This window comes from Phoca vitulina, unplaced genomic scaffold, assembly GCF_004348235.1.
Source record: "Phoca vitulina isolate PV1807 unplaced genomic scaffold, GSC_HSeal_1.0 scaffold7, whole genome shotgun sequence".
In the NCBI taxonomy this organism is placed as follows: Eukaryota; Metazoa; Chordata; class Mammalia; order Carnivora; family Phocidae; genus Phoca; species Phoca vitulina.
This window is the reverse complement of record NW_022589710.1, coordinates 14,614,662-14,903,019: the sequence shown is the minus strand read 5'-3', so window position 1 is coordinate 14,903,019 and position 288,358 is coordinate 14,614,662. Positions and strand designations below refer to the sequence as shown.

At 37.5% G+C, this 288,358-nt stretch overlaps 5 protein-coding genes and 2 pseudogenes across 14 annotated transcripts in view; 3 read left to right on the top strand and 4 right to left on the bottom strand.

Moving 5' to 3' along the window:
- Nucleotides 1-92,211, bottom strand: part of MIA2 (MIA SH3 domain ER export factor 2) — a 97,196-nt gene extending 4,985 nt beyond the window's left edge. Inside the window, exons 1-26 of one of the 6 annotated variants that reach the window (XM_032404993.1) lie at nt 92,097-92,211; nt 89,356-89,489; nt 86,215-86,301; nt 82,073-83,288; nt 74,336-74,539; nt 74,129-74,229; nt 61,632-61,760; nt 57,516-57,537; nt 57,329-57,417; nt 48,036-48,107; nt 44,806-44,916; nt 43,943-44,014; nt 43,288-43,392; nt 38,717-38,839; nt 36,885-36,990; nt 34,394-34,440; nt 33,538-33,628; nt 31,474-31,612; nt 27,402-27,503; nt 26,387-26,447; nt 25,831-25,866; nt 21,839-21,906; nt 20,484-20,566; nt 18,849-18,977; nt 14,779-14,937; nt 1,934-2,056 (exon numbers count right to left, since the gene is read on the bottom strand). In XM_032404993.1, the coding sequence (XP_032260884.1) occupies nt 1,934-2,056; nt 14,779-14,937; nt 18,849-18,977; nt 20,484-20,566; nt 21,839-21,906; nt 25,831-25,866; nt 26,387-26,447; nt 27,402-27,503; nt 31,474-31,612; nt 33,538-33,628; nt 34,394-34,440; nt 36,885-36,990; nt 38,717-38,839; nt 43,288-43,392; nt 43,943-44,014; nt 44,806-44,916; nt 48,036-48,107; nt 57,329-57,417; nt 57,516-57,537; nt 61,632-61,760; nt 74,129-74,229; nt 74,336-74,539; nt 82,073-83,288; nt 86,215-86,301; nt 89,356-89,489; nt 92,097-92,211 (3,724 nt within the window). Of the gene's footprint in view, nt 1-1,933; nt 2,057-14,778; nt 14,938-18,848; nt 18,978-20,483; nt 20,567-21,838; nt 21,907-25,830; nt 25,867-26,386; nt 26,448-27,401; nt 27,504-31,473; nt 31,613-33,537; nt 33,629-34,393; nt 34,441-36,884; nt 36,991-38,716; nt 38,840-43,287; nt 43,393-43,942; nt 44,015-44,805; nt 44,917-48,035; nt 48,108-57,328; nt 57,418-57,515; nt 57,538-61,631; nt 61,761-67,909; nt 68,301-68,331; nt 69,563-70,007; nt 70,220-74,128; nt 74,230-74,335; nt 74,540-82,072; nt 83,289-86,214; nt 86,302-89,355; nt 89,490-92,096 lie in introns of those variants that run through there. The other 5 variants (XM_032404995.1, XM_032404996.1, XM_032404994.1 and 2 more) reach the window with 5 other exon arrangements.
- An 18,699-nt stretch (nt 92,212-110,910) lies between these two features.
- LOC116632638 lies at nt 110,911-111,446 on the top strand (annotated as a pseudogene).
- Nucleotides 111,447-117,733: 6,287 nt separating this feature from the next.
- On the bottom strand, nt 117,734-127,715 carry PNN (pinin, desmosome associated protein). Its single transcript, XM_032404990.1, has 9 exons — nt 127,441-127,715; nt 126,695-126,766; nt 126,230-126,298; nt 125,672-125,744; nt 125,460-125,554; nt 125,221-125,296; nt 124,120-124,275; nt 123,900-124,038; nt 117,734-123,236 (listed from the first exon to the last, which is right to left on the bottom strand). The coding sequence occupies exons 1-9, from the start codon at nt 127,551-127,553 to the stop codon at nt 121,774-121,776; spliced, it is 2,256 nt and encodes a 751-aa protein (XP_032260881.1). The 5' UTR covers nt 127,554-127,715; the 3' UTR covers nt 117,734-121,773.
- Nucleotides 127,716-127,861: 146 nt separating this feature from the next.
- Nucleotides 127,862-147,321, top strand: TRAPPC6B (trafficking protein particle complex 6B). 2 transcript variants are annotated; one of them, XM_032404992.1, is made up of 6 exons: nt 127,862-127,959; nt 139,303-139,370; nt 140,107-140,224; nt 141,484-141,567; nt 142,908-143,001; nt 144,605-147,321. In XM_032404992.1, the coding sequence occupies exons 1-6, from the start codon at nt 127,954-127,956 to the stop codon at nt 144,634-144,636; spliced, it is 402 nt and encodes a 133-aa protein (XP_032260883.1). In that variant the 5' UTR covers nt 127,862-127,953; the 3' UTR covers nt 144,637-147,321. The 2 variants fall into 2 exon arrangements, with proteins under 2 accessions (XP_032260883.1, XP_032260882.1); XM_032404991.1 differs by lacking the exon at nt 127,862-127,959 and adding an exon at nt 131,551-131,987 and having other exon boundaries at nt 144,605-147,319.
- Nucleotides 147,322-149,894: 2,573 nt separating this feature from the next.
- Nucleotides 149,895-171,032, bottom strand: GEMIN2 (gem nuclear organelle associated protein 2). The gene is made up of 10 exons (XM_032404989.1): nt 170,830-171,032; nt 170,359-170,443; nt 168,882-168,971; nt 167,992-168,051; nt 164,947-165,060; nt 163,247-163,291; nt 162,037-162,105; nt 157,249-157,359; nt 155,263-155,321; nt 149,895-150,332 (listed from the first exon to the last, which is right to left on the bottom strand). The coding sequence occupies exons 1-10, from the start codon at nt 170,997-170,999 to the stop codon at nt 150,293-150,295; spliced, it is 843 nt and encodes a 280-aa protein (XP_032260880.1). The 5' UTR covers nt 171,000-171,032; the 3' UTR covers nt 149,895-150,292.
- Nucleotides 171,033-172,299: 1,267 nt separating this feature from the next.
- On the top strand, nt 172,300-239,934 carry SEC23A (Sec23 homolog A, COPII coat complex component). Of its 4 annotated transcripts, XM_032404986.1 has the most exons (21): nt 183,065-183,317; nt 186,777-186,945; nt 188,948-189,189; nt 190,850-190,907; nt 191,108-191,194; nt 192,300-192,536; nt 195,624-195,703; nt 196,898-197,042; nt 198,800-198,958; nt 200,062-200,177; nt 201,174-201,297; nt 204,264-204,344; nt 205,897-205,986; nt 207,175-207,281; nt 212,606-212,759; nt 221,155-221,232; nt 223,448-223,609; nt 225,570-225,656; nt 227,471-227,626; nt 229,477-229,542; nt 238,505-239,934. In XM_032404986.1, the coding sequence occupies exons 3-21, from the start codon at nt 188,969-188,971 to the stop codon at nt 238,592-238,594; spliced, it is 2,298 nt and encodes a 765-aa protein (XP_032260877.1). In that variant the 5' UTR covers nt 183,065-183,317; nt 186,777-186,945; nt 188,948-188,968; the 3' UTR covers nt 238,595-239,934. The 4 variants fall into 4 exon arrangements, with proteins under 4 accessions (XP_032260876.1, XP_032260877.1, XP_032260875.1 ...); XM_032404985.1 differs by lacking the exons at nt 183,065-183,317; nt 186,777-186,945 and adding an exon at nt 172,300-172,639; XM_032404984.1 differs by lacking the exon at nt 186,777-186,945 and having other exon boundaries at nt 238,505-239,900.
- A 20,390-nt stretch (nt 239,935-260,324) lies between these two features.
- LOC116632628 lies at nt 260,325-260,538 on the bottom strand (annotated as a pseudogene).
- Nucleotides 260,539-288,358: the final 27,820 nt, after the last annotated feature.

Below are 288,358 nucleotides of genomic sequence, written 5' to 3'. Positions count from 1 at the left end.
TTCTGGACCTTTAAATCTCAGCTTATACATGCTCTAGGAAAATTTTAACTACCCCACACTCAAAACCCCAATACCTCATCTTGGTAAGTGCCCCATATGGTTCCATTACATTTTGTACTCATTACTTTTGTCACTATGCAGTACAACTGCATATAGGTCTTTATTAGACCTCAAGTTACAAGGAATGCTGAGCTCCTATTCACCACTGAAATATAGCAACTACCGTAATGCCTGTCATATGGTAAGCTTTCTATAGACATTTAGTGCGTCAACTGATGATACACTACCCTCTCAATTTCAATAATGAATAGGGATCAAGACCACAGCTCTGGAGTCAGACAAGCATGGGTTCAAGTCCTGCCTCTGACACTTCCTACCTGAGATACTGAGCACCTTTTTGAGCCTTGATTTCTTCATCTATAAAATGAGGATAATAGTGTCTATTTCATAAGTTCATTGTGAAGATTAAATAATTCACTTTCATTCAATAAATGTTTATAAGCGCTAGTGCTAGTCAATGTGTTTTAATCAGATCTCTGACCATTCTCCTCCATGTAACATATACTGACAAACCAATAATAATGTATTACATTTATACAGAACTTTTCTATTTACAAAATACTTCAGCACACATTAATTCATTTAACCCTCATAAGACTTTGTCAAGTGATTAATATCTCAGCTTTACAGCCATTATTCATCAATGACTTGTGTTGTCTCTTTTGCTTTTACTTATGCTGTTCATCATCACTGGCACAGACCCTCATCTCTCAAACAATTTCTCAAAGTCCCTCAAAAGTAGCTCAAATGCCACTTCCTTCATGGAGTTTTCCCTGACCCTTCAACTAGATGACAGTTCTTTCTGTGAACACAGTATATTTTCTAATGGAACTTAACTATTCTGATCAGTATTAGTTAAAGATATATATTTCTTTCTCCACATTTAATTATTAGCTTCTTACAGGTAGAAACTATACCTTATGATAATTATATTCTCTGCCATGTCACGTAGGGCAGCAGACACTTAAAAATTATCTGATTAATTGGATATTGTTCAATAACAACAAAAAAGGACATGTAAAAAATTTTAAATAGCATTAGTTTAAAAGTAGATATTCAATCACATATATACTTTCACTACATTAAGCTTGAATTAATGGGGGGAAACAATTTCAAAATCCAAAGGTTAGAATTTAATTATAACTAATTATAATTAATCCAGACCATAGATCTCCTTCTTTGATTATTCAAAAAAGACTGATTTTCTAAAATAATAAATATTTCAACTGGATAATGCCCAGCCCCCTGCAAATATATATCCTGTCCTGAAGAAACCGTTTACCAATAAATTTAAGTTTCTACTTACTTTTAATCTTTTTAATGTTATACACTTCTGATTGATACACTGGATATATATATTTTCCAACTTCAGTGGGTTGCTGTGAGGTGGTTTGAGGAGAAGAGTGCCTGATAGATAGTAGGTTGCTCAATAAATGTTAGTTAAATCTATCTGAGTATGTAATATTTAAATAAGGTACTTGATTAAAGCAGCAACAAAGCATGCACCCAGATTATTTTTCTGGTGGATTTTCACATGTGCATTCACACTAGCTTAACTTCCTGATTACTAAATAGGATATATGTAAGTGGGCTGGAAAATTTTTAAAAAATTAATCATGCAATAGAGTAAAATCTGCCATCACAGCTAAATATAGTAAACCCATTACAATAATGCCCACATCAACCATTAACACGTATGAACATGCCACGGATACCTACAATATAACAAGAAACATAAAATAGAAAGTTTTCAGGAAAGATTTTGGCATTAAGAGCTACCAGAGATATCAGTTATTAGTCCTTTTTTCAGCTTCCAGTTCTTCAGTGTGCCACCATTATTAAAAAACATACACATACACAAAGTATTTCTTACCCACTTTATCCAAAGACGGCATATTAAAACTTCTGAGTTCTGCTGGCCCAGATAGTCTGCCAGAATTAGAATAAAATCTGTCTTGCCTTTGTGGAGGAAGAGCTGCATCAGGGTATGCTTGGCCTAGAAAACAAGTTTGTAAAATATTTTCATTAGTATAAAAATAAATCATGTTTGGGGCGCCTGGGTGGCTCAGTCGTTAGGCGTCTGCCTTCGGCTCGGGTCATGATCTCAGGGTCCTGGGATCGAGCCCCGCACTGGGCTCCCTGCTCAGCAGGAAGCCTGCTTCTCCCTCTCCCACTCACCCTGCTTGTGTTCCCTCTCTCGCTGTGTCTCTGTCAAATAAATAAATAGAAGCTTTAAAAAATAAATAAGTCATGTTTATTTAAGTTTAATATATTGAACATAGACATTTCTCTTGCTTCCTAAAAAACTGACCCATATTCTTGGTAGACAATAGTAAATAATTTGAGGAAAACTATTTATTTACTAAAGGCAACAACTTTTGTAGTAAACACAAGTATAACATGCTACTCTGGATTTGGAATTTTCAATTCAGTGAAGGAAGTAAATATATCAACCTATCAAAACCAATATTGAGAAGATAGCTACTAGCAAAGAAAGAAAAAAAGGAGTATGTTGTAAGCATATCAGGAAATTTAGCAGAACAAAACAAGGATAAAAGAAATAGTAGATACCATTCAGAGGTCATCAATGATCAAATTTTCAGTAACTTCAATATTTTGGAATTTAGCACCCCTCCAAAACTTAAGGGGAAGAATTCTCACTCAACAGATGAACAGAAGGTTCACAATGCTCAGATTAAGGACACCTGGACAGACATAAATCCGGGCACAGACTCTGACTCGGGTGCTTCCACAGCCACCCTTCGTTGTCCCCAGAGGTCACTTATGATGACAAAATTGTCATTCCTGGGTCCTTGTAGAACTCATCATTCTTGAAAAAATATAGGTGGTCTATCTCATCTTTGACAGGTGATGGCAGATTTTGACAGATTAGGTATGCACATGCCCAACTCCAAAAACAAGAGGAAAGTCAAAGGGGGTGAACTATGTGACTCTTTCTTATCCATACAGATATGGAAAAACAGCTGCAAACCACCTTCCATGACCGTCCTAAGCAGTGGTTCATAATGTGAACTCCACACAATGTTGGATAGGTCATTCCTCATCTGACTCAGCCACATGGGACCGTACTGACACACCTCTCCCACACAAAGCCAAGGAAACCACTCAGCATCAACCAGAGTTAATGGAGAGAATTATATTTAATGAGCTCCCAAGGGCCAAGGGATGTGAATCAGGAGAGAAAGATCTGGATGGATAGTCTCAGGCTCACTTCCTCCCTCTTTCAGAATCTTAGCAAAAAGCTGTCTCAATGGGTCTGAATTATTAGCCCAATGAAAGAAAAGGCCAATACCAACCACTGAGATCTAAACTAAGTTTTCCCTTTCTACTTCAAACATGGGATTAATTAAATGGCAGAATTGGGCAAGGTGATAATATGGGGAAGCCTGAAAACTTCCAACTCTTTCTTAATCAAGTCTCAAAATACCATACTATATCATTATTTTGCTTCTAAAATACATCCACACAGTATCAGCAACCTCAGAAATACAAAATTAAAAAAAAAATACAAAATTTTGCTGCAGGCTTGCTGTTTTATAAATCATATACCCATGGTGCTCTCCACTGGCCAAAATAATTTATTCTTCAAGTCTTCCAGGGCCTATTGTATATATGGCACTACTGATACAAAGTTGGTTCTGATACAGTCCACACTTTTATAGTCTATGGGGACAGAAATAAATACAATGTGACCAATGCCTTAATCAAGAGGTATACAGGGCACCTGGGTGGCTCAGTTGGTTAAGCAACTGCCTTCGGCTCAGGTCATGATCCTGGAGTCCCGGGATCGAGTCCCGCATCGGGCTCCCTGCTCGGCAGGGAGTCTGCTTCTCCCTCTGACCCTCCTCCCTCTCATGCTCTCTGTCTCTCATTCTCTCTCTCTCAAATAAATAAATAAAAAAAATCTTTAAAAAAAAAAAAAAAAAAGAGGTATACACATTATGAGTGGCGGCCTACTGAATTCTGATTGGAGGAATCAGAAATGGTGGTGTTATGGAGGACGTAAAGCTTGCCCTGAGAGAAAAGGAAGGATGAACAAGTAAACAAGGGTATTCTGGTCAAACTCAGATACATGTACACACGCAATGTAATAAGATAAAGCGATGTGGAAGGCATATGACCAATGAGACTGAAATATAGAAAATAAAGAAAAATGGTTCCTTGCTTGCTTTAATACCTTTGTTTTCTACCACCCTTATAAGAGAAGAAATGATTAAAAAGAAAGAATGGGAGAAGGAAAAGGATCAGGAAAAAAATGAATAAAGGCTGCAAGTAAGTATACACAGCATTCTGAGGCAGTTTCATAAACTAAGAATTAGAATAAAATCCAAGATTCCTGGGTTAAACAAAAATGTTGTTTATCTATTTTCATTCCATAATAAAACTTGGACTGTAATAGCTCCCCAAGAACTTCTTTTAATATTGGATTCTATCACATAACAGAAACAAAAGAGAATTATAAAGATGGATAAAGAATTAGAATTTTTTTAGGTTTAATACTGGCTAGTAATCAAGTACAATAAACATCTTCATTCACAACATGATGAAATAGTTTATTCTAATAATTAAGGAATTTAAATGGAATGAAAAAGCAAAACTTCCAGAAAGTAGATGAAAGCAGCATTGATACGGATAGGTTAGGAGTCTGGAATAAAGAGACCAATGGTATAGAGAGAATGTCTAAGAAACAGATGTATGCAAATATGGACATTTAATTTAAGATAAAGTGGTATTTCAAACTGATGAACCAATATATAGTATCAAAATAACTGTCTATTCAATGGAAAAAAAAAAAAAGAACTCCTCACACTAAACACTAAAACAGAAATAAAATACAGATCTAAAACTTAAAACAAAATTTTAAGTTTTTAGAAGAAAACAGAATATCATTTTGATCTAGGAACAGGTCTTAAACAAAACGAAAATTCCATTAAAAAAAAAAAACATGGATTAACTTACCTATAACAAAATTTGAAACTTATATATAACAATAACATACATAATAACAAACCAAGAAAATATCTGCAAAAGACAAGATTAACATCCAAAATATACTAAGAATTCCTATTGGGGCTCCTGGGTGGCATATTCAGTTGAGCATCTGACTCTTGGTTTTGGCTCAGGTCGTGATCTCAGGGTTGTGAGATCAAGCCCCACATCGGGCTCCACATTCAGCAAGGAGTCTGCTTATCCCTCTCCCTCCCCCTCTGCCCCTCACGCCACATTCTCGCTCTCTCTCTTCCTCTAATAAATAAATAAATAAAATCTTAAGATAAAAAAGAATTCCTATTAAGCAAGAAATAAAAGGGGTCAGGCAATTTACAGTAAATAAATACAGATAATACAAATTACCAATAAACATGAAAAGATACTCAAGCTCACTAATCAAAGAACTATATATAAAAATAAGATTAAAATTTTAACTCACTGGAGATATTCAAAAAAGTTTTACACCAAGTACTGGAGAAATAACTACTCACAAATATTTCATGCACAGCCACTCTCTTGAGGACAATGTGGCAGTATCTATTAAACTAAAAAATATGCTTATCCTATTACTCAGCAATTTCATTTCTTGGACTCATCTCTAAAGAACATGTACGCAAGGTGTTAACTACAGCACTGTTAGTAATAGTGAAACACTGGAAATACCCTAAATGCTCATCAAAGGACAGTGGATAAATATATTGTGGTATATTTATATACAGAATTACTATAAAGCAATTAAGGTAATAAACTTTATATTAAAATGGAAAGAACTCAAGAACATAATGCTGATTTAAAAACTTGATAAAAAAGAAAAATACTATATATATATATATATTTTTTTTTATTCATATATGGATCTAAGTTTACACACTGAACTCTTTCCTTTGGGAAAGAAAGCTCCTAACGGCCCCAGGAAAGGAAATAGAATAGACTTCAACTAATATATACATAGTGTGCTATTTTTTCTTTTTTTTTTCTTTTTTTAAGATTTTTATTTATTTATTTGCCAGTGAGAGAGAGAGAGGGCGCTCACAGGCAGGGGGAGCAGCAAGCAGAGGGAGAAGCAGACTCCCTGCTGAGCGAGGAGTCCAATTCGAGTCTAAATCCCAGGACCCTGAGATCAGAACCTGAGCCAAAGACAAACACTTAACCAACTGAGCCACCCAGGCATCCCTTTTTTTTTTCTTTTTATGTTTTATTTACACATTCTCTCACACACATACACAAACACACACACACAAGCACACCCAAAGCAAGTATTAACATGTAAATTCTGGGATGTAATAGACAAGATTTCACTACATTATCTTTGTTTTTGTTTCTTCTTCTGTAAAATGGGAATAATATTCCTAAGAGTGTTAGAATGATTAATAAAAAGCACTTAACATAATAACTGGCACAATGTAAACACCCCAAAGTAACTGTAGAATAAATTAAACTTTTTGTTTATAAATCATATTAAAATATAATACTGACTGATTTCATTCAAATTTATCTAGATCCTTGCTGAACTGTCTAGTTGTTCTACCAATTGTTCAAAGAGGTGCTGAAGTCTTCAACTATAGCTGCATTTATGTTTCTCCTTTTAGTTCTATCACTTTCTGCTTCACATACTTTGGCTTGCTGTACACACATTTAGGTTAGCTATGTCTTCTTGATCTCTTTTATCATTATTTTCTTTGCTCTTAAGTTTACCTTATCCAATAGTAATAATAGCCACTCTTGCTTTCTTTTGATTAATGTTTGCATAGTGTGTCTTTTTCTATCCTTTTACTTTCAACCTATCTACCTATACTATTATATTTGAATGACTTCTGTAAAAATAGTTGAGTCATGGTTTGTTTTGTAATCCCTTCTGCCAATCTGTTTTTTAACTATTGATATTAGACAATTTACATTTAATGTAATTAATAATGGAATTATTAATAAAAATATTAGGGTTTAAGTCTGCCATTTTTTTGTTTTCTACTTGTTCCCTGTGTTTATTTTTCTTTTTTCTTTTTCCTTCTTTCCTATGGGTTACTTGGACAGTTTTCAGAATTCCATTTTGATTTATCTGATCTATAGTGTTTTTTTTTTTTTAATTTAAATATTTTTATTGGGGAGCTTGGGTGCTCAGTAGGTTAAGCATCTGCCCTCGGCTCGGGTCATGATCCCAGGGTCCTGGGATGGAGCCCAGCATTGGGCTCCCTGCTCAGCAGGAAGCCTGCTTCTCCCTCTTCCACTCCCCCTGTTTGTGTTCCCTCTCTCACTATGTCTCTCTCTGTCAAATAAATAAATAAAATCTTTTAAAAATAAATAAAAATTTTTATTTATTTATTTGAGAGAGACAGAAATAGCGAGAGAGAGCACAAGTGGGAAGAAGGGGGAGAAGCAGACTCCTCACCGAGCAGGGAGACCGATGCGGGACTCAATCCCAGCACCCTGGGATCATGACCTGAGCCAAAGGCAGACGCTTAACCCACTGAGCCACCTAAGTGCCCTGATCTATAGTGTTTTTGAGTATATCTTTTTAAATAGATTTTTTGGTGGCTGTTCTAAGCATTACATAATTTATCGCAGCTTACTGGTGCCAATATTCACCAGTTCAAGTAAATTGTAGTTGACCTGGTCCAGGAAATCTCCCAGTTAAGTTCTTAAAAACTGAAAAAGGTGTGTTCATCAACTGAGTTTAGAAAAGACCGCTGTAAATAGTCTTTGGTTTTACTAACATTACATATTATAATATGTTATTTGATCTACCAACTAGATTGAAAATTATCTAGCAAATCTGAAACATTACTACCTGGCTACATTTTATATTACTCGGCTAAACAGATTACATAAATCACTTAGTCTGTCTCTCTCACTGTATAAAAGGACTGAGGTCCAAAGATGAAATAAGTTTCAAAAATCACACAAAAAGATAAAAAAGTGAAGACTGGAAACCAGATTTTTTTTTTTTTTAAAGTAATCTCTACATCCAACATGGGTCTTGAACTCACGACCCCAACATCAAGAGTCACACACACTACCAACTGAGCCAGCCAGGTGCTCCATTTTTTTTTTTTTTTTAAGGAAAAAAAAACAGATTTTTTCATTGCCAGTCTAAATGCTTTTTTACCTAAACCATTCCTGATCTACAATATGTAATCTAAGTTTTAAGTACATAGAAGAATGTTAGATGAACAGATGCATGGCACTGCACACTACTCAAATCAATTTTGTGTACAAACTGCACTGAAGCAGAATCAGTCTTATCCTAATGTGGTAGCCAAATCCGTATATTAACCTTTAATAATCATTAATACTTCACACAGAATTTTGAAAGAAAAGATAATTAAAACATGTATTGGTCTATAAGAAGACTGAAACTGCAGCTAAAAATAATGACAATAAAACATTAATTATAGTAATTGAAGAAAGCAGGTCTATACTTGTTAACAAACCCTCAAAGCAATAAAAATGTCTGGAATAAAATACAAAGGAAAAAGACAAGGTATAGGTTATTTTTTCTGACTATGTAAGGCAAGAAAGTTTTTCCCCCTTCAAAGTATTTAACAGTGAAAAAACAAATGATTCCTTAGAATTACAGAATCATTTAAGATTATTTTTCCTTACTCATCTTAAGTCAATAAAAAATTTTAAAATTTATGCCAAATATCTGATATTTATAAAATATCCTTAACAGGACTAAATTACAGAAAATCTCAGATAACTACAGAATCCAAACTCCTCAGAAATTTAGTTATTTTAGTTGTCATCTTTTAACATGAGTGCTTTTTAATGAAAATATTTTAAAACTTAAGAAAAATCTTAAAGAACAATTATTACTAGAAAGGACACTTCATGAATCCTGATAATTCAACATAATAGAAAATGGGGGGTGTATCAATTTGGAGTATTGTAATCTGTTTTATGGAAATCCATATTTTAGAGCTGAGAAATAGTGATGGGCAAAATGAAATGCTCAAGATTATACAAAAAGTTAATAGCAATAAGATAAAAACCTAGGTCTCCTCGTTCCTTATACCAATTAGCTAATTTTAATACAAAATAAAAGAACCAACCTGGAAACCTGTTCAGTGACTACTTAGAAGGGATAGCGATATACCAAGGGCAAATGTAGAATATGTTTGTAATTTTACTCTGGTGGGAACAGGGCCAATAACTAAGTGTATTTCTCAGCATTACTCCAATTCGAGCTAGAGTCTCCGGGGTCATTTAGCCCCACTCATCCAATAAAGTTTAGTAGTCCCTGAAATCCCTTGCTGTGCCTGTACAATTATCCTATTTCACTGAGATTAGAATTCACACAGGCAACCCCTGTGTTACCCTAAATAGATCAGGTACATTATTTGGAGACACTTTCTATAAAATGGATACATATCTCCCCTATGAAGACATTAATTTAGAAGCTCACAATTTTGAATTTTAAGTTAGACTTAGAAAATAACACAGATACCAGGTTCCATTTCCAGTATGGCAGAGTGAGCTTGTAACAGACTGATTCTCCCACATATAATACCTCCTAACAATTTACAAAAAAAAAAAAAAAAAAGAAGTACCTGAAGCATAGCTACTATAGAATAAAGTACAGAGATTCCTCAAAAAATTAAAAGTAGAACTGTCATATAACCTAGCAATTCCACTTCTGGATATTTATCCAGCGGAAACAAAAACATGATCTCATAGAGATATCTGTACCTCCATGTTCACTACAGTGTTATTTACAATAGTCAAGATATGGAAACAATCTAAGAGCCATCAACAGATGAATGAATAAAGAAAATGTGCTATAGGGACACCTGGGTGGCTCAGTCAGTTAAGCATCCACCTTTGGCTCAGGTCATGATCCCAGGGTCCTGGGATCGAGTCCCGCATCAGGCTCCTTGCTTGGCAGGGAGCCTGCTTCTCCCTCTACTGCTCTGCCTGCCGCTCCCCCTGCTTGTGCTCTCTCTCTCTCTCGCTCTCTCTGACAAATAAATAAATGAAATCTTTAAAAAAAAAAAGAAAGAAAGAAAGAAAATGTGCTATATCCACACATTGCAATATTATTCGGCCATTAAAAAAGGAGGAAATCCTGCCATTTGTGACAACATGGATGGACCTTAAGGACATTATACTAAGTTAGGCAGAGAAAGACAAATACTGTACGATCTCACTTATATATGGAATCTACAAAAACAAAAAACAAACTCTAGAAAAAAGAGATCAGATTTGTAGTAACCAGAGGTAGGGAGAGGGAGAACTAAATGAAGATGGTCAAAAGATACAAATTTCCAGTTATAAGATAAATAAGTACTAAGGATATAATGTATGACATGATGACTGTAGCTAACACTGCTGTATGACACAAAGGAAAGTTAAGAGAAATCTTAAGAATTCTCATGACAAGGAAAATACATATATATATATATATATTCTTTGGTACTTAGATGATGGATGTTAACTAAACTTACTGTGATAATCATTTCACAATATATATATAAGGCAAATCATTATGCTGTACACCTTAAACTTATACAGTGATGTTTATAGATTATAGCTCAATAAAACTGGAAAAACATTAAAAATTTAAAAATAATAAAATAAAATAACTACCTGAAGGCTCTGAAGCATGAACAAAAATAGACAGATTTGGTAAAAGGCTGAGAACTTGGAAGAAGGTACCACTATGTGGTGAGTTTTCCATTTTTTATAGTTTAGCCTGAAGGCAGACCATAGTCAAGCTACAGCACAGAGCAGTCAAAGCTCATAGAAATTGTGGCTTGAAAAACCAAAGGACAGAGCCCAGGAGAGCCAAAGAAGTGAGCCTAAGATTCTGAGATTTTTGCCCAACTCAATAGCTGACCCCTGAACCACAAATGTGTGAAGTAAGCTTAAGGCATTTTCAGCTAAGGCGAAAAACTGAACAATATTTGGACTGCTGTCTAGTGAGAAAAAAAATCTAACTTTGAGTTCCTCAGAGAAATACAGTAAAATCTAGAATCCCCATAATGTCTAGGATACATTCCAAATTACTCTGTATAACAAGAAAAGGTGACCCAATTTGAAGGGAAAAGACAATCAAAAGAGGCCATCCTCAAAATGACCCTAATATTAGAATGATCATACAAGGTCTTGGAGCACCTGCGTGGCTCTGTCAGTTAAGCATCCGACTCTTGATTCCGGCTCAGATCATGACCTCAAGGTTGTGAGGCCAAGCCCCGTCAGACCCTGCACTCAGCCAGGAGTGTGCTTGGGATTCTCTCTCTCTCATTCTCCCTCTGCTCCCCCCAACCCCATTCTCATGGACTTTCTAATAAATAAATAAATCTTTAAAAATTTAAAAAATAAATTTGGGTTTAAAGATTTTATTTATTTATTTGACAGAGAGAGACACAGCGAGAGAAGGAACACAAGCAGGGGGAGTGGGAGAGGGAGAAGCAGGCTTCCCGCGGAGCAGAGAGCCCGATGCGGGGCTCGATCCCAGGACCCTGGGATGATGACCTGAGCCGAAGGCAGACGCTTAACGACTGAGCCACCCAGGCGCCCCTAAATAAATAAATCTAAAAAAAAAAAAAAAAAAGAGGGGCGCCTGGGTGGCTCAGTTGGTTAAGGGACTGCCTTCAGCTCAGGTCATGATCCTGGAGTCCCGGGATCAAGTCCCGCATCAGGCTCCCTGCTCAGCGGGGAGTCTGCTTCTCCCTCTGACCCTCCCCCCATCATGTGCGCCCTCTCTCTCTCATTCTCTCTCTCAAATAAATAAATCTTTAAAAAAAATAAAATTAAAAATTTAAAATTTAAAAATTTAAAAAAAAAAAGAATGATCAATCAAGGTCCTTAAAGCAGCTATTAAAAAACTATACTCAGGGGGCGCCTGGGTGGCTCAGTCGTTGGGCATCTGCTTTCAGCTCGGGTCATGATCTCAGGGTCCTGGGATCGAGCCCTGCATCGGGCTCCCTGCTCGGCGGGAGGCCTGCTTCTCCCTCTCCCACTCCCCCTGCTTGTAGTCCCTCTCTCACTATGTCTCTCTCTGTCAAATAAATAAAATTTAAAAGAAAAAAAAAAAAAAAAACTATACTCAGGGGCACCTGGGTGGCTCACTCCGTTAAACGTCCAACTCTTGGTTTCCACTCAGGTTATGATCTTGGGGTCCTGGGATCGAGCCCTGAGTTAGGCTCCCTGCTCGGTGTGGAGATGGCTTGGGATTCTCTCTCTCCTTCTCCTCTGCCCCTCCCCCACTCATGCATGGTCTCTCTCACTCTAAAAATAAATAAATATTTTTTTAAAAAAAACTATGCTCAATGAGATTTAGAAAATGCTTATAATGAATAAAAAGAAATCTCAGGAGAGATGGCAAAAGTATAAAAAAAAATGAAAATTCTAGAACTGAAAAATATAGTATCTAAAATAAAACTTTTACTGAATGGGCTTAATATTAATAGCAGAATGGAGATGACAGAGGGAAGAGTCAGTAAACTTAAAGAAAGATCAACAGAAATTATTCAACCAAAAGAATAAAAAAATTGGAAACAAAATGAAAAGATTCAGCGATCTATGAAACAAGAGCGAAAGGTCTAAAATTATAGGTTTCAGGCAATTTTTAAAGAACATGTAAAATATTTTCTAATTTTATGAATGGACAATAACAAAGTCATTACTGTCTGAGTTCTAGTCTCTGCTATTTGCCTAGCTGTTTTAACCTAAGACTGTCAGCTAATCTCTTTGAGGACTCAGTGTTCTTTCCGAATAATACGGGAAATGAATAGATTAGTGGGGTTTGGCGGGGAGGTTTAGATTAATGGTTTTTAAATGTAGCTGCTCCTCAGAACCTCCAAGGGAGTTTTTTTAGAAATACAGGCTTTACTCCAAAATTCACATTCAGAAGGCCTGATCTGAGGTGGGACCCAGATGTATCTGCATTTTCCTTGAAGTTTCCTAAGTTATTTCTGAAGATGAGCCAACTTTGAGCCACTACACTAGGTTTTCCTGAAGAGCTATGCAGTGCATGTGACAGGGACTCTTGGTACTAATAGCTTGTAAATTCTCAAAGGAAAGTTCTGTATGTAGAGATATGATATCCACCAAAATCTTGTAACCAAGTCCTTTGAGAAAGGAGCTGTGGTTTATTATCTTTATTTTTATCACAGCAAAACTTTTTAATGAATATTAAAGGTATGAAAGAAGATGTTCTATGCTACTCCCTAAAATATTCTTAAGTATGTACGTCACAGCAAATAAATTTCCAAATATAAAAAAAATTCTCAGCTTTGTCAGAATCATTTGGGTAGTCATTCATTCAACAAATACTTGCTGAGTGGCGCCTGGGTGGCTCAGTTGATTAAGCGACTGCCTTCGGCTCAGGTCATGATCCTAGAGTCCCGGGATGGAGTCCCGCATCAGGCTCCCTGCTCAGCAGGGAGTCTGCTTCTCCCTCTGACCCTCCCGCCTCTCATGCTCTCTCTCTCTATCTCATTCTCTCTCTCAAATAAATAAACAAAAAATCTTTAAAAAACAACAACAACAACAACAAATATTTGCTGAGCAAATACTACATGCCTAGCATTGTGTTAGGTGCTGAGGCTATAGCAGTGAACAAAGTGACACAACTCTCTGTCTTCATGAAGCTGATATTTAGTGATAGCAAACAAAGCAAAACCACAGTATAGGCAGCCACCATATCTTAGAACATACACACACTACTACAGCAAGGGCTGATTCTTGGAATTAAAGTTCTTTTACTATAATATTCTTACCCTCTCCAACTCCTCAGGAAGGAATCGGAAATAATATTTTTTTTTAAATGTAACTAATGTATACAAAGCAGGTGTAGCTCACTTCACATAACAGTGTCCCTGAAACACTATGCCTAAATAAAGTTTAGCAAACCAAATAATTTTAAATACATTTCTTGGGAAAGTAAGAGCTATTAGGAAAATAGCAGTTATTGCCTTCCTTTGGGATATTCTGCTATGACTCTTCTGGTAAATATATTTATTTTAGCAGTTAATCTAAGACATTTTGTTCAATGAGAAAAGACAATCTCAAGAAGGTGAACAGTATAATTGCAGAGAAGTGAAGGAATTTTTATATTTATGTTTATGAACATATGCTCAAAAACAAAACAGAACAAAACAAAAAAACCCAAAAAGTACAACATGCACCTTTTAAAAGATATAAAACTAAATTCTTAGAAAGGTATGCTAAGATGATGATGGAGACTCTTTCACTTTCCTAATTACACATTTCTCCATTGTTTAGGTTTGTTTTTTTTTAAGATTTATTTATTTATTTGAGAGAGAGAGTGGGGAGAAGGAGCAGACAGAAAGGGGGGGAGAATCTTAAGCAGACTTTGTGCTGAGCGCAGAGCCTGATGCAGGGCTCAATCCCACAACCCTGAGATCACGACCTAAGCCCAAACCAAGAATCTGATGCTTAACTGACTGCACCACCCAGGCGCCCACAATTGTTTGGATTTTCCAAAATAAACATGTATTACTTCTATGAGCAACAAAAATAATAAAGATATTCCATGGGAGGGTTTGAGGGGAGCAAAGCAGATTTCTGTAACATGAACAATTACCCCTAATTTTTATGTTTGGAGATTTATGTTACTGTTGTTTTCTAATATATATCATGGTTTTTCTTAAGACAGGACATACATGTATTCCTCTTTTCTTCCATTCCTCTATGTTGCACAGACTGGTTGCCTTTCAAATATAAATAATTATATTCTTTCCATACCTGATGGAGGGATCATCATCCTACGATCCTGTTCCCATGGAGGTGAAAGGGACCCAGTGTCAGAAAGTGCTCTATGAGCATCAGCTAACCTATCACAGCTTGATTCTCCTCTTTCATTGGTATTCTGATGGTCCAGAGGATTCCCTGGGCCTCTTGAGCCTAATTAAAGAAAAAAATACAATTCTGTTTTACCTAAAAAAGTATTATAAGACCTATCGTCAAATGAAATCCAGGTAGCTTTTAAAAAGTGAGAACAATCAGATTCCAACAAAGTTTCCCTAAGACACATTAGACTACAATTCTATCCTACCAAAGCCTAGGACAAAGTCTAGGACAATGAGGAAATAATAGTTTTGCCATGTATACAAACAAACAACTGCCCATTAAAGTCATTTATAAATGTTATCACCATCATCATTTATACATAAAATCAGTGGCTAAACTGTGAATTATACATACTAAGTCTGAAAAACAGGAGTATAAAGTAAATTGCAAAGTAAAGATTTCTATATCAGATGGAATAATTATAAAATGAGGTTTTTGTCGCTTACACTAATATGCCAATAGTCAAAGAGAGCATGATTCTTTTAAAACAGTCATCTTAGGCGCTATACACCTATTTCAATAATTCTACAACTACTCACAGTATTTTTTAGAACAACTCTTAGAAATATACTCAGATTAACTTAAGAGCCACTCAAGAAACTACATCTCAGTGTTGAAACAGGACTCTACTTCTGTCCAAAAATAATTTTAACCAGTCTGATTACAAACTTTATACCCACCAGATAAATGTGGCTTTAAAGGGCTTTTAGCAATTTCTGAATATCAAATTCACCTTCAAAAAGAGCTCACAACTCTGAAGGCAAGTCTAAAACAAGAGTTTCAAAAACAACAGCACTGTTGGGATAAACACTTTGAACAAGATAACACTCACATGGATAAGGAAATCAGCATGCTTACATTTATAAAAGAAGATAATCATTATAAAGTTCCCTTCTTATGATCACAAAAAGGACAGTACCTCAATAATAACATATTCAATTAAAATGGAAAAAGTAAATACAAAATTTTTTAAAAATTAAATAACAAAATATGTTAATACTTCATTTATCTGTCACTGAGGGGAGAATAAGGTCTTCTCAAAATTATATTGCCCAGAAAACAAAAGCTTTTTCCTTTCAAGGAATAACTTTTATTTTAAAAAAAAAAAAACCTTTTTAATAGAAATCTTCCCAAAATGTTTCCCACATTTCAGTATACCTCTAATAGACTAAAACCAATTTGATGTTTTCTTGGTAACTTGTTCAAATCAGTATAAGAATCCTTTTATATATATATATATATATAAATATATATATATTATATATATAAATATACAGTAATCTTTTAAAAATTTTTCTATCTACTCCCTTTGTACAGTCAGGAGGTAAACTGACTTTTATATTCAGAAGGTCAACTATCTCTTTTCCTTATAGTTGTATATTCTATTAATTTCCCCCAATCTTTCCTTCTAGCTTGTTCATCCTTCTAATAAGTTCATTAGAAGAAAAAGGCTGGGAAAGCAGAAAATTAAATTGGTAAAAAATGTGCCGAGAGTCAATTAGGCTGAGTTCATCTAGAGTGAAGCACAGATCTTTAAAGGAGACGAAGGCCTTCTCTTGATTGCTTCCTTTCAGAGAACCAAAGCACAGGCCAACTGACTACCAGGTGAAAAATTACAAACTTGAAAATGCTAAATGTTAAAATTTTCATTCAGACCAAAAGTTACATGAAATTTACTCTAAAAAGAAATTATTTTCCTTATACTCCATCTTATTTGAACATATATCTCACCCAAACTTTCAAATTTAAAAAGATAATAAAAGGAAAGAAAAGGGCATTCATCATGCTTCTTTGGTAGGTCACAGGAACTTTTACTTCAAAGCAACTCTTTTAAGACCTACTGATAACTTACCTAAAACTTCTGTAGCTTTTCTAACAAATAGCAAAACACCCTTGCAAATAATCTAAACACATCATTTCTTGAAAGTAATTAAAAAGGAGAGGAAAGTAATTTAAATAGGAGAGGAGAAATCAAAGGTAATTTTTACTCTTATTCCAAATATTCAATTGACTACAAGCAATCCTTGACTTATGTTACTCAACTTCCAGTGATTCACATTTGCAGTTTAGCCAATTATACCCTTATTTCTAGGGCACTATTTTTCAGACTGCTGGCTGCAACCCATCATGGTGCATGAAATTAATTTACTCTTAATCAGCAATTTTTTTTAATGAAATGGAATAGAAATGAATAGAAAATAGCAGAAAGCATCAAAAATAGTAAGGGTAGTACTATTTCATATAAATAGTTTCTATTACATTTATGTTGGTGTATAATAGGAAATGATATAAAATATATTTCTTACTGGGATCAAGGTGAAATATCAGGGGGAAAATGAATTTCAGGGCACTTATAGCACACATGTGAATTTCAAAATTAGTCCCCTTCCTAAAGTGCTCAGGGCAAAGCTCTCCCAGGGCTCCAAGTGTCAGTCTGCAACTCACTCTTTCCCTAGGAGTTTTCAGTTCAAAGCCAACACAAGCAAAGATATCTGAAATGTCTCCAGGCTGTGGGCCCAATCAGCAGTGGGACTGGGAGGTAGGAGAGATCAGCGCTAAGTATACCAAACTGAGAATAAGGAAAGAATATGTAAATAGGAAATGGGCAAAGGGAGAATATCCCATAACCATAAAGCAGAAAATTCATTTTCTTATTCTTTGAAGGTAATCCCAAAGAAAGAGCTCCAAAAATATTTAAAATAATGGCACTTCAACAAGGAAGTACAGCCTCTGTGAGAGACTATTTTGATAAGTAGTATCCATTTCAATATATGAGCTTTGATAAGTTGGGTTTAGTTTGGTGTTTTGATTTAGTCTCATTATTTTCTCTTCCTACCTTAGATTCAATATGCTAAAATCACTAATAAAATGGGGGGAATGGGATCACAACACTGATGAAGAATACTATCAGCTCTTATACAATACACACTTAGGGCTAAAAACCTAAGACTTTTCATTTGGGAATAAACAGTGCTCTCTATATCTTTGCATTTTGCCACAATTCAAGGGAAAATTTTAAAGCAACTTGACGAAGTGAACAAAGTATGGTAAAAGATCAAAAGAGGAAAACTCCAGGTACACAGGTAACACCAGGGTTAGTGCTGATGAAGTAAATGCAAAAAGACCAAGAGCTAATGCACAGGCTTGAAATAGCTGCTGAAATTCTCAAAAACCCATACAGGGTAACAAAGCAGACAATCCTGAGTCAGTTTCTCAAAGTACTAATAAATCATTTAGGTCTCCTTTAAGGCTCTCATCAAAACTGCCTACAAGATAATACTTCTGAATTACTCTAAAAAAAAAGGTTCTTTCTTTCACTTTCTGATTTTCTACAATAAAAAGATCATGATGAAGTAAAAAAAGATTTTGGAAATTCTCCATTTTAATAATGTTTCATTAAAATACAATTTTTTAAATTTTTTTTAAAGATTTTATTTATTTATTTGAGAGAGAGAAAGGGACAGACAGAGAGAGAGCACACGAGAGGGCGGAGGGTCAGAGGGAGAAGCAGACTCCCCGCTGAGCAGGGAACCTGATGCGGACTCAATCCCGGGACTCCAGGATCATGACCTGAGCCGAAGGCAGTTGCTTAACCAACTGAGCCACCCAGGCGCCCTAAAATACAATTTTATGCTAGGTTAGATTGTTATTATATTTTATGCATTCTTTATATAGTGCTGTATTATGTAGTATAATATAGAGTTTTTAAGAAGTCAAAATGATTTAAAGAGATATACATCAAGTGCTTGATCAAAATGTAACCTATTATAATCCTATTTCTAAGAGAAAAGTATATTAAAATTAGATATCACAGAGCTCCTTTTCCAAACAAAAGCAACCCATAATAAGTGCAAGGAATGCCTGTATCCAAAGGTTTATTTTAAAGATCATTTTAAAGATAAGTTGAGATGAAAATATAAAATAAGGAAGAAATCTAGAGTAATAAAGATGTTTAAACAATATACCTCTTCCTCCTCCCCCTGGAAGCAAAGGTGAGAGTCTGAGTGGACCCTCCAACAAAGTTGGAGGGGAGAGAAAAGCTCTCGTTTCGGATGAAGGTCGACCCAATGGTGAGGGACCATATGGGGAATGCTCTGGAATAATTAAAACAGCATGTTTAAATTCATAGTTTCAATTAGCTACACTATATAGATTAGAATTCCATTTCAACAATTTCCATCAGGTCACCCTATTGCCAATTTAAGTTTAATCCACATCCTGAATACTAACTATGCCTTGGGTTTTGCTAATATGGGATAGAATTAAATATGGAACCCTGTGTTTTTAAAGTCTGTCTACCAAATGGATACTGTAGTCAATAAAAACATTATCCTCTTGGTAACTAACACACTTAAATAACCATACAATATTAATAAGCAAAGGATAATGGTGATATTTTAGAGGTATAAAAGGATTTGGGGGCTATGAAGTTTGTTTGGTTTTGCTTTTAATGGCAGTATGCTTCCAGATAGTTCAGCTGGTGAGGGTTGTAATATAAAAGGGCTCGGTTTAAATTAGAGCCAGATAGTCTGTGTTGGGCCATGAATTATTTGAGTAAAGCTCAGATTTTGAAAAGTAGAAGTGCAAAATCCTCTGAAGCATCAGAAATTACTTTTGATTCATTTCCACTGAAAATTCAGATTACATTTATTCAGCAAATAAATCACTTTATAAACCATATAACCAAGAGCCCTATCATTTTACAAACCTCACCACTCCCAAGTAATGATTATGCTTCCAAAGATCAAAAATCAACAACATTAAAAAACAAGCTTAAGTACCACCAAAATAATACTTTTTAAACATGTTAAATTTTATTATGTAGCTTATATAATAGTCAAATGCAGTTACAACAAAAGATCAAAGCATTATTTAATCTTTCTGAAACTTCTGCATTAGGTTCAGAAGAGAATTCCTTCTGTATAATTCCCACCACTCCAAACTTTATTACTATTTGAAATTAATAATAATCTATTTTGTTAAATGTAAAAATACCTTCATTTTAATGAAATTAGACTCTCAAAAGTGATTTTTATTCCTTCAAAACAGTTATTAAAATGGGATTCCACCTTTATAAAGATAGCTTTTTTTTCACTGCCTTAGATGCTTAATTCCAATTCAACCAAAAATTATTTTGAAAAATTTAAACTATTTGGAACAGTATGAGATCATTAAAAATGCTAACTCATTAATGAGTGGACAAGAATATTAAATACATCTTCCAAAGAACTGGTCCTCTCTTGGAGGTAATTAAAGCAATGAAAGCTCAGATTATTAATGTTTTCCCACCTTAATTGATACTTTTAAATAATTAAAAACAACTGTTATAATTCTTGTTTTTATAATTCAAGCAAATTCCAAAGAATAGTGGATATGTAAACAGTCACTGAGAAATGGAGGCAGCAATTATTTACATTTTTGCTAGGGAAACAAAACTCAGAAACTTGGGAGATTATGATAGAATTCAGATTAGAATCCTGGCTCCAAAATCTAAAATATTTATAAAATAATAGTATTAATTTACACTAATATAAAAGGTATGTGCAATATATACATATATATATATGTATTTTAAAGGAGGGTTTAAAAAAAAAGACTACCTCTGCCAAATGCTGTATTTGGAACATCAAGTGCATAAGGATCTTTTTCTAAAAGTTCAAATTTAAACTCTGTTTCAGTTAATCTGCAAATAAAGAACAAACATCTCTAAGTTACTCATCCAAGAAAAGCACCCACATTTCAAGAAAAATGCCACTACCAAGTATAAGGTACTCTTCACTACCTCAATATCTACACAGAAGAAACAGATCTTTAAAATTATTCTTATGAGTAATATATATAATCGTCAAATAACTATACTATACTCCTGAAACTAATAGAACACTGTGTGTTAACTAGACTGGAATTAAAATTAAAAAAAGAAACCAAAATAAACAAACATTCTGACCAAAATACCTTGCTATTGTTCTGTTTTCAAAACTAAACTACAGTGAATACTATTGTCACAGAACCCAAATTTTAGAAATAGCAGGGCCTTCCAAGGGCAACCAGTTCAAATCTATCACTTTACAACCAAGGAAACAGGCTAAAAGTTTACATGATTTATTCAGAATGAAAGTGCAAGGATTAAACACAGGGCTCCTAGCTCTGAGTCATGTCTGCTTTCCATTTTAATGTTACCCACGATTCCAATCATAACATAAAATAAGAAACCAGTGAACTCATCCTACTATTTTACTCCTAAACCTTTTATCTGAAAAATGTGACATTTTAAAAGAAATCTTATTTCTAGTTTTTGATCATCGGATCTGAAATAAAACATAATAAAACATTTAATCATGGAGTTTTCATTTCAGAGTAGAAAAGACCAGCAAAAAGACTAAACTAATATTGGATAATGTTAATAGTACATTCTGGCAAGAAATTTTAACACCTGGGAAGACTATTATAATCCTCCTAGAAAAGTATTTACTCTTCCTTTTGATTATACATTGTAAACTTTTATTCTCCCTTTCATTTTATTATTGTAAGGCACTGTCATCCAATACAAGAAAACCAGAGAATGAGAGAAACAATAAACATTTATTCTACCCATTCATCTACTAAAAGATGCCAGTACTCTGAGAATTACTACATCAGAGATTTGTCCTTTCTCTTTCCATCCTTTGTAATCGCCTTCTTCCTACTCTGGTTTAAAAAAAAATTTTTTTTTAAGTTATGCTTTTTACAGAAGAACATGTGAACAGTTTACCTCTGTTAAAATAACTTCTCTAAGACAAATGTTTCAAACAAAAAAAAATCTAGTAACTCATAGTAAAACTAATAAATATTTCACCACCAGATATGCTGGATCCATGCAAGTTTTATTTATCCCTATAAAAGTACTACATAATAAATAACAATTAAAAATAAAGTAATAACTAAAGCTTTAAAGTGTTCCCACAAAGAAACTTACTTTTGTCTATTGTGAGCATTTTCTTTCCTCAAATCATTAAGATTTCTTTCAGCAGTCCGAGCTGCCAACTTAAAGAAAATAATACATTTTTTATCTTTTTTTGAAAATACATTTTAAAAATAACACATACAAACGTAAAATGAGAGATAAGTATTCATAAATATCACAATCACTTAAGTATCCATTTCAGAAACTCATCGTAAAATTTTTTTAATTTAGGGAATTGTTTAAAAGGGTATGAGTTTCCTATAATCAGAAGACATGAGTCTCAAGGCTGGAGTCTGATCACGTACTTGCCAATGAATGCTGTTATCTAGATGTGAAGTCAAGGATTAGCACTATTTCCTGCTGTCAATATCCAAGTAACATGACAAAAGCAATGTAAGAGGATCCAAGCTTAGGGTGATGGGAATGGAGACTCAGAATCATTAGGCATGGGTACACTGGCTATAATATCATAGATAGCCGTCTCTGGAGAGAAATCACTATTTGCAATGAAACCATAAAGGTCTATAACAGTTTCACAGCATGCCCATATAGGCTATTTTTTAAAATGGCTGAATATAATCAAAGCATGCAGCATGTCTGTTAAGTGAACAGCACTGTAAAAATCAATTCCTATAGTCTTTTACATTTGTTTAGTGAAATTTTTATTTAATAAAATGTTAGAAAATCACAAAATAAACTTACACTTATCAAAAATACCAAGAACATATAATATTCCTAAGTAGTTTGTGGACAAAGGTTAAACGTGTATGGAATACTGCATGTTTCCCAGTCATTCTGTGAACTTTCCAGTTAAGAAGTAGCAGTGTCTGGAACATCAGACCTGGCCAAACTAATGCAATCCACTTGGGCAAATGTATTTATCATACAAAGGTAGGCAACTTCACTCAGTCTATAATCACAACTTTTTACAAGTAGAAAGAACTATCTATCAAACGTATTCACTTAAAATTATGAACTACACATTAAAACTGACATTAACTGGCCAAAGAATAAAGTATGTTAAATATTCACACACACATACACAAAAAAAACATAGCTTAACCATATTTTAGCATTCATTATCAAAAAGATTCCATGTATAAATCATTTTCTAATGTAACCATATAATCAATTTTATACTAATAAAAAAGAATATTACACCATAACAATTTTAGTTAATAAAATACCAATTCATTTAATAATGCAGAACCAAAACTACTTCTAAATGTTTTCTATACATTTAGTATAACCTATTTACTCTTAATTATAAGGCACAAAACAATGCAAAGTTAGTAAGTCCAAAGTAAATTCTACTATGATTATAGTGCTATCAATATGAAAGACCTATCTACAAAAAATGTAAATATAAATGCACTGATGCTAAATGATTACAAGCTTTTGAAAAGCTTACACTTCAAAGGTTAGGTAAAACTGTACTTTCAATGAATGACCACACTGTATTCAGATATTAAATACTTACAATATGCAAAAAAGCATTCTATTAAGTACAGGTATTAACGGAAAAGAAACAGTCCCTATCTTAAGAAGCTTAAATCTGTGGTAAGGACAACTATAAATGACCACAGTACTTGCCATAGAACACATAGAAACAAAGTATTATGTGAATTCAAAAGAAAAAAGATTAAATCTAATGGGATGGAGCAAAAAAATGCTCAAAGGAAAAAGTAACATCTGAAATTGTGAAATTATTTATAACAGTAAAAAAGTAGAAACAAAGGAAACATTTATCAAATGGGAAAGGTTTATATAAATTATAAAATATTCAGGGGTGCTTGCGTGGCTCAGTCAGTTAATCGCCTGCCTTCGGCTCAGGTCATGATCCCGGAGTCCCGGGATGGAGTCCCACATCGGGCTCCCTGTTCAGCAGGGAGTCTGCTTCTCCCTCTGCCCTTTACCCTGCTTGTGCTCTCTCTCACTCACTCTCTCCCTCTCAAATAAATAAAAATCTTAAAAAAAAAGTTATAAAATATTCATAGAAAAATATCTACAATATATTAAATAAAGCAGGATATAAAACAGTTATATATAGCATGTTTTCAGTTTTTAAAACATACATGTGATTTATGTCTAAATATATTTTTTTAGGTATAGAATAAATGAAAGTGATATTGTTGATTACTTCTTTGTACATCTTTTCTATATAGTCTGAACTTTTTATTCACTAAGTATACATTATTTTTATAAAATCTAAAAAAAAAAATCATTTTGAGGGGTGTCTGGGTGGCTCTGTTGGTTAAACATCTGCCTTTGGCTCAGGGCATGATCCCAGAGTCCTGGGATGGAGCCCTAGATCTGGCTCCCTGCTCAGTGGGGAGTCTGCTTCCTCCTCTCCCTTTGTCCCTCCCCTTGCTCATATGTGCATTCTCTCTCTTTTTCTCTCTCTCAAATAAATAAATATTTTTTAAAAAATCTTCATTTTGAGACATAAGGATATTTTTTGCATTTTCGCATTCCCCCGCAGAGGGAGTGGCAGGCAGAGGGAGAGGGAGCAGACTCCCTGCTGAGCAGAGAGCCTGACGTGGGGCTCAATTCCAGGACCCTGGGATCATGACCTGAGCCAAAGGCAGACGCTTAACTGACTGAGCCACCCAGGTGCCCCCTTTTTGCATGTTTTAACATAAAGTCAATGTCATTATTTACTAAACAAGAAATGCAATATGTACAGTAACAGAAAAAGCTCAGACTTGGAATCAAAAAGGTCAGAATTTCAATCTCTACTCTTCACTCTTTGATCATGTGACCTTGGGCTGTTTCCTCATCTGTAAAATTTGAATTATAATACCTATTCTATAGTTATTTGTGGATTGAATGAGTTATATATGCAAAATGCCTTTAAGTATAGTGTCTAGAATACAAGAGACTAACAAACATCAGTTCTTCTCACCTTTAAAAAATAATCTGTTCTTAGTATTCAGAAAGTAGTGGGGAGTGGTGAAAAAGATTAAATTCATCTCCAAGCCCAGCTTAATTCAGTAACAAATCTTCACTTGAGCCCTCAACACAAAATCTGAGAAATGGGAAGAGCCCTGAAATTCAACATGTCTAATTCTCAACCTATGCTGGAATCTCCACTCCAAGAAATATCCACATCTAAGAAATATCTCCCAAGCTTCAGTGCAACAGTGTAGTAATAGTTAACATGTACTGAGTGCTTACTATGTGTCAGGCACCTGGCTAACAGCCTTACATGAGTTATCTTACTTACTCATCATAGTAACTCTATGAAATAGGTACTATTGATATATCTATCTTTCCTTACAGGTAAGGAAACAACAGATGTTGTTGTTACAGGTGATGGAACCAGGATACCAACCATGACAGGCTGACTCCAGACTACATGTGTTCATCCACTGTGCAAACTGTCTCCCCTTGAAGACTCCTAGGGACAAGTCCTATAAACACCAGCTATTACAACAGTTCTACATATTAGACAGACCATTCCTACAATTAGTAAAACCTATATCCTTATCATTTCCTTACACAGTCCTCCTCTGGAGCACTGACATGCCATTTCTCACTATGATCTTTTTCTTGATGTGTATCAAGTAATTCAACACTGAGAATCAGATACCCAAACTGTATAACTTTTACAACTAGAAGAGGCTTTCAATATCACTTAGTTCAATCTGTTTTTTTTTTACAGATGAGTAAATAGGCCCAGTAATTTTAAGTAACTTGTCCACAAGTATCAGTGGTAATCCAGGGTCCTCAAACAATTAATCCATGAACATTACATCACCTCCCCCAGAGAGAATATAAGCTCCTTGCAAAGTAAAAGCAAAGAGGGAAAAACTAGATTTTGTGAATAACTGTGTTATAACAAAGTATTTAGTTCACAAAGAACTTAATTTCTCTACCAGTAAAATGAAAAGAAACTGATTTTATTTAATACTAACCTAATTTGCAGTGTGAAAGTGTACCTTTTAAACTGCTCATTTAAATTAGGAAAAAGAACAACGTGACAAAGAGAATTTAAAACTCACCCAATTATCATGTGCTTTTTTCTCATGGGAAGTAATCTGAAAAAGAAATTCATTAAAATACTATTGATTTTCTTAAGTAAAAATTTTCACATCTACCACTATGATTTAGTACACAACTGATAAACTCAAAAATAACTCAAGCATCTCTGACAAGTAACATTTTTAAAGCAAATTTTCATATACACATGATTTATTTTATTACATTCTTAAAACAAAAACTGAATGAAATTTGTCTAGTAAATTTGTTTTATGCAATAATCAACTACAATGAGTTACCAACTAAGAGATAATTAGCCCAAGTGAATATGAGACCCCCAATGCAGATATGTTTATTTATTTATTCAATCCACATTCCCAAAGAAGCAGGAGACATGGCAATTTTAAACAAGGTCTCTTATTCCAGAACTTTGGCTCCCTATAAATGTCCCACAAACATGTGCAAAGCCTCAAGAAAAGTGTACAACTATCAAGTAACTATACTCCTATATCAAAATAGAGATAAACAATTCAAACAAATCATCATTGTTTTAATTTACACACACACACACACACATACCTGCCCTTGATAAGAATGAATGGTTCTCTCCAATTCTTCTTCAAGATCTTTGGCTCGCTTTCTATAAGGAACAATCATTCTACTATTAACATATACTAAGAAATGAGAGAATACACTGTATCTACTGAAAATATCAATTAAAACACCTAGAGTGCTTTGTTTAATATAAAAAATAACTCCAGAACTCTACACATTAATCAGCTTTAGAGGTTCTAAAGCAGTATATTTTTCTTGATATAATTTTAACATTAATTGTGCTTTAAGAGTACTATATTACTTGGGTTTACCTAAACCAAGGGTCATGCAAGGATTTATATGGTATATTGGTTTGTCTTTATTTTTAAGAAGCATGAACTTGGAAGACTTATTCAGATGCCTGTAATCCTAACAGAATTCTAGGAAATTAACCAACTGTGTGAAATAAAATGTTACTTACTACCTTTACACTACTAGTAAGATAATTTCTTCTTTTGGATAAAACCCAAGCTTACTCTTCCTAATACAAAATGAAATATCAGAACTGTTTGGGACACTGCTAAATCTTGCCCCTTATCTTCTCTATGTTTTCTTTTATTTCCATGGAACTAATGACAAGTGAACCAAGGAAAAAACTAGACATGTAAACACTTCTTCAGACCTTTAGCTGTGGCTCACTCTTTTTGAGGCATACTTCTCAAATTCCTTAATATTGTATGCATTCTTCCCCATTTGAACCAAAGAGGAAAGACCTTGAAATTAACAGCTATTCATAAATTTCTTCACATTAACATAAAATAGGATTTCCCATGTTCAAATACAACTAATGTGAGAGATTCAAAATCATACACACTGAAAGGAAAACATTTTTTCCTTCTTATATTTTCTGTGTAATTGCATAATAGCAAGATATCCAAATGAAAAATAATCAGAAAAATGTTGGGTTTATTTTTTTTGGTTGCTTTATTATTTTTTCTGATACTAGGTTTTTGGATACCCTCCCCACTTCAAAAAGAAAGGAGTAAAATATGTTCAGTACCTGTAGGTCTCCAGCTCTTCAGCTGCATGACTGATCTTTTCATCTGCTTTGGAAAGTTTCTCCTCTTTCTCTAATCGGTAATTTTCCTCTACTGTTAATTTCCTTAAAACAAAAAGTGTTTTTTTTTACAGTATGTCATAAGATAATCAAATATATCTTTTTAATTATACGGCAACTGGTGCTTCCCATAAAACAATTTGCATAACACCACTAAAAACATCACATGCAAGAAAAAAAGTACCTGCGTAAATATTCCTGGTGTGGAACTTAATATTATAAACTGAAATTATAAACCGTCTTGTCTAATATAGTACTAATATAAAAGTTTTAAGAGTTTTCTATAAGACTTTATCATAAAAATAAGACCAAAGGTAAATATTAGTAAAAACTATCATGACTATATATTATTTATCAAGACTTCTCATATAAAGCAACATTACATTTACTAGACAAGAAGTCATCAAGTAATGAACTGTATTTCAATCATTTTTAAATTGGTTGTTAAGTCATTAACATAGTAATTAAGTTTCGAGGACAGTTCACATACACCAAACAAAACAAACAAAACAAAACAAAACCTAACTTATAAAGAACCCAAAGTAAATAAAAGCAGTAGTAACACTCCTTCTTACTACTTCTAGTTCTCTTAGTAATAATAGCTAACTTAGTGAGCCATTAGTATGTGTAAGAAATTGTTTTTAGACTTTTACATGTATTATTATCCTATTTAACTATCATAATAGCTCTACAAGAAGAGAAAGGAAGCAAAGAGAAACTAAAGAAGTGAACCTAGGCATAGAGCTAGCAAGTAGTGACTCCATTAGACTATATTACTCATTGTTTCACATGGTATCATCAGTAACACTGGTCCTTCAAGAAATACTTATTGAACACCACAGGAAAAGACATTTGGAGTCCTAAATGTGAACGTCTCCCCTTCTTCATGAACTTTGGGGAGGCACATGACAAACTACTGAAGAAATTCTACAGGGCAGGACTAAATGTTTTATATTCCACAAACTACATTACCAATTGCTAAGAAAGCACTTGCTAGGTCAATCGTTTCATAGGTGTTAGAAGAAAATAAAAATCATCTCTTCAGAAGAAGTATGAAAGTATAATGGGCTTGGAGATAGAAGGAGGTGTATTTTTACAGAATCTAGATTAAAAATGGCCAGAAATTCTTTGACACCTGTGCTGCTAAGAAGTAGTCTATGAACCTTCCCCTTGAATTTGGGTAGGCTCATTAATGATGGAAACTGCACTATAAAAGAAGCCTGATGATTTGACCAAAAAACAATTACATCTTACTTCACATATTTAAAGCAACTTACCAGGGCATCTGGGTGGCTCAGTCGGTTAAGCATCAATTATGGCTCAGGACATGATCTCAGGGTTGTGAGATCGAGCCCCGCATCAGGCTCCACGCTAGGCATGGAACCTGCTTAAGATTCCCTCCCTCTCCCTCTGCACCCTCCTGCATGCTCATGTGCTCTCTCTCTCTAAAAAATAAGTAAAATAAAAATCTGAAAAAAAAAGATTCTCTCTCCCTCCCTGCCCCTCACCCTCTAAAAAAATAAAAATTAAAAATAAAATAATAACAATAATAAAGCAACATATCAAGCTTCTATGTTACACTATTTCACTTCTCTCCAATATTAAATCTGGAAAAGTGCTAGTAATGTAATATACCTCATGGAAAACATCAATCTAGCATCTAGAAAATGACTGAATTTAAATCATACTGGTATGCAGGCAAAAATATTAATTTAACATTTTACTAACACTATCAACTCTCTATATTCTACTCTAAAGAACAACCAGTGGCACAATTCACTGAATTTGAGTAATGAATATTTTAATTTAAATGTAAGAATGGAATATACAGTATTTTGGGAATTGAAAATATTTCAGATTAATGAATGAAATCACAATGTCAACAACATACACAGAGCCAAGATTCTACTCAGCTTCCCACCCGTGCTCTGCATATCTACAGAGAACACCTTTTCTTTTTGAAATTTTAAACATTCCACATCGAAATTCTATAATTAACCAATCAATCAAGTTCAAAACATACACTCAAAAGTATTCCTTTTACCTCAACTAATCCCCTTTATGCCTATATTTACTCACAATATCTTTCATCCCAACCTAAAATGAAGGGTCGTCCATTCCTATGTTTACTGATGAAAACCATGAGCTGTCCACTCTGTAGCTCTTCCATTTAGTCAAGTGTATTTCTCTTTCATATCCTGAGCAGTCCCAAGTGGCCCAAAAGTCCATGATGAACAGCAAGTTTTGAATTTTTGAATGGACCCCAAAGAATGATTGAAGTATACAGCTTGGCAATGACAGAGCTAAACAAATCCCCCAGCATCCTGATGGCAATGTAACGTTGGTATTTTCTACCAGTTTCCAAATACATAAAAAGAATCTCATTCCCATTAGTTATGTTTTCTAAAGTCACCACAAATCCTAAATTAGCAAATACTGCACCAGTGCTCTTAAGGGAAGCAGAATTAGGTTTCTGTATGCTCTGGTGACAGCATTTTCATCTACCAGTCAATACATAACCCTGTTTTATGTGTGTTGGTTTAAACACACCTTATTTAACATCTATTGTTGGTTTATTAATAATGAACTCATGGCCAATAGCATTATACCTCATGTCCGAACAAAGGTTATCTTTTGACAAAAAGCACAAAAACATGGCAACTACATATAATGCAAAAAGGACACCTGTTTACAAAATAAGAGCTGAAATACAAAAGCAGACTGGGAACGTGCACACTGGGCAATTCACATTTTTTGCCGTTCTGTGCATGTCTAAGAATGACCACTACAGCTCCGTGAGTACTGGTTTGGGGTTAAAAGTAAGTTTTCTCAAGTAGGTAAATTTGCAAATACAGAAACTACAAATGATGAAGATCGACTGTAATAACTTTCATTAAAGGGGCTTGAAATTACATTAATTAAATCAAGTTATATTTTATTTCCTTTTATGATGAAAAATATGTCCTATAGTGGTATTTGAAAATCTGGAGTCTCCAGATAGGTATCTTAACAGTCTTCTGTGTTTCTATGCATTCAGGCATCAGTACACACATGCACAGAAACTTTCACTCTAATATATAAAGGTACTAACATATTTATTCATATATTCAACAAATGTTTATTGAATAACTACCATGTGCCAGACAGAATATTAGGAACCAGAAATACAGAAGAAAAGAGAATAAAGTAATTCTCTCATGGAGTTTACATTTAATGTTGGGAAGATTAAAAAAAAAAAAAGATTCATCAGAGGACTATAAGGGCTATAAAGAAAAATAAAGCAAGACAAGGGGATAGGGAATTGCAGGTATTATCTTTGTTAGGGTAACCAGGGAAAGATTCTTTGAAGCAACATTTGAACCTAGACCCAAATGAAATGAAGGATTTAACCTTATACAGGGGAATACCAGTTCAAGGCAGAAAGAGCAAGTGCAAAAGGCCCTGAGGTACAGATGTGCTTAGCATGCTAAAGATCATCGAGAAAGGCCAGTGTGCTGGAGGGTAATGAAGGAAAAAGAAAATGAATAAGCTAAAATTAGAGGCATAACCAGGAAAAAGGAAAAAAAAAAAAAAAAAGAGGTAGCCAAAGGTCAGATCTTACAGAGTCTTGTAGGCCATATAAAAGCTTTGGATTAAATTCCAAGTGTTACATGAAGGCACTTGGAGTTTGCAAACAAGACAGTGACAATACCCATAATTTATGTTTTAGAAGGGTCATGCCACTGGAGACAACTGTGCAGGAAGTTAAGTGGAAAAAAACTACTCATAAGGCTACTGCAATAAACCAGGCACTAACTGATGATGGTTTAGATGAGACTCATAGTAGGGGAGGCATGAAAAATGGTCAGATTCAGAAGAAAAAGTGTTTCAAGATCAAATAACTTCCTTAAAAATGAACTGATGAATATTACCCAATCATAAATTGAGTACTTGGAATATCACATAAGTTGAATATGCACTATTTTTAACTATTTTACTTGCCATACAGTGAAGTTATCAATGTAATTTTTATTACCTGTGAAGTGTCATTTCATTTTCTTGATACAATTCGGTCATTACTTTAAGTTTCTGCTGAAGCTTTTGATTCTCACTTTCAAATTGTATATTTTCTGACTGCAAAGATGCTTGTTCAGTCTGGAGATTTTTAATACACTCTATAGAAAATTTTTAAAAATCACAAAGGAGTAAACATTTTGAGATGCACATTAATATTTCATAAAGATTAAGATTATCAAAAATAATAAATTATTAATAAATGAAATTCTTTCCAACAGAAAATGTGTATTTTGTTCACCTAAATGCTTTTTAATATTTTAATTAAAGAACTAGATAAACTGTTACAACTTTTTTATTACTCCAAGATTTCCCAAAACCTTCAATATTCTAATTCCAGCATCTAATTTTCAGTTAGGGTGCCAAAAACCAGTAAAATTCTCATGAAGGTTATGGAGATGAGAGTTCTGAAGGGAAAGAAATATTTTAGTTCAACATTTCCTGTGGGCGCCTAAGTGGCTCAGTTGGTTAAGTGTCTGCCTTTGGCTGGGATCAAGTCCCCCATCAGGCTCCTTGCTCAGCAGGGAGCCCGCTTCTCCCTCTGCCCTCCTGCCCTGCTCAGGCTAGTGCCACTAGCAGCGCACTGTCACCAAAAAAAAAAAAAAATCTTTACAAAAAAAAACCATTCCCTGTGAAACTACTTCCACATGATGAACAATTCCTATTTTTCTCTAGTAACAAGTTTACAGGTTAATACTTAACTTCTAGCCATCCCTCCTTTTAAGCAAAATTGAGATATATGTTATAAGTCAGGCCAGAAATTTCGATCTTCTGATAAGAAATGGTACAAAATCATCCTAGCTTAATCCAGATCAAGATTGGAGAGAAAAATATCAGTTTTAACTTGTTTCAAATGCTAACCCACCTAAAAGAATTATCTATAAAACAAAAATTAACAATTCTAAGTAATTACGAGTGCTAGATAATTAGTGCATTGTTATTAAAAACCATTTATCTTCCAACATCATAACTCCACCTTTGACTTCCTCTAAGGCTGAGGTGCCATCTCCCAAAACATGTATATAAATCATAACCACAAATCTTTTTTATTAAGTAGGCTCCACACACAATGTGGGGCTTGCATTCATGACCCTGAGATTAAGAATCGCATGGTTACCGCTACCGACTAAGCCAGCCAGGCGCCCCCACCACAAATCTTAATGAAAGGCAAAACTTATTGGGCGCCTGGGTGGCTCAGTCGTTAAGCGTATGCCTTCGGCTCAGGTCATGATCCCAGGGTCCTGGGATCGAGTCCCACATCAGGCTCCCTCCTCGAGGGGAAGCCTGCTTCTCCCTCTCCCACTCCCGCTGCTTGTGTTCCTGCTCTTGCTATCTCTGTCTCTGTCAAATAAATAAATAAAATCTTTAGGGAAAAAAAAAAAAAAAGAAAGGCAAAACTTATTCTGTGTAGAGGGCAGTTTCAAAAATCACAAAATCATACTAACAAGCATTAAAATTTTACTAATCATATGTAATGGCATTCTAATTACTCTAAAGGCACATAATTATTCATCTATCAATTAATCATATATATCAAAAGGAAAGTTTAAAGTAAATATGCTAACATTAAATGATTTTAATGTGCATACCTGTCTTTCCACAGAAATTTTTAAATCTACATCAGAAGAAATCTGTTGACCTAGGCTTTAAGCCAATGCCAAGAACAGTCATTTAACAGACATTAATGCTGGATATCATCTCTGGTAAAACTGGATCATAGGGATGATCTTTTAAAAGTTAACAGTTTTAATTTGCTACTTTTTAACATCTAAAACCGTATCACACATATAACACTGAAATTCAAAGATATGTATGGTTTTACATGTTTTTTTAAAATAATTTCATTATTTTTATTTTATATGAATATGGAGGAAACTGATAATCAGGCTTTACCACCAACAAAAAACTCAGTACTAATTTTTCACAAATCAGAAACAAAAGTAAAAGTTATAAAAACAATCGAACTGGGCTTTTGCATAATTGATTCAGTTAACAGTACCATTCTGGATAAGGAGATATAACCTACCTGTAAGCTCTTCTTTTGTCTTATCTACTTCAGATAATTGAATGTAAATTTGGTTTCTTTCTCCTTCCAGGGTTTTTAAAGAAGCATTTAACTTCAGAGAATGGAAGAAGGAAAAAAGCAACATTAATCAGTTATACCAAAAAAGGAAAAACAAAAAATCTCACTATACTATCCCAACCTTTTGAAGTTTTTTTATCACTCTGATGAAATTATCACCTAGAATGCATTAATCAACAATGCAGCTTCCATCTTGAAAAGTTAAGTCATCAGTAGTTGTAAATATCAGAACAGAGAGAGATCAATGACTGATCCTTAAAAAGTGGGTATTTTCATTCTATTTACTTTCAACACAGAAGTTTTAATCAAAGCAAGCTTCAAAGTACGTTACCAAGACTTCACATAGTTCAGTAAAGATCAAGATAACCACTACTACAATGGAAAAGAGAAGGGATAAAGTAGAAGAAACTGAACCCAGCATTTACTTCTCAATTTAGGATATGGGGCAACAGGAATAGGAAAATATTGAGACCAGAGGAAGAAGAATGTTCAAAGTCAGAAATATGAGAGAAAATACACTAAATATTTTTAATATATTCCTTATCCAAAAACATTAGTCCAGACCTTAAAAATTTGTATTCTGATAAATTCTAAAAATTAACAATATGAATTTCTAAAGTTATTATAAAAAAGAAAAAAGCAATTGATAAAGAAAATGCTGATCACTTCTGAAAATCTGCATCGCTTCTATGGTGGCAACTATAAAACGGACTTTTAAAATAATTACTAAGGACCTACAGGTTTAATCCAAGTTCTATTTCCTTCTCTATATTCTTTATATTTATGTAGTAATGCAAACCTTAGCAGCATGAATCAGCTTCTTCAAAGCTCCTTTTGGTTGATTATCTATGTAAAAAAAAAAAGAAGAAAAAAAACCAATAAATTGGGAAAATAGTGCCACGCCACAACAGACATCCAAATGATTTTTTTAGTTCAGGCAACTAGAGCCTTATAATCCCTCTTTTTGCTTTAATAAAGAATTTGATATAAGGCAGGATGGCCTTGGACATGCTCCCAAGAAGCTAAACAATAAAGTACTGGAAGTACCATAATTTCATTTAACGAGGTTCTTCACTACTCACTCCAAGAACAAATTTATAATAAGAATCTGGTATTCACCTAAATACAGTCCACAGTCTCGACTATTCTTGGAATCTTTCAGCATACAAAATGTAAGTGGAATCATACTCCAAACTTAAATAACATTAAACAAGCACGCATTTTCTCATTACAAAAGGAATTGCTTCTTGTAAGATAAAGCAGAAGTGAAAAAGTACAAACAGAACACATGTGTTCACTTTAGGAATGCAGTTTTCTTCAGTGCACTAATGTTATCACCAAAGAAATTTACAAAAAAAATCGTATCTTCTGCTCCTTAATAAATTTGCTAATTATGCAGGGGGTAGAAGGAGAAAAAAGAGACAAGACACAAAGTCAGAAGAGCTGGGGAAAACTAATAAAAGATACACAAAACACTTCTGTACTCTTTTTGCAACTTCCAATGAATCTATAATTATGTCAACAAAAAATTCTTTTTTCAAGTCAAAGGAACTGGTTTGAAAATACAGTGAGCGGCTATATTGAACCTAACTCCTGCCTGAGTTTCCAGACTGCAACCAGCAGTGGTAATAACAATTTGAGATGGACAGGATTAAAGTACTGAGCCATCTAATTTAAACAACAAACAAAAACAGTATCCTAAGGTATTCATCTATATAACACTCATTTTTTAAACTACCCACCCATCCATCTGATTAGCTGACATGACAGGGAAAAACAGGCATTGAAATTATTATGATGCAATGTGAAAATTGCTGTAACAAAGATGGACAATATATAAAAAGAACAGGGAGGAAAGAAGCTGTAAATCTGTCCGAGGAGTTGGGAGAAAGATTTACTGAAAAGGCAGTATTCCAACTGAAGCTTAACAGTAAGGGATGGTGAGAGAGGGACAGAGTATTAGAGACAGATGAAGAAGATGTGCCAAAGAAGAACTGCATAAAGAATATGGTGCACACAGGGGTGCCTCAGTGGCTCAGATGGTTAAGCATCTGCCTTCGGCTCAGGTCATGATCCCAGGGTCCTGGGATTGAGCCCCGCATCGGGCTCCCTGCTCAGCAGGGAGCCTGCTTCTCCCTCTCCCTCTGCTGTTCCCCCTGCTTGTGCTCTCTCGCTCTCCCTGTCAAATAAATAAATAAAATCTTAAAAAAAAAAAAAAAGAAAAAAGAACATGGTGCACACAAAAAACAAATAATCCAATCAAGAAATGGGCAGAAGATATAAACAGGTATTTCTCCAAAGAAAACACACAAATGGCCAACAGACACATGAAAACATGCTCAACATCACTCAGCATCAGGGAAATACAAACCAAAACCACAATGATATACCACCTCACACCAGTCAGAATGGCTAAATTAAACAAGTCATGAAACCAAGGATGCGGAGAAAGGGGAACCCTCCTACACTGTTGGTGGAAATGCAAGCTAGTACAGCCACTCTGGAAAACAGTATGGAGGTTCCTCAAAAAGTTGAAAACAAAGCTACCCTACGACCCAGCAATTGCACTACTGGGTATTTACCCCAAAGATACAAATGTGATCTGAAGGGGTACCTACACCCCAATGTTTATAGCAGCAATGTCCACAATAGCCAAACTATGGAAAGAGCCCAGATGTCCATCAAAGATGAATGAATAAAAAGATGTGGTGTGTGTATATATTGTATATATACACAATGGAATACTACGCAGACATAAAAAAAATGAAATCCTGCCATTTGCAACAACATGGATGAAACTAGAGGGTATTATGCTAAGCAAAATAAGTCAATCAGAGAAAAACAATTATCATATGATCTCACTGATATGTGGAATTTAAGAAACAAAACAGAGGATCATAGGGGAAGAGAGTATAAAATAAAATAAGACAAAACCAGAGAGGGAAACAAAGAGACTCTTAATCACAGGAAATAAACTGAGAGTTGCTGGAGGAGAGGGAGGTGGGGAATGGTATAACTGGGTGATGGACATTAAGGAGGGCACGTGATGTGATGAGCACTAGGTATTATATAAGACTGATGGATCACTGACCTCTACCTCTGAAACTAATAATACATTATATGTTAATTAACTGAATTTAAATTAAAAAAAAAAAAAAAAAAACTTGAAAGCAAAAAAAAAAAAAAAAAAAGGACCATGGTGCACATAGGGAACTAAAAGAAAATACAACAGGCTCATCATTTTTAGCAAAAGAGGATGAATCATGACTTAATAATACCCAACTGCGTACCATTTTCTGATTCACTCATTTCCAACTCCAAGTTATCATCGTTTGTTATGTCTTCTCCCAGCACAGCAGCCCAATCTTTCATCTTTATCAAGCGTTCAGTAAGAGACTTGACATTTAGCAAAAAAGGGAAAAAAGAGAAAGAGGGTAATGCCTTTTGCTAATTGATTTACAACTTCTGAATGTGCAGTCACAGTTTAAAAATCAATCTACCGAGATAACAGTATATGAGCTCTTATTCACCAGCTGATACTAAGATATGTAAATACTCTGAAAAGCTGTAACATTTATTGACTATTAAACTCTACAAGTTAAAAACCAAACCTGTTTATTCCTAAATCAAATACAATACTTGATAATGGCCCATTTTTGCTAAATACATCACATGACTATAAAGTAACAAAACATTTTCTTATAGGACATTCTTCACATGCCACAAATAAGAGTGGCCATTAACATGAGAGTAAATTTTGTGTGAGGTCAAACAAATCCGCAAGTGAGACACATGATATATAAAAAGATCACAGACTTTACAGATCTGATTTTTTTCAAATAAATGATTAGGTGAGGAGTTCAACTGAGATAAAGAAAAAAAATTATAGAACAGAATCTGAATTGGTACATTACAGGTTTTCCAACAGTACTTTTTGAATTTTCTCGAATAAAGAAAGATTTTCTAGCACTATAGGTAATAAAATGACTGTGCCATGCATTTCTGTGGAAGGACCCACCTAAAAACCCATTCTGCTCTATAATTTCTACCCTTCAATCTCTTCCCTCTTGAGAATTCCAGGCATAAATAACATGGCTTACAGCTTTGACTGAGCTTGAGATTAGCATCTCATTCTTGTTCTGTTTAGGAAGAATCCCAAGTTCTTTAGTAGGGTAAGATTAGGGAAAAAAATAAAGCAATATCCCAAATTATGAATACAACTCCTAAAGCTGGAATCTTAAAAACATTCTTAGTGGGGGGTGGGGGGATACATAATAACATAATAAAATAAAATTTAAAAAAAAACATTCTTAGTAACAACGTAAAGAGCATAAATATATAGGTTTCAAGATGGCAACCTCCACTTCACTGCGTAGATTACAGAATATTAGTTTTACATCTTATTACTTGATACTCACACCTGAGTATCTGTTTGCAGCTTGAAAACATAAGATTTAAAAGAACAGGAAAGAAAAAGGGTAGAATGAGGCAAATAAGGAGTAGGAAAAAATGAACAAATCCTACAATAATATCAATTATTATATTCCTATTAGAGTCAAGTTTCAATTAGACTTATTTTTTGAAAAGTATTCATCTTCATGAAAGTACATACACCAGCTAATCTAGGTATTACAGACATCTAGCCAATACATATAACTTCATCTGTCCAATTTCTAAAATTCTTTCCAACATCTTATCAATAGAAACAGATGGCAGTCTAAAGACAAAGGTAAAATCCACTATTCTTTTTCTTTCTTCATTAAATACCTAGGGTAAAATACAGAGCAAAGGAGAAAAAGGACACATAGAATAATGATTTATATAGATCATATATATTAATAATATATAATATCAATAATATACATTAATATATTATATATTATATAATTAGTATACACTATTACATAATATATATGTTACAAATCTGTGAGTCTTCAAGCAGCATTTGGGAGCAAGAATGACAATACTGGTACAAATTAAAATGAATGCCAAAGAAGTACACATGCTCAAATTTGACCAAATAATTATAAAAATAAAAGTTACTAAGACAAAAATTTTCAAATTTCAGAATTAGTACAAAATTCCAGCTGACTCAGTCACTAAAACCAGGGGGGCCACTTACCTTGATCTGATTTTCTTTATCACACAGAACTTGTTCTGCATATACTTTGGAGTCTTCAAAAGTTATTTTCTGTTTATTAAGTTGACTCACTTGTTCTTTCCATTCTTCAGCATCTTGTAAAAGCTAAAATTCAAACCCCACCAAAACAAAAAAGCAACTCATTATTTTTCATACTTATGTGTAAAGGAATTTATTTATATATTTAGATGTATCATTAATAGATATTATACAACACAATGTGTTGCTAAGAAGTAAAGGGGGGAGGGATGAAGGAAGGAAAGAAGGGAATGAAGGGCAGGCTCCCGTTTTCAAAGAATTTTCAAGAAGGATAATGTAAAATAAGAGACACTTAAACTTAAACACTGTTCAACTGATTTACATAATAAACTTAGACCAAATAAAAGGCTTTTTGAGACATATATATATGTTAGATTTGGTCATTTCTTACCATCCCTTAAGTCCTATATTTTTTTTAAATCATGTGCTGTTTTGTAGTTAACTAAACTTCCAGAGATACCACTAAACTGGAATAGATCAAATTCTGCATAAACAGTCTTTTACTGTATATACTTTTATAGGAAATACTTTTTGAACATGATACAAAAGGTAAGGATTGTTATAAAACAGACTTGATTATATAACACTTAAAAGCTTCACAAATCAAAAAATAACACAAAATCTAAAAACAAACAAGTAACTAGAAAGGAATTCTTATACATATGCAACAAAAGATTGATAACCTTAACATGCAAAAATCTCTTAGAAGTCAATAAGAAAAACAGGAAAAAAATGAATGAGCAACCAATTCACAAAAGAAATGGGCCATATAAATATGAAAGAAAAGTCCAAATTTATTAAATCTTTAAAACTCAATTCTATTGAACAGTAATTATTGGATTTCTCTGCAAAACTAAGGCTTCATAAGCATATTTCCTAGCACAAGAAAACTAAACTTTTTCTACATGGTATAACAGAATTAAGAGGACACCAACAGATTAAAAACAAATGAGGATTGAAGACAAAAACCTGAATTTTGTGATTAGATGGACTCTAGAGAGTTACTAAAGAAACTGGATACCCAGGGGCACCTGGGTGGCTCAGTAGGTTAGGCATCTGCCTTCAGCTAGGATCATAATCCCAGAGTCCTGGGATAGAACCCCACATAAGGCTGCCTGCTCAGCAGGGAGTCTGCTTCTCCCTCTCCATCTGCCCCCCCCACCCCCACTCGTGCTCGCTTTCTCTCACTCTCTCTCTCAAATAAATAAATAAAAATCTAAAAAAAAAAAGGAAGAAGAAGAAATTACATACCCAGCAGTCTTAAGAAGTCAGGGAAGGAGTGAATTAGAACATGGCATCAGTGAATATAGAATAGTTGATTTCAAGAACTTTAGTTATTAAAAAGGAGTTAGATGAAAGCAGGTGTAAAGAGTAAGACAATCGGAGGGGTGCCTGGGCGGCAGAGCTGGTTGAGCGTATGACTCTTGATTTTGGCTCAGGTCATGAACTCAGGGTTGCAGACCAAGGCCCGTGTCAGGTTCCACGCTCAGCATGGAGTCTGTTTAAGTTTCTCTCTCCCTCTCTCTCTGCCACTCCCCACCCCTCTCTCTCAAATAAATAATCTTAAAAAAAAAAAAAAAGAGGAAGACAATCTAGGTGAAATTTTTTCAAGATAGAAAAGGCCAGTTTTTATTTCAACAGAGCAATTTAACACAAGGTTTACCACCACTTTCTCCTGCAATCTATTAAGATGAGAGTAAATCTACTAAGAGACTTAGGAAAAGGAAAAAAAGCAGCAGCATAAACCCACAAGAAAAAAGAAAACAGGCAATAAGGAAAAAGGTAATTCTAGATGTGGAAAGTAGAGGGGCACCTGGGTGGCTCAGTCAGTTGAGCATCTGACTCTTGATTTCGCCTCAGGTCCTGATCTCAGGGTCTTGAGACTGAGTCCCATGTCAGGCTCCGCACTGGGCGTCCTGCTTAAGATTCTCTCCCTCTCCCTTCTCACTCTCCCTCCCGCCAACTCACTCTCTCTGGGGGGGGGGGGGGGGGGGAGTAGAAAGAGAAAGAAGTATAGTAGAAGATTTAGCAGACCATCAAAGCTGAAATTTACTCAGAAGATGGGAAAGTCCAAATGCAGGTTGATTTCATACAACCCAAAATGCTCATAATTTGGAGGCACTAACACTAGGGGTGTAAGTGGGATTGAAAAGAGGAGGACTGCCTGAAAGTATGTATAAAAAAAGTTAGAAAGTCCCTCATGTTCTCCCTGCACATACATATACATACATTCTTACTCTCCATCCATCCCTCCCACCCACCCTCATCTTTCACATGCATGCACACATGCACACACACATATTTACACACATATACACATCTGGCAAAAGCCCAGAAAGTTATTCTCTGGAGAAGTGGAAAATGAAACTCTGGGATACCTGGCCCAGGTGAAAGTGTGAGTAAAATATTGAAAACATAAAGGTATTAAGTGAAAGATGACTTACTGAATAGTGACAAACCAACAAGCCTTACCTCTCTGTTTATCTCACTGTTGGCAAATGGGCTTCTACCTCTCAAATAGAAACTGAGGAGGTATCATCCCTGTAGAAAATGATCTTCAGATACCAATAATTGGGGATCATCCAATGAAACATCCTAGGCAGATTACCCTACAGAAGAACCTCCCAATAACACACACAGAGCTTCCAATTAGACATGGAGAGTTCCACTATTAAATGAACAGACTGTGGGCACCTGGGTTGCTCAGTTGGTTGAGCGTCTGCTCGGGTCATGATCCCAGGGTCCTGGGACTGAGTCAGCGTCAGGCTCCCTGCTCAGCGGGGACCTGCTTTTCCCTCTCCTCCCTGCTCGTGCTCTCTCTCGCTATCTCTCTCTCTCAAATAAATAAATAAAATCTTTTAAAAAAATAAATAAATAAGCAGATTGCAGTGAATCACCTAATATCTGCTTTAAAAAGAAGCTCTTAAATAAAAGACATAGACAAAAACAGAAAATAGAGGAAACAAGACAACTCAGGGAACTGAAACAAACACTTCAAAAAGAAAAAAGAAAAAATATCCTCAGCAAGATAAGAACATGGCATCCATATATAAAGAAGAGGCATAAGCAAAACAAAACAAAACAAAATACTTAAAATTGAAAAATATAGAAGAATAAGTCAACGAAACTTCCATATAAACAAGAAAATCAAAGAGGACATCCTCAAATAATTACCGTATAATCATATAAAAATCCCCAAAAAAGCGTGTAGCAATATCCCAGAACTGAATCAAGAGCAAGAGTTTCCAGACTAAGAGTTCCAGACATTCCAACAAATGTATGAAAAAAGACCCTGCATCATCATGACATTTTGGAGAACTAGAAACAATGAAAGATATTAAAAGGTTCCAGGGAGGAAAAGAGCAGATCACAAAAACAGATCCAGTAATCCAAGTAGCATTTGACTTCTCAAAAGCAATACTGGAAAACGAACACCATGGATCAATAATGTCAAAATTTCAAGAAAAAAAAAAATTTAAGCCCAGAAGATATCCAATCAAAATGTCAGTAACTTTGAGAGAAGACATTCTCAAGAAGATGCACATTTTTTTAGAAGTTAGCTTGTATACCTTTTTCTCAAGAAGCTAATCAAGAGAATTAACCACAAAAGAGCAAGTCTTGGATACCGGAAATAGAAGATCCAACACAGGAGAAAGACAAAGGGAAAGATGGGAGTGAAGTGAAATCTCAGGACAACAGAAGCATTAACAGACCCAGAGAATAACTTCCTATCAAATCAGGAGGATGGAAGACCCCAGGAAGGATTGCTTCAAAAAAAAAAAAAAAAACAGTCAATTATCAAAGCATTTGAATGCATAAATAAGATATTTAAATCTCCAGAAAACAGCATTTGAATGCATAAATAAGATATTCAGCATCTCCAGAAGACAGACACATAGACAGCTATGTAGGAAACAAAACAATTACTAACCCTAGAGCAAAGAAAATGTTGGGTAAAACAGAGCATGTAGTCAGAGCACATCGTGTGGCTCAGCTGTAACATTTAAAGAACTGTAAATAATGTAATCAATGAAAAATTTTCCCATGGAAAAATTTTAACTATACTGGGAGAATAGTGGGACAGAAAACATATTTGCGTGTCTGAGAGTGTCTAATATATATGAAGAAGGAAGAGGGTAAAAGCTAAATCCTCATTTGATCTACCATCAGAACTGTTTCTATCTTTAGGCCCCAGACCCATAGCTTCAAGATAATTCTCATGTGTATTCTCTGCCCTCCTTCAGTCTGGCTTTGACGAGTTGGTACTAAATGCTATTTGCTGTGATTACTAAAATTTGCCCTGGATTACTCTAACTACTGAAGAAACAAGGTGCCAGGAGTATACACTTTGCACCCTATACAAAAGAGACACCAAAGGATATACGGGAGATTGTCCTGCTCTCCTGTTTTCCAGGAAAAGCCTAACCTTGCCCCTAGCATGGGTCAGTCTTGAGTATGCCCAGAACATTTATAATTACATATTCACAGTTTAAAAGTCCCTATAGAGTACAAACCTGTTTCTGGCTTTCCTGAAGTTGGGAATTTTCACTCAAAGCATCTTTTATAGCTATCTTAAGTCGTTCTTCATTCATTTGAAATATTTTAAAGGTTGTTTTGGCCTAAGTAAAACACAACATATCAAGCTTATAAGAATTAATTTAATACAATAGCTCTTTTTTATACATACTCCCTAAAACATGGAATTAAAGTCAAAAACATGCCAATATTAATAGGAAAGGCAGCGTAGGGATAGCAGAAAAAAGGCTAGTCTAGAATCAGGGTCCAGTCATGGCTCTGCCAGGAACTTGCCATGTGGCCTTGGATAAAGGATTTAACCACTTGTAATCTTTTATGTACTATGTAGCAAATTTTGTTAACTTTTTATTACCTGCCTCTCTTACTAGAATTTAAACTAGATGAGAGCTTTCCTATTTTGTCTACTAATGTTAAGTGCCAAGCACTTTCAACAATGACCAGTACATAGGAAGAACTCAATAAATACCTGTCCAACAAAAAAAATGAACCTTCCTGAAGTACCTTCTACAAAGGAACTATATCTAAGACCCCAGTATCTCAAATTCTAGTATTCTATCTTCTTCTTTAAACATAAAACAGTAAAATTAAAATGATTTTCAAAAGCAACAGACCTTCTAGGCTAATTCAACTTACTTCAGCCACTTGTGATTTAAGAGATTTTGATTCATCTTCTAGGGACTGTATCCTTTTTGAAATATCCACCATCTGGAAAGACAGCATCCATCAATAAACGAGTATTTATTTACTAAATTTCTCCAGCTTCCAAGACACCACATAGCTTAGATATATTGTTAACCTAATACATCTACTCAAAAAAATGAGGATTCTAAGAAAACTTGTCAGCCATAAAAGAGATTTTATATGAATGTTAGGCAATAATATTTCATCTCATCTTTAATATTTCATAACATTTAAGTTATATAGGCTCAAGATAAGTCCACTGACATCATATCTTACTAAATAATCACACACATCTAGATCTTCCTTACAACAGATTTTAAAATAAATGCCAAAGCAAAGTTAAAATGTTCTCAAAATACCTTTTGAGTAATTAAAAAAAATCCACCATGTATGTGATTATTCAACTTTATTTATGTGAGCCACTTCATAGTACATATAGAAAATATAAGAATGTGCAAGAAACTTAACATGGTAATGGTAACCTCTAACATGTAAAAAAAAGCTAGTGGATCTCAAAAATTTTACTCTGTACTTAACAGCCTTCTGTATTTTGGGGATTTTTTTTAGAATGCATATAATACTTTAACTGATACCAATATATATATATATATATATTTTTAAGTGGGCTCCATGCCCAGCACAAAGCCCAACACAGGGCTTGAACACATGACGGAGATCAAGATCTGAGCTGAGATCTGAGATCAAGAGTCGGACACTTAACCAAATGAGCCACCAGGCACCCCGATACCTACTAATATTTTAAAATTCAGTAACTTTCTTTTCCTACAGTCTCCTCATTTATGTAAAAACCTTACCAATTCATCTTGTTCAGAATGTTTAGATTTCTCTTCTTTTAATTGGTTTTCCAGAAAAAGTATTTCATCCTCAAGTTCAGATTTAGACTTGTTCAGATTTTCACAGACTGCCTAAAAGAGGAAGCCAACTTTATAAGACAGGCATAGAACTTTTTGGTTATGATAAATCAGACAAGTATAATCAAACACATATACTGTAAATCAAATAAATTTAGTTTACATATTTGTTCATTTTTATACCATTTAAATAATAGCAATGCTAGCAGGGGTCAGCAAACTTTTTCTATAAAAAGCCACAGAGTAAATATTTTAGGCTTGCAGGCCATGTAGTCGCTGTCCCAACTACGCCTATGTAGTAAGAATGCAAAGACATGTAAATGAATGAGCATGGCTGTGTTCCAATAAAATTTTATTTACAAAAACAGGTGGAGAAGCCAAACAATCTGATTAAAAATGGGCAGAGGACCTAAATAGACGTTTCTCCAAAGAAGACATACAGATGGCCAACAGACACATGTAAAGATCCTCACCATCACTCATCATCAGGGAAATGCAAATCAAAACCACAATGAAGTGTCATCTCATACCTATCAAAATGGCTAAAATAAAAAAGACAAGAAATAACAAGTGTTGGCAAGGATGTGGAGAAAAAGGAACCCTCGTGCACTGTTGCTGGGAATGTAAATTGGTACAGCCACTGTGGAAAACAGAAATACTGTATGATCCAATGATTCCACTACTTTTTATTAAAAAAAAAAAAATAATAAGTCAAAAAGATATATATACCCCTATGTTTACTGCAGCATTATTTACAATAACTAAAATAGGGCAGCAATATAACTGTCCATCGATGGATGAATGGATAAAGAAGATGTGGTATATACACACAATGGAATATTACGTAGCCATAAAAAAATGATGAGATCTTGCCATTTGTGACAATGTGGATGGACCTAAAAGGTATTATGCTAAGTGAAATAAGTCAGACTGAGAAAGACAAATACCAAATGATTTCACTCATATGTGGAATCTAAAAAAACAAAACAAATAAACAAACAAAAAGCAAAATCAGACCTATAAATTCAGGAAATAAACTGATGGATGCCACAGGAAAGATGGTGGGGGATTGGGCAAAATGAGTAAAGGTGAGTGGGAGATCAGGCTTCCAATTATGGAATAAGTCATGGAAATAAGAGGTCCAGCATAGGAAATACAGTCAACGAGACTGTAATAGCATTGTATGATGAGACAGATTGTAGCTATACTTGTGGTGAGCACAGCATAAAGTATAGACATGTTGAATCACTATGTTGTACACCTGAAACTAATCTAACATTTGTATCAACCATACTCAAATAAAAAAAAATTAAAAAAAAAAAAAAACAGGTGGAGAGCCCAGAATATAGTTTGCCAACCTCTGCTTTAGAGCATTATAAAGGAAAAAATGAGAAATAAGTCTGATTAATAAAATTAAAGACATAATAAAAACTAAACTCAAAAAATAATGAAGATTGCTTCAGAATAATGTTCTGCATTGAATTATTTTCTGGGACCTTTTTAATTTTAAATGATTAGTTACTGAATTATTCCAATTGGATTTTAAATACTGTAATAAACATACCTCTGATATTTGTGATCCTTCAACAAACTTGTTAAAAAAAAAAACCAAAAGATTCAAAGAATTTAATGGAGACCAAAATAAAAAAAGAACAAGTACATACTATATTATAGTGGCTAAAAACTTGTTTATATGTATTTCCCCAACTTTGGTTATTTGATTATATGAATTCCCTGACTTGAATCAAAATTACTGTACTGTTTTGATTTTATCTACTGATTCAACCATCAAATTTGTTTAATTCCATCATATATAGTTTATATTATGTTTACCAAGCTTAAAAATAAACACTACATGTTTTTTAAAATTACAAAAATCAGAGGAAAAACTTCCAAAACATTCATTTAAATTTTACTGTTAGATCATGTAAATTCAATTCCTTAAGAATAAATTGGTGTGTTTTATTTTATCCACAATATTGCCAAACTTGAATAAATGCCTTTTCTGTCCAGTTTAGGCTCTTCTATTAGCAAGCTAAATGCCTTCTACAATTCTTTCTTTTTTAATCAAACTAATAAGTTACTACTGGAACAGGAGATAAAACAGAAGGTCAGTAAATAAAACAATTTCAACAAATTCTTGAGGATATTAATAGGTAACAAATGAAGAAAGAAAAGATTATGAAATTTGCTCCATTTGGAATTCAATTTATAACTTCCTTTGGACTCTACTAGGAAATTCTGAAACATAAAATATAGATTTTTTAAATTTCTATTTTAATTCCAGTTAGTTACCATCCAGTGTTATACACATAGACTTTCTGATGGTTACAGACATCAGTGATTGATAACAGCCGAGCTGGACTGTCTGAACACATACACCAAAAAAAAGTACAAAGTCCATTGTTTTCTACTTTAGTACTAGCATGCTTCTAACACTTCCATCTCTAAATAGTAACAAACAGCATTTACCCTAATCTGTTGTAGATTAGCTAAATGACAAATTTTTATTATTTCCCTTCTTACTACTAGCCAAATCATACCTGGCTCAGGAGAGCTGACTAGACATATCTCTTCCAAACCCTGCATTCAGTGACATCATGTTGGTACCTTGAAATTGAGAGTATTTACCCAACAGAACCAAGCAAATGCTACAAATAAGGACTCCTGCTTTTCAGAAAGCCAGCTGTTAAACCTTTACCAGCACACTGCTGCTTACAATATAAATCTTTGGTCTAATTCTAGTTAGCTCCCAATAACAATGGGGATGAAGTGAAGGCACGTACTGCCACAATTTACATAATTTATTCCTGCCAACTATTCCTAAATTTATGAAAATGAATCCTATTCTTCCTTTCTAGAGCAAACGGAATTAAAAAAAGGAATGGTTACTTAATACATTTCATTCCTAAGAATGAAAAATAAAGAGCTCCTATATGGCCCTCGGTTCCAGTAAACTGAATGTTAGCAAGGAGAGCTCAAATTTTTAAGATACTTTATGCTACCTAATGTTCCATTTCCTATAATTAACTTTTTCTTTAAGTTTTAACATCTAGCAATGTTCTTTCACATTTCCTTTAAAATAGTTTTCAGGAGATACATTTTTCTTAAAGTTTATGTTATTTAGTAAGAATCTTACCCCCAGCTTTTATAATTATATTATTTGTTTTTACCTCCAAACTTTGTGCTTCTGTTGACTCCTTCTCAAAACTGGCATCCTTTAAAGATGATTCTAAGCCTTCACACTGAAAGAAAGCAACACTGTAAGGAAAAACTCTACAAATTTTATTCTAAATTTATCTGGAGAGGTGTCTAAGACACAAAATCCACTTCCACATGTATGCTTAATTTACCTCAATTTACTTAGCTTTAAGTTCTTCAAATATGAGTACTATAATAGAGCCAGGGCAGCTAACATACCACAACCCCCCATCTTGAGTAACAAATGGCAGAACTTCACCCTTAAGACTAAGAGAACTGTCCTAAGTCGGCCTATTCATTAAAGAGAAATTAATACAAACTGGCCATCAGAAATTTTCACTTGTAATTCAAATCATATTACAAATAAAGCAAGCAGGCAATATAACATCTTTAAATGTGCAAAACAAAGAATATGAAACATAAAATGCTGTAAGATTTGGCAAAATAAACTTATTTCAATGCTTTAAAAAATAGTGATTAAATGGAAGACTAGGCTATTTGGACAAACCTTCTCACCAGAACAAGAAGAGATGGACAAAAACACACAGAAAAATAGGGTATGTTTGAAGGCTTCAGAGCTATCCATAGGGTGAGAATTTGTGATAGAAGAGGGAATCCTCAGAGAAGCAAGACCAACATTTGACATTTCCTTCTCCCTGTCCAAAAGCAGAGGATAGGCCAAAAACTGAGCAGAAACTAATACCAACCCACACTAGCTACCTTATAAGAAAGTCTAAACCAGAAACAGACCAATCCCTTGAAATAAGGGCAAACTTCCAAACATTTTAATCTGTAATTAAAGTAATCTACGATTTCTGATGTCTCGGCCTAGCTGCCTATGAGAAGCAACAGTAAATCCTCACTGGAGAAAGATAAAATCACTCACAGCTTCAAATTTTCTCTTATATAACCCGGCATTGATGAACACAAGATTTGACTAAGAACCAAGAAAAAAAAATGAGCAAGAGAAACAGACTCTTGAAGGACACAAATAATAGATTTTCAGTCAGGGGGAGCCTGGGTGGCACAGTTGGTTAAGCCCCCCACTCTTAGATTTGGCTCAGGTCATGATCTCAGAGTCGTGAGACTGAGTTCCACATCAGGTTCTGCACTCAGCATGAAATCGGCATAAGATTCTCTCTCCCTTTCCCTCTGCCCCTCCCCACTGTGCTCACTCTCTCTCCCCCTCAAATAAATAAATAAATCTTAAAAAAAAAAAAAAAAAAGAACTGGCAATAAGATATTAAAATAAGGTTAATATGGGATGCCTGGGTGGCTCAGCCGGTTAAGCAGCTGCCTTCAGCTCAGGTCATGATCCCACAGTCCTGGGATCAAGTTCCGCATCGGGCTCCTTGCTCAGCAGGGAGCCTGTTCCCTGCTTGTGCCCTCTCTCTCTCTCTCTCTGACAAGTAAATTAAATCTTAAAAAGAAAAGAAAGAAAATAATTGCCAACTTAGAATTCTGTAAACAGCATTACACAAAATGTACATTATACATTATCAGACAAACAAAAACTGAGAGAATTTATCAACAATATACTCTACAAAAGGAAAGACTAGTGTGAGGCACCTGGGTGGCTCAGTTGGTTAAGCGTCTGCCTTCGGCTCAGGTCATGATCCCAGGGTCCTGGCATCCAGCCCCACATAGGGCTCCCTGCTCTGCAGGGGAATCTGCTTCTCCCACTCCCTCTCCCTCTGCCCTGCTCCTGTTCTCTCTCTCACTCTCACTCTTCCTCTCTCTCAAAAAAATAAAATATTAAAAAATATATTTCTTTAAAACAAAGGAAAGACTAGGGTATTCTTCTGAAGTAAGGAAAATCATCCCAGATGGAAGCTGAAAATGAAGGAAAGAATAAATAGCAATGGAAATAATAAACATGTGGATAAATCCAAATAAATGGTCACTATTTCAAATAGTAATAAAATGATTTGGAGGTTTAAATAAATATAAAATCAAAATATAGTGCAATAACACTTGGACAAAAAGGGACAAGTGGAATTAAAGTATTCTAAGATCTTTACATCATCCAGTAAGTAGTAACAGCACTTACTTATATTAGATTTTAATAAATTAAGGATACATGTTGTAACCTCTAAGGTAACCATTAAAAGAATATAAAATAATCCATTAGTAACAAACCCACTGATAAACAGAAAATATTGAAGTAATAAAAAATAAACTATTTTAATAAGAAAGAAAACAAGAGGAGAGAAAAAAGAACATGGAATAGGTGTCAAAAAGAAATAGTTAAGACGACACATTTAAACCCTAATAAATTAGAAATTACAATGAATGCAAATGAAGTAATACTCCATTAAATACAAAGATTTTTTTAGACTGATTTAAAAAAGCAAAACCCAACTGTATACTATTTCTAAAAGAGACAACATAAATACAAGTACATAAAAAGGTTAAAAGTAGGGGCGCCTGGGTGGCTCAGTCGTTAAGCATCTGCCTTCGGCTCAGGTTATGATCCCAGGGACCTGGGATCGAGCCCCGCGTTGGGCTCCCTCTCCTACTCCCCCTGCTTGTGTTCCCTCTCTCACTGTGTCTCTGTCAAATAAATAAAATCTTTAAAAAATCTTTAAAAAAAAAAAGGTTAAAAGTAAAATAATGGGAAAAGATCTACCGTGAAAATACTTACCAAATGAAAGGTTGTAATAGCTACACTAATAACAGACAAAATCAAAAATTCCTAAAGATAAACAGGGGTATTTCATAATGATAAAAGGCTCAATCTAACTAAGAAGATAAAACAATTCTAAATCTGTATGCACCTAACATAGCCTCAATATACATAAAATTAAGAGAAAAACAAATGCGGGACGCCTGGGCAGCTCAGTCGTTAAGCGTCTGCCTTCGGCTCAGGTCATGATCCCAGGGTCCTGGGATCGAGCCCCGCATCGGGCTCCCCGCTCTGTGGGGAGTCTGCTTCTCCCTCTCCCACTCCCCCTGCTTGTGTTCCCTTTCTCGCTGTGTCTCTCTCTGTCAAATAAATAAATAAAATCTTTAAAAAAAAAAGAAAAACAAATGCATAGTCATAATGGGAAACATACTTCTCTCAAGAACCAATAGATAATATGAATTTTAAAAGTAACAATTAATTTTTATATTTATATACCAATAAACTAGAGTAAATAAAAGTCTGTATTAACACAAGGGTAATGAATGTATGTATTTCTGTCATACACGAAACGTTTACCAAAATCAATCTTATGCCAAGCCATAAATTAAGTCTCAACAAACAACAAAGGACTGAAATCATAGAGTGTATACTCTGAATTACATAGAATTAGGTAGAATTAAGCTAAAAATTAATAAAAAATAAATTTTTAGGAAATCTCTATTTATTAGGAAATTAATAAGTACCCTACCAAATAACTAGTGTTTCAAAGAAGACAGCACAATAAAAATTTTAAAATATTTTATACTGAATGATCAAGAAAACATGACATACCCAAACTGGTGAGATGCTTTAATGAAAGCCAAAGTAAATTATAGCTTTAATGCAGAAATTATAAAGAAAGAGTAAAAATTCAATGATTTAAGTACACATCCCAAAAAGTGAACAAAAAAGAAGAGTAAAATAAACCAAAAAAACATGGAAAAAAAGAAGTAATAAAGTAATAAAATATAAAACAAAGTAAAAAGAATCAACCAAGCCAAAAGATTGTTCTTTAAAGGCACTAAAAAGGGGCGCCTGCGTGGCTCAGTCGGTTAAGGGTCTGCCTTCGGCTCAGGTCATGATCCCAGGGTCCCAGGATTGAGCCCCACATCAGTCTCCCTGCTCAGCGGGGAGTCTGCTTCTCCCTCTCCCTCTCCCCCTCCCCAACTTGTATGCGTGTGTGTGCGCACACAGTCTCTCTCTCTCAGATAAATAAAATCTATAAATAAATAAATAAATAAATAAAAGGCACTAAAAAATTTGATAAAACAGTGACAAGGCTGATAAAGGATAAAAAAGAAAGAGAGAAGTGCAAACAACCAATTATCAGGAATAAAAATGTAGATACTTCACTAAAGGTCCCACAAATGTTTAGAAAATAAGAGGAGAATAAACACTATTCCAGCAATGAGCAAATAAAAAATGAAATTTAAAAAATTCATTTGCAATAGCATCAAAAAGAATAAAATATGTAGGAGTAAATTTAACCAAAAAAAGTGTAAGCATTATACTCTATTTTTTGTTTCTTTGTTTAAGATTTTATTTTTAAGTAATCTCTACACCCAGCATGGGGCTCGAACTTACAATACTGACATCAAAGATAGCATGCTCTACCAACTGACCAAGTCAAATGCCCCGTAACTCTAAAAACTATAAAACGTTATTGAAATAGAGAAGACCCAAGTAAATGGAAAGACATCTCATATTCATAGATCAGAGACTTAATATCATTGAGATAGCAATACTCCCCGAATTGATCTAGATTCAACATAAGCCCTATCAAAACTGCAGCTAATCTGGGGAGCCTGGCTGGCTTAGTCAGTGGAGCATGCAACTCTTGATCTCAGTGTTGTGGATTCAAGCCCCATGTTGGATTCAGAGATTACTTAAAAATTAAAAAAAAAAAAAAAATTTAAGATTTATTTATTTTAGTGGGGGTGGGGGAGAGCAGAGTGAGAGGGTCCCAAGCCTACTCCAAGCTCAGCGTAGAGCCCGATACAGGGCTCGGTCCTACAACCCTCAGATCATGACCTGAGCCGAAACCAAGAGTCATATGCTCAACCAACTGTGCCACCCAGGCGTCCCAAAAATAAAATGTTAAAAAAAAAAAAAAAATTCTGGTTAATCTACTTGCAGAAATTGCAAGCTGATCCCAAAATTCGCAGAAAATGCAAAGGACTCAGAACAGTCAAAATGATCTTGAAATAAAGGAACAAAGTTAGAGGACTTACATTTCCCAATTTCAAACCTTACTACAAAGCTACACTGATCAAGACAGTTTGGAACTGACATAAAGATAGACATAACAGATCAATGAAATAAGTTGAGAATCCAGAAATGAACCTTCACAATTACAGTCAACTGATTATCGACAAGAGTGCCACGACAATTCAATGGGGGAAAGAATAGTTCTTTCAGCAAATGGTGCTAGGAAAAACTGGATATCCACATGCCAAAGAATGAAGTTGGACCCACCGCTACCTCTCACAATTTCTAAAAAGCTAATTCAAAACAGATCAAAGACCTAAACATAAGATCGAATCCCATAAAACTATTAGGAAGAAATACAAGTGTAAATCTTTGTGAGCTTGTTTTAAGCAACCGTTTCTTAGATATGACACCAAAAGTATAATCAACAAAAGAAAAAGTAGATAAACTAAGCATTATCAAAATTAAAAACTTTTAGGTGCACCTGGGTGGCTCAGTTGACTAATCTGTCATTAATCATGATCTTAGGGTCCTGGGATGGAGCTCCACATCGACCTCCCTGCTCAGTGGGGAGTCTCCTTCTCCTTCTCCCTCTGCCCCTCCCCACCACTAGTGCTCTCTCTCAAATAAATAAATAAAATCTTTAAAAAAAAAATTAAAAACTTTTATGCCTCAAAGACACCACCAAGAAAGTGAGGAGACAACCCACAAAAATGAGGGAAAATACTTGCAAATCACATATCTGATAAGAAGCTCATATCTATAATATATAAATTACAACTCAATAATAAAAAGATGAATAACCGGGGCGCCTGGGTGGCTCAGTTGGTTAAGCGACTGCCTTCGGCTCAGGTCATGATCTCAGGGTCCTGGGATCAGGCCCCGCATCGGGCTCCCTGCTCGGCAGCAAGCCTGCTTCTCCCTTTCCCACTCCCCCTGCTTGTGTTCCCTCTCTCGCTGTGTCTCTCTCTGTCAAATAAATGAATAAAATCTTAAAAAAAATAAAAAAAAAAGGGAAAACATTTAAAAAAAAAAAAGATGAATAACCCAATTTAAAAATAGGCAAAGGAACTGAGGAGACATTTCTCAAGAGAAGATAAATAAATGGCCAATGAGCACATGAAAAGATAAATGTTCAACACAATTAGCCATCAGAGAAATGCAAATTAAAACTACACACTTCACACTAGGACAGCAAGGATGTGGAGAAACTAGACTCACAAACTTCCAGAAGGAATGTCAACTGGCACAGCCACTATAGAAAACAATTTGGCATTTCCTCAAAAAGTTAAATATAGATCCAACAATTTCATGCATAAGTATATGCCCAAAAGAGTTAAAAACATATATCCACACAAAACTTGTACATGAATGTCCATAGCAGCATCATTTACAGCACCCAAAAAACAGAATAACCAAACTGACAAAGAGATATATAAATAGTGGCACAGAATATTACTTGGCAAAAAAAGAAAGTAAGTACCAGTACATGCTACAACATGGATTAACCCTGAAAACATAATGTAAGTGAAAAAAGCCAGTCACAAAGGACCACATATTGTATGATTCCATTAATGCAAAACGTTCAGATTAGGCAAATCTATACACAACATGGATGAACCTTGAAAACATTTTGCTAAGTGAAAAAAGCCAGACACAAAGAACCACATGTTACATGATTCCATTTATGTGAATGGAACCCAGAATAGGCAAATTTATAGAAACAAAAAGTAGATAAGTTGTCTAGGGTTTGGCAGTAGGGGAAACTGGGTGAAGGGTGATAACTAAGGCATACAGGGTTTCTTTTTGGGGTAATAAAAATATACAAAAATTATGGCAATGGATGTACAGCTGTAAATATACCAAAAGCCAGTCATTTGTATACTTTAAATGGGTGAACTGCATAGTGTGTGAATTATATCCCAACAAAGCTATTACGAAAAAACTATACTATTTAGAATAGTTTCAAAAGTCATCAGATACTAGGGAATAAATCTAAGAAAAGATGTTAAACACCGCAACACAAAAATGTATACAACAACAGTGAGAGAATTTTAAAAAGGCATAAATAGGGGCGCCTGGGTGGCTCAGTCGTTAAGCGTCTGCCTTCGGCTCAGGTCATGGTCCCAGGGTCCTGGGATCGAGCCCCGCATCGGGCTCCTTGCTCAGCGGGAAGCCTGCTTCTCCCTCTCCCACTCCCCCTGCTTGTGTTCCCTCTCTGGCTGTGTCTCTCTCTGTCAAATAAATAAATAAAATCTTAAAAAAAAAAAAAAGGCATAAATAGAGGGATATACTATAGTCCATGGATAAGAATTCAACATTATAAAGACGTCAGTTCTCTCCAAATTGATCTATATATTCAATGTAATCCCAATCAAATCCCTAGCAGGCTATGTGTGTAAATTGATGAACTGATTTAAAAAAAAAAAAAAAAAAATTTGGCGGGGGAGACACCTGGGTGGCTCAGTCAGTTAAGCATCTGCCTTCAGCTCAGGTCATGATCCCAGGGTCCTGGGATTGAGCCCCACATCAGGCTCCCTGCTCAGCAGGGAGTCTGCTTCTCTCTCTCCCTCTGCTGCTTCCCCTGCTTGTGCTCCACCCACCCTCGGCAAATAAATGAATAAAATCTTTAAAGAAAAAAATTTTTTAAAGATTTTTATTTATTTATTTGTCAGAGAGAGAGAGAGAGACTGAGCAAACAAGGGGAGCGGCAGGCAGAGGGAGGAGCAGGCCCCCCACTGAGCAGGGAGCCCGATGTGGGGCTCGATCCCGGGCCCCTGGGATCATGACCTGAGCTGAAGGCAGATGCTTAACCAACTGAACCACCCAGGCGTCCCTGATTTAAAATTTACATGGAATAGCAAAGTGCCAAGATCACCAAGACAATCTTTAAGAACGAACATGGAGGTTTACACTGTCAGCTATCAAGAATTGTTATAAAAATACAGTAGATTAAAATAGCATGAAATTGGCACAAGAATTTTAAGAAACAGACCAACAGAACAGAAGATATCATAGAAAGACTCAGATATATATGGCCACTTGATTTAAGATGACACTACAGAACAAAGGAAAAGATGGGTCTTTTCAATAAATGGTACTGGCTAATTCAATATTCATATGAAAAACACTGAATCTTAACTTCCAAATCATACCATCACAGATTCAATTCCAGATGAATTAAAGACTAATTACATTTGGGTTAAACTCTTTTCCCCAAAATTTATATGTTAAAGGCCCAGTACCTCACAATGTGACTGTATTTGGAGAGAGGCCCTTTAAAGAGATGATTAAGATGAGGCCTTTAGGGTGAGTCCTAATCTATCTAATCAGACTGGTGTCCCTATAAGAACAGGACACATTGGACACCTGCGTGGCTCAGTCAGTTAAGCCTCTGCCTTTGGCTCAGGTCATGATCCCAGGGTCCTGGGATCCAGCCCTGCATCAGGCTCCCTGCTCAGCGGGGAGCTTGCTTCTCCCTCTCCCTCTGCTGCTCCCCCTTCTTGTGTTCTGTCTCTCTCTCTCTCAAATAAATAAAATTTAAAAAAAAAAGGGGGAGGAAATATAGACACACAAAGACACCAGAAATGAACACCTGCACAGAGGTAAGACCATGTGAGGTCCGTAGGCGATTACGTACAGGCTAAGGAGAGGAGCCTCATAAGAAATCAAACCTGCCAACACTTTGATCCAGAACTGTGAAAATATTAATTTCTGTTGGATAAGCCAGCTGGCCTTCAGTATTTTGTTATGGCAGTCCTAGCAAACTTATACAAAGACTAAATGAGAAAAGTAAAACAAAGTTTCTAAAAAATAGCACAAAAGAGTATTTCCATATCCTTGAGTAGTCAAAAATTTTTAAATAAGAAACAAAAAGCAATCATCAAAAGACAAGATTGACAAATTAGACTATGTTAAAATTAAGAACTTCTGCTTACCGTTTGAAATAAAAAGGCAAACCACACAGTGGAGGAAAATATTTACAGGACATATATCTGACAAAGGGCTCGTATTCAAATATAGAAAATATTCTACATACCAAAAAGGAAAAAGAGAGATAGCCACACCTTTTCAAATATGAAAAAATATGAAAATATGAAAAAATATGAAAAAAAAAACTTCACAAAAAGGATATCCAACATGACCAATAAATACTTGAAAAAGTGCTTAACCTCATTATCAGGGAAATACAGATTGAAACCACAATGAGACACCACTATATACATGTACCACAATGGTTAAAATTAATAAGATTGGTAATATAAAAGGCAACTGAACGCTCACACTTTACAAAGCATTAATAATCTCAAACTTACATTGAAGTATCTGCCTTGAAAAGTATTAAGTCCTCTGACTCTAACATGAATGTTAACATTTTCAAAAATATCTTACCTCTTTTTGAACAAGGCTAAATTTTTCAAGTAGTTTACATTTTTCATCAATTAGTGTAGAAAGTTCTATAGCAAGCTTGTTCTCTCTCCCTGAAAAGAAAGTTCATATCATCATCATATGTAAATTGTTTTAAGTTTCAAAATTATGAACAATAATGATGAGATCTAGAATAGAAAAAAGAGCTTACCCACATAAAGTCGGCTTCTAACCTGAAACAAATTTTTAACAAAAATTACATTAAAACAAATATATATTCAAGTAAATCTAATTTATTTAACTTCTACCAACTGAAAAATAACTGGTTTCTTATTGCCTTAGTATGAATATACATTAACTGAAAGTGTTCTTTTTTCAAAAGGAAAGAAATGCTACATATTAAAGTCTCTCTACTGAAGAGTCACATTATGTATTAGCATATTAAAGGCTCTGAAATAACTCTACCTTAAAGACACCTGTTTCATTTCATTTATCCCACTGTTCTTCAAATATACTTGACCCTAAAACAAACTATTTCAGGAAGCCCTTAGTATCCTCTCCCCCAGTGATAACATCCAAAATAACAGAGTTTGAGAAAATGTTACCATAGGGCCATGGATTGAACTGACTACAAAATCTTTTTCTTCTTTAATCTCTTTCTCTCTCAAAAAATGAAGGAAAAATCCCATTTGTAAAGGTGAACAGGCTTAGAAGACTAAAATCATCTACGGAAGATATATAGGGATAAAATTTTAAAGTTTTTTTTTTTAAAGTTTTAAAGTCAAAGTACAGTAGAATCAGTACTGATGAGGACTAAATTAGTGAAGTGAATCATCACATTGAGGACCTATCTCAAAAGGTAATAAGAACCTATAAAAAAATTGAAAAACAAAAGTTAAGAAATATGGAAGACAGAAGTAGAAGGGGCAGGATCTAAAAACACAGTCCCAAAAAGAGAAAAACAAAATGTAAAATGCAGAAGGAATCTCCTAGGATTAAAAAAAGATGAAAGATCTCATATTAAAAGATTCCAAGGAATTCTAAAAAGAATTCTAAAAAGACAAGGAAGTAAGGGTTTAAAGTATTAAAAGGAAGTAAGGGTTTAAAGTATTAAAAGGACAGAACTTGAACTTGGGACCTAGAACGTTTATATCAAACAAATTACGATTCCAATGTGGGAGCTTAATTCAAATATCCTCAAGCACTCAAAATAAAGTCTCAAAAAGTTTGCCATACAAAGATCTACACTAAAAACAATTTCGAAAGAAGTATTCAAATACGGGAAGAAGTAAATCCAGGAGACCCTGCAAGAGATATGTCAATTAAGAGTAACCAAATATCAGGGCACCTGGGTGGCTCAGTCGTTAAGGGCCTGCCTTCAGCTCAGGTCATGATCCCAGGGTCCTGGGATCCAGCCACGCATCAGGATCCCTGCTCAGCGGGAAGCCTGCTTCTCCCTCTCCCACTCCCCCTGCTTGTGTTCCTGCTCTATCTCTCTCTGTCAAATAAATAAAATCTTAAAAAAAAAAAAAGAGTAACCAAATATCTTGGTAATATTTTTTTGTGGTCGTACGGGATAGGGACAGGGTAGAGGAGAAAGTTAAAAACAAAGAAAAGAAAAGGAGAAAGGGGAGCCTGGGTGGCTCAGTTGATTAAACATCTGACTCTTGATTTTAACTCAGGTCATGATCTCAGGGTCATGGGATGGAGCCCCACGGTCAGGCTCCTTGCTCAGTGTGAAGTCTGCTTGTCCCTCTCCCTCTGCCCCTCCCCCTGCTCATGCATGCTCTCTCTCTCTCTCTCAAATAAATAAACATCATCTTTTTTTTTTTAAGATTTTATTAATTTATCTGAGAGAGCAGAAGCAGAGGGAATGCAGGCAGAAGGAGAAGCAGCAGGCTCCCCACTAAGCAGAGAGCCTGCTGTGGGGGTCGATCCCAGGACCCTGGGATCATGACCTGAGCCAAAGGCAGATGCTTAACCAACTGAGCCACCAGGTGCCCCAATAAATAAAATCTTAAAAAAATTAAAAAAAAAGAAAAGAAGAAATATGTCTGGGTTGGAAAGTGAAAGAAACCAAGGGATGTGAGAGTATGCTAAGGTTCTTGTCTTCATTGCAGGAAGATTTACTTACCAATGCAAAAAGAATTTAAAAGAAACATAAAAAGTGGAATAAATAAACTAAGCTGAAAGAAACCGGTCCAAATACATCAATAAACATAATATATATAGTTAGACTAAACTCAATAGGGGAAAAAAACAGAGATTTTCAGATTAGATATAAAAGAAATTTATATAGGATGCACATTAAGTAGAAGACCATAGAAAGGTTGAAAAGCAGAAGATGGAAAAAGACCCATCAAACATCACCCAAAAGAAAGTTGATATGGCTATAACAAGAGATAAAAGAAACCATAAGAGAGAAGTAACACAAACATTAAAGAGGATCACCAGATATTGATAAAAAGTTCAATCCACCAAGAAGAGATATAGCACTTCTAAACATATATACACCTAATAAAATATGCTCAAAATATGTAAAGCAAGAATTGATGGAACTGCAAAAAGAAACTGATAAATCTATCATGAGAGTGAAATTCAGGCAAATTCTCTTCCTTTTTGATAGAGGAGAGAAACAAACAAAAAAGCAAGAACATAACACATGAACACAAATTAGTCAGATCAAGCAAGCTTGATCTAACTGATGGATACAGAATGATATACATATATCTGCTTTCAACAATAAACAATGGAATAGAATAAAGAAAAGATCTACATGCATGTGGAACTCTAATACGTGGCATGGCAGATGGGTAGGAAAATGATTATATTCAAGATGGATCAAGAACTGAAGTGTTGAAAACAATATTTTCAAATAATTTCTGTTCATAAGAAAACATCTTAAAGAAGATGAAAAGATGTTTCATACTGGTACATTGATTTGGGACATTTGGGTTATTTCCAGGTTTTTTTTCTATTACAAATAGTGCTGCTGTGTATATTCTTATCCATCTTGAATACAACTTTTTTGTCTGGCATGAGGTAGGGATTCGGTGTATTTTTAACCCCAAGATATAAACTGTAGTATATTCTTACAATGTAACATTCTAAAGCAATCAAAATGGAAAAAAACATACCCTCATCTAAAAACATGGATGAATCTTAGTAATAGAGGATAAACTAAAAAAATTCCAAAATATGACTTATGGCATGATACCAAACAAAATTACATACTATACTTCTTAGGAATATATGTAGATATGACAAAAAAAATTTTTAAGGCATATGAATAATCAACACAGAATCCAGAACAGGGTTACCTCTAGTACAAGGAAGAAAGCAGAAAAGGGGATGCAATTAGGGAATATCACCTAAATATAAGTGACAGTCAATGGCTTTGCTTGCAGAGTGAGTGGTACACTCACAGATGTTTAGTATACCGTTTACACAGATCACGGGGCGCCTGGGTGGCTTAGTCGGTTAAGCGCCTGCCTTCAGCTCAGGTCACGATAACAGAGTCCTGGAATCCAGCCCCGCATCAGGCCCCCTCTCCCTCTGCCCCTCCCCCCTCATAATCTCTCTTTCTCTCTCTCTCTCTCTCTTGCTCTAGCTCTCAAATAAATAAAATCTTTTTAAAAATAAACAGATCAAAATAAATAAGATATAAATGTAGGGTTTTAATATTAGTGTAGAATACTTCTACAAAGAAAGTCTTTAAAATTTTTACACTTAAAAAAATTCCTCTGGGGGTGCCTGGGTGGCTCAGTTGGTTAAGCGACTGCCTTCGGCTCAGGTCATGATCCTGGAGTCTCCGGATCGAGTCCCGCATCGGGCTCCCTGCTCAGCAGGGAGTCTGCTTCTCCCTCTGACCCTCCCCCCTCTCATGTGCTCTCTCTCGCTCTCTCATTCTCTCTCTCAAATAAATAAATAAAATCTTAAAAAAAAAAAAAAAAAAAAATTCCTCTGAATCCATAGTCAGCTTCTAGTAGCCACACATTAACGTGAGAAATGCACTTAACAATAAGCTAACTTGGGGCACCTGGGTGGCTCAGTCATTAATTAAGCGTCTCCCTCAGCTCAGGTCATGATCTCAGGGTCCTGGGATCGAGCCCCACATGGGGCTCCCTGCAGGGCAGGAAGCCTGCTTCTCCCTCTCCCGCTCCCCCTGCTTGTGTTCCCCCTCTCACTGTGTCTCTCTCTGTCAAATAAATAAAATCTTAAAACAAACAAACAAGCTAACTTGTTTCCTTAAAATAAAAGATCTGTTTCTCATATTAACTGTTCAACCTTAAGACACATGAATATTCTCTTAGCATTTGTTACTTACCGATTGAAAACTTCTCCACAGAAACAAGAGAACAACAAAAACTCCAACAACACCTGCACATATCACCAATTCCCATGGGAAACCATAGGGCTTAGGACCTCTCATATCTTCAGGCAATGCTGCCACAACCTTCAAGACAAAGAAAAGTAACTTTTCAAAAATGCACGTTTGATAAAAAGTGTTGATTACAAACTGATATACATGGAATGTTTGTATCCCCCCAAAATTCATATGTAGCAACCTAATCCCCAGGGTGATGATATTTGGAAGTAGGGCTTTGGGGAGGTGATCATGAACGCAGAGCCTTTGTGCATGGAATCAGTGCCCTCAGAATAGGCCATAGAGACTTCCCTGGACCTTTCCACCATGTGAGGTAATAATGAGAAGAATGAACCAGGAAGTGTGCCTTCACAGACACAGGATCTTCAGCTCCTTGATCTTGGCCTTCTCAGCCTCCAGAACTAACAACATTACTTGTTTAACCCACCCAGTCTGTGGTGTTTTTATTAATAATAGCAGCCCTTAGAAACTAAGACACAAACATAAGTACAAGTTTATGTGTAAACACTATTAACACCCTTTCCATGAAATGGGCTACCAGACTACCAAACAGAAGGTATCACAGTATATTTTTCTGGCAGGTGATGAAAAATAACACTATGGTATAATGCAGTGACTTGCAAACTGGAGTCCTACAGAGACACCTCAGAGCTTCTCAGAGTAAGCGGAGAGAAGGCTAAAGAAAGAATCTGAGTTCAGGTCCTCTAACACTGAGATCAACCAGTTTAGGTTTTATGTGTAGAGTATACTGGATTCCATTTATGATTTCCCCACAGTGGGGGAAAAAATAGATCTGCAGCTTAAAAAAAAAAAAAAAGTTTGAAAACCACCGATGAAGCTTTGGATTTGGAATCTGAATGCCTCTACCCTACTTCTGTGGCTCCCTTCTCTTATCTGTCTTGGGAATAATGCTGTTTCAACATGCAGGGCAGGTACTCGGTAAAGGTAACTATTTCTATTAATCCTTCAAAGACCATGATCCTGTAACCATGGCCTTTCCACACTACTTCTCTCCCTAACAGGTCTTTGGCATAAAACAGCTTAAGGCTTTTACAGTTCCTCCTGTATTTCATCTTTCCCTGGGTCAGTTCATTATTCATCCTCATCCAATGGGGTTATTCTTTTGTTACCAGGCCCCAGATATTACTCAATCACAGAAAGAAGAATGGTAGGGGAAAAAAGAAAAATGCGCTTTTAAGAAAAATCTTAAGTCTAATCAGGTTTGATTCTTTTCAGGGTTCAACCCAAAACCTGTGTGACCAATCTTCCCTTTTTAGGCCCTTTCTACCTAGAAAAACACCCTTTAATGTCTATTCTCCTCTCCAAAGTCTGTTTCATAACTCTGATCCATATAAGTATTCCTTCCAAATTGCTTTCTGTACTTCATTAACCTGTATTAAATAAACCTGATTATACCTTTTCTAAAAAAAAAAAATACCCCTTTACTCTGATCTCTGCCTCTCCCTACATTACCCCAGTTACCAATTCACAAGAAATGTGTATTAAAAAAAAAAAAAACTTCCAACCTGGAAAAGCTCAGGACCAGACGGATTCACTAGAGAATTCTACCGAAAGTTTATAGAAGAATTAATGCCAATCATTCTCAAACTCTGCCAAAAAATAAAAAAGGAGGGAACTCTTCCTAATTCATTCTATGAGGCCAGTATTACCTTGATATGACAGCCAAACAAATATATCACACAAGAAAAGAAAACCACATGTCAATATATGATATAAATGCAAAAGTCCTCAATCAAATACTGGCAAACCAAATATAGCAGCATATAAAAAGAACTATATACCATGACCAAGTGGAATTTATCCCAGGAATACAAGTTTAGTTCAACATACAAAAATAAGTCAATGTTATATACCATATTAGTAGGAAAAGAAAAATCACACGATCATCTCAATAAACACAGAAAAGACATTTAACAAGATCAAACACCCTTTATGATCAAAACATTCAATAAACTAGGACTGAAGGGAACTTTCTCAACCTGATAAGGGGCATCTATGAAAAACCAAGAGCTAACATCATACTTAGTGGTGAAAGACTGAAACCTTTCACCTTAAAATCAGGAACAAGATAAGGATATCCACTTTCTACATATTCATTCAACATTGTACTGGAGGTTCTGGCCAGGACAGTTAGGCAAGAAAAAAGTAAAAGGCACCTATATTGGAAAGGAAAAAATAAAACTATCTCCATTTGAAGATGACATAATTTTACATACAGAAAAGCCTAAATAGGCCTAAAATTCTAAAATAAGAATTCTAAATAAGAAACTATTAGAGCTAATAAACAAGCTCAGCAAAGCTGCAGAATACAAAATCAATACAGAAAAAATCAGTTCTATTTCTATACAATAACAATGAGCAATGTGAAATGAAATTAAGAAAACATTTCCATTGGGGTGCCTGGGTGGCTCAGTCAGTTAAGCATCCAACTCTTGATTTCGGCTCAGATCATGATCTCATCAGGGTCCTGAGATCAAGCCCCACATGGGGCTCTCCACACTGGGCGTGAGACCTGCTTAAGATTCTCTCTCTCCCTCTCCCTCTGCCACCCCTCCTTCCTCTCTCTCTGAAAAAAAAAAAAAGAATGAAAGAAAGAAAACATTTCCATTTACAAGGCATCAAAAAGAATAAAAGACTTAGGAATAAGTTTAACAAAATAAGTGCAAACCTCACACACTCTGAAAACTACAAAACACTGTTGAAATAAATTTAAGTTCTAAACAAATGGAAAGATGTCCCATGTTTATAGATTGGAAGACTTAATATTGTCAAGATGGCAATACTCCCCCAAAGTGATCTACAGAATCAATGCACTCCCTATCAATATTCCAACTGCCTCTTTTGCAAAAATGAACAGGCTGATCCTAAAATTCATGGAAAAATGCAAGATATAGCATTTCCTTCTCTATAGCTATATAGCCATAGAAAGAGAGACAGACAGACAAGGAAGGAAGGAAGCAAGCAAGCAAGCTTGGACTACTCATACTTTCCTATCTCAAAGCTTACAGCAAAGCTATCATAATCAAGACAGTTTAGTAATGGCCTAAGGATAGGCAAATGAACAATGGAATAGAAATGAGTATCCAGAAAGGAACTTAAATTTATGGTCAATTGATTTTGAACAGCAGTACCAAAACAAATCAATGGAGAAAGAATAATCTTTTCAACAAATGTTACTGGGACAAGTGGATCCCCACATGAAAAGGAATGAATCTGAACCCATACTCATACCATATATGAAAATTAATTAAAAAATGGATCACAGACCCTAAGGTAAGAGCTAAAACTCTTAAAAGAAATCATAGTTGTAAAACTTTATGACCTTATTTTGAGCAATGGTTTCTTAGATATGACACCAAAAGTACAAACGACCAAAGAAAAAAATAGTTTTCATCAAAACTGAAAATCTTCATACTTCAAAGGTCACCATCAAGACAGTGAAAAGACAACCCACAGAATGAGAGAAAATATTTGCAAACCATATATCTGATAAGGGTCTAATATCCTGAATATATAAAAGAACCTTATGACTTCAACAATAAAAAGACAAATTACCCAATTTTTTAAATGAGCAAAACAAATGAATAGATATTTCTCCAAGGAAGATACACAAATGGTGAATAAGCAAATGTACAGATGCTCAACATCATTAAAATTACAGGAATGGAAATCAAAACCACAATGAGATACCACTTTGCATTCACTAAGGTGGCTATTAAAAAAAAAAAAGTGTTGGAGAAGATGTGGAAAATTTAACCCTCTTGAATTGCTGGTGGGGATGTAAAATGCTGCAGCCTCTGTGGAAAACAATTTCGCAACTCCTAAAAAGTTAAACATATGGTAAATATGACCCAGTAATTCCACTCCTAGGAATATATCCAAGAGAACTGAAAACATGCACAAAAAACTTATACACGAATGTCCACAGCAGTATTACTCATAATAGCCAAAAGAGTGAAAACAATGCAAATGTCCATTAACTATGAATGGATATTCAAAATGTGGTATATCCATACAACGGAATATTTTTCAGCCATAAAAAGGAATGAAGTACTATTACTTGGGGTGAATCATGAAAGCATACTAAGTAAAAGAAGCCTTAGACAAACGGCCACATATCACATGATTCCATTTACATGAAATACCTGGAATTGACAAATTCATAGAGACAGAAAGTAGATTAGTAGTTGTCAAGAGATAGAGAGAGGGGAAAATTGGGAATAACTGCTAATAAGTACAGAGTTTCTTTTTGGGGTGATGGAAATGTTCTGGACTTGCAATGGCTGCACAACATAGTGAATATCCAAAGAAAAATAACTGAATTGGAGAGTAAAAAGGGATGAATCTTACGTGAATTATGGTTTAATAAAAAATAAATTAATCTTTTAAACTAAAAAAAAAAAAAATTTAAAGCAGAACAGTGTTGTGCCATCCTAGCCCCCAGGCCCATTTGGTGAGCACAGTGGTTTTTAGCAAAGAAATCATCCAGGTAAAGATACATTTATAGGACTAGAAACAGTTCTGCAAAATCTGGCTACCCCTCTCCATGTGTCTCTTTATTCACAGCCCTATAAAAACTAAGTTTTGATTATTACAGTTTTTAGCGAAGAAAAGGAAATATGTACAATCTAAAATCATCTCTTGTTCCACAATATGCTTCTCTTCCTATAAACCCTATCTCTGTGAATGAATAGGTTGCCATAGCCAGAAACCTAGCAGTCATTCTGGATTCCTTCACATCCAATCAGCGAAATCCTACCCATTTTAGCTCTTAGCTACTAAATATTTTCCCCATTCAGCACCCTCTTCTTTATCCCTAACTTGACTACTCTGTCATCCCTCCCCTACACCATTTCTAGTTTTGTTTTCCTTACATCTAACCTACATGCTACCATCAGGAAGCTATTTAAACCAAAAGACTAACCACTGAAATTCTTCAAACGCTCTCCAGCACCTACATCGACTGGAATCTACTTACGTCTCCAACAAGTATCATTGTGCGCGTCATTCCGAGTCTACTTTGTATTCTAGTAAAACGGTTGCGAGTTCCCTTCACACACAATGCTGTTTCATGTCCCCTCTGCTTAAACTATTCCATTAGCTTGAAAAGGCTTTCCTAAACGTTTACTCAAGAAAATATAATCTCTCCCACCCTTCAATTTCCCTAGCACTTTTTGTGTATGCTTTGGTAAGCAGTTCATCAGTTTCTACTTGGTACTATTTTTTTGTCTTCTCTCCCTTAACAGACAGCATGATACTAGTGGCCCAAACTCAGTCCATTTAAATTCTCACAGAATTGTCACACACACACACACACACACACACACAATCACTAGATGCACTTGGTTGAATGCTTGAATACCATGACAACAGTACTTTTTAATTTAGGTAACAAGAAAACAATCCTCATAACTGACCCAATATTTTAAAAGACTTTTTTGATTTTTAATGCACACATTTTAAAGCACGGGGATATAAATACCCCTAAACGTGTCAACAAAGACACATAAACACTTAAGAGAGAAAAATCTATGCAACCTGTTATAAACTGACCTTAAAAAAAAACTAAAGACATTTTGAGCGCTGGGAGTTCAGTATCTCCAGATTTTAAACCAGCACGATCTTTTTACATTAACACACAGAAAGAAGCGAAGAAAAATCTCACTTATGGTAAAGTATCTCAAAAGAGCATTCTTTATTACAAGAAAATGCAGAATTACAATCCCAACTCCCCGTCCAGGCTTAGGTATCCTTTCAAGACAACGAGAAGTTTCATCACTAAAAGGAATTCATTTCCGAGGATCAGTCCTCAAGTTTCTCACAGTCGGGAGAACCACGTGTCATTGACCCCTGTTCAAAACGAGTAACATGACGGAAAAGCTAATTCGTTTCAGGAATCCGAAAACATTTAACACACCTTTGCAAAATCCCGCTAGGCAAATGCTCTCTTCACCTTCCGGATCTCCAGATCCCCTTCCACCACACACACACATACACACACACACAAAATCCACCCAAGCAGCCTACGAACCTGGCTACTGCCTCGAACACAGGCCGGAGCCCGACAGCAGGTGAGGACTGGCTTCAGGACCTCTAACCACGGCCGCTCAGACCGCAAAGCCAAAGTCTGCTGCTTCCTTCCCCAGGAGGCTCCTGCGACCCCTGGGCCAAGTAACCCTGATCGCGCCTGTACTCACCATGCGTAGCTTTTCCAGAACCAGCCCCAAGTACGACTGAGGGGCCGTCCTGGGCCCCTCCATGGCGCCAAGGCTGCCTCAACTGAAGTGGCCGAAGCCAGGGCCTGGCGTAGCCACAACAATCAGTAGAGAACACACCGCGTTCGGTCCGGAACCCAAACCTGCACCGGCAACCGGAGCAGACCACTGCGGAGCCGGCTGCGGGGGGTTGCTGGAGGGAACGGCACCGACAGGCCTCAAGTGTCCAATGCTGCCCACCCGGAGAGCCTCGCCCCTAGTTATGCTCTACGTCCTGAAGATCCGAAGGTCCAAGCCCGTCCCGCACGAGCCTGCGACCTGCCCTCTCCTCACCGCCTACCCCCCGATTTGGTTTCGGCCAGGCCGCGGTGGGGAGGCGGGGACGCGGGGACGCGGTAACTTACCCCTCCTTCTTCGCGCGACGTGTCCTTGCCTCGCGTTCTTAAAGGGGCCGGCGCTCTACTTGGCGAAGCCAACCAGCCTTGGAAGTCGAGGGGCTCGAGGCAGAGACAGTGGAATTGGGCCTCAGGCTCTGCGCTGTGGTGTGGGCCGCACAGCCCAGAAGACTAGGGCAGTGGCTCAGGGCCCCCTCACTTCGGGTGGCCGCGATAGCGGCGAGGTTCGTCTTGGAGGCCCCTGGGCGTGGAGCCCCGCGGGGTGAGCGCGGCACGGCCCCTCGACCCAAGGGTGGACGCCAGGTCACGCACCAGCCCCCAGCGCTTTTCTCTCGCAGTCAGTCAAGAGCCTATCTGCACCCCATTGAAGCCCAGCGTACCCCGGGGGACGCTGCCGGCCCAAGGAAACCGGCCGCCGCCTTCATTCCAGTCAGAGAATGGCCTGCAGGGCCTGTGCCGGTGCGTCCTGCCAACCGCGTCCGAACTTTGGACAGGAAGGGGTCGCGGGTCAGCTGTGGTTTGGGCGAAGTTTAACCTCTCCCACGCAAGAGAACATCGATCGGGTCTCCTCTGCCCAGAGGAGGACTGCAGGGATTTACTCGCTTCTACCTAAGTTACCTGGACACTTGCTAGGCAGAACTGCCTTAAATTCCACGAGTTCCTAGTTAGCCAAACGCTAAAGCAAACCCCTGTGGACCTTGGCTGAGCGACTGGTGTTCTCCCCTGAGAAGGGGAGCTAAAAGTAGCACCTTGGGGTCTAAATTTAGGACCCTATTTTTAGGTCTGTTGAATAAAGTATGGAGTGCTGGGTTTGTTCCTGCGAGCCTTTTAGCTGACATAGGTGTAAAGGATAACCCGGAAGCCTTCCTTGCCAGCAATAATAATCGGCAACAAACTCGGCCTGCTACAAGTCCTCAGTGAAGCAACACAGAAAGGAGCAGATACTTCTTCCTAAACAAATCACCCAAAAGAACTCAGTAGTTGAACAAAATCTTAAATCCTTAGGAAATTTCCCTAATGTATGCTGGCAGCAACAGAACAACTGTGCCAAAAAGAATAAAAAAAAAGGCCCAAGTTCACAACAGTTGATTTTTAGGACCAAAATGGGGCCTAGTTGTTTAAAACTCAAAGTGCTCTCTTTTGCCACATCAGCCTGCGGAGTTTCCAGGAACTATCAGTATCAAAACGTAGCAGAAATTGCTTAATATTTCTCCATTTTTAAGGTATTACACAACATTCCTATATGTTGGACAGTGTGTATTGAAATTATATTATGTGAATACCTTATTAAAGTCAAAACAGAAGCATAACCAAAATTTTATATTTAAAATTTCAGAGAATCATAGAACTATATATATCAATTAGAGCATTGTATTGGTAAAAAATTCTTCAATGTCTGCACATTTTCAGAAAACTCTAGAATCATTTTCAGCTTTCAGGACATATTTATAACCTAAAACATTTTTTTTAATCCTTTTGCCCACCCTAAGGCAGTCTGTGCCCTTTTCCAATTTTTCAATAATTACCATTCCAAATATAAAAACATAGATTAAAGACAAAATAATAAATGAAAATTTTTAAAAATCTAAAAGATTCCCCAATAAAAACACAGTAAAACTTCAACTCAGTGCAAAATTCAAACCTAATTGCTCTTCTGTACACTTACTAGTCATATAGAAACTTACCTCTTCCTCTAGATCGTTCAGTTCCATTTTTTAAAAAGTTCATGTTAAAATATCTTAACGTGTAAATAAAGTTCTACTAAGCACCTCATATCCTTGAGAAAGATTTCAGATTCTCATACATCTGATACACTCCTGTTTCCACACAGATTGTGATCCTGTTTTGACACTTGTGTGGTAAAGGGGTGCTGTAGGTGGAGTTGTGACTACCAACACAGAATCCAATTTCATGGCCATCACTCCTGATTAAATATGTTTTTTTCCTAAAATATCATATACATTACTACCCTCATAAAAATCTACAATTGAAAAGAGACATCCTGAATTTGATAACTGATAAAAATTAAATTGAATGTTTTATTCTATAGTCAATTCATACAGAATACATGATTTTTACCATGTAAAAGATATTCAAAGATTGTTCTCAAGTAGATAGGGGATTTTGCTGTCTTATATAGACCTGCTTTAAGGGAAATGGAGAACAAATGCTGTTAGTTACAGTTACTAGGAGGCATCAAAGAACACTGGAAACATGCTAACCAGTAAACCTTGTCCACAGCCTAGAAACTGATTTCCCTTATGAAGGGCCCTGTTGCAAAGCTGTAGGTACTAGTTACGCCCATTTAATTAAACAGCCAATGTCATGGGCTACAGGATCCAGTCCTTTGGAAGAAAACCAAACATGCTGAGCCACACTTTCATTCTCTGTACTAGTGATGTAAGAGTTGTTCTCAGAACATATTGAATCAGGAGTTACCTGTTGAACAAGAGCTGGGTAATTTCCTTTGTTAATTCCACATATAAATGAAGCATTCTAATTAAGAATAGATAAATGTTAGAACTCAAAGAGCTTCCTCAATTATAAAGTAGATAAAAAGTAGTATTAATTCCTATTACTTAAACAATTCAAAGAAAGTATGTTGTATAAAAATCTAACTGAAATTACAAGCAAATAGAAACAATTACCTGAAACATTTAGGCAGAAGAAAAGGAAACCTTTTCACCTAAATTTAACTGGAAAATTCCTCAGATTTTCCATTTACTGCAACTATTCAAAGCTATATTATGGGAGCTTAGTAGATGCACTAATATTGTTAAAATTCTAGGTCTGGCAGGAATTCTTCAGAACATTTAGTCCAAACATTATGAACTTAAAGCCCTATAGAGGCCATACAGATGAAATAAATGCAGGGAAATGAAGAATTCATGTCTATTCAATACAAGTACTATTCCTTGAGCTTCTTGTTGCCATATGAAAATGGGAGACTATATATTACAGTCTTCTACTTTTTCAAGAGAACCCAGAAATTCAGATTTTTGTTATGAACTCACCTTTTAAATGTTAGTAACCGGTTCTTAATTTTTTAAACAATGCACAAGTCAGTTTTGACCAACAGCCTGTCATCTAGTCTCAGCTTCTGATGTTAGAGTTTTAAACCTGAGACTGCCCTCCAGAATAAGTAACTTTCCAAGGTCACAAGATAATTACCATAAATTTAAATTCAATATTCCCATGTCTAAAAAATTTCAACCAAAATGGTTAAAGTAAAATGTGTTTGACCATATTTACTGAGTCCACAAAAATAAACATACTTCATAGCCTTTATTAAATAAGCACTTTATATGAGAGGTGAATGTGACATACTGATTAATAAATTATTATTATTTTTTAATTTAGTAACTTCACTAGTATAATTTGTGGGGGAAGGGTTGACAGGGGAGGGATGTGTCAGTAGGACATACCAGTATACAACTAATTCCATGGGGAGTTGAAAGTTTTATTATGACTTTTTATAATCATCATTCTTACTGGTTTTTATTTTCCCCTATGATGGAGCAGATTTCTAAGTAAAGTTTTTAACCAGTGTCTTTAAGAACAAATCGTACAGGGCACCTGGGTGGCTCAGTCATTACGCCTCTGCCTTCGGCTCAGGTCATGATCCCAGGGTCCTGGGATCGAGTCCCACATCGGGCTCCCTGCTCGGCAGGAAGCCTGCTTCTCCCTCTCCCAATCCCCCTGCTTGTGTTCCTGCTCTCTCTCTCTCTCTCTCTCTCTGTCAAATAAATAAAATCTTTAAAAAAAAAAAAAAAAAAAAGAATAAATCGTACAGGGTAAGTTAATCACTTCTCTGGGCTTATTTGCCAGGTAATATCAACTCTCTAGAACCTTAGCAAAGAAATAAAGTGAAGAGGAAGTCTCTGAAAGCAAAATAATATATGTTATTAAGCCCAGTTTTCACAGACTCTTATCACAGTCACCACCATCTACCTGGTCACCCAAGCTAGAAACCTGGTAAGTTATCCTCACTTTTCTATTTTCCTCTCCATGCTACATTCAATCAATCATTAAATCCAATGAATTCTATCTACAAAAGATCTGTCTAGTTTGTCCTTCCAATCATTTTAATAACCACCATCAGCTATTAGACCAAAGGTTTAAAAAGGTGGCTAGGGGGCCAAACTTCATCCACAGAACATTTTGTCTGACCTGTATGGTATTTCTTTTTAATCTGAATATTTGCCAGCATTCAAAATCAAGAGATTTCACATAAAATATCCAGATTTCCAACTTTTCTTGAAATATCAAAAGATCTGGCAAAACCAAGCTAAAGGTAAATAGTAGCTACATCCTTTGGAGAAAGCATACACACTCTGTTGGTTACAGTTCTCTTTACCTATGCTTCATTCATTTCATTTGAGTTTATATACCCTGATTTAGACCTTCACCATTTATTTCCTAAGCTAATGCAATAACTTCTTGATCAGACCTGCCTTTGGTCTTTACCTGTTAAATCCTTATTTGATAATATTGACAGACAGACTTTATAAATGAAACTTTTTCATTTTACTCCCTGCTTAAAATTCTTCAGTAGTGCCCCATTATCTACAAGATAGAGTTCAACTTCCTATTATAACATTAGAAGCTATTCTTGATTCAATCCCTGTATAATCTTCATTATCATCCTATATTCAGTCAAACTGAATTGCTTATAGTTCGCCAAAAAAATGGTCTCTCCTCCACCTAGAATGCCGATCCTTTCTTTGTCTGGCCAACTCCTCCTCTTCCTTCAAGGTAAGTATGATCTCCTCTGAGACACTTTCCCAGGCCCCTCTGCCCCATCATCTCTACCTACCACTTCCAGTCAGTCTTCTAGGGCATCAGCAGGCTGATCAGTCTATTAGTAGCATCCTATGGCTATTACAGCACTGTATTATAACTACTGCTTTTTTTTTGCCTGTGTCCTCCAACTACAGTAAGCTCCTTAAAGCAGCCACTGGTAAATTTCATCTTAAAAAGTAAAAAAGAAGATAAAAGTACTTCTTCAATTATTTATATGTTAGCAGTAGATGAGAAAAGGAAATAACATTTGTAAAAGGCCTTCTATGTAAAGCACTATAGCTAAGTCCTTGGCAATATCTCATTTACAATAAATGAGATAGGATTTAATAGGATTTACAATAAAAAGTGGACAGATTTTGGAATTTTAGCTATGGCTTGGTTAAATTTTGAGATATTAGTTGCTTTTGTAGGATTCTCACAATACACCATTTTGAGATCACAGCTGTCATTCAGATACTAATAAGATGTGCTTAAGATTCATTTTAGCTCATATTATTTCCAAGTTAATTCATTTAGCATAATTTTCCCTGATATGAAAAAAAGGGAAGAAAATAGAAAACAAAAATGCTGAAGATCAACAAAACTTAAGGAAAGGTTAAAAAAAAAAATCCTTCAGCGGCACCTGGGTGGCTCAGATGGTTAAGCGTCTGCCTTCAGCTTAGGTCATGATCCCAGGGTCCTGGGATCAAGCCCCACATCAGGCTCCTGACTCAGCGGAGAGTCTGCTTCTCCCTCTCCCTCTGCCTCTCCCCCTGCTCATGCTCTCACTCCCTCTAAATCTGTGTCTCAAATGAATAAATAAAATCTTTAAAAAAAAAATCCTTAACAATATCCATGCAACAAAACATTCATGTAAGAGAAATCGTACAGGCAAGATTTTATGGAAAGAGAAATATTATGTAACATTTGCATAGGGAGGATTCACTCAAACATCATTTTCAACTACTCCTATATTTAGAAAAATAGATAAAATTATTGCAAAAGATTTAAAAGGTCAACTTACCCTTTTTGTAAGAATTATAATTGATGAAAATGCAGAATTCATGAAATCACAAATGTCAATTTGAAATAAATATTTCAGAATCTGATACTCAGAAGCATCTTCTGTCAATTTATAAATAAAAATAAGTTAACAATGTGATGTAACTTTTGAATCTAATTTCTTCCTTAATTGCTGCATTAGAAAACAAGTAACTTTTTTTTCTTTTACCTTCTTGAGAAGACAAAAAGTAATCAGTTGAAACTGTTTCACTATTTGGGAGGGTATTTTCCACAGATCTGTCTATTTCTGCCTGAGTAGATCCTTCAGTACCTAGTGATGTTTTTGATTTTTCATCATTATTTTTAGAAGATGGAGTTTTGAAATGTACTTCTTTATGAATTCTCCCGGGTGACTCTATTTTAGAAGCCATATCTGCAAATAAAATTAGAAATGTTCATTTTTTTTTTAAGATTTATTTATTTATTTTAAAGAGAGAGAAAGAGCATGCGTGTGCACTGGGGGAAAGGCAGAGGGAGGGAATCTTCAAGCAGACTCCCTGCTGAGCGGGGAGTCCCGCACAGGGCTCCACATGGGGCACCATGCAGGGCTCAATCACAATCCATGAGATCATGACCTGAGCAGAAACCAAGAGTTGGACACTCAACCAAATGAACCACCCAGGCGCCCCTGGAGTTCGTTTAATACTTGCTTTGTTGTGGGCTTCCCTTTTGTTTTCTAGGCAGGCCATTCTTTGAATTTTTGTGGTCACTGTGACACGTTTTTATGGAAAGAATCCACTAAAACATAAATTGCAGCCTGCATTAGTTCCTACTGCTAATGTAATAAATTACCACACACTTAGTGACTTAAACAATACAAATATATTCTCTTAGAGTTCTGGAGATCAAAAGTCCCAAAACCAAGGTGTTGGCAAGGCTGTGTTCCTTCTGTAGGCTCTAGCAGAGAATCTATTTCCTTGCCTTTTCTGCCTTCTGGAGGCCACCTACATCCCTTAGCTCATGGCCCCTTCTTTCATTTTCAAAGATAGCACTGCAGCATCTTTTAACCTCTCCCTTACTCTGACCCTCTTTCCTTCCACCTTTAACAAACCTTGTGATTATAGTGGGCCCACTAGGATACTCTCTCCATCTGAGGCTGCTTAATTTAATCATATCTGCAGGTCCTTTTTGCCATGTCAAGTAACATAGTCACAGGGTCTCGGAATTAAGACATGAACATCTTTGAATGGTCATTATTCAGCCTACACAATGCCTTTCCTTTATTCTTTTACCAAGGAAGAATTTTTAAAGCTGTATACAATTCTATTCTCTACATTGCCTTTTTGTCCTAAAAACTATTTTAAAAAAACATAACTGTCAAAAACTCTGTTGTGCTATATAAGCTTATGACTAAGAGCAAGACATTAAATAGCTCTCTATAGGATTTCATTCCTCTTAGAAACATTTATTACCCAAGAAAGTGTAATATTTAAATGCCATTGCAAAAATATATATCCCTGCCATTCAAGAAAATTGGTAAGATAGATTATTCATACTTTATCTGTTAGATAACCAGAAAGAGTCAAAATGACCAATATTATTTACAGTATCTACAGCCTACCTTTTTTTTATAAAAAAGGATTTATTAAAAAACCAGTAAGACACTACAACATCATGACACTATAACACAGGGCTTTTAACACAAGACTTGCTTTACAATACTGAAGGGACATAAAACACAAATTGATTCAGAAGCATAGCAATTAAATAAAACAATGAAAGCAAATTTCTTTTAATGAGAACTCAGAATCAAACTTTAGAGGGACTCAACGTGATACTTCCATTCAGGGACTTGATACAAAAAATTGTTTGAACTGCTATGAGCAGGTGGCAAGAGCCACCTTCAAATGAATCTTCAGATTGGAAAACACTGTTTGACCACCTGTTGGGGATAAGTTGCAAACGGAATAATTTAGTATGATCAGTAGCTATTTCGATGATCACCTCACCTGGATACTTTCCCATAACAACTCTGCTGGTTGCTGTAATCACCATATCCACAGTAGTTGTTGTAAGCAGTGTAATCATATCCTACATAACCACCTATTCTATTTAATAGGTAGAACAAACTGCGCCAGTTACACAAAGAAAGGCAATATTAAAACTTACAGCAATCAATTTCCAAGTTCTGCAATCTAGTCCACTGGATTGTGCATATCTACAACACATATTTGCCAGTATGTACTATTAAATATAAAAGCCATTATCACTCAAACTTTTTTTTTTAAATTTTATCTGTTTATTTTAGAGAGAGAGCATGCAAGCATGAGAGGGGTAGGGGCAGAGAAAGAGGGAGAAGCAGACTCCCTGTTGAGTGCGAAGCCTGACATGGGGCTCAATCCTAGGACCCTGAGATCATGATCAAGCTGAAGTCAGACGCTGAGCCCACTGAGCCACCCAGGCACTGTCTCTCTCAAACTTTAAGTGAGATTGCTCCAAAGATGGAAGAACCACCCACTTCCAAAGAAACTGTATTAGCCGTTTGCACAGAAAGATACCCATAGGCTTAGGGTGTTTGAAACAAATTTGAAAATGACAAGGTACCAATCAAATGTCAGGTATTGTACTTTTCCCACTCTCTTCCAGTTTTGTTAATTTCAAAGTCAATCTTTGTTTCCCCCTTCATCCCATCTCCAGTATATTATTATATAACATATTATCCAGTAGGTATATTAGAAGAAACAATGAATAAATAGAAGCTTTTTAAATCCTAAAATCAGATACATCTTTTATATCAAGCGAAAATTTTGAATGATTGAGAGCAATCTTTATTGGCTAGTAATTATAAGATGTTTTATATTTTAAAGTACATTATTTACTAATTTATTAAAGTGTGTTGTGTAAAACAAATATAGATAATGTAAGTTCAAACTATATTCTTTTTTTTTTTTAAGATTTTATTTATTTATTTGACAGAGAGATAGAGAGCACAAGTAGGCAGAGTGGCAGGCAGAGGGAGAGGGAGAAGCAGGCTCCCCGCTGAGCAGGGAGCCAGACGTGGGCCTCGATCCCAGGACCCCAGGATCATGACCTGAGCTGAAGGCAGCCGCTTAACCGACTGAGCCACCCAGGCGTTCCTCAAACTATATTCTTAACATCATTATTTAAGTTATTTTAGCAATTAAGCAAAGATTGACAGCATTAAAATAACATTTTGTATGTTTATGTTGGCTCAGTACGTATTTTAAGTAGAATATAAAGGTAAAAAGCTTCAAGATATTCTCATTCAACTGTTAGTAAAATACATGCTTCCATGACTATACACAGGTATATGCTTATTTTCTCTTTCAGACCCAATAACAGCATAAAGTTGTGCTGAGAAATCAAATTAAAATCAATAGTAAACTATATTTTGGATTTCATTCCTATGCTATGAATGTGTCTGGCAAAGGCAAAATTATACATGTTTCCTTAATTTGATGATCTCATGAAATTCACATAATTCTTCAGTGAGTGCCATAAATTTCTGAGAAGGAACTCCAGATTTTATAAATCTTATCACTGCTTTTTTTACAGAAGTCATAAATCTATAGTGGCAGAGAAAAACTTTATATTATCCAACTGATAATATGATCATTAGGGAAAATATAAGGTTTATTTTGCATTTCAGTGTAACAAGGCTGATAGAGATTTAAATAAAATATTCCTGATTTTTCTGATTTTTTGCTACATATTAAATATTTAAATGATTTATACCTTTAAATGATAATATACCTGAGTTCAAATTTAGAATGAAAATATATATGCACATCTTTTGAGAACCTTCATTTAAAAAGGATTATCCATGGGGCATCTGGGTGGCTCAGTAGTTAAGCATCTGCCTTCGGCTCAGGTCATGATCCCAGGGTCCTGGGTTCAAGTCCCGCATAGGGCTCCCTGCTCAGCGGGAAGTCTGCTTCTCCCTTTCCCACTCCCCCCTGCTTGTGCTCCCTCTCTCACTGTGTCTCTCTCTGTCAAATAAATAAATAAAATCTTTAAAAAAATAAATAAATAAAATAAAAAGGATTATCCGGGGCATCTGATTTGGGCTCAGATCGTGATCTGGGGATCCTGGGATCCAGCCCCAAGATGGACTCTCTGCTCAGTGGGTTGTTTGCTCCTCCCTCTCTCTCTGCCCCTCTCCCCTGCTTGTGCTCTCTCTCTCTCTCAGATAAATAAATAAAATCCTAAAAAATAATAAAATAAAAAACAAAAATAAAAAGGATTATCCTTCCCCAAAATTAATTGAAAAAATTTTAATTTGAACCATGTCAAAATTTCCCACATTTGTATTATTGCATCATATATTCATGTGCATACCATATCAAATAGCCATTTATTTTAAGACAATTCAATTTTCAAACATAGTTTAAACTGATCATTTGATTGAATTAACTAATCAGAGTTAAAGGGAAAAAAAAAAAGTTTTAACCAGTCCTAGCCTGAAGTATAGTATTCAGGTAAACTGGGATTTACTTCTCAGTTACTTTTTAAGATAAGGATAGGAAAGTATCAGTGCAGTTCTGAAGAGCAGTATTAACGATTAGTAAGAGAATTATTCAGTGTCTAATTTTGCACTTTCAATTACAAATTTAACATAGCACTTTGATGCTGTCATTTATTTGGCATTGTTCAAAAGATGAAAGTCCCAAGTAAGCAAACACGTATCAGTAATTTAATAATGCCCCCTATGGACATCAAAGCTAAAAATGAGCAATCAGGGGGCCTGGGTGGCTCAGTTGGTTAAGCGTCTGCCTTCAGCTCAGGTCATGATCTCAGGGTCCTGGGATCAAGCCCCATGTTGGGCTCCCTGCTCAGCGGGGAGCTTGCTTCTTCCTCCCCCTCTGTCCCTTATTCCCAACTCGTGCTCTCTCTCTCTTTCACAAATAAATAAAATCCTTGATAAAATATCACTTAAACTGCATTTAAAATAAATACATATGTTAAGAAAAATTAATACTTCCTATAGTATTTTTATATTTAATTAATTAATTAAATTAATTTCAGGGTATTATTTTCACATGACTTAAACCTAAGCTTTAAGATTTACCTTAGATACAGATATGCCTTTCTTTTTTTTTTTTTTTTTAAGATTTTATTTATTTATTTGAGAGAGAGAATGAGAGAGAGAGAGCATGAGAGGGGGGAGGATCAGAGGGAGAAGCAGACTCCCTGCTGAGCAGGGAGCCCGATGCGGGACTCGATCCCAGGACTCCAGGATCATGACCTGAGCCGAAGGCAGTCGCTTAACCAACTGGCCACCCAGGCACCTCAGATATGCCTTTCTTACAATTGTTTATAAACAGAATTTTAAGTCAAATAAAATAATGAAGAACTTTTCATATTTAACTGTACTTGGGAAACTCATTATTTAAATAAGTTCAATTGGAGTCCTTTTGTAAAATAGTTACTAATATTGTAATAAAAATAATTGTTCCCTAATTTATCTGTTTTGTAAATACCTATATCAGTATATTAGTTTTTCTGTAAATCTGGTTATCTTGGGTCTCAGCCTTTCATAAATATGATTTAAGATCAGTAATTCATTTTTTTATGCACTCTTTCTGATTAAGGCAAATTTTCATTTGCTATTTCCTAAAAGATTTGCTGAAATTATCTGAAAATTTTGGCTGTTGTAGCTATTTCTCCAATAGCCAAAAAATAGGGCCTGTGGCTTTATCTGAATTTCTTTTAGTATTCCTTTTTAAAAACAAATTTTACATGACCCCAGGTCATTTTCCATTTAATTAATATCATAATATTTTGGAATAATATACTTTGTTTGTATAGAATGACGTATCGTTTTTAGAAACAGACTAATTTCTGAATATTTTCATGAAAGTCCCTCAAAACTAGTTATAATTGCATAAATGCCCTATTCTCATTTGACTGTTCTTGAAATTTCCATATTTAGAAATTCTCTTAGCATCACTATATGAAATAATAAATAAATTCTACGTAAGTGATATTCAGGCTCTCCTTGAGTTTCTATACATGCTCTAAATATTTTCATATGTCTATATTTTGAAACTTCTCTATTTCTGGACCTAATACTGTTTTGCTTTTTTTATTTTTATTTTTTTTTTAAGATTATTTATTTATTTATTTGAGAGAGAGAGAGAGAAAGAGAGAGAGAGAGAGCATGAGAGGGGGGAGGATCAGAGGGAGAAGCAGACTCCCTGCCAAGCAGGGAGCCCGATGTGGGACTCGATCCTGGGATTCCAGGATCCTGACCTGAGCTGAAGGCAGTCGCTTAACCAACTGAGCCACCCAGGCACCCTGTTTTGCTTTATTTTAGTCTCACTTATTCTTCCCAATTATTCTTATCTGCTTTTTCATAAATATTCCTTTAGGATCTAACAAGTGTAGAACAAAATAATTTCCTCTTTGCCTTTGGCAGTCTAGGTCTTTAATATTTTTAGTCATTAAAAAGCATCACACCTACACCTTTCTCATTTAAAAAAAGGGAAGAATCTAAGTATACATTCTGGTTAAGGATATTAATTAAGTAAAGAGTTCACATTTTGGAGAATATTAAGAAATGACATATAGTTCTTCTGGAAATTCAAGAAAATCAACCATTTCTGATGGAAATAAATGTGTTTTCTTCTGAGTTTGCAACACTGTTGATCTCTTCTTGTGAAAGGCTATCTGTCATTCTAGGGTTCAATCATTCCTGTATTATTGGCCAATATTTGCGGAGTTCCTAATCTGTCCATCAGAGAGACATCAGAATGGAGATGTGGGAAAGTCATGTTATATAATTCTTTACTTAAAATAGAATCCACAGGTTTTTAATCATAGGAATTACTAGATACCTAGACATCTAGATCTAGAAGTATCCTCTGATACTCTGCCCTCTTCCATCGCCTACTCTTGAGCTCCCAGAATTGAGAGAAAACCATTCAAATATAGTTATACTGGGAAGGTGTTAATGAGCTAAAAAGTTAATGTAAACGAGCAGAAAGAAATCCTCATTTACCAAAATAGAAAGTCAATGGACATCATCTAATATAAATCAAAGCAGAACAATATAAAGGTTTTATTTAGAAAATAGAGATAAATACTAAAAGAAATTTGCTTCAAAAAAAAAAAAAGAAAAGAAAGAAAGAAATTACTGTCCCTGGAACAAAGGTTAGAGTAGAGATGGACACAGGGAACAGAAATTGCTTTTGTTTAAAAAGAAAAATAGCCTTGGGGCACCTGGGTGGCTCAGTTGTTTGAGCATCTGCCTTTGGCTCAGGTCATGATCCCAGGGTCCTGGGATGGAGCCCCGCATCAGGCTCCCTGCTCAGCGGGAAGCCTGCTTCTCCCTCTCCCATTCCCCCTGCTTTGTTCCCTCTCTCACTGTGTCTCTCTGTGTCAAATAAATAAATAAATAAAATCTTTAAAAAAAAAAAAGAAAAAAATAGCCTTAGTACTATTTATATTTTTAAACCTGTTAACATATACTACTTCAATACAATTAAAAATATATTGTAAGCTACCTTAAGATCTTCTTGGAACAGCTACGTATCTCCAATCATTCTTTCTTCCTTAGTATTTTATTTTATAATATTAAGATCTAAGTCCCAGAGTAAACCAGAAATTAATAAAAGGGTAGTTGATAAGGTTGTTGTTAATTATTGAGTATATTGAGAAACATGGATTTCTGGACTTTTTTATCCGATTTGTACTGATAAAAATAAATTATGTCTAAAAAAGTAAATTATATTAGCGCTTGGGTGGCTCAGTCGGTTAAGTGTCTGCCTTCCACTCAGGTCATGATCCCAGGGTCCTGAGCTCCCTGCTCAGCAGAGAGCCTGCTTCTCCCTCTCCCTCTGCTGCTCCCCTGCTTGTGCACTCTCCCTCTCTCTCTGTCAAATAAATAAATAAATAAATAAATAAATAAATAAATAAAATAAAATTATAGATATTTTATACGAACCTGATGGACTGGATCTGCTTTTCAGCATCATAACTTCCATATTATCTGTGTGATAATTTTCAGCTGAAAATTCTTCTGTTTCATCATTTTCAATTACATTATTTTCATCCTGTATCTGTTTGGAAAATTGCAATTCTGTTTCCTTTGGAATGTCCTGGAAGTTCCAATTATATAAAAACTTTTTAAAATATGGTAAGGTATCAGAATCATCTGTTTTCTCTAGGACTCTTTCCTTTCCTACTTGCTCTTCAGTTTCCATAATTTCTATTGTTTTTATTTCTTGTTCCTTATCAGGGTCAAATTTACTTGTTGGAAGACGTTCATGTTTATCTCCTCCACTTCCTTCTTCACTTTTTCCATCATCTGATATAATTTTATCTTCATTGTTATATACAAAGCCTAGCATACCAAAACCAAAATCAAACCAACTTGGCTTGAGAATTGAGGTATCATTGACGATTGTGTCTTCTTTTTCTGTTAATATTTCTGTGCATGGAACTGTGGGTTCTTCCTCAGATGATAAGGAATTAGGAACATCTTGTAGTGGTGGATCGCTTTCTTTGGACAATAATTCAAGCCCTGTATACTCACCTCCAAAACCTAAATAACTTTTAAAACCACCCCCAAACCAACTAGTGGCTTCAGGACTGATAATGTTCTCTGACTCAGAACCTAGTTCAGACTGTTTCTTTGGCACTGAATTGAATTCCAATTCAGGTTCTTGCTTTTGTTCTGTTTGGGGTTCATCATTATTTAATTCCTCTAGGTCATTCTCCTCTTCTCCTGCTATTTTTCTACTTTGAAATGAACTTTCTTGTAGAGGTTCAAAAACTGATTCAAAAGCCTTTCCTTCAGCTAGTTCCCTTCCAAATCCAAACCATCCTTTCACTTCAGGCGAGGATGGTGGGATGTGATCCACTTCTGGAACATAATCCTCTTCCATACTTCCAGCTTCCACTGCTTCCCAGTCTTTTGATTCACTAGTACTTCTGACATCTTCAGGAGCTTCCGATACTGGAAACTGATCTTCAAACAAAGTACTTTCAGAAGTTGAATAAAATCCAGATTCTGTCTGAAAGTCACTTTCATATACACTAGATTTTTGGTCTTTATCTTCTTCATATGGACATATATTTTTGCCATCATCATTGTTTAATTCACTGTCTTCATTTTCAAATGCGTAACTTACTCCAAGAAGACAAAGAAAATCAGATTCCTACAAGAGAAAAATTGATTGACATAAATATACTAAAATTCCTTGTTTCTCCCTAAATCACTTAAAATAGATGACTATGCAGCACAACAAAAACTAAAATCAGATCTCCTAATCTCAAACATTTATATCACAACTGACTCAGGGTCAATGATATAAATCTAAATGAAAAATCAAGGTTTTGAGTATATTCTGGAAATAAACTCTTGATGAAAAGGCATACAGGACCACAAAATCTTGCTTCTTTTAAGAGTACACTAACCAGACACATGCAGCTGTGTGGTGATTTGAGAGGGGAGTTTCACAGCACATGGTGACAGCTCAGACAGCCCAGAGATTCTAAAGCATGAAGGCCTTGTTAAAAGTTGCCTGGGTGGCTCAGTCGTTGGGCGGCTGCCTTCGGCTCAGGTCATGATCTCGGGGTCCTGGGATTGAGCCCCGCATAGGCCCCGCATCTGGCTCCCTGCTCATCGGGAAGCCTGCTTCTCCCTCTCCCACTCCCCCTGCTTGTGTTCCCTCCCTCACTGTGTCTATCTCTGTCAAATAAATAAAATCTTTAAAAAAAAAAAAAGTTGCACTACAACATTTAGACTTCTTTTATTGAACACTGTATGTGGCCAATTGTGGTGGGGAATCCTCTTGTTCATCTCACAGAACAACCAGATCATCAAGAAGAAAAATGGTGAAGTTAATATTTTTTTAAATTTTATTTTAAGTAGGCTTCACACCCAATGTAGGGCTTGAACTCACGATCTGGAGATCAAGAGTTGCATGCTCTACCAACTGAGCCAGCCAGGTGCCCCAAACTTATTATTTTTTAATCTGAAGGTATGAAACAGTGAGATGTGCTGCTCTTTGGATATGATCATTATGAAATGAGAATAAAGTTCTCATTGAGAATTTTTAAAAAGTAAACTTCAAAATTGAAATTTTACAATGTTTTAGGCACTGCAGTATAGTATGTGATTGGGAACAGACTCTGGAGCCAACTGTCTGGGTTTAAATCCTGACCCTGCCATTTACTAGCTCTGTGAACTTGGTGAATTATATGACCTTTCTATGCCTCAATCTCCTCATCCGTAAAATGAGGATAATGACAGTACCTATCTTATAGGGGTGTTGTGTTGTGAGGATTAAATGAACGAAGTGCTTAGAATAGTAACTGTCTGTAGTAAACACTAGCCTAACCTGGCCCAAGTTACACTACCCTAGATAAGCCAGTAAAGTAAGGGTAAAAAGACCCAACACCTTGTCTCTATTCAAGGCAACTCTGAAAGGCCATCCCAGGTTCAGAGTTCCTTATGGAATCAACTGAGACCTTTGTTGCAACTGCATCACAGTTCAATTTCTCTGCGCAATCCTGCTTTTTCTTTTGGTCTCTCACAAGTGTTATTCCTAAGAGTATTACACCCCAGTAAACTTCTTGGGTGTAAAGGTCTACTTCAGAGTCTATTTCCCAGGGAACTTGACCTAAGAATGTAGGGCTTCTGTATGCTTACTATATGCTATACACTGTGCTAGGTGCTGAAATTCTACAGTCAACAAAAGGAAAAAAGTAATTATGAATTGTGGTAAGTGCTATGGAGGAAATAAAAAGGAATCTGTGATTAAGATGCAGTAATTCCACAAAGATCATCATGGAAGGCTTTTCTGAGGCACTTATGTTTACATGGCGATGTAAAGAATAAGAAGGAACTAGCTAAGTGAAGAACCTGGGGAAAGCATTTGAACCAGAAGGAGCAGCCTGTTTAGGTCTCTGGGCTGGGAAAGTGTTTGGTATGTTCTAAGAACAGTCAATAGGCGAGTGTGGCCAGGAGCATAGTGAGTGAGGGGAGAGAAGTGTCAGGGTCATTGGGATGGGGGTGGAGGACAGGAGCAGATCATGTAGAGCCAGAGTAGGTTGATTCTAGGTTCAATGGAAAGTCATTAACAGGCTTTAAACCAAAGGAATGACCTCTGATTTTTTTTTGTTTTGTTTTGTTCTTATGAGATCCATTGCTGTTTGGAGAATGAATTGGAAGAGGACAACAGTAGAGGCAAGGAGACCAATATTGCAGTATTCTTATCAAGAGATGATGAGGCCTTGGATTAGGGCTATAGGGAGAGTGAAAATGACAAGAAGACAATATAGTCCATATATATATTGGAGATAAAACTGACAGGACCAGTAATTATACATTAAATTGACTGTTAATCCCAGAATTTATGATGGGAAAGAGCCAGATAATAGACAGTTTTCTTGACTACGCTAACTCACTTCACATTGACCTTATTTAAGGTAAGTTGCCTTTACCTGGAATCTGAATTAAATGGGCTAATCAAACTTACATATTGAAAAGTCACTTTCTGATTCCTTTTCTCATTATCAAGCCCAACATTATCAAACCCAACATTATCAAGCTCATTTAAAACTCAACAGAAAAAAGAAATTGTACAGTTATGAGACCTAGAGAGAGTGATGAGAAATAAATTTTGTCCCAGTGGGATAATAACATTAGTAATAATATCTAATACTTATATAGCACTTACTAAGTGCTGTTCTATATACTTTACATATGTTCATCTTTCCCCAATAAGTTTAAAAAGTAGCACTATATTATAATCATCATCCTCATTTTACAGATTAGAAAATTAAGGCATACAAGGCCACAGTCAGGCTTTGAACTCAGTCCAGAATCCATGATGCTCTTAACCACTTCACTCTACTATCTGTCTGTAAATTTTTCAGAAAGCAGTATGCCTGTCATCAATTCCGTCTTACCTAATTTTATTCACATACTCAAACTATTCCTAGAGTGAGTTCTCAGACCAACTATTTTATGTATTCACTATACAAGATACTTGACCAATGGACACTTATACTACAGAAAACTGCTTTAGCCAAGAAATTTTAAATTCAATTAACAACAGAAATGTTATTAATACTCACTTTAGTTGATATCTGAACTTCCTCAGATATGAACACCTCTTCAATCTGGACTGCATCTCTGGGAAAATATCCAAAGTCCTTTCCTTTCTACCAAAATGAAGAATAAAGATTAGCAAGGAAGAGTGATCAAAGCTATAATAACCATTGAGCCTAATTTTGCCCCCATGTCCTTGGCTTTCATCTATCTCAAATCACAAACATTAATTGCCTTTCATTTGCCATCAAGTGAGTGAAATCATATTCCTTTTTTTTTTTTTTAAGATTTCATTTATTTATTTCACAGAGAGATAGAAGAGCACAAGCAGAGGGTGAGGGAGAAGCAGGCTCTGCACTTAGCAGGGAGCCTGATGCAGGACTCGATCCCAGGACCCTGAGATCATGACCTGAGCAGAAGGCAGACGCTTAACCATCTGAGCCACCCAGGCGCCCCATATTCCTTTTTTTTTAAGATCTTATTTTTAAGTAATCTCTACACCCAATGTGGGGCTCAAACTTAGAATCCCCAAGATCAAGAGTCACACATTCTACCAACTAAGCCGGCAAGATACCCCTATTATTCAAAAGAATAGTATTAATTTGAGGGAACAAAGAGCCAAGTTGTAAAAGGCCACTTTTTCAGTCTTCTGAGGGAAAACCACCCCATGCACCGATTTTCTTCCTTTTTATGTTTGTCAATGACCTTCCTTACTGAGATGGACCCCAGACTTATACTGTCAACCTGTAATATCAAAAGGCAAAGGAATGGTGACAGTAGCCATCTAGATGGAGCTGTGACATATTCAACATTTTCAGGATGTCAAAATCAAGTAAGAGATTTAAACTCTGAAGGGCCAAGATGGATTCATCAGAACAGCAAAGATCTATGCGTCCTCCTGGGAGCATTTGGTTCCCTTCAACTTTTCTGGGGCTACCTTGGTAATAGGGATCTTCTTAATCCAGTTTAAGTACATAGAAGATGTCCCCCAAGAGTGAAGGTTTCACCACTCTCAGCCCATTTCCTATCCCTAGCAAAGTTTAAAGACCGTTTTTTGGTCCTTTGATCCAGCACCATTACACCTCAACTGTGATTCTTCCAGCTCTGTAGTTGCTGCAGCTACTTGGAAACTGATAGTCTGTGGGTGAACTCTGCAGTGTGGTTTCTTAAACAGCTGCCTGCCTGGACTAAAACACCTAATGCAAGGAACTCAGTATGCTTGAAACTTCACCCTGGCTCCACACAGTACACGCTGCTTTTGCGTGGAACTATCATTTTCACACATAGAAAACAAGAAAGAATGCTTTCATTTCCTCTTACGATCCCTACCGTGTCACTTTTCTTACAGCTGCATTGGTTGCCTCTAATTTGTTCAAAGACATCCACTGGCATGTGTAAGAGACCATAAGCAGTAAGGAATCTTGGGAACTGCAAAAGCCAAATAATTCCGGCCATTGACAGTCAGGGGTTCAGTCATACAGCCCCTAATGCTAAAAAGCAGGATCCAAACAGAACCTGTTCCTTTGAATAGTGATCACAGGGGTTACACAACAGAAAAATCTGTTGCATGTTCAATATGGAAATGATGTATGCATCAGGTTGGTCACGCTTGTTCAGCTTGGAAGTAAAATTGTTTATAGCATCTTTTCATTATAAAGCATAACGATACCATCAAAGATACAAATGTGTTTCCAGTTGAAAACATTAATCATGTTTTCCTGTTATGTATTTAGAGAGATAACTCAGGCTTCTAGGAATTTCAGTGTAATAGGACTTTGGGCAAAATAAAAGGCTCTCCCAATTGTTGTCATTGTTGTTTTTCATGAAAAATTCATATACCTTGATTCTCTAGGCTACTCATCTCTCTGGATCTCTTCAATAAGAACTCCATCCTTGGGGCACCTGGTGGCTCAGTCGGTTAAGCATCTGCCTTTGGCTCAGGTCATGATCTCGGGGTCCTGGGATCGAACCCCACATCAGGCTCCCTGCTCCACGGAGAGTCTGTTTCTCTCTCTCCCTCTGCACTCTCCCCCACCCCCACCCGTGCTTTCTCTCTCTCTCTTTCAAATAAATAAATAAAATCTTTAAAAAACCAAGCCATCCTTTATTTGCTCAGAAAGACATGTCTTTTAATCTGATTAACTAAAACTTCCCAGTCTCTCTTAAACTAAGCCATTGACAGCACCATGGGATCACTGGTGTTGCCTAGACATCCCATAATCTCCACCTCTAAATTTTATTCTCCAAGTAAATATAAAACTTAACTTCAAAAACTATGCATGCTATGTAAAAATAATTTCAAGGCACTCTTAGTTCTCTATCCCAACCAGAATGTCTTCCGAAAATATTACTTTTATAGAAATTCTGGAACCGGGGTGCCTGGGTGGCTCAGTCGTTAAGCATCTGCCTTTGGCTCATGTCATGATCCCAGGGTCCTGGGATCAAGCCCCGCATCAGGCTCCCTGCTCAGCGGGAGGCCTGCTTCTCCCTCTCCCATTCCCCCTGCTTGTATTCCCTGAACCGAGACTGAACATGACCATTTTTTATTTGTTTAAATATGTTAAGGGTGGGGTGCATGGGTGGCTCAGTTGGTTAAGCATCTGACTCTTGATTTTGGCTCAGGTCCTGATCTCAGGGTCATGAGGTCAAACCCCATGTGGGGCTCCACACTCAGCGGGGAATCTACTTGAGGTTCTTTCCCTCTGCCCCTCCCCCAACTCATGCACATGCTCTCTCTCTCTCTCTCTCATTCTCTCAAATAAATATTTTTTTAAAAATATGTTAAGGGTTTTAAATATATATTACATATATACTATATATGTAAAGTGCTTTAAAATTATTAAAGTTCCTTTAGAAATGAAAACCAGGTATTCTTTTCTTTTTATTTATTTTAAGATTTTATTTATTTGACAGAGAGAGACACAGCAAGAGAGGAAACACAAGCAGGGGAGTGGGAGAAGGAGAAGCAGGCTTCCAATGGAGCAGGGAGCCTGATGCGGGGCTCGATTCCAGGACTCTGGGATCATGACCTGAGCCCAAGGCAGACGCTTAACGACTGAGCCACCCAGGCACCCCAAAAACCAGGTATTCTGTACAAGCTAGTCATTTATTCTACATTCAGTTTTGTTTTTTTTTTTTACATTCAGTTTTTAAAACTAGATACTTACACTTCCTGCCCACAAATCTTCCCTTTCTCCTGCAAGTTTAACATAAACAGATATCTCTTCTCCCTTAGTGAAGTTCAGGTATCGGCAGTCAGGTCCTCTGTAATCTCTCACGGCTAAGACTCTGCTTATTAAAGCTATGTAAACATGTGAGAAAAACACACAATTTAAATTAAAATGTTATTTCTCCCCCTCCCATCTTGCCCTCCTCCAGTCTACCCTATGTATTTCCAAATGCTAATTTCTTCATATTATTTATCACCTCAAAAACCTACATAGACTTCCCACTGCACACAGAATCAATTCTAAGTTCTTTGGCTTGGTATCCAAGGCTATTCATAACCTGATCCTCTTCCTTATTTAAAATGATTTCCTCTTATTCCTTTACAGTCAAGTTCATCTATCCATTGTCCCTGGAATATGTCATTATCATTCTTGTCAGGAAGGAAAGGTGAAGATAATTTGTTTTCTTCCTAGCACCTACTACAGTAGTCCCCCTTATCTGTGGGGGATATGATCCAAGACCCCTAGTGGGTGTCTGAAACCACAGAGAGTACTGAACCCTATATACACTATGTTTTTTGCCTATGTATACATACATATAATAAAGTTTAATTTATAAATTAGGCACAGTAAGAGTCAACAACAATAACAGTAAAATTGAACAATTATAACAATGTATTGTAATAAAAGTTATGTGACCAATCTCTCTTTCTCAAAATATCTTATTCTTCTTACAATGACGTAAGATGATAAAATGCCTCCCTAATGAGCTGAAGTGAGGTACACAAGGTAAGCACTGTGACATAGAGTTGGGCTACTATTGACCTTCTGATTGCATGTCAGAAGAGGGATCATCTGCTTTTGGACCATGGTTGACCCCAGGTAACTAGAACCATGGAAAGTGACCCATGGATAATGGGGATTTTTGTATATTCCAGGCATTATGATAACTCTTTCATATCTTTATTTTATTAAATCCCCCAAACAGACCTATAAGGTCAATAATCTTATAACAGTCTAACAAATGAGCCTTTAACTAAGTCTTAGAGAGTTGGTCACACACCTGATAAATGGTGGAGCCAGATTTGCACTGAGATTATTTTTACTGCAATATCTGCCTTCCATATTCTGAGATTTTTCTTTCTGTTCTTTCCTAAGCCTAGAAACCCTTCAGTCTCTCTTTGTGATGAGCTCATATCCTACTTCTTCTATGAGACATCCCAAATTGGTCCAGCCTGTTCTGCCCCTTTTCTGAACTTCAATATTATCTATTATCCTTATGTTGTATTGCTATTTACTTTTTCATGTTGACCTAATTCCTGGAGGTCAAGAAACTTAACTGACATTTCATTTTGTTCCTCTTAAATCACACTCCTACCCCTCCAGACTCAGCACATAATAGGCCCTCAATAACTATGATCATAACTATATACACTAAATTTAGCCCTTCAATACATAAAGTAATATACATACCATATTACCTATTATAATTATACTAACATGTAAAACATTTTGATTAAGTCATATGATTAAAGTTAAAATAACATTATAAATCACTATAAATTTGAATGTTCCCTTTCCATGTTTCATGTCTGGCCCTAAGGAAACTAAAATGAGGTTGTAAAGAGGGAAAGAAAGATTATTACTATTATAAAACATCATCTAGTAAATCTCTATATATCAAATTACATATCCAAATGATTAAGGAAAATGTTTACTCAAAAAAACTTACTTATAAATTATTACTTTCCCACTAATAATATTTTGCATTTTTAATTTACATGTTGCAAATCAGAAATAATTCTCACATACTGAAGAGATAGAACATATTTGAAACAGATGTAATATATTGTGATACTATTCATCTTGCACCATAATGCTAATAACAGAAAATACTTCTTAAGCAATAAAATGAAAATTAGTTTTTCTTTGTAGAAGATAGGAGAAAGTTAATATTCAAGTATATAAATAAAATTATGTACTCTTAACACTGATTTCATTATTTTTACATGATAAATGAACATGGAAATGATTAATGTTTGATAAAGCTTAGACAATAAATCATGGTGATAAGAAATAAACGCATTTTTAGAAAACTTGTGAGAATCAGAAAGTTCTGATTGAGAAATAGAAACTAAAAAATAGGGGCGCCTGGGTGGCTCAGTCGTTAAGCGTCTGCCTTCAGCTCAGGTCACGATCCCAGTGTCCTGGGATCGAGTCCTGCATCGGGCTCCCTGCCCCGCTGGAAGCCTGCTTCTCTCTCTCCCACTCCCCCTGCTTGTGTTCCTGCTCTCGCTGTGTCTCTCTCTCTGTCAAATAAATAAATAAAATCTTAAAAAAAAAAAAAAAAGAAACTAAAAAATGTAAGAGCTTCATAAATAAAGAACTATCAAATGGCTTGAAATCTTTTTAATACAAATCAATACAAATCAATTTAGCTACCTTAAAAAACAATAAAAGCGCTGATTTGTTTTTTGAGGCCTGGATTAATACCTTCATCATTTCTGATATATTTATATATCAGGCTGATCTTTGCCCCTTGATACACTTACATTAAAAATTATTACAAAATGCTTTGCTTCTAGCACTTTCTTTTTATAGGTAAGTGTATTTTATAATGGCAAATATTTCTCAATGACATTACTGCTCACTTCTATCCTACATGTCCACAATAACATATTATGTCATTTCAGAACCTTAGTTTAAGAGGAAAAGAAGGAAAAAAAGAAAAGCAAACTTACTTTCACACTCCAAGTCACCACATTTTTTAAAATCTGCCAGCAGTTTTGTGCCCTCCAGACACTTTATCAGAGAAATTACCAAAAGGAAGATTCTGTGAACTCCAAGCTCCGCCATGCTAAAACAAGCAGGAATCCCAAACAAGGTTTAAGCCAATTGTTTAGGCCGTAGATATGTCAGCCAAAACAAGAGATATCCCACTCTCTCCACTAAATTTAAGAGAAAAGGTTTGTTTTTCTGAATCCCTTGACAATTACATTTTTCAACTGGTGTTTAGGCTTAACTTGAGGGACAAGTGCTCTCTGTTCGCAATCTGCAGTGTCAGGTATCCAGATAATACATAAGGGTTTAATAATTAACAGAGATTTTTAGTTGGACTCATGGCTTATAAAGTTGACCCATGTAAAACAGTCTCACTTAAAGGTACCTTGCACTCAACAGAACAGTTCTTAAACAGGCCTCTATAAAAAGGTAGCTCATCTCTTTATGTTAAAGTCTTTAAATCAGTCAATAAATACAGGGTATTTGCTGCATGCAAATAACAGTCTCAATGGAGAAAGTATATAGTTATATGTAGAAGCAGTAATAATTTATATTAAAACCATGGCTTTGAAATATGATGAAAGTTATTTTTAAAAAAATCCCACTTTCATATTTCAAAAACCTTCAGTGTTACTATGAAACTGAAACTTGTATTTAGTTAAGAATAATAGTTCAAAGTGGTAAGTACTTCTTATGTTCCAGGTATTGTCTTAAACAATTATGTGATTTAACTCTCACATCAACTGTCTAAGGTAGGTAATATTTTGCTTATGAGGAAACTGAGGTACTATTAAGCTAGCTAGATATTACCTGATGTTATTGCTGCTTAAAAGGGATCAAAGCCCTATATCGGGACTTTCTATGTAAAACGCTAGATCTCGGTAGATTTGGGGAAACCAGAGTTGTCTTATTTCAACCTTGAGAAAGTATTTTTCTAACTCCTTCTTCGCTGTACCCCTTCCCTATATTTGGGCGTGCCACCGAGTGCATGGCTTGCAGAATACAGCAGTTGTATGACACCACGCTCCCCTCTAGTTGTCTGACATAAACAAAGCAAATATCCAGCACCTGAGCAAGCTAAAGTGAAGGACTTTTGCTTTCAGGATCCTAAAAACAACAACAACAACAAAAAAATGGTGTGTTTATTTGTTTTCCAAAAACAATAGTAAGAAGCCCCCTCTCAGATCAAAGATTTTTACATCTTTAGAAAGAATCTGATAGAACATGAATTTGAGGATCATTTGGCTGGCAATCAGATCACTGTACAGTTGTTCACATGCACACTCAAAAAGCTTTAGATTAGTTTCTTGGGGCGCCTGGGTGGCTCAGTCGGTTAAGCGTCTGCCTTTGCCTTGGGTCATGGTCCCAGGGTCCTGGGATCGAGCCCCACATGGGGCTCCCTGCTCAGCTGGGAGCCTGCTTCTCCCTCTCCTTCTGCCTCTCCCCACTGCTTGTGCTCTCTCTCTCTCTCAAATAAATAAATAAAATAGTAAAAAAAAAAAAAAAGATTAGTTTCTTGAACACTTTTACAAGTCTATAAGCTATGTTGTCAAAGACATTTAAAGGATTAACTCTTCAGCTTCAAAATTTGGTGCACAATTATTTGCATAATCTATAATATCAAATCAAGAATATTTAATAATTAAATGTTCTTTTTCCTTTTTTGTATTCAATATTAAAGACATTACAGTTAAATTCTGAACTAATTATTTGAATTTTGTTTTTTTTTAAGATTTCTTTTTTTAAGCAATCTCTACACCCAACGTGGGACTCAAACTCACAACCCCAACATCAAGACTCGCATGCTCTACCAACTGAGCCAGCCAGGTGCCCCAATTTTGTTTTAAGTTAAGAACACAGCTAAATTTAAATTTGTCTGTTGATTGGACTTAAGGAAATTTGAGTCAAGAAAAATAGGAGAGGGCCCTTGGGTGGCTCAGTCAGTTAAGCATCTGTCTGCCTTTGACCCAGGTCATGGTCCTGGGGTCCTGGAATCAAGTCCTGCATCAGGCTCCCTGCTCAGTGGGGAAGTCTGCTTCTCCCTCTGCGCCACCTCCCCCACTTGTGTGATCGCTCTCTCTCTCCCTCTCTCTCACAAAAATAAATAAATAAAACCTAAATTAAAGAAAAAAAAAGAAAAACAGGAGAAAAATTTTTGCCTAAGATACCAGCCTGGAGATTTTCTTCTACTAGAAATGTTCCCACTTTCTTGTTACTTAATGCACTCAGATTATTTCACTTTATTTTCAGATCATCACTTAAATATAATTTAACAAGATATCTGAAATGTGATAGTATAATGTTAACCTTCTCTAATAGACCCAGGTGAAGAGGTGGTATGTGAAAGGGGTAAGAGCATTTGGTTTAAAGAAATCAAAGCATCAATTTCACTATAAAGATAGCCCTATTAAGCTAATTAGATATTATCTAATTGCTGATGCATTTTGCAGGTCAACTGTTGTGTCAATATTAAAATATACTGCTGCTGGGGCACCTGGGTGGCTCAGTCGTTAAGCGTCTGCCTTCGGCTCAGGTCATGATCCCAGGGTCCTGGGATCGAGTCCCACATCGGGCTCCCTGCTCGGCAGGAAGCCTGCTTCTCCCTCTCCCACTCCCCCTGCTTGTGTTCCTGCTCTCGCTATGTCTGTCTCTGTCAAATAAATAAATAAAATCTTTAAAAAAAATAAATAAATAAATAAAATAAAATATACTGCTGCTGAGGAAGATTTAATGGTAACAGTCAGGAATACTGATTTGGAAGAACTATGGCATTCTTCAGAAACTGTATATACAAGAAGTAAGAGTACTTCCTGCATAAAGCTAAAGAATGAATCATCAAAGCCACACATGTTCAGTATCTTAGAGATAATGTCACAGAGCAACCCTTTCCATGACAATATGAAGACATAATCATGAATGCTATACTTCTACTGCTTGATGGTATTATTTCTGATACTATACAGTACTACCTTGTCTCTTAGTACATCAGATTTCCTAAAGTAGGAACATATTTCTTTCACCTAGCTACCTGTTACTCTGGAAATTTATTAGATAGAGAAATTTGATCAGAAGTACATGGGAGAAGCTGAACTAATTAAGCTGGGGTGGTTTTTACTAGGGAGGGGAACTAGAACAAAGCCTTTGAAAACAGTTCCCATGGTAGACAGTGAGAGATAAGGCCCAGGAACGATTAAGATTCAAACTGGTGTGGAAGACATAGAGATGGCCCCCCATGTTCCCTCTTTAAGGTAAGACCTTCTGTTCCGCTGCAGGGAGTACAGGTGGCAGGTTAGCCTCTGGCAGACACCCCTTCCTGTGTGATCTAGTGGATCAATGACAAGGGAGTACAAAGGTGGGGTCATTTGAGCCTTCTGTGGGACGCTGACAGGCATTCCTCACTCCAGAGCTCCCTACTGGGTTTACTTAAGCTTTGTAGATCCTGCACTGTGGTTTGACTTTGCCCTTTGCCTAATCCTGCTTTCTCCCTCTTCCTTTCACAAGTGGTGATCCCTTGAACCCCAAAATCTTCTCATCATCTACTTCTAGAGGACCCAACCTCAGACACTAGTGATCCAAAGACACTAAACAGGGAGATGGCAGAACACACACATTGTTTTGTGTGTGTCACTCCATGGCTCCTTTTACCTTTGTTGCTTTTGTGTTGCTGAAGGCCATGTTTTAGGGGCGCCTGGGTGGCTCAGTCATTGGGTGTCTGCCTTCGGCTCGGGTCATGATCCCAGGGTCCTGGGATCGAGCCCCGCATCGGGCTCCCTGCTCCGCGGGAAGCCTGCTTCTGCCTCTCACACTCCCCTTGCTTGTGTTCCCTCTCTCGCTGTCTCTCTCTCTGTCAAATAAATAAATAAAATCTTAAAAAAAAAAAAAAAAGTCTGAAGGCATGTTTTAATTCTGTCCGCTTTTTCTTATTCTGTCTGTATTAGAGTTCTAACAGGAAACAGATGAGTGTTCCATTTTGAGGGATGACACTACTCTGTGATTGAGGAAATTTTCAGGAGGGACTATTTGCAACAGTGTAGAGAGGGTTCAGGGAAACCAACAAGGGATGTAATGTCCCCAGGCATGAAGGTACAATGAGCACTACCTGGAGAGAACTATAGAAGAGGTCTGCCCAACAGGAACTCAGTCAGGAAAACCTCACTCTTCTACTTTCTGAACTCCCAGCAGTAACTTCTATTGACCAAACCCAGCCAGATGCCAGAGAATAAGGGAACCCCTTTGGAGCAGGGGACTGAGGAGTGGATTGGTAGAAGCAAAAAGAGAATATCCCATACATGCTCATTATTCCTTTACTATGTGTTTTTGAATAATAGTACACAACATCCTTGACATCCAAGATGATACATGTGAGATATTTGCTGAGCAGGGGATTGAATTGATTAGTCTCATCTATGCATAGGAAAGGAATTTAATGTTTGTTGAGCACCAATTTTGTACCAGTGAGCTTAATATTTCACATACAGATCTCATCCTTCAGGGTAGATAGATATTATTTATTGAATGCCCAGAATGTGTCAGACACTCTTCTAGAGATTGTAGATATAGGAGTGAACAGGACAAAGTCCTTGCTCTCATGAACCTTGCATGCTAATGAAGGAAGACAGACAAGAACAAGCAAACAAATAAATGAACAAGATAACTGCAGGTAGTGATAAGTTATTATGGAGAAAAGTGTCTACTTAGATAAAGTTGTCAGGGAAGTCATCTCTGGTGAGTGACATTTGACTTAAGATAGGGGAATAGGAAAGCAGAACATTCTGTGCAGAGGGAAGAATTAAGAAGGAGGTCATACTTCATTGTCTGAAGCTTGATTACCAAAGACTTAAAGAAAAAAAATGAAGGAGGCATAGCGGATGCATTCCAGTATGTAAGAGACAAGGCTTTAAGGTGGAAAATAAGTTGGCCTATACAATCAAGAAACAGAAAGACAGGTGGAGAGTGGTAGGAGATGAGGTAGGAGACAGAGGTCCAACCATGCAGGGACTTTGGGCTGTGGAAATAAGTGTAAGTTTTATCCTAAGTGCAGTGGGAAGCCATAGGAGGTTTTAAGGAAGAGAATAACATTATTTGTGTTTTTATCATATAACTTCACTTTTTTTTTGCTTTGCTAACTTCTACTTATTCTTCTAGTATCTTAGGTTAAATCACTTGATAAATAGATGACTCAATAACTTTACTGAATGAACGAAAAATACATGCATGAATGAATAAATGAATTGATTTACTTTCTTTTTTTAAATTTTTTTAAAAGATTTTATTTATTCATTTGAGACACAGAGATACAGAGAGAGAGAGAGAGCATGAGCAGGGAGAGAGGCAGAGGGAGAGGGAGAAGCAGGCTCCCCGCTGAGCAGGGAGCCCGATGCGGGGCTCGATGCGGGGCTCGATCCCAGGATGCTGGGATCATGACCTGAGCTGAAGGCAGACGCTTAACCATCTGAGCCACCCAGGCGCCCCGAATTGATTTACTTTCAAGAGCAAGATTGTTTATGCCCCGTGACTAAATGAAATTTTATCTTCAGCTGTGCTGCTCAATTGCTCTCTTTCTCTCATTTCAAAAAGAAAGTCAGGTAATCCTTTTGATTAAATTTTCTTTTAAAAAATTTAACAAAAGGAATTGGATCTCATATATATCTTGATCTTTGCATTGGTATTAGTAGCAGCAGTGTTAACTTCCAGCAAGCAAAGTTTTGGAAAACCTTTGGATTCCCAAACACTGTAGGTAATGCTTGATAGGTTGCTATATGAATAAGTTAATGAGCAATAATAGTACAGACGTATTTAGTATTCCAATTAATTCCTAGTCATCAATAGCTTAATGTCTTTTAAGAACCAATATGGGTTAATTTTATGTACTCTTATGCCATCCCTTCCAAAATTATCCTCCTTCACTGTCTGCCACCATCCTGTCCCCATTTATATACCTTTCCTTCTTACTTCGTTTGGTGTCCATGTCCCTAAGTACCTCATGCTCTCAAGCTTAAGAAAAAAATTAACTCACAAAAATATCAGTAACTTAATTTTTATACCTCCCCCAAATAAGTAAATTTTTAAAAGAGTATATAGAATAAAATTTCTGCATGGAAATGAATAGATAAGTTATTTTTGCTTATTTATCTACTTCTTTCAAAGATGTATAGAATAATGGATCTACTACTATCATTCTCGTTTTGTTTCATTCTCTCCTCTTTCTTCCAGGTTCCCTGGGACATAGGAAAAAATGCTCTCTGTCAATGGACTCATGCTAGGATATGGCAAAATACTTAGCGCCTTGGAGCTTCAAAGTCTTTGCTCATAGAACGAGACTTGTGCTAAAGGACCTCTACAAGTCCTTCCAGCTCAGCTATCACATGATTCTCTGAAATATCACTGACTACTGCAATCAGAACATCAAATTGGACGTGGTGAAACTTCTGTTAATGAGACCACACTTGATTTCTAAAACTTGATGACCACAGATTAAAAACAAATAAATAAAGGAGATATATGGATGCATCCCACTATCTTGGATAGAAGGGATTGGGATGTGAAAATACCATTAAATAGTAACATACAATAAAATGTGCATTCATTCTTTTCTTTAACAATAGCTTTTGAGTGTTTGCTATGTACCAGATACTGTGTGAGGCATGTGGAACACATGGGGGAATAAAGCAGACAGACAACGTCCTTGCCCCCATGGAGGTTATAATCTACAGGAGAAGACAAGCAAGACAACTCATTTCTAGAATATAAAGGAGATATTCAGGATTTGTGATTAGGTATTGGTGATTAATTTTTTGTGAAGCAAGGGAGAAGGAAATGTCAAGGATGATTCTGTTTCCTAGCTGGACAACTAGAGAGAATGTGGGGGCTCCATTCACTGACACGGGAGCACAGCAGAGGAGTGGGTTTGGAAGAGAGGTGGAGGAAGATCATGAGTTTGGTTTAGGACATGTTAAGTAAATGAAAGTAAAGCAATGCAACTTATTTTCAGAAAAAAATTAAAATTTGATGGTTTTGAGAAATTACTCATAAGCCTGTTTTCAAAAGGCTTACTTAGGGGCACCTGGGTGGCTCAGTCAGGTAAGTGTCTGCCAGGGTCCTGGGATCAAGTCCCACATGGGGTTCCCTGCTCTGCGGGGAGTCTGCTTTTCCGTCTCCCTCTGCCCCTCTGCCTGCTTCTGCTGTTCTCTCTCTCAAATAAATAAATAAAATCTTTAAAAAAAGGCTTACTTAGCCACCCCATCCCTCATGGAATACTTCATCAAAAATTAATGATGTAATGTATGGTGATTAACATAACATGATGATAAAAAAAAAAGGCTTACTTATTTTGAAACAATTTTAGATCTTCAGAAAAGTTGTAAATATAGAGTTCCTGTATACCCTTGACCCAGGCTCCCCCCATGTTAACACCTTATATAGCCTTATATAAGCATAGTACAACGATCAAACATAATAAATTAACATTACTACAATACATTAATAAATTACAGACTTTATTATGATTTCCCTAGTTCTCCAACTAATGTCCTTTTCCTGTTCCTAGATCAAATCCAGGATACTACATTGTATTTAGTTGTCATTTCCCCTCAATCTTCTAGGACAATCTTCTGTGACAGTCTCTTATTCTTTCCTTGCTTTTCATACATTGACACTTTTTAATGTCCCTCAATTTGGATTTATCTGATGCTTCCTCATGATTAGACTGAAGCTACAGAGTTTATGGGAAGAATATCAGACTGGTGTACCCTTCTCATCACAGCTTATCAGTGGGTGTACATGATATCAATATATCTAATTATTGGTACTATTAATCTTGATTACTTGGTTAAGGTTCGCCAGGTGTCTCCAATGTAAAGTAACTGTTTTTCCTCTTTCGTATTCTGTTCATTTGATGGGAGTTACTAAGTACAGCCCACTTTCAAGAAAGGGGAATCTAACTCCATCTCCTGGAGGGAGGACTATCAAAGAACTCAACAGTAAGTTGTCCAACAGTAAGAAAACTGGCTCATTATCTATATTTACTTATTTGTTCAACCCTAGCATACATGTAAAATAGTTTCAAAATTGATAATGCAGACCCTGTGATAAACAAATTTACCAATCAGACTTAAATGTTTATGAATAACACTTTTTGTCTTTAGCCTTACAGTAGCTAATCAAAACACTTTTTTACAAAGCTATTTAGGTCAGCTCCTTTCCTCCCCATCCCCTTCAGTGTGGTTATGTCATTCATTTGTAATACAGCTAGATTTATTTGCCATAGCCTACATTCCATCTTGGGTTCCCTTGCCATTCAAGTTGATTTTTTTTTTAAGGATTTTATTTATTTGTGAGAGAGAATGGGAGAACGAGGCGGGGAGGAGCAGAGGGAGAGGGAGAAGCAGACTTCCCACTGAGTGGGGAGCCCAATGTGGGACTTGATCCCAGGTCCCTGGGATCATGACCTGAGCTGAAGACAGACACTTAACCGACTGAGCTACCCAGGCGCCCTCAAGTTGATTTTTTAAAATTTGCATACAGTAAAATTCTCTCTTTGTAGCATAGAGTTCTATGGGTTTTGACAAATGCATAATCATGTATCCATTACCATTCTACCATACAGAACAGTTCAAAGTCATTTTAAAGTTAACATTTAAGCCAAAAACTTATTTTATCTGAATTATGTGGAGAATTCTTAATTTTGCCAATTCTCTTCATGAGGTTTATTAATTCTTTAGCAGAATAGAAAGATACTTAATATATAAGATTACTGAAAGCAAAATAAATATATCTTTTCATTGTTGGAAGACAAAACTCCCGTAAAGGTTACCTTTGAGCCTTTCTACCAGTTCAAAGTTGAAGGTGTTTAAACAAATAAATGGATCTTTTGTGACTTTTTTCATTAGATAAATCACAAGGATTAGATAAATCACACAAATATGACAGTGAGTGTGCAAAAAGAAATGCAAAATAAAAATCAATTACAACACTCATCAAATTTAATTAAAATACACTTGGAAACATAATAACTAGTTTTTAAAATGTTGTTTCTCAAATAAATAATTTCCATGACCCATTCTTGTCCCAATACACTGCCAGGCAATTTTGTCTCCTTTTACATAACTCTCCTCCAAATAAGCTTTACTCCTAATGAAGTGGTGGCAGAAGGTGGCAGTGAGAAAGGAAGAGAGAAATAACTGGAAGGTTGGGAAGGGAAAAAAGCAGAGACCTCAGTCTCTGCAGGTTTAATAAGGGCTGAATGAGGTGAGGTAGGTGCTCTGGGCTGTGAATACTGGCCTCTCCTCCATAGGCAGTCTCACAGAGCAGAAGGGATTAGAGATGGAATGGATCCAGCAGGATCCATAGTTCAAGCAGACATGTTTTTTCTTCTCCTAAGCCTGTATCTACAGGATAACAACCAATGAGTCACCACACACAAGCCTACTATTTAGTTTAAAAAACAACAAAAGTATACAATCTGACTAACCTCAGGAAAATGCATATGGTACCATTTTAATTCAGCAAATTCTATTAACAATGCACTGTTAATGATGAAGACATTAAGAAACCATTTGAGAAGGTCTTTTCCAAGGCTTTGTCCACAAACCAGAATTAATCCACTAAATTCACTCTAATAATACTACTAAATATACCAGCCTTTTAGCCTCAGGAGTAAATATGACTTGAGCTCACCATAGCTTCATAGAAGGCAATCATATAACAAAGGTCCCAAACATTTTGTATTATTATCACCTCAGGAGTTTATTTTACATTTCCTCAGGACACAGTATTTTTAAACACTCCCATTTATGATGTATATAAGTATACATTTTTCATTACAATAAGATTTCACACAACAACCATCTTAAGTATATGTTTTCTCCACCAAAAAATATTTTACTTGACATCAAATGAATAAGATTTTTATTGACTTACAAAGTTTTTGTGGGGCAAGGTTGCTAGTTGAGACCCCAGAAAATGTGGCATGATGTCATCCCAGCCAGTGAGTCTAAGCTGACAACTTATGATTTTTTTCCTGGGTCATGTGGGACTATGTTTTGTTTATTTCTTTGTCTCCCACAATGTGATGAAAAAGATGTTGGGAATTTATCTTCACAAGCCACATTATTTTGGAAGTTTCTGGAACTGTCTGAATATTGTTAGTATTATGGTTGGTTTAGGAATGACAAATTCCCTTTCTAGTTATAAATTTTTCTCAAAGATTTATTTATTTATTTTAGAGAGAGAGTGAGAGTGCAGGGTGGGGGAAGGGCAGAGAGAGAGAAAGAGAAACCACGCAGACTGCTCGGAGATCATGACCTGAGCCAAAATCAAGAGTCCAACACCTGACCTGACCTACTGAGCCACTCAGGTGTCCCTCTAGTTATAAATTTTAAAGCATGTTAACCATGTCCTTGCTCACTTCAACACTGCCGATCTTGATATCACTTAAGGAAATTCCAAAAAAGTCTCCACTATTGTATTAACTTTACTGTTATCAGTAATTTTTTTTCTTTTCTTTTTTCTTTTTTTTTTTTTTACACAAGTTACCCTCTGGACTAAGCAGTATTCTCTAACTGAAGGGACATCGGATACCAACTTAGTTAACCTCATTAACGATGAAAATAAGTGAGTAATTGATATTTGGATTTGGAACATATTATGAGATTCCAGAAAATACCTGCCAATACTTTTCAAGTAGCATGTTTCTTGGGGCACCTGGGTGGCTCAGTCAGTTAAGCAGGGTCACAGGATCCAGACCTACCTCATACTGGGTGCTCAGTGGGGAGTCTGCTTGAAGATTCTCTCTCTGCCCCCCCCCACATTCATGTGCGTGCTCTCTCGTTCTCTCTCAAAAATAAATAAATCTTTTAAAAAAGTGGCATGTTTCTTAAACTTATATTAAAATGAATTTATATTTCTCAGCACATATGTAAACTGTGGCAAAAAGAACCATCTTGGAAGTAATCTTAGGGGCAAGAGAAATTTGGTTGGGAATTAAGTTTCCTGCAAATAACCACAGAAGTAAAAATTCACATTATAACCATTGTATACTATGACTAAGCCTGACTCTGTTATAACAAACTTCTTTTTTTTTAAGATTTTTATTTATTTATTTGAGAGAGACAGCGTGCACAGAGGGAGAAAGACAGGGAGAATTAGACGCACTGCTGAGCAGAGAGCATGAGGAGGGGCTCAATCCCAGATCCCAGGACCCGGGATCATGACCTGAGCTGAAGTTAGACACTTAACAGACAGCCACCCAGGCACCCTTGACTCTGTTATAACTTCTAATATTTTCAAGATATCATACCTATGCCATCTTAAATATCTCATTCCCAAAGCCCTCAGTGCAGACATTTTGCATCTTTCAGCATTAAAGTCCCTTGTGATTAGTCCTCTTGAACTTTAAAGCATGTGCATTATTAGAAACAACACTACAGGAGACAATGACGTTGTCACTAGTATAGCTATGAGGTGTATGATTCTGTGACTCAGCTGGACAGGACAAAGTAGGGAGATATTCTTCTGAACTCTTGGAAAAGTAATCACTCTACAAATGTCTTCTGTTTATCATTCTTCATGGTCTTTTCTTCCTCCTCTTATCCGCATCCCATTTCCCCCTTCAAAAAAGTACAACTTTGGCTTTGTCAAGTGCTGCTATACTTGACATCAATCTAGGATTCTAAATCAAATGTCATTTCCCACTATAGTTGGGTGATAAAAATATAGAGAAGGGTTTTTCTGGGGCACTGGAGTGGCTCAGTCAGTTAAGCATCCGACCCTTGGTTTAGGCTCAGGTCAAGATCTCATGGGTCCTGGGATAGAGCCCCAGGTCTGGCCCCCAGCTCAGTGGGAGTCCTCTTGAAGATTCTCTCCCTTTGCCCTTCCCCCCACTTGTGCATGCATGCTCTCTCTCAAATAAATAAATCTTTAAAAAAAAAAGGGGGGGTTCATGTGTTTGTTTAAAAGTAAAAGAATGGCCTCATTGGCTTGTTACAAGTATAAATACTATATAAACTTTAAAAACTTCAGCAGTAATGTTGGTTTTGATCTATACTTAAAATTCCTATTCCCTTTTCCAAGAGCTGACAAGATGGTGGAAGTGGAGCAGAAGAAGCGCAAGTTCAGCTACTGCAGCGCAGACCTCGACCAGCTGCTGGACAGTCCAGGAGCCCCTAATGCAGCGGTACAGCGCCCAGCAGCAGCGCAGGCTGAACCGCGGTTTGCGGAGGAAGCCACACTCACTGCTGGAGCGCCTGCAGAAGGCCAAGAAGGAAGCTCCCCCCAAGGCATAGCGCGAGGTGGTTAAGGAGCACCTGCAGGACATGATCATCATGCCTAAGAGGGGGGCAGCCTGGTGGGTGTCTACAAGGGCAAGACCTTCAACCAGATGGAAATCAAGCCCGAGATGATTGGATACACCTGGGCCAGTTCTTCACCACCTACAGGCTTGTGAAGCACTGTAGGCCGAGCATCCCGGCCACCCACTCTGCTTCATTCTCATGTAGCCTGTTCAGCCAATAAAGGCACAGACTTCTCTTAAAAAAAATAATGAAATAAAATAAAATTCTTATTGATTACAAAATAAATATGTAAAACAATAACATCAAATAAATCAAAAAGGTAGAGGTGCTTTGCCTTTATTCTTTGAGCTGCCAAAATATCTAGAAATACTTAAATAATGCGGCTACCCAGAAGAATCTATGAACAGAAGTACTTTTTATTTGGGGAAATACTAAAACCCTGAAATCATGACTAGAAACAAAAGAAGTGCCACCTGTACTGTCTTTGTTTGAAATTTATAAGTACCTATCTTCCAGTAGATCACTAAACTATAACTTCACAAAATTTATCATCCTCTTCTGATATGACTTTATGAATTGTCACATCAGCCTCCAAGGACACATGGAGCATTTCCACATTTTTGCATGAGTTATATTTCAAGAGCTGTTCTCCTGCGGGTTGATGGGCATATGTACTTTGCAAATTATGTGTAATTGGAAATCAACTTACCCATGTGATTTCCAATATTAACCCCTAAAAAGTCAATATTAAATAGAACTATATTAGTTAGGGTAAGCTAAGATATGCTATGGTAACAAACCGCAAAAATCTTTGACTTAAAAAAGCAACGGCTTCTTTCTTACTCACAGTCAGTCATGCAACTTTCACATGGTGGCTTTCTTCCAGGTGGCGCCTCAAGGATTCAGAATCCTTCCATTTCATGATTTTGCCATCTTGAACCTGTGGCCTCTGAGGTTAATATAGAAGGGATAGAGAATGTGTGAATAATAATGCATGGGCTTTTATGGCCAGGCCTGGAAGTATATCTCCTTTGCCCACTACCACTGGAAAGTACCTAATCACATGGCTACACGCTAACTCCAAGGAAAGCTAAGATATATGCACCCAGGAGGAAGAAATACTTGATGTCTAGATAGTGTCTGGCTAGCTAGTTTCTACCACAAGAAACCCTGTAGTATGTGCAAACATTTATTGTTAGTCCTGAACTAGGCCTATACAAAGATGTGTAACGTTTATCTTTGCTTCTGTAATTTCAGCAATAACATGACTTGTTTAAACAAGCACTAAAATGTGATTTTGTTCAAATGGTAAGTACTGAACAACTGTATGAGGTCATGTTCCCTGACAATATATAGAATGTGACTGTTCTATCTTGCCTGATGATGCTGAATCATACGCTTTAACTCAGCAGAGATGAGCCTGATATTGTTTTATGAAAGCTAAGGAGTTCAAGAGGTCTAATGACTAAATAGAAAGTCACCTCCCAGCCCCACCTTGAAAGTAATCCAAAGGAGGGCTTGAGGATAGTCCAAGACTTCTCAAAAATTAATTTTGCATGGGTCCAACACACAGAATGATCCAGACATAATGTTCTAAATCAGCATTGTCCTATAGAAATAAACAGTGAGTCACATTTGTAATGTTCTAGTGGCAACATTAAAGATAAAAAGAAACAGGTGAGGGGCATCTGAGTGGCTCAGTTGGTTAAGCCTCTGCCTTCAGCTTGGGTCATGATCTCGGACTCCTCTGCCTGCTGCTTGCCCTGCTTGTGTGCTCTCTCTCTCCCTCTGTCAAATAAATAAATAAGAATCTTTTAAATATATAAATAAATAAAAATAAGCTTTTATTTATTTATTTGACAGAGAGAGAAAGAAAGAGAGAGAGCACAAGCAGGGGGAACAGCAGAGGGAGAGGGAAAAGCAGGCTTCCCGCTGTGCAGGGAGCCCGATACGGGGCTCCATCCCAGGACCCTGGGATCATGACCTGAGCTGAAGGCAGACGCTTAACTGACTGAGCCACACACGTGCTCAGGTGAGCATCTTTTTTTTTAAAGATTTTATTTTTAAGTATGTGGAGCTCAAACTCACAACCCCAAGACCAAGAGTCTCATGCTCTACCAGAGCCAGCCAGTCACCCCTCAAGGGAGCATTTTTTACTGTCCTGGCCTCCACTCTCATTTGGCTATTTTTTTAATGTGTACTAATTTTTAATTTTAATTTTCAATTGAAAATATGAGTCAGAAGTTAAAATTCAAGCCTGCAGAAACAAGAAAAATACCGAGGAAAACAACCTGAAATCATAAAGAAATTTGTGATGGATATGGTGGTGTTCCCTTAAGCTCCCCAGCCCAGCAAGCAAAGGGATATCAACAGAGTGGTTAATCATCCTTAGGGTTTTCCACAGAAATAGAACCAATGGAATGTGTGTATATATATACACACTGTTCTTTGTTTTTTGACACACACACACACACACACACACACACAAAGAGATTATAAAGAATTGGATGAAAAGTCCCAAGATGGGCAGATGGCAAGCTGGAAATCCAAAAGAGCCAATGGTGTAGTTCCAGTCCAAGTTTGTAGGTTTGAGATCCAGGAGACCCAATAGGGTAAGTTTCAGTCCCCAAACCAGCAAGCTCAGAACTAAGAGCCAATAATTCAGGTCAAGTCCAAAAGCTGAAAAAAACTCTATGTCCCAGTGCAGAGCACTCAGGCAGGAGGCACAGCCTTTATGTTCTATTCAGGCCATCAACTGATTGGATGACGGCCACTCACATTAGGGAGGGCAATCTGCTCTACTCAGTCCATCAATTCAAATGTTAAATCTCATCCAAAAACACCCTCACAGACACACCCAGAATAATATCTGACCAAATATCTGGGCACTTGTGGTTCAGTCAAGTTGACACATAAAATTAACCATCACGTAATCCAAAAAGCAGAGGATGAACTTGAGTGCTTATTTAATATTGAGATTTTTATTATTATAAAAATGAAAATCATTTCATTCATCACCCATCCTAGTGTTTTTTGTGGTCAAAACCCCCCAAAAAAACAAAAAACAAAACCTTTGATAAATGTAAGTAAAAAGCCTATAAAACTATCATTTGTACAGTGTCGCTTAAAAACAAATTTTTCAGAGAAAAAAAAGCATATAAGTGAACTCCTGTAAAGCACACTTCTTTCTTGATAGACATCCAAATGAGTAAAGAGAGGAAAATGTCATTTATTTTGATATTTTTTAAAAGCCCATCTCATATTACAAGCTCCAAGTAATAGTAGATCCATAAAAGATGTTTTACATCAAAATTTTAAAAGGATGTCAGGAGCTAACAATAAATCCCTATTTTATTGGCCCAGTTAACTATTTCAGGTAACAAGTGAAAGAAATTCAGAAAGATCCTATTAATGTCCCTCCAGCTGGAAGGGATGTGTGCTGGAGGCATAAGCAGACGACAGAAAGGACAAGACACTCTTTCAGAACATATTTGATAAGGGCAGCTCTAGAAATTTCATACAGGAAATGGCACTCTGGTTGGAAGAAGAAGATGGGGGATTTGTCTTGAAATTACGTTTGTAGAAGCAGCACACTGTTTTTATTTAGGTCACACGTTTATTAGGGTGGCTAGAGAGTTTATAAGGAGGATGAAGTCTCCTGAGACACCTCTGCTGGCATCTGTTAATAGATCGCAGAGAAGGTAGCCCAGAAAGATGAGCCATTTGGCTGAATAAGGACTTCTCTCCTAAATTTTTATTATGAAAATTTTGAAACAAACACAAAAGCATATGAACTCATGTATAGAAGTTTCCTGTAGTCATCATTTAGCTTCAAACATGACCAGCTTTTTGCAATCTTACATCACCTCTTTCCCCCACTCACACTATGTTTTGGGAGGGCTATATATTGAAGTAAATCCCAGATGTCATGTAATCTCACCCATAAATAACTCCAGTAATAGTAACAGATAAAAACATAACTACCGTAGCATCATCACATTTAACAAATTTAACCCTTTAACACACATTCCTTAACATGTTCTAACACCTAGACTATGTATAATTTTTCCCAGTTGTTGCAATTAAAAAACAAAACAAAACAAAACCTTTTATAGTTGGTTTGTTTGAACAAGATTCAAAAAGATCCACATTCGGTTGATATTTATAAGTTCTTTAGAGTGTATAATAGTTTCCTCTCCCTCCTCCTCTTTTAGAAAAGGCAGGGCAGGGGCACCTGAGTGGCTCAGTCGGTTAAGCGCCTGCCTTCGGCTCAGGTCATGATCCTGGAGTCCCCAGATCGAGCCCCACATCAGGCTCCCTGCTCAGCGGGGATTCTGCTTCTCCTTCCACCCCTCATCCCCTCACCCCGCTCTCTCGTGCTCTCTCTCTCAAATAAATAAATAAAATCTTAAAAAAAAAAAAAAAAGAAAGAAAAGGCAGGGCAAATAATTCTTTTTTTTTTTTTTTTTTTTTTAAAGATTTTATTTATTTATTTGAGAGAGAGAATGAGACAGAGAGAGCATGAGAGGGTCAGAGGGGGAAGCAGACTCCCTGCCGAGCAGGGAGCCTGATGTGGGACTCGATCCCAGGACTCCAGGATCATGACCTGAGCTGAAGGCAGTCGCTTAATCAACTGAGCCACCCAGGCGCCCGGCAGGGCAAATAATTCTTGTCCTTTATTCATTAATTCTCAGAATGAGTTGTTCCAGAAACCTCTAAAAGTGCCTCTTAGCATCCCTGCTTTCTGTCATGACAAGATGTCTCAATTCAGCTTGTACATTTCCTGCTCCAGATTTACAATCAGCCATTTCTTCAAGGATCCCTGCTTCTTTTTGTTGGAAAATAGCATTTAGAGACTGCAATTGGCACTGGGATGCTCACCATTATTGGACTGTCCTTATTTCTATGCCCTCTCAGTAGACAAAGCTAGGAAATATGTGAATTTTAGAAAGAAAACTAAATCACGAATTCATACCGTTATTTCTAATTCAAATGAAATATTGTAGCGTTTTTCCTTAAATTCTCTGATTTTTAAATTCTTTGATTTTATATTTTTATTTATATTTTATATTTTTGTATTTTTTATTACACTGAAAATCTTTATTTTATTGACATTAACATAATTACTTCTTTGTTTATGCATATAATATATACATACATATAGTTCATAAAGTAGCTTCAAAGCAACAATACTAATATTACTACTAACAATTAGAACTACCAATTACAGCTGAATATTTCATTGTGGTTCTTTGTACTTCTTAAGATATATCCCGCCAGGAAGGTACATCAACTGATTGAGTTTTAAAGTCATTTGAAATATTTTTTCTGCGGTTATACCATCAATCTGATATACTCCAAGGCTCATTTGTATCTATTTGTTTCAGATTTTTAGGGATTTTTTTTTCCTTTTTGATTCAAGATTTTTAATTATATGAACTGTTCACATGGTCCCAAAGTCAAAACTATAAAACAAAATGTATTCAGAAAAGTCTTTTCAACCCTTTTTGTCCCTCAATTTTACAACAAAGGCTTTTTTTAAAGGTACAGAATTGGACCAAATTGTTAAGAAAGCCTGTTACCAGTGGGAGGCTCAACAGAGCATTGCTGGTAACAGGCATAGGGGGAAAATTAGGTATTAATTAATTAAGACTTATTATTCACATCAGTTAAACATGTTATAGGTCCAACATATAACAAAAAGAAATTTTCTTGGGGTGCTTGGCGGGCTCAGTCGGAGCATGAGACTCTTGATCTTGGGGTAGTGAGTTCAAGCCCCACGCTAGGTGTAGAGATTATTTAATTAAATAAAACTTAAAAAGAAAAGAAAAATTAAAAATAAATAAAAATTAAAATTAAAAAAAAATTTTCTTGTCTTCCTGATGAAGTGCCTTACTTAGTCTCTTTAACTATGATTCAGTCAACCACTGGATGGGGGGAAAATAGAGTTACAGAAGTCTCCACTGTAAACAAGAGGAAAGCAAAGGAGCTTCCTACAAACTGGAAAAACTTCTCCAAATTTCCTATATACAAACAACAACTAATTGAAAATATAATGCAAGAAAGGAAAGTCCTATTCAAAATAGGAACTCATTCACACACACGAACCCTGGGCCTAAACTTAATAAAAACCTGCAGAACCTGTATGAAGAAAACTATAGCATTTTACTAATATACGTGATAGAATAAATGGAGAGACACTAGTTTCTGCTTAGACAGAGTCAATAGTCTAAAGATGTTGATTATTCCTAAATTATAAAGTCAATTTAATCACAATCAAAATTACTTGAAAAGTAATTTTTCATTAAAGTTTTCATTAAAATAAATACATAAGTATTATTTGGGGAAATTTGGAAAAGCATAATTGGGGGCATCCCCACAGGTGTGTCTGTAATCCCAGCTAGTCTGCCTAAGACCCCCTGAGCAACAACCTTAGTTCCCTGCACAACTCCATTTCCACCCCAGCAAGGAGAAAGGAAGGATCATGAGCCAGGAGAAACTTGCCACACTGCAGGTACAAGTGTGCACTGGGAGAAAAGGAACCGCTTGCAGAAAGAAGGTGGTTCACAGAACAGCTACAGCAGATGACAGAAAAGAAACTTTAATTCTCCTTAAAGGATATTAGGGGTAAACACTATCTCTCATATTGAAGAGGTGACTATGTTTACAAACCAAAGAACAGTGATGCATTTTCGTGACCCTAAAGTTCAGGCATCTCTGGCCACCAATACTTTGACCATTACAGGCCATGCTGAGACAAAACTGCTGACAGAAAGGCTACCGAGCATCTTAACCCAGCTTGGTGCAGACAGTCTGACTAGCGCAAGGAGACTGCGGAAGTTCTGTCTATCTGGGGATGGAAAAGCACCACTTGCTACTGAAGAGACTGATAATGATGAAGTTCCAGATCTTGTGGATAATTTTCACGGGCTTCCAAGAATGCGACAAAGTGAATTGAGTCAGCTTCTGAAGAGGACAAAACTCAAAGAAGTTACTGAGAGTTGCTACTTTATATTATAACTGCTTTTTAAAATTTTGTTCATGGATCTGATAAAACTTACCTCTGGTATTTTTAAGCCCAAGTCCCCTAGACACTGCAGCTCTTTTCAGTTTTTGCTTATACACAATTCATTCTTTGCAGCTAACTAAGCTGAAGAAGCCTCAGGATAAATTTTGAAACAAAGATTAATGAACTTCTGTGCCTAGTTTAAAAAAAAAAAAAAACCAACAAAACACTGCATAATTGGGGGAGAATTTAGCACACTAGATACCAAAACCTACTATAGCTCAACACTCATGATCAGGGAACCACAAATCAAAATCACGATGAGATACCACCTCACACCTGTCAGAATGGCTAAAATTAACAACACAGGAAACAACAGGTGTTGGCAAAGATGCAGGAGAAAGGGGAACTCCTTGCACTGTTGGTGGGAATGCTAACTGGTGCAGCCACTCTGGAAAACAGTATGGAGGTTCCTCAAAAAGTTAAAAATAGAACTACTCTACAACCCAGCAATTGCACTACTACGTATTTATCCAAAGGATACAAAAATACAGATTCGAAGGGGTACATTGCACCCAATGTTTATAGCAGCATTATCAACAATAGCCAAACTATGGAAAGAGCTCAAATGTCCATAGACTGATGAATGGATAAAGAAGAGGTGGAGATTAGATAGATAGATAGATAGATAGATAGATAGATAGATAGATAAATAGATATAATGGAATATTACTCAGCCATCAAAAAGAATGAAATCTTGCCTTTTGCAATGCTGTGGATGGAGCTAGAGTGTACTATGTTAAATGAAATACATCAGTCAGAGAAAGACAAATACCATATGATTTCACTCATATGTAGAATTTAAGAAACAAAACAGATGAACATTTGTCAGGAAAAATAAAATAAGATGAAAATAGGGAGGCAAACCGTAAGAGATGCTGAACTCTAGGAAACAAATTGAGGGTTGCTGGAGGGGAGGTGGGTCTGGGGAAGGGATAATTGGATGATGAGCATTAAGGGGGGCACTTGATGTAATGAACCTCTCCCTCTCTCTCTCTATATATATATATACATATTCCACCTCTTCTTTATCCATTCATCTGTCGATAGACATCTGGACTCTTTCCATATTTTGGATATTGTGGACATTGCTGCTATAAACATTGGGGTACAGGTGCCCCTTCAGATCACTATGTGTGTATCATTTGGATAAATACCTAGTAGTGCAATTGCTGAGTCGCAGGATAGCTCATTTTTAACTTTTTGAGGAACCTCCATACTATCCTCCAGAGTGGCTGCACCAGCTTGCGTTCCCACCAACAGTGTAAGAGGGTTCACCTTTCTCCACATCCTCAACACCTGTTGTTTCCTGAGTTGTTAATTTAGCCGTCTGGCAGCGGTGAAGTGGTATCTCATTGTGGTTTTGCTTTGCATATCCCTGATTAGTGATGTCTTGAGCATCTTTTCATGTGTCTCTTGGTAATCTGTATGTCTTTTTGGAAAGATGTCTATTCAGGTCCTCTACCCATTTTTAAATTAGATTGGGGTTTTTTTGGTGTTGAGTTGCATAAGTTCTTATATATTTGGATATAATCCTTTATTGCATATATCATTTGCACATATTCTCTCCCATTCCGTAGTTTGCCTTTTAGTTTTGTTGACTGTTTCCTTTGCTGTGCAAAAGCTTTTTATTTTAAAAATTTTTAAAGATTTTATTTATTTGACAGAGAAAGAGAGAGCACAAGCAGGAGGAGCAGCAGAGGGAGAGGGAGAAGCAGGCCTCCTGCTGAGCAGAGAGCCCATTGCGGGGCTCAATCCCAGGACCCTAGGATCATGACCTGAGCAGAAGGCAGACACTTAACCAACTGAGCCACCCAGGTGCCCCAAAGCTTTTTATCTTGATGAAGTCCCAATAGTTCATTTTTAACAGCAACTTTTTTTTAAGCCTTTTTTTAACAACTCAAGATAAATTAAAAATTAAATGTAGGGTGCCTGGGTGGCTCAGTCATTAAGCATCTGCCTTCGGCTCAGGTCATGATCCCAGGGTCCTGGGATTGAGTCCCACATCGGGCTCCCTGCTTGGCGGGGAGCTTGCTTCACCCTCTCCCAGTCCCCCTGCTTGTGTTCTCTCTCTCGCTGTGTCTCTCTGTCAAATAAATAAAGTCTTAAAAAAAAAAATTAAATGTAAAGAAACCCCAAAGTATACATGTACTAGAATATGTTTGATTCTTTATTAAAGAAATATAAATCAGTACAAAATTTTAGTTTAAGATTGAAAAAAAAAGAATACAGTTCACAAAACTCAGCATTGGTAAGGATGTGGAGAGAAAAGTAATCTTATCTATAGTTGGTAGAAGTATAAATTTGTATATTTTCCAACATGTTTCAAATGTCTCATTGACCCATCAAATTTATATATGTGAATTTACTTAAGGCCAGTTTCAAAAATGTCTCAGAATTAAAGTGAAGCTCACATTAATTCTGGAGAAAATTTGGCTAAGCATTAAGATGGATTAATTTTTATCACAAAATGACAGGCAAGCTGAGAAAAGTGCCCTTGTTAAAAGACATTATAAAGTGATGGACCTTAATATGCTCAAAGACATGAGAAAACTTAATTAAAAACTTAAAAGTTGATGCTGGGTGGTGGAGGAAGAGGAATGAGGAATATACAGGGCTGTCATTGTATTTGTCACATTTTATTTCTTAAACTGGGTGATAAGTTCACAGGCATTTGCTATAATTTTGCTTATGTTTTAAAAAAAAAATTTTTTTTTAAGTAAACCCTATCCCCAACGTGGGGCTCAATCTCATGTCCCCAAGATCATAGTCATACCTACTAAGCCAGCCAGGCACCCCTTGGCTATTTTTTTTAAATATCAGCAATGTCATTACAAAGTAAAAAATATTTTAACTGGATGAGAGACAGTGATTAAGTGAATTCTGTTTGGATAAAGTTACATACTGTACTGATTTATTCGATTTATTGAAAAATTTATAATTTATTCAATTATTTGTTTGCCATGTTTAAATAGATGGTATCTAAGAAGACATATTTATTTTTAAACTGAAGACATTTTTAACTATATATGAAATGTTTGGGACCTTGGAGTCAAACAGAAAAAAATGTATAGTTGTAGCCAAACCTACTACAATAAAAACTTCAGGAGTAGTAGCTGTAAATGAAGGTGCTATGCATTTGTTACACAAGTATATCCAGCTTGTATGACATTCTACAGGAATACCTCTCACCATAAGTAAGAATACACATGTATCATTTGAGTATCTTTAATTGGACTTTAATTTTTATTTTTTATTTTTATTTTTTAATTTTTTAAAGATCTGAGAGCGTGCACTTGCACACGAGTGGGGGAGAGGAAGAGGGAGAGGGAGAGAGAGTTTCAGGTAAACTTCCTGCTGAGTACGGAGCCCAACGTAGCGCTCAATCCCATGACCCCGAGATAATGACCTGAGCCAAAACCAAGAGTTGGATGCTCAAGGGACGGAGCCACCCAGGCGCCTCTAACTGGATTTTTAAATGACAAGATTATGTGTGTTTGCACATGTGCACCCATATATATGCATATGAATGTGTATATAAACAAAATAAAGTAACAGTGGTTTGAATACCTGCCTTGAAGACCTGAAACACTAAGTTGTTTCACTAAGGGGGAAAACATAGGATTCCACGACATGAATTAATAAAATAGTATATCTATCTGAAGAAATCATCCAGAATTGAGATACATAAAGATGCAAAAAACAGATTCAAAGATAAGGAGGAAAGACTGACATCTAACATAAGTTTAAGCTGAAAACAAGGAGAAAAGACAGAATCAGATAGGAGTATTTAAAGAGATATTGGTTAAGAATATAATTCCATCAGGGCAGAGATTTTGTCTGTTTTTTTTCCAATACTGCATCTTTAAACCTAGAAGATAGCCTGATATACAGTAAATGGTTAATAAATATTTGTTGAAAAAAATATTTGTTAAATTATATTGATTTCTACTCCCAGTAATATGGAAAGATAGTCACCTAGGCTAACCATCCCACTGAAAACATTCAAAATGCCTGGGTAAAATGTAAAAAGAAAATCTTTAAAACATTTATGAGAGCACAGGGAACTATTGTCAAATGAGGTAGAAGATGAATGAGTTTTTCCAGGGACAGATACCAAAGAACTCAAATATATCTGAGAAATGAACCAAAGGAAAATAAATGAGAAATGAGGAGAAATAAGCATTTTATGCATGATAAAGTTGATAGTGTGGATTGTTGGATCAGAAGAAGAAGTCACAGGCACAGCACTTTCTATGTTAACTTAAAAATCAGGTGGCTTATATATATACCATAAGAAATGTATGCATATGTTCATCAAAACATGTGAACAAGTATTACTGGTAGTAGCACTGTTCATACTGGGGCTTCAAACTGTGTGGAAACCACACAAATGCCCATCAACAACAGAATGGATACATAGATTGTGGAATATGCACACAATAGGGTAATACACAGCAAAAAAAAACATAGTTACAAACTGCAAAATTAATGAACCTCAAAACCTAATGTCGAACTAATATAAAAGAATCCATTTATATAAAACACAAAAACAGGCAATAACAATTATCCTGAGTCCTAACAAAATGCCATGTTCATAGATTGGAAGACTCAATGGGGTCAATTCCCAAATTAATCTACAGATTCAAAGCAATTCAAATAAAAATCCCAATTTTTTAGTGTGTGTGGATATTCAAAGGCTCTTTGAAACTTACACGAAAATGCAGATAGGCAAGAAAAGTCAGGAGAGTCAAGTAAAGCAAGGTGGGAGAATCTGTTCCACCCGATATTGAGACTTAATATGAAGCTAATGTATTCAGACAGTAGTATCAACTCAGGCATTGAACAGACCAGTGGAACAGAATAGAGAGCTTAGAAAGAGATGCATGAATATATGGATACTAGATATAAGAGAATGATGGTACTGCAGAATAATGCGGAACAAACGTTTCTATAATTGAAGTTGGGCAATCTGACATTCATCTGGAAAAAAGGAATGAGACTTAACCCCCAGTTCACACCATAACACAAAAACCAATTCCAGGAAAATAACCGAGTTATTTGTGAAAATAAGATAATAAAGCTTCTCAAAGATAAAATAGGAGACTATCTTTTTTTTTATTTTTAAAGATTTTATTTATTTATTTGACAGAGAGAGGCACAGCGAGAGAGGGAACACAAGCAGGGGGAGTGGGAGAGGGAGAAGCAGGTTTCCTGCAGAGCAGGGAGCCCGATGTGGGGCTTGATCCCAGGACCCTGAGATCATGACCTGAGCCGAAGGCAGACGCTTAACGACTGAGCCACCCAGGTGCCCTGGAGACTATCTTCTTGACCTTGAAATGGGGAGAGGCATTCCAGGTCAAATGCATAATGTATTAACCATAAAAATATGGATAAAATAGAACATTATAATCAAGAAATCTTCCTCATCAAAAAATACCATTTAAAAAGTGAAAAACCAAGCTACAAAAAGATATTTGCAGTGCATATATTCAATAGATTCATTTCCAGAATAAAGACAGAACTCTTAAAATCAAGAAGACAGTCCCCAGAGGATATCTAAAGGGTTTTTTTTAAAAAATAGAAAACATTAGTCATCTAGAAAATGCATACAAAAATATATAACTTACGACATAGCGATTACACTTTTAATTATATTGTATATCCATGCATATGTTTACCAAAAGACATGACTGTTCTATAACCAAATTATTTGTAAGACCCTAAAACTGAAAACAATCTTGATATCCACATATTGGTGATAGATATCTACAGTGACATACAAAAATGAGTCACAGAAACATGTGGGCAAAAGAAGTTAAAATACAAAATACAGGAGTGCCTGGGTGGCTCAGATGGTTGGGCGTCTGCCTTCGGCTCAGGTCATGATCCCAGAGTCCTGGGATCGAGTCCCGCATGGGGCTCCCTGCTCAGCAGGGAGCCTGCTTCTCCCCCTCCCTCTCCTCTCCCCCTACTCATGCTCTCTCTCAGTATCTCTGTGTCTCCAATGAATAAATAAAAAAATCTTAAAAAAAAAAATACAAAATACATTATGATTTCATTTACATAGAGTAAAAAATAGATGAAAAAATAAACCATGGTGTTTAGGATGCATGAATCACTTTCAAAACCATGAAGGAAATCAAGTGACTACCATAAAGTCAGGATAGTGTTGTTAAAAGATAAACTTGAGATATGTTAAAATTTTGAAATTTGAGCAAACATTGATTTGGATCTGGGCAGCACTAAACCCGTCAGGAGCTAGGGGAAAGGCTCTTATATTCAAAGATACTGTGCTTTGACAGAAGCAAAGCAAGGAAATTATTTGGTTGGCTATAGCTGAAGCAATTGCCTTATCTGTGAAAGCCAAGTTGGCAGTCTGATTGGTTGTCCTCAAGTTTTTCAATTTCCTAACCTTGAGGCACTTAGAGGAATTTACTCTGGTTTAGGTTTTGGTTTGCTTAAGTAGGCTGCCATCAATTAGACCTTCCTTGTTTTATTTAAAAATGGTTACCTCTGAGGGCGGAAAAGGGACGGTGAAATCACTGGAAGGGGTACTTGGGTCCTGGCAGTGTTCTAGTTCTTCACCTGGGTGATTCCGTATGTGTTAGCATTCTGACAATTCATGGAACTGTATATGGTGTTTTGTATACTAGTCTGTTTTCCAAGATAAAAGAGCAATATATTTGTCCATGTGAGTCAGTTACCTAGTAATACATTTGACAAATGAGGTAAGACCTTTATGGGAAAGGCATTAAAGGAAACCTGAATTATGAAGATATTCATGTTCATAGTTTGGGTCACTCGTGATCCACTCCTCTACTATCCCCAAATCTGTTCCTTCTCATCTCAGCTAATGGCAATTCATTTCTAGTTGTCCAGGTAAAATCTTTGCTCATTCTGACTTCTCACACCACATAGTCCACTAGCATATCCTTTGGGAGCGATCTTCAAAATATACCCAAAACATGATCACCACTTCTACTACTTAACCATCTTGGCTTAAGTCACTCTATTTTGCCTAATTATTGCAGATAGTCTCGTCTTTGTTCCTGCTCCTGGCCTCATTTCCTCTTTTCTCAGCACAGTAGCCAGAGCAATTGTTAACATAAATTTTATTATCCCTTAACCTATCTGCTCAAAACCTCTGACTCCCCATAGATAAAAGCTAAAGGACTTAAAATGGCCTGTAATGCCCTATACAAGCTAGGCCCCCGAATTACCTCTCTGAAATACTTCACTGCTTTTCTCCCTGGTTACTCCGCTTCAGCCACAATGGCTCCTAGCTGCATCTCAGCTGTTTCAAACAAGCATACCTGGATGTGCTGCAAGAGAGGAAACTGAAGTTGGAAAGACAAGAGATTGAATCACAAAAGCCATGTTAAAGACCTGTCATAGTTTACTGGTAACATTGCCTATAACGCACAAGGCCCTATTCTAGGTATTTGAAATAAGAGTAATGGGTTAAAAATAATTTTTAAAAATCTTGCTCTCATGGAGCTTGCATTCAAATGGGAAGTAGACAGTAAACCAGAGTGGGGTAACTATACAACATCATGGTAAATGGTATGAAAATAAACCAAGTGGACAGTGAGGGCAAGTGGTGGTTATTACAAAATCAAATAGAATACTCAAATGGCAATAGGAAGCAGTTGTAGGCATTTGAGTATCATTTTTGGGAAAAGATCATGCTAGGGGACATAAAGAAAAGTGTAAGAAACTTTCAGATTCCTCACATTTATTCTTATCAAGTTTCAGTCTTCCCCATTGACTTACTAGCAGGAAGATCCAAGCACGTAAATAGCGAAAATGTTTTCTGGGCTAGGTGCTTTAACGGCATTACCTCAAGAAGGGAAACTGGGTGCCTTTTACACAAGGATTTCAAGTTGTTTTTTTTTTTAATTCATATTAAGTATTTGAACCCTGAAACATTTAATGACTTCTTTTGACAGCATCGGCTCCTATTACCACACCATGTAAACATTAGTAGCTTTACTTTTAAATTTGTCAATTTATAAACAATTTATTACTTTGGTGGGTTTTGCTTAGCCTAATTACTAGAGTATACATGTGTACAGTCACCAGAGTTCTAGACCCAGTACACAGATGAGCTCTAGAATGGAGGTACAGCTCACTGAAGATCAAACTATCTTCCCATTTCTGTGGTTGTACAAACCTTGGAATTTTAGAATAAGCAAAAGGTTTCCTTAAAAGCTCCTTAGATGTCTCCAAACTAATTTCAGTCCTTAGTCTCTAGCCCTATCCACCTTCAACTTCTACATTTTCCACAAACAATAATCTGAAACATCTAATAAGAAGACCCATTATCTTTTTCCCCTAGGAAACTGTCATTACTTCTACATTCTAACATTTCTTATATTTTGGTAAGAAACCAATTACATGGTTCTCTGAAAATAAATTCCATATAATTTCACTTTTAAGGGCAAAGCATTCATTGGAAACAAAAAGAAAAAGCCAACCTTGTTTTAAAAAAATGAAGTCTTCCAATTTGTAAGTGCATACCACTGGTTAGAAAACTTAAAATAGAATTCTACATAGAATTTAAAATTGCTCTTCCTATTCCAAAGATCTTTTTTTCTCCTCATGCTTTTATAGTCCCATTACCACTCTCAACAACTGAGCTTAAAGCCAAAATTATTTCTAAAAGCAACAAATTGTTCAAATTTTTCAGGTAAAAATGAATGAACAAAACTTAATCTGTTCAAAGGATCTTAATACAATTATTTTAGATTCATTGAATAAGGATTTTAGGAACTAAGTTACGTTTATGGTCGTCCCTTTTAGGTTTTTACCAACCTTTCCACGATCATGTTTCACAGTATAAAATTTATACTGCATGCTAGAGATTATTAAAGCCCTGGAGGAAGTGACTCTTGGTGGAAACTGGCCCAGGAATGCAGGTAGCTAGCTCTGCAGTTTGAAAAGTTCTACTCATTTACTGTTTAAAGGACTTTTTAAGGAATACTTTAACATGTTCTCTTATATTTTTACAGTGCTGGAAATGCTTACTGACATTTTCACTGTCACCAGGTACTTGTCAAGGGAAGAAATAATAAACACTCAGTCAAGCCTAAGGCTAGTCAGTGTTAAGTTATGAACTCAAAGGCCATTTGCAATTAAAGTGCTCTCTTGTATAAAAGCATCAAAAAGTTAATACAAGTACTAGTCTTAAGCAGTCACACAAGTCTAAGCCACATTTATTTGCACATGTATAGTAATGGCAACAGATACTCCAAATTCATACAAATTTATAAAACAACAAAGTTAATAATCAGTTGGTACACTTGTGTGTTATCTTGCTTACAGATTCAAGTGTAGATGAACTTCCTTCATTCTGTAAACTTTCATACAATACTTAACAAAAACTCTTGAGAACACATATTGGCATGTTTCAGTTAGAGCCAACACAAAAGTTAAGACAAGACCACAAACTCAAAAACCAAGTTTGGAATATACTTTTCTACCTCCCTCCCCTAGAATGTGATTATTTTCTTCAACAGATGTATATGCTATATCACACAAGTAGCCATGGAGACAAAAGAATGATGCTCCCATAATCATGAAGAAAATGCCAACCAAATCATACTGTTTTATCTACCAATAATGATTTATATAGGAGAAACGGGGGAAATGCTTAGATTAAAACAACAAGGGAGATTAGAAAAAAATAGTAAATGATTTTGAGAACTATGTTCCCCCTGAAAGCTGCAAAGATCTGACTATGACAACTCAAAATCATCGCCTAAGGCAAATAAAAGTGAAGAAACCTTCAAAGACATTCTAATCACGTTCAGTATCTAGTGATAAAAGCGGAAAATGGTATCAAGAGGGTATTTATAATACAAGTGTCAACGAGGACATTCCAAAACTAATGAAAGAAATGCACATTTATTTCTACAAAAGCAATGTATGATACAGAATTAGAAGGGAACAGACTTAAAGATTTACCTATTAAAATATACAGATTCTTACTGAAGAGTATAGGATATTTAAAAAAGATGACAAGGGATGTTAATCTTTTTTTATTATTATTATTTTTACATATTTTGGAACCTCACATAATTTTGATAAATAACTCTTACAAAATTATGCAAAAAGTACAAGAATGTCTGGTAAACAAACAGTCTGTATTTTCCAAAAAGATTTTTTACAACATGCAATTCTTAAGGCAGCATCCTCCTTACAAGGAAAGGTAATCCTTTTACTCATCAAGAAATCTTCTGCTGCAAAGAATAGGCTAAGAAAGCCTGGCTTCTTCCATTAACGCCTTTTGTCTTTCCTGTCTGATTTTCGGTCTCTTTCACTTCTTGAAGATCTTTTGCCTGATCGACTACTCTCTGACATAGACCTCTTTCTGTCGGACCGGGAATTCTTATCCTTTGATCCTTTTGTATCTCTACTACTACCACCTTTTGAAGATTTGTGACTTCTTTCTAGTCCTGATGTATCCCTTCGCTTCCGATCCACGCTCCTTCTGTGCTTTCTGTCTCTATTATGTCCCCGGCCCCTACTCCGACTTCTACTCTCACTACTGCTAGTGCTGCTGCTGCTGCTGTCTCTGCTGCTACTGCCACTGGTGCTGGAGCTGCTACTGGAACTACTTCGACTACTACTGCTGCCACTGCTGGAACTGCTGCCACTGCTGCTACTGGTGGAGCTGCTGCTAGAACTACTACTGCTACTGCTGCGGCTTCTACTCTTGCTGGTTTTATTTCTAGCTCGACCTCTACTTCTGCTCCTAGTTTTTGTTTTGGTTTTGCTCTCCGGATGTACTGTCAAGATTGGCTCTACTGCCACCTCAGTGAGTTTTACGGATTCCACAGGAAATTCCTTCCTCTCAGGTAGTAAATGCCCTTGCTCCTGAAAAACCTGAATTGGAGGCTGTAAAACAGCTAATGGCAAAGTCTCAGGCTGAGAGAGAGGCTGGGGTTGGAGTACTGCTTGGGGGTGGGGGTGGGGGTGGGGGTGGGACTGGGGCTGGGGCTGGGACTGGGGCTGGGACTGGGACTGCAGCTGCAGCTGGGGCTCAGGCTGCAGCTGCGGCTCAGGCTGAAGCTGAGGCTCAGGCTGAGGCTGAGGCAGGGGCTGGAGGTGAGCCACAGGCTCAGGCTGGGGCTCAGATTCTTTCTCTTCTTTTTCCTCAGGCTCATTTTCCATTTCTAGAGCACTGGCATTCTCTTTCACGGGAGAAAGAGATTTACATTCTTTATCTGGCTCAACTTCAAATTCCATCTCTGGCTCCAGTTCTTTGCTAGTTTCGTTTTCTGAAGGTTCTACACTTTCCACTTGATTGGTTTCCATTACCTCCTGCTCAGCAATTACATTTTTGACACTCTCGACCATCTCTAGCACATCCATAACTTCTTCTGGTTGACTATCCTGCTGCTTCTCACTTTCCCTTACCTCAGTTTCCTCCTCCATCTTGACCTCCATTTCCTGTTTTTGTTCCTCCTCCTCCTGTTCTTTCTCTGCATCACTATGAACTATACCTATTTCCTTTTCCTCTTCCTCTCCTGCTTCCTCTATTTCTACATCATTGTGCTGATTACCTGTCTCCTCCAACTCTTCCTCTCGCTGAGCCACCTTACCCTCTTCTTGTTCCGCCTTCTGTTCTTCATTACGCACCACCTGATGCTCTTTTTCCTTCATTGATTGTCTTCTAGGCCTAGCCTCCATTTTATTTATTTGTTCTGCAAATTCGATGCGTCTACCTTCAAATAAAGCTAAAGGATAAAAATTTACGTGTAAATAATTAAGAACATTCAAACTCACAATCTGACACTTAGGCACAAATTGTCATCAAGCTTTATCTAAATTTTTTTTGTAAAGAGATGATGACACAAGACTGATTATGCCAAGTAATTACAAACTGAAATAAAATGACACAAGCAAAGACCCCCAGAAACCTATATACTAAGATATTAGTAGCAGGTAACTACACCACATTAACTGATGGAAAAACAGGACAATTTTTTGCTATTTTACTTCACACTAGATGAGAAAGAATAAAACCCATCTTTGAAATAAAATCATTCTTATGCTATCATGTCATGCATTCATTTTTCCTGATCCCAGAAAGACTACTTATCTAATCCCATCTCAGTAGTGTCTATCCTTCCATGTATGCTCCTTCTCTGGATTACATCAATGTTCACTTTTTTCTTGCCTCATTAGCATTTACATCTGGCTAAAAAGAAGTCATCTTATTCAAATGCTTCTTAAGAAATACACATACATCAAGCACTACCTACAACATGGTAAATTTCAGGTTAAATTCCATCATAAGTCAAATGCTGAATCACAATTACAGGAAACTAACATGTATGTGTGAGTATATTACCTTAGCCATTTAGAAAATTTCACTGGACCTCTTCATGTACACTTACCATTCATTTTTCTCTGTGACTCTTCTATTAATTTTTGGGTAGCTGGACACATTCTTCCAGGAATATAGAACAAATGGGGCTTTGTCTTAGTTCTTATATATTTAATTATCTTGGCATTATGTTCATTCCATTCTTCTTGCTAAAGAAGAGGTAAAAGGTCATGTTTTGTAAACATGAAGGATTACCAATCTTAAAATTCCAATTCCAAACTACTACTCACCAGCTGCGCAAGCTCAACCTTCTGTTCTAAAAGGCGCAGTTCTGTCTGTTTAGCACGCCTCTCTTCAAACAGTTCTCTCCTCTCATTTTCAACCTGCTTTCTTTCTTCTTCTGCCTGCACTTCAAGTTTTTGTTCAATTTCCTGGCGCCTCTTTTGCTGAAGATAAATAATTATCTTTGAAAACTTATTACACATCCCGATTATGTAAAACATTACAACTTTACTAAGTTATCTTTATAGGTTTCATATTTGCAATTCAGGATACCAGTTAATTCAAACTTAGTACTTAGCATTTGAGGCTAATTGCAATTTCTTTCAGGAAACGGGGACTAAAGCCTTTCCGTGTAAAAATCTAAATGTCAAGGACATTAGACATATTATCAATAACTGTTCCACTTAAATATAACTGTTAGCAAGACTCTTTCATAAAACCTAAAAAAGAAGAGCACTGTCTCAGTTATCTTCACAGTTACTCTTCCTTCCAAATCAAAGAATGTGACAAAAGTGACATCCTGTCTTCAAACACTGTGCTTTGAAGCCTTTTATGTTCCCTAGGAAAGTTAACATACAAAAGCTGTAATAAAACTTTATTAATCTATAACCGAATTGTTATCTCCCTTTCCACCATAGTTCTCCTTTGAGAAGCAGTAACTTGATATTGAACACCAAGGACCCAATTTTGTAGCTTTAATAAAAAACCTCCAGAAAGATTGCAGTTAAGTAAACTGTGGAAGGCAGGTAATGTTTAGGCTTTTGCTTCCAGCGTGCCAATTGTTGTCTGAGTGTATAAGTAACTTAAAAGTTATAATCATTGAACTAGTTACAATGCTCAGTTCAACTCCCTTGTTTGAAAGAAAGCACTCTGAGGCTTAAAGAAATGAAGAGTCTTGTCCAAAACCACAAAATGAGATGGTTGTAGAGCTGAGATCAGAACCCAGGTTCTTCTGAGTCACAGACCAGGGCTCTTTGCACTGAAAGAGGACCCAGGACCCTGGAATCATGACCTGAGCCAAAGGCAGACACTTAACCGACTGACCCATCCAGGCGTCCCTGTAATAAACTACTTTTGAATAAAGAATCAAAGGAAAACTGTATAAATACCCTTTCAGTAGCAACAGTGGATTCTTGTTTAAATTTCTGAAGAGTGCCCATCAGTAAGCCAAATATTCGTCGGTTCCTAAAGAAGAGAGAGAGAAAATTCAATTTCGGTAGGTTCCACTTAAGACTGCCATTTCCTAAAAGAAACATACTACAGACACTTGAACAATTCTTAAATATAAATTTTCTAAAAATTGCATTGTTTGACCGGAATTTTTCCCCATAAAAAAACCTAAAGATACCTTTGCTTTCCCTTTTCATCCATATTTTGATCCTGGATAAGGTCTCTACGTGTGCGCTCTTTGGAGGTAGCTACAACTGAAGACTGCAAAGCTGGCTGCAGGAGAAAATAAATCTCAGTAATTTAACAAGCACAGGAAAAGGTAGCACTCTTAAATGTAGCAAAGATGGAAAAACCGTTCATCCCGTAAGTAGTTCTTTTCATCTCAATTACCTTTTTAACATCATCATCCTCTGGGTCGCTTTCTTGGCGTGATTCTCTCCTTGTCCGACGCTCCCCGCCCAGCCTGACATAGAAAAAGAATTTAAAAGACCACTGTAAAATCTGACTTAATACCAAGGACAAATGATTACTTCTACTATGACTTATTTCCAGAAGTCTCATTTTATCAATCTCCATCCCATTTTACTCTTTCCTGCAGTAGTAAAAGGATAAAATGTGTCACCAATGCCCAATCCAAATACTGATCTGTATTTCTCAAGAGGATCAAGTTTTTACAGTACAAGACAGAAAAGTAGCACAAACTATTTTCTCAATCTTATTCTCGTGATCTTTATTTTGGTAAAGTTTCTGTTACTGTTAGTGAAAAACTGAGTTCTGAGCAATACAGACTTAGTTCAGCCAAATACCAAGGGAACAGACTCAGTTGAAGTGGTATACTACTTAATTCTAACACAACTCAACAATATTTATTAAATAATTATATCTGCGGCTACCTCAGAAAAGATAAAGCATACAAGTATGTCTTGAGAACCTTTTCCTCCAACGTACCTACTGACTGCCCCTTCAAGGTCTCTCTGTTTGGCTGGGGGTCCTCCTCCACTATCTGAGAATCCACGCCTGCAATTAAAAATGTGCAATATAAAATAAATGAAATTTAAGATAAATGATATTTACCTTTAGCAAGATCATTTAGTTGAATTAAAAAAAAACCCTTCCAATTATAACAACCTTAAATGGGCATCCACTTCCAAGATGCTTTTTAGCACTTTAAAAAAATATAAAAATTAAGTATACACAAAATGGGTAGTTTATGTATTCTCCAGTCTCTAGTTTTGCATATAAATGAAGTTCCAAGATAACTATATAGGAAACTATAGCTGATCACAACTTTAAACAAAACAAACACAAACATATCTAACGTGGGCTCTACCACCAATTTTGTTTAAACCAATACTTAATTAATAAAAGTATCTATGGTCTTAGCATATAAATTAAGTCCTAAGAGAATCTTACCTCAGCAATAAACTACCACGTCCTCTACCTCCACCAGGACCAGAAAGGGCCAGCAATCTGGCTTGGATGGGCCTAAAAAGTATTTACAAATCAGTATGAAAATCACTTATTTAATGTCACCAAATACTTTCACGGATGCGGTACATCATAAAAAGAAAAATAACCAGAAAAGTTCTAAAAACACGGTTTCAAATCCACGTGTTTGAAACAAGACAGGAAGTCCTATTTTAACTTCCTTGTTTTTTCAAGACCAGTATCACAGAAATTACATTTACTTCATTGCCACTACACACTAATAAACTTGGATCAGGCCCTAATTTCGCCAACTCCGAGGAAGCTCCACGTGGGCAAGAGGGCAAAAGCGCGGGGGACAGGCAGCGGACCGCGTCCCAGGAGGGTCTCTGGGCCAGCACCCGGCCAGGTAGCCGCCGGATGGGGAAGGGGCTTTGTGCTGCAGTTCCGGGCCTGCAGGGCCGAGGGCGGGAATCGGCAGCCCGGGCCTTCCTACAGACCAGGGAGGCATCCCGGCATAGGTAGAACCCACTCTCTTTCCTCGCGCACCTGAGCTCCGAGACCGAGGTCGAGGGCGTGGGAGACTCCCCACCTCATCCAGGACCGGATTCCACCGCCGCCCCGGGAACAGGCCCAGATGTTCTAGCCTTCTCAAGGCTAGCCACCCTTCCCGCCCCCAATTCACCCCGGCACGATGGCTGTTTCTCAGCCGGCCTTTCTTATCCGCCTCTTACCTCACGTCATTCGGATCCCGTCCGGTGAGCTTGCGAATATTCTCATCTACGTTCTTTAGGCTCTCTTTGGCCTTTTCTAGCTGCTCCTGCAAAGTTCTTACCGCGACCGCCATCTTCTCTCTGCAGCAGGCTTCGAGACGGCTCTACAGGCCGCGACTGGCTGTGTCGCGCCGCGAGACGCGTGAGGACTGACAGCAGGGTCCAGCCAATGACAATAAGCGTTGTTTTACGGCCTCAACCACTCAGCGTCCGGAAGAGGGAGAAGCTGCCTGCCTCTGTGACTCTGGGCCAATGAAAAGTCTTCTGGGCGGTTGGCTCCCTCCCCGAATTAGCTGCGGTGGCCGGGCTCGCTTCTAGCGCAGAGCCTGGGCGCGTTTGAGAGTCTCAGGGTCCTCGGAGGCGCCGGCTCACGGCCCTGCTCCTGTGGCGCGGAGCGCGGAGTTTTCCAGCCCTTTTAACCTGGGATATGACGTGCCTTGTATCTTTTTAACCACCTAATTACATCAGAGTGGGATGAAGGCGAGTCTTTTCCCCTCTTCCCGGGTAAATGATTAGATTAGGAAAGGGTGCGGCCATTCTGTCGGTGCGCATGCCCAGAGAGGGGTTGGAGGGGGTGGTGCAGGCGTCTCTCCATTGGGTTAAACCAAAATGAGCAGAGGGAAGCAAAAAATGAACATGAAAAGTCATTAATCGTAATAGATAACAATTTTTTTTCGGTACGGTATGAAACGTTTTATATACCTTGTCTTTCAACTCAAAGCTTGAATAAAATGCTTGTTATTACTGATAAGGAATTTGAATCTGGAGATAACTAACTCCCTAGGTCACGGCAACTGAGAATCACTATTTGATCAGACCCTGTGCAAGGGTGTACTAGATTAAAAAAAGCAACGACGAGACCTATGAGGCTGGCATTATTGTCTACACCTGGCCTATACGGCTGGTTAGTTTAAGATGGGGTCTGGAGCTCTACTGTTACCTGTGTGTATACGACAGTGTCCTCTAGCTTGTGGTTCTGTTCTATGTACACAGACAACATAACCGTTTTGTTCCAGAAATGCATTTGCAAATTACTGCTCACAAAGCATTTCCCCACAGAAACAATGTTATGAATAATCTTGGTTCTCATCATCTTTTAGCCGGGCATCAACCTTGCACCAAGCATTAGTAGGACAATAGTGTTTAACTCGAGTTACCATCTTAATTTGTCTGTCTTTAAAAGTTCCTTTGTGCATCAGCAGTAATCTAGGCTCTGAGGATAAAACCTAGAACAAGATCGCTGTGGTTCCTGTTTTTGTGGGGTTTGTAGGCTCCTTGGGGAGCAAAAATCATTCATGTACTCATTCATTCATTCATTCAGTAGTATTTGCTGAGCGCTTACTATGTGCCAGGCACTTTTCTAGGTACTTGGATAGTGCAATAAAGATCTCTGCCTTCAAGGAGCTTGGGGGCAGGAAAAGTATGGAGACAGGATAAATATAAGTAAATTACATGGCATGTTAGAAATGGAGAAGTTCTTTTGGAAAAAAAAATAAAACTGGGTAAAAGGGATAAGGGTTGATAAATTGATTCTGATTGTAAGCATGAGAATGTGGTAATAGTAGATACTAACCACCAAAGGTAACAATGTTTCCATGAGAAAATGCTTTTATTTATTTATTTTTAAGATTTTATTTATTTATTTGACGCAGAGAGAGATATGAGCGAGGGGACATAAGCAGGGGCAGAGGGAGAAGCAGGCTTCCCACAGAGCTTGGAGCCTGATGTGGGGCTCGATCCCAGGACCTTGGGATCATGACCTGAGCCAAAGGCAGACGCTTAACGACTGAGCCACCCAGGCACCCCCGGGAAGAGGCAACCAAAAACATAGGATCTTTTCCTGCTTCCCTAGGACCTATTACTAGGATCCTGGGCAATTTAACATAGTCAGCTTTATGGGGGAGAATTAGGGGGTTGTTGTGTTCAACATTTAGTAATAAATACTAGTTTCCCATCAATTCCAAAATACTCTAAGAACCCCATGTTATTGTTTGAGAAATCAACCTTAGTAAGTTGGTCAGTTGGTTACTCTTTGACCTCAATGGTGGGCTTGGACTCCTTTTCCTTGATGGTAATGATGAAGGGAGAATGCAGTCAGGACATAAGGGATATGATTCCACATATGGGAAATTTGGGTGCTAGGAAAATTAAGATTATAGCTGCAAAATAATCTCTGAAATTACGCTAGTATTATTAAATAACAAAAATTCAACAGAGTAAATTTTAAAGATACAATTAGTTTTATTAATTGATTCATGAATTGGGCAGCATTCCATCTAGCATGCAGAGGAGAGTTCCAAAAGGCTACAGAAAGGGAAAGATTTTTACAGGTAGGACAAGGAAGTCATAAACAGAAAAAAGGATTATTTCAGGTTAGGTCACCTTCCTTTGGGAACAAGAGGGTCTAATTAGGTGTATTACTACCTCATCTACCTTTGGGGGTTGGAGAAAGCCTCTCTGACAGATTATCTTATTGGTATTGACCAGAAAAGTTCGTAACTTACCAGTTAAGACTACGTTTCTGGTGGAGGAAACTGCAATTAGGTTAAGTATTAAGCTCTAATTTGATGACATGGCCTAGCAAAAATGACTCCCATTTTGGGCCTGTGGTTTTCTTTTTAACAGTGTTTTCAAAGGCTTAGGTGGAATGTTTATGTGATGATCAAAAAAACATGCAAACATTAGAAGGGACATATTTAAAAAAAAAGAAAAAAGTTGCCATAATTCCAATTATGGAACATCATCTTAATTTTTTTTAAAGATTTTATTTATTTATTTGAGAGAATGAGCAGGAGCAGAGGGAGAGGGAGAAGCCGACTCCCCGCTGAGCAGGGATTCCCGACCTGAGCCAAAGGCAGACACTTAACTGACTGAGCCACCCAGGCAACTCTGGAACATGATCTTAAATTCCTATGAAAGAATATGGAGAGTTGAGCGGTTATTGTTTTTTTTTGGTTTTTTTTAAGACGTTTATTTTTTTTTTAAAGATTTATTTATTTGACAGTCAGAGACACAGCGAGAGAGGGAACACAAGCAGGGGGAGTGGGAGAGGGAGAAGCAGGCCTCCCGCGGAGCAGGGAGCCCGATGTAGGGCTCGATCCCAGGACCCTGGGACCGTGACCTGAGCCGAAGGCAGACGCTTAATGACTGAGCCACCCACGCGCCCCTGAGCAGTTATTGTTAACAACTAGAGAAAATTCAATATGTAAACTTGGGGGAAGCATTAAATTAAATTAATTATATTAATTGGGAAAGAATCTTCCTCGTGAATTACTAAGAAAAGAATCAATTACAGGCTAAGCAACAAGTTTAAGCCAGAACTTGACAAATTTAAAAGGTGCATATATATGTGTTTGCATCTCTGTAGGAGTTAAATCCCACATCTGCCATAGATAATAGGTTCCTTTTTTAAAAGATTTTATTTGTTCATTTGTCAGAGAGCACAAGCAGGGGGAGCTGCAGACAGAAGGAGAAGCAGGCTCCCTGCTGAGCAAGGAGCCCTATGTGGGACTCATCCAATCCCAAAATCCTGGGATCATGACCTGAGCAGAAGAGACACAACCGACTGAGCCATCCAGGCGTCCCTGCCATAGATTCTTAGGAGCTACTTCCCACAGTGAGGTTGCTTTTCTGGTCTTCGCACTTTTCCATGCAATCGTCTGGTTCTGTATTTTGTTTCAAGTGTACCTTGTTCTTTGCTTACTTCATCCCCCTTAATTCTTATACCTGACTCCCAGTAAACTTCTGGTGGCCAAAATGACAATCTTTTTGCATACCAGGTTTAATCCACAGTGGATTGGGATAATTTCTCAATATCTAAACTTTATAGCCTGAAAAAATGATTTATTCATTCACTCTCTTTACTCTTCATATTGAGGAACATATGGCAGAAATGAAAACTTTTGATGAAGCTAATTCTTGTCAGTTCTAACACATAGCTGGTTAACACATTTCAGCAGGCGCTCCTTTGTCCCCCCCTCACAGCCCCGCCCTCGCTCCCCGACCCGCGTCTGAAGTCGTTTGTGAGAGGAAGCTTCCCCGTCTGGGCACCAGCCGTTCGTCCCAGGGAAGTAACTCTGTGATCATAGAGCTGGCGAATGCCCGGATAGACGGGACCGGAAGTTGTGTTTTTCGCCCCCCGCCCAGGGGCCGGATAGGGTCTCCACTGGCTCTGTTTCCGGCTGCTGTCAGACTTGTTGGGCCTGAGGTCTTCGTGGCTCTGCGTTGGGCTCGCCCCGGTACCGGGCTCACACTTGTACCAGCCTTGGGGAAGCGGAGTGAATTCCTCGGTCTCCTAGCAACCAGGAACTGGCTGTGGACTGACGGAGTCGCGGTGCCCCCGTCCAAATCGCTCAGGCGCTAGCCGGAATCTTTGAGCCCTGCCCAAACGGGAGCCGAAACCCGGCGTTTGGAAGACTAAGCAGGAAATGGCGGACGAGGCGTTGTTTTTACTTCTCCATAACGAGATGGTGTCTGGAGTGTACAAGTCCGCGGAGCAGGGGGAGGTGGTGAGTGCTGCCAAAAGCCCTCATTGAGGTCATTTTGCGGTGACACTCTGTTTCCTCTCAGTTCTTTCCTTCAACCCTTGTCCTATGGCCACCGAAGGCCTTCCGAAGAGTAGACAAACTGATCCACGTCCACGTATCCTAAGCCTAGAACCTGTCATGACACTCTCTTCAGTCTTTCATCCTTTTCTCTTTCGCATTTTCTGTTTGATCTTTTTTTTTTTTTTTGTCCATTCCCATATCTGATTCTGCAGGTCACAGATTTTACTTTTAGCGTTGTCGCTACCGTAATTTATGGCAGGGTTAACCGCACAGCTGGTTTTGGCACCCCTACGTAATTCTGTCACTTCCAGCACCCCGGAGCCATCCACTGGACAGACTTGAGAAGCTCCCCCCACCTCCTATCTATAACCATCAGTATTACTGCACGCACCTCGAAGACAGAAGGCTAATGCGATTTGAGATTAAAGGGAAGTTTGCAGGCGTTACTATAATTAGGAAACACATTTAATTCAAAAAATAGTTATTATTTAGTGCCCATTATATGTCAGAGGTAGTTCTTCGTGCTGGGGGTATAGTAATGAAACAATGACTCCATTCTCCAGGGGGTTCCTTCTAATTTGTGGGAATCTTCATTCATTCATTGATTCATTCAGAAAATATTTATTAAGTGTGTATTGTGAGCCTGACACTGATCAACCCCCCACCTCACAGTCATTGGGGAATAGGGGTTCAATGAATAATTAACGTATTGGGTAGTAATTAGGTATAAAATCATGGAGTTCTAATGAATACTATAAATGAGATACTCCAAAGTCATGCTCAAGTCAGAAGCCCTTTCTATAATGCTGTTGATAAAGAGGGGTGGAAAGTGGGGGTAGGGAAAGCATCTTAGGAAAAAGTAAAGGCATAAGGGTATGAAAGAGTGTAGTGCATTTAAATATGCTTAAGCATTTCACTGTGACTAGATTGACTGGGTGGAGAGTGAGAAATGTTGAGAACTGAAGCTGGAAAGAGCCCTGTATGCTGTATGATTAAAGAATTTGACATTCGCAGTGGAGATTTTTATTTTTAAAGATTTTATTTATATGTTTGACAGAAAGAGATACAGTGAGAGAGGGAACACAAGCAGGGGGAGTGGGGGAGGGAGAAGCAGGCTTCCCACTGAGCAGGGAGCCCTATGCAGGACTCAATCCCAGGACTCTGGGATCATGACCTGAGCTGAAGGCAGACGCTTAACGACTGAGCCACCCAGGCGCCCCAATGTTTTTTTTTTTTTTAAGAGAGAGAGAGAGAGAGCACGAGCTGGGGAGGGGCAAGGGGAGAGAGAGAGAGAGAGAGTGATGGGGGAAGGGGTAGAGAGAGAGGGAGAGAGAATCTTAAGCAGGCCCCACACTCAGTGCAGAGCCCTATGTGGGGCAGTCTCACAATCCCGAGATCTTGACCTGAGCCAAAATCGAGAGTTGGACACTTAACCCGACTGAGCCCACCCATGCGCCCCAGTGGAGAATTTTAAAGATCGGAATGATGTGGTCCATTTGCATTTTAGAAAGATAATCCAGTGTTTGGGTTGGTGAGAGAAGATCCTTGTAGTGAGAAGATTCATTATTTCAGGAGTCGGCAGGAGATGATGAAGATCTGAATTAAGACAGAAAAGAAGAGAATGGTTTGAAAGTTAGGAGGTAGAATTTCTAGGACTTGCTTAGGTATAGGATTGAGAACTGAAAATTATCCCCAGGTTTTTAACTTGAGCAGCTGTCCTGGATGGAGAGGAAATAAAAGAAAGAGATAAAGAATGAATTATTTTGGGGCACCTGGGTGGCTCAGCTGGTTAAGCGTCTGCCTTCGGCTCAGGTCATGATCCCAGGGTTGAGTCCTGAATTGGGCTCCCTGCTCAGTGGGGAGTCTGCTTCTCTCTGTCTCCCTCTGGCCCTCCCCTGCTCGTGCGTGTGCGCGCTCTCTCTCTCAAATAAATAAAATCTTTAAAAAGTTTAAAGAATGAATTATTTTGAACAGGTTGAATTTCTTAGGTGTCTGTAGGAATCTGGGAAAGGTACTGCTCATGTGTAAACCACAAGAAGGATAGTGTATTAGTCTATTCAGGCTGCTATAACAAAACACCGTAGAGTGGGTGACTTTATTTCTCACAATTGTGAAGGCTGAAGAGTCCAAGATCAAGGCACCAGCAGATTCTGGTCTGATGAAGGCCTTTGCCTGGTTCATAGATGGATGTCTTTTGGCTGTGTGTTCACATGGTGGAAGGGGGCTAGCTAGCTCTCTGGGGTCTCTTTTATAGTGGCATTAATTCTGTTCTTAACAGCTCTATCCTCATGACAGAATCACCTCCCAAGGCCCCTATTTAATACTATCACATTGGGGGTTAGGATTTCAAAATAAGAATTTTCGGGGGGGGACACATTCAGTCTATGGCAGAAAAGCATGATGCATTTGGAGATATTAGAAAGATACTGGGAAGAGTATTGGAAATGAAGCAGATCTATTCTTATTCAGACCCATCTGTAATAGAGATTTTTTCCAAGTTACACACTTTTGACTTCATTATCATAAACAACCAATAGTTATTAATGTTTAGCATCTATGCTAAGTGATGAGTAGCAGACGTTTACTGTTTAAGCAAAGTTAGCCTTCCTTTTACCCTTTTCCCAAAGAATAATGAGCAACACACCTCTTTCACTGTTTTATCATTAAACCCCTGCTCCCTCAACATCATGTGTGCAATCAGTTCTTTTTATTCCTCTCTCTCTACTTTCCCTCTTTCAACTTTTAGCCTGGAAAATCTTTTTTTTTAATCCCTCTTTTTTCCAGTGGATTAACCAAAATAAAACAGAGCTATTGTAATCATGACTGATAATATTAAGAGATGTGCTCGTCATATAAGGGAAAGGAAAGCTGTAAGTTTTGAATCATTTAATCTAAAAAGAACTTTTGGGGGGCACCTGGGTGGCTCAGTCGGTGGGGAGCCTGCTTCTCCTTCTCCCTCTGCTGCTCCCCCTGCTTGTGTTCTCTCTTGCTCTCTCTCCTGCTGTCAAATAAATAAATAAAATCTTTTAAAAAAATAAAAATAATTTTGGGGTGCCTGGCTGGCTCAGTGGGTAGAGCATGCGACTCTTACTTTTTTAAAGATTTGTTTATTTCTTAGAGAGAGCACAAGAGTGTGGGGAGGGGTTGCAGAGGGAGAGAGAGAGGGGAACTCAAGCAGATTCCATGCTGAGTGTGGTCCCACAACCCTGAGATCACAACCTGGGCTGAAACCAAGAGTCGGACGCTTAACCTACTGCGCCGCCCAGGTGCCCCAACTGAGCATGAGACTCTTGATCTTTGGGTTGTAAGTTTGAGCTCCACCCTGGGTGTAGAGATTACTTAAAAATAAATATTTAATAAAACTAACTAAATAAAAATATTTATTTTTTCTTATTGCACTTTGTTTACAGTGGGGAATTGAAAGTGCATATAAGCAAAAAGGATTTTAAAAAGTTAATGTGGCAGTGTTGATTAGAATTCATTTCGGAATCTAGGTATATGAGGGTTCGTTGTATTAGTGTCTCTACTTTAAGTGTATTTCAGATTTGTCATAATAAAAAAATGTAAAAGAAAGACACATAATCCTGACATTAAGCAATCGTTTTTATATATCTTCTAAGAAATGGTCATAAGTTTTGAAGTGAAATAAAGGAAAGAACCAGTGTTTTCACCCTCCAATGATTTTCAAACTATGCTTAAGGAGGAATTAAATCTTTAAAAACTGAATAATTGGGCATTTACCAATTTATGGAGAATAGATTTTTAGTTGATAGATAAAATATCCTCAAGTTTAATTTTTCTTAAAAATTTGGTACCCACTCATTAATATTCACAGATACCAAAGTGAATGAACAAATAGCAACATCAGAAGGTATTTACTAGGGCATAATTCAAAAGCTCATGTGATCAATAGTTAGGATTTGAGGATGTCTACATATAATCATATTTCCTGCTAATCAACATACTCCTGGCTGATTCTACAAAGACCAGATTGTTCCACAAAGGCTGACAGGTTACTTATTCCACCTGAGCATTTTTTTTTTCCACCTGAGCATGTTTTGAAGTGAGCTGGAGAATAACAGAAAAACGAATGATTGTGGTAAGTACAATAAGAGATTTATGTGCAGAGTGTTATGACAGCATGGGGCCCAAAGGAGTGTGAAGGAAGGCTTTTGGGAGGATATGATACTTGAGCTGAATTTAAAGGATACACAGTCTATTGGGTGGCTCAGTTTGTTGGGTTTCCAACTCTTGGTTTTGGCTCAGGTCATGATCTCAGGATTCTGAGATCGAGCCCCATCTCAGGCTCCATGCTCAGTGGGGCGTCTGCTTGAGATTCTCTCTGTTCCTTTCCCTCTCCCTACTGCACACACATGCTCGCTCTCTCAAATAAATAAATCTTTAAAAATAAAGGTGCAGCGGGGTGGCTCAGTCGGTTATGTGTCTGCCTTTGGCTCAGGTCATGATCTCAGGGTCCTGGGATTGGGTCCCGCATCCAGCTCAGTGGTGAGTCCGTTTCTCCCTCTTCCTCTCCCCTTGCTCATGCTCTCTTTCAAATAAATAAATAAAATCTTAAAAAAATAAAAAAGCTATACGATGTATGGAACAGCATGTGGTATTCCATATACTGTATGTGGGGTGGCTGAAGGAAGCATGGAACTCTGGAGTTGTTGCAGAAATTTCAGAGTGGTAGAAGGAGAGATGTTTGTGGATATGTGGCTGTTAGTGAATCTGGTTAACTAGCCGGGATCATTTAAGGAAAGGCACATAATGCCATGCTAAGGAGTTTGATCTTTATTTTGAAGAAAGGGGAGAGGGTGCTGAAAGGTTCAGTAGAGAAATAACATGATTTGGTTTTTAGAAAGTCTGTACCGGAAATGCAGAAGACAGAAATCAAAGGAGGAAAAAACTAGACAAAAGGAGATCATTTGGAAAGCTCTGAAAACCAGGAGAGAAATGAGAAGGGCTAACTTAAGTAGTAAGGATGGAGAGAGAAGATAAATTTTGAAAACATAGACGATAGGCTCCATAGGACTGCAATGCGTGTGGAGGATTGGGAGTAAAGAGGTGAAGAAGGTGGAAATTTTCTCGTTGGGGTTACTAGGTGGATGGTGGTGCCATTAATGAATTTAGGGAATTTTAGAGGCAGCACAGGCTGAGGAAATTAAGATAATAACTTTTTAAAAAAAGATTTTATTTATTTATTTTTGAGAGAGCTAGAGAGTGCCACACACGCACCTGTGGGAGCCGGGGTGGGGGCAGGTAGAGGGAGAAAATCTCAAGCTGACTTCGTGCTGAGCATCCAGCCAAATGCAGGGATCGATCCCACAACCCTGAGACCACAACCTGAGCCGAAACCAAGAGATGGTTGCTTAATTGACTGAGCCACCCAGGCGCCCCTCATTTAATTTTTTTAAAGATTTTATTTTTAAGTAATCTACACCCAATGTGGGGCTCAGACTTACAACCCTGGGATCTAGTTGCATGCTCTTCTGACTGAGTCAGCCAGGTGCCCCAAATATCATTTTGAATGTGCCTTATTTGAGGGGGCTGTGGGACCTCTCTATAGCTATGTCCAATAAACTCTGTAGTATAAAAGTACAGATTTAGTCACAACCTTATTAGTAGAATACATGGTTCCTTAGAAGAAAGTTCAGCAAATAATGAGGTCTATGATATACTTAGTGGAGACTAACAAGCTTCAGAATATATAAATATCCCTGCCATTTTGGAGCTGTATTCAAGCAGAGGTTGGGGATGTGAAATTAGTAAAATGTATATTGTATGTTAAATGGTGAAAGTAGTTCTTTGGAGACTAATTAAGCAGGGAAATGGGATAGGGCATCAGAATCATTTTAGAGGGCTTCTTTTTTTTTTTTTTTTTTTACTTTATTTTTAAGTAATCTCTACACCCAACGTGGGGCTTGAATTTACAACCCAGAGATCAAGAGTTGCATGCTCTACCCACTGAGCCAGCCAGGCACCCTACTTTTAGAGGGCTTCTTAAAACAGATTACTAACCCCACACCTACAGTTTCTGATTCAGTAAATTGGGTTTCAGAATTTGCAGTTTTTACAAGTTCATACGTGATGCTAATGTTACTGGTCTTGGGGCACACTTTGAGAATCACCAGAACAGAGAATTTCTGAAGGGGAATAATGTTGCAGTTTTAAAGAAGATAGTTAAAGTGAGCCTCACTGATGTGGGTGGGTAGGGTGATGCATGAAATAGATAAAGGTGATTAAGAATATACTTAAACTGTGATGAGCACTGAATAATCTATAGAATTGTTGAATGATTATATTGTATACCTGAAAAAAAAATGGGCATGTGACATGTGAGTAAAGACTTGAAGCAAGGGAGTTGGTCATGTGGATATGTGGAGGAAGAGCTGCCTGTGCAGGAGACTTGAGATTGGAGCATGCCTGGCATGTTTAAGAACAGCAAGACTAGTATAGCTAGAGCCCATGTGAATGGAAAAGAGTAGAAGGTTGAGGCCTGCGAGATAGAGAAATCTGGATTATATACGACTTTGTAGATTGAGCATATGAGTAGTATTTAAAGTCTGAAGACTGAATGAGATCGTCAAAGAGCAAACCAACTCAACTGCATGATTCCTGGCATAGGATGGTGGGGTCATCAACTAAGACACTGAGAACTGGAAAGCTTGGATGACTCTAAGAGACATTTTGAAGCAAGGAACAATAGAATTTAATGACCTCCCAAAGGGAATGACTGATGGAAAGGTGATACTTTGACTTCATTTTTATAACTGAGGAGAGAAGAATAGTTGAAAATGGGGAAAAAAAGAAAGGTTAGAGGGAGTAATTAGGAAGAGGGGTTGGCATTTCTGAAAAGTAGGAACAGTTCCCTATTTACCTTATTGCCTTATGAAATGATTAGTACTAAAAACTCAAATATATTCACTTTTTCTTAGAATACTTTAGTGAGGGTGCCTGGGTGGCTCAGTCGGTTAAGTGTCTGCCTTTAGCTCAGGTCTTGATCTCAGGGTCCTGGGATCTAGCCCTGTGGTAGGCTTCCTGCTCAGCAGGGGAGTCTGCTTCTTGGTCTCCCTCTGCCCCTCCCCCTACTTAGGCTGTCTCTTGCTCACTCTCAAATAAATAAATAAAATCTTAAAAAAAAGAAAAAGAATGTTTTAGTGAAGAAAGTGTAACCACTTACATTAATATTTTTAGTCAACATCTTAAAACAATTTTTTAAATATTAATATCCTTGCATTCTAAAAATATTCCAAACTAATATTTTTTAAAATAGGAAAATGGACGCTGTATTACTAAGCTGGAAAACATGGGGTTTCGAGTGGGACAAGGATTGATAGAAAGGTGAGCAGTATGGATTTGAAAATTTTCTTCCAGGTAGGTTATAAACAAAGGTGATCCATTTCAAAAGATTGTATAAAATTTGAAATACTTTAGTTTTAATTCCTAAATTTTATTTATTCTCTGTTCTTTAATTCACAGATTACAATTTCTTTTTAGGTCTGATGCTATTTTAACTCCATTATCCAACTTTCATGTTTTAATATTTGAAGAAAATGTATATGTATATTTTGTATTTTAGACTTCTTTCCTAAAAAATTTGGTGTACTGAAACAACTCTCCAAAATCTTGTTGCATTTTCTACTTAAGGTCTAGGAGGTTCTTTAACGTAAATGGATTTTTGTTTAGATGCAAGGAATGGAAATGCTTTAGAGTCTATGTTCATGCATTTAGTAATCTTCTAATTTATAGATCAATTCATAATGTATTCCTTTCTCATTATCTGAATAACTGAATCTGGTTATGTTTTATATAACAATACCATGATTATGCTCAGCATTTTTTTTAGTGTGCTAGAATGAATCGTACCTAAAATTGCAGCTTACTGTTAGACTAATTTTAGCACCATAATTACATAACAATGTGAATTGAGATGGGATCTTCTTTGCTTGGTGCTTATCACTTTATGACTGTCAATAAATGTTCAGTGCTGTTTTGGCATTTCAAAATTAGTGAATAATATGACCCTCCTGCTTTCTTTGGAGGAAAAATACTAATTACTTTAAGTTGGTTTTTTTAGGTTTACAAAAGATACTGCAAGGTTCAAGGATGAGTTAGATATCATGAAGTTCATTTGTAAAGATTTTTGGACTACAGTATTCAAGAAACAAATCGACAATCTAAGGACAAATCATCAGGTATTTAGACAAATTAATGCCTATTTTTTAAGTCTTTTAACTTAACATAAATATTCTATTTTAGTCATTTATTTATTATATAAAACTTTAAATAATTTCTAGTCAACTTTGAAATGTTTCTTTTATATGTTATTAATACATCATTACTTTTCTCTATAATAGGATATAGTGAATAAAAAAAAGACAATTATCGGTAATGATAGCTGTTTCTTTCCCCCAATTAAATAACTTATCTTAGGTTTTAAAAAGTAGCAAATGTCAGAATGATAAAGGTTTTAGGATTTGGTTCCTTAGTTACTATTACTTGGTGGTAGTTTTCTGCAGAACCACAAATATGTCACATTTGTCTTTAGATGGGTGCCTGGGTGGCTCAGTTGTTAAGCATCTGCCTTCGGCTCAGGTCATGATCCCGGGGTCCTGGGATCGAGCCCCACATAGGGCTCTCTGCTCAGCGGGAAGCCTGCTTCTCCCTCTCCCACTCCCCCTGCTTGTGTTCCCTCTCTCGCTGTGTCTCTCTCTGTCAAATAAATAAAATCTTAAAAAAAATAATTTGTCTTTAGAGTAGTTTCTAAAGTTTAATTTATAGAGCATATTTAACTCTTAAGTAACTCTTGCAATATTTAGTTGATGTCATTTTTCTCTTCTTAAAATAATTTGTTAATATAAGATTTAATAGATTACATGGAAAATTATGCATTTAAATAGATTTGTTTTATAAAACTCAAGGAAATATTTAGAGTGGATTTGGCATTTTGATTAAGGATTAGAAAGTGAAAATAATTTAGTAGCTATCAGTAGCTTTCATTTTTTCATATAACAATATTTTACTTTGTAAATATTGAAGTGCTAATGGGAAGAAGTGACTGATTATTGGCTTTCTAGATATGAGCTAATAATATATAACTGCTAATTCCACCTGGAAATGTATTTCTGATTCCTTTACACTAGACTGTGGGCTCTTTAAGGGTAGGAACTATCTTAACGACTGAGTCACCCAGGCGCCCCCAAGGGTAGGAACTATCTTATGCATCTTTATATCTTTAGTATCTTAAAGCATTCAGTAAATATTAGTGTTATAAAGTTCTGAACAACTCTTCAGCTTGAACACTGCAAAATTCCTTCATTTAAAGAAATTTGACCAGTGGAAAGGAGAGTTTTAATAACTTAAAAAAACTCTTGAATTGTTTTGAAGGGAAGAGATCATTTTTAAGGACTACAGACTACACTGACTTTGGATGTTTTTTCTATTTTTGAAACAGGGTATCTATGTACTTCAGGACAACAAATTTCGTCTGCTTACTCAGATGTCTGCAGGAAAGCAGTATTTAGAACATGCATCTAAGGTATTTAATGGAGTAGAAGATGGGGGTTTTCATAGGGAAAGCACAATGCCAACCACAACAGACTTTTGAATTTAGAATAGGTTTTAAAGTTGTTCTTTTTTGTTTAAGCACTTTCTTTTTTTTTTATTTGACAGAGAGAGAGAGACAGCAAGAGAGGGAACACAAGCAGGGGGAGTGGGAGAGGGAGAAGCAGGCTTCCTGTGGAGCAGAGAGCCCGATGCGGGGCTTGATCCCAGGACTCTGGGATCATGACCTGAGCCGAAGGCAGACGCTTAACGACTGAGCCACCCAGGAGCCCCTCTTTCTTTCTTTTTTTTTAAAGATTTGATGTATTGGGATGCCTGAGTGGCTCAGTTGGTTAAGCGTCTGCCTTTGGCTCAGGTCATGATCCCAGGGTCCTGGGATCGAGTCCCGAAACTGGCTCCTTGCTCAGCAGGGAGCTTGCTTCTCCCTCTGCCTGCCATTCTCCCTGCTTGTGCTCTCTCTCTCTGACAAATAAATAAATAAAATCTAAATAAATAAATAAATATTTTATTTATTTGAGAGAGAGAGAGCACGAGCAGGGGAGGAGCACACTCCCCACTGAGCACAGAGCCCGATGCGGATCATGACCTGAGTGGAAGGCAGATGCTTAACTGACTGAGCCACCCAGGCACCCCTTTATTTAAGCTCTTTTCAGTGAAATAGGAGACAGGTGTTCATCATATTAAAATAACCTATATTAACCTCTACCTGAATAGGCTTATGATGACTAAAGAAACACTATAAATAAATGCCATTGAAATGTAAATTAATGTTAGATTCTTGAATATAGCATAGATATATCAGAAAAGATAGTCAAGCTTATAAAACTGGCGTTAGTTGTACGAAATTACTCACCCCAGAGTTTATATTTACAATCTCCTTTAGTTAATTACAAAAACAATTTTTTAATATTGTTAGCATTTGTTTCTAAGAATACATGTTTTGTGTTAAGTATATCTGTGTTTCTGGGTTTTGTGTATAAGACAACTTAGGTCGTGATTCTTAACTTTTATTTATTTATGTATTTTATTTTATTTTTATTTATTTGAGAGAGAGTAAGAGAGAGAGAGAGCACAAGCAGGGTGAAGGGCAGAGGGAGAAGCAGACTCCCTGCTGAGCAGGGAGACTGATGCAGGGCTCAATCCCAGGACCCTGAGATTATTACCTGAGCTAAAAGCAGCTGCTTAACTAACTGAGCCATCCAGGTGCCCCAGCAGTGACTTATTAATAGCAAGGCTTAACTAAATGTCATATTTACCAATAGTATTGCTATCTTAGTAAATCCTTAATATTCTTTACATTTTTGTTCCTTTCAGTATTTAGCATTTACGTGTGGCTTAATCAGAGGTGGCTTATCAAACTTGGGGATAAAAAGTATTGTCACAGCTGAAGTGTCTTCAATGCCAGCCTGTAAGTTGAATTCACATTTCTTAAAAATGTTTTCAGTGATTATTTTTCAAGTCTGGTGTTTTTTTTGTTTGTTTTTGTTAATTTAGAGAAAATTTAAAATGCTAAAGCCATTTTGTTTTACTTTTATCAATTTTAACATTTAATGTAATATGTAGCATATTTTATTCATATCCAAAGATTTTTTTTTTTTTTTTTTTTTTTTTTTTTTTTTTTTTTAAAGATTTTATTTATTTATTTGAGAGAGAGAGAATGAGAGACAGAGAGCATGAGAGGGGTTAGGGTCAGAGGGAGAAGCAGACCCCCTGCCGAGCAGGGAGCCCGATGCGGGACTCGATCCAGGGACTCCAGGATCATGACCTGAGCCGAAGGCAGTCGCTTAACCAACTGAGCCACCCAGGCGCCCCATATCCAAAGATTTTTAAATTCATAATGGACAGTGATTTAAGGAAGTGTGCTAAAGTAATCCAAATGTATAAGACAGTTTAAGTGGTGATTCTTTTATATATTTATGTATTTATTTTTATTTATTTGAGAGAGAGCAAGAGAGAGTGAGTGACAGAGCACGAGCCAGGGGGAGAGGCAGAGGGAGAGGCAGACTCCCTGCTGAGCAGGGAGCCTGATACGGGCTCGATCTCAGGACCCTGGGATCATGACCTGAGCCAAAGGCAGATGCTTAACTGGCTGAGCCACCCAGGTGTCTCTATGTATTTATTTTTAAAGATTTATTTATTCTAGGGGCGAGGGAGGGCAGAGGGAGAGGGAGGGAGTCCCAAGTGGACTCTGTGCTCGGTGCGGATCCTGACACAGGGCTCAATCCCAAGACCCCAAGATCACCACCTGAACTGAAACCAAGAGTCAGATGCTCAACCAACTGCGCCACCCAGGTGCTCTGGTGATTCTTAACTTTTAAGGGAAAAATTTCTGCATTATTCTTTTAAGATAACAAATTTCCCTATAGCATTGAAAATGTCTTTTTTATTTTTTTATTTTTTTTTTTTTTATTTTTTTTTTTTTAAAGATTTTATTTATTTATTTGAGAGAGAGAATGAGAGAGAGCACATGAGAGGGGGGAGGGTCAGAGGGAGAAGCAGACTCCCCGCCGAGCAGGGAGCCCGATGCGGGACTCGATCCTGGGTCTCCAGGATCATGACCTGAGCCGAAGGCAGTCGCTTAACCAACTGAGCCACCCAGGCGCCCGAAAATGTCTTTTTTAAAAACAATTTTCTAGAATAAAGCTAGATAAAGCCACTAGTCTTTTATAGCTAAACTCCAAAGATCTTTTTACCAAAGCTACCAACCAAGAATAAAATTGACTTGAGCTTCACTGTATTTCCTTTCTATTCACAATGATAATAGGCAGTGAAATACCCAAAAGATAGGAATCACAAAGAGAAGCAAAGACACCTATTCACAAAACAAATAATCATCTCATAAAAATGAAATTGACTTTATTGAGTATTATGAATGAAAAGTGTGAAAAGATGTTTGACATAGCAAGTTTCTTCATTGGAACTACTCTCTAATACAACAGAAAATTGATGTTTAGGCTTTTTTTCCTTGTACCTAAAAATCAAGGAATGATTTTTCATTTTTCCTTTTTTAGGTAAATTTCAGGTGATGATACAGAAGCTATAAAACGTACTGAAATGCAAGGCAAGGCTTCAACAATGTAAAGAGATAAATTATTCCTGTATAAAGTATTTCAAGTAGCAATGATTTAATTACATTATTGGACATTTGTATTGATATAAGCTATTTGCTAACTTATGTAATGAAAGATGCACTCTTAAGCAGGAGTAAGGTTGTAGTTTATTAATTTAACACAGACCTTTTTAAAGCAGATAAAGAGACATTCTATCATAACATAGATTTTACTGTAACTATTCAGAATGAAAAACCTGATTTCAAATAACTAAACCCCAAGATGTAGGACCCTTATTTTAAAAGTTCTTATTTGCTTATAGTGGTGTGTATTTAACCACAGATAGAGAAGCAAAATTCAGAGTTTGATGAATTAGCATTAAGAAAAGTATGTATCAATCAGAATCATTTCTGTAAGAATGAACAAATTCTGGTTTTGCTTTATGAATTTTAGTTATTTAAGAAAAGCAAACAGTACACTAAATTAAACAATTTTTATTTTATTATAATTTATTTCTATTAAGAATTTTTATGCCTAAAAGGATTTTATTATATACATTGTATATTATGTGTGTGTGTGATACATACATCCTATCTAACCGCCTAAATTGCTTAAAAAGTTCATTTTACTTTAACAGAATTTAGTCCTTAATTTTACTTTAATAGAATTCAGTCCTTGAGAGCTCCATTAATGTAATAAGGTGTAATATAGATTAGTTTAAACGTGAATTCAGTGACTCCAGGGCCAAAGAATATTAGGTATTTGAGGACGGAATTTTATACTTACTCCTGTTACAGTCTTGACTTCAGCTTCTCTCCCCATGTGTGGAAGGGCTGGTGAAGGTTCTAATTCTCTAATTACTATTTCCGAAGAGCAGAGGGGTGGATAACTGGATTAGGCACACCAACTTTCATTGGACCCTATCTTTTCAGTGGGTTGGGGTCAGTGCTCATCTCGTACATCTGTCATTTCCTCTTCCATCTGATAACCGGGAGGATAAGCATAAAGATGAAAGCCATCATATTGAGGATAGCAGGATGCACAGATAGAAAGCACCTTAATTGTGCTTCTGAATTAACCAATCCTGGAACTGCTTTTTCTTTGGACTTCTTGTTACATGAGATAATAAATTCCTTAACTTGTTCAGTCTACTTTTGGTTCTGTATTTTGTTACTTGCTGTACACCTTAAACTTAAAAAACAATGTTATATGTCAAGTATATCTCAAGCTGGGAAGAATGAGTACACAAATTTGTATGCATAAGGATTTTCACTATTTAAGTGTTCACTGATGGCACTTGATTAAATTATGGTACTGACATATAAGAAAATATTGTGCAGCTGGTGAAAAGGATGAAATCTACATGTATTTATGTACATGGAATGCTATTAATTGACGTTAAGAGAAGAAAGTTTGTTACAGGATACAGCACATACAATGTATAAATATACATGATTCTGAGTATTAGACTGGAAAGTTACAAGTAAATTGTACAGTGGATAGAGATTTTTGACTTTTAGCTTTTTATTATTTGGGTTTTAAAATAATCATTTGCCACAATAAAGATATTTCTATTTGAGGTGAGAAATCATGATAAATCAGTGATTTTCAAGCTATGTTTTTTTGAGTCCTAGGTTTCACAGGGTGACCTCAGCTGAGAGTTTGGTGGGGGGCAGAGTACAGGCCTAAAGCTAGCGGAAGTCAGGGAGGCCACCTAGTAGAGGCCTTGGGTTTGGGAGAAAGGCATTACAGTGTCCTCTGCAGAGGGGATTTATTGTACATCAAGTTGCTCAGTGCCACAGAGAAGAGATTGTTTACTACATGAAAGACAAGCCAGGGTTCACTTGTGCCCAAGGAACCAGGTAAGCCATTGTTTTCTCTTTCAAAAGGGGGACTCTGTGGGTCATCAGCTATAGACCACCTAGCAGAAGGAATACTTCTCCATTCTCGCACAAAGTTGTATCGAGCCTCATCCAAACTGCCGCTTTTGGATAATAACCCCTTCTTTGCAGCAGGAGTTCTTGGGAGAAATGTTGGAGAAAACTCTCAGGACCCATACCTGGGATGGGATAGGACAGTGGTGAAAACTCATTTTCTCATGGTATAGGATTCTCTTTCTTTTTTTTAACCTTTTGGGGGCCATGGACTCCTATTTGGTAGTGTGTTGATGTTTATGAACTCCTCACAATGTTTTTAATGCACAAATAAAATACATAAGACTACAAGGGAAAACAATTATACTGATATGTTATCAAAATATTTTTAAAATTTGATACATACTTTAAGCAAGGCAGTATATTTAAAATATAGGCAAAGAGCCAAAAAAATAAATGAATAAAAATAAAATACAGGCAAGGGGTACCTGGCTGGCTCAGGTGGAAGAGCTTATGACTCTTGTTGATGTCTGGGTCATGAGTTTGATCTGCTCCGTTTCCATACTGGGCTGGTTCACCCCTCCATAGACAACCTGGTGGACCCCTGCTCCTGGGAGGTCACCATATTGATGCCAAACTTAGTGCGGACACCTGATCGGCATAGCGCACTACAGCCCAGAACTCCTGGGCTCAAGCGGTCCTCCTGCTTCAGCCTCCCGAGTAGCTGGGACTACAGGCACGCGCCACTGTGCCCATGGGTCGTGAGTTTGAACCTCACATTGGGTGTAGAGAATATTTAAACCTAAAAAAAATATATATATATGTATATATATATAGGCAAGTTAATTTTTTAATAAAGATGAGTATGACAGCTGTTGTTTAGCTTGCCTAAGAACCTGTGGGGTGGTCTTGTGGCTCAGTTCCTTCCATTTATAGATCAATCATACATAGGGAATGGTGGAAAGTAATGCAAATACCGATGTCACCAATGTGAGAACATACACCTACAATGTTGGGTGTTGGCTTCCAGGCCTATGGTTATTTGGTACCAGAAGCTATAGACAGGAAGTCTGCAATCACACATGATCTAGAGGTAGGTTTAATAGCTACCATATTTTGAACTACTGTGCGAATATTCTAAAACATCTGCAACTACAATTTAATATGAAGACATTTAGGACTTCTAACAGAGTCACAGTTATCAATGAATGCTGCTATGGTTTGTTGCCTATATTTGTAACTGAAGGAAATGCGAAGTAACAGGAGGATAGTAAAAGTAGAGATGTAATTTTTTTCCCATTCAAGTTCATGGACTCCAGGTTAAAAACCTGTTAATGAGGGGCACCTGGGTGGCTCAGTCAGTTAACATCTGCCTTCGGCTCAGGTCATGATCCTAGAGTCCTGGGATCGAGCCCTGAGTCCGGCTCCCTGCTCAGCGGGGAGTCTGCTTTTTTCCTCTGCCTCTTCCCCTCCCCACTGCTTTTATGCTCTCTCATTCTCTCTCAAATAAACAAAATCTTTAAAAAAAAAAACCTGTTAAGAGGGATAAAATCATAAGATTGGTGTAAACATTGAGATGATCTATGTAAATAGCACAGTGTCTGTTGTGTGTATATATGGAAATAAAGAATAAAAACATCACACAGAATATTCTGGCTTATAAGCCTATTGCAATTAGAAAGTAGCTTCGATTTCAGTATCCTTTTGCATGATTTCATCTTAATTATAGTCATCAAGGACCCTTAATGAATAGCATACCTGTTTTAAAGAGCAGATGTATTTTTCAAAAGTAGAAAACTATACTGTATGGGGGTGATGGGGTGGCTCAGTTGGTTAGGTGTCCAACTCTTGACTTTGGCTCAGGGTTGTGAGATCGAGCCCTATCAAGCTCCACACTGGCCATGGAACCTGCTTAAGATTCTCTCCCTCTGCTCCACCCCCTCCCTCTAAAAAAACAAAAACTATACTGTATGAACTATACTGTATACTGCATACATAAACTGTTTATTCAGTGGCTTCTACTAACTAATGACACAGCTTGATCTCTCAGGTCTAGCAACCCAAGCTCATAAGAGGACTTAGGACTGGAGATGTCATCAGAATCAGTCTGTTTGGGGGCGCCTGGGTGGCTCAGTTAGTTAAGCGTCTGCCTTCGGCTCAGGTCATGATCCCGGAGTCCCAGGATCAAGTCCCAAATCCAGCTCCTTGCTCAGCGGGGAACCTGTTGCTCCCCCTGCTTATGCTTGCTGTCCCCCCACCCCCGTGTCAAATAAGTAAATAAAATCTTTTTTTAAGTAAATAAAATCTTTTAAAAAAAAAGATTTGAGAGTGAGAAAGAGCATGCATGTGCACGGGGTGGGGGGCGGGTAGGAGAGGGAGCAGCAGACTTCTTGTCAGTCCCAGGACCTGGGGATCATGACCTGAGCCAAAGGCAGATGCCCAACCGACTGAACCACTCAGGTGCCCCAGATCCACGGATATTTCCAGTCCCCTTTTCTCTCCACCCCCCCCCTTTACCTTTTCTTCCTCCTACTGGAAAGACTGGAAAGGCTTACAATTTCATTTCTCCACCCTCCTCAGAGCTAGAGGTGATCATGTTATACACTTGTGGCCAACAAATGAACACATATCTGCTGTGAATTTCTGGGGAGTTTTCCTTTTACGATAAAAGATATGGAAGGCTCTGAGTCCTTCCACCTTTTTCGGTCTTGAATACAGACACTTGCCTTGAACTGCAGTGGCCATCTTGTTACCCTTAAGGGAAAGGCCACAAGACTCTCAGATACATTGGTATTGTGGAGTCATCGACCCAATGCCAGTAGCCAGCTCCTCTTAACTTCTGGTTGTGTGAGAAAAATAAATCCCTACTGAAAAACCACTGCTACTGGGATCTTCTGTTAAAGTAGAAAACATTCCTACCTGATAAAGAAATAGATAAATTTTAAATGATATGAGCAAGAGATCTGACAGACAAAACAGATGACTTATTAGGGTATTATACAAAATGATTTAAGAAATCTTAGTTTTATGTAATAAAGCAGTTGAAAAGTATTGAGCTTAAAGGGAAAACATTTGATTAGTTTTGTTGCTGACTATAAAAACATTTGCCATTTAACCAATTATCTTAATTCTAATACTAAGGATATTTATCCATTGTCTTTTGTTTTGTTCAAGAGTCAAAGAAGGGGCGCCTGGGTGGCTCAGTCAGTTAAGTGACTGCCTATGGCTCAGGTCATGATCCCAAGGTCCTGCGATCGAGCCCCGCATCAGGCTCCCTGCTCAGTGGAGAGTTCACTTCTCCCTCTCCCTCTGCCACTCCGCCTGCTTGTGCTCTCTCTCTAAAAATAAATAAAATCTTAAAAAAAAAGAGTCAAGATTTTAATAACCAAAACACATTTTCAGTAAGAGTTTATGTGTATATGTAAAGAAACAATGAAAAAGCACCAAGGATCTCTAAAATTTCATCATACAGTTTCTGTACAGGATGCTTCATCAATAAATGGCACTCAATTTGTTTTAAAAACATGTAATTACAGAAAACTGTTTTAACTGTTCATCAAAAACTGGCTGGTTGGGATTTTCCAAAGAATACTTTAGATTCTCAAATCAATACAATTTATCTTCTAAATGTCAACTTGAGATGCACAGGTTAAGATGAAGACCCTTCAAATAATGTTGAAGATGTAATTCAGTTCTCACTTGAGTTCCCCTGTACATCCTCAGACTCAGGCTGCCTTCATCACAAGTATCTTCTATCCCTGAGAGGCCAGCTACATCAAGATGGTTCATCAGCTAAATCACGTTGGTCAAAATACCTAGTAAAAAAAGAATTTCATGTATGTTTAAAAATATTAATAGCAGCACTACTTGTAATAGCAAAACACCACAAATAACCCAAACATCCATCAATAAGGGCACTCATTAAATAAACTATGGTACATCTGCACAGTAGAAGACTCCTCGAGGCTTTTTATAAAAGCCTTTTTTATAAAAAAATGAGGAAAATACACTGCTATATAGTGTGACTTCTAGGATTTATTAAGTGAAAAAAACAAGGTACAGAACAGTATGTTTAGTATGCTACCTTTTGTAAGGATGTGTAGGAATGCAGCTATATTTATATATACTTGCTTATACTTTTAGAAAGAAAGAGTGAATGGAAGGATAAACCAAAAATTAATAAAATGGAAAACTACAGAAGGGAGAAAGGCTAGAGAGGATAAAGGGGGGTTCTAAAATACTTCAAATGTACCTTGAATTAAAATTTTAACTTTGGAACAATGTAAATATTTTATGTAATTATAAAACAAGATTAAGTAAAAAAGAAAATCACCAAACCCAACCAAATGAATCTTCTCATTTATCAGATTGCTGGCATAACCACACAGAAGGGAATAATTTCTTAAACGTGATGTTCTGGTGTATATCCCTAGTGAGATATACCAGAGACAAAAAGAACTGCAAAGAACTCTTAAACTGATTTCAACAGTTGTACTATCAGTAACACTGTTAGTATATTTATTCTGAAACTATTATGTGCATATTGTTGGATAAAGCCAATAATTGTTAATGTTAGAAACCAGAATTTTCAGCAAAGGAGAAAAGAAACATAGCTTAAAGAAAAATCATGTAATCTTAAATCAACTGAAATTTCAATTTGAAGTCACGATTTCATTTTTCTCTTTCTAAAAAATACATACTTCCTACCTCTGGTCATTGAAAAGGCCTAAAGGCAATGACCAACCTAATAACAGCTAGCTTCCCTAATGTCGAAATTGTGGACTCTTAACATTTTCTACTTTAAAAGAGGACCCAGCAGTCCTGGGAATAAAGACTGATTCCAGATCTGGGGCCAGAAATGTCTTAAGATACATTTGAACCATCTTGACATACCTGAAAGCAAGCAAGCTATAAAAGACCACCAGGGTTATATAGAACAAAAAGCACAGGAATTGACCTAATGGGTTCCCACTGGCCAAAGACGGAACAATTTGAGCATCAACAAAGATAATGACTGCAATATCCCTTTACCTGAATGAAGTGATCAACTTCACACTAAAAGTGGAACAACCAGACATTATGTGCCTCCTGATGTGCACAACAGCACTTATGGAGTCTTGCCAAACAACAAAAAAAACACACTATATATAATAATCAAACCTTTAAACCAACCTACCAGCTTATAGAAAATATGGGGGATAAATGAACACATTAAACACTATCATGAAGATAAGATACAGCTGTCAAAACCAAAACATGGGAAATTTTACAAGTCAAAGGACTGTTTTTTTCAATAAATAAATGGCAAAGAGATAAACCCAGGAAATTGATGGGGAGACTCGAGACATATCAAACAAAAGCAATGAGTGCATTTAACTTGGATCCCGATTTGGGTTTTTGTTTTGTTTTTCAGGTTTTTTTTTTTTAAGCAACTGTTTATTTTCCATCAACCTTATTTCCATTTTGTTTGACTTTTTGGAAGAGCAGCTTAAGACTGCTCAGTGGTTGTTCCTATACATTCAGTGACCTAAGCAGTGGAAGCTGCAGGCTAGTCTTCAGTGGCAGGCTGAGCACTCCAGTTTTCATTCAGTAGGGAACTGGCTGTGACCAGTTTGTGACTTCAGGTTGAGGCAGTGAACTCAGGAGCTGGAGCAGTCCATTCACCCTGAAAGTCTTCCTTGGTCACAGCCTTTTCAGCAGCAGCCTGCTCTTCCTTTTCAATGTCTTCAGGATCTCTGTAGTAGTAGAGATCAGGCATGACTTCGCATGGGTGTTCATGGGAAATGGTGCCAAGCATGCAAAGAACTTCCCGGGCCAGGATCCGCCACATCAGACCAACTGAGTGAGCTCCCTTGTTATAAGGGATGGCAATGTCCATATAGCACAGAGCAGAGTCTGCGTTACACAGAGCGATGGTAGGCAGGTTAACATAAGACACCTCTGTGACAGGCTGTGTCAGTCCTAGGATCAGTAACCACCAGAAGTCTTGGCTCCAGGAAGGCTGCCTGGATCTGGTTAGTGAAGGTTCCAGAGGTGAGGCGGCCAGCAGTAGAGAGTGGCTTCAGTAGCAGCAGCAAAGTTCAGCACAGCTCGCTGGCTAGTATTTCTGGATGACAGGACACTGACATCGGCTGGGTTTTCAATGGCAACAATGGCACGAGCTGCCAGCAGAAGCATCTCCCAGGTTCTCTCCAGATTGTTTTTTTTAAAGTAGGCTCCATGCCCAGCATGGAGCCCAACATGGGGCTTGAACTCACGACCCCAAGATCAAGACCTAAGCTGAGATCAAGAGTTGGATGCTTAACCAACTGAGCCACCCAGGCGCCCTTCTCTTCTGATTTATGATGTAGATACTATCACTTTTCCTTCTGTAGATGTACTATTCCATTTGCAAGTCAAGGTTGGTGCTACCTAAGTGGGTTCCTCCTGCAAGGAATTTGAGGACATCCTCCTCCTTCATTTGCAGGATATCAAGGGCTCTGGACATGTGAAAGTTTCTCTTTAAGTTACCATGGGAATGCAGAACAACAGCATGTGGTCGGACCCCTCCCTGGCTAGTGTAGAAAGGGAAAGGGTTGAATCCCAATTTGAACAATTCAAATGTAAGAAGACATTTTGGGGACAATTAAGGAATATGAAACATAAACTGGGCATCAGATAATATTGTGGAGTTATTAAATTTATTAGGTTCGTGATACCAGTATTAGAGTCATGTTTTTAAAAGGTCCTAATCACTCAGATACACTAAAACAGGAGAAATGACCTGTCTGAGATTTGTTTAAAATACACTAACAAAAAAGATGAGACAGATGAAACATTCTGGTGAAGTTAATAAATGTTGAACTTGGGTGGATTGCTTGGGGCGGGGGGGGGGGGGGGCATATTATTCTACTACATTCGTATGTACTTGAAAATCTCCGTAAGAAGAAGCTTAAAACATTTTTCACTGATAAAATAATTAAGGTGGCTAACATATGGCTATTAGATCCTATTTGAGTAGGTATTTCTATCAATTAGCAGTTTTTGCTTTAAACCTATAAGACAGACAAGACCAAAACAAAAAACAAAAAACCACAACAGACTTAAAACAATATTTGATACTTATATTGAAATGGCTACTGCAAAGAGTCAAGGTCTATGTTATCTTTTTTCAAACTTTCTAGAATCCTCTTTAAGTCTGCTTTTCTTTTTTTTTAGAGAGGGCCCGCTGTGTGGGGCAGAGGGAAATGGAATCTTAAGCAGGCTCCATGCCAACATGGGCTCCATCTCATGACCCTGAGATCATTACCTGAGCCGAAATCAAGAGTCAACGCCAAATGAGCCACCCAGGCACCCCTCTTCTGCAAGTTTTCTTAAGTGAAGCCTATAGTCTAAGAAAATTTTCTAGCCTAGAACTTATCTTCCATTTTTACGTAATGTTCTCAGGAAAAAAAAATAACCATGACCAATTACTTGGATATTTCTTTTCTCATAATTGCACATTATAAACTATCAGTGGATTAGTAGTCAGATGATATGTTTAAGTCTGGTTCCATTCAGTACTAGTTTACTGAACCTTAATTACTTAATGTTTCTGAACCTGTGTCTTCATCTGTGAAAGTAAAAGAAAAAACTCTGAGTTGCAAGGATTAAAGACCCAGTATACATAGCACCTAGGGCTCTCATTTAATCCTTATTACCAAGAGATGAGGTAGTTTGATACGGGCATAGTCCAGAACCTAGCTCTGAAGCAAAGGTGCCTGGTTTTGGATCCTAGCCCTACAATTTACTAGCTTTGTGATGGCAGGAAACTTATTTTATCTCTGTGCCATGGTTTCCTCAAATGTAACTGATCATAGCACCTACCTTCTAAGGATTAAATGAGTTTCTATTATGAAGCACTAAGAAAAATGCTTGGAACAAAGTGCCTAGTTAAGTATTAAGTTTCACCAGCAGCATAATTATTATAAATTTAGAAACTATATGTTGAACATGTGTGTACTCTGAAAAAGTGTCTTGTTTGAGGAAGGATAATGGACACAGATCATTTACCTTCTATTTAAATATAATATAAAGCTTTAAAAAGTTATTGGCATTAGATTAAAAACACTGACCAATGTACAAAAATATCAAGTCCAGAAAGAGACCTAAAATAAATATGTGTGCATGCATATGTGTAAATATAATACACACATACTCATACACACGACTTCAGAATATGAGAACATTTTCAATGTGGAATTTCAATGTAAGAAATAAAATCAAACACATACTAAATAAAAATATGTCCTAACTGAAAATGAATAAAGAACACAGGCAATTAAAAAAAATTGCAACAAAATGAAGTATTTTTTACCCTCACTGGTAATTAAACAAATGCAAATAAAAATAATTCGTATCTTTTTGTTATTAGAATGGAAATATTTATATCAACCGAAAATGTTGAATAGAAGATGGGCAGTCTGACACTTTCATGGGAACACAGAAAGGTATGAGTTTCTGGAAGGCAAACTATTAATAAATATCTCAGTTTTAAAAGTACATGCATGGCCTTCAACTTATTTCTAGGAGTTTGCCCTTAGGAAATAATAGAGCTATAATGTATACAGATCTACACGGCGTTACTTATAGAGAAAACTCAAAATACAGGGAATTGTGATACATAAAATATTGTTTCCTCACACCTCAATTTCCTCTGCTTGAAAATGAAAACAGTATTTTCCATTAATAACACTATTACAAAGCAAGGAATCAAGGATTACTTACCTGCTAACCAGGCAGATTAATAAATTCAAAGCAGGAACCCGCTCATCATCTTTGCTGTCCTAAAGAAAAAAAAAAAATCAGAAAAATGTAGTGTTCTCCTTAATATTTTTGAAAAAATTTCCTTTTAAGATGCAAAATATGAAAATTTTATTAGATAATAGTAATAATCACATGGAAGTAGAAAACCTCAAAGAAAAAGGAGAAAACTATAGTTAACAACCCTTGAGAAACATCTGACATGATCTTTTTTAAAGATTTATTTATTTGTCAGAGAGAGAGAATGAGAGAGAGAGCAAAGCAGGGGGAGCAGCAGACAAGGGAGAAGCAGCCTCCCTGCTGAGCAAGGAGCCCGATGCAGGACTCGATCCCAGGACCCCAGCATCATGACCTGAGCCAAAGGCAGACGCTTAACAGACTGAGCCACCCAGGTGGCCCCTGACATGATCTTTTAAAGAAAGGTCCTTAACAGGGACAAGAAATAAAGAGTTGAAGGTTCAAAGGAGAATAACTTGGGAGAGAGATTTTTCCTGGTTCCAAGCAGAGGAGCAATAAAAAAAAAAAAAAACCCAATGTCCTAACTGGACAGTAGTGAAAACAAACTATATAAAAATATTTTAAAGAACTTAGAATTGAGGAATGAAATCCTGGCTTCTAGCATAAGACATACCAGAAAATACTCCAGATTATCAGGGTTCTCAATTACGATGGAGGTAATTGCTGAACTATGTATTTTATAAAGTGGTGTTACAGAGTGTGAAGTTTATTTTTATACATTTCAAGATATAGTTACAATAACCTATCGAGTAATGTTATAACAGACATGTCACATGTTAATTCAAACTTGGGACACAATTCCATAATGTTAGTGTACTCAACTCTATGTGTCAAGCACTACATGGAACAAACCTGAATAAAACATACTACCTGCTAATAGCAGAGAAAATGAAATATCCACATTAACTTTAATGAAAGGAAAAATGTGTTCAGTGCCCATAAAAAAATATGAAGTATACTGAAAAATCAGAGAATGCAGAAATTCTTTTTAATTGTTAGAGTCAGGGAGAATGTCACAGAAAGTGGTTGAATATAAGCCAGATTGTGAAAAGTAAATGGTATTTAGATGCAGATTGGAAGAGTGAAAAGGCACTTCTGTAGAGGAAATAAAGTCTAGGAACAAAACGTGGGAAATATTTACCAAGTAGCAAGTACATTTTGCTTGGAGTACAAGCCATAGAAGCTAATTTGGGCCATATCATGGATGTTTAACAAAAATATTTTTGAGTAGTCAACAGAGGAGTATACATTTTGTGGAAGAGAAAGGGATGAAAGAAAAAAAAATCACATGTGGACTTAATCTGGCATAAAATTTATATTGTAATGCTGCAGGCATGAGTTAGTGAAGCGTCTGATTGGAGAAATTCGAAACAATCATCCTGCCAGAGACTGTTAGTTGACCACTCTAGCTTCTTGTTTTCCCTTACTCTTTAGCAAAGGAAGCTCATTTTTACCTAAGCACACTGTCCCCCAGCTAAAAGTAAACATTTCCCATAGTTCCTTATGGCCATGTGACTAAATTCTGGCTAAATGAGTTCTATATATAGCCAGTTATGCTTGTGGAACCTCTGGGAAGCTTTGTTAGAGGACAGCCTTCTCTTTCTAGTTCCTATAACCGAATATAATGGCTGACTCCAGCAGCCACCTTGGACCATGAGGTGAGCTTGACAACGGAAGCTACATGAGGCAGAACTCAAAAGCAGGGTTACTGCCATATTAGATTTGCTCTGTCCACCTGTAGACTTCCTTTATCTGAGAAAAACATGTCCATTTCATTTAAGCTACTGTTATTTGGGGCTTTTTAAAATTATGTGGCCAAATCTAATCTTGACTAATAAAATATTCCACATTTTCCTATTTCAATGGCATCCTTTTTTATCACCATATAAATCAATGAGCGCTCTCAATTTGAAACAGCAAGTTGTAACTTACCACTAAGAGCCTTACTTCAGAGCACCTTCTTGCAAGCTGCCGAATCAGTGAATGAGCCTCAGGTAATAAAGGTTTTTCAAGACAAGCCAATAAAGCATAAAGCCACCTTCCCTAAATAGGATTTTAAAAAGTAGTAAGTAGCAAATACTGTACCATAAGTTTAACTTATTTTTTAAAATGTCCAAAGTTGTATCTGGTTATTTGCTATGAATAAATTAATGTAACATTAACTGTATTATATTTGGATATAGACAACAAGGGATCATCTAGACAGCCAGCTGATATTTTCTGTATCTTCTTACTACAGACACAGAATACTGAACACTTCAAAATACCCTTAGTTCCAAAGAGTTCATGTCAGAGATTCTTACTATAATTGAAGTCCCAAATTATAGGTAGAAAACTACATTAAGATGTGCATAAATCCTTGCAAAAATTAAGACACATATTTTTCCTTTGCCCTTTATAGACAGATATACAAGTCATTTTATAACTTTATAACTTTGCCCCCTGTGTCTATACAAAGGAACTATACTCTAGATGAAATCATGTTTTGAGGGGCACGTGGCTGGCTCAGTCAGTGGAGCATGCGACTCTTGATCTCGGGATGGTGATCTCGGGTAACCCCCACGCTAGATATAGAGATTACTTAAAAAAATAAATCTTAAAAAAATTATAAAAAAATGTTTTGAAACTTCTATAAGTACCACGGCAAACTAAATCTATCCCCATCTTTTTTTTTTTTTTTTTTTTTTAAAAAAGCAGGCTCCATGCCCAGCATGGAGCCCAATGCACGGCTTGAACTCACGACCCTGAGATCAAGACCTGAGCTGAGATCAAGAGTCAGATGCTTAACCAACTGAGCTACCCAGGCGCCCCATCCCCATCCTCTTTTATTTACTTTATTTTTTCTCAAGATTTTATTCATTTATTTGACAGAGACAGACACAGCGAGAGAGGGAACACAAGCAGGGGGAGTGGGAGAGGGAGAAGCAGGCTTCCCACAGCACAGGGAGCCCGATGCGGGGCTCAATCGACCTGAGCCAAAGGCAGACGCTTAAAGACTGAGCCACCCAGGCATCCCCCCAGTCCTCTTTTAAAATGAAATTTTTTTCAATTACAAAACGAAGAAATACTCAATGCTGAAAAACTGAATACAAAAAGCGCAAAGTAAAAAACACACCTGCAACCCCACCATCCAGATAGTTTCTAATTTTAAAAATGCTAATTTTTATCTTTTTCGTATTTAAATGTACAACTTTAAAAAAAAATGAAGTTCCATTATCGTATTAACATTAATAATGTGGTAATAACATTTTGTAGCCATCTTTTTTACTTGCAATACATAATAAATATCCCCCATGTTGTTAAATGGGATTTGGGAGGGAACATTATTAATCTCAACACAGCACTTATACTCTTTAACCAAACACTTATACTTTCCTGTCACTGCTGGTTTATTCTTTCTTTCCCCAAACTCTGTGAGAGTATAAAATTAGATATTACACTCCTAGGGCCCAGACTAGAGTTGGAACACAATAGGAGTTTAAATTAAAATATCTGTGGAATGAGTGTTCCATTTTGGATGCACCATAATTTACTTAACCAATTTCCTATTGTTGAGCACTTAGGTTTAATTTGTTGCTGTTATATAAAAAATAGTGTGATAAATATCCTTGAACATAAATTTTAGACCATCTCTGATTGATTTTTTGGCTAAATTCCTAGAAATAAAATGGCGTATCCAAGGGTATGTATGTTCATAAATGTTTCTGAGATATAATCAATAAATTGTACCCCAGAAAAGTTATATGAAATTATATTTCCACCAGCAGTGTTATATGACTGAGTTTATTCTGAGCAACACATCACTTTGGAGAAACCTAAAGAATATTAAACAATGTTTACATAGCAATTAATGGAATAAAAAAAATTAGCTCCTCAAGCTACCCCAAATCAATAAGACTTTTTCTGAAACAAAAGATTCACATCCAGGTTTCTTTTATAAATAATAAGTGGAATTCTCTTCTATATCAAAAAAGCTATTATACATTTAAACTTGGCTCAAATTCTGAGGGCTACATTTACCATATATAACTGGTATTCAGGTATTGAAATGGTGCTTAAACCTCTACTGATTGTCTAAGATGTATTTATACTGAGAGGTGCCTTTTCTCAAAGTCAGTGAGCTCACTGTGGCAATACTAAATGTAAAAACAAAACCCAAAATAAGATAGCTGAAGATATTCCTTCATACCTCACATTTGGATGAAAAATAAGGCTGTATTTATTTCTCAAGAAAAAATTAAAGTAATCCCAAGTAAAGACATTTAAAAAAAGAGATCCATTTTCCTTTTGCTAGTTTATGATAAGCAAACTTTGTGATACCGGTTTTTATACACTGATATTCTCAATAGTAGAGTTCTGATAGTACGGTTAATTGGATAGTGAAATTGAACACCGTTGATTTAAGAGACAGATTGACTCCAGGTTAGAAGCAAAGGATTAATTAAGTTAAAATTTAGTAAATCAGTTGTATGCTCTAATTAACAGGAAAAGTCAAACTTATCACCCTCTTCAGTGGGTAATCTTTTGAAGTTTAAAAAAAAAAATCTTACAACAAAGAGTTGAAAAAATAAAGATTAAAGGAAGAGAAGGAAAACAGGTCAGGTAATAGTGCTAAAACGTCACTATCAGAGAGAAAGAATGGATATGAATTTAAAGTTCAATATCCAGATTCCAATGAATAAGTAATATGAATATGAACAAAGTTATCTATTAAAGGTATACCTAATATACCCATGATGGAAAAATATTCAGTTTCACTGACATTCAAGGAAATACAAATTACATTTACTTTGAAGTGCTACTATAAATTCACTAAATTTGAAAATAAACAGAAATTATAAAATGTTAGATGGAACCATATGGAATTACTGATCATCAAATTTTTTAACCTACAAAAATGGCAAATGCACATGGTTCAACTTAAAGTGGAATTGCAGGGAAAAATAAGAATCCTTTGCCAATGGCATTATTAACTGGTTCATTCCTTTTGGAAAGCAATGTAGCAGAATGTAACAAAAGCTTATGAAATCTTGATCCAATAATTATACCCTAGCAATATCCTGAGAAAATGATAATTAAAATGAAATTAGTATAAATGTTTTAATTTAGTCATGATTATAAGAACCCAGATGGTCAATAATGAGAGAATCAAAGTAAACTATGAGACATTAAGACAATGGAAATTATATGAATTACATTATCATATAGAAATATATATATGTAATCTAAGCTAAAAAACCCAGAATAGTATATTAATTACACTATGTAAAAGACATGTTTGACCACTGAATCAGAAACCGTGATTTTATCTTTCTCTATTTATTTATTTTTATTTATTTATTTATTAGGTAGGTTCCATGCTGGGCATGAAGCCCAATTCAAAGCTCGAACTCACAACCCTGAGATCAAGACCTGAGCTGAGCTCAAGAGTTGGATGCTTAACCATGGTCTTGAAATCCAATTTACAAAAGAATATCAAATACCAGTAATAATAGCAAGCACTGTGTGCCAGGCATTACTCTAAGAACTTTGTATACAGTAATTCCTTGAATCCTCCAATAACCTATGAGCTGTTATTTGCATTTTACAGAAAAGGAAACTAGAGTACATAAAGATTCAGTACTTGCTTAAGATGACACATATCCTTACTGGTGGAACGAAGATTCACACCCCAGCAATCCAGCTATACTCTTAACAACTGTGCTGCACTACCCCTCTACTTTATAGTTTTATATTCACAGCTCATTTTCACCTTTAAAAATGGGTCAGTTTGGTGGACATTATATAAATAATCTGCTTAATCCCCTAGTAAGAAATTTTATTATCAAGTTAGATTTAATTTTTAGAAACATGTATTTTTTATAGTTAAGGATATTTGCAAAAGAGTGTACCTGAAGCTCCAAAGCTCCCTGTCAAAGCATAAGATATAATCTTTGCCCGCCAGAAACTTATAGTCTGCTGGGAGAAACAGATAAACCAACACTGCAATACAATGTACAAGTTTTTAAGCCTGCCATTCATCTAAGTAGCTTCGGTAAGTCTTTTATATAAGTATAATGATCATATTCTTTACCACTAGATTTTCATTTTTTGTTTTTGTATTTTATTCTTTTAAATCTCTACTATATAACATGTACATTTAGGGGGAAAAAATTAATGTTTAAAGTCACTGTTTCTGGGGCACCTGGGTGGCTCAGTAGGTTGAGCATCTGACTCTTGATTTCATCTAAGGCCTTGACTGATCTCAGGGTCATGAGTTCAAGCCCCATGTTGGGCTCCACGTTGGGCATGGAGCCTACTTAAAAAACAAACAAACAAAACAACACACACACACACAAACAAACGAACAAAAAAAGAAAATGCATTTCAAATTTCTTTAAGCCAGTGCTACTCAAAATGGGATGTCCAAACTGGATGTCAGTTGGTGATCTATTTGTTATTGGACTGCAGTAAGATAAGTTGCTTCTCCCGGATATAAATAAGCTCTTTAATTGACTTTTTCCAAGGCAAATCTTTCTCAATGAAGGAAGTTTAATGTTGATTTGCATTCTCCTGTAAGTTCCTTATTTCACTGCAACCAAGCATAGTTTGCATTGTACACAGTTATATGTACAAGTATAATACACACATATACATAAATATCTTAGAGCCATATCTCATATATAAAATAAGTCTATACAATTTTGTCTGCATTATGAAAATAAAAAGATGCGATATTACCAATTCTGGAGTAAAGTCTCTTTCTCCAAACCAATTACTCAGATATTCCAAGACACTAGTTACTGTTGCCTAAAAAAAGGGGAAAGGGAAGGTGGAAGAAATGTATTAGTAATAAAACAAAGACAAGTTCAACATGGGTTTCATTAAGTTTGGTTAGAAAGCAACTCTGATATCTAAAATAGTCTCATTCTTTAGACTTCCAGAGAAAACTGACTGTATTTAGTAATTTGGTTAGGTGGCTCACTCAGAAGAGGCTTTTTAGACACATATTTTTATATACTTTCAAGTATCAATACCTTGGTTTAAACCCCAGGATTTAGTTTGTAACTACTAATTTAGTTTATAAATACTTGAAAAATTCCACATGCTCTTAAAAAACCTTTGCATAAATACCTTCAAGTTATTTTCATTAAGTCAAAGTCAAAATATAAGGAGAAAGTTAGCTGGAGAAAGATCTGTTTTTTAAGTTATATAGATAGAATTTATTAAACTGTTGAAAATATTCTCTTGTTTCTTCAAGCATAGTTGGACAGTTAACAAAAATCACTCACTGAATTTAGTATAACTACTACAGTATTTTAATGCAAATGATCAAGTAAGTGAGACCAGTATATGATTTACAACAGAGCACGACACTTAAAAAAATTTATTTTCCAAGGGCACCCAATGCAAATGGGTGGCAAATGTGAAGGCAAAACAATCCAATTTTTCATTTGCTCTTTAAATGGTAACAGAGTTCTTCATCCTAAGAGAGTAAAGAAGCTTTTGATCCAAGAAATTATATATTTCATTCTTAATGGGATGTGCAGGACATCTGGAACTAGAAATAATAATCTAACCTTAGTTTTACTTCAAACCCCAGAATCTAAGACTTAAAACTGAAATGTATACAATTGAAGAGTTTAGCAACATGTTTTAGCATGAGCTCTGTAATTAGATCAAACAGGGGTTAAATCCCAGTGTTGCCACTGGAACTTGCTGAAAAACCACCTGCAAGTCACTTAACTTTGAATTTTGTTTCCCAATCTATAAAAATTGGGTATTAATAATAATTCTCCATATAGGGTTGTATTGGGGATTAAATAAGAACCATTAAAGAGGTTAGGACAGGGCCTTATATATTGTAAGTATTCAATAAATGTTTTCATATACTCTCATACACATTGAAAACAACAAAATACATACATCCTTATTATTAGATGGATTTTACCTGATTCATTCTGCTAACAATACTAAGCAAGGGAGGAAAACCAATCTGAAAGAAAAATGAGACTGAAATTTACTAAATGGAATTATAAAGGGTGATTCATTGTTTTCAAACTGGTGAATTTCTTACCACACTTTTTAAAAACAAAGAATAACAGGAAATTCCTTCATTACCCATCATAATAAAACATTCCATCAACTATTATGTTGGTAATGCCTCAAAAAATGTTTTGCAATTTGAATATATAAATTTAAAAATAATGACTTTAGTAATTAAAATATGAAATTTCTTAAACTGATAGTACGATTAACATGCTGCACACACTTTTTCAAAATCTTCAGCTAAAGCTAACATTTTCAGAAATTAAGGGTACTAAGAGTAATTGTTTTTCAAACCTAATCTAATTCAATTAAAAAAGTATTTTGAAGGTTAATGCTGGGAGCCTTCATTACGAAAATAGCACTGACTTTAGAGGAAGTTAAGAGGATGTGCATTAACTCTGCTTCTTTATGGTTCTTCCACATGGTGTATTTTCCTTGTATATATTTTGTAGTAACAAGCTAAATAAGTCTTAATTTTTTGTCAAATTAAAACACATTTTGAAATGTAACATCCATTAGGGATATTATCCAAAAGAAAAACAGATTGTGTAAGAAACAGGGCCAAATTAGTTCACTTCCAGATCTGAATCTATTTATACCCCACCACCATGTGTAAAAGTGCCTATTTTCCCAGCCCTTGTTAATACAGCGTATCAAATTTCCTTTGCCAATGTTATCAAAAATAGCAGCTCAGTGGAGTTATGAGTTATATTTCTATTGTGAGTGAATATGGCATCTTCTCATATAACAGCAATTCATATTTTTCTTTCTGTGAGTTATTTATTTCTTTTGCCTTTTCTGTTTTAATTGGGTTCTTGGTCTTTTAGTGACTTTTGGTGTTTGTTTGTTTTTTTTTAAAGTAGTCTCCAGTGTGGATCCCAATGTGGGGCTTGAACTCATGACCCTGAGATCAAGACCTGAGCCGAAATCAAGAGTTGGATGCTCAACCTACTGAGCCACCCAGGTGTCCCAATTTTTAGAGCTTCTACATTTCTCGGATCAATTACTTTTAAATGGGAAAAACACACACCTTGTGGGGCCAAGAACAGTTGGCCACATAATTTATGATTAGAATAAAGCCATGGGAAATTTAAATATACCTTTAAAACTTCATTCCAGAATATGAAATCTACTAAGCATTTTTAAGCACCTAATTGTGTCATGTTTTCCTTTGTTTCCCTGACTACTCACAAGTCGTAACCCATGCTTAATCATTAAAAAAACAAACAAACAAACCCTGACTCCTATCTAACTCACGAAGTTAACACATAGCTAAAACCTAAGAGATATAAAGCCCACCTAAGAAAAGTCACAGTACATTGTTTCGGAAACTGGGCTGCACATTTTTAAGTTAAAGAGCCAATTAACTAGGTCATAGGTTGGCAAACATTTTCTGTAAAGAGCCAGACAGTAAGCATTTTAGGCTTTGCAGGCCACATACTGTCTCAGTAACTTAGTATTATAAAAAAAAAACTCTTAGCTCATGGGCTGTACAAAAACAGGCTGCAGACTAGATTTGGCCTAGGTTGTAGTTTGCAGAATCTTTGCATTAAATCATGCACCAAAAGTAGAACCCTTTTTATTTATCCACAGATCACCTACTTGCACATAATCGATTCCAGGACCTTCACTAGTAGCTGGTCCAACAGCCCCTTCAGCACATAACCTTTCACCCAGACAAAATTTTTTCCAGCCTTCTTCATCTTCAGATTTTGGCTAAAAGAAAAAAAAAAAATGTACTTATTTCTATGTTTTGTTTTTTTTAATGGAATAGTAAAAAAGAAGTCCTCTATATTCCTACCACTTCAACAGAAAGATATGGTGCCTGTTATGGGCTGAATTTGTCCCCCCAAAATTTCTATGTTGAAGCCCTACCCTCCAGTATCTTAGAATGTGACTGTATTTGGACAAGGCCTTTATAATGGATTATGTTAAAACCAGGCTTTTAGGGTGGCCTTTCATCATCTAACCGATGTCCTTATAAGAAGAGGAAATTTAGGGGCACCTGGGTGGTGCAGTCAGTTAAACGTCCAACTCTTGGTTTATGTTCTAGTGGTGATCTCGGGCCCCTCGTCGGGCTCCATACTCAGTGTGGAGTCTGCTTGAGACTCTTTCCCCGTCTCCCTCTGCCCCTCCCCACCGCCCCCCCATATGTGCACACACTCTCTAAAATAAATAAATTAAAAAAAAAAAAAAGAGAGGAAATGTAGACATAACAAGAGGCACTAGAGATGCTTGTGCACATAGGAAAGACCATGTGAGGACATAGCCAGATGGCCACGTGCAAGCCAAAGAGGACTCAAGAGGAACCAAACCTGCTAATACCTTGATCTTAGACTTTTAGCCTAGAGAACTGTGAGAAAATAAGTTACTGTTTGCTAAAACACCCAGTCTGTGGTGTTTTATTATGGCAGCCCTAGCAAATTAATACAGTGCTCAAGTGTTACACATTATGTGGGATGTGTTTAGTTTAGACACTGACAAATAAGGGTTTGTTCAAGAAGGTGATAAAGATGGAAACTGGTGTGGGAAAAATGCACTAAAAACACAAGAATGAAGGATGTTTATACCAGGGAAAGAGACAGAATTAAATGCTTCACATACTTGGAAGGGCAGTCCAATCAAAGAAAGAATAGATTTATTCTACACTACCAAATGCAGACCAGTGGGAAGAAACATTGACAAAACAATTTTTAATTGTACACAACACCTTACACACTACTTTGCATAGGTGGTTTCTCCCCGAGGATAAATAGCTTTCATTAGATTCTCAGGACAAACAAAAGACCCCTGAAAGGTTAAAACCTATTGTACTAGAACACTGTATCTGCCCCTCCCCTTTACTCCATTAGGTCAGAGACTATTTCTATTTCGGGTAACACTGAATACCCTGATTATTATTCTTTTTTTTTAAAGATTTTATTTATTTATTTGACACAGAGAGAGAGATAGCAAGAGCAGGAACACAAGCAGGGGAGAGAGGGAGAAGCAGGCTTCCCGCTGAGAGGGAACCCGATGCGGGGCTCGATCCCAGCACCCTGGGATCATGACCTGAGCTGAAGGCAGACGCTTAATGAATGAGCCACCCTGGCGGCCTGAATACCCTGATTATTAAAGATAGGTGCTTAATAAATGATTGAATAAGTCAATAAATAAATGTTTATATTTATCTAGTTACTTTAAATAAAATGTCAGAGTGCTTTACTTTAAAAATTTTTCATTTTATTATTTACATAACATTTACTTTTGCCATGATGAACATGCTATTAATATTTCACTGTTTTGATGGATCATGATTTATTCAATCAATTATGTTTGGTCATTTACATTTCTGACAAAATTATATTGTCATAATGTTACTGATGCAGCTTCTTTTTGAATTAGTAAGCATGTACCCAAAAGTCCTTATACTGAGCAAGAAAAAAATACGTCTACTTACCTACCCCGTCCCCCTACCCCCTTTTCCCAGGAGGCCTCACAGCACAGCAAAAAGCTTTACAGCCAAACTTTGGTTTGAATCTCAGCTATACCTTTTATGAGTTAAATGATCTTGGGCAAGTGATGTTAGTTCGTTTCACACATTTCCTAGAGCAGAGCTTTCAATTGGTATGGAGAAGCAAGTAGAGTCCATATACTTAATTTCTCAGCTTTCAGCTCATAGTCTAGGGCTATGCAAGCAGCCTCCTCCATTTATCTCAAGGTATTACAATGTAAAAGATATTATGAAACACTGCCTAGAGGAAGCTTCTAAACTCTGAAATCTATGAACTACCTGAAACTGGGAGCAAAACTGTGTGCCCTGGTGCACACAATTTTTTCCTCTGAAGATAAATAGCTTTTGTATGATTCTCAGGAAGAATATGAGACTCCCTAAAAAGTTAAAAGTCTTGTCCTGAAGCAATGTATCCATCCCTTCTCCAACTCCCTTTTTTATTCAGTAGTCCAGATATGACATATCTCCTGAAGTTGAAAATTATATCTAAGCTGATAAAGCACAGAAAATACTACTTTCTAATATGCACAACAGGCTTTACTAAAATGTCTCTGGTATTGGCACCATTACCTCACCAGGAAAATCCAATAAGCCTTTATTCAATCTTTTTGTAAATACTGAAAATGCATTTATTTTCTAAAAAGGCATTGTCTAGAAGAACCCTTAAAAATTTGTAGAGGCTGGGGTGCCTGGGTGGCTCAGTCATTAAGTGTCTGCCTTTGGCTCAGGTCATGATCCCAGGGTCCTGGGATGGAGTCCCACATCGGACTCCCTGCTTGGCGGGAAGCCTGCTTCTCCCTCTCCCACTCCCTCTGCTTGTGTTCCCGCTCTCACTATCTCTCTCTCCGTCAAATAAATAAAATCTTAAAAAAAAAACAAAAAAAAAACTTAAAGAAATTGTAGAGGCTGAACAATTACCTATTCAAAGTCTCTCAAGACGCTATGGACTAAAACTGTCATAAAAATAACAACTTGCATTACTGATTCTATACTTTTAAGGCTACTAATACAACAGAATTGTTTCTATTAATGGTCAATGAAAAAGAACAAAAATAATATAAACTAAGCAAGTGAATCTTTTAAAGACTGGCAGTAAATACGGACTATTTCAAATAGGTACACACTGTACAACTTAACCAAAGAAACTTACATACCATGGTCACGTTACTGTCTAACTGTTGTGATTTCCAGTGACTTCTATGTCTGATCACACTCTAAAGGAAGAAAAGTTAGGCAAGTGATCTTCAGAGAATGGATAACTGAAAAGAAATCAATTATGAAACATCCTAACAATCCTGAAACTTGGAAAACATTTTCAAACTGTATTATGTCTAATGATTATAATCTGGTAATTGATTTATAAATATTTTAACTTTATCCTTCAGAATAACGAATCTTGGGGCGCCTGGGTGGCTCAGTCGGTTAAGCGACTGACTCAGTTTTGGCTCTGGTCATGCATGATCTCCTGGGTCATGGGATCAAGCCCCTCTTCGGGCTCCACACTCATTGCCATTGGGGAATCTGCCCGAAGATTCTCTCCCTCTGCTCCTCCCCCCACTCACATGCCTGCCTGCATGTGTGTGCGCTCTCTTTCTCAAGTAAATAAATCTAAAAAAAAAAGAAAAATGAATCTTATTTTTCTAGCTACAGTCTAAGAACAGAAATAAATCTTGAGGGAGGAAGGCAGGAAGTCGTCTAATTTAAAATTCAATTAGCCAACATATATTACATCATTAGTTTCCGATGTAGAGTTCAATAATTTATCAGTTGCATATAACACCCAGTGCTCATCACATCACATGCCCTCTTTAAAGCCCATCACCCAATTACCCCATCCCCCACCCACCTCTCCTCCAGCAACCCTCAGTTTGTTTCCTATAGTTAAGAGTATCCCATGGTTTGTCTCCCTCTCTGATGACTTCCCATTCAGTTTTCCCTCCTTCCCCTATGATCCTCTGCGCTGTTTATTATATTCCACATATGAGTGAAACCATAGGTCTTTCTCTGGTAGAAGGGGTTTAATTTGATTAAATAATTAAAGTACCTGTCGAACAGATGAAAACTGTGCCACTTGTTGTTGTTGCCACTGAAGTGTGGGAGAATATCCTTCAGGAGCAGGTTGGCATCCTGAAAGCTGGAGATCAGTTCATAAATATTAGAATCAATGTTAGTGTTATAATTAGAATCTCATGCCTCTGCAAAGTAAAAGCAGAATCAAGATGAAGATTAATAAAGTAAATGATTAAGGTTATATAAGAAAGAAACTATACTTCTTGCAGATGCAAAAAAGTAGGGCTTTCACTTCATTATTTCTGTCCAAGTTTAAACATTAGGAAAAGATCCTTGTAGAGTCACTTCAATAAGAGCAATCTGGAATGGTTCATAGTTGGGGAGTTTCTAAACTAAGAAATTTAAATTATATGAGCTCTGAAGATATAAGTTAGTCCTACCTTTCTATAATAAAGAAACTGTTTGAAACAAAGAGATATATCCCAAATAAAGAATTTTGGTATGGGCAGAATGTACTCAAATAATCTAAGACCCTTGACTTTACAAAGCCTACTTTAGCTTCCTAAGACAGCAAAACAGTTCAAAATTGATGACAGACTGCCTTGAAATAAAAGTGTACTTTTCAAAAGCTAGGTATATAAGACATTCTTGTCCATCAACTAAAAATTTCTGAAAAAAAACTACATGAAACATTATAGTATCTGAATTAAAATATCCTAATAAACATCAGAAAAGAAATTACTTGGAACATAAAAGGAAAAGGACCTATCACAATTTAAAAACTGCTGCTCTCCTTTGACCTTAGGTTAAATAGCACTACCTTAGAGAGACCTTCTGCGACAACTCTACCTTGTTACTTATTGGTCATTATACATGATAATTTTCTTCATATCAGTAGTCACAATATATAATTACTTAGTTTGCTTGTTTACTCTCTGTCTTCCTCAGGAGAATGTAAGCTCTACAAGGGTGGGGATTTTTGTGTCTCATTCTCTCTTGTATTCTCAGTGCCTGGCACAACCTAGTCGCTTAATAAAAAATATGCTGGATAAATAAATGAACAAAAATGTTCAAGGTGTGCAAGTAGGTAGAAAAACGTAAGGTACCTGAGTTTCTCTTCTTAAAAAAAAAAAAACCCAAATTCAGAACATGCAAACTATACTAAATAACATTAAACACCAGCCCAAGAATAATTATGGAGACAAATGGAAAAAGGTTCCCTAAATATAAATGATAAGGTAAGTAACCTATTTAAAGAGTCTTTTAGGACTGCCCTAAAGTATGATGAGTCTCCACGAATGCCAGGGTTACTGAAAACCTCTCTGGAGGCAGTAAATGCCAACTGTCTTTTTGGGAGAAAAGTACAAGCTAATGTCTAATGTCACAGGGAGTAGTCAAATCTTACATATATCATAAAGATACTGTGGGATACCATAGGAAAAGCCTTGATCTTTCCATTTGGGCGGGGGAGAGGGAAAGGGGAGAATCCCCTGCTGGGTAATAAAACTCACAGAAACATTCACACTTTGCTTCCTTTTCAACTTCTTTGGGTCAATTTGAGCTACCACAACATCTGGACATTGAGCTGCTTCGATCCTACAAATAAGTAATAAATGCAAGAAATGTGATTACGGCTGTGCTTTGTTCATGTGTAGTAAAACGAGCGATCCATTTCTACGGTTCTTTACGAAATGAGAAAAGAAGTTCAGAATTGCAATTGACGTACTAAACAACGTATTTCCGAAATTAACTGGATTGAAAGCAAGGAAATCTAAAAGTACACATCTTGACACAGGTAAACATAATTAAGCTCATAAAAACTCGCCCAGGTAAAGATGTAATCAAGTGATCTTGATTCGACCCTACCTCGCGTGAGATTGGGAAGGGAAACAGAGGCGGGGCTTTATCACACTGAGGGGGTTGAGCTGTGCCCAGGGGCAGAGCGGACGACCAGCCCACCCGCACAGGGCCAAATCACTCACTGGACCCGCCTCAGGTATTCCTGAGGCGTCCTCGGTGGTACGGAGGGATCAAAACTTTCTGTCAAGTCGCAGGGCTCCACTGGCAACAGCCTGGGCATCAACTCTTCTACTGCAGACTCCACTGGCATCCACGCCATGGTTTTTAATCCAGCCAGTCCCACCCAGCGCATGCGCCAAAGCTAGGTCACGGCGCAGGCGCAGAGGTAGGCACCTTAGGCGCGGAGTTGAGGGAGGCAGGGCTTAGGGGGCGTAATTGCACTTGAGGAAGCCTGCTGATTGTCCCAGGGTTAAGGGTCCAGTGGTGTAAGAAGACAGTGAATTTAGTTCTTTGCAGAAGTGGTTCTGAAGTGTTTCTGTGTGTTTCCCTTCGTTCTCTCTTAAACGGCGAGGGTAAAGACAGAGGGTTATTAACCTTTATGCATCTGCAGTAGTGAGGGATCCTTGAATATTTTTTGAATTAACGAGCAGTGTTACTGTAATTACCATTTATTGAACTCTAGATTCTTTTTTTAAATTGTCTACAAGAAATCAATTTTATTTATTTATTTATTTATTTATTTATTTATTTATTTATTTAAGCAAGCTCTGGATTCTTAAACCCTGGTAGACACGTCACGTGTTATTTCCTCGTTTAATTTTTAAACCAAGCTTTTGAAGTAAGTGGTATTATCCCGGTTTTATAGGGGAGGGAATCGATGGAAAGACTGTCACAGCTGTGACTTTTTTCCGAAGGGGAAGAGCCATTTCCAAACCAGATTTATCTGATGCCAAATGAATGAAAAATAAATTTTCCAGAGGAATTTCTTGCGCTTGGCTACTTGAAAGATCACTTTATACTTTCCGGAAATGAATATTAGACCTTGCGTAGCCATTACTTTCTTCTTTTTTTTTTTGGAGAGACCACTTTGTTTAAATATGAGTAGTGAAAGGATAAAGCTAATGCCAGTACCCAAAAGTTACCATGATTAATCTTAGGGCCAATCTTGTGAGGCAGGTACTATTATCTCCATTTCGCAGGTGAGGAAACAAGTCAGAAATGGATTAAGTAACTTGTGCTGGGTGACAAATTCCAAGAAACAGTGGAAGTATTATATTTTATTCTTTCTAAACAAGCTCTAAGTGAATACAATTGACTTTTATTTTCTAAGATTATGTTTATTTTGAAGGCTTTTTTTTTTTTTTTAAAGCACTGCCTTTAGCTTGCAAGCAGTTGATTTCAATACCAGAATGTAACTCTCTCATTTGAAGATAAAGTGAGAACAAGTACTTGGGTTAAGAGCTAAAGAAATTTGTGCTTATGAACAGTAACTAAACAATTGGGAGACTCATAAACACACTGCTTGGCGGCAAACTGGAAGGTTATTTGGTTTAAAATGTTACTGATTTTGTAATAACTTTGGTGACAGATGGTAACTACACTTATGGAGATGAGCATTTAAAATTTTTTATTTTATTTATTTTTTTACTGATTTTGGAAGAAACAAATTTGAAGAGAAATATGGAGACTCTTGTCCCCAAACATTTTGGTAATAATCAAGAAAAAATTAGAAAATGTAAGTGATGACTTCATTTCTGGATTTTCTTACAATTTTCTTTTTTTGGGGGGAACTAATTTGTTAGCAATTCCCACCCATTTTTTGGATAAAAGAACAGCTAATTACCTAGGAGACCAACCTCCAAAGGAACCATGCTTGACACTGGATTTCATGTATAAGTACGTGGCAGAACTACACATTGATGAAGAAAGAAAGGAGAACAGCAGAACGGAAGACAGGTTGTCCTTGACAATAATTATTTTCCAAAAGAAGAGGTGAGTAATAAAGTACACAAATGATTTGAAATGATTCTAAAATTTTAAATACATAGCAATAAATTCATTCAGGAAAGAGGAAAGTAAATTAAAAATTTATAAGGGTTGCTTTCTGCAACTGCAGTGGAGTAAGAAAGCTTTATACTGGAAAAAAAGGGAAGGCTTCGATATGCCCTGGTTGGAGGCTGTGGCCCGGGAAAGCTATAGGTGGGCTACTGTAGGAGAGGTGAAATTTCTCCTCCACCCTCTTAGAGTCTCTGGCTGGGCCTAATAATTAAACTGACATAAGACTTATGTCAGGAGACATAACAGGAGAAAAGCATATAAATTTTATTTAGTATTTCTTACATGTACATGGGACCCATCACAAGAAAAATCAAGACCCCAGTAAGATAGGACTGAAAGCTGATATAATAGGTTGTACAAAGAGTAGTGAATTTTGATAATGTAACAAAGGGATTTGGGCTGGGGTAGTTAATTGTGGGAAAGTAACTAGGAACATAAGGGTTTAGTTTAATAAGGTTTGTCTGTACACATTTATCTCAGCTTCAACTTCCCATCTCTGGTGATAGGAAAATCCTACTGGTATAGGGAGGGTACCTTTCACATGAGAGTTTTATTTCCTGCTTTCAGGGAAAAAAAGGAAGGTTAGAGGACCCTTCTTGTATATGCTTTTTTTTTTAAGTGCCTTTAACTCAAAATAATATGCCAAGGGTGGCATATTTGGGAGTGGCATGCTCTGACCCCATATTCTACCTAGAAGAGGGACATCCTATGAAATTGGTTAGGGGTGCATATTTGCTTTCTTTGGTTGGTTGGTCCTAAATTGGAAGCAGGGAAAAATATTAGGAAAGCTGTCAATTGTTAATCAAGTCCTGGCTATCATGGGACAATTATTATGAAGTTTTTGTTTGGCTTTCTGGATTGTTTCTAGAGATAGCAGTATGACTTCCTACAAGTTTGACTTCTAGGCTGCTTTTCCTGGCTGGTTACTGTAGAATAATAGGTTGATTTCCTGGGATGGTTACTGCAGATGGTAGGTCAGAGTCCTATTTATATATATATGGTCTGGCCATTGTCCATTTGTATATTCAGTCTCAGCAGATAGAGGAAAGGGTTTGTTCAGGGCCTTATTACTAGAAGAAATAGGTCATGTTGGAAAAATTGGAAGGAGGTCAATATGGCTGATACATAGAAAATAGGGAGTGAATGGTGCTAGACAGGGTTGTGAGATATGTAGCTGTACATAGTTATGTATGGGGCACCTTCTTACTGTGTGCTGGGGGCTGTCAATGCCCTCCAACCATAGACTACCAGAACACTCCTGTAGTCACGTGATTATTGAGACTAGGGTATGTCTCAGTAAAAGGATGCTAAGACTAACTTATTTATCATAGGATTTGGGCCTTGGTGATTTGGGGATGTCAGGAATCGGGGATATTCTGAGTCTGACTGCTGGTTAAAAACCTATGGGTAGGGGCACCTAGGTGACTCAGTTGTTAAGTGGTTGCCTTCGGCTCAGGTCATGATCACAGGTTCCTGGAGGGAGCCCCACATCAGGCTTCCTGCTCAGTGGGGAGTCTGCTTCTCCCTCTCCCTCTGCGTGCTCCCCCTAGCTCATGCTCTCTCCCTCTCTCTCTCTCTGTGTGTCAAATAAATAAAATCTTAAAAAAAATCTAAAACTATGAAACGAAACAAAACAAATCAAAAACACCTGTGGGTGATTTTTCATGCCTGACCATAGCAGTTAAAAAGGCTTTACCTGGCAGGCTTCACAGGGGAAAACTGCCCTCCCCATACCACACTTGGTGCACAGCCAGTGCATTGCAGGCTCTGAAGGGAGTTGCCGTCAGACTCGGCCCCTCCTGGCTGGCCATGCTCTTATGTGTAGTTGCATTCCTAGCCAGGTGTCCCCATTTGGAGGTCTCCTTATCGGGAAACTGACCCACTCTCTCAGTACCCAGTACTTTTCCATTCCTACTTTTCCATTCCTTTCTTCCCCACCCTTCACAATGGCCTAGTTCCATAAATCTGCAGAAAACACTTGTTAGGGACTCCCTCAACAGTGAGATGACCCCCAAGTTTGCACTGATCCACTTGGCCCTCAGACAGTGGGAGAATTGGTTCCATAGGGTAATGGAACAGACTCTTGCTCGTACAATCATAGTAAGTGATTAGAGGCTTCACCGTTAATTCCGTTTTGGCTCATTGTTGCTTTAATTGCCTACTTTGACATCTAGCAGCTCAGTTCTTTCTCTAGCTCATCTGAGTACAAATTCTGTGATTAGGTATCTTAATACTTATATAGAAGGTGGAAGGAAAAAAGGAAGCTCATGATATAATTGGTAAAGAAGGAGCAGTCACTCAAAATAGGTTAGGGAGGTATTTGGTCATTTTGTGGCTTGGACAAACTTCTTCATTTGTCTGAGTTCAGACACTAATACAGAGTTGTCTTGTTTTTGTCTTGATCCTTCTGGGACACTAAGTGGCCTTGTCTGATGTTGGTGTGCTGTGAAATGGTTTATATTCAACAGGAGAACCACGTGGCCTTGCTGTGAGTGCCAGGACAGCTCCTAACAACAGCTAGGCACAGTTGATAGACCCCGGCCCAATTTCAGGCTCTTAGAAGCTGCTTTTCTTTCTCAGGGCTAAACATTTTATATAGATTATTTCATTTAATCCTTACAATGTGTTATTATCCTAAGTGGTAGGTTACTATATCTTCACTTTCAGATGAAGAAACTGTGGCTCAGAAGAAGTTATGGGAAATACCTAGGTTACACAGCTAGAAAGTGGATGGAGTTGAGATTCTGTCCTGGGTGGTCAGACGTAATGAGCCATAAGTAAATCACTATGCTTCACAAGATACAGCTCAATGAAGATAAGTAGCTAAATAGAGCCTTTACGACCTACTGGTCATAGAGTAGAGAGAGGCAATGAAAAGATAGATACAAGGAGATTCTAGTCTTTTTTTTTTTTTAAAGATTTTATTTATTTATTTGAGAGAGAGAGAGAGCACAAACGGTGGGGAGGAGTAGAGGGAGAGGTAGACTCCCCGCTGATCAGGGAGCCCTGTGCAGGGCTCAATCCCAGGACCCCAAGATCATGACCTGAGCCGAGGGCAGACACTTAACTGACTGAGCCACCCAGGCACCCAGATTTCTAATCTTAGTACATACCCTCTGAGCACGAGCAGTCTCTTTAATCTGTCTCTATGTCTCCATCTCTCTGTCTCCTTGAGAATGCTGTCCTCCAACACTGGAGTCCAGATGCACAAAGAAGACTACAAAGCTGACTTGATATCAGAAAATCAAGGCAAGGACTAGTTTATTTATAGAAAATGAGGGGCGCCTGGGTGGCTCAGTCGTTAAGTGCCTGCCTTCAGCTCAGGTCATGATCCCAGCTCCTGGGATCGAGCCCTGCATAGGACTCCCTCCTCAGCGGGAAGCCTGGTTCTCCCTCTCCCACTCCCCCTGCTTGTGTTCCCTCTCTCGCTCTGTCTCTCTCTGTCAAATAAATAAATAAAATCTTTAAAAAAAATTATAGAAAATGAAACAAAACAAAAACTTTACTCCTCTTTTAAAGTAAAAACACAAATCTAGTTCCTTCCTTTTAAAGTAGAGAAGTTCCCTTCTTTGCTACATGAGTTTTAAGAATTCTTATGTTCTTTACAAATCAAATAAAAGATAAAAAGAAGGGGCACCTCGCTGGTACGGGTGGTAGAGCATGCTACTCTTGATCCCAGGGTTGTGAGTTCGAGCCCCATGTTGAGCATGGAGGCTACTTAAAAGAATAAAATAAAACAAAAACCCTGTGTATATAAAAAGAAAAAAATCTGTTGGTATGTAACTATGATTTGTTTCTTTGGGTTACTATAAGTGGTTTAAGAGTAGATCAAAGGATTTCATTTGTTTAGTTTGATTAAATAAACTCTTAGTAATCATCCTGGAGTTGATAGAGTGGCAGGATGAAGTGATGTTGGAGTATAATACTGGTGGGGCACTCTGTGGAATAGAAACACTTGCTGTTGGAGCAAGAGCTAGAAAGTTTAAAGGCAAGTCTTGTCAGCCTTTAAAGGGGAAAAGACATGCATGAAATGAAAACTCAGTGTTACAGGTTTTAAATGGGCATCAGCACCTTGATCTTGGATATGCTTTTTAACCTCTCTTATCTTTAATTCATTGTCCTGTATAGGGATTAGACCAAATGATCAGTAAGGTCTATTTGAATTTAGAGTTCTATAACTCTCATGTGTAATTTATAAATGAGCCTTATTTATTATTACTATATTTACTGTGACTGTAGTAGTTGTGTGTGCAGACTAGAGCCCCAGACACATGATATCCTATATACATGGACTTGACACACTGTTGATGCTGAAAATTCAAAGTTAGAACAATCTGAGTATTGCTTTTTCTAGTGAGTACTACAAAAATAGTTGGTGGGTGCCATGTAATGTCACCATCTGAACAAATGGAAGAGAATTCATGTTAGAAAAAACTGCAGGCACTTGATTTATGCTAGAAAATGGGTTAAACCAAAAAAAAAAAAAAAAAAAGTACTGGGGAAAGCTCCATCTGGTGGTGACCATATAAAATTACAAGCAGTTTACATTACACTTCCCTTGACACTGTTCAAAGTTCTGGAATCTTCAGTTGAGAAATATCTGTGGGTTTAGAAGTACACAGGAAAATACTGGTTGTTACACATTAACTAGTATTTAAGGTAATTAATGACTGAAAACAAAGTCATAGGGTATTTATAATACTTGATCCCAGATAGTCCCTGGAAAAAAAGTTCCAAGGTCAAATATCTTTGGGAAATGTATTTAAATGCTGTGCTTAAACATTCACAATGAATATTAGCATACTAAAACCCCTGACAAGTCAAGAGACCTATTTTACATAATTTAACTGGTGCTTCCAGACTTTATTGGACTCTAGAACCTCTCCCTCTTTTTCTCTTTCTCTTTTTAAAGATTTATTTATTTTAGAGAGAGGGGCAGGGAGGGGCTGAGAGAGAGGGAGAGAGAGAATCTCAAGCTGACTCCCCGCTGAGTGCAGAGCCCCATGCAGGACTTGATCTTTTTTTTTTTTTTTTTAAGATTTTATTTATTTATTTGACAGAGATAGAGACAGCGAGAGAGGGAACACAAGCAGGGGGAGTGGGAGAGGGAGAAGCAGGCTTCCCGCTGAGCAGAGAGCCTGATGTGGGGCTTGATCCCAGGACCCTGGGATCACGACCCAAGCTGAAGGCAGGTGCTTAATGACTGAGCCACCCAGGCGCCCCAGGACTTGATCTTAAGACCCTGAGATCATGACCTGACCTGAAATCAGTAGTCAGATGCTTAACCAACTGTGTCACCTAGGTGTCCCAATAATAATAATAATAATTTATGATTGTTTAGGTTTTCATGCACATTCATGAACATTTTTTTCTGGTGTGTGTGCAAAATGATGGTTTTATTAAAGCATGGGGACAGGACCTGTGGGCAGAAAGAGCTGCTACACATTCATGAACATTTAAGGAACAATTATTTTGTGCCAGGATCTGTACAGGGTGGTGTAATGAAAGTAAACAATTATAATCAGTTGCATGTTGGTAAATGTTTAACAAATATCCTTTAGGGGCACCTGGGTGGCTCAGTCGGTTAAGTGTCTGACCTGGACTCAGGTCATGAGAACGGGGTCCTGGGATCGAGCCCCGCATCAGGCTAGGAGCCTGTTTCTCCCTCTCCCTCTGCCTGCTGCTCCCCTTGCTTGTGCTCTCCCTACCCCACCTCTCTGTCAAATAAATAAAATCTTTAAAAAAACAAAAAACAAAAAACAAAACCCCAAATATCCTTCAGATTCACAGATTAATCTCAAATGCCTTGGGCCAGGGATGTCTATAGATTAAGTTAGAAAGCCAGAGAAGGTTGTTTTAGGAGAGTCTTCCCTTTCTCCAATTCCTAGTCTAATTCTCCTTTCCCAGGAGCTCAAGATATTTTCCATTCTCTCTCTATTCTTCTCTTCCTCAAATCAAAACCTCTTAACTTTAAGTATACCAAGAAAAATCGTCTTCACCATTTATAATCTAAGTCCAATGGACTCTTTAATTTTTATATTTTTATATCATTTCATGAGTTATTTATACAAATTAGAGTAAAGGGATATTCAAAGTTGTTATAAAAAGTAAGCTGTTATAAAAAGAGTAAAGGTATAATGGAAAACAACTTTACTGGAAATTTAAGTAACTATCTAAATATAGCAAATACCAATTTTTATTCCGTATTTTCCTGGTTTTGAAGACATATCCAAAATGGGCAATGTCCTCTGAATGCAACTGTAATGCATGAGTCTGGAACATACCCATCTTGTAAACAATGATTGCAGATTTCAAATGCTTCATTACTATATCCTAGCTAATTGTTACTTCTGGTTCTTCGTGCATTTGTATCACCAAAACACAGGACCTGAAGAGTTTTTTGAGACCTTTAAAGGCTCATAATTTTGTTGAAAAGAGGACAGCCATCATTTTTGCTCCCTAATTGCAAAACTTTTGTATTTTTAGTTTTATAAATAAGCAACCCAAAGAATTAATTTTTTTTTAATTTTTAAAATTATTTGTTTATTTTAAAAAAGATTTTATTTATTTATTTTGACAGACAGAGAGAGCGCGCGCAAGCAGGGGAAGGGGCAGAGGCAGAGGGAGAAGCAATGTGGGGCTCAATCCCAGGACTCTGGGATCATGACTTGAGCTGAAGCCAGATGCTAAACCAACTGAACCACCCAGGTACCCCTAAAATTTTTTAAAAGATTTTATTTATTTATGAGAGACAGAGAAGGAGAGAGAGAGTAAGCATGCAAGTGAGGGGGGAGGGGGAAAGGGAGAGGGAGTGAGAGAATCCTCAAGCTGACTCCCTGCTGAGTGGGGAGCCCAATAGGGCTTGCTCCCATGACCCCACAGTCACAACCTGAGCTGAAATCAAGAGTCAGACTACTCAATTGACTGAGCCACCCAGGCACCCAACCTGAAGAATTTTTAATTTCTAGGGTATCTATTTCCTTCCTATCATCTTAGTATACACGACTACCATTATTAGCATTTGTCTACTTAAGAATCATATCAAGTAAATTTATCCATATAAACATCATAAAAGAATACTGTCATGAATAACTTGATTATACAATATTTTGCAAGAATAATCAGGACAGTCTCATTTTGCTAAGAGCACATATCAAGTTATTCCTTTTGAATAAATAACTGGATAAAAATAACATATTTCAGGGCACCTGGGTAAAAGGGAACAGATAAGTGGGGTGGTGTAAGTTGTCTTTAATGTAGTATGCATTACCAGGTTTAGTGATCACATAGATCATCATAGATGACATGTTTATAAAAGTAGAAAGTCTGAAAGAATTTATATACTACTGTTGGAATTAATATGTTAAGTTGTCAAGACTTCTAGATTAAGGTCAATATACAAAATTCAACTATATTTTTGTATACTGGTGGCAAACATAGAGAAAACAACATTTACAAAGATATAATATAGGGGCACCTGGGTGGCTCAGTCAGTTAAAAGAGACTCTTAAGGATAGAGAACATAGGGTTGATGGAGGGAGGTGTGTGGGGGGATAGGCTAGATGGGTGATGGGCACTGGGTGTTGTACGTAAGTGATGAATCAGTGAATTTTACTCCTGAAACTGATATTGCACTGTATGTTAATTAACTAAAATTTAAGGGGCACCTGGGTGGCTCAGTCATTAGGTGTCTGCCTTCGGCTCGGGTCGTGATCCCAGGGTCCTGGGATCGAGCCCCCATCAGGCTCCCTGCTCAGCGGGAGGCCTGCTTCTCCCTCTCCCACTCCCCCTGCTTGTGTTCCCTCTCTCACTGCCTCTCTCTCTGTCAAATAAATAAATAAAATCTTTAAAAAAATAAAATAAAATTTAAATAAAAATTGAAAAAACTAACAAACAAAAAAAGAAATAAAATTAACTCATTGATACTTGAGTTTGAGAAATTCTAGGAGATAGTAATCTAAAGATTCACAGTTTGGGGCGCCTGGGTGGTTCAGTTGGTTAAGTGTCTACCTTTAGCTCAGGTCATGATCCGAGGGTCCCGGGATCGAGCCCCACGTTGGGCTCCCGGCTCAGCAGGGAGTCTGCTTCTCCCTCTGCCCCTGCCCCCCTCCATGCTCTCTCTCTCAAATAAATAAGATCTTAAAAAAAAATAAAGATTCACAGTTTAAGATTTCACTATCATTATCAGGATCTAGATTGCTGTTCTCTGTATCTCTGCATTCATCTTCCAAATTCTGAATTCTTACTTATATTTATTGAAAACTAAAAGCATGGTACAAAAATCTTGAAAAATGCTGCAGTACGTTGAGCATTACAAGAAGAAAATGCAATATGACCTACTTCACTACTGTATCATCTTTGGTAATTCTATTGTTCTTCCATTTTCTTATTATTTTAGTCTTTTTAATTTAATTTAAATTTTTTAAAAGATTATTTATTTATTTATTTGACAGAGAGGAAGAGAGAGCGAGCACAAGTAGCGGAGGCAAGAGGGAGAAACTGGCTCCCTGCTGAGCAGGGAGCGGGATTGGATTCAGGGCTTGATCCCAGGACTCTGGGATCATGACCTGAGCCAAAGGCAGATGGTTAACAGACTGAGCTATCCAGGCGCCCCTATTTTAGTTTTTTTTAAAGAGCTTGAATAATTGATGGGTAAATAATTCCATGGATGATGAATTAGCAGAATATTTCCAGATATAGAAAAATAAGATCAGTAAGGTCCCATGATATATTCTAGATTTATAAGAGTCCAGTGGACCGATAAGGCAATTACAAATAGATTAAGTTTTATTCTATTTTTAAAAATTATTTTCTCTGTTCTTTGGAAGACCTCTAAGAAAGAATAAAAGTCATGAAATGTGGATTCTTACACACAGAACTCCAAAAAAAAGAAACCCCCAAAAACTAAAGTTGGGTCCAGTAGATCTTGATGCTATAACTCATTCATCTTAAAGTACATGAAGACAGATATAAATAAATTTATTTCCCATCCTAACATCTATTTCATTGTAATAGGGAACAAAGGCCTTTGTTCAGCTAAGAACAAGGGATTTATGACTTCTTAGGTTTCATTGAGCTGCAAGGCAAAGAGGCATTTCTGGGGACCACGAAATGAATGAAATTATCAAAGGTGCTACACTTTGGTTTATTCCTCACTGAATTCCAGATTTCCCATGGATCCTCTCATCTATGTATATTTACCCTACTCATTCTTGGATCTTGCTTCTTTTTTGTGAATGTCCTTAATTCCACCTTTTTTACCATTGCCCACAGCTCTTTACTTGCTGTGCTTTCAGTCAAGAATCCTCATTAAGATAGCATCCAGAGCTCACTTTATTTGCAGGCCTACACTGAATTTTTGTGTTTGATTCCCATTTCCTCTTCAGGATTGTATTTAAATTTGACAAGCAAAAGCATCCTCTTCTACCTTACAAAACAACCTTAGCATACACATTATAGGCAGAAAATATATGATTGGTGTGCATCTTATTTCTCAACTATAATGAAGAACAAGGGTTGGATCTTTTTTCCTACTCCTTAAAAATGCTTATAAGGCTAAGCCTGACAGGATTTTAGGTGTTGTCATATATGGAATTAATTCCATGAGCAACCCCTCACTTAAGGATGGGGTGCTCCAGACCACCAAGCTCTAATGTCTTTCCAACCTGTTTCTCTCTCCCATTTCGCTCAGCTCTTTCCTTGGAAAGAGAAGCAGAAAACGCATTAAGATTAATCAGCCAGAGATTGTAGTGGTGAGGAGGAGGGATGGCAGATGCAGTGTAGGAGGAAAGAGGTGGACTGTCTAGGAATACAAAAATCCAACGTACAGGCCAGGGATTTTGGCCTGTTTTGCCTATGTCATATCACCAGCATTGCTACTGTACCTGGCACATAGTAGTGTTCAGTGAATATTTGTTGCACTAGGTGAAAAAACGAACTTTTCACTTTGTTTTTTTAGGAGAGATGTGGTTTTGTGGTTCTAGGAATCAATCAGGGCCCTACAGGAGAGGATGTCCTACGGACGCCCCCTCCTGCGATTTGAGGAGTCTGAATGGCGACAGAAGTTCCCACTCTCGCCTGCGGCCCTCAGGGAGTGGGATCTGCCGAGGCTGCCGAGAAAGGGTTAAGGCGCTCCAGTTCCGCTGGGGTCCCTCTCCCCTCCGGTGGTCCCCAGCAAGGTTTGGCTCGGTTGCCCCGCCCCCCAGGCTCCGTCACCGCCCCTTCCCTCCCTTTCTCCTCCTCGTCCCCACCCCCCACGGCTCCGCCCGGGTGCCGCACCCTCCCCATTAGTTCCCTCATCCGGTAGCCCCGCCCCGGCTCCGTCCACGCCCCTTCCCCTCCCCTCTCTCCTCCTCGTGCCCTATCCCCGCTCTACTCCGCCGGGTCCCGCACTCTCCCCTTCGGTTCCCTGGCGCGGTCGCCCCGCCCCTCCACCCCTTGACGTGGCAGAGGCGGCACCAGCCATGTTGGCCCAGCGGTGTTCTGCGCGGAGGCCGGGGGCGGGGCGGCGCCGGCCCTGATTGCAGTGCCACGGTTGCTCAGGTCGGCGGAAAGGACCGATTTTGCAAGGCGGTGGCTGCGACCGGCGCGGATCTTGTTTGGGGGCACTGTGGTAAGGACTGACTTCGGGGCTGCCTCCTCCCGGCTCCCGGAGGGGCCGCGGGCGCTCAGCGGAAAGCGGGGGAGGGGAAGCTGTGCGGCCGTGGGCCGGCAGGCGGGTGGGCCGGGGTCTCTGGGGTGGTGCCCGCGCTGCCCTCTTGGTGCTCCGGAGCAGGCGGGCGTGCCGGCGGCAGCGACCGGCCGGCGGAGGCACCTTTGAATCCTCACCCCTTCGCTGTCTCACCCACCACTCTGCTTCGTTCTTCCGGGGCCTGGGAGTCCGGGCCCCTCACCAAGCTTCCCTGGATAAGGTGCGAAAGGTGGGAGTCGGGTCAAAAACGGCAGTTCAGCATCTCGCCGAGCACCCACCCCTGCCTTCCGGGCGGCCTGCCTTCCTCACCCCAGCTTATCACCGCTTCTGGACCCTTGGGCTTCTTGGTTCATACCTTGCCTAATCTGAAGTGCCCTAGACTTTGAACCCAGGTGACTTCGTCACCGGTAGTTCGGCCTTGGGAGTCAAAGGGGATAAGGAGAATTAAGTGCCAGGTCAAGCTTAACGCCTTAGGCCTCGATTACAAGTAGAGTGCAGTTTTCAAATCGGACCAGTCTTTTCTGTTGTGCTAGCGTTTTCCCAATTTGGTGGGAAAGGAAAAGCACAGTCAAAGTACATATAATCTCTGGTGTATGTTGAATTCACGTGAATTGTTCAAGATCATAAAGCTAGGCATGGAAAGCAGTTGAAAATACTTCATTGAGGATTTTACAACTGAAAAGTAGAGAGGCACACTTAGTTGTTAAATACATCTGATCGGAAGAAACTCATATTTTACTTGCAATTTAGGATATTTTTCACTTAGGATCTATAAAAGTGCTAAAATTGGAATATTGCAAACTCCCGATTATTATTGAATAGGAAAAGCTTTTAAAAATACTGTGGGCATGTATTTGATATGCTAGGTTAAAGAGACATAATGCTTTGCTTTGCTTCTTTGCTTTTAGTTATACCATGAGAAATTATTTAACTAAAGTAAGTCCTACTGATTATAAGTTGTGCTGGGAAATGAGACATTTCTGTAGCGTAGTCTTTGTGTTTTGTACCACTTTAAAAAAATATTATGAGTAGTATTTTAAATCTCCATCCTAATACAGTGTCTGAATCATATTTATTTGGTTTTAACATAAGATTAGGGGACAGAGTGCTGATCAAATAATGCATTTTATAAAAAGCTAGTTTGTAAAAGGAATTTATTTCAGATATGCCATTGTTGGATATGAGGCCCAGCATGGAAAGGTTTGTACTAGAATTAGTTTTAAAATTGAGCAATTCCTACCTTGGAAAGGTGAGGGAAGTCAGGGAGGTGTTGTGCATGGCCATGTAATGGGACCAGTTAAGAAGAAATAGCTGGGACTTTTTCAAAATAGTGATGGAAAGTGAGAATGTACAAAATAAAATAGATGTGATTTAGTGAACAAATACGATATTAGAGCAGAGAGGAAAAGGAGGGTAATTGTGCTCAAATATCACACAGGTGATACTTAGTATGTCATATTAAAAGGAAGGATGTTACAGTCCAGCCTTGTTACTTGTAAAAACTTAAACCTGACTATTGTCTGTAAATGTCTTTATGCTAAGTCTCAGAGCCTTTGTCTCCTAGGCTCTCTGATTGAATTAAGCCCTAATGTCCTAAGACCTTGGTTCTTTTGTCTTTTTTTTTTTAATTAAAGGATTTTATTTATTTGACAGAGAGCACAGGCAGGGGGAGCCGCAGGCAGAGGGAGAGGGAGAAGCAGGCTCCCCGCTGAGCAAGGAGCCCGATACAGGACTTGATCCCAGGACCCTGGGATCATGACCTGAGCCGAAGGCAGACGCCTAACCGACTGAACCACCCAGGTGCCCCAAGACCTTGGTTCTTAGGATCTCTTTGGACTCTTAAACATTATTGAGGATTCCCCCCCCAAAAAAACCCCGAAAACCCACCCCTGCCTTAATAGAAAACAGGTGGATTTTCATATCTACTTCTGCATTCAGTCTATTGTGATATGTTATTTTGCTTGAACTGTATGAAAGAAGTCTGGCCTCACATAGATATGTAGTTGGAAAAAGGAATATTTTAATAGCTTTTCCATATAATTGTGCATATTCTTCTTTGGTACTACACCACAACTTGACAGTTTTAATTCAGAAATCAAGGGGTTGTTGTTGTTGTTTTTTCTAAAGATTTTATTTATTTATTTGACAGAGAGAGACACAGCGAGAGAGGGAACACAAGCAGGGGGAGTGGGAGAGGGAGAAGCAGGCTTCCTGCTGAGCAGGGAGCCCGATGCGGGGCTGGATCCCAGGACCCCGGGATCATGACCTGAGCCGAAGGCAGACGCTTAACGACTGAGCCACCCAGGCGCCCCAGAAATCAAGGGTTAATAACAGTGTGAAGTCTGAAATCTTAGAAATGTACTTTTTGTATTCTATTGCGTTAAAATTCATTGGTCTGTCCTGCATTTTGAATGGATCTATATCCATGCATGATTTTGTAATATCATGAATTGATCATTTGGGAGATTTTGCTTCACTGAATAAAGTATATTTTCTAAATGTTGACATGTTTCATTATAGCAATAGAAAATTCACATTAATATCAGCACCAATCTTATCAGAAAAATCTTTACATACTAGCCAGCTGTGAAGCTCAGGGTCCTGGACACAGGTTTTCAAAAATTTTGATATTTGTAGGGTGCCTGGGTGGCTGAGTGGGTTAAGTGTCTGCCTTCAGCTCAGGTCACGATCCCAGGACCCTGAGATAGAGCCCCATCAGACTCTCTGCTCAGCGGGGAGCCTGCTTGTCCATCTTCCTCTGTCTGCTGCTCCCCCTGCTTGTACACTCTGTCTTTCTCTGTCAAATAAATAAATAATACCTTTAAAAAAATTTTTTTTATATTTGCTTGAAAGCTCAACTTTTATCTTTCTTAATAACTACTGTCAGTTATTTTCCAGGTGACAGATTCACTTCATCAGTTGACAAAGTGTATGCCAAATATCTAAGTACTAGTTATGTACCGTTTTTGGAGAATTGAGAAAATAGTCAAAACATCTTTTGTGTTTTTGTGGTTCAGATGAAAAGCCTTGATTGGTCTAGTATTTTAATAGGTATTTTAATGCTTTTTGGTGATGTATTTTATTATTTTTTAAAATTCTAACAAAAAATTTTTTTGATAATACATTTTAGATTACATAGATTCGATTATACATGCAAAAATAGAAAACTTCATTTGCTTTTTGTTCTGTAGAAATAATGGGAGGGATTGCATAGTGCTGGAGTTTGTATGTTTGTTTATTTATTTATTTAAAGATTTTATCCATTTTTTGGCAGAGAGAGAGAGACAGCTAGAGAGGGAACACAAGCAGGGGGAGAGGGAGAAGCAGGCTTCCCGCTGAGCAGGGATCCTGATGCAGGGCTCAATGCTGGGCTCGTTGCAGGGCTCGATTCGGGACCCTGGGATCATGACCGGAGCCGAAGGCAGACGCCTAACGACTGAGCCACCCAGTCGCCCCAGTCCTGGAGTTTATATTCACATCTGTAGCATGGAAGCTGTTGCTAAACCTGGATTTCTCTCCCAGAGGAAGCTGTTTCTCATTTAAAACTGAGGTTGGCATCTAACTGTCCTCTGACTATTCCAGACATTTGTTTTATCGTTATTTTTCAACACCCACTTTTTCTTGAAAACTCATACTATCCTTCTTGAATCTGGCTTCTGTATTTACCGTGAAGATCATCTTTTCTAAACAAGTTTGGTTATCTTAGGATTCCTCTTTATCCCTTATCAACCTTTGAAAAATCTGTGTTTGCTTTTGATTAGCACACAATTCTCTAGTTGTCTCTGAGATTCTGATAGGAAATACAGTGTTTAATTTTTCTTTTATTTTTTTAACTGAGATGTATTTAATATATAACATTCTTATTTCTTTTAAAGAAAAAAAAATTCTTAGCTGTTAAGGAAGAGAAATACCTAGATTTGTTAAGCTTCGCTTTCTGTAATTTTTATTAACAAGATCTATTTGAAAATGTTTCTAAAATTAAAATTATTATATTCAGTATGCTTTTTTCAAATAATACCTTTTCTTCCCTCAGTTACATTTTAGAATCAGTTCCTCATCCTGTAGTCATTCTTAGCAACTTCAGCATCCCTGTTGGCTCTTTTGGCACCCTACCTTCATAATTCTTCAGTTGTTGATATCTTTCATCTCTCCTACAAATCTTTTGGCCAGACACATAGCACTTTAAACTCTCTATTTCTCAGAACTTTAAATTTTACAGTTTCCTTCCTTCACTAATCACTGTTGCAGTTTGAAAATGTGAGATAGAACTGTTGCCGAGGTAGGAAAGCTGGCTTTCTAGATAGGCAGTAAGAGAGTAACAAGATGGAGATGTCTCTTGATACTGCGCCCTAATGAGAGCAGCGTCCTCCTCCCCCTGCTAATAAATTTAAGTGATTATATTGAAATTGTATGTCTCAAATTAGAGTTTAAAATGTTCTCCTAAGTTGGAATGTTGGAATGTTAAAAATATTCTGAATTAAGTTTCTGCAAAAGAAGTCAAATGGCATATAAATCATACAGAACACCACTTAGCAAGCATTTTATTTATTGTGCCACAAATGGTCCTGTATTTGCACAATAAAAAAAATTATCTAAAATAGAAGTACCCAGTTTTAGAAAAATGTTTTTGTTAAGCGCTTTTAAGCATTCTCTTCTAGCAGGTTTTGTGGAAACTTGTCATCTTCTGGTTAGAAAACCATATGAGCTTTAGAATTTAATGTTTTTGATAATCTGTTCATTAGAATAATGTAACTTAGAGGGCTGATACGGAAAATGTGGGATCTAAATTTTTCCCCATCTTTGACTTTCTTTCCTATACACCCTTAAATAAATAGGATACCTATTTTACTATTTCTTTTGCTGTAGTTTTTTTTATTTTAAGAACGAATAAAAAGGATAAAATACCTCTTACTGGGGGGGGCGCTTGGGTGGCTTAGTCGGTTAAGCGTCTGTCTTTGGCTCAGGTCATGATTCCGGAGTCTTGGGATGGAGCCCCCCCCCCCCCAGCATTGGGCTCCCTGCTCAGCGGGGAGCCTGCTTCTCCTTCTCCCTCTGCCTGCCGCTCCGCCTGCTTGTGCACATTCTCTCTCTGTCAAATAAATAAATAAAATCTTAAAAACAAAACAAAACCAAAAAAAACCCTCTTACTGGGCCTAATGAGCACTGGGTTCTGTAGAGTCATTCGTTATTTTGTTATAAGTAAGGTTATTGTTGCTGCGAATTTTTTTTTCTGAGATAAATACTTTTATTTGGCTATGATTTCTCATGGATTAATATTGCTGTAAGTGGGGGAAAACATACTTATTTTAGTTTTCCTTAAGAGGATTTTTAGGGGTGCCTGGGTGGCTCAGTCCGTCAAGTGTCTGCCTTTGGCTCAGGTCATCATCCCAGGGTCCTGGGATCGAGCCCCATGTCGGGCTCCCTGCTGAGCAGGGAGCCTGCTTCTCCCTCTCCCTCTGCCACTCTCCCTGCTTGAGCTCTCTCTCTGTCAAATAAAAGAATAAAATCTGTAAAGAAAAAAAAGATTTTTAAACATCTTTAATTTGTCACAGAAATAACCGTCAGGCTCTACTATGACAACGTATTTGGAATTCATCCAACAAAATGAAGAACGAGATGGAGTCCGATTTAGTTGGAATGTTTGGCCATCAAGTCGACTGGAAGCTACAAGAATGGTCGTTCCAGTAGCAGCCCTATTTACACCACTGAAAGAGAGACCTGATTTACCACCTATTCAGTATGAACCTGTTCTGTGTAGTAGGACCACTTGCCGTGCAGTTCTGAATCCTTTATGGTAATTAAAATATATTGAAAAAAACTTACATGGCAATACTATTTAAAATTATAGTTTCTTTCTTGCTCATTTATATAGAATGTCTTTGTTTTTGTTATAATTTTTCAAATTAGGATACTCAAATCCAAAGAGCTGTAAAATTGAAGGATATTCTAGTTGTAATGAGTTGATAAGAGACCAAAGGTAAAATTGTCACTGTATGAACTGTTAGATCCTCTCACTAGTATCTCTAGATACTGGTGCTGGCTGTGTGTCATTAGACCCATCTTGTCATTAGAAAAGTCATAATTGAGTGGTATGGTATTTGAAAATGTTAATTTCTTTTTTTTTTTTTAAGATTTTATTTATTTATTTGACAGAGAGACAGCAAGAGAGGGAACACAAGCAGGGGGAGTGGGAGAGGGAGAAGCAGGCTTCCCGCAGAGCAGGGAGCCTGATGTGGGGCTCTGTCCCAGGACCCTGGGATCATGACCTGAGCCGAAGGCAGACGCTTAACGACTGAGCCACCCAGGCACCCTGAAAATGTTAATTTCTTAACGCATAAACCAGAATATCAAGAATCATCTTTTATTCCTCTTTCTACCTTCTCTCCCCACCCAGTCCACTAGCAACTCTGATTCTGCCTCCAGAACGTTACTGATTCTGTCTCTTATATTCTGTACTACTGATTCTGCTAGTACACTCTACTTCAAGATACACCATCTTTTTTTCTGGACAATTTAATTATCCTCCTAAATGGCCACCCTGTTTCCATTCTTGTCTTTCAGCAGTTTATTATTTATCCAGAAGCTAGAGTGTTACAAATGCATATCAGATTATTAAAATCCTTCATTAGTGTCCTTACTATACTTGCAATGAAAAATCCAAACTGCTTGTCAAGACTTAAAAAAACCTATATCACCTAGCCTTTGTATATTTCTGCCTTCATCTTATATTACCCATTTTCCTTATTGTTATCTACATTATACCTTACCCTCTTTCTGATCCTTGAGCATCCAGATTTATTCCTACCTTGAAACTTGTGCAATAGCTATTTATTCTGCCTGGATTGCTCTGCCTGGATTGCCTGGTTCCTTTTCATTTAGATCACATTTCAGTTGTTTATTTAAGAAGGCTTTCTTTTAAAGTAGCCCTCCCAAACACATTCTCACACCCTGCTTTGTTATCTTTAATCTCTTATTATCTCTATCTGAAAGTATCTTCTGTGTTTATGCATCTACTTTTCTATTGTATGTCTTTCTGTTCTAGATTATAAGCTCCATGATAACAGGGACCTTTGATCTCTTGTTTACTGCTGTATCACCAGTACCTGGAGTAATAGCTGGTACAAATTAAGCATTCAGTAAATATATTTTTGAATTAAATAAATGTTTTCTAGATCTGAGTATAGAAGTTACTAAATCATTTGAAGAAAAAAGGATTATCTTAATTTTATTGATATTTCCTATATATTAAAAGTTATGTTCATTTAGGTGAACTTGTATATGCTAAAAGTAAGAATTAGATATTGGCAACATTTAAAAGTAATTACCTTTAAAGATCACTTTAACTGTTAATTTGAATGTGTTCATGTTTCAGAAAGAAATTAATTTTATTAAAATTAGGTTCATTGTACAATTGAACTGGAACATGAGCTCTTTTTTATCTTTTCTTAAAACAGTCAGGTGGATTATCGAGCAAAACTCTGGGCTTGCAACTTTTGTTATCAAAGGAATCAGGTAAGAAAACCCCCAATGCAGATGTTAATGCTTTGGTACTGGTCTAAATATGTAGAAAAATGCATATTTAAAAAAGATGAAATTTTTCATATGAAAAATACTTTTTAATAACTAAATGCAGAAAATTATTTGCAGTTTAGAATTTCATTACTCTTTCTGGTAAATAATTTGTTACAATTTTTTGTTTTTTTTCTCCACAGTTTCCACCTACTTATGCTGGTATATCTGAACTGAATCAACCTGCTGAGCTTTTACCTCAGTTTTCTAGCATTGAATATGTAGTTCTGGTAAGAACATAAGAGTAAATCCTTAACAAAGTTTTAAATATCTAGTAATTTACTTTATACTAAAATAATTGTTAAGTTGAGATGACTTAAAGGGCATCATTCTTGATTCTCACATTGAATTGATGGAGCATTTAAGAGGTAAGAACTGTCCTAGTCAGTTTGAACAAGGTAATTTCTCTGTTGTAGTTATTTAATGGGTGGCCAGGATATTGGGTGATGTGATGATTTGCTATGCTGAGTAGATCAATAAACAGTACAGTGTCAATGTTGTTATGTAGCTGGGAGGTTAGTTCAGAAGTACTTGTCTATTAATATGATGCTAGAACCTGATGATATTTCCCCAAGTCTAATTAATAAAGTTACTCTTGCATTGGTCCTTGTTAAGAAAGTCATTTTTCTTCCCTTTCTGAATGACTTTAAATAGTTGTTTACATATTTAAGTATTAAAGTGATAATATTCTTTATGAATGTTGTAGGGAAAGCAGAATATGGTTCACTTGAGCCAGTAAGGTATTTGTCCAGCCTACCTAGTTTCCAGTTCTTTTGCAGTCTCATTCAGGTTTAGATAATTATTTTATAAAAATTACCTTTTTTTTTTTTAAAGATTTTATTTATTTATTTGACAGAGACAGCGAGAGAGGGAACACAAGCAGGGGGAGTAGGAGAGGGAGAAGCAGGCTTCCCCGCGGAGCAGGGAGCCCGATGTGGGGCTCGATCCCAGGACCCTAGGATCACGACCTGAGCCGAAGGCAGATGCTTAATGACTGAGCCACCCAGGCACCCCAAAAATTACCTTGTTTTTAAGCTTTATAGCTACTGTTTTTTTAAGAGAAATAAATACTTGTTATAGAAAATGAAGCCTCACGCAATTAAACAAATCAAAAGCTTTTGAAACTATAAATGTTTTTAAATTTAATTTTTCTCTTGGTATGTCTTACATATCTCTCTGTTCATATGTAACTTGTTTCATTTCTGAAATGACTTAAGCTTTCATTGTATGACTGTACTGTAAATTATTTAATTAGTCTTCTACTAATTGTTCTTGTATATTGTGCTGAGTATTAATGCATTAACATTATTTTCTTATTGCAACATTTTTTAAAAGCGTGGTCCTCAGATGCCTTTGATATTCCTCTATGTGGTTGATACTTGCATGGAAGATGAAGATTTACAAGCTCTCAAAGAATCTATGCAGATGTCATTAAGTCTTTTACCACCTACAGCTTTGGTTGGACTTATTACTTTTGGGAGAATGGTACAGGTTCATGAACTTGGATGTGAGGGCATTTCAAAAAGCTATGTGTTCAGAGGAACAAAAGATCTGTCTGCCAAACAACTGCAGGTAAACAACAAGAATGGTAGTTTGAATCTTATTTGTGGGCACCACTCCGTAAATGTCTATAAATGCGTTCTGATATAAGTTTGTAGAAAATATTTTTATGATGAATGATTAATTACATTCTAACAAAGGCTTTAAATTTAGTGTTGGTATCAGTTTTCTTTCATTTGCCTTAAATTGTTATACAGATTGAAGACCCCTGACTTTTAATGGTGAAACTGAAGGTGTTTTGCTAGAGATTTGAAAGGCTTATGGAAGTCATGCTGAAGACTGAGGGAAAGCAACCATAGAATGAATATTAACTTTTGTTTCTTGATATCTCATTTAGGACGTAAGCACTTTTATTATGTTTGGCAAGGGGAGTATTTTAAAGCTTGAGAGTTATTAATGTATGAACCAAGAGTATATAGTTTTTCATACCCTAGGACATTTTTATTTTGGGGGCAAATTGAAGCTTTTCTTCCAAGACAGGGAGTCATGTGTAGCTTACTAGGATCATCTGGGTATATTTTCAATATATTTTTTTTTGCTTAGAGATTTTGCTAGACCCTGAGAGAGTAAGTGAACATGTGCTTGTATTGGGAGGTTGTTGAGAGGGCAAGACTGTTCATGTAAGTATTTTGAAAAACTTTTTAAGTGATTCTGCTACAACCCCCAGTTAAGAATAGTTAGCCTAGAAGATGATAGGTAAGCCTCGTATAAAGTACACAGACATGAAGTCAGACTTCGGAGCATCCAGGTAGCCCAGAATGAAAAAGAAAAGATTTTGAGAATGATTTTAAATGATTCTAATTTGAAGCTTGGCAGACAGGATAGTGGTGCTACAGTTAATTGAGATAGAAAATAGTGGAGGAATTTGCAGCTTTGGATGGGGAGGATAATGAACAGTGAATAAGATCATGAATAAGATTTGAGGAAGTGAAGAAAATTAGAGTCTGCGTTCTTTCAAGAGGTTTGTTGAAGGTAAGGAAGGCAATAGTGTGGGAATTTGAGAGAGAGAACTGAGTTAACAGGTTTACTTTAGGAGGGACACTTGAATGTGTTTATACACAGGAGGGAAAGAGAGACTAAAGAGGGTGAGTGAAAACAAGAGTGAGGTGAGGTTTCAGAAGACGTGGTAGGGAATAGAGGAGGATCATTTGTTTCTATGAGACAGGAGAGAAAGTGGGCAAGTTTTAGTCTTTCTGTGCCTTAATTTTTTTCATTTGTAGAAGAGAGGTAATAATAGTATCTACCTTATAGTGTGGTCATGAAAATTAAATGGTTTGTGCCTGTAAGTGTTTGCTGTTATTTTTAAAGTGTAAATTTATTTAAAGTTGTTTGTTACCTGTGATTGTAGAGTACGTTTTACTTATATAATACATATGTACCACATAAAATACCTCCTTTTTTGTAGCAGGCAGTACATGCCTACAGACTAAATTTTCTTCTTCATTAAAATGTTTTTATTTTCCTTCTCTATCCATTTCATCGAAAAGAGCTTGGTCTTTGCTCCCCAAATAGTATTAAACTTCCAGTTGTGCAATCTTGGGTTGATCTCTTTGCTTGTTTTCTTATCCTCTGTGGAAAGGGATAAATCCCTATTTTACAAGCCTATTATTAGTACTAAGTGAAATAATGTGAGAATACTCAGAATAGTGTAAACTGTTACAGGGCTTTGTGGCAAAACCTACATTAATATCTTGCTTTGCCACTTAACTAGTTGTGTAACCTTTGGCAAGTTATGTAGCCTTTCTGAGTGTCAGTTTTCATTTATAAAGCAGGGACTAAGAAATCTACTTCATTTTGTTGTGTGAAGAAAGAGTATATATAAAGAGTTTAGCACAGAATCTAACACATAGTAAGTTCTTAGTAAAAAGTTGTTTTTCCTGCTAGGAGTATAGGAAATACTGTAGGATTAGTTCAGTATTTTTTTCTTTCCAAATATTTAGACTTTCTGATTTTCTGTTACCTACTTTTACTCTATCACTTCATGACGAAGCATTTCTAAATTCAAGAAAACTTTAAGGGGCGCCTGGGTGGCTCAGTCGTTGAGCATCTGCCTTCGGCTCAGGTCGTGGTCCCGGGGTCCTGGGATCGAGCCCAGCATCGGGCTCCCTGCTCTGCGGGAAGCGTGCTTCTCCCTCTCCCACTCCCCCTGTTTGTGTTCCCTCTCTCGCTGTCTCTCTGTCAAATAAATAAATAAAATCTTTAAAGAAAAAAAAAGAATAGTAAAATATTTTTATGTGTCTAGAGAGGAATTTTGTACACATTTAAAATTCAAAACAAAACTGGCAGTTTGGTTAGGCAGTAAGTCAAAAATTAAGAAATATAAACATACAAGGTATATGAACCTTATAACCGCTTTATTTATTTATTTATTTATTAAGATTTTAATTATTTGACAGAGAGAGACACACACAGCGAGAGAGGGAACACAAGCAGGGGAAGTGGGAGAGGGAGAAGCGGGCTCCCCGCCGAGCAGGGAGCCCGATGCGGAGCTCGATCCCAGGACCCTGGGATCACGACCCAAGCTGAAGGCAGGCTCTTAATGACTGAGCCACCCAGGCACCCCTTATAACCCCTTTTATATGATTCCATGTACCTCTCCTTTATAACATTTATTACAACTGCAATTTTATACTTTTTTTAGCTAATGATTTTTATTATCTGCTGTTTGTTTCACCAGATTTTAATTTCATAAGGTCAGGGACTGTGTATTTTTTTTTACCATTAGATGCGTGGCACATAGCAGATACTTGAAATATAGTTGCTCAAAGGGGTGGATGAATATAAGTTAAGAAATACAGACATTCAAGTTACACAGTAACTTTTTAACTATTAATTAGAAATGAAGTATTTCTGAGCTAGTACCCCTCTTTGCTTCTACAGCATCTTGTACTTTGCTCTCTTATGGTGATTATTTCATTGTATTGTTATAGTTTACCTGACCGTCTCCCCAACTGGACCTTTTGCTTTCTGAGGAAAGAGACTTTATGTTCTTTATTTTTATGTTCCTAATACCTAGCACAGCACCTTGCACATGGTAAGAGGTTGATACATCTTTGTAGGAGTAATTGAATGGATCTCACGGAAATCATCTCTTTACAGGAAATGCTCGGACTCTCTAAAGTACCCGTTACTCAAGCAACACGTGGTCCTCAGGTACAGCAGCCACCTCCTTCCAACAGGTAATAATTAAATATGGCAAAGAGAATTTTACAGTTTGTGCAGCTCTTTTAAGCATCCCCCCCTTAACTTGAAAATAGACATTCAGTGATACTATGTTGTTAAATATTTTTAGGAATATAAATACATTGCATTAGTATACCTTCTAAAGAGCTGAGGCAGAATCATGTCACCAAAATGGTTGCTTTCTCATCATTGCAATGTTAAGGAGTGACTTAAGTTTTGATGTATTCCTGATCTTCTATTTTTAAGTTCATAAAAACTTTTGTGGTTGAAGGCAGCCAAGCAAAAATAGGGCCTCAGAACTTTTTCATTTTTCCTTCTTAGCCTTAGAGGTAGTTTTTCCCCCCCCCAAACTTACTAATCAGAGGTAGTATTAACTAAAATTGAGTCTCATAATTATTTCAGTAGCCTTAAAACTTAGACTGGTAAATAAAAGATGCAATCCTGAAGTAATATTTGGTGTGAATGTTTCCCTTATAGCAGTTGTACTCAGACTGTGGTTCTGGACCAGTAGATAGCATCACCTAGGAACTTGTCTGAAATGCAAATTCTTGGGCCCTACCCCAGACCTACTGAAACAAAGCTCTGCAGCCAGCAATCTGTTAAAATAAGCCCTCCCACCAATTCTGATGTACACAAAAGTTAGAGAACCATTGGTCTGCTATGTATTCAAGTTACTTTTTCTCTGTTTCTTTCTTTTTTTTTTTTTAAAGATTTTACTTATTTATGAGAGAAAGAATGAGCAGGTAAGCAGCAGGGAGGAGCAGAGGGAGAGGGAGAAGTAGGCTCCCAGCTCAGCAGGGAGCCCAATGTGGGACTCCATCTCAGGACCCCAGGATCATGATCTGAGCTGCAGGTAGATGCTTAACCAACTGCGCCACCCAGGCGCCCCATACTTTTCTCTATTAGTAAACAGTTTGTTTCTTAAGCTCTTACCCACAAACATTTCTTTTTTTTTTTTTTAAAGATTTTATTTATTTATCTGACAGAGACAGCGAGAGAGGGAACACAAGCAGGGGGAGTGGGAGAGGGAGAAGCAGGCTTCCCGCCAAGCAGGGAGCCTGATGCGGGGCTCAATCCCAGGACGCTGGGATTATGACCTGAGCCAAAGGCAGACGCTTAACGACTGAGCAACCCAGGCGCCCCACCCACAAACATTTATAAATGACTTTTTATTTAATATTGTTTTGCAGATTCTTACAGCCAGTACAGAAAATAGACATGAATCTCACAGATCTTCTGGGAGAACTGCAGCGAGACCCTTGGCCTGTACCACAGGGAAAGAGACCTTTGCGTTCCTCTGGAGTGGCACTTTCCATAGCTGTGGGACTACTTGAGGTAGTGACAATAGCTTTGTTTTAGAATGTAAATGTGTATGCGTGTGTGTGTGTGTATCAGTGATATGTACAAGATAATGTTGAGTGAAAAAATCAGGTCATTAGGCTGGGATCATGACCAGAGCCGAAGGCAGATGCTTAACGACCAAGCCACCCAGGCGCCCCAAGAACTTTTTTCCTCTTGAACTATTTAAGTTGCTGGTACATTCCCAACCCCTTGAATACTTGATTTGCATTTCCTATAAATCAGGATATTTTCTTACATAACCACAATACAATTATTAAAATCAGAGTATTAACAAGGATACATTACTACCACCTAATTTTCAGACCTCATTCAAGTTTTGCTGGTTATTTCAATAATTTCTTTTACTGAAAAGATTTAGTTCAGAGATGTATATTTAGTGGTATGTCTGTTTAGTCTCCTTCAGTCAGGAACAGTTCCTCAGCTTTTCTTTTACTTTCATGACCTTGATGCTTTAGAAGATTCAGGCCAGTTATCTCATAGACTCTTTCAAATTAGGTTTGTTTTGATGTGTCCTCACACTTAGATTCAGGTCTTGCATCATTGGCAGGAATATCACAAATAATGCTATTCTCATTACACCCTATCAGGTGGCCCATGATTTTCATTTGCCTCATTCAAGGTGATATAATCACCATGATCACTTACTAAGATTGTGTCTGCAGGTTTCTCCACTGTAGAATTACTCTTATTTCCCCTCCTTTTGTAATTAATAAACATTAGATGGTGAGGATCTTTGAATCCATGCAAATATCCCGTTCCTCATCAAACTTTCAATTTATTTATTTATTAATATCATTATGGAGTTTACATCTCCTTCTCTATGTGTATAGTTATTCTACTTTGTTCCATAATTAGAAAAATTTATGTAGTCGTATTAGAAATGCTTTTATTTGCAATTTCATAGTTACTGGACAAAAATTCAGAGCACATTTTTCATATTACGTTATAGCTTCAGAAAAGAAATAAATGACATAACTTTTGTAATCCACTGTGTTTGGATTCCTCAAAATTTCTGGTGTACTGATAGCACTCTTATTTATTTATTTATTTAAAAAATAATACCATTTTTTTCTCATATCGCTGATACGTTGGGAGAAAGGAGAGGTAGATTGGAGTACTCAGTCCATCATCTTGAACTAGAAACATATGCTTGTGTTTTAGACATAAAAATAAAAGATAAACAACGACAACAAAAAGACAGAAGATGCGCTCTATTCACTCTTTTCTACTTCTCCCAGTCTAGGATTAGCTAAGCAGGAGAAGCGTCCTTGTTTATAGGGATCAGGTTTATAGATTATTTTAAAGTTAGGAAAGTACTCTTATTTAGTATAGGATTTCAAAAGAGATTTATTCAAACAAATACCTTGTTTTTAAATTTCATTTTAAACATTTGGTTATTTCTTGGAAAATGTATGTTTTCCTGTTTCTAGAAAGAATATATCAAAATTTACCTTTAGAAATGTGTATCCTTGGGGACGCCTGGGTGGCTCAGTCATTAAGCGTCTGCCTTCGGCTCAGGTCATGATTCCAGGGTCCTGGGATCGAGCCCCGCATCGGGCTCCCTGCTCGGCGGGAAGCCTGCTTCTCCCTCTCCCACTCCCCCTGCTTGTGTTCCTTCTCTCGCTTCATCTGTCTCTGTCAAATAAATAAATAAAATCTTTAAAAAAAAAGAAATGTGTATCCTTGTATTTTCCTTTAAACTCTTTTGACAAGTTACTTTTTTCTGACAGTGTACTTTTCCCAACACTGGTGCTCGTATCATGATGTTCATTGGCGGTCCAGCCACTCAGGGGCCTGGAATGGTGGTTGGAGATGAATTGAAGACACCTATAAGATCATGGCATGACATTGAAAAAGACAATGCCAAATATGTTAAAAAGGGAACTAAGGTAATTTTGGTTTTTAAGCCTTTTTGCTTTAGTAGACAAATTCATTTGATGGAAGAGGAAGAATACAAATACTTGATGATAAGAAATCTGATATTGCGAAGTCTGATATTGTAACTACTATTCAGAATTGGAGAAATAGTTTTTTTTTTTTCTTGGTAATTTTTCTGGTTTTAAATATTTAAAGGCTTAATAGCACCAATAGGTATCTCTTTAAAGATTATTCCAGAGAGAAGTTCTGTGTGCTTTTTAAATATTCATTTAAAAGAATATCTTTCCTGCTTTGGAAAAATTTCTTGCATTTTCCAATTTTTTGTTTCCAAGAGGCTGTCTTGTAGATACATATATTGTTCATAGCAAGGATAGTCCATCATTTTCTTGTGAGTTGTTTTCTGTTCATGTTATTTCAATTTTATTTGGGTTCGTGGCAGTACATTTTCACTTTTGACTATTGACTCCCTTGAATTGGTTCTGCTGTTAATGTCCCTTTAAAAAAAAAAAAAAAAAAGATTCTCTGGAGTTCACAATTTTAGTTTAGTTGTGCTATATTATCTCTCATTTCTTTTTGGTAGTCGTTATATATATTTAAAAGTGTAATTAATAACATAATTTTCGTCACTATTACTGGATGCTTTTTTCCTGCTACCTAATTTCCCTTTTGAGTTTGGAATTTTTCTTAGAGCTTCAAAAAGTATTTTTTTATTTGTTTATCTAATAGCTTTTATTACTATTTTTCTATATTTGATGTTTTTGTTACCTGGATGTGGATTTACTCAGGAAAAACAGTTCTGTGTTGTTCTACTATGTTCATGTATGAAGAGCAAGATGTTTGATATGCCTTTTCTCCAAGGTTAGCTTCATTTAGGAGTATATTTAGAAAGAATGCTTTCAAAATGTGCAAGTGTCAGGCTTATAGAAGTTACTGTAAAAGGAGAAATTTTTTATTATAGAAAATTAAATTAGAACATAATCACATTTAAATTATTATGATTATTCTTTTAGTATTTTTTAGGTTATTTTGATCTCTTTATGGGAAAAATGATTTATAGGATGGTTACGTTTGCACATTACTTTGATTTGATTTGATTTAAAAAAATCTTTTATAGCATTTTGAAGCATTGGCTAATCGAGCTGCTACGACTGGTCATGTTATTGATATCTATGCATGTGCATTAGATCAGACAGGTCTCCTGGAGATGAAATGTTGTCCCAACCTTACTGGGTATGTATTTATAGTTTTTACAGTTTTTGCAATTATAGACTGATAATTACAGTTTATACAACTTACACCACCCCACTTATCTGTTCCCTTTTACAGCAAACCTCTATGAAAGAGTTGTCTATACCCTTACTACTCCCCATATTTTATTGAACTAGTCTCTAATAGATGATCATCTGGATTGTTATCTGGATTGTTTCCAATCTTTTATTACTAGAAGTAGTGAATACCCTTGTGCATATATTCTGCTTTTTGTTTTTGTTTTCCAGAATATTTTTGGGATAGATTCCCAATAGTGGGTTGGCTAGATTAAAGAGAAAACACGTAGGTAATTGTGTTAGATATTGTCAAATTCCCCTGCATTCAGGTCGCATCATTTTGCACTCCCATCTGTTTCCACAGCCTCATCAACAGAATATGTTGTCAAACTGTGAGTTTTGCTGATCTATTAGAATAAAATGGCATCTCAGAATTGTTTTTATTTGACCATTAATGTTTTTTTAAACTTAAAAAAAAATTAAAATAGGTATATGCTTACTGAAAAAAATCAAGCAGTACATAAGTGCTTAAAGTGAAAATGGTCCTTCAGTCTCCTTTTCTCATTCACTGGGTGTGATCCTGTTAAGTTTGATGTGATATACGCAGAGACAGTATATGCAAATATATACATACACAGGTATATATTTGTTTTTAAGATTACCATTTTGTACCTTTTGAATTTTGTAATGCGTGGCTGTATTGTCTATTTATAAAATAACGTTAGTAAATTACCAAGGACAAATGCAAATGTTAGGGGCACTAAGATACCCTCAGGATTGAGATAATTTGTGGGGTGAAGATAGTCTCATGTATTTGAGTTTTTAAAGTTAATAGTAATATAGCACATTTTGGAAAGTATCTTTAAAATTTGTTGGTAGTATTGAAAGGTAATTTACTTTTCTGGTTTTAACACATGGACCCAGTACTTGTGTCACATACATTATTTTTCTTTCCATGCAGAGGATACATGGTAATGGGTGACTCTTTCAACACTTCCTTATTCAAGCAGACTTTTCAAAGAGTCTTTACCAAAGATATGCATGGACAGTTTAAAATGGGCTTTGGAGGTACATTAGAAATAAAGGTAAGAGCCAAAATTTGACATGTATGGTATGTTATCAAGAGAAATTTATATGCTTGACCGTGATTTTAAAATATTATAAATCAATTAATCAGGGGCACCTGGGTGGCTCAGTCGTTAAGCGTCTGCCTTCAGCTCAGGTCATGATCCCAGCATCCTGGGATCGAGCCCCACATCAGCTTCCCTGCTCAGCGGGAAGCCTGCTTCTCCCTCTCCAGCTCCCCCTTCTTGTGTTCCCTCTCTCGCTGTCTCTCTCTGTCAAATAAATAAATAAAATCTTAAAAAAAAAAGTCATTAATTAAATTCAATATAAACTTTAAAAGTAGTGGTTGTTTTATATTGAAAACCAGAATTAGAGATTTTACCAGAAAAATGTGTCATCATTAAATGTACATGAAATATTACTTGAACATTTCCAAATAATTGTTAGAAAAGAAGATACTATATAGGTAAAATTTCATTTAACTCTTTTTAAGTGTGCTTTATCTTTTTAGTGTTGTGTTTGCTATTGTTAATGCTAGATTTTGTTAATTGTAGGAATTAGTTTCTAACTTAGGAGAAACCTGTTCTGTACCATTTGGATAATCAGTAATTGTTTTATGGTTGGTAGGTTGTCGATACTACTTTTTTTTTTTTTTAAGATTTTATTTATTTATTTGACAGAGAGAGAGAGATAGCGAGAGAGGGAACACAAGCAGGGGGAGTGGGAAAGGGAGAAGCAGGCTTCCCCCCGAGCAGGGAGCCCGATGTGGGGCTCGATCCCAGGGCCCTGAGATTGTGACCTGAGCCGAAGGCAGTCGCTTAACTAACTGAGCAACCCAGGTGCCCCTGATATTACTCACTTCTATCATTCACTTCAAATTTGGATTTTAAAAATCTAAAGGGTTGGGGGCACCTGGGTGGCACAGTCGGTTGGGCATCCGACTCTTGGTTTCAGCTCAGGTGGTGGGATCGAGCCCTGCGTCGGGCTCAAGGCTCAGAGGGGAGTTTGCTTGAGATTCTCTCTCGCCATCTCCCTCTGTCTCTCCCCTCTCTGCTCTCTCTCTTTCTCTAAAATAAATAAATAAATCTTTAAACAAAACAAAAAACCCAAAGGCTTAGTGTTAGTTACAGGTGTATTACAAACACGTTGATTTTGAATTTCCATTAAATATTTCTTGTTAATCTTTTTATTTTATTGAATGCTTGCTCTACGTCCAGCATTAAGCAAGGAAATTATAGAGATCTCAAGGGATATATAAGGCACAGGTTTTCTTAAGAAGAAACTTAGCCTTGGGGTACCTGGTTGGCTCAGTCCATAGAGCATGCAGCTCTTGATCTCAGGGTCATGAATTCAAGCCCCACGTTGGGCATGAAGCCTACTTTAAAAAAAAAAAAAGGAACTTAGTTTTGAAAGAAAGATAAGATTAACACTTGTGATAGAGTGTAATAACATTATAAAAGTCATGTAAAGGTTTAGGGAAGAAACATGAATGTATGCAGGTTACAATTTATTCTTCATGATAAGTGGTTTTATAGTGACTTATAGTGGTTTTGAAAGATGGCAAAATTTAAGTTGGTTGGGGAGAACACATTTTAGTTAGGATCCCATGTGAGGAGAGGTAAAGAAGTGAGAATCAGCATGGTATATTTGGGGAAACTTCCCACTGAGAGTGAATGGTTTTTATTGCAGTGTAAGGGAAATAGTTTTAATAATGTGGTTGGTTGTAGTTTGGAGATGCCATGTCTAGGCAGAAGAAGCCATTGTAAATTAATGAAGAACAGTGTTTCGGGTAAAATTTGTCTGACAATGGTATTCAGTTTGTCAGGAAAAAGAATCTCAAGAAAAGTGAATTAGGCTTTCTAATTTTTTTTTTTTAATATTTTATATTTATTTATTTATTTGACAGAAAGAGCGAACACAAGCAGGGGGGAGTGGCAGAGGGAGAGGGAGAAGCAGGCTTCCTGCTGACAGGGAGCCCGATGTGGGACTGGATCCCAGAACCCTGGGATCATGATCTGAGCCAAAGGCAGACGCTCAACACACTGAGCCACCCAGGCGCCCCCTAATTTTTTTGATAGAAAGTAATAATAGCTTAAATTTTGGTGTCAGTAGAGATTGGAAAGAAACCAATCTTGGTGACAGATTTTCTAAGGGAGGAAAAACAGAAGATAGTGTTTAAGGCTTTGGATTAGGATGTATGAATTTTTTTTAAAAAATTTAATCCAATTAACGTATAGTGTATTGTTAATTTCAGAGATCAGTTGCATGTAACACCTAGTGTTCATCACATCACCTGCCCTCCTTAATGCCCATTACCCGGTTACCCCATCCTCCCACACACCTCCCCTACAGCAACCCTCAATTTGTTTCCTATAGTTAAGAGTCTCTTATGGTTTGTCTCCCTCTCTGATTTCCCTTATTTTGTTTTTCCTTCCCTTCTTCTATAATAGGATGTATGAAGTTTTGGTATGGTTTTATTTTGCATTGAGGGTGAGATTTCCAAATGGAGACCTCCTATGGGCAGTTGGAAATAGAGTATTAAAGTTAGGTCAGGACTAGATTTTATTTTATTTTTTATTTTATTTTTTTTAATTTTTTTAAAGTTATAGTGAGCTATATATATATTTTTTAAAGATTTTATTTATTTATTCATGAGAGACAGAGAGGCAGAGGGAGAAGCAGGCTGCCCGCTGAGCAGGGAGCCCAATGCAGGACTAGATCCCAGGACCCCGGGATCATGACCTGAGCCAAAGGAAGACGCTTAACCATCTGAGCCACCCAGGCACCCAGGACTAGATTTTAAATTTGGGAGTTACCAACCTAGAAGTGCCCAGTGATTCATTATTTCTAACATTAGCATGTTTTCATTGACTTTTGAGTTTTAAATATGGAAAAAAAAAAAGTCTATTCTTATATACTTACAGTTGAATGTGTTTGAACTTATCTTTGACTGCACTGAAGTTTTCACTGTATTCTTATTTTGCAGACCTCAAGGGAAATAAAGATTTCAGGAGCTATTGGACCCTGTGTGTCTCTCAATTCCAAAGGACCTTGTGTATCTGAAAATGTAAGTCACCTTTACTCTAAAAAGAAAATGTAGTTAATTCAAAGGGCAGACCAACAAGAGACCTGGAGTGGCAGCCTATAGCATTCCTTTCAAAATTATCATGTGGGCTAAGTTTTCAGTAGAATGTGGTTCGGTTTCCATTGGTATAATCTATTTGTGGTCACTCCTTTTGCATACCCCTTTTAACATCTACCCCTAAATTTCAACCTTTTGTACTGTCACCAATCTCATTTTTTATGCCTAAGTTATTCCTTGCCTCAGTGTGTCTAAAAAAACCCAAAAACTGTGATTTAGAAATTTGGAAACTTCTGAAAGTCAAATCTGAAATTTTTTTTGTTAGTAGGATTTCCAACAAAGCAACCAAATTAGCCAGATTTTAGTTTCAGTTCCTTTCTTTTTTGTTATCCCATCTAGTGGTCATATAATACACTTTAAGATGGTGGAATTATATAGCTGTAGAGAGGATGATGGGACAGATAACAAACTGAGTAATCCTATCTAAAAATACAGAGTTTGGGGCACCTGGGTGGCTCAGTCATTAAGCGTCTGCCTTCAGCTCAGGTCATGATCCCAGGGTCCTGGGATCAAGCCCCACATTGGGCTCCCTGCTCAGCGGGAAGCCTGCTTCTCCCTTGCCCACTCCCCCTGCTTGTGTGCCCTCTCTCGCTGTGTCTCTCTCTGTCAAATAAATAAAATCTTAAAAAAAAATAAATAAATAAAAATACAGAGTTTAAAAATTAATTTTAAGCAGTTTGCATGGTAAAAATTCATATCTAAGAAGTGTTTTTGGGAATCAGACTGCTTACATTATGGAATTCTGATCTAGAGAACCTATATTCATATGTGCATATATTATGTGTTAAATCAATATCTCTTTACACAGATCAAATAGTTGGTTAGAAGGATAGTGTTGTAATTATGTCATTAAATGGTGTATTTTTTTTAATCATTAAATGATGTATACTTTTAGGGGCGCCTGGGTGGCTCAGTCATTAAGCATCTGCCTTCAGCTCAGATAATGATCCCAGGGTCCTGGGATGGAGTCCCACATCGGGCTTCTTACTCATCGGGGAGCCTGCTTCTCCCTCTGCCTGCCACTCCCCCTGCTTGTGCTCTCTCTCTCTGTCAAATAAATAAATAAAAATCTTTAAAAATAAAAAAATAAATATGTATACTTTTAAAGTCTACAATATGAAGAACTTGTATCAATACTTAGCAAGAATTTGAATTATAATTCTGTTGTGTAAGAATTGCTTAATTTTAATAACATTTATATGACTTTTAAAAATCTTAAGCTTTTAACATTCATTAAGTTAGTTAGAAATGTGAAACAGTTTTTCTTACTGCAGTTTTTTCCTCCCCTTTTTACCTTAATATATATTATAGTAATAGATTGGGGGTGCCTGGCTGGCTCAGTCAGTGGAGCATGCTACTGTTGATCTTGGGGTTGTGAGTTCGAGCCCCACCTTGGGTATAGAGATTACTTAAAAGCAAAATCTTTTAAAAAATTGTGTTCTCTAGCTTTCACACATACTGTGTGTTATTTTTACAGGAAATAGGAACAGGTGGCACTTGTCAATGGAAGATATGTGGACTCAGCCCCACTACAACCTTAGCTATATATTTTGAGGTTGTCAATCAGGTATGACTTTTTGTATTAGAAGTACTCAATTTAGGCCATATATATTTCATATTTTTTTCCAATAGTAATTATTACTTGAAGCTTAATCTGTTTTGGAATTTTTGTTTGTCATTTTCTGTTTCACAAGACTAAACTCCTTGGTGAGAGGATAAACTGTAATAGAAAGAGATGTTAGGGAAACCTGCAAATGCCTAACATTGGGCAACCCAGCTTTTTGTCTCAGTTTTCTTTTTATTTTTTCTGTCTTAATATAAAATTGAAGCATAAATAAAATCTTAAATTCTGTACTAGCTATGCATTTTTGTAATTAGGCATCGAGCTCCTCCTAGTTGCGACAAGGTATATAACAATATATGAAACCCCTACAAGAAAGTTTAATATATCAAAATTTATAGAAAATGATTGGAAGGTAAAGATTCTAATATTTGAAAAGTTTTTTTTCTGGTATAGGAGGAAGTTATATTAAAGAATGATATAATGTACAAATTAGTGACTTATATACCAGTAGTTAATTAGGCATAAAATGAACCACAAAATATTAATGGTCAGCTTTTCTAAGACAGGTACAGGAATTTTTTTGTTTATCCATCAAAATTTGTGGAAAAAATAGTGGCTCTTACTGACCAAATAAATAAATAAATAAAGCAAGAACGCTTATTGTCAAAGGTCATGAAGAAAGTTTCTCGTATTGACCACTTGCTATTTCTTTCTGAGGATCATTATTATAAATTACTCTTGGGCTCTTCTCATTAATAGTTTTCCATTAGTCATCTGTTTGTCATGTGATTATCTTCCTAAAAGTTCTGTTTTCATCTCATATACTGAGGGGAGAAGGACTTGTTCAGTTTCTCTTTATCCAGCTACTATTTGGCGAAATTGCTTTACTTATGCCTTTGCTGTATCTGTTAATTTCTTTACACTTCTCTCTTCATTTTGTTCTTTCATATCCCTCTGATTATATATTACTTGAAATTGATATCCTAGCTGGACTCACTTCTCTTATGCTTCTTCATTTTTCCTCTTTCCCAGATACATTTCTCTTTTATGTGGCAAATCACAATTGTTTGGTATGCATTGGAAACAAACATCCTTCTAATTGATTTTAGAATGAATTTCATTAATGCTAGGGAAACTGTATGATAACACTGTAATAGATTTTGCTTAGATTTTACTCTTGTTTTTATATAGCATAATGCTCCAATTCCTCAAGGAGGGCGTGGTGCAATCCAGTTTGTGACTCAGTATCAGCATTCAAGTGGGCAGAGACGCATCCGAGTGACCACCATCGCTAGGAAGTAAGTTGTATTTGTTAGAGATTTAATTTGCATATTAAAACTATTCTGGGTCATGTTTCCAAACTGGGTTTCTGTTTTGAGCAACATCTATAACTAGAAAGTGAACATTTATGACTAATAGCATTTTATTTCTTTCTAATCCAGCTTATTGGCTAAAATATTCATTGTTAGGAACTGTAAAGTAATTTAAAAAATGACTCCTAACACACATTCTTCAAAATATTCTTTTATTTACCATATTCCTCTGAGAGGAGGAGAAAAACTAATAAACATTATCCTATAATAGGCAATATAATATGTATATACATATAACATAATAATAGCATTACTTTTCAATTGATGATAAAGTTCTTTTTTGTTGTTTGTTTGAAAGATTTTATTTATTTATTTGATAGAGAGAGAGCACAAGCAGGGGAGGTGGGAGAGGGAGAAGCAGGCTTCCCGTTGAGCAGGGAGCCCGATGTGGGGCTTGATCCCAGGACCCTGGGATCATGACCTGAGCCGAAAGTAGATGCTTAACGGACTGAGCCACCCAAGCGCTCCTGATGATAAAGTTCTTAGCTACTTTTATTATTATGTATTTTTTTCAGGTTTTTATTAGTCATTTAATTCATTTACCAAATCTTTATTCATTGTCTCATTTGTGGATTAGGTACTTTTGGGGCAGGCTATGGAATGCAAAGGACTTTAACATACTTGGTCTGCTATATGATGTGGAATAGACCAGTCCTCAAAACTCTGTAGTGAAGGGACAGTTGTTTTTTTCCTTCCAATTTCTTGGAGACTAATACTTTTATTAAATACGATAAAAATGAATTACTAGAAACTTAAAAAATTCAAAATACAAGTCCCTATTTTTATTATTAGATTTATTAGACAAAAAATTATTTTGTTAAATCGCTTAAAAATTTCTAAACATTTATTCTCAGTTTCTCTTCTTACCTCATGGCAAACTGGCACTGGGTTTGCATACCACACTTTGCATAGCACTGGCTGAGACCACAAAAGGTGAAAGTCTCTTAAGAGTTAATATTATAAGGTATCATTTTATGTAACAAAGTCATGTCCTACATTTCTTGAGGTAGTTACAGTTTCCACAAGGGAGTATTAGGGCATACCAGATGCCCTTTCTTATTCGTATCTATATGACATATTTCCTGAATAAGGCAAAAGAGAGAGTTGATTAGTATAAACTTACCTGATTTAAGCATGGGCTAGAAAATGGACACAGAAGGCATCGGAGCTCTCATTTTATTGAACTGTATTTAAACTTCATTCCTGAAAACTATGAGGTTGTTTTGGTGAGTGATAGACATTAGCCTTATGCTTGAACTGAGTATTGGTTGTGTGGTCTATTGCTTAGCAAAGGATTGTACATAGATTTACTGTCCTGCTCTATTACCTTGCTTTGATTTAAAATCCTGGACCAATGTCAAGGGAATACATTACTCATTTGAACTAAAAATGCCAACCGACTGAGCATACACCTGGATTTGTTCATATTTCAGATCAGGAACTTGGACATTTTGATTCTTGGCAAACATGTCAGTTTATTTATGCCCCCTCAACACTCATACATTCACACGTGTATGCGTGAGCACATGCATGTGCAACTTAAATGGGACATTCAAAACATTTACTTACAGAAACCACTGGACATACCAAGTTGAGGGATATTTTATAAAGCTACTGACTTAGACTTGTCAAAAATGTCTTGGAAGTCAAGCAAAGCATTAGTAACCAGTCCAGATTAAAGGAGACTGAAGAAATGTTATGACTAAAGCCGATATGTGATTCTGGGTTAAATCCTGTGTCAGGAGAAATTTTGCTATAGAGGACGCTATGGAGACAATTGGAGAAATTTGAATATGGTTTATATATAGGATAATGTTATATCAATGTTTAATTTCATGAATTTGATAATTAAGGCTATATAAGAATATAAGATAATTTTCTTGTTCTTAAGAGATATACATTGAACTTTTCAAGGGAGAGGGTCATAATATCTCTAACTTAAGAAGTTTGGCAAAGGAAAAATACGTTTGTGTATGAAAGAAGTGAGAATGATAAAGCAAATGTGTTAAAATGCTAACAACTGATAAATCTAGATGATGGATATATAGGAGTTTATTCTAGTCATAGCTTTTTTTTTTTTTTTTTTTTAAGATTCATTTGTTTATTTGAGAGAAAGAGACAGAATGAGCAGGAGGGGCAGAGGGAGAGGGAGACTCTCAAGCAGACTCTGCGCTGAGTGTGGAGCTGGACGCAGGGCTCCATCTCACAATCCTGAGATCATGACCTGAGCCGAAACCAAGAGTTAAGATGCTTAACCAACCTCCCAGGCACCCCTCCAGTCACAGCTTTTATGTTTAAAATAACATTTTTGGGGGGGGGCGCCTGGGTGGCTCATTTGTTGGGTGTCTGCCTTCGGCTCAGGTCGTGATCCCAGGGTCCTGGGACCGAGCCCCGCATCGGGCTCCCTGCTCCATGGGAAGCCTGCTTCTCCCTCTACCAGTCCCTCTGCTTGTGTTCCCTCTCTCGCTGTCTCTCTCTGTCAAATAAATAAATAAAATCTTCAAAAAAAATAAAAAATAACGTTTTTTTTTTTTTAAAGATTTATTTATTTATTTGAGAGAGTGAGCATGTACATGAGCAGGGGGAGGGGAAGAGAGAGAGAATCCTCAAGCAGACTTCCCACTTAGCTCAGAGCCCAACTCAGGGCCCTGTGCCAGGACCCTGAGATCATGACCTGAGCTGAAATCAAGAGCTGGCTGCTTAACTGATTGAGCCACCGAGGTTCCCCTGTTTAAAATATTCTTAAAGTGAAAAGTTTTTAAAAGTTAGGTAATAATCCAGTTAAGAAATGGGCAGAAGACATGACATGAATAGATATTTTTTCTAAAGAAGACATACAGATGACTAACAGACACATGAAAAGATGCTCAATATCACTCATCATCAGGGAAATACAGATCAAAACCACAATGAGATATCACCTTACACCTGCCAGAATGGTTAAAATTAACGACACAGGAAACAACAAATGTTGGCGAGGATGTTGAGAAAGGGGAACCTTCTTAAACTGTTGGTGGGAATGCAAACGGGTATAGCCACTCTGGAAAACAGTATAGAGGTTCCTCAGAAAGTTAAAAATAAGACTGCTGTATGACCCAGCAATTGCACTACTAGGTATTTACCCAAAGGATACAAAAGTACTGATTCAAAGGGGCACATGCATCCCAATGTTTATAGCAGCATTATCAACAATAGCCAAACTATTGAAAGAGCCCAAATGTCCATTGACTGATGAATGGATAAAGAAGAGGTGGGAAAAAAAAAAAAAAAAAAAAAAATATATATATATATATAATATATATAATATAATATATATATATATAAATATTTCATTGTTTTGGATGGTTGAGTATCATCCAAAAGAATGAAATATTGCCATTTGCAATGATGTGGATAGAGCTAGAATGTATTATGCTAAATGAAATAAGTCAGAGAAAGACAAATACCATATGATTTCACTCATACGTGGAATTTAAGAAATGAAACAGATGAGCATGAAAAAAAAGCAAACCATAAACCAGACTCTTTTTTTTTTAAGTAGGTTCCATGTCAAGGCTTGAACTCATGACCCTGAGATCAAGACCTGAGCTGAAATCAAGAGTCTGATGTTTAACTGACTGAGCCACCCAGGCACCCCTAAAACACATTCTTAACTATAAAGTACAATAGGGTTGCTGGAGGAGAGGTGGGCAGGGAATGGGCTAGATGGGTGATGGGCATTAAAGAGGGCACTTGTTTTGTTTAGTACTGGGTGCTTGTGCTCTCTCTCTCTGCCAAATAAATAAATAAATCTTTAAAGAAAACCCATATATTTCTTTAAAAAAATAAAATAAGTTTGATTTGAAACTAGTTGTAAGAATTACAGTGAGATGGGGATATTGGAAATGCAGAAGACAGATTGTACCATGTGAGTAAACTCTTAAAACTTGATTTTAAGGGCACAATTTTTAAGTTATAACTAAATAAGTTTTAATTAGTAAATATGCATGTGTTTACTTGTCAGTGTAATTAAAATGTCACCTTTATGTTTCAGTTTGAAGCAAGTGAATATGATGGTCATCTAAGTTGGGAAAATATTGATTTTGATAATTTTATTTTGAGTTCTTTGAGTTTTTTAAATTAAAATTTAATACTTAAACTATTAGTATAACCACTCATTGTTTAAGTTACATTAAAAAACAATTTCAAAATTACTAGTTCTTATTCTTCTACTCATTCTCATTCTTTTCTGCCTCTTGTCTATTTCACTAGCCTGAGCTACTTAACAGTTGTTAGTCGTCTGGAAAATATTAAAAAATTATCTATTTGAAAAAAATTAAAAATAGAGGAAGAAGGGAGAAGAATTTTTCAAAATGTTACTGCCTAAATTTTCTTGGGATTACTTCTTACATCTTTGAGTCATGCAAAAGTGGTGTAGCTTTTCAAAAGTCCTTAAGTATTGCCAGACTTGCTTAAAGTGAGGTACTTTAGAATTAGGATCAGCTGAAGTATTACAAAACTTTGTGAAACATTAAACTAACAAACAAATAAAAACTCTCGCTGTGTCTACCCAGGATCAGTTTGACTTGATTGGATTTATAGAACATGTGAATTTAATAAATGACGGCTGTTTTATACATAATAGCAAATTAGTCCCTTAAACTAAAATTTTCACTTACTAACTTTTGATTAGTTGTAGTCAGTATATTAGCATAGAGAGAGAAGAATACAAAGAGACTTTAATTATATAATTTTTATCATTAATAATTGAATTAAAGACCAAATGAGAAAACATTTTTTGGTAATTTTGTTCATTTTCCAGGTTGGTAAATGAGAATTATTTAGGCTGGGGGGAAAACTTTTATTTTTGTTGTATTTTCATGTTTCTGCCTTTAGAAGATTGAAGAAATAAAATTTGAAAGTCTGATGCAGAGACTTGTGTATCTGTGTGCACATGCATACATACACATATACCTGTGCAATTTTTTACTTGTAAAAATCTTAATGTTTTAAGGAGTATGTTTGGAGATCTGTCTTTACAATTATTTTAGAGGACTTTATTAGGTTTGGATATATTTTTCTGAAAAATAATGCTATACTGAAACTGCTATTAGTGATTTTAAAAATGCTGGTTTTCTAGGTAATGTTGGAATTTTCAAATATTGATGTAATTTTCTGCATCACTTTAATTTAAATCTGTGTGGTGGCCAACTGTGATACTGTGACTTGAGTAATTCAGCAGCATCTTTATGCTTTCTTCTTGCCTTTAGCTGGGCAGATGCTCAAACTCAAATCCAAAACATTGCTGCGTCTTTTGACCAGGAGGCAGCTGCCATTCTTATGGCCCGGCTGGCAATCTATAGAGCAGAAACAGAGGAAGGACCAGATGTGCTTAGATGGCTAGACAGACAGCTCATTCGACTGGTAAGAAGTAAACATTGCACTTTTCTCAATCTATATGCTTTTGTTCGTTGTAAGTATTTGTTGCTTTTGTTAAGTATCTCTTTCAACATACTTGACAATTTAACTGAAAGACTGTATGAGAGATTCCTATTCAAGTTGCTGAGAAAGGCATAGTAATGAATAGTAAGTACATTTATCTCTTCCAGTAAACTAAAATACCTTTTTTCCTTAAAAGAAAGAGTGACACCTAAGTAACCTATTCTTTTTTTTTTTTTCTTTTCTTTTTTGGGGGCTGGTATCACATTGTTCCAAATTTAATCCTAAATTGTAAATTTTTTTTTTTTTTTTTGCATATTTTTTCTTCATTGCCATGGTTTTATTATTTAAGGGGAGTTAATTGTGATATAAAAATTATATACATTAACATACAAAAATATAGGTAAGTCTTGATTATCTGGATCTATTAGCAAAATGTGTGTTAGTAAAATTATTGATAATGCTGATATACTTGGGTTTTTAATATAGCAGGAACCCAGTACTTATATTTTGACCCACAATGCTTAGTTAAGTTCTATTCTTTTTTTTTTTTAGATTTATTTATTTATTTGAGAAAGAGGGGAGAGAGAGAGCACGAGCACACAGAGGCAGAGGGAGAGGGAGAAACAGACTATCCACTCAGCAGGGAGCCTGATGCGGGGCTTGATCCCAGGACTCTGGGATCATGACCTGAGCGGAAGGCAGACATTTAACTGACTAAGCCACCCAGACACCCCTCAAAATGAAGTGCCCCAATTAAATTTTATTCTTAATGCTACATTTTTACTCAGCAAACTGTGGCTTATTATTTTAGTCAAACACCCTGTTGAGAACTCTCTCTGCTAAGCTATTAGATTTCTGTTTGTAACAGATTTTGCACTTTGTTTAGATTTTCATGTAGTTTTTAAAACATTCTTGAGTGAACTAGTCTTTTTTTAGTATCATCCAGGACTTGTTTTTTTTTTTTTTTTTCACTTTACCTTCAAAGGTGTTTTTATACTAACCTCTCTGTGGTGAAAGCAGTGTTATAACATCAGCATGTCTTTTTCAAGAGGAGGCATAAAACCTCTCATAGAGTCAGCCACTGATTGAACACCATCGGTACAAATGCCAGCCCAGTTCCTCCAAGATGAACCATTGTTTCTAGATAGGACGATAAACTATTAAATATATTTTGACCTTTTCTAGTTTGGGACAGCAGAAACATTTTCTTGCATCGCACTACCATTTAGCAGTTTGACATGACATTAGTGCAATCTGTTGGCTCATCAACCTGAGTAGAGAAGCTGTTATTTTTCAGCTGATTGCATAAACCTCTTTAGCATCATGTGACATATTATCAATGCATTCACTTATTATATTGTTTTAAAATGGAACCTTTTCAGTTTCTCAGACTGCATTTTTTTAAGATTTATTTATTTTAGAGAGTGTGTGCGTGAGTGGGGGGAGGGACAGAGTGAGAGAGAGTCTTAAGCAGACTCCCCACTGAGCATGGAGCCCCACATGGGGCTCGATCTCATGAGCCATGAGATCATGACTTGAGCCAAAACCAAGAGTCAGAAGCTTAACCAACTGAGCCACCCAGACACCACTCAGACTGCATCTTATCCTAGCATTTTACTTACTATAATTTTATATATTGGTATTATTAGGTTCTATTACTAGTTCTGTGACTTTTCCTTTTCTGGGTGAGAAGTTAGTAATCTGAAATAGCTTGCTTCCTGAGCCTTTTCAATGAATGTGACTTTGTTTTAATAAACACTTTGTTGTTTTGAGAAGAAGGTGTTTAAAGTAATCAGCACCTTTATTTGCCAAATGCCTGTGGTTTGTAGTAAAGTGCTTTTGCTGTTTTGCTAGAACTATTACTGCATATTACTGCATTACTGTCACATGTGACACAAAACTAAATAGTACAACTTGGGTTATCAGCCTGCATAAAAGCCATTGATAAGTAGGTTTCATTTGTAAAGATTGATCTTTTCTGTGTCCCTTATTGCCTAAGTGTAGTGAAATGACTCAGAAGATTGTAATTCTTCAGAATTTTCTGTGGGCTTCTGTTTGAATCTCTCTCTCTCTCTCACACCTGAACTTCAAATTTGCCATATTGTTTGACATGCTTGTAAAACACAAACACTATTTTTTTTTTTTTTTTTTTTTTAAGATTTATTTATTTATTTGACAGAGACACAGCGAGAGAGGGAACACAAGCAGGGGGAGTGGGAGAGGGAGAAGCAGGCTTCCCGCTGAGCAGGGAGCCCAATGCGGGGCTCGATCCCAGGACCCTGGGATCATGACCTGAGCCGAAGGCAGACGCTTAATGACTGAGCCACCCAGGCGCCCCCACAAACACTATTAATACATAAAACAGAATGGCCTTGTAAAGAACTAAATGAGACAGTTACAAAAAGTACAAAATTACAAAACCTACAATATAATTTACTTCTACACATTCTGCAATTTTATAGCATTACAATAGCAGCACAAGGCTTCTGGGGATAGAGAATAGATGAGTCATGGCATGATGAAAATTTTACTCTTATCTTCTGCCACACCAATATAGCTTGTCTATTCCTATAAGTCAGTCGGCAAATGTGTGTAAGAGGAAGTTGGTGGAGGTAATTTGAGGGAGAGGTTGACATTACCAGACTAGTGCCCTGCTTTCTGTGCAAAATAGCTTTCACCGGTTCTGGTGGCCTCCCTTATCATACGTCAAAAACTGAGAATGGAGTTCTCCAAATGAGCATAGTCCTACTGCATACTGACACATGGGACTGAAAGGTGGCTAAGAGAAATTGCTAACAGGTAACTTGGAAACCGTCTATCACTGTGGCTGGCATCATGTGGTATGCAAAGTTCAAAAAACAAATAAAAAAAACAACAACACAGTCTCTTACAGAACCCATAGTGACTAAGAGACCCTGATCTATAGTAAAAGTGGTGAGAATGTATCTTTACATTCTTTTAATTGATTGAATCAAATTGGCATACAGTTGAAGTGAAACTCAGGGTGACGACCAATGAAGCTTTGTTACAGAGGCTGTTCTAAGATTCATTTTTTGTATTGATTCTGTACTGCTGAAGTTTCAGCTATAACAGTGATAACAACAGATAGAGAAGGGGTTAATAATACCTTTTAGGTACTATACTTTTCTAAGTTTTTTCCTAATGAAGAAAAATCTAGGAAATTATACTAACAAACTTCTTCAATTTGGCATAGTGAATATAATTGTTTTCTTTTTTCTTGATGCCTTAGACTAATTTTCGTTAAGAATAAATATCTTTTGGGGGCACCTAGGTGGCCGACTCTTGGTTTTGGCTCAGATTGTGATCTCAGGATCGTGAGATTGAGCCCCGCATTGGGCTCCCTGCTCGGTGTGGAGTGTGCTTGAAATTCTCTTTCCCTGTCCCTCTGCCTCTCCCGCTCATGCTCTGTCTCTGTCTCTCTCTAAGATAAATAAAGAAATCTTTTAAAAAACCCAAACATCTTTTTAAAAAATGTTTTGTAGATAATGGGCACTGTATGGCCAGATTGGTACTGTACCACATTTGCTTCTGACATTTTTAATGTAAGCGCTTGCTCCCCTTGGTCATAATCACTTAAGATACTGGTATCAACATTTGATTTGTCACCTACATCCAGACCTCTTGTTTGGGTCCATCTTGTGCCCACCTTCATGGATTTGTTCCTTACTTTTTTGACTCCTGACCTTTTCTGTTGAATGATACCCTTTTTACAACTTAAACTTGATACTTGATTTTTTTTTTTTTTTTCCTCTTTCACCATTGGTTTACCCACTAACCACAAATTGTAATTTCCCTTTAGCTGTGCTGCTAGCTACGGTGGATAAACAGTTCATTTGATTAGACTTGGCCCAGGAGACCCTTGGGACTTTCCTAGCAAATCCTACCCCAGCCAGCTTTTTTCTTGTTATACCAGTGGGACCACGCACTTTAGTTGTGCTGTTTTTTGTTTTTTTGTGTTTTTTTGAAGAGAGAGCGGGGGTGGAGGAGCAGAGGGAGAATCTTCAGCAGGCTCCACGTCCAGCACAGACCCTGATAGGGGGCTTAATCCCACAACCCTGAGATCATGACCTGAGCCAAAATCAAGAGTTGGAAGCTTAACTGACTGAGCCACCCAGGAGCCCCTGTTGTGCTGTTTTTAAAGATGACCACGTTTGTCATTACCATTTTCTTATAGAGGTTAGGCTTTGACCATTAGGGCCTTTTATGTGTCTGCCTTTATGTGTAAATAGTTACTGAATTAAAGACAGGACTAGATTTCTTGTTAAGTGTTGTTATTTTCCTCAAGAAAATTAGTGTTGCCTTATCTGCCCGATCTTATTACTTCTAAATAACTCAAACCATGGATCTTTGATATACCTTCTTTATTCTTCAATCTGGTTTTTTTTTTCATCTGTATTAGTGTTTTGGTTAGGTTGTAAATAAGGACTATTCCTCATGATTCCAGTAATTAATGCAGGGCATTTGATAAGTGTTCAAAAAAATTTTTAAGAAGTAACTCAAAGTGAGATGCCTGGGTGGCTCAGTTGGCTCAGGTCATGATCCCAGGGTCCTGGGATGGAGTCCCACATCGGGCTCCTTGCTCAGCAGGGAGCCTGCTTCTCCCTCTGCCTCTGCTCCCCCTGCTTGTGCGCTGTCCCTCTCTGTCTGACAAATAAATAAAATCTTTGAAAAAAAGGTAACTCAAAGATTAGAAATGTATGTTTGTTTTTAAGAAGCTTTGCAAATTTTATATTGTTATCTGTGATAAAGTTTGGCTATATTTATCGAAAAATTAGGTTAATACATATTTAACTTCTGGATGCAAAAGGTTTTTTGTTTTTTTGGTTTTTTTTGTTTTTTTTTTAGGAGGGAAGGCGGGAGGGACAGAGGGAGAGAGAGAATCTTAAGCAGGCTCCACACCCAGTGTGGGGCCTGATGCAGGGCTCGATCTCACAACCCTGAGATCATGACCTGAGCCGATGCTTAACTGACTGAGCCACCCAGGTGCCCCTGATGCAGAAGGATTTTTAACACAAAATAAAAAGCAGGAACCGTTAAATAAAAATATTAAAAAATCTTATTACAGGGGCACCTGGGTGTCTCAGTTGGTTAAGTATCCAACTCTTGATTTTGGCTCAGATCATGATCTCAGGGTTGTAGGATCCAGCCCCACGTTGGGCTCCGAGATCAGCAGGGAGTCTGCTTCAGATTCTTTCCCTCTTCCTCTGCTCCTGCTCTCTCTCTCTCTCTAAAATAAATAAATAAATCTTAAAAAAAAATAAATAAAAGGTTTTATTACATTAAAATGAAATTAAAAATCTGTGTGGTAAGGGTGCCTGGGTGGCTCTGTCAGTTAAGCGTCTGCCTTTGGCTCGGGTCATGATCCCAGGGTCCTGGGATGGAGCCCTGTGTTGGGCTCCCTGCTCAGCGGGAGTCTGTTTCTCCTTCTCCCTCTGCCCTTCTTCCCAGCTTGTGCCCTCTCCCTCTCTCCTCTCAAATAAATAAAATCTTAAAAAAATAAAATCTGTGTGGTAAACTATTATCAAAATTTAATGCCAACTTGTTTTTTTTTTTTTTTTTAAAGATTTATTTATTTATTTATTTGAGAGAGAGAGAATGAGAGAGAGCAAGCACATGAGAGGGGGGAGGGTCAGAGGAAGAAGCAGACTCCCTGCAGAGCAGGGAGCCCGATGCGGGACTCGATCCAGGGACTCCAGGATCATGACCTGAGCCGAAGGCAGTCGCTTAACCAACTGAGCCACCCAGGCGCCCTTTAATGCCAACTTGTATGTATGACTTATATCTACGACATATTCTTATACGTATAACAGAATGTGGAAATTTTCATATATATATCCTCTTACAAATCAGTAAGATTTGGGTAAAAAATGAGTAAAGATCAGGAATGAGGGATTAGCAAAAGAAGGAATGCAAATGACCAGTAAACATACGAAAAAATTATCAATCTTATTTATAATCAAAGTTAGAAAATAGAACAAGATAACAATTTTTATCTGTCAAACTAATAAGAATTAGAAAAACACAATAATGCTTAAAAGTTGGTTAGTATTCAGGGAAATGGACAGCTTCATAGCTTGTAGGTTTGGAGTATGAACTGTACAACTTTTATAAACATCTGTATAACCTTATATATAGAAGGCAGTTGATGACATATCAGAAGCTTAAAAACTGCCTTTTACCTAGAAATCCTACCTCTAAGAATTTATTCTAGAGATATAACAGGATAAATATAAATGCTAATAATGAAGGATTGGATAAGATTGTTATGGTATATATTTTAATATAGTGGAAAGCTCTTCAGCCATTAAAAATGAAATGATTATTTAGTGATATGAAAATAAATGTTCATAATACAAGTAAAAATTTTGGACATAAGTATCAAATATGTCCCACTCTAAAAATTAGCCTTTTGGACATCCCTGGTTACCCAAGCATAAAAGTCAATGATGTTGGGGCACCTGGGTGGCTCAGTCTTTAAGCGTCTGCCTTCGGCTCAGATCATGATCCCAGGGTGCTGGGATCGAGCCCCGCATCGGGCTCCCTGCTCGGCGGGAAGCCTGCTTCTCCCTCTCCCACTCCCCCTGCTTGTGTTCGCTCTCTCGCTGTGTCTCTCTCTGTTAAATAAATAAATAAAATCTTGAAAAAAAAAAAAAAGTCAATACTGTTTTTATTACCCTCATTAACCATAACATCAGATTTTCCTAATGCTTTATTTTAACAGAATTCCAGGCACAATTTAAAATGTGTATATTGTAATGTGATCAATAGTTCTGAATAATGTGTGACTACTGGTTTTGTTCACAGAATCTTTTCAGTGTATTTGACATTTTAGATTTCAAGTGTATCTGATATACAGATCAACAATTCAGGAGAGCTTTCTGCAAATGGTGAAAATGTTCTATAATCTGCACTGTCCATTACAGAAGTATTTACTGCCCACATACAGCTGTTGAGTACTTGAAATATGGCTAGTGCAATTGAGGAACTGGAATTTTATTTAATTTCAATTTATTTAAATTGCTGCATTTAGCTAGTGGCTATCATATTGTACAGTGAACATTGCTCTCTTAGTCTATAAGGTCATCAGTGAAGTATTATTAAGGGGCATTAAAGACAACAATACTCTTATTTCCAGATACCAAGATCTATTTTCTGAGGATTAGCTCTACAACCATAGCTTTTCTTACATGACAGTAGTTCTGAAATGATTTTTCCTCTTAGCCAAAAATGTGATCAAACCAATTATGCCTTTCTATGTGCTCTATACATAGTTGCATAAATAAATCATATAGTTGAACATTCCAGGAAGCAAAAGCAACTGCACTAACTATAGCAGTGAATCTTTGCTAGTTTTTACTTGTTATTTGTGCCCTTGATCATATGTGAGAACTGTGCTGAACATTGCCAGGATATGGACCAGTTACATTAGTACTATAAAAAATTTTCAGATCAGAGACTGTGCAAGAACAAGGAGAGGAAGCTAATGTTTGTTGAGGGCTTAGTGTTAGTCATTTTGCTGAGCACTTTCTCATATGGATTATCTCAGTTATTTAGTTGCCTTTTGTCACATCATCATGGAGGGCTTACTTCTCGCTTGCCAGTGTATGTGCCTCCATTTACTTTATTTCCTTCTTATTTCTGCCTTTGTGTTTCTTCTTTGTTTACCAGTTTACCTGTTTGTCTCAGATTTTCTTTTCCTCGGCTCTTCTTTCTTTTTTGGCATTGTTTCTATTGTAGACTTTTATATCATTAACTTGCTTTTATAACCCCTATGGTATTTTGATAGTTGCATCTTCCTGTCAGTAGGCTGTTGTCCTTTTTCGGCAGAGTCTTAAGGGGCACATATTGAGCTCTTTTGGCCATTATCTAAGAATTCTTTATCAGATATGCTTAGTTTAAAAAAATCCAAACATTGAAGATGAGTTGTTGCGCCGGAGCAATGTATTGTTTGCTTCTCAAGTTCAAATATATTTTTTTGGGTATAATCCTTCTCTTGGTAAGTCTGTAAGTAAATTCCAATTTTATCCCATATCAAGTATCTGCCTTCTAAAGAGTAATAGCTTTTTTTTTTTTTAGGATTTTTAGTTTATTTGCGAGAGAGAGAGAGAGAGAGAGCACTAGCAGGGGGAGAGGCAGAAGGAGAGAGAGAAATAGACTCCCAGCTGAGCAGAGAGCCTGACTGACAGGGGCTCAATCCCAGGACCTTGGGATCATTTCCTCAACCGAAGGCAGACGTTTAACTAACTGAGCCACCCAGGTACCCCAAGAGTAATAACTTCAAAAAAATAGGATATGTATAGGCAAGAGGTTTAGCTGTATGCCAGGCAATATATTACTAACATTTTATTTTATTTAGTGTCAGAAATTTGGAGAGTATCACAAAGATGATCCAAGTTCCTTCAGATTTTCAGAAACTTTCTCCCTTTATCCACAGGTGAGTAGATTAAAAAGTCCATGTTCTTTTCTTACTGTTGACAGTAGCATTGGGTCTCACTTTTTCTGTTGTGTAAGAATATAGGACCTCTTGTATTGGGTTATTCTTTTGGTAATGTTTTAAGTTTTGGGATAGCTAAGAAATTAATATTGTGCTTGAATAGTCATTGAAAAGTGTATTATAATATTTTTATGATGGCCTTCAAAACAGTCATCTGTGGTGAAATAAATTTACACTGGAACCCTACTCTGGAGTAGAATTAGGTGTGAGGTAGATTTGCTTTCCATCTGATATAAGGGATCTAATTATAGTAGTACCGAAAGGAAGTAACTTGACCAGTCAACTAGTCTTACAGCATGGTACTGTTTTACCTGAGAACAAATTTATGGGGATATACCAGATAAATAGAAAAGAAGCTAATTTGATTTATCTTACAGAACTTTTTTCACTTGGGTTGTAGAATCTACCTGTCTCATTTTGATAGATATTTTTTAAAGTCTAGGTTGTTTATATGATGAGTAACAGAACATTTATTCAGCTGAGGTCTTTATGCAGGGAACTTTAGGAGAATAAAGATGACTGACACAGATCTCACTTTCAAGGAGCTTTCGGTCTGAAGGGTGAGATCTGAAATATATATAACACAGAACAGAAAGGGAGAAATGCTATGTGAGATATACAAAATTTAAACAAAACTTAAAGGAACCATTCCAAGTGAATGGTGTGATACATCTTTATAGAAGAGGTGGCAATTTTAGCTTAGCCTGGAAGGATGATTATATTGAGATGTGGAAATTCAAATTTTTGCCCCGTGAACACCTCGCTCAAAGCTTCAACTTTGTTTTGAGAACTACTCTTATTTTTTATTGATCTGTAGTGTAGAAACTTCATGTTTATACAGGGAGATGTCCCTAAACCTCTGGTTGCAGTTTTGGAGAACTAGGAAAGGGCAGAGTCTCTTTGTCTTAAGGCAGGCAAAACCCTTTCTCAGGCCTCATATTAGCAGAAACTAATAGGAAAGAGAATGTGGGCATTAGCCTCAGTATTTGACTGAATGCCGAACACTTTCCTTTCTTTCTCTTCTCTCCCAACTCCAAGCCTTCTTTTTAGGCTTTTGATAGTTGATAGATCTCCCGAGAGATCTGGGCCTCTCATCTTTTCCCCTCTATTGGAAATCACAGAGGACCCAGAAATAATTTTTTTCTTTGGGCTTACAAAGCCTGATGCTCTTCTAAAAGGTAACATAGACTAAATTTAGGGAAGGTTTTTATTTCTGGAAAATCTACCCCCAAATTTACCAATTACACATTGCTGTGAGTAAACAGGAATGGCTGAAGTGGTAAGGGATGAGAGAGCCTCTTAGTGAATTCTGATCACTGAGAACAGAGAAGGAATGAGAGTGTTACTGAGCAGCCTGTGCTGGGAGAGACCTGTGGAATGAGTCCCAGGCAGGAGCATCATGTAGGCACTTGAGCCCTGAGGGTGGAGGGCAGTGGAGAGAAGTAACTGAAAGACAAATGAGAGCTCTTTGGAGAGCTGATGCTTTTGATTGTATCTGAGACCCTTTGATTGTATCAAAGCACAATGTAGCTGTCCTTTATTCAGGCCAGACTCTTCCCCTTTTTGATCTCTTTCATATGAGGAGTGGGTGGAAGGAAAGTGAAAGGAGAAAGAAATAATGAAACGGTCTAAAGAGTGTTTCTTGGGATGAGGAAGAACTTAAATATTAAGAAACAAGTAGGTGTATGTGAGTCTTTTTTTTTTAAATCAATGCAGATCCTTCCCAGTGCAACTTTTGGGAGCTCTCAAAAAGTAGAAAATCTGTTAGTCTATTTTTATGTTCTCTTGGAGTCTTTTGGTGGTGGTAAGGAATAGTAGTAAAAAAGTTCAAAGATGTGGCCAGAGAGATGAGGAATAAAAACAAAGAATGCTGATAATGTACCATGTAGCATCAGCCTCTGAATAACTTAGATCTGAGCAAGGACTTTTTTTTTCCCTATTCTTGTTTTCCTTTTGAGTCATCTCTTTTATTTTAATTTTTTTTATTGTTGTTAAATTATATTTTCAAGTTACTGATAAAGATCGTGAATACAATTTAGAAGGTTCTTATAACTTGTTTTTATTGTCTTAATAGTTCTAATTAAATGCTTTTGTAATAGTAAACTCCTGTTGAAGTAAAATCAGTAAAAGCTATCTCACATTTTTTTTCTTGTAGTTTATGTTTCATTTAAGAAGATCTCCTTTCTTACAAGTTTTTAACAATAGTCCTGATGAGAGTTCATATTATCGTCACCATTTTATGCGTCAAGATTTGACCCAGTCCCTAATCATGATTCAGCCTATTCTGTATGCGTATTCTTTTAGTGGACCCCCAGAGGTAAGAGAGGCAGAAAACAAAAATTGGTTTTGTTACTGTGATGTGTGTCATTAAAAAGTGAAAACAACTAAGTTTTTCTTGGAATATAGTTACTAAATACAGGAATTTAGTTCAAGAAGTTATGTTATCCATATATTCACTTAAAAATATTTGAGTGCTTACTATATGCTAGGTTGCACTAGGAAATCATTTAAAAAAATATAAAAACTGAGGTGGAAGAGACTTTTAAGATCAATTTGTGTAGTTATTTGGTTGATCAAATCCTCTAGGGCTTATGATTATCCTTTTGTCTTTAACAGTGTCCAGAAGTAATGATGATTCTAGAACCTGTAGCTTATTCCAGAGTATACTGTCTGATAATTAGGACATTCTGTCTAAAGAAAACCTCTTGCTTAAATATCATCTTATTCTCCTGTAGCTTTTTTTGAACATAAGATACAGTTAATTATAAAGATGTATATTTAGAAAGGTGGTAATAAAGTCATCCATTTAGATTTCTTAACAAACTGTCCCACTTACTTTAACCAATTGTTAAATAAACAGTTTTTCTGTTTTGTAGTTAAAATTGTCTGTTTTACCACTTAAAAGTATGTAATGACTGTATTTGAAAGTAATATTTAAGAATGGTCAGCATAAAGAGAATATTTATAATATCTCCTGATTAATGATCTCTGGTGATGCCTTTATTCATTGTTTCGTAAAAAATAGTATATAAAATATTTTGTTACTATAATTGTTTTTAATTTGTCGTAGTGTCTACTTTTCTAGAAAATATATATTGTTAATGTGATGGTCTAGCTATGTATTTGGTTTTATAGTTCTTTGAATCGGGAAAGAAAGCTTTAGAGATTTTTTTTTCTCATTTCAGAGTAATACATGTAACTTGTAGATATCTGGAATATGTAGATTAGTGTTTAGAAGAAATTTGGAATCCCACAATCCCTACTGTCTGCTCCTGTTAAATTCCAACCTTTCCATTTAATCCACGAGTCCCATTAGCTTCATTTACTTAAGGCTCTGCTGTTGGAGTTACTCTCTTTCCTCCATCATCACTTGCTCTTCCTCTGGATCATTCTCATTAACATAGAAACCTGAGTCACATTCATGTTAAAAACCAACAGACAAAACCACCCTTGACTTCACATTTTCTCTAATTGCTATTCATTTCTCTGGTCTCAGTTGCAGCTAAACTCAGAAAATTACCTATTGTCTCTATGATGATCTCACCTCACATTCTCTTCTCAACCTCCATTATTCAGATTCTTGTCCTTACCATTACACTGAAACAACTCTTACCAGGCTACCAATGTCCTACGTCTTGCCAGAACTCTCGACAGCATTTATTTACCTAATGAGGACTCTCCTCGAAAACCTTTTGTTTAAACTTCTCTGACACCTGCAAAACCTACTGGTTTTCCTCCTAATCACTGCCTGTTCCTTCTCAGTTTCCTTTTGCTGACTTCTCCTTTTCAGATCTTTGAAGTGTTGGCATGCTCTGGGGCCCAGTCTCTGGCTTTTGCTCTATCTTCCCTCCCTGTGGTGTAGATATGTACTGTGATGCAGAACAATCACATAGCTTTAATTACCATCTTCATGCATGTGATATCCAAGTTTATGTCATTAGTTCTGGCCACTGCCTTACATTTCCTACTCAGAACTATTTTTCCATCTCCAAATTTGCTCTTTCCCAAGCCTTTCCCCTCTCACTCACGGGTCCATCATCAGGCTTAAGAGTTAACGCTGATTTCCTCTTGGCCCTACTCTGTTTTTCAGTTGTTACCTCCGTTTATATGAGTTCTCAGAAAATTAAAATGTACTGCAAGAATTCATGATAGCAAGATGTTTTTAAGTTATAAGATACAAATTTAAAATTTTAAAGATATCCTGGAAAGATCTATTTTGTAACTTTAAGTAATTTCTTTTTCCATCTTCCTCCTTTCTCATTGTTTTCTTCTGTTAGCCGGTTCTTCTTGATAGCAGCAGCATTCTTGCGGATCGCATTCTTCTCATGGACACATTCTTCCAGATTTTGATTTATCATGGTGAGGTAAGATTCCATTGCATTTAATGCTATGCACGTGTGTGCAACAGAGTATTTTTATTCATGGAAGCTGTCCCTTCTTTACTATATGACTACTGTTTCCTCTCTGATAAACTTTTATTTCCATTTTTATAAAATAAGTATAAAATATGATTCTTCTTGCCACTGGTTTTTAGACTTCATTTGCACTTGACCTGCCTGTGTTTGTCCATTTTTCCATGTACGATTGGATAAATGGATTTTACACAAAGCGTAATGTTGTGAAAGTAAGAGCATTGATGTATACATAGGCATGCCATACTTTTGGGTTTTACCTGAGACATCGAGAAGGGAAAAGCCTTTGTCAAGTAGGCAGGCTCTCCCTTTCATTACTTCATGGTAATCATTTAAAAAGGTATTCCATTTAATGCATGTAAAGTATTTAAAAAATATTCCACATGATCTGAAAACTCATTTTAATGGATAAGTGAATTAAAATTAAAATTTATACCTTTACTTAATTGGAATGGTACATGATTGAAAAGAGAATATTTTAGTAGCTATTAAGCTTTAATCAAGTATTTAGCAGAACTCTGTTCATTCCTGCATTTATTCATTCAGCCAGTAATTAAATGTTTCCTCTGTATAAGAAAGCACTGTGTTCTGGATGCCTTGAAAGATACAGAGATTCTTTTTTTCACAGACCCACACTCAAATTTATAGTCTAGGATTCTAGTAACTTGTGCAGATTTATTTTTCCAATTGTTTTAATTGTAAATGATTTTAGATTTGCACTGTAATTGTAGAGGTGTACTCAAAATATCCTTTTAAGTAATATTATCTAGGCCTTTGAAAAGATTTATTGATTATTATTTTTAATTGATACTAGTACTAATGTCCTTTAATTTTTAAGGATAATGCCTATTACATGACAGAGTGAGATATTCTGCTGCTTTTTTTGTGTGTGATTTTTTAAAACTAGCTTGTTAATATGCTGAAAGGAGAAGTCTGAAATGCACATGACTGTTTCTCTGTTAAATACAGAGCTGTAAAGCCATATAGAGTATATATTGACTGATGCAGTTAAGTTAGAAACCAAGCCAAGTTTAAATTTTTGGATGATTTAATTACATGGTTTTTGGAGCCACTTACCTTAATAAAAGAATTGATTCAGATGCTCTTCTACAGGTATATTATCTTTATAATTTTATTGCTATCATTACTAAAGTTTTTATGTTTATATATCTTGCCAGAACATAACTCCATTGATAAAAACCTTGTAATAGTAGGTGGTTAATTTTGAAGTCTCTGGGAAATCTGTTAACAAAAAGCCCTCTTGTTTGTCATAAACTTAAGTAAATAGCTTTTAGCTAATAATATAAATGTAGTGTTTGAAAATTTTTCTGGTTTATTATTTCTTTTTACTTTTAAAGGAGAAGAAATATTCTAATTTTGCATCTCTTTACTCAAGAATGCCAAAATTAGTGTTCTTCTTTTTTTTTTAAAGATTTTATTTATTTATTTGACAGAGAGAGACACAATGAGAGAGGGAACACAAGCAGGGGGAGCAGGGTAGGGGGAAGCAGGCTTCCTGCTGAGCAGGGAGCCCCATGCGGGGCTCGATCCCAGGACTCTGGGATCATGACCTGAGCCGAAGGCAGACACTTGACGACTGAGCCACCCAGGCGCCTCAAAATTAGTGTTCTTGATTTAAAAACTGATAAATAATGATTTATAATTTTCTTATTTTCTGAAGATTAATTCCTTTGAAAAAACCTCCTAAAGTTTTTGGATAGGCAAGAAATTAAAAGTAATAATTCCTTTAATTGTTTTAAAATTAGACCATTGCACAGTGGCGCAAGTCAGGATACCAGGACATGCCAGAATATGAAAATTTCCGCCATCTTCTACAAGCCCCTGTGGATGATGCACAGGAGATTCTTCACTCCAGATTTCCAATGCCAAGATACATTGACACTGAACATGGAGGTAGCCAGGTAAGTATAGTTAATTTGTTTGTTGTTAGTATTGATTGTAATGAGTTGTTCCTATTTGCCTTCTGACTTTTAATTTGAAAAGACTGTTTCACAAGGCAAGTGAAAGAGGAAGGATGCGGGTAGAAGGTCACAAGGGAAAATATGCTTGCTTTTTGCCTTAGCATTGGGAGCAAAGCAGTGATTATTGGCCAGTTGCTTAAAGCTAGCAGTTTCTCCCACCTTCTGCCACCAGCTCAGATTTAATAACAGAGCCAGGATGATGTTATGGTGGCACATCAGCTTTAGTGGGGCAAGAAGAACAACTTGGAAAAAATTTTAGTGTAGCTTTTTTAGTATAATTTTGTTAAATCTGTTTATTTAATGAAGAAGTCTGGGAATACGAAGTTTGCGGTAACATAATTTTTTCTGTTTTCCTCATTCTGTCATTTCAGTTTTCTAGAAAATGTCATATAATAGGAAAGCATTATATTACAAAAGGCCTTGTGGATTTTAGAATTATGAAGATTAAATAAAGTACATGTACATATATACATGGCCCTTCAGGATCTTTCAGAAGGCTAGGTTTAAGACCCCTTAACATAGACTCTTTTTTTTTTTAAAGACTATTTATTTATTTATTTATTTGACAGAGTGAGGCACAGCGAGAGAGGGAACACAAGCAGGGGGGAGTGGGAGAGGGAGAAGCAGGCTTCCTGCAGAGCAGGGAGCCTGATGCGGGGCTCGATCCCATGACCCTGGGATCATGACCTGAGCTGAAGGCAGATGCTTAACGACTGAGCCCCTTATTATAGACTCTTAAAATAGTTTTTACTTCTCCCTTGTAATTGTATTAGAGCTATAATAAATTTAATTATAGGTTATCATAAATTTGTTTCACTTACTAAAGGCAGGTACCTTGCTTCATTTATTGTTGTTTCCCTAGTGCCTAGCACAGTATTATAAAATAGGTGGTAAATATTAGTAACTATTATTCATAAATGATAGTAGTTATTTTTAGGGTTTTATTATATTTATAAGAGGTACCATGTATTGAGAATTTGCAAAGCTGTTAGTACTTTAACACCTTGTCTCATTTGATCCTCATAACAGTCCTATTGTTACCTCCATTTTACAGATAATAAGACTGAGACTTAGGTTACTTGTGGCCAAGGAAACACAGTAAATGAAGAAGCGGGCATTCACATCTAGGTGTTCTGACTCTAGAGCCAATGCTCTTGTGTTAAACTGCTTACTCATGGATTAGAAAAAGATTTTGTGTGATACTAAATTTCACAAGATATGACTGCCTGTGTTTTTCAGTATGAAATAATAATTTATGCCTAGTTCTCTCATTGATGTCTCATCATGTGTAGTGCTATTTTCCTCTTTTATTCTGGTTTTCATGATGATAAAGCTTAGTGGAGAGATGGTTAAAATGTTGGGTAAGTTGTCTTATGGAATAGCCTACAGGTTAAGAAAGTTTGAGAGTCATTGTTTAAAGTAAAAGAATGTATAGGGTACTTTTTGGTACTTCAGATCTCTGATGACGTTTCAGACCAAGGGTTTAGTAACTTTCACACTAATCTTGTACTTGTTGCACACATCAATTTTATATGCTGAGTTTTGGATTCAGCAGTTTAATTTGTTGTTATGAATGTATGATTTGGAGAGAAGAGGGTGCATTTATTTGTTATATGTAGTGGCCCACATATTTCCAAAATTTATTTTTTTTTAAAGTTGCCTCTTAATAAAATTAATTTTATCAGAACATATTAAATAAAGTTGATTTTAGATCGCATAATGTGTTTGTTCAGCTCATATTGACTAAATCTATTTTTGATGAATAATGTTATTTCTTCTTTGCTTTTAAGGCCCGTTTCCTGCTTTCAAAAGTCAACCCTTCCCAGACTCATAATAATATGTATGCCTGGGGACAGGTAAGTGTAAATAGTGGATCTTGGAAATTATTTCTTTTGTGTATTTATAGTTTGTTATTTTAGTGAGAGCTACATTTTTTCCCTGTGTATTTGCTAATGATTTCTATTGGAAAAGTAATGAAAAAATGAGTAGAAAATAGAATTAGCATTTGGTGGCACCATAGAAAATAAAAGGTGATCATATCAAATAGGTAGAATTTCTTCATATTCCTAGTTTAGGACTACACCCTTGAGACAAAAAGCAATATAGTGCATAATATAAGATAGGAAGTGATGATTTAAGCTTACTGCTAGGACATGAACTATAAAAGGCCACACGTTATAAGTTGGAAGAGGTCAGGGATTGTAGTTGAACAAGAGAGGCAGGAGGCCTGGAAATCATTGTTAATATATTTTGATTTCTTAGAAGTCCTACCTCTTGGTACAATATATCAACATTTATCAAGTATCCAATTACAGGACTCTGTGTTGGTACTTTTGGGTACATAGTGATCATCCCTGCTTTTTTTTTTTGTTTGTTTCAGTTTTTATTTAAATTCTAGTTAGTTAACATATAGTGTAATATTGGTTTCAGAAGTAGAATTTAGTGATTCATCACTTTGATTATCTCTGCTTGTAAAGAGCTGGTAGTCTAGCATTAGAGATAAGATAACTAAGTAATAAGTCAGTATGAGATATGTTCTTTTTAGAAAGATACAAAATATTACAGGAGTTAGAAGAGGAAGAGGGGAAGAGAGTGCATGGTGGCAGCAGGAGACAGCGTATAATCAGAAGAGAGCTCAGAAAAGGGAACATTTCCTTTTAGAATGGTTACAATTTCAAGAAGTAGAAATTGTGTGAGGAATTCCAGGTAGAGGACAGTGTGGACCAAGTAAGGTACACACATAAGATGAATAGAACAATAAACTGGAAATGTATTGTGTGGCTAAATTGTAGAGGATCTTAAATGCTAGGTTGAGTGCCGAGGAGCTGAGTCTTTATTTAGTAAGTAATAAAATGTTACTGAAGGTTTTTGGACAGGGGCAAATTTGAGTCTTAGATAATATAGTTGACTCTTAAGATTAATTGAGAGCAGTCTGTAAGTTGAAACTGTATTTTGAAGTAATCCAAGTGAGGGGGAATGAAGGCAAGATGGCAAAAAGAAATAGATTTCGGTGATATTTTAAATGTGGAACCAGTGAGATTTGATTAGAAGTTGCAGGAAAGTAAAAGTTACTCTAGGGCAAGACAGCTAAATGCAAAATGTGAATTCTGATTGGATTCTGGATTAGAGAAAACAATAATAAAGAACATAATTGGGATAATTTGTGAAATTTGAGTATGGACTGTGTATCAGCTACTAGTATAATATTAAATTTCTTGATTGTGATACTACTGTTGTGGTTATATAGGAGATTGTCTGTAACCTTGGGAGATGTATCCTAAAGGGGGTAAAATATCATGATGTCTTCAACTTATAGAAATGATTCAACAAAAGAAAGAAAAGGAAACTTATAGAAACATAAAGCAAATGTGGCAAAATACTAATCAGTGAATTTACGTATAGAGTATGTGGGTGTTCATTGTACTTTTTTCTCAACTTTTCTATATGTTTGAATTTTTAAAAAATAAATAGTTGAGGGAGAACAAGGTAATGTAGGATTTTGAGCCTGGGTAACTAGGAGAAATGTGCCAGTAAGTGGGAAGGCAGAGAGAAAATGTTTGATTTTAGGCACACTGAATTTGAGATAACATCTAGATGGCCAGATTGAGCAGGCTATTAGAAATTTGGGTTTGATGATCAGGGCAAGAATGTGAAAGTTGATCATGGACAAGTGATACTTAAAGTCATCACAGTGAATACTTGTTCAGGGAGACAGTTGAGAGGTAAAAGGAGGATGAGATAAACCCTTGAGGAAGTACAAGTGGTAGGAGTATTTTGTAATAGAGAGGTGGAAGGAAAATGAAAAGAATACCATACTATGTCATAATAGGTGAGGGAGGGCCTTATAGAAAGAAGGAAGGGGTTAACAAATTATGAGATGCTGCAGACCTTTGAAGGAGGATGAAGACTTAAAAAAGGTGGATGGATTTGAAGACTAGGAGGTCATTTGTGGCCCTGGTAAGCAGTTTTAAATAGTCGTTGAGTACAAGATAGATTGTAAGGAATTAGTGGGTGGTGAAGAAGTGGAGGTTGTAAGTGTTAATGGTTCTTTTGCAAATTTAGTCTGAGTTCGGGTAGTAGGATAGAAGGATGATTCTTATTAGGATAAGGATACAGAACTTATTTGTAGACCAAGTGCAAGATGCTGATAAAAGAACAGAGTATAGATGTTTAAGATCCTCAAAAGCAGACAGTGTGATCACAGCACTGTATGGAGTTGAAGCATTGTTAAGGAGGCAGGACATTTCCTTCTGCAGAAGCAAATGGTAGGAAGGGTAATGACAGAGAAAGATGTTGAGAACAATGCTCATATTGGGTAATTACCTGTTACTTTTCAGTAATAGTGGATTATTCACTAAGAGTGAGACATGCTGGGGTTAAAGGAATAGAAAACAGAAAAGATTTAAAAACAGCTATAAGGAATATAAGAAAGCAACAGCAGGTGAACAAAAGGCTTTTATAGCAGTGAGGGCCCATTTTATTTACTAACAATTTCTAGAGCTTGCTTCCATTATGTTCTTTAACCATGCATTGTAGTTCAGGCATTGCATCAGAGATGAAAGACTTTGGGGGTAATTTAGCACTGGAGATAAGAAAGATGGACACATTAAAGGGAGTGCAATGATTTAGAGCAATGTTAAATGACTGTGAGGTCCAGGCTGGGTAGAAGATGTAGTAATTAGGATTAAGGCCCCTTCCCTTTAAATATAGAGGTGCCTCAAAATTTTGCCCTGATTTCTCTGTATACATTGTTTTTCTGGGTGATTACACCCCTGTGGCTTCAGCTTTCATCCGAGGCTAACTTGCAAATCTCCACCTTTGGTTTGACTTCACTTTGAGCTATAGCCTGGAATTTCCATAACTGTCTGTTACACATCACTGGAGCTTCCTGTAGACATTTCATAAGCAACATGTCCCAACTTGAACTTACTCTCATTTATACCATCTTGTTCTGCTTGACTTTCCTATTTTTACAGAGGGCCCCACCATTCTCTCAATTCCCAAGGCTTGGAACTTTAGTCATTTGCATTTTATTTTCTCCCTTCTGCCCCTAATTATTCACAAATTATTTGATCTCTTGCCCCTATCCATTCCCTCCTTTCCCTGTCACTAACTGAGGTCAAGCCCTTGTTACTATTCACATAGATTGTCAGTGCTTCAGCCCTGTTTCTTCCATTTTGGCAATGGCCAGAGTCGTCTCCCTGAAGCAGTTCTAAGTTAATTTCTGGGGCACCTGGGTGGCTCAGTCATTTAAGTGTCCAACTCTTGGTTTCGGCTCAGGTCATGATCTCAGAGTCATGAGATCAGGCCCTGTATCAGGCTCTGCGCTCAGCGCAGAATCTGCTAGAGATTCTCTCTCTCCCTCTGCCCCTCCCCTGGCTCATGTGCTCCCATGCTCCCTCTCAGATAAATAAATAAAATCTTTAAAAAAAAAAAATTTAATCTTTAATAACCTCCTTTGGAATTACATATAAACTCCTTATATTGCTTTTGAGGGTCCTTTGTTGCATAATCCAAAGTTTTCCCACTTTTAGCTACTGTTTTGCCTTTTTAGCCAACTAGATTTCTTATTTCACTTTGAATACAGTAAGCATGTTACCATCTTTATGACTTGTCCCTAGTAGTCCCCCATGTCACCACATGGTAGCCATCCCTTAAGGCTGGGTTCAAAGTTCACTGACTCCATGAAACTTTCTCTTTTTCTTTTTTTTTTTTTTTAAGATTTTATTTATTTATTTGAGAGAGACAGCATGAGCAGGTGGGAGGGGTAGAGGGAGAGGGAGAAGCAGACTCCCTGCTGAGCAGGGAGCCCGATGCAGGACGCGATCCCAGGACCCTGGGATCATGACCTGAGCCGAAGGCAGCTGCTTAGCTGATTGAGCCACCCAGGTGCCTTCCATGAAACTTTTTTTATGATTGCATGACTCGTTTGGTATAATATCCCTGCCCCTTCATTCCTTTTTTTCATCCATTTCTGATGGCCCTTATGAGTAATGACTATGTCATTTTAATTTTTGACTTTCCACAGTACCTTAAACATAGCATGTATTGAGTATAATAGATTTGGGCAGGAGAACAGAGTTTAGAGTATGGGAGCTTTGTGGAGGTATTTAAGAGTTAAGGAGCCTTTATGATATAGATAAATAAATTGAATCCATGGTCTAAAACTCCTGAAAGGTAAGGTTTTTATGGTAAGGAAAGGAGCTTACTCTTGGAAAGTGTGGAAGGGGGTATAGCATGTGAGAGAAAAAAATTTATGCCCATATAATGCATATACATATGCATTATCAGTATCACCCTCACCATTCCACTTGCTGTGAAACGAAAAGTCAAGTATACTACTGTGACGTGGAAGTTTGGAAAAAAGAATGTACAATGAATCAGCCTTTCCATTTTGCTTGAGTCATCTGAGTATTGGATTTAGTTCTGGATCTCACAACTTAAGAGAAACTTACTTAAGAAAAGAAAATTGAAAGAAGATAGGAAAGTGGGACCAATTAATAAAGTTCATGGAAATGGTGATTAGTCATTATGGAGAAGAGGAGCTTAAAGGATGCTTTAAAATAGTATTCATCAGGGGTCCCCTATCAAATGCCCTTAGGGGCCAGGTGAGTAACAAATGAGTGAAGCTCTTTTAAGAAAATCTGATGCTCTCTGTGTGAAGAGGCAATACCTGGGGCTCTGGTGGACTAGGGTTTGTGGGAAGAATACAGAAATCCTTTTCTAAAGGGGGTAACTGTTCCTCCCCTCTAGCTGATCGTTGCCATTTACATAATTTATTTAACAAAACGTTGTGAGCTCACATTAATGCAGACCAAATAAAATACATCTTTGTGGCTGAATTTCTACATTAAAAAGTGTAGTTTAGGGGCGCCTGGGTGGCTCAGTCTAAGCGTCTGCCTTCGGCTCAGGTCATGATCCCAGGGTCCTGGGATCAAGCCCCGCATCGGGCTCCCTGCTCGGCGGGAAGCCTGCTTCTCCCTCTCCCACTTCCCCTGCTTGTGTTCCCTCTCTGGCTGTCTCTCTCTGTCAAATAAATAAAATCTTTAAAAAAAAAAAAAAAGTGTAGTTTAGTTCATGGAAATAAAACTTGCTTCTTGCTTTTCTGGGTTTAAATTACAACATGGGGGTGCCTGGTTGGCTCAGTCAGTAGAGCTTGTGACTCTTGATCTCAGGGTTGTGAGTTCAAGCCCCATACTGGGTTTGGAGCCTACTTAAGAAAAAAAAAATTACAACATGGAGATACAGTCTGTATGCTTATAAAGAACTTGAGCTGTTAAACATGGAGAGGCATCATTCTGGGCTGGTAGTTGAAAACTATAAGTTACTTATCTTTGCCTTTTCTTCTTTGTTACAGAGTTTAATAATATGTGCTTGATATGCACAGTAAGACTCAGTAAATATTAGTTATTAGTTATTAGTTTTCCTTGTTATCAATGGGGAAAAATAAGTCTCTCCTTAAGATATTTTATTTTTAAAGATTTATTTATTTTAGAGAGAGGGAGAGAGAATTTCAAGCAGACTCCCTGCTGAGTGTGGAGCCCGATGCTTGATCCCATGACCCTTAAGATCATGACCTGAGCTGAAATCAAGAGTTGGATGCCTGACTGAGTCACCTGGGGGCCCCAAAGATATTTTAAATAGGAAAGAAAACCTGTTTTAAACTTTGAAGTTTAATTATTATGACCTGGAAGTAGAGGCATTAGAGGCATAAACGAGAGCCCTAAGGTCTTTCTGACCTATGCTTTTTGTAAGAGAAATTATGTTAATATTTTTATAGATAATAACTGATAAACTGAATCTATACTGTTTTAGTTCCTGTGCTGAGCTTCTTATGCACTCCTATTTAATCATTAAAACACTCTTATGAGGTGGTTACTATTAACTCTATTTTTCAGAAGAGGAAATTAGGTTTAAACAGCTTAAGTAACTTATCCAAGATCACATAGCTAAACTGTGGCAGGGTCTGGATTTGACCCTAGACCACTCTGACTGGAGAATCTGAATTTTTAATCATTAAGCTAAACCAGTGATTGCAATTTAGGGAGTTAACTTGGTAGCCAAGCATTTTACTAAAAATTATACAATCTTACATTTTAGTTTTCTTTCTGTCAGCGATCAAGTACCAGCGGTAAGTTTTATCCATGGATGGCCTGAAGAGGGCGCCACTGCAACACTGCTTCCCCACTGCTGTCGTGCTTCCTACGCTCAGTGATAGAAAGCTTGGCTCTTTCTGCCTAATCGTGGATATATTTTAAGGAGAAAAAGGGTGCAGTTGAAAAATTAAGATCAATCAGCTGCAAATTTTTGATAAGACTGAGTTGAGCATATAATTTCAAATAAGATCTCTACAGTATATAAATTAGAAAATTGATGCGTATTTTGTCTTGATCGGGAGAAATAGATCTGGGATTGGGTGAATTGAGGTGGAAAACGTGTAAATTGAAAGAAAATCAGGAATAGTTACAGAAAGAAAAAAAGCAAGAGTTACCAGGTTATTATTAGTCTAAGTCATATCTTTGAGGCCTTTGCTTCTCTCTGTGTTAACTATGAATGTACAATAAGGAAAAATACTTCAGTGTTATAAAATAATAGATTTTTCAAAAGAGGTAGTAATATAGCTCAAACATGTTGTCTTCCTGCTATGTGTCAGGTATTGTTCTGGTTTCCTTACACAGTTGAACTCATTTAATCATTATAACAACCATATGAAATAGGTCCTGTTGTTATCCTTATTTTACAAATGAGGAAACTAAGACACAGAGAGGTTAAGTAATGTATGTTCCTCAAAATCATGCAAGTTGTAAGTGGCTGAGCGAGGAATTGAGCCCATGCAGTCTGGCTCCGAACTCCAAGCTCTTATTCCCAGTGCTGTTGTCTCCCTTCATTGTCAAGTTTTTCAAGTTTTTATAATTAACATATGAAAACACATAATAAAATTGATTTTCCTTTATTCAGGAGAGGTTGCGGCCTGTCTGTGGTAATGCCAGACCAGAATTCACAAGAGCTATAAATTCCCATCTCCTATTTGTTACCCACTTGCTGATCTCTAAAAATTACTTTACTTCTTTGTTTCAGGTTTTTTATATTTACTTATAAATGAGAACTTGAGTATCGGGTGAAAAATTTAAAAGTCCAGATATAAAATCTTTCAGAAAACCTTTTTCTTGCTGCAATAGAATTTCACTCTTAGTGGTTTGGATTAGTGAAAGTCATTCTGTCAACACAGTTTTTATTAAAATAGAAGTTAGGAATTTTCCTTAACTCTTGTTAATTAGAACCCATGGAGATCAATTAAAATGACTTGAATGAAAACAGTAAACATAGTTTATTTTAAAAATACTGTAAATGTACTTCTTTCCAGCTGGCATGTCTGTTAAAATATGTGCAATTTCTTTTTTTTAAAATTTCATTTATTTATTAGAGCACAATCAGGGGAAACAGCAGTGGGGAAGGGAGAGGGAGAGAGAGAGAATCTCTTAAGCAGATTCCTCACTGAGCACAGGGCCAGACATGGGGCTCAATACCAGGATCCCGAGACCATGACCTGAGCAGAAACCAAGAGTCAAATGCTCCTGAGCCACCTAGGCACCCCAAAATATGTGCAATTTCAGTTTTATTTAGTAGTCAGGCAGCAATAATCTCACCAAGCCATTTATTTATTCCTTAGTAGTGATAAAGCGCCAATATATTCAAGACAAATGAACACTTCACTACTGTAAAGATTAAGTTGGGTATGTAGCTATTCTGATTCTGCAGTGCAAATCTGATCCTGACCACTTGGGGTAGTGCAGACTCCACCAGTTAAAGGACATGGTTCACAGCAAGCCTGCCCCCAACTTCAGGTGCCGGCTGTAAGCAGGATCCTGCACCTCTGACCAACTAGCTACAAATCTGTGTGGGTGTGTGGGGGGGTATTCCCCCCACCCCCCACCCCCACCTCAGGTTTGACAGCTCCCTAGAACAACTCACAGAACTCGGGAAAGCACTGTATTTATGATCACAGTTTTATTATAAAGATTGCAAATAAGGACCAGCAAAGAGACCCCACAGAGTGAGGTCTAGGAGGGTTTCAGATAGAGCTTCTGTGTTCTTTCCCCGTGGAATCAGAATGTGTCACCTTCCTAGCATATTGATAAATTTGTTAGCAAGCTCCACTGAGCTTTGGTATCCAGAGTTTGTTTCTTTACTACCACGCCTGATTGATTGAATCTCCAGCTCCCTTCTTCTTCTTTTCCCTCCCTTGACCTCACTTCCCCTCCCTAGAGGTCAGGCTGTCTTTTTTTTTTTTTTTTTTAAAGATTTTATTTATTTATTTGACAGAGAGAGACAAAGAGAGAGAAGGAACACAAGCAGGGGAGTGGGAGAGGGAGAAGCAGGCTTCCCGCTGAGCAGAGAGCCTGATGCGGGGCTCGATCCCAGGACCCTGGGATCATGACCTGAGCTGAAGGCAGACACTTAACGACTGAGCCACCCAGGCGCCCCAAGGTCAGGCTGTCTTAAGTCCCCAGTCCTCTAATCACATGTTGATCTTTCTGGTGACTGGCCCCCATCCTGATTCATCTCATCTCAAAGCATGAACTCAGCTGTGATCTGAGGGGTTTATGAATAACAAAGACATTATTAGGAAATTCCAAGGGTGTAGAGTCTCCCTCTGAGGAACCAGGGATAAAGGCCAGTCGGATTCTTTATTTTACAACAGGAGCATAGGCATTATTCTGCTTACAATGATTCCTTGTCTGTTTTAAACATTTGCTTATACATTTTAAGGTATTACTCTATGTTTTAATCATAGCAAATATCTTTCTTTTCCTCTAGGAATCTGGAGCACCTATTCTCACAGATGATGTTAGTTTACAGGTGTTTATGGATCACTTGAAGAAACTTGCTGTGTCAAGTGCTGCTTGAAGTGCTAAACATATTAAGGACACTTAAGAAGATGAAATATTTCAATTTCATTTTTTTCCTTTTTCAGTTTATCTGTGGAAACTAACAGGTATCTCTCTAGACTCTTTGTATTAGTATGGTTTGAGACAACATGTGGAAAAATGTTCACATTTGTAGATTAAGCTGGAATATAAGAGCAATAAGAACAAATTTATTTAGTTTGCCACAGTATTATGACTGGTTTTAGAAATCTGAGGTCTTTATAACTTAATTATGTTAAAGAGTAAAAATAGAGTTGACCTTGTACTATAGAGATGTAACTTGTTTGTATATTGCAGAAAAATCCAAAGTGGCACTGAATGTCCTTGCTAACTTTTTGAAAACTTGTTTCTTGATTTTAACCAGAAAGTGAACAAAATCATCAACAGTAATGATAAATGTGAACATTTTTGCCTGTTCATTGAAATATATCCGTGATTTTCAGGCACTTATGCGTATACTTTTTCTGTACTTATTCTGTTAAGGCAGATTTATTTTTATGATGATTTGCTTAGGAATTCTTTGACTTTATATAAGGTAATTTTCACAAAGATAATTTAATGTTTTTGGTCATTTGGAAAAATAGTTTAGAGATGAAAAGTTTCTGGGGTAGCAGTTCCATAACAGACAAAAAAAGTGAAATTCCCATAAAGTACCCAACTTACGTGATTAGACATGATAATTTTTTTTTAAAAGGGTGATAGAAAATAAACCATTTTGTCATAATGTATTTTAGGAAGTCTGCAGTAAAATAACTGTTGTCACTACTAAACCAAAATTGATTTTTACTGCATGGTTATGCTGTTTCCCCTTGTTTTCTGAGGTAAATTTTACATATATCCTTCAGTATTTTAACACTATTTTGGGAGTTTACATATTACTTTTTATTTTTGCTTCCATTTTGTGAAATGTATTAAGTTCTTATTGAAACAGTATTATATAATATTTTGTTGAATGATATCATGTGGTGATGCTCAGTTTTATTTTGATTTATTCATTAGTATCATTCACTTTTACCTTTTAAAGTTTACTTGTAGCAAATGTTTACATTGCTAAAGCCAGATGTTTGACAATGAAATTTATATCAAGTACTGCAAATAAAAGGTGGTGCTATGATAAATGCTTAGAAGGACAGTTTGATGATTGTACTTGCATGAACACAATCATATGATAAAACAGAAACTTAAAAAAATTGTTTATATGTTATATTCAGTTAAATAAATTGCTCTGTTCCATTTGAATTGAACTGTGCTAGGCCTAAATACCAATAAAATATACTTTTTCTGTGTTTTCCTGCTTATTTTGAAGTCTAGTAAAGCCTGAGAAGCCTAATGTAAAATTAGAGCAGTTATATAATCTGCTATGAGCAGATGAAAAAGTGTTCATTTTTTAAAAAATGGCAGCTTTATTGGGATATAATTCACATACCACAGAGTTCACCCATTTAAAGTGTATAGCTCAGTGGTTTTTAGAATATTCAGAGTTGTGTAATCAATTTTAGAGCATTTTCATCTTCCCCAAAGTAGTTGTTTTTGCTATAAGGAAACTGTGTTTTGGAGTTAACATATTTTGAATTGAATTAAGCCCCTGTGATGATGATACATGTTTAATTTGCGTGGCCCCTTAACTTACGCTCTTTAAGAATGCATTGTTATTCTTGAGTGATAAGTGAGTACTTACCACAGAACTGTCCTTTACTTCTAAATCAATTACAGCTGAAGGTGCTAAAGTACCTCTGTATTTAAGGGATAAGGAGGAACAAATATATCATCATACCCCCATTTAGGGTTGAAAGAAAGCACCTGGGATCTGTTTGTATATAATTTAGCTATTATTAAATTGCTATCTATTTAAATAGATTATTGAGGGACGCCTGGGTGGCTCAGTCAGTTGAGTGTATGCCTTTGGCTCAGGTCATGATCCCAGGGTCCTGGGATCGAGTCCCACATCGGGCTCCTTGCTCAGTGGGGGAGCCTGCTTCTCCCTCTGCCTGCCGCTCCCTCTGCTTGTGTGTGCTCTCTCTGGCAAATAAATAAAATCTTTAAATAAAAAAATAGATTATTGAAGAAGACTGTTTAACCCTTTTAATGAAATTTAGAGTAGATAAAGAATATTTGTTAAATTGTTAGCAGCACTGAGAAGCTTTGGTATGTCCACAACTATTTTGTAATTCACTATTGAACCTACTATCCCTAGTGGCCTCATCTCTAAAAACAAACTTTAGACGTCATCTTTGTACACTTATATTTTGTTGTAACAAGATAAACTTACTCTTTTATTGGCTGATTCCAAAAGTGAGCTGACATTTTCTCTATCCAGGGCCCCACTTGATAAACTTCCCTCTTATATTCCCTAGCCCATGGACTGCACCTGATGAATGTGCTTGTTGTCTAGTCCAGGCCAGAAACCAATGAATCATTTTCAGTTCTTATTCTCCACAACATCTTTAGTAACCAAATTCTACCAGGTTGGCCTCTTTAATATCTCCCTATTCTATTTGCTGTTTTCCATTTTACTGCTCTTCTGCCTTCATCATATCTCATGTGATTGGTGCTTTCCCCAGTCTCCTCCAGCCCTCTCTTCAATTCACTGAAATACAAATTTGATTATGTCATTCCCTTTGCCCTCATAATAAACTCCAAACACTTTGACCTGGTAACATTGGATACTACACATCAATTGGATCCCAGGTATCTCTTAGAAAATTAGCACAAAAGACACAGTTGAAAAGGTATAGTATTGGAGAGGGGTCTCTAGTTCTACCTAAGCATTAGTCTTAGGTGTGGTATTTGGGATTTATACAGTGACAAAAGCAAATGCATTCTTCACTGGCTGTTAACAAATTAAATGCTGTGGCTTACTGCCCTTGGTTTATTTTAAATGAAAATAATTATTCAGTTACTTTTCAAACACTACCAACAAATTAGGATTATTTGCTTTCTAAAGAATTTTTTTTTTTTAATATTTATTTATTTGACAGAGAGAGACACATCGAGAGAGGGAACACAAGCAGGGGGAGGGGGAGAGGGAGAAGCAGGCTTCCCGCCGAGCAGGGAGCCCGATGCGGGGCTTGATCCCAGGACCCTGGGATCATCACCTGAGCCGAAGGCAGACGCTTAATGACTGAGCCATCCAGGCGCCCCGATTATTTGCTTTCTAATGCCTATATTTACATTTTTGTTTTCATTTTTCCAATATACACACATGCATACTTTTTGTACTTTTTTGTGTTTGATTTATATTCATCTTGAGCATTTTATCAAGTAATTCAGATGTTTCTCTTGTTTGCATTTTAATAGTTTACCTTATGAAATTAAAACATTTTCCTTATGTTCATTCTTCCTTTTAATAGAGAAACAAACTGTCTAGGCTTAATGTATTATCTGGTGAATATAATAATTGGTATGCAATACTAGATATGGAATAATGCAGTCACTAAATAAATTCAGATTTTTAAGATTTTATTTATTTATTTGACAGAGACACAGTGAGAGAAGGAACACAAGCAAAGGGAGTGAGAGAGGGAGAAGCAGGCTTCCCGCTGAGCAGGGAGTCTGATGCAGGGCTCGATCCCAGGACCCTGGGATCATGACCTGAGCCAAAGGCAGATGCTTAACCGGCTGAGCCACGCAGGCGTCCCTAGCCATGTATTTTTAAAAGTTAAGGATAACAAAGATCAAACCAGGATATAAAACTTTCAAACCCGAATATATAACTTCCAAACCAGTGGAGGAAAAGAAGCAATAAAAGCAAGCTGATCAGTCAAAAGGCAAAAAAGGTGAAAAAGGCAGCAAAAGGAGAGCATGGTAAATAAGAGATATAAAAAAGAAAAAATAATGGATTAATGCTTTTTAGTGTATTTTATGAAAATTGAAAATATCTACTTAATGGTCTTTCACTGTAATGAACAAAATCATATATAGTATTTTGAACCTTCTGTAAATTTGTCTTAAGTCTTCATAAAAATTGATCTTTTCACGTATCCATGCTTTACTAAGTATAGTCAGACTCGTCAGTCTTTTTTCATAGTTGATCGTGAAGAACACATTATTAATTTCAAAAGTTTTTTTTTCATTTGAAGCAAAAGATACACAAATAAGAAAGCTCTCAAAGTTTGATAGTCATAAAAAAACCATTTTTACAAATTTCATAAATTCCTAAATTCTTAAAACTGTTTATTCAGAATTGATGCTAGCAGCTTTCAAAAAGCTTCTTGGTAGAGGGGCGCCTGGGTGGCTCAGTCAGTTAAGCGTCTGCCTTCGGCTCAGGTCATGACCCTGGGGTCCTGGGATCGAGCCCCACGTCTGGCTCCCTGCTCAGCGGAGAGCCTGCTTCTCCCTCTCCCTCTGCCTGCCTCTCTGCCTACTTACGCTCTCTATCTATCTGTCAAATAAATCTTAAAAAAAAAAAGTTCTTGGTAGAAAGATTTCCACTGTAATATATAAGCTACAAAATTCAAGATAAATTTCTATTACGTTTGGTAAAACCCTCCAAAGTTTTTCTTCTTTTGCAAAAATGAGCGCAAATGGTTGAATGATGGTGCACATTGGCATTAGATCCATTGGTTTCGAACAAATGTTCAGTTATAGATCAAGGCATTTGAATACTGCTGTTTTAATTTTGGCCATGCAAGACAAACGTCTTCTGTTACGTTTACAGGTGTTATTTGACTTTGATTCTTCAGTGTATATGTCTTTTTTCTTACATTTTGTTATTGCATATTTAATTGCCTTCTCTGTAGTTTCTATGTGCTGATCTAAAGCTTAGTGTCTCACTATACATTGTTCAAGCCTGATTTAGACTGCTAGTAACTACTTTGAGTTTTGACTAACCTCATCTGAATCTTTACACCAAGAAAAATCTCTAAATTTTGCCACTGATTTAATGGTTTATTTTCTTGGTTAGTCTTTTAGTTTTAAAACAAACAGCAGTTAATAAAGACAAATTTTACTTGTAAAGATATTCAAATTCAGTAAAAGATTCCATGTAGGCACTAAAAATGTGCACTTGGAAAAATTACACTTCAAAGTTCACACTTCGTTTTTGCTGTTTTAACATTATCCACAAACAGAAACTCCCAAGTTTAGATTGAGAATTGTTTCCTCATCTTTGTGATTACTAGGCTAGTGTGGTTTACTTGAACCTACTGTTTAAATTTGGTACCATGGGTATTGAAGAAACAAACTCTCCCCACCTCCACCTAGGGAGCTGAAATGAATTAAAATGTGTTACTAACTTACCCTCCAAGTTGAAGGGTGTCTATGTATGTTGGGACTGGACTCATATATCTAACTGGGAGTCCTCTGAATTAAGTTGCATACAGTATAATGTTTATTAAAGGATAAGTAATAAGAATGTGCTAATCGGAAGGTTACAAACATTAAAACTCAGCAGTAGCCATAGCAATTGTACAGATTTTTATATTTTTTCTTCCAAGTTTTTAAATTTTAGACCAATAAAAGTCTTTTTTCAGGTGGGAGTATTTTGTCACTGACATCTGTAATTGCTGGCATAGAATGATAAAACTGCTCTGCCCTTTTTATACCACTGTGTTTGGAAACTAAACAATAAGGTTTGATTTACTCATGAATTAAATAAGAAATTTCAATGAAGATTTTAAAATATTTAGAACTGAACAGTAAAAGTGCTATGTATCAAAACTTGTGGTATGAGAAAAAGGGTTATTAGAGGGATATGTAGTATTTTAAATGCAACTGGAGAAAAAAGATTGGAAATAAACTTTGCATTCAACTCAAGAAAATAAAAAAGAACAACAAATTTAAAGAAAGAAAAAATAATGATAAAATCAGATTTTTAATGAGATAGGAAACAAAACAAAAATCAATGGAGATGTTCCATAAAACAAAAAAGAGAAGAGCTTAAAAGTCTTTTTTTGTTTTTAAGATTTTATTTATTTATTTGACAGAGACACAGCGAAAGAGGGAACACAAGCAGGGGGAGCAGCAGAGGGAGAGGGAGAAGCAGGCTTCCCGCTGAGCAGGGATCCCAACGCGGGGCTCGATCCCAGGACCCTGGGATCACAACCTGAACCGAAGGCAGACACTTAACAACTGAGCCACCCAGGCGCCCCAAGAAGAGCTTAAAAGTCTTAAACCCATTTCTAAAGCTAAGAAGGAAATTGAGTATCAACTCATCTTCTGAATAGTAAAATAGTGTTTTTTTAAATGGAAGTCATAATAATCATTTAAAAATTTTTGTTCAGTCCAATTAAGAAGCATAATTGTTTAGTTGTTTAATCACCAAGCCATCTAAAATTTTTCCTCCAATGAATTTCAGGGAAGATTAGATGTTAAAATCATACATTTACTACTCAGGAATGTAGAAGTAGTTTCAAACTAGAGAAATTGTGGAATCTTGGAGTTCAAAGAGTCCATTGAGGTCAAGCCCTATCTCTTTATCCAATTCAAGAATTCCCTGTCAATATCCCAGATGGTTGGTCATCTGACCTCTGTATACAGAGCACTTTCAGTGACAAGTAAAACAAGATAGCTGCAAATTGCTGAATGCTACAGATGACTTAACACTTAGAGAAAAGATAATGTTAGTGAATTGGGAAGGAATAACATGCCACATACCGGAATAAGCCTTGACCGGAATTTGATGGAGAACATTTAAATCTGTTTTACACAACACATTCTGACGGATGATAATCATTGACCTACAAAGCCATCTGGTGCTCTCTGATACTGTCATTAAAAGAGAGCGGGCAGCCCATAATGCAGAAGGTGTTTGCCAATTTAGAAAAACGCTTCTAAGCAGGACATGGTGCACTCACTTTCTAACAGAGCACTGTGTGTTTTCCAACAGCAATAACCAGAGTATTTAGGTAGAGAAAAGTGCATTGCAGAGACAAGTGGCGTGAGTCTGTTTCCTATAGGAAATGTGGCTTGCTCTCCTGGGGAAAGGGCTGTTTTCTGATCTGTGTCAAGGTCTCGCTCAGCTGCCTTACCAGGGTGAAGCAGCCACAGAATGATCCTTATGTATATGTTTAACCTGTTCTGTTTGTTTTGGCAAAGTAGGGAGATCCATAAAATCAACAATTTTTGTAGGGGTTAGAGATTTTTCTAAGAGAAACAAATCTGGAGATTACTTTTGAGTTACAGTAAGGATGTCATTTTGAAGTGATAAGTATACTGATTAAAGAACCTCCGAAGTGAGGGATCGCATTTCACTTTATTTAGTGCGTTAGAGCAGAGAGTTCCTGTCTTCAAGGCAGTTTAAAAATAACTTAATCTGCAAAGGTTTAAAAATTAATCTTCATAAAATCCTTGTGAGAGGTCAAATATTTTGCGTGTTTGGAAAACATTGGTGAAGAGGTAAAATTCAACAGAGACGAATCCTAGGGCAGTACTTCTCAAACTTGAACATACATAGGAATCACCTACAGAAGATCATTAAATGCAGATTTTTTTTTTTAAGATTTTATTTATTTATTTATTTGATGGAGAGAGAGACATCGAGAGAGGGAACACAAGCAGGGGGAGGGGCAGAGGGAGAGGGAGAAGCAGGCTCTCCGCCGAGCAGGGAGCCCTATGCAGGGCTCGATCCCAGGACCCTGATGACTGAGCCACCCAGGCGCCCCTTAAATGCAGATTTTAAAGTAGGTCTGAAACGGAGTCTGAGATTTTGCATTTCAAACAAAGTTCCCCAGGATACCAGTGGTGCTTTCTGGACCACAATTTAAATAGCAAGTTCTGCTAAAAGCAACATTTTCACCATGTGTTGGGACTTCCACACAAAGAAGTCCAACAGTCAGTTGGAAATGTGCATTCTGGAATCAGGAGACTCAGGTTTGGGAACCATAAGCCTAGAATTGATAGCTGAAGCTATGAGATTAGATGAAGTTGCTTTTATTAATTTACTAAGTGCTAACAAGGTATGTAGGGAGCACAGTTAGACAGTCTTCCTCTGTTGAGCACGGATTATGCCATCATGTATGGTCTCTTGCAGTGTTTAATTCTAAAATTCTATTTTTAATGAGAACATTAAGCCAACTGATTTATCCAATATATCTTTTTCAGCAAGGAAGTATTTCTATTAAAAAGGCTATCAAGTTACTGAAATATTAATAGTAATACAATATCATGTGACCAAAGAGAATGTTTTCATTGAATCCTGGGTTTTGATAATACCCAGAATTAAGTTCTGTATTTTAACAGGTGTTTTGAAAAAATAAGATCCTGAGTAATAAACTATGAAATGGCTTAATTAACAGCTGCCTTTAATTATTTTAAGAAGAAACGTCCCATTTTTTTAAGACCATGAAATAGACTGCCAAGGCATATTCTGAAATGTTCTTCATTAAGTATGTTTATTAGTTGCTTAGATCCCCATATGGATTAGGGTAGACACGGATCTTCCTGGAGTTAGAAAAATAAATTTGACCGTCTGAGCAGACTTTAGACCAACAGACTACTGATTTGTGTGTGTTGTGTCTTCTCATCTGCTTATATATTTATAGTGAACCTTTTCAATTATGTTTACTTACTGAGTGTCATACACACTCTTGACATGGCTTGTTGTAAGTGACTCTAATGATTAGCTTCCATTTGGAGTCTAAAGTCCAGCACCGTTTCAGGGAACTAATGTTTTATTATTGCCGGTCCCCTGGCAGGAACATTCACGGCGCCCACTGTGCTTACTCAGCCTATACCGGTGACAGCTACATCTGCTTCTCCATCTGCACCTTGCAGTTTTAAGTCGATATCATTAGCTGTCTGTAAAACTTAAGAATCTGACTGTATCTAATGAAGGAAGCTAACTACATTGAAAAAAAATCTCCACCTTTCTGCAGGACCTTCCACACAATAATAGTTCTGTGGAATGATGGGATTTCTTATGATTAAGTAGATGATGAGGCTGTGATTGTCAAACAGTTACATTTAACCATGTCCAAAGAATACTTTCATTTATTAAGAATAATAATCACAAAATATGTTTAATAATGATGTAGCTGTGATATGGGTTATATAAGGCTCTGTTTCTGTCATAGATAAAATCCATTTGTATAAAGAAAACCTAAAGTTACCACTACAGAGGAAGAAAACCAAATCGTTACCGTAGCATATGAGGCATGTCAATCATGTGCTACATTGAAGATGCGCTCCCACTTGCAGCCCTCTGCTGAGCTGAGCAACCAGCCCCAGTCTCTTTCCTAAGCAAAGAGATGGGATCAAATTTTCTAAAGGCACTTAATCCACAGACTGACTGGTGAGCTATGAAACAAGTTGGTGTGAAAAACTTTCCCCTGTAAGGATAATGGTAACTAACTAGACCAATTACGTTCTCCTCTAAAAGTTGAATAGGAAACTCCAGAGAATAGCAGCCGTTCTGTAATTAGAGGAAAAATGATAGAGGAGAAACAAGAAGTGGAAGAAGCACACTGGTGGTGGAACATTAGGGTGAAGATTCATGAACTCTGGCTGGGAAATGGTTCCTATTTTGCCTTGAATCCTGTAGAATGGCTATTTCTAGAATCCTTTCACCCTGATTCCCAAATGTGCCCTTACAGCAAATCGCCATTATCTGAGAAGAACTAAACTTATTGGTGAAATAAAGATCACAGTGGCCATGATGATTTACCTTTTGACCTGATATTGCAAAGAATAGGGATTCAGTACTCATGAAACTGATCAGACGAAGCCAGAGTGTGCCACATTTGGACACAGTTCCAGGAGATGCAGTGTTTTATCTGTCCAGGCAGTGGATTCAGGTGTCTTTCTAACACTACCCAGCAGGATTACTAACTTACAGCTTTCTGACAACAGAAGCCTTAATATCAATGAGTAATGGGAGTTACATATGATTCACTCCACATCTTTGTAACTAGTATATTGAATGAGGAGGCTCGTGAGCCATAATTATGAAAGCTATTGTATTTTGTCTCTGACTGTCCCTTTGAAGGTGTTCAATGTGTGTAGTTTCCCACCCCTCAGCCACTCGACGGACACTGTATCAGGGTGATCATTTTGGGGTGACTCACCAAATAAACTTAAAGATCACTCTAAGTCATAGACATAGCCCCACTCACTAGTGACCAGGTCCTATGCCAGGTGGGAAATATGCATCACCTCATTTATATTTCTGCCTGATGGGCTTACAACTCACTCTGGAACCTGCTGTCCATGTTATCTTGACATCTTAGTCCAAGCCACTTGCCGTATATTTATCCATCAGAAGAGTGTGAACGGTACACACACAGAGAATCCCATGGTCAGTCTCTGGTTCTTCTCTTAATCAGCATGTCTTGGAAATAATTATGTTTTCTGACACATTCTTTGCCCAGATTTTCTCCTGGGTCCCACCCACTCAACTCTTCCTCTGCATTCTGTTTCGTGATACATAGTTCTGACTGTAGAACCTTTATTCCTAGTTACAGGATTTGCTTAGAAACTGCTCAAGGTAAACCTTAGGAGCTGAATCTTCACCAGCCAATTCTTATGAAAGGCTATGCTTGCCTCTAAAACGCTGGACAAGGCCATCTGCCTGCTTTTCTTATTAATGAGAATGGTGGACACAACGCACCAGCTTTCTGTAGAATGTTGTGTGGTTATGTTCTTCTCCGCCTGCTGGGTTTGTCCTGCTGGGTGGGGATTCTTTGTGGGCTGGAGCCATGGAAAGTGTGTTTGGTGACGAGAGTCCCTCCCTGCCTGGAGTCAGGACTAAAAATGAACACTCTTTTTCACAACTTGAGGACACGTTGTGTAGCATCAGTAAGTGTTTCTTGACAGTTGTAGCTAAAAAAATAGCTCAGAGATATTACCATTCAATCACTTTATATGCAATAGCATGTAGGTTAGATAAGTGTTCAGAGACTAGAGATACAAATGATTTATAGAGCAGTGCTTTGTGCTAAAAATATTAGTTGCTGATGATTCTAAAAAGTTAGAAATAGAACTAACCTACCAGTCAGATAATCTGCAGAGAGGAAGGCATATTTAATCATTCATCCTATCAATGAAAGATTTGCTATGTGTTAGATGACTCATACAGTAGAATATATTTGTCATTTGTTTCTGAATCTGGTGATTTCACAAAATTAATAAACTTGTATTTCTAGCCAATTCTTTACTATTAAATTTTAGAAGGATGTGAAACAAGACTTGTCAAGAAATAGGGTTCCCTGGGTGGCTCAGTCGGTTAAGCATCTTGACTCTTGGTTTCGCCTCAGGTCATGATCTTCGGGTCGTGAGATCAAGTCCTGTGGTGGGCTCCGCACTCAGCTGGGAGTCTGCTTGAGACATTCTCTCCCTTTGCTCCTCCCCCTCCCCCTGCTTGTGCTCTCTCTTTCTCTCTAAAATAAGTAAAATCTTTAAAAAAAAAACTTGACAAGAGACAAAAATTATTCTGTGCTCTTTTTTTTCTGTTGAGGAATGCGTCATTATATTTCTCTATTATTTTCACTTTCTACTTATTTGTGGAATTGCTGAACTAGCTCTTGAATTGAGTGAACATTTTAATTCACTCTGAGTTTTTATATTAAGCCTTCAGTGAACAAAGGAGAGAATCACTAAAGGAAGAAATAAATAATAATATAATAAAAATAGCAAGGAAAGCATTTCAGAGAAACAGGTTAGAAAATGCTAAAATAAATTTCAGTGGAGGTGACTACAGCTTGAAGGCCTAACACTTTTTCACCTCAGGGGGTCAGTAGCTATTACATAACTGGAAACTCAAATCCTGTTTTAATATCTTTCTCCTCCAATTTAAATTCTGAACTTTTCTAATTTTTATGTGACATTTTTTCTATCAACACCCATGCTTTAGTATTTGTTTTTTGAAACCTAATCCCGACACCTGTCTGAAATAATTGGACCCCAAAAGTAAAACATAGTTTGTTGAAAGGGTACAAAATTGAAGAGTGTGACTTTAATTCCACATCATGCAAGACAAGCTTTCAAAATCTGAGTTCTCAGAAGAAAATTATAAATACATGAAATTTTTTATTTGTTCTGTAAATCAATTCTTTTAAAAGCAGCAATTGTGGTACAGTAAGAGAGGCTGGGTTGGGATTTTGAGGTCACGCACCATCCTAGCATCTCTAGATGTGACCACATTTTTTTTTTTTAAAGATTTGTTTATTTTTAGAGAGAGTGCTTGGGGGCGGGGGGGAGCGCAGAGGGAGAGGAAGAGAGAATCTTAAGCAGACTCCATACTGAGTGCGGAGCCCAATGCAGGGCTCGATGTCACCACCCTGAGATCATGACCTGAGTGGAAATCAAGAGTCGGTGCTTACCACTGAGCCACCCAGGTGCCCCGTCTCTTGACAAGTTTTGTTTCACATCCTTCTAAAATCATAGTACCTACCTCATAGTGTTGTGTGAGGATTAAACGATTGAGTGCTTGTAATGTGCAGTCAGGCCTCCCATGACAATGATGACAGCCAACACTTGCAGGGCATTTAATAAGTGCCAGGCAGTGGGTTTTTTTTTTTAAGATTTTATTTATTTGAGAGAGAGACTGTGGAAGTGTGCATGAGTGTGCACGAGCCAGGGGAGGGGGAGAAGGAGGGCAGAGCCCTGTGGGGCTCGATCCCAGGACCCTGAGAACCCGACCTGATCCTAAGGCAGAGGCTTAACTGACTGAGCCCCCCAGGCGCCCCCCAGGCAGTGTTCTATGTGCTAAGGATAACCTCTAAGACAGGCACTATTATAATTCCCAGTTTGCCAATGAGGAAACTAAGGCACAGAGTGGTTAAACAACTTACTCAAGATCACATGCTATTTAGTGGTAGACTAGAGATTAAGTCCAGATAGTTTTCTCCAGAATCCAAGCTCCTTTTTTGCTCCGTTCCCTGAGGGTGATTAAAATTCCTGTGGAGCTTGTAGTGGTCCTGAGATAAGGGAAGTGTGTTGGTGGAGGTCATTGAGAGGTCATGACCTCCAGTTGACCTGTGAGCTGGCCCCAGGCAATTGACGGCTCCTCATCCGCTCCTTGTCCTTGTAATGTAGATTCCGCCCGCCATTCTCTCTTTAGGCCCTGTTTCTGTAACACAGCCTTGATTGGTGTTACCTGAACCCAGTTAAGGCAGTTGTAGAAACTTAAGATTCTGGTGAGTGGGTGCAGAGATCTACTCCGCTTGCGGCCACCGAAGACGAGCCTCGTAAGTTCCCTTGCTTCTTAGGGGCAGAGGGAGAGGGAAAACAGACTCCCCGCTGAGCAGGGAGCCTGATGCAGGGTTCCATCCCTGGACTTCCCAATCTGGAGTGGCCTGCCTCCTTTTTCAGTCTCTCCTTGGCCTCTGTGTATGGGGGCAAGTTTACAAGCCACAAAGGGTCATTTGGTCCTCACCGACTTCTGGCTGGAAGGCAGTCCCATTTGGTCTTTGGCCATCAGCCTTTTCCTCACTGTGCGTCACTTCTGTAACTTCTGGCCTGTTTCTCTTGGTGATGCTCCGGGAAAGTCCGGCTGTGACCCCTTGCTGCTCAGGCTCCCACACCTACTCACACTGGTCCTCCTGGCCTTCCCAAAGTCAGCCGGTCCACACTGGCCACTGGGTGCTGGCCATCGCCGCTCTAAGCTGAGGTGACCTCTTGCTCAGTGTGCTGATTTTCAGGTACCTTCCGCACCTTTCATTAAGGGGTTTGAAACCTCTTGTGACTCTTTCCAGCTCACTGCCTGTACCCAGGTACACCTGAGCAGGGGTGAAGCTCTGTTCTCTCAGGCCTTCTCCACACCGCTATCTACTTTACTATAGTCACCTGTAGAATAGAACTCCAGGCAGCAACAGACTCAAGCCTCTTCTGACTGGGGATTTATACTTACCTGGGTCTCTACTACTTAACCCTCCGCCGAGCACTTTGATGCTGGGTTGAGACACAAGGCTTCACACCCATGTCCTAAATCTCCCTCTTTTACTACTACCCATCTCCTACTTTCCTCTCCCTCTCTTCTGAGGCTCCTAATTTCATTTTTTTTTTTAAGATTTTATTTGTTAATTTTTGCGCGTGCGTGAGGGGGAGAGAGAGAGAGAGAGAGTGCACCGGCGTGCAGGAGCAGGGGTGGGGTTGTGGGAAGGGGCAGAAGGAGAAGCAGGCTCCCCGCTGAGCAGGGAGCCGATGCAGGACTCAATCCCAGGACCCTGGGATCATGACCTGAGCCAGCAGACTCTTAATTGATTGAGCTACCCAGGTGCCCCGATTTCCTTATTTTTAATGGCGATATAGTCCGTTTCCCCCACTATCGCTGCCCTCAGCATTGTCACGCCCACTGAGAGTGTACAGCACATTCCCAGGCCCTGGTGTTATGTCAGACGTGTAGCAAAGAGAATGTTGGGACCTGCAAGAAACTCTAACGAGAAATTCTCTGGCAAGAGTGTAGGGGGTCATTTCAATTGTGTAATTTCTGCTCCCAGTTAATACCTGGGAAAATACAGTAGATAAAACTGGTGAGACAGACGGGGGTCAGATCCTGAAAGGCAATGTATCTTCAGAGCAGAAAAGTCTGAAGGGTGGTAAGGCTGGATGTAATCAACAGGGGGGCACATGGGAAGGACTTGTGGTCATCTAGGCAAGACGGGTGATGCTTGGAGGAGGGTGGTGGACATGGGAGGGAGAGGAGAGAGGCAGCCTGTGCCCGGAGGTATCTCATTGTAGCTAGAAAATTCACACGTCTTCTTTATTTTTTAACAACTTTATTGAGGTATGTTTGATATATAAAAATTGTGTGTGTTTAAGGTGTGCAACTTGATGTTTTGATATATGTATACATTGTGAAAAGATCACCACAACCCAGCTAAATAACTTACCCATCATCTCTACGTAGTTACCATTTTGTATTTGTGTGTGTGGTGAGAGATTTAAATTGAGATCTATCCTCATAGCAAATTTCAAGTATACAAGCAGTATTGTTGCAATTTCCTTCTTTTTTTAAGGCTGAATAATAGTTCATTGTGTGTGTGAAATATATATATATGTAAGATTGAACTGTTACTCAGCCTTAAAAAAAGAAGGAAATCCTGCCATTTTCAACGATATGGATGAACCTGGAAGACTTTACACTAAGTGAAATAAGCCAGACCCAGAAAGACAAATACTGCATACCTACTCTTTTTTTTTTTAAAGATTTTATTTATTTATTTGAGAGAGTGAGCAAGTGAGAAGGAGTGGGGGAGGGGCAGAGGGAGAGGGAAAACAGACTCCCCGCTGAGCAGGGAGCCTGATGCAGGGTTCCATCCCTGGACTCCAGAATCAGTACCTGAGCCAAAGGCAGTCGCTTTTTTTTAAATTTTTTTATTTATTATTATTTTTATTTTTTATTTTTTTCCAAAGGCAGACGCTTAACCAACTGAGCCACCCAGCAGCCCCCTGCATACTTATTCTAAAGGATACTTTCCCAGTGAAGTCTTCCCTGACTTCCCATGGCTTGCTCCCATAGATACTGGTACATGGTCGGTATTACAATTTTTTTTTTTTTTTTTTTTTACTGTGTCTGTCTTTCCTGCTAGAATGTGCTGTCCCTATTGAGGGCAGTAATTTTTGCCCAGCTTCTGTATTCCCAGGGTTTATTAGATTGCTTGGCTCACAAAAGGCTCTCAAATATCTGTTGAATGAATGAACAAATGAATAGACGTATCAGAGTAGTGGGTATTACATTGTGAAAGGTTATGGCCAACCCTTGGCACATAAATTCCCTGAGAGACATAAATGAAAAACACCTGGATCCTGCAGTGCAGACGAGGGCATTGCCCTACAGCTGGAGCAGCAAGAATGTCAAGGCATGGAACCTAAACATTAGGGACAGGCAACTTGGCTTCTTGAGTAGCCAAAGCTGTTTCTGGATTTTAATGTGTCTGGTATATTAACAAGTCAGGGAGCCGTCCATTCTGTGCTTCTCTGACCTGCTGAGCTAAAATTCTGGTGTGCCGTCGTGAAAAACAAGGGAAGTAATGGGGAGCTGCATCGAGCCACCTTCGTCTTAGGTACCCTTTGCACTATTTGCTGTGTTGGGACTAGACTGAAATAAAAGCAACTTAAACTACTTGGAAGTCTTCAGTGTTGCCTAACCTCAAAACGAAAGCAGCTTTCAATAGTCTAGCCTAGTGCATCCACCACACATGCACAGCGTTGGTTATTGTTAGGTTTTTATGATTTTTGCCAAACTAACCGGTGTGGAACTGTATTTTGTTGTTTGATCCAGGTTTTCAAAACTTTTAATCTTGTATTTTAAAGAAGTTCTCATCTCTCAATTCCTGATCCTCTGTGAGTACTTTCTGTCTTTGCTTGCTGATTAGAGTCAACAGAATTTTATCCATTTTATGGCTTTTTTCAAAGAACCATCTTTGGGGTATGCCTGGGTGGCTTAGTCCGTTAACCGTCTGACTCTTCGCTTAGGCTCAGGTCATGATCTCAGGGCCGTGAGATTGAGCCCGCATAGGGCTCCCTGCTCAGGGGGTTCTGCTCAGGATTCTCTTCCTCTGCCCCTCCTATATGCTCGTGTATGCACGTGCGCTCTCTCTTTCTCAAATAAGTAAATAAATCTAAAAAAAAAAGAACCATCTTTGGGGTTATTTATCAATTTCATTTTCTTATTCATTATTTTCTTCTTTTATTAATTCCTTCTTTGTGTTTACCCTTGACTTGCTTTATTGCTTTCTTATAAGTGCTCAGCTCATTTATTTTAATGCTTTCTTGCTTAGTATTTAAAATGTTTATTTTTTATTTTTTATTTTTTTAAGATTTTACTTATTTATTTGAGAGAGAGAGAACGAGAGGGGGGGGGAGGGTCAGAGGGAGAAACAGACTCCCTGCCCAGCAGGGAACCCGATGCGGGACTCGATCCAGGGACTCCAGGATCATGACCTGAGCCGAAGGCAGTCGCTTAACCAACTGAGCCACCCAGGTGCCCCTAAAATGTTTATTAATATTTTCATCTGAGTGTCTCATTGGTGATAGCATATCCTTTTATATGTAGTATTCTCATTTTGGTTATCTCTAAATTGATCCTGATCATAGCTTATTTTTTTATTTTTTTCTTAGTAGGTTTTTAGGAGGTGGTGTTTGGTTTGTGGGATATGTAATTTGATATACATATCTATTAACTTGATCTTATTATGTATTTTTTTTTTTTTAATTTTATCTATTTTTGTGAGAGAGAGAGCACGAGAGAGAGCGCGTGAGCATGAGCGGTGGGGGCAGAGGGAGAAGCAGGCTCCCTGCTGAGCAGGGAGCTGGATGTGGGATCATGATCTGAGCCAAAGGCAGCCAGTTAACCGACTGAGCCACCCAGGTGCCCTTATTGTGGATTTCTTGAAACATTGTCCTTGTTTATTTTTTGCCTGCTTGATTTGTCAAGATAGATACTGTGTCAAAGTCCACTGCTACTACTGAGTTGCTGAAAATGTATTCTTGTATTTCTGAAGACTTACTTCCTGTATGGGTTTCAGTACAATCCTAGTCAGCATATAAAGATTTGACTGCTATGCTAGTACTAAGGACCATACCGCTTATTAATATAAAATGATTCTTTTTGCCCTATGTAAGGTTTTTGGCCTTAACTTCCTCACTGCCTCTTTTATACCTGCCTTTGTCTTTCCTACATTTTTCTTCCCTCTAACTTTTAACCCTTTATGTCACTTTATATTAGATGGGACTCTTAAACGCAGTCTGCAAGCCATTTGACTATAAGACATTTGGTTTTACTTTTCATCTTGTTTCACGTTTTATTTTCCCTTTTTTTTTTTTTCCTGCATTTTCATTGTTTTGAAGTATGGATCTCATTTTCTTTGCTTTTATCTTCCTTTGGAGATACTTGCACATGTATTTAAATTCTGGTAGTGGTACTTAGTTCTCCACGTTTTTCAAAAGCATTCTTTAACTTACATTTCTCTGTCATAAAAGTAAAACAGCAGCTTTGATTACCATGGCGGGGCAGGTTCACCTACTTTCTACCTTCTCATTGCTCATTGTCCCTCCCCCACGCAGGCAGTTCTTTTTTATTCTTTTTTTTTTTTTAAAGATTTTATTTATTTATTTGAGAGAGAGAGAATGAGAGAGAGCACATGAGAGGGGGGAGGGTCAGAGGGAGAAGCAGACTCCCTGCCGAGCAGGGAGCCTGATGTGGGACTCGATCCAGGGACTCCAGGATCATGACCTGAGCCGAAGGCAGTCGCTTAACCAACTGAGCCACCCAGGTGCCCGGCAGTTTTTGTTAACAGAACCTGGGTTTTTAAATATAGATTATTGTAAAAATTAAAAAAATACGTTTTGACATTAGTTTTTTAAAAAACTATTTCTGCAGTATTTAAATTTATATTTGTTTCAATTATTTTCAGATCTCTGGAAAAATCATTCTGTGTTATGATTCCTCCATTTTACCTCCTCTTCTCTGGGTCATTTGAAATTTGTCTTTAAATATATATATATGTTTATATATATATTTATATATACATATTTATATTTATATATATTTAAAGATTTTATTTATTTATTTGACACAGAGAGAGCACAGGCAGGGAGAGGAGCAGGCAGAGGGAGAGGGAGAACCACAGGCTCTCCGCTGAGCAGGGAGTCCGATGCGGGGCTTGATCCTAGGACCCTGGGACCCTGAGATCATGACCTGAGCCGAAGGCAGACGCTTAACCAACTGAGCCACCCAGGCACCCCCAAATATATATCTTTTGAAAGAATTATACATGAGTGGGCATATTCTCTGAAATACCTGATTTTGTTTTGTTGCTTTCACAAGTGTGAGACAACTTGGTTGCATATAACATTCTTAGATTGGGGCGACTGGTGGCTCAGTCCGTTAAGCCTCTGACTCTTGACTTCAGCTCAGGTTGTGATCTCATGGGTCGTGAGATCTGGGCCCATGGACTCTGGGCTCACCACCACCAGTCTGCTTAAGATGCTCTCCCTCTGCCTCCACCCCTTCCCTCCATTTCCACGCACATGGGCCAGCACTCTCTAGTGCTCTCTAAAATGAATAAACAAACAGGGGCGCCTGGGTGGCTCAGACGGTTAAGCGTCTGCCTTCGGCTCAGGTCATGATCCCAGGGTCCTGGGATGGAGTCCCACGTCGGGCTCCTTGCTCAGTGGGGAGCCTGCTTCTCCCTCTGCCTGCCGCTCCCCCTGCTTGTGCTCTCTCTCTTTATATCAAAATAAATAAAACCTTTAAAAAAAAAAGACCAAAAAACAAACAAAATGAATAAACAAACAAAATAAAATCCTTGGATCAAAATGAGTTTCTCCTTAAATCTTTTAGAAGATTTTCTCCACTGACCTCTGGCCTTGAATGTTGCAGTACGTTGTGTTTTAATCCAGAGCAGGGAAAAATAGGTGGTAGCTTGGAGTAATGGTTCAGAGGACTGACTTTTGTCCCTCACAGACAGAGGCTCAAGGCATCTATTTACCTCTTCCCTGCCTACCGCTTCCCAGTCATAAGGTCTTGGGAAAGTTAGGTCTTGGTTTTCACAGGAGCGTAAAGAAGAAAACTGATGTTGATATTTAACCTCCTAGAGTTATTGTAAGGATTCAGTGGGTTAATTTATATAAATACTTGGCCTAGCACGTGTTATGTTACTCAGTTATCATTTATTAGATTTCCCCTTCTGGTTTATATTGGACTTTTTTTCTGGGGATCTCAAGTTGTCTAAATTCCAAGCTCATCTTTTTTTTTTTCCTCCATGGTCACCATCTCACCTCTCCTTGCTGCCATCTTTGGTCTCCACCTCTGAGTTTATAAGAGAATACAAGTTTCCCTTCATTTTTTTCTCTTATCAAACCCACCTTTTCTGTCAACCTAGATTTAATTCTGCTGATATGTTTCTAATACTTTTTAAAGTTGTGAAATATGATGCACATACAGAAAAGTGTCTACATCCTGAAGGTACAGCTTGAGAAATACTTAGAGAATGAACTGTGTACCACCTCAGGTTAGGAAAGAGAATACTGCAACACTCCAGGGCTCCCCACATGCCTCATCCCAAGCACAAAGCCTTGCTCCTCTCAAAGGTCACGCATGTCTGACTTTGGTAGTAATCACTGCCTTACTTTTTCTTTTTTAATAGTTTGACTACCTATGTATGCATCTCTAAATATTGTAGGTTAGCTTTTGAACTTTATATACATGAAATCAATCAATATGAAGGTTTTATCTGGCTTCTTCCACAAGGCATGATATTTGTGACATTCATGTGTGCTGTGGTGAGTAGTTTTAGGTTGCTCATGTTCATTTCTGAAGAGTATTCTATCGTTTGTGTATACTACCACATTATCCTATGTACAGTTGGGCTGTTGGATTGTTTGTTTTTGCTACTACAAGCAATTCTGCCAAAAACATTCTTTAAAAACTTTTAAAAAATAAAACTGTATATATTTAAGCTATACAACACGGTGATTTGATATACATAGTGAAATGATTACTACAGTTAAGCTAATTAACATATCTTAAAAAAAAAAAAGATTATTTATTTGAGGGAGGGGGGCAGAATTGGAGAGAGAGAATCCCAAGCAGACTCTGCGCTCAGCATGGAGCCTGATGCAGGGCTCGATCTTACAACCCCTAGATCATCACCTGAGCTGAAACCAAGAGTCGGTCACCTAACTGACTGAGCCACCCAAGTGCCCCTAATTAACATTTCTTCTCCTCACATACTTACAGCCCCCAAAATCTACTCTCTTAGCAAATTTCCAATATTCAGTATGGTATTATTAACTTGAAATGTGTATCCTGGTGCCCCTGTGACATTTCTTTGGGTAAAGATTCTATCTAGGAGAGGGTTTGTTGGGTAATAGGGCATGCATATAATTAAACTCGTAGATATTATCAAACTGTTCACTAAAACAGTACTGTGTGTCAGAGTGCTTTCAGTCTCTTTAAGATGATCATTTTGCCATCTCATTCCAGCCTGCTCCTTCCTTGTCCCGCTTCTCTTTGTTAAACCCTGTGTCTTTTTATATTGTCCTTAAAGGGCTAATCAGGGTTTGGAAATTTTCTTCTGGAGAACAGAAATAGTTTATTTTTGGAGCTTAGCTCTTTTTTTTCCTGGTCTTTTCCATATGGTTCTCTTTTTCTTTATCCTGTAATTTCTTCCCATAGACTCATGTTGGTTTTCCTTCTTTTTATCCCTTGAACAAGGTGAGATGAATCCAGACGGTGTATTTGTCATCAGGCAGGTGAGGAGGCCTTTTGTTATTTTCCCCTCACCTGTATCTCCCACAAAAACATGTCGATGTATTGATACGTCCAAAGATGTTTTCATATGGTCTCTTTTTCAGAGGAGATGAATGTTTTTTTATGGTCTCTTGCAGAGAAGGGCAGGTTAATGCACTGAGCCTTCCACTTAACTCCCCATTTCTAAGTAGGCATTTGTTTCACTGACACGCCATCTAGCTCTAATGTCTGATTCTGTGATACACAAAGCATCCTCATACATAAAAACTACAGTCCCCAGCAGTCAGGGTCCCTACGGCAGAAGCCACCAGCTGCCACCAGTCCCTCACCGCATCTCCTTGCAGCTCTGCACACATACCGATCACCCAGCACTGCCTGCCATTTGCAGACTCTGCCTGGGTACAGAGATTTGGGGGAGTAGGGTAGGGAAGGAGAGGCTTGTGTGATATTGTATTTGGCACAGAGAGGAGCCCCCGAGGGAGCATAGGGGGCAGCTGCCTTTTTCTCTGGTTGTTCCATTCTTTTTTTTTTTTTTAAGAATTTTAAAAAATGTAATGCAGTTCAAATCATTGTGCCAGGTTCATTTCAGCTCCTTCACTCCCAAACTTGGGGGCAGGGACTGCTTCAGTTTCTCTGCCTTCTCTTTGTATGTGATGACCACGGTGTAAAGGGTATCTGCTGCATCGAACTTTAAACTTCACATTATCCTTAGTTTTCTTGATCTTGATGTATTCGGCATCGTTTCGCCCGGGTATGAGCAGAAAGTCCTTGATTTCTTCAGTTTTGCAAGGCATGGCTGGGTGGGGGTGCAGGGGCGCGTCCAGGAGGGACACTCACGGCAAGAGGCGAGAAGGGAGGACGCAAAGTGGGTGTTACATTCTCTTGGACTCTGAGTCCGTGAACTGAAAGTGGGGGGAATAGAAATATCTTTCCTGATTTTTCGGTGAAGCTCAAACCCTGGTGTTGGGGGGTTGGGGTGGTGGTTGGGAAGGGGCCTGAGGGCACTTTTTGGGCCGCTGGTAATCTGTTGGTGTGGGTGCTAGTTACACAGATGAGTTTAGTTTGTAAAAAGCCAATGTATCATTTATGATACATGAGCTTTTCTGTATCTATATTATACTTCAATAAAAAAATCTTGTTGTTTGTTTCAATTAAAAAATCTGTATTATTTTTTTTTCGCCAAGAAGCTTCTTTTTCATGATGCAAACCAGACTGTGTGGTGTGATGAACAACAAATAGGTTTTTCTCTTTGTGCGTTTGCACATGCCTTGGGCTTTGTTTGATTCCACTAAGATTCAGCCATAAGGTTATTGATCACTAAGGTATATGTATGGTGGGTTTTGTCTTATATTTTCATGGCTATTTTAGTGCAAACGTAGGAGCATCTTTATGGGAAAATGTTAACCAGATTCCACTTTGACCTGGAAGCCGTAACATTACATTTAATTAGCAAAGTAGAGAAACATGAAGGCAAGTTATATATTCTTAAGTGTATCAGCTGGAAACATTATAGTAAGGGTGCATTAATACCCCTTCAAAGAATCAAATCTAAATCTGTGCCATTTTATGGGGTAATGGTACCAGTTTTAGGATGACTACTGAGATTTTTAAAACCTTTTGAGATATTAAACTGGTTTTATGCCTCAGCATTAAAGAAGATAGTTGATGACATCTAGTGAATTGAAGATGTCAAGATAGGCCACATAATTAAGAATGTATCATCTTTCACATACCATTAGTATGACATGTGCCCTGAGGGGTAAAAACTACCAGTTTTTCCTGAATTAGTTATATTTTTAAATGGACCAGGACAGTGGTTTTCAAACCTGATTGTGTATCAGAATCATTTGGGGAGCTTGTAAAAAAATGCATACTTATTCACTGTCACACCCAGATTTACCGAGCATGTCCACGCGTGTGTCAGGATATGGTATGCATTTTCATGTGCTGCACTGGGGCGTATAGTTTCTCTTCTTGTTTTTCTAGGATTCCGAGATACTATCCTTACAACGACATCTGGCCCAGAGGGATCACTGGGGCCCCTTGCACCCAGACTGACCTGAAGGGTTTCAAAAAGGAGTTGTTGAAACTTTGTAACAGTTCTGGGAGTTGGGATGGATTGTAGGAAGGAAGAGTCAGTGTCAGTGCAGGAGTGTCCTGCATGGGGAGCTGAAAATTGAGTGTATGGAGTCACGGAAGCAGCTCAAGATCCCGTGGAAAATAATACATTACATGTTAAAAAAAAAAAAAGAAGGGGCGCCTGAGTGGCTCAGTCGTTAAGCATCTGCCTTCGGCTCAGGTCATGATCCTAGGGTCCTGGGATCAAGCCCCGCATCAGGCTCTCTGTTCAGCGGGAAGCCTGCTTCTCTCTCTGCCACTCCCCCTGCTTGTGTTCCTGCTCTCGCTGTCTCTCTCTGTCGAATAAATAAATAAAATCTAAAAAAAAAAAAAAAGAAGAAGAAGAAGATAGTAGGAAGGGAAAAATGAAGGCGGGGGGAATCGGAGGGGGAGACGAACCATGAGAGACTATGGACTCTGAGAAACAAACTGAGGGTTCTAGAGGGCAGGGGGGTGGGGGGATGGGTTAGCCTGGTGATGGGTATTAAAGAAGGCATGTACTGCATGGAGCACGGGGTGTTATACGCAAACAATGAATCATGGAACACTACATCAAAAACTAATGATGTAATGTATGGTGATTAACATAACAATAAAAAAAATTAAAAAAGAAAAGATCCCGCGGAATCTTCACCGCTGTTGAAGCTGGGGCTGTTGATGACACCTCACAGGCTACAAGTGTCTATGAGGGCAGTATGATGGAGTAGGGACAACAAGGTCATTGTCAGCAGCAGGTTTAGTATTTGAATCCAAGTTTTGACACTTTACAACCGTTTGACCACGTTAAACTACTTGTCAGAGTTTCAATTTTCTCATCAGTAGAAAGTGCAGGAAAATAATAACTACCTCATTAGGTTGTTGTTGAGAAAATGAAATGTGAATGTGAAAATGCCTTGGTGCAACACCTGGTGCATAGAAGGTTCTCAGGAAATGTGTTTTTTTCTCTTTTTCCATGCATTTTCCTTCTTCTTAATCCACTCTTTATGAGTTTTTAAATTTTTTTTCAGATGGACTGAATGGTATTTACAATTTTTTTAAAAAATTGAGGTATAATTGGGCGCCTGGGTGACTCAGATGGTTAAGCATCTGCCTTCAGCTCAGGTCATGATCCCAGGGTCCAGGGATCGAGTCCCGCATTGGGCTCCCTGCTCCGTGGGGAGCCTGCTTCTCCCTCTGCCTCTCTCTCTCTCTCTTTCTCTGTCTCTCATGAATAAATAAATAATATCTTTAAAAAAAAATAAAAATTGAGGTATAATTGACATATAACATACTGGTTTCAGGTGCACAACATAATTATTCAGTATTTGTACACACTGTGAAATGATCACAATAACTCTGGTTACCATCAATCCCCATAAAAGTTATAAAATTTAAATTTAAAATTTTTTTTTATTGTGATGAGAACTTTTAAGATTTACTCTCTTAGCAACTTTCAAATATGAAATACAATATTATTAACTATAGTCACCATGCTGTACATTACATCCCCATGACTTATTTGTTTTATTACTATAAGCTTGTGCCTCTTGACCCCCTTCACCCATGTCACCCTCAACCCCCTTCCTCTCTGGCAGCCACCCGTCTGTTCTCTGTATCCATGAGTTTTGTTTTGTTTGTTCATTTGTTCTGTTTCTTTATGAGTTTTTAGTGTCACATTTGTTGCCATGGTAGTTTTTTAGCAAAAGTAAGAAAAAAATGAATTCCATTCATTTATTCATTCTACAAATATTTTTCAAGTACCCGTTTCAGTTATCCATTATTGCATAATAAATCCCAAAGCTTAGGGGCTTAAAACAATAAAACAAACCCTTAATTTTCTTATAGTTCTGCAGTATGGGCTCAGCTGCAGAATTCTGTTGATCTTATTGATGGTCACTCCTGTGCGTCAGTCAACTTCTGGAGCAGCTGGGGGCAGAGCTAAATTGGGACGCTGGGATGACAGGGCCGCCTCCTCTTCAGCAGGGCAGCCCAACTTCTCATATAGTAGCTCAGAACTCCCATGGGTTCAAAAGCGGAAGTTCCAGATCTTCTCAAGGCTTAGGCCAGGGATTGACAGTGCCACTTCCAGTTCTATGATTAACACCAGTCCATGGTATGCTCTAAATAGGGAGGGAAGCATGCAAATGTGTGAATATTGGATGTTGTGGTTCACTGTGAACCACTGATATAATAGACTGTCACAATGACTCTTGCTGTGGTAGATACTGACAAAGGGGCGGGGATACAAGGAAGTGAAACTGATGTCAAAACGTTACATTCTAGGGACACCTGGGTGGCTCACTCGATTAAGCGTCTGACTGTTGGTTTCGGGTCGTCAGGATCTCATGGGTCATGAGATGGAGCCCGACGCAGGGTCTGCGCTCAGCAGTGAGTCTTCTTGAAGATTCTCTCCCTCTGCCCCTTCCCCCCTTGTGCTCTCTCTCTCTCTCAAATAAATAAATCTTAAAAAAAAAGAGGTCACTTTCTAGTTGGAGGTATGATTAATATACAAGTACTTATAAATAACACTGAATTCAGGATATTAGGTCCTTATACCATTGTCAAATCTGTCTGTATGCGGATGGAGTGCAGAGGCAAAGTTATGGATGCACGGTAAATGAGGTGGGTTCTTGAGAGATGGTGCAAAAGTTTCCCTAGGAGCGAGGTGGTAGGCTGTGTGCTTCACCGGTCATTAAAGTCTGTAATGGTTCATACTCCACACCTGGGATATTTGATGTCCTCTCTGAACAGGCGTTTTGTTTTAGAATCTTTCTAGGTCACCAGTATTCCTCAGATACCTTCTGGTTTGTTAGGTGCAGGTTAGCTCAGGAGGAAAAGAAACACAGACACATGTGCAGCAAGAGCAAAGAGGATAAAGCTTGGCAAACAGGGCAGAGACAAGACCCTATGTTATTCTAGGGCTGGTCTTCTTTAGGGGGACATGCATTTGTATTTTCTGCAGGGATGATGCCTGTATTTCCATTGTTGGAGTTTTCCAAAGACACAGCAACTAAGGTCATCTTCTGTTCTTAAAATCCTGTTTGCCTCGGGGTGCCTGGTGACTCAGTCAGTTGAGTGTCTGCCTTTGGCTCAGGTCATGATCCCAGGATCCTAGGATTGAGTCCCGCATCAGGCTCCCTGCTTGGCAGGGAGTCTGCTTCTCCCTCTGCCCCTCCCCCCTGCTTGTGCTCTCTCACGCACTCTCTCTCTCAAATAAATAAATAAAATCTTTAAAAAAGTCCTGTTTGCCTCAAGATAGGATTTTCAGTTTAAAATTCTGTTCCTGCAAAGAGATCGATAGTCTCACTATTCTATAATTGTCTCCATGTGTATTTAAAAATGTCAGGCACATCATTAGCTATTTGGTGCTCTGTCTTTGAGCAAGTATCATGGACAGAAAACAAGCATTTAGAGCCAAAGGACTTAGATTTAAGTTCCGATTCCTCAAGTCCCTTAACCTCTCTGGCTGTTTCCTTGTAGGGATGTGGGTTTCCACAATAATATAAACTTTCCCAACTAACTCACCAAGCTGGGAGGAGAATTAAATGACATAATGACACATAAATGACCAGTTATTCTTAAACATTTTAGGATATCATGTAAATGTTTTTTAGCTACTTTAATTCCTTTGTGGAATAAGTAAAATGATCATTGCTATTGTTATCCAATGTGAACATAGTAAGCACTCAAACGTTGAATGAATTAATACATGACAGAAAGGTCCCCCTGGGTTAACTGCACATTTATCACTTTGGGGCTGAATACATGGTAATGTGACTATTAGCTAAATTAACCGTATGTTCATTGGTAACCTGAGAGTCAGCATGCTTAGACACATGGCTTTTAAATCTGTAGAGGGTTATTTGCTGGTATGGGGCCTCCATGGCTGCAATTCTAGAAAACCTCAATAAACATGGTTAAATCGTTTTTGCAAGCCCTCAGATTGAGAGAACAAATTTTTAAAAAATATTTATTTGAGCAAGAAAGAAGGAGAGACAGAGAATGAGCGGGAGGGAGAAGAAGGGAGAATCTGAAGCAGGCTCCCCACTGAGCACAGAGCCCCACTCAGAACTTGATCCCACGCCCACAAGATTCGGACCTGAGCTGATACCAAGACTCAGCTGCTTAACCGACTGAGCCACTGAGGCACCCCAGAGACAACAGATTTGAAAGACTTCAGGACACTCAAGTACCATCACATTGTAACCTCAACTGGTTATACCTCTCAAAAAGTTAATCTTCAAGTGAAAATGCTAAAATTGCCAAATTTGCTTTTTATCTTATTCTGATAAAGTTATAAGAAGGTCCTTCTAAAAACAAACCAACCAAAAAAAAGACCAAAAACACCACAATACAAAAAACTGAAATACTCTAGGACAAGGGTTGGCAAACTATGGCCCATGAGCCAATTCTGGCCCCCTGCCTGTTTCTGTATGGTCTGCAAACTAAGAATATTTCTCCGTTCTAAATTGTTGAAAGAAAATATTTTATGACATGTGAAAATGATGTGAAATTCCAATTTCAGTGCCCATCAGTAAAGTTTTATTGTAACTCAGCCATGCACGTTCATTTACACGTTGTCTGCAGCTGCTTTCATGCCACGAACTGCAGAGTCGAATAGCTACAATGGAGACCGCAGGGCCACAAAGTCTAGGGTATGTGCCCTATGGCCCCTTGAAGAAAAAGGTCACCAATTCCAGTTCCAGGCTCTTTACAAGGGAAGCCAAGCAGCTGGAATTTTCCGCCTGATATTTGGGATTTCTGGATAGGCAATGAGGAGCTGCAGGGGCCCGTCACCCTTGAAAACACTGTCTATTGGCCCCAATGGTGGGAATTTCTTTCCTGTGTATGGTGGTTTCCAGTCCTGTAGAGACTTTGGGATTTTCACCAGACTTCTCATTATTCAGACAGGAGGAATTTTCTTATTCAATGAATATATATAGAATATGTAGTAATGACGTATCTCATACGAGGCCAGGTGGTGAAGGAGAGTGAGAGTCTCTGACCGCCAGGAGCACACTGTCTAGGCAGGCAAAACAAGATGTACACACATAAATCTGGAGCATAATAGTACTAGATCAGGAAGACAACTTTTATTTTTGTCTGTGTAGCATTGTTCCTTTTGGAATGAGAAACCTTCTTTTGGGATCCTCTCTTCCCCCTTCTCAGTGCATGGGCTTTGGGTGGAACTGATCTGTTTTTTTTTTTGCTTTTTTGTTTTTTTAAGATTTGTTTAATTTATTTGAGACCGAGAGATACAGAGAGAGAGAGAGCATGAGCAGGGGGGTAGGGGGAGTGGGAGAGGGAGAAGCAGACTCCCACCCAGCAGGGATCCCGATGCGGGGCTTGATCCTAGGACCCCAGGATCTTGACCTGAGCTGAAGGAGACATTTAACCGACTGAGCTACCCAGGTGCCCTGGGTGGGGCTGATCTTGACCCCTATGCCAGAGGTGAGCCTATACCTCAGGGCTGGGCCTCTTGCCAACAGCCTCAGGACTTCTTCCAGAACTTTGGGGAAGAGGGTCTCTTTTCCTGGGGTCTCCAACTCCTAGGATTGTATAAGCCACCTTGTGGGGAGAGCTTGACTGGGGAAGAAACTGCATAGAGGGAAAGCAAAGGCAAAGAGATGGAGAAGGAGGCAGAGATCCTAATGACACTGAAGGAACGTCTGGACACAGCTGGCCCTTAATTCCTTCTCCTTCCTCTTACGGGAACCAATGCAGTCCCTTTATGAGATTTCTTGCCAGTGAAAGATAAGATGATGTAGGCCAGGGTGAGCGGATGGACAGAGAGATGCAGGAAGTCAGAGAAGAGCAAGAACAGAGGCAGCTGATGCATCTGGGAAGATGTTGCAGAGATGGTGGACCTCGCTGGGCTTGGGAGGATGGAGGTAGGTAGGCTCTGTGAAGGGGGAGAAAGAAGGGCCCAGGGAAAGAGTGAGAGAAGAAAAGTCTCTCACTCTGATCCATGATTGAAATGCAAATGGTCAGAAAGCAACTGATTTCTGTGCATTGATTTTGTACCCTGCCACATTACTGAATTGCTGCATGAGTTCTAGTAACTTGTGGGTGAAGTCTTTTGGGTTTTCCACATAAAGTATCATGTCATCTGCGAAAAGAGAGAGTTTGACTTCTTCTTTGCCAATTTGAATACCTTTTATTTCTTTTTGTTGTCTGATTGCTGTTGCTAGGACTTCTAGTACTATGTTGAACAATAGTGGTGAGAGTGGGCATCCTTGACGTGTTCCTGATCTTAAGGGAAAGGCTCTCAGCTTTTCCCCATTGAGGATGATATTCGCTGTGGGTTTTTCATAGATGGATTTTATGAACTTATACACTAACAATGCATCTGTAGAAAGAGAAATTAAAGAAATGATTCCATTTACAATAGCACCAAAAACCGTAAGATACCTCAGAACAAACCTAACCAAAGAGGTAAAGGATCTATACTCTAGGAACTACAAAACACTCATGAAACAAATTGAAGAAGACACAAAAAGATGGGAAAACATTCCATGCTCATGGATTGGAAGAATAAACATTGTTAAAATGTCTATGCTACCCAGAGCAATTTATACCTTCAGTGCCATCCCGATCAAAATTTCAATGACATTTTTCAAAGTGCTGGAACAAACAATCCTAAAATTTGTATGGAATTAGAAAAAACCCCGAATCGCCAAAGAAATGTTGAAAAAGAAAAAGCTGGGGGCATCACGTTGCCCGATTTCAAGCTGTATTACAAAGCAGTGATCACCAAGACAGCATGGTACTGGCACAAAAACAGACATATAGACCAATGGAACAGAATAGAGAGCCCAGATATGGACCCTCAACTCGATGGTCAAATAATGTTCGACAAAGCAGGAAAAAATATGCAATGGAAAAAAGTCTCTTCAATAAATGGTGCTGGGAAAATTGGACAGCCACGTGCAGAAGAATGAAACTCGACCATTCTCAAACACCATACACAAAGATAAACTCGAAGTGGATGAAAGACCTCAATGTGAGACAGGAATCCATGTCCCTAGAGGAGAACATAGGCAATAACCGCTTCAACATCGGCTACGGCAACTTCTTTCAAGATAACATCTCCAAAGGCTAGTGAAACAAAAGCAAAAATGAACTTTTGGGACTTCATCAAGACAAAAAGCTTCTGCACAGCAAAGGAAACAGTCAACAAAACAAAGAGGCAACCCACAGAATGGGAGAAGATATTTGCAAATGACACTACAGATAAAGGGCTGGTATCCAAGATCTATAAAGAACTTCTCAAACTCAACACCCAAAAACAAATAAGTCAAAAAATGGGCAGAAGACATGAACAGAACTTCTCCAAAGAAGACATACAAATGGCTAACAGACATATGAAAAAATGTTCATCATCATTAGCCATCAGGGAAATTCAAATCAAAACCACACTGAGATACCCCCTTACACCCATTAGAATGGCAAAACTTGACAAGGCAAGAAACAAATGTTGGAGAGGTTGTGGAGAAAGGGGAACCCTCTTACACTGTTGGTGGGAATGCAAGTTGGTACAGCCACTTTGGAAAACAGTGTGGAGGTGCCTCAGAAAATTAAAAATAGAGCTACCCTATGACCCAGCAATTGCACTACCGGGTATTTACCCCAAAGACATAGATGTAGTGAAAAGAAGGGCCATATGCACCCCAATGTTCATAGCAGCAATGTCTGCAATAGCCAAACTGTGGAAAGGGCTGAGATGCCCTTCAACAGATGAATGGATAAAGAATATGTGGTCCCAAATATATAATGAAATATTACTTAGCCATCAGAAAGGATGAATACCCAACTCTTACATCAACATGGGTGGGACTGGAGGAGATTATGCTAAGTGAAATAAGTCAAGCATAGAAAGTCAATTAGCATATGGTTTCACTTATTTGTGGAACATAAGGAATAGCATGGAGGACATTAGGAGAAGGAAGGGAAAAATGAAGGAGGGAAATTGGAGGGAGAGACGAACCATGAGAGACTATGGACTCTGAGAAACAAACTGAGGGTTTTAGAGGGGAGGGGGGTGGGAAGATGGGTTAGTCCAGTGATTAGTATTAAGGAGGACACGTACTGCATGGAGCACTGGTGTTATACAAAAACAGTGAATTGTGGATCACTACATCAAAAACTAATGATGTATTGTATGGTGACATAATAAAATAAAATTAAAAAAAAAGAAATGCAAATCTTCAGATGTGAGAAAGAGATGTAAGTTAAAGCAATTTCACAGTCAAGTCTTGCAAAAGTGAAAGTTAACTAGACTTCCTCTTACCCCAGATCTTCATGACTTCTGTTCTTTTTCTTGGTAAAGGCTGACTCAGTTTCTCTTAGAATACTATTTGGAGAGAAAAATGAAATGCAAAGGGAGAAAGACAGCAGTTATTAATGAATTCTTCCAAAGAGTAGTTCGGATGATGGCAAAGACAAAAAAAAAAAAAAACATGCTTTGCCTCCCTGTGGGTTAAGCAGGGCACCTGTCCAGGTTTCAGACCAGCCGGTCCTCACAGACACAATAATATTAGATCTGGCCCTTAGCATTTAAAAGGGGATTTTGACCTTTAAGTTTGAAAGGAAATGAGAAAGGGATTACATAATTAAAAATCTGTTTCTGTCTCTTAAAAGCAATTCAATTTAGGTCAGGAGCCAACAGTCTTCCTTTCCCTCTAATTGTTTTACCTTGGCTCCGGGTACCCTGTTCTTGTTTCTCCTGTGAATAGCTCATTAGTGTTGGGCAGATGTTCCCCTTGGGTGCACCGTGTTAATGGGGAAATAATGGAGGCAGCATTGTCATCCACGAGAAGTTAATATTGGATTCAAAATAGAACGATGAATGAGAGCCTGCGCCTCCTACAAGCCTGTTAGCAGCACACTCTCAACTGGGCTTTATTTTCTGTTTGACCTTGGTCAGCCCACCATTAAGAAGGATGGGGTGAAACTATGTGAAATAGATGGCTGTCTCCTTCTACCCAGGTCATCTCCTTTTAACATTTGAAAAGAGACCAGGTAGATATGGAAAAAAAAAGAAAGACTCATGCAGATGAAGATTTGAATATCACCGATATTAAGTCAAGACTGAACCACTCAACCAGTCACTTAGGTACAATTCTGGGAATACACGATAAAAAAGATAAGTCCCTGAGAAGTACAAAAGACTAACTAAAAATTTCATTTTGGACTAGGTAACCCATTCACAGGTTTCAAACGCCCTGCCCCCCCTCAGCTCACTTGGTTTCCTCACAGGTGAACGCTGTTACAGGTTTCCTATTTACCCTTCGGGTAACTTTTATGCACACGTGTGCCAGTCAAATCTATCTTCTTTATTTTCCCTTCTTTTGTGAACACTTGGTTGCATACTCTGCATTTTCTGCCTCTTGATTTTGCTTTTTCACGTAATACATGTTGGAGCTGTAAAGACTGCTGTTTTTTTTAAGATTTCATTCATTTATTTGATAGAGATCATGATAGAGTGAGTGAGAGAGCGTGAGTGGCAGGCAGGCAGAGGGAGAGGGAGAAGCAGGCTCCCCACCGAGCATGGAGTCTGATGTGGGACTTGCTCCCAGGACCCCTAGATCATGACCGGAGCTGAAGGCAGATGCTTAACCGACTGAGCCACCCAGGCACCCTGAGACTGATGATTTTAAAAGAGCACTAGATGTGGCCTCTGGAGATTTGTATATAAATCTTATCACTGTATGTATTTATGGCATAGTATTGCTTTTGTAAGTGATAGAGTAAAAAAAAAAGTAAATGCTAGGTCACTACTTAAATGATCATCTTCAGCCACAGCTACTAAGTTTTCTTCTTGGCAGTTCTCTTTCCTTTTTACCCATGTAAATCATAGTTCTTGTATAAACATTAGAAAATAGAAATAAGCAAAAAGAAAGAAATCATCCATAGTTGTTATCTCTCAAAAATATCCATTTACATCTTGGTGTTTAATCAAATCTTTCCTCTATTCTCTCTCTCTTTTTCTCTGTGTACACATACACACATATTCAAAGATACATGCAAACATACATATTTTTAAAAATGAGATTACATTATACTTCTAGTTCCGTAACCTGCTTTTCCTACCTAACAAGTTTCTGTGTCAGTGAAAGCAGGTCCAGACCATAGCTTTAAGTCCCAGCAAACTATTTCATTGTATGGATAGTCCATAAAAGACTATCGTGGTTGAACACTTCACCAACATCAAGTATTTGCTGTCGTAAATGACTCACACTTGTAACATCCTTACGTGCCTAAATGCCTTATTGAGAGATTTTTCAGATACTCTACCCAAAGACATTTATTTCTCTTTGATTTCTTGCCTTTCCTTTCCTTCCCTCCCCCCACCCTGTGTCTTTTTTTCTTTTTTTGGGGGGGGGGGGTGGTGGGAGAGGGGGAAAGTTTCCGTCCATCAGGCATTTAGTTCTGTCCTGAAAGATACTGGGCCTAAATCAGGGTGGGCAGCTGGCAAAGGGTCTAAGAGGAGCTTTTAAAGTCTTTTTTTTTTTTTTTAAGATTTTATTTATTTATTTGACAGAGAGAGACACAGTGAGAGAGGGGAACACAAGCAGGGGGAGCGGCAGAGGGAGAGGAAGAAGCAGGCTTCCTGCAGAGAGAGAGAGGCAGAGGGAGAAGCAGGCTCTCCAAGGAGCAGGGAGCCTGATGCGGGACTCGATCCCAGGACCCTGGGATCATGACCTGAGCCGAAGGCAGATGCTCAACGACTGAGCCACCCAGGCGCCCCTAAGAGGAGCCTTTAACAGCTGGTGGGAGAGAAGAGAGGTTTCTGCCTCTGTAAACTCTCCATGGGCATTAAGGTGCCATAAGCCCTGTCTCTGCACACGCCTCCCATATAGTATTTTTGATACAGTATTTGATAAAGGGTTTTTTTTTTAAATATAGTCTTTTAATTTGAGTTCACTGGTATCAAAACGCAGCCATGTGGACTAAATATTTAGCCTCCTAGGATGATTATTTAGAAAGATAAGACTTTATCTGGATGCAGAAGTCCTGATATGTTTGTTTAAAACAAAAAGCCTCACTATCTTACGGTGATGCTAGGCGTTTCACCAGGGTAGAGTCCCTAGGTGACAAAAGGGAGATAGAATGGGATGCTGGAAGCTAAACAGAAGAAAAGCCTCGTACCTGAACCTGTTGGAGAAGAAAAATACATTTGAATAGGGCAAGAGCAGCCATAATTATATTATGTCTTAATTTGCATCTCATCTCCCAGGCAGGTCATGCAAGATAGCAGAAACAATTAGAATTTCATAATGTAGTAATCCTGTATTCTAGAAAAACAACCCATATGTGAAAGCCAAATTAATTCACAGAATGAAGGCACTGAACTCCCAGGCGTCATCCCTGGTTCGGTTGTTGCATGTTTGGTATGTTCTGAAGCAGGGGAAGCAGACAAGATTGTGGAGGTAAGGGCCTCCCTACTCTGAGAAAGATACACGATGTCGTAGTCTTCTTCCTGCTGGTTCAGTGTGGGGTTTTGCATGTGTGTGAGTTGCATCAGAGCTCCAGGCTTTCTCAATTAAGTCCCAGTTTTCGTGAGCACAAGATCACAGAGGAATGAGACTGTCACTGACAGGTGCCAGGGAGGGCTTGGTCCCATTGTGATAACTGATTGTCTTCATCTCCCAAATCACCCAGCCTTAAGGTTCCAGAATTGGGGTGTTATTTCCAAGCTACAGGTTGTTAAAGTAAAAAACAAAACAAAAGAAATCAAAAACTCTTTTCTTACCTCAAATGCAATTTGTAGATGTCTTTCTTGTTAAGTAGTTCAAAGTCCTCCATAAAAAAAAAATGAAACAAATCCTAGGTTACACAAGTAAGAGTCACTGATACTTAATACCTTGTCTTTCTAACCAATTTAATGTGGCACAACATTTCCCAAGCTACACCTGAGCATAAGAATTTTCTGGGGTCTGATTTTAAAGGTTGTCAGGGCGTTCTGGTTAGAGAGCTTGTGTTTGCCCCTCTGGACCCATTTTCTTTGCCTTTTCTCCATCCAGCTCCACATCCTAGGAGGGTGACCTCTAGCAACAATGGGCTCCTCCTTTCTGGCTTCTGGTTGGGTTCAGCCAGTAAGAGGCTGGAGGGAGGGAAGTTAGAGTTCTTCCTGCAGGCCTCAGTGAGTGGTGGTAGGTAATGGCTGAGTCTAGTCTGGGGTATTGTACTGTCCCTTATGCTTTCCCTGACACACCTTTGTAGAATAAAAGTTATGGGTTGAACTGTATTTCCCTAAAGATGTTCAAAGTCCCAACCCCAGAACCTGTGAATGTGTGACCTTTGGAAATTTAGAAGGTCTTTGGAAATAGGGTCTTCACAGATAATCAGGTTAGCTGAGGTTGTTAGGGAGGGCCTCATTTTTCAGCTCTAGCTCTGAATTTCCAGTTGTTCCCTCCAACTCACTAATATCTGATGATAGCTATTTCCCTAATTATTTTAGTGGGTTTTTGTATTGCTGTCATTAAAAAAACAATTGTACCATGTGTCATTTTGAGTTTAAAAATGTTAATTCAATCTTTTTTTTTTTTTTTGAGAGAGAGTGAGAGCGTGCATCCGGGGGAGGGAGGGGCAGAAGGACAGGGAGAGAGAGAATCTTAAGCAGGCTCCACACTAGGTGTGGACATGGGACTCCGTCCCACCACCCTGAGATCACGACACGAGTCGAAATCGAGTCGGATGCTTAACCAACTGAGCCACCCACGTGCCCCAATTCAATCTTTTTAAAAACAGATGGCAGATTATTTGGCAGATTCAAATAAATAACATACCATTGATTGAATATTTTCATTTACATCTTTAGGATCATCTCAAACTCAGCATGCTTATAACCAAACTCTTCAGTCTCTTTCCAAATTTACTCCCTTCCTGATTTCCTTGAGATTCCCTTTGTTAGTGACACTATTATTTTTTTAGCCAAATGAGTGAGAACCTTGTAGTATTCTTTGGTTCCCTCTCTTTCCCCATATTTCTTCCTACCATTAATTATTGATTCCATTACCATCATACTCTTGGCCCTTATCCCTTTCCCCTTTCTTTAATCACATCCTGATAGTTTCCCTAAATTCTGCCTCTCTTCCCTCCCAAGCACCCTGTAGTTTTCTAGAAGAGAAACATATCTGGAATTCCCTTTAATGATTTTTCATTTACTACAGAGTTCCAGCTCTCTGACTTGGTTTTCCAGGCCTTCCTCAGGCTGCCCCCTACCCGCAAGTCCAATCTCATTTCTTCTGCTTTCTTACGTGCGTGTCAGATTTATCTACTCACTGTTTCAAGCTGCTGTGCTTCCTTTCAGTAAAAATAGCTCACTGAATTCCTTTAATATCTTCTCTTCCCTCAATGGCACCTGGAAGGCTCCCTTTGTAGATGGCCCTGTCCTAGACCTAATGAAGATTTACAGAATGAGGTAGACATGTTCCTTGACCTTGAGAAGCTGTTGGGAAAATGAGGAGAAATGGTTAGAGTTTATCTCTGCTTTAGCTGTCTTCATGATCAATATCAGTTTCTACTAAGTCAATTTTATGGAGCCTGGAACTGGTGGTTAAAGACCAGATTGAATACTGCAATCATGTTATGTATGTCCATTCATATTTTCCATGTTGGCGGGGCCAAGGGCCATGCATTCAGTGTGGTACCAACACTGGGGTTAAACATATATAAAAGTCATCCTTGAAATGGATTATTATTCTTCATAAAAATTTTTTTATTCAGTATAAACACTCTGGCTTCCTTACAACACAAGGAGAAAGGAATCAGAAACTTATAGTCCAAAGACAGTGATCGTAAGACCTAGGTAAAGTTTTTCTAAAAATTTGATATTGTCATTTATTTTTTTCACCCACCAGAACAACTAATAAAAACATTAACAACAACAACAACATGTTTCTGTATTTATCTTTGGGAACTGGTGGTGAGTCTGTACTAATCTTACTAATCAAGTAGAGTTTCTCATTGTTCTTTTTCTTGGCACTTGGTTGTTTCTTCACTATTTGTAATACTGTATTTTCTCAGTTCTCATTTGTCTCTCTCATGTAAATTTCATAAAGGTGGCGGATATATTTGTTTTGTTCCTTACTGAATCCCCAGAGCCCACCTCAGTGCCTGGCTAGAGTGGGTCTCCTAGAAGTTCCCTACTTCCCTTCTCCTTTTCAGTTGTTTTTAGAAAACTGTAGTAGGAAGAGCTAAACTCTGCACATATTTTTGTCTCTACCTGAAATAAGGTTACATTCTTTATTTTTTCACTAGGATGCTTGTAATCTTACTTGATATCATCTTCCTTTGGTTATTTTTCTTTTTTACTTACTCTTAAGGGAATGTGTTTGAGATAGTTTTGGTTTAATTTTTATATTTCATTACCAAATATTGTACTCATGATGCCTTTTGTGGAATAATATGAAGAGTCATTTTTAAGAAGGAATAAATTAATTTACTTTGTTTAAAGCTTAAGACATTATGTTTTTGTATTAATCATATATTATGTATACATGTATGTATTAATGTCTTGAGATAGACTCATGGGATTATTTCTGAAGTAAAACCCTCAGGGACATATTGTATATTAAAAATATAATTATAGTGCTAAACTATAAGCAAATGTGTTCTTTTCCAATCTAACCAAGTATGGTTCTCAGCTTAGCTTTTTCATTTTGTTTCAAGATGCATTTGTTTTAGTAAAGAACTTAAGGAATCATGATACATAAAAAATGGAGTTTTGGGGTGCCTGGGTAGCTCAGTTGGTTAAGCACCCACCTCTTGATTGTGGCTCAGGTCATGGTCTCGGGGTCATGAGACTGAGCCCCGTGTCGGACTCTGCATTGCTGAACATGGAGCCTGCTTGAGGTTCTCTCTTCCCCTCTGTCCCTCCCCCACTCTCTCTCTCCTAAAAAAAGTTGATTTTTGTTTTGTTGCTAAAACATCATAAGGCCAAAAATTACATGTATCTTAGTGGTGACAATTTATCTATTCAGGCATTTTTAGTCAGAGGATATTAGAGTTTCTAAAAAAACCCTTGAAAACGATATAAAATATAATTCATCTTAAGAACCATATTGATACTGCTGTTCTCACCTGTCATTTACACTTTACTTATCTGTCATTTATACAGTTAACTCCACTGAAGCATGTATGCAAAAAAGCATTTTCTTTTCTTTTTTTAAATTGAGGTATAATTGACATATAACATTTATTACAAAAATACATTTTCCATATGAAAATCTTGCACTACCACACCGACAGCCACTTACCTAGGTACTAAATATCCGGTTCCCACATTTTTTTCTTGAAAATTAGCTTGATGGGTTCTTTTTCAAGGATTAGCAATAACTTGGGCTGAATAACAAGCTCCCACTGAAATAAGTCCTTTTACAATGGAATCTATTTTTTAAAAATATTTTATTTATTTGATAGAGAGACACAGCGAGAGAGGGAACACAAGCAGGGGGAGTGGGAGAGGGAGAAGCAGGCTTTCTGCCAGTCAGGGAGCCCGATGCGGGGCTCGATCCCAGGACCCTGGGATCATGACCTGAGCTGAAGGCAGACGCTTAGACTGAGCCACCCAGGCGCCCTGGAATCTATTTTTCTTGATATAGAGTCTCTCCTTAATGCATAAGGATTAACAGAGGTAAGACCAGCCAAGGTCCCAGATGGATCAGTGTTGCTGAGTGGTTAGAGGCGACTGACCAGCCAAACATGCTCTTGGTTGGCATGAGAAAAACTATGCACAAATCTTCCTCCGCCTGAGGTGCCCATCCCTTCTTTGTCTACTTGGGTTCTCCTTTTCTGTGTTGCCTGACACCTGGTAGGCACCCAAATATTGGTCTTCTGAATGATTAGTGAGAGAGGAGGTTTCTGAGTTAGCCTTTAGATAATAACAACAACAAAAAAAAGTTGGTAAAAATGTGTCCATTAATATTATACACCAATTTTATTGAAATAAAGTAAAGTTGTCTGGAGGCTAAAGGGATCTGGCATTATTTATCTTCTCCAGGTCATTGGTGATAGAGTCCAGTAACCGTCAGGGCCATGGTGGGGAAAAGCGAGCGTAGTCAGAGAGGTGTTGTGACAGAGTTAAAGGCTTGTCTCTCTCACGTCCCCTTCCTGCTGCTGCTCGTTGGTGCTAATCACTGCTACTGGCGAGGGCCCTGGCCTGGGACCCCCATGGCAGTGCTTGAGGGCTGTCTCCCAGCCTCGTGGGCGCTTGTTGTTACTGATGTTGCAAATTTGCTTAATCAGATAGAATTCATTCTCTAGTATATTTACGTAGGGAGTTTTGGGGAAATAATAGACAATTTATCTTATGTTTAAAAATGACCAGGATCTGAGGGCACCTGGATGGCTCAGTTGGTTAAATGTCTGACTCTTGGTTTCGGCTCACATTGTGATCTTGCGGTCGAGGGATTGAGCCCCACGTGGGGCTCTGCGTTCAGTGCTGGAGTCTGCTTCAGACTCTTTCTCCCTCTCCCTCTGCCCCTCCCCACTCTCTCACTCTCTCTCTCATAAATAAATAAAATCTTAAAAAAAAAAGATCAGAATCTAGTGTCTTATTTATACATGAATTCTGATTATAGATTGTGGAGGTTCCGGGCTTGTCACTGTAACTAACAGCAGTAATCTGGGACTGGAGAAAATATTCTTAGTGAGGATTTTATTATTAAACCAGAAAATTACAAAAAAAAAAAGGTAAATGATCCCTAGGGTATTAGAAGAGACCCGAAAGTCCCCAGTGGGTTGGGCATAACATGGTTTTTGCTCTTTGACTCTACACCCAGTATTTGTTGAACAAATGGCTGCTATTTTTGTTTTTTCCAAGTGCTAAATTTTAAATTACCTTTGGGCTATACAGTTATGATCTCAAAAACAATATGGTAGATATTTGTACATTTTTAAAAATGATTTATTTATTTATTTTAGAGAGAGACCGAGGGATCGCATTAAGTGGGAGGGGCAGAGGGAGAGGGAGAGAGAATCTCAAGCAGATTCTTTGCTGAGCAAGGAGCCAGACACCAGTCTTGATCTCACAACCCCCCCGAGATCATGGCCTGAGTGGAAACCAAGAGTTGGATGCTTAACCAACTGATCCAGTGTTTGTACATTTTAAAAGAATATTAACATTTATATTTTTTATTTAAGAGAAGGAAATAAAAACAAGCCCCATTATTTATGCTTAGTCTCCCTTAAAGCTAGAATCACTCTTTCATTACGTCGAATACTTGGGACTATTTGTTAAATTATTATCCAGGCTCTTACTGGTTGAAGGAGGGCAGAGGGATATAGTGCATCATTTTAAAAGAAAGCATAGCGACTCTCAGTCTTGGGTTGTGAACAATGGTTTACTCTCTCTTCACCTGGCTGCTGCTGTCATTAGAAGCACATACTATCTTTTGAGTAAAAAGACAATTATAATCATTTTGATGTATATTGATTTGCCCAGAAGATGTTAACTTTTGTTATAGCCCAGATGTTGAGAAGAGAGGATAAACCTGTGGAAACAGAGGTAGTATTTAAATAAAATTTTTTAAATTCACGGATCTCAACTTGTCACTCTTATTTGAGATAATAAAAAGATACCTTAGGGAAGAATGCAGATTCTGACTAATGATTAAATCTGAAGGCAGCCTGGGACAGGGGAGTTTGAAACTCATATCATTTTATTATTGTCAATAGCAGTCACACAGACTGACAAGAACACCTAATAGATACCTCCTTCAATAAATGTATGAGCTAATCTGAATTAATCTTTGTAAAATCCCGTGAGCCATCTATACCTGGACACTCTACCAGGCAACCCATCAGAGGCCACAGGGCTTTATCATAATTAGAAAAGAGAGTTAGAGCCTGGTGTATTCTATGCAATCATAAAAAAGCCTCAATTCACTCTGCTGTGATTAAAACTCCAAGATATACAGAGAAGGAACAAAAGGCTCTATATTGGAATTCTCTAGCATGTTTAAGAATGAATTGAGTGGCTCAGACCTAAAGCCATCATACACAACATTGATTAATCAAAACACAAATGTGAACAGGTCCCAGGCTGTTAAAAAGAATACCATAGCACTGAAACTGGGCTGAGGGGATTGGGCACCTTGACTAAATTATGAGGCAGGCAAAGTGTGAGATTCAGTTTCCCTGTCTCCAAAATAAGGCTTTTGGATTTAGATGATCTGAGAAGTATCTTTTAGGTTTGAAATGCCACAAGGCTATATTCTAAAATTTAGGGATTGTCCATTTTCTTGTCTCTATGTTGTTTTTGGAGCACGTCCTTCTTCTACTAGATGTCAGCTTTTTCTTCACAGCTCAGACCTAACTAAGGGGTCTCATTCAGCTCTCTTTTTCCCCCTTCTGTACTCTCTCCTGTCATGTATCCTTCTCCTTTAAGATCTGCTAGACCAACAACCTAATTTGTTCAAATGATGATTTTAATATGTCACCTCCTCCCTGATATATTTGCATGTATAGAGGGATATTTTGAAATATTTATCTATGCACTTTTCCCCTTTCTTATTATCTTTAGCCCTTGCAGCATTAAAATTAGACATAGAGGTTGAGTCTTACAGCCCCAGGGAAGGAAGAATACAAAGAAGCACAGAGAGAAGAAGATATTTCATTGAGTTTCTATCTCGATTGAAACACCACTAGAAGCAATAGATAGAAAATTCCTGGATTTTCATAGCAAGTGCTAGTTTCTGCTTCTGGTAATTGCTTAGTAACTTCTATCAGAATAATCCTTCCAAAAAGAACTATAAACTTTGCATAAAATAAAAAAACACAACCATGTGAAGGCATCAGAAAGCAAACCAAAGTAGGCACATAATGTATGTGTTTTACATGGATATTTGAAGGAACGGAGTACTGAGTGGGTTTTCAATTTCATACAGGTTTTAGCCTGAAGGTAAGTCCCAGTTGTCACATTAGGAAACCAAAACATGGATAGAAAACCCATATCCTTACTGAGCATAGAGTTTGAGACAACCGTACAGTTGAAATGTAAGGGGGGAGCCCTCGAAAAGAGAGAGCCACACAGAGAGGGCCCAAATTCTATCAATTGCCCAAATATCTGAGTGAGCCCCGAATGACACATATATAGGAAGCCTCCAAGCTTCCCAGCCAAGGCTAAAAGAACTGAACTGAGATTTCTGAGTTTGCGATCAGCCTAGTGAACTTTTTGTCAAATAAACAAACAAACAAAAACAAAACTCTTTGGAGAAACATAATAGAATCCATTTTTTAATGAAATTGAACAGTATATAAAAGTGCACAGAACCTCTTAGTACAGTTTAACAAATTGTCCAGGTTAAGAAATAGGACATTGCTAAATCTTCAGTACGCTCATTCGTGATCACAGACACCTTCCTTCCTCCTAACAGTAAATACTCTCTTGATGATTGGTTATTGTTTCTTTTTTTTTTTTTTTTTTTTACCACCTTCTGTAAGAGCAGGCATGCCCTAATTTTTCCTGTACAGGGGCTGGTATTACAGGCACACACATTTCTGTAGGATAAATACCTAAGAATGGTATTGCTGAGTCATAGGATATGCACATCTTTGCCTTTCCTGGATAATGTCACAGTAGTTTCCAGTGAGCCTACCAATTTTCATACCCCACCCATAGTGTATGAAAGTTTCTATTGTTTAATATCCTTGACGACTCCTTTCTTTGTATCAGACTTTAATTTTTTTTGCCAGTAATGCTCACGCCATTTTGCAGTCCTCATTCTCAACTGATGACTTTCCTTCCTGTTTCTTATTCAGAAAATAAACCAATTGGAATAGATGTGCCACAATTCCCAGTGGACAACTGCCACCTGCCTGCCCGCATCAGTGCCCCTGTACACGCGGTTTCTCCTGTTACTATGGAGGAATGGTCTGTGCTGTTAGCTGCAGCAATCATCCCACTTGGGCCCTAGATCCCATTCTTTATTATCTACTCAAGGACATTGCTCTATTAATTCTGTTCTTTCTCCTGCATCATCATTTCCCCTCTCTCTAGATAGTTTCCATTAGCATACAGGCATGCAACTGTTTCTCCCAACTTAAATCAACAAAATGCTGGTTAACACAACAGCCAGCAACGACTCCATTTTTCTGCTTTTCTTTACAGCAAAACTATGAAAGAGCTGTCTCTTCTTGTCTCCAATTCCTTACTCCCCATTCTCCCTTAAATGCAACCAATCAAGCTTTCTGCCCTACTATTTCACCAGAACTGCTCCTGTCAAAGTCAGGGAGGACGGCCGGATTGCTAACTGCAGGGGTCACTTCTCAGTCCTTACTTGATCTGTCAGCAGTATTTGACATGACTTTCTTTAATTTTCCAGGATGCCTCCCAAGTTTCCTCCTACTCCACTGCTTATTTTTTCTGGGTCTCCTTTGCTTGTCCTTTCTCTTCAGCTTAAGCTCTTAACGTTGCATACTCTGGACCTCAGTCCTTGGATCTCTCCTTCATTTTTTCCCTCTCTAGTGATGAACTTATCCAGCCTTGTGGCTTTAAACAGTATAATTAAGCTCTCAACTCCCAAATTATATTTCCTTTCTGGACCTGTTCAGGGAACTCCAGATTTGTTTGTTCAACTGCCTACTTGACCAATTTGCTTTAATGTCTAATAAATCCCTTAACATGCCTGAAACCAAACTTTTGATCTTTCTTTTTGCAAATTAGAAAAAGACTTACTTTCTCTAGACAGATGCTGCCTGTGTAGGGTATACAGCTTTGGCTTCTTTTTTTTTTTTTTTTTTTTTTTTGCAGCTTCCCTTATTTTCCTCTTCAAACTGTTCCACCCATGGGTTTTCATTCCAGGTGATAGCAACTCTATCCTTCCTGTTGTTCCAGCCCAATATTCTGAAGTCATCCTTCACTTCCTTCTTTTTCCCAACCACATCCAATTAACCACTTAGTCTTTTTTTTTTTTTTTTTAGATTTTTTTTAAATTTATTTGACAGCACAGGCAGGGGGGGCAGCAAGGGTAGAGGGAGAGAGAGAGGCAGACTCCCCGCAGAGCAGGGAGCCCGATGTGGCGCTCGATCCCAGGACCCTGGGATCATGACCTGAGCCGAAGGCAGCCGCTTAACCGACTGAGCCACCCAGGCGCCCCAACCACTTAGTCTTGATGGATATATTAGGTTGGATAAGGGAAAAGAAAATTCTAGCTAAAGGAATAACATGAAGACAGGGAGGTCAAAGAACAGGAACACACTTGAGGAGGCAGTGTAGCTCTTGAGTCTTGCTGACTTTTTTCATGCTATGCCTTTTGCCTGGAATGTCTTCCTTTCCACCTTTCATGGCCTAGTTCATCTTCTACAGCTTAGCTCAGCTAGGATCTCCCCTATTGGAATTTCTTTGACACTGTCTTTTTCTCCTTATTACTCTTTGCATCAGTTTGGTTTTGCCTTAGTTTTCTTGTCTGCACAAATGGGGATACTAATAAAACTCATAGAGTTTTCATGAGATTAAACTGAGTTAATACTTGTAAGTTGCTTAGAACAGTGCCTGGCACATGGTAAATACCAAAAAAGGTTAGCTTTTATTTTTTAAAAAAGATTTATTTGTTTATTTGAGAGAAAGGTGGGGGGAGGGGCAGAGGGAATCTTCAAGCAGACCCCCGGCTGAGTGAGGAGCCTGATGCAGGCCTAATCTCATGACCCGTGAGATCATGACCCATGAGATCACGACCTGAGCTGAAACCAAGAGTCAGACACTTAACCGTCTGAGCCACCCAGGTGCCCCCCAGTTAGCTCTTCCGATAATGCTGATGATGTCGCTGTCTTCCCAGTAGATTGTGTGCTCCTGAGGGGTCAGTGAGGTTATCTGATTCATCTTCGAATACCCAGCATTTAACATAGTGCTAAGCATTTAGTAGATGATCAGTAAATGCTTATTGAAGAGGTAGATTCTTACTACCAGTCATGCAGGTGTGGTTGGATAGGCATAGATATATGGAGGCAGCAATGGTGCATTGGACAAAAGGCTGGAATTAGAAGATTTGGTGGCAAAGCTCTGGCACAGACTTTACCAGTTACATGAATTTGGGCAAGCCACTTGACCCTGAACCTTAGTTTCTTTAGCTGAAATTAGGGATAATCATATTTCAGGATAATGTTTTAAGGATCACTTGAGATAATGTACATGAAAGTCTATAGCTCATGGTGCTAGAAGGTTATTTGGTATTAAGATTTGTAATTCAAGGTATACCTCCTATAATTACAAAGCAATGAGACTTATGTAAGAAAACTCAGTTGTATAAGAAAACCAATCCTGACATTTTATACTTATCTTTGTTATAAATGTATATGGATCTTTTTACTCTTTGTATGGGAAGGTGATGTATGATAACTTTTGCACATACAATGGAGGCTGTGAGAACATTTCTACAGAACGTCATTTTCTGGCTTGCTCGAGTCCTCACAGTTGACGTCAACAACTCCCTGCAATCAGCGTCTTAGTCTTCTTCTGTCTCAGAAAATCAGTTTGTGAAAGGTAAGGTAGGTTAAATACAATCAAACATGATTTTGAAATTAATTTGTAGAATTAAAATTTTAAAAAACCCAATTATTAGTTGGTTAATAGTTTTTTTTTTTTTTTTTTTGGCAAAATGAATTGGTGGGTGATTAAATCCACACCCAAACGTCTAACAGTTGAATAGCTTTCTCTTGGGTGCATTTTTATCAAGCAGATTGTGTGCAGTGGTGAGCGGTCGGTCAGCTTGAAATTTTAGTCAAACAGAACCCCCATCTGCCACATTCCTCACTTCTGTGGGCTGGTCTGCCTGCGCTACTGCTTTGCAGCAACTCTCAGCTCTAGGTCTGTTGCAGTCCCTGCGCCGAGAGAGGCTGCTCAATCAAAATCTGTTCTTGCTTGTGAAGCTATTTTGTCCCCTTTATTAAGGGTTTCTTCTGCGTCCCTCTGATAAAAGTACAGAAAAGAACTGTTTTTGTATTCTGCTGTTATCCATTTAAACCCAGCCATGCTGAAGTGTAATAGGCCTAGTTTCTGTGTGGTAGTATTGATTACATTTCAGGTCCTGGATATTGGTGATGTGTCTCATCATTTAGTGTTTAGCAACGTTGATGAACCTGTTCAAGGAGCCATGTGTGCCATCAAGGCAGCTGCAGATCTCACAGTCATACCGAAGCTTGTACGTAACTGGTTTGGTCTGAGAGATGGGACCCAAACCTGATTACCTGGCAGCTCTGTATTTTAGTGCTTTTAAACTTATTTTCAGACTGTCACTACTAAATGTAGCTATGACAGTCTCACAAACATCCCAGTGTTGTTAGAATGATTCTCAGTTAAGATTCACTTATTTCTTCATTTTACCCAGAAAGAATTATATAGGAGGGTCTCTGCTTATTTTACATAAGTAAGAAAATTATATCTAATATAACTGAATACATACTTTTAGTTTTTTAAAATTGAGCCTAAGTTCTCTCTCTCTCTTTTTTAAAGATTTTATTTATTTATTTGACAGAGAGAGACACAGTGAGAGAGGGAACACAAGCAGGGGGAGTGGGAGAGGGAGAAGCAGGCTCCCTGCTGAGCAGGGAGCCCGATGCGGGGCTTGATCCCAGGACCCAGGATCATGACCTGAGCCAAAGGTAGGCGCTTAACGACTGAGCCACGCAGGTGCCCCAAGCCTAAGTTCTCTTATACTCTGAATAATTCAAATTTGTGATTAGGGAAAGAAACAGGATATCCAATTTCTATTTATAAAGTCAAATGACTCCTTAGTTCCTGTAGTGTGTGTGTGTGTATGCTCCTTTTTCAATGAAGACCACTGACTTGGAAGAGGAAAGTCAAGAGAGTCAGCAGGGAAAACCTTTATTTTCTTTCCAAATTTTAACCCAGCAAGTGTCATGGGAAGGGTATGTTTACAGTGCTATTGGAGTACAAAGGTGTATCTTAGAAGTCTTCTTCCAGGAGGTGATGGCTTAACCTAAGTTTTGAAGGATGGTGAGAATTAACTGGATGCAGAAGGTGGAGGATGACGCTGGTGGCCGAGGGAGCAGTGTCTAGAAAGAAACATAGAGGGAAATATCACATGTAATTGGGGAATTGTGTTTGGTCTGCTGGGATCAAAAAGAGAATGTGGGGTGGGTAGTGGGAATGAGCCTGGACCCACAATGGTGCAAAACAGTTAAGTTGTTGCTGTGGCCACCATCATCATCACCATCATCACCACCACAACCTCTGCTCACATCCACTCCCACTCTTATCATCCTGCTGAATAGCATACCAGGCTCAATTAAGGAAGAGGCAGAAAGGGAAATGTTGAGTTGTTTACACTACAGGATTTGGAGACTGATTTGAAGTGGGGTGATTTACACGCAGATGGGCTGTTGTGTTTGGCCTGCTCCGGGGACATCCACTGGCGACATCAAGCAGGGATCTGGGTGTACAGGACTGAAGCTCAGCAGGGAGCATGGGGCTGCAGACAGACTCTGGGAGTTGTCGGAAGAGACATATGACTTCATACTTGAAGGCGTTGGTTTTTGCAAAGAGAATAGGAGAGGGAGGAAGGGCAGAGTAAGCAAACCATACTTTTAAGGAGGGCTTGAAAAATGTTAATTGATGTCATGGGAAAGAAAAAAGGGAAGGAAGAAAGTTCAGAAAAAGGATAAAAAGGATTAAAGTGGAATCAGAGAAAATGCCAGTAGTAGGAAGAGAACATTCACTTCATTTTTAAGATTTTATTTATTTATTTGACAGAGAGACACACAGCGAGAGAGGGAACACAAGCAGGGGGAGTGGGAGAGGGAGAAGCAGGCTCCCCGCTGAGCAGGGAGCCCGATGCGGGGCTCGATCCCAGGACCCTGGGATCATGACCTGAGCCGAAGGCAGACGCTTAATGACTGAGCCACCCAGGAGTCCCACATTCACTTATTCTTATTTATTGTGTGCCTACTGTGTATAGTCATGTGTTAGCTGCTGCAGATACAGAAAGGATGAATGGCTCTAACACACAAGACTGTGCTAGGTGTTATGGGCAATACGAGATAAATTGGACCAAGTCCCTGTGTCCAAGGAACTCACAGTATATTAGCAGAGAGAGACACATAAGCAACTAACAAGAAATTATGAAGGAGAATAAAATAAGTGCTACAATGGAATAGACTGTTCTTGACTGGAATTGGAGCAGGCTTCTTGGAGAAGATAACCCTTAGGTGGCATCTGAAAGCTTGAGTGGAATGTCTCTCAGTGGAAAAGGGAGGGAAGAACTTTTTGGGCTGGTGATAGTGCGTGAGAGTTATTGACTGAACTATGTCCCTCCAAATTCTTATGTTGAGGCCTTAACCGCCAATGTGACTGCATTTGGAGACAGAGCCTTTAAGGAGGTAATTAAGGTTAAATGAGGTCATAAGAGGGAGGGCTCTAGTCCAACAGGACTGGTGTCCTTATAGGAAGAGGAACAGATACCAGAGCTCTCTTTCGCTCTCTGTGCACAAAGAAAAAAGTTCTTGTGAGAACATAGTCTGACATGGTGTGTTTAGACAAAGATGAATATCTTCATGAGGCTGGGGACAAGGACATATGAAGGGTTGTGGTGGGAGGTGAGAGTTAAGTTTATTCTTTGAGTAACTGGATACCATGAAGGAACTGGCCACTTGGTTTACTACCTCTTGGGTTATAAATACTGATCATGCAGCAAAAGGAGCAGAAGTCGGGGTGGGGGGTGCGCCTGGGTAGCTCAGTCAGTTAAGCATCCTACTCTTGATTTCAGCTCAGGTCATGATCTCAGCGTCGTGATATTGAGCCCCGGGTCAGGCTCTGCACTCAGTATGGAGCCTGCTTGAGATTCTCTTTCTTTCTTCTTCTACCCCTCCCCTGCTCACAGACTCTTTCTCAAATAAATAAATCTTAAAAAAAAAGGAGACGTGGGAAAATCCTTAGACTCCTTAAGGAGGGTCAGAGTTAATGGTCATAATAGATTTGCATCACAAAGGCTGTTGGGGGAGCCTCCTCCTACTGAAGACCTGAAAAATTAAGATTCAGGTAAAATATGAAGCATTTCCCACAATCCCTAATAGATCTGTTGCTACATAGACATTAGCTGTGTTTCATTACATGATTTTTGGCTCCTTGTTTAGCCGTGTTTGAAAATCAGCTTGAGGGTAATGTTGATAGCACCACCAGATGGTTGTATTCATTAATCGTGTTGCTGTCAATGGAATAAATGCTTACACAGGCAGCTTTGCTGAACCATTGTGAAAATGTTCCTTTTCCATCTTCTTGAACCAGTAGGCTTCAGCATTGATGTGTTGGCTGATTAATGCTAGTCTGGGCCAAGCCAGAGTCATGTACAAAGCAGCCGGCTCTCCCCTGAATAATCAACTCTCATTTAGAAGAAAATAGAAAGTTGTTTCAAATTAAACACTAAAGGGAATGTGGTGACAGATGTTTAATTGGTTGCTTTCTTGTCCCTTCTTAATGTGTGAGACGCCCTCATGAGAAAGGTTAGAGTAGACAGATGGAATGGGGACAGCCACTTAGCTATCCTCTGTTCTCATGCT

Excerpts from the sequence above, each read along its gene's own strand:
- GEMIN2 (XM_032404989.1), bottom strand. The coding sequence starts at position 170,999 with ATGCGCTGGGTGGGACTGGCTGGATTAAAAACCATGGCGTGGATGCCA. Across the intron at positions 168,972-170,358 it reads AGCAAAGTGTGAATGTTTCT|CTTTCAGGATGCCAACCTGC; the intron begins GTGAGTTTTATT and ends ACTGATCTCCAG. Across the intron at positions 157,360-162,036 it reads GAGACTTTACTCCAGAATTG|GGAAGGTGGCTTTATGCTTT; the intron begins GTAATATCGCAT and ends AATCCTATTTAG.
- SEC23A (XM_032404985.1), top strand. The coding sequence starts at position 188,969 with ATGACAACGTATTTGGAATTCATCCAACAAAATGAAGAACGAGATGGA. Across the intron at positions 198,959-200,061 it reads ATGTTAAAAAGGGAACTAAG|CATTTTGAAGCATTGGCTAA; the intron begins GTAATTTTGGTT and ends AATCTTTTATAG. Across the intron at positions 221,233-223,447 it reads CTTTCTCCCTTTATCCACAG|TTTATGTTTCATTTAAGAAG; the intron begins GTGAGTAGATTA and ends TTTTTCTTGTAG.
- PNN (XM_032404990.1), bottom strand. The coding sequence starts at position 127,553 with ATGGCGGTCGCGGTAAGAACTTTGCAGGAGCAGCTAGAAAAGGCCAAA. Across the intron at positions 126,767-127,440 it reads CGGGATCCGAATGACGTGAG|GCCCATCCAAGCCAGATTGC; the intron begins GTAAGAGGCGGA and ends AATACTTTTTAG. Across the intron at positions 125,745-126,229 it reads CTTGAAGGGGCAGTCAGTAG|GCTGGGCGGGGAGCGTCGGA; the intron begins GTACGTTGGAGG and ends TTTCTATGTCAG.
- TRAPPC6B (XM_032404991.1), top strand. The coding sequence starts at position 131,907 with ATGGCGGACGAGGCGTTGTTTTTACTTCTCCATAACGAGATGGTGTCT. Across the intron at positions 140,225-141,483 it reads ATCTAAGGACAAATCATCAG|GGTATCTATGTACTTCAGGA; the intron begins GTATTTAGACAA and ends TTTTTGAAACAG. Across the intron at positions 141,568-142,907 it reads ATTTAGAACATGCATCTAAG|TATTTAGCATTTACGTGTGG; the intron begins GTATTTAATGGA and ends TGTTCCTTTCAG.